Raw genomic sequence first — 288,358 nt, 5'->3', positions numbered from 1 at the left:
CATATCACCATTAGTACCACTGCTATAGTGTTGTGCATTGATCTCCAAACCTTCAATCTTAATGATTGGTGTCTATTATAAAGTATTTTGTGACATCAGTATAATTATTATGGATTTTTATATGTTTTATTTCTAATATAATATATAAACTTTTATATTTTATTCCTATATAAATATAATGGAATATTTTCAATTCGAGTAAAGCATTGTCTTTCACAACTAGCTATAGCTTAATATATGAAAGAAAGGTTAATGTTAATTAACTTTCTTGAATTTGATAAACTATAAAACTTGATAAAATATTGTCAATTACAGTGAAGAATAGTAAGTTATTGTCAATTATATACAATCTTCATGATCTTTGAAAAATAACCCCTTAAAAAAATACAATAATATTCTATACTTTTCAAACGTTTATATAACCATAATGTAATCATGGTATGACATAGACAACCATGGTTAGCCATTCAAAAGGGAGATAATAATAAAGAGAATCTCATCCACTATACGAGTACAAATTTGTCTAGGAAGCCCTTCAATTATGATCAACATGAAAAGTTTCTATTTCCTTGCAAAATGTAGTGGAAAAACTATGTCACTATATTTTTCTACTCACCACAAAATTTGTTGCAAGTGCAAACTACATGTTCTACTTGCTAAGTCATTACATGTTGAATGGTAAGTTGCTAAATGAATTGTATTAATTCAAGACTTTAATGTTTAGTTCTCATCTCCATAGATGAAAACATCCCTTATACTTGCATATTTCATCATAGAATTACCACTAGAAACCAAGGACCAAAACCTTGATGATAACGTCCTTGATGAACATGTTTCCATTATGTCATCTGATGATCCTTGGTATGGTGATATTCTATTTTATCTACAAACTCAAAAAAAAAATTCTCATCTCGCATTTGATGACTCTCAACAAATTCACCATCATTCCCCTCATTGTCTCCTCATCAAGGATGTGTTATATAGATTCAATGTTAATAAAAATTTATATTGATGCATCATATTGAAAGATGATAAAAAAGTCTTAAATGAATATCATATCAGAGCATGTGTGAGGCATATATCAAGTATGTAAACCATCCAAATGGTCCTTTTGCATCAATTATTTTTGGCCCACACCCTTCCATGACTGCATTCAACTAGTTAAGTGATGTGAAAATTTTTATCTACGTACATAAAAATACATAATCTCCTACTCTTGTGCATCTTGCCACTGTAAAGCACCCCTTCTCTACATGAGGCGTTCCATCCATGACTTCATATCTATCTTCTAGTAATGATCATAAAAACATCATGGTCACTATCGACTACTTTACTATTGGCCAAAGTCATGCCCATTTGCACCAACATTGTGAACATTGTGGTATGTTCTTTCTTGAACTAGATCATCACATGATTTAGTGTCCCCAAGGAACATGTGTTCGCCCATAGTAAATGTTTAAAAAAAAATCAAGATATATCAACACTACTCAATTTTACTCAGTTGTTTGCATCACCATAGTACCATGAATCCAACAAATAATTCAAATATATCAATGAAGGCCTTAATACAATATTTTATTTTACGGTGAAAAAACAAAAATATAATTCACACCACATTCTCTTCTTAGCCCTATGGGCATACAAAATTTTATTCAACGCCTCCATTAGGTTTACACCCTTTCAACTTGTTCATGGGGTTGAATTTTTCCTCCTTATAGCTTCTTCCTAGTAGTAATTCCCTCACGAAAATGCCTTGTGACACTAGAAAACATCAATGTATATTGGCATGCATCTCTCCAACAAAATTAGGCCATCAAAATGTGACCCAAGACCACTTTCAACTTCAACATAAATTCTGATGCATTCAATGATAATAACCTTATCCTCCAATATTATTTCATCAATGAGGGTTTGGGTCTCAGGAAGTTTTAAACATTGAGGAAGGGTCCTTCCGTTTCAAACATTGTATCCTAAATATGCATACAATTTTAGTGGGTATTGATGGAATATGTCTCAAAGACATTTTCAACAAGATGTAACTCAAAATATTCCACCATGAGTTGTTTTGTCTCCACCCTATGATCTCTATTCCACATGTTTTTCTTCCACTTGTTGATAAATTGCATTGTATCATATTTCTGATCTCCACCCTTTCTTTTCTTTATGAATGGATCAACCACTAACATGTTTGATTGGTTTTGTTGATGGATGTAGTTGATGGAATCAAAATATGAGCTTGATGGCTTGGGACATTTATTCACCTGAGAAATCCATAATACATATAAGAAAAAACTACATTAGCTGAACCATGAGTAAGCAACCAAAGTATCTTGTTGTAATAGGGTTATTAATTGATTCCCTCCACACAGGAATTCACCACCTCAATTTATTCCTTGATTCTCAACTATTGATCACACAAATAAATCATTCATTTTAGGTTTGTTACCATCACCAAATAAAAACATTTAGGCTTGGGATAATAACCTCTTGAGAAAATACCTATGAGTAAGGTTGTTACCATGTAATTTATATCAAATAACATTTACATATGTACCACAAAATCAAAACTATGTCATCAACCATATTGCATAAAATGTTCTAAATTGGCAAGCATCACAATTAAATAATTAAACCAAGATCCATCCATATGCATGTGGTGTCATAAATGACCAAACTTGTAAAACATCATCATGATCTACATAGCATGCATCATCTTCATCATAGATAGCCAAGAAAATCACATAGACATACGTAGATACCATAATCACATCATAAGGGTGATACATGGAAAAAGTATATTTTTTTATAAATCATAATATATATAGGCTACAAAAATACATCAAAAGTTCATTTGTCACTTAGGTCCTAGTACAACTGCAAAATGTACATCCTCATAATTTATTTTTGTCTAATACAAAAAACTACATAAATCATGTAAAATAGAATCCTAGATATGACAGTGTAAATGCACAAGCCCCACCATGACCCCCTCACCATCATAAGAGAATCATCATGCCCTACACTCTGGCACCAAAACTAAGATCATTGATTCGAATTTAAACAGGAACACAACACATTACAGATGTAACCATAAATACAAAGATGCAGTGAAAATAACACTTCATTTCATTAATATAAAATACTGAAATATTCTTACAAACATAATGGAAATAAGATTATGTCAAGCGATGGTAGCTTATCTATGAGAATAGATGTAGTGGATACATGCCTTTGAACTATGTTACAATGAGGATCTCAGTCCTATTTATTATAAGGAAACAATGGAAAATACTAAAAATCTAGAAACCTAACCCTAGCACATGAAGCACCAAAACTATGTGCCCTGTTTGGGTAAATTGGTACATCAATATCTTGAGGTCGTAACTTTGGCATACGATCTCTGTTTGGCTATCATAATACCTTGCTTTGAAGACCTCGAAGAGTCGACTAAAACCAAATTCGAAGCATGGTATGGGAATTTCCCAATCTCTCATTTTTCCCTAAAAATGTCTTTTGGGGCCTCAAAATGGCTCAAGAAGTCCAACATCCGACAAACTACCAAAAATAGTAAACTATGCTACAATGAAGGAAAGTAAAAAACTCAAAGAGACAGTGTTTCGGGTCCAAGTGGAATAGGAGGGTGGCCACCAATATCTAGCTGGATCAGTCCTCCCCCTTTAGGAAGCAATGGTCCCCATTGCATTGAGTGCCTCCATGAGATGGGGAAACTTTTGCTAAACTTGGTCCCTAGTGAGCCATTTTCCTTGGTCCAAAAGTTGGCCAACAATGACAACCCAATACAGTTGGATTTTTTGCTGGTGAGTATTCTTGACCTGTGTTTCCATAATACGATATTTTGTCACATGTTCCATGCAGTTTGGGTTTAACTCTGTTTGTTTGAGATGTTCTGCAATATCTGATGTGTCCAACAATGGTGAGAAGTATGGTCGAAGGTTGTCCACATTGAACATTGGGTGTAGGTCAAGGAATGGGGAAATGTTGAGCTCCAAGGCATTGTCTCCCATAGCCTTGGTAATGGACTAAGGACCATATCAGAGTGGTTTGAGCTTCTCATGGGCTCCGGTAAGGCATTATTTCAGCAAACAAAACCACGACTGCCACAGAGTAGGCAGAGGAGTGTGCAGACGTTGCTTCTTGATGGTTGGCTTAGAGATGGCACAGGCAGTGCAGGATCTGATAACCACATTTTTTGGCACGGCCGCCAATAAAAGTAATTTTGTATTATAACCACATTTTTCTCCACACCAAAGTGTCTTGTGACCCAACTCTAGTGTGCCTCCCAAATCATCTTGGCACACTCACTTGAAGGAACCCAAAGGTGGCCCAAGTAGCATAATAATGTGTCCTAGACATGGAAATCAAGACCTTTCTTTCCAGCTTCTATAATTTGGTATCTCAAGGTGAAATCTGGATCATTTTTGTATATTTGCAGCCATCTAGAGGTCTCATGACCACAAAAGTTGAGAACAATAGTCAGTTCTATAACCGGTGACCGACTGAGCCAGTCTACAACATGATTGGTGGTGTCCTTTTTGTATTTAATGTTCAAGTGGAATTTTTGCAGACATGTACACCACTTCTAATGGTGACCATTCTGCAACTTCCCTTGTGTCTGTATAAACTGAAGAGGTTGGTGATCAGTATGGATGACCATCTCCTTCCCCAAAATGTAGTGCGTCCATTGTTAGCAAGCCTACATGATGGAATACACCTCTTTATCATAGGTGGGGTACTTCCCAATTGTATCAGAAAGTGTCTCACTATGATAGACCACAGGATGCCTGTGACGGATGAGGACTACACTAATAGCATAGTCTGAGGTTTCTGTCTCGATTTCAAATGCTTGCTGCAGATCTGGCAATGTGAGTACTGGTGCAGAGTAGAGGAGGTGCTTCAACTCAATTAATGCCTTCAATTGGGACTCAGACAGGAAAACTTTTCTTTCGCCCCGCCCTTATTAATCTAAATCAAAGGCTAAGTGATATGGGAGAATCTTGACACAACCTTCGATAGTAATTTTTAAGGCCCAAAAAGTTGCGAAGTTCCATTAGAGTGGTCGGCGCTAGCCAATCCTGAATGGCTTGGATCTTTGTTAGGTTCACATGCATGCCACACTCATCTATGATGTAACCCAATTATTGGACATGGGTCATGCCAAAGGTGCATTTCTCCAAGTTGGCACATAGTTTGTGCTACTAAAGGGTTTGAAGGACCTGCCGAATGTGTTGCAAGTTTTCTTCCCAACTCTTGCTGAAGATGAGGATGTTGTCCAGATAAACCACCATGAATGAGTTGGTGAAGGGCCACAAGATGTCATCCACTAGCATCATAAAAGTAGCAGGGGAACTTTTCAACCTGAAGGGCATAACCAACCATTAGAAAAGGCCTTCCCTAGATTTAAATGTAGTATTCCATACATTTGTGGGCTCTATTGGAACCTAGTGATATCCAGACTTCAAATCAATCTTGCTGAAATACTTGGCCCCCTTGAGTTGGTCCAGTAGGTCATCAATCCTTGGGATTGGATACCTATTCTTGGCAGTAATTTTATTTAGTGCCTGATAATCAATGTAGATCCTCCAGGGCCCATCCTTCTTCTGTACAAGTACAGTCAAGCTCCCAAAAGGCGAGGAACTTGGTCGGATGTGCCCTTTCTGTAACAACTCCTAGATTTTTTTGAATTCAAGCTTCTCTAATCCATAATGAGTTAAGAAAAGTCTTTTGGTAGAAATCACATAACATAAATTTTTGGCCGATGCGTTTCAAACTAACCAGTGTGATTCATCATGATGATGAACCACATTGGTTGGTTCAAAACTTGTCGGCCAAAAATTTATGTTGTTTGATTTCTCCCAAAAGACTTTTCTTAACTCCTAGATTCTCCACTTTATCTCTTCATTTCCCATAATGGAGTGGTGATATATCTTCCCATTGGGCATAGGTGATCTGGGAGTTAGATCGATTGAATCCTTGGCTTGCCAATGCAAGGGTACCCTTGTGGGTGAGGAGAAGATGTCCCTATATTATTCCATGACCATATCGACCTGCTTCTTCTACTTGGAGGAATGCTTCCTAGGGGACATGGACGTGGATATGACCTTCCCCTTACTTTCAGAGTGAATAAAAAAGAAAACAAATTTCCCAGTCTGGGAGATGACCTTACTGCATTACTTAGTAGAGATCAAGAGATGGTGGTAGGTGGGGATACCTCTGATATCCTTTATAACTTAGTACCCAAGGAAATAATAATAGAGTGAGGTCTAGAGCCATATACAACATTGTGCTTCGATAAGTATGGTTGTCCTAATAATACATCACAAACTTCACTAGGAGCAAAATCACCTAGTACCTCATCCATGAAGGGCTTGATGTTGTAGGGAAGGAAATATTTTTGGATGATGTGGAGATCTCATCCTTGGTGAAGCCACGTGATGGTATACAGTTGGGGATGTGTTGTAGTCGGTAGGCCCAGCTGGTTCATGACCTCTGCTGAAATGACATTCTGTTGGATTCCATTGTCGAAAATGAACTGTAGTGGGGAACCCTTCTCCCACATCTATAAGTGGAATAGATGCTCCCCCTCTTCTGGATCTTAAGTCGCAATCTTTCGGATCTTGGTGGTGGCCAGAGTGGCACTAGGATTTTTGTTAATGATCTGCTTCCCTTTTTCATTCCCCTTGTCTGGTTTTGACTCAGATTGAGAATACGTCTTTGACTCAGAAGCCTTCAGCTCAACCACCAGTGACTACTTTTCTTGACACTCACTTGTGTTACGAGTGGAGATCTTATGGAACTCACACCACTTTCCCATGTACTTCTTTGTCTTCGTGGTGTTGTTCTTTCATTGTGGCTTTGATGGGTTCTCCTGGGTCACCCCGCCTTCGTCTTTCCCTTTGCTCCACATTTTTGGGGAACCTTTCCCTTGCTTCAAATTTGCAGATCCAAATTATCGCTTTTTCTGTTTAAGCTTCTGCTCGATCTTGACAGCATATTGGTACGTCATCCCAAGAGAGGAGATGTCCAGGAAATCCATCTCATCCTGGACGTACCTGTGTAGGTAGCCACGGTACTTGAGTACCAAATGTAGAATCCTTGATACCCAACTTTGTGGGAATGGTATAAAAAACGTTGGCAAACTCTCACACATCTTGGTCCCTTCCCTGTCATAGTGTGGTCCACTTTATGTATTTATCCTCATAGCTCCTGACAGGGTAGTACTGTTCCTTGATGGCATCGCGGAATGAATCCCAAGTGGGTACAACCAAAAATAGTGAGGGCTTACTTTTATCCTTCTTTGCACAGTAGGTTTCCCACCAGTCTTTGATGTGGGGGGAAGCTTTAGGGAGAGAAAAAATAATATTTTCCTAGCTGGAAAAATCATGAACAAGAAATATCCTTCTAGCAAATTTAATCATATATCTACCGTGTTTGCATTTATCTGGCCCTCAAATATGGGAATGTTAAAGTTAAATTGTACCTTAAAGGGTGTGACGCTTCTAGAGTAGCTACTAGAAGTATATGCGTCACCCTTAGGTAGCCACTGAAGGATCTGGGAAAAGTTATCCATCATCGTGTTCCTCTATCACTTGAGGGCTTCTTCAAGTAAGATTTTGAAAGGATCTCCTTCCCCCTCATCTTTCTTTTCTTCCCCCATGGGAGGCTGTTAGTATTTGTGAGGTTGGTCTTGCAAAGGTTTGACCAATTCAAGCATTAACTCCTTATATCCCGACCTCAATGGGGACATGCAAAGAAAACCAAAGAAAGAGTAGACACTTTCTAATACCACTGATTTGAAATTAAACAAAAATGCAACAAATTACATATATAACCATAAATACAAAGATGCAGCAGAAATAACACTTCATTTAATTAATATCAAATACTGAAATATGTTTACAAACTAAACGGAAATACGACTAGCTCGGGCAATGGTAGCTTACCTCTGAGAAGCGATGTTGCGGTTACATGCATATGAACTATGTTACAATGAGCCTCGAAGGCCTATTTATTATTGGGAAAGAATGGAAACCCTAAACATCTAGAAACCTAACCCTAGGAGATGAAGCGGCAAAATTGTGGGCCCCATTTGAGTAAATTGGTACATCAATTTCCCGGGGTCATAAATTTGGTATACAACCTCCATTTGGCTATCTTAATACCTCCTTTCGAACATCTCCAAGAGTAGGTTGCAAACAAATAGGGGTCCCCATTTTGGACACTTTGGGTCTCGCTGTTTTCCTTAAAAACATCATTTAGTGCCTCAAAATGGCTTCGAAAGTTTAGGACCCGAAAACTACCAAAAATAGTAAACCATGCTACAATTAAGGAAATTGAAAAACTAAAAGAGAAAGCATTGGGAGTCCAATTGGAATAGGAGGGTGGCCACCAATATCCACTTGGATCAATCATTGCCACTTTTTTTATTATTTCTTTCCTTAGTGGGGGCCTCCACTTCAAATGTGGGTCAACACAAAATACACTATATCCTCCCCCACATTTCCTAACCAACCTCTAGGACTACCTATATTACATTATCCATCCATTGTTGGATAGCCATGTCATCCCCCCATGGCATGAATTTCTCCCAAATATGTTGAACCTCCTCATCTACGGTGTCCTCACCATCCTCCTCCTTATGGACCTAGACAGGTCCCTCCCCTAGATCAGAGTGGCCCCTATACCATGGGAGCACTAGTCTCTTGAGTTTTACCTTATAAAGGTGCACTCGATTGACAGAGATATGTACTTGAGTCCATTCCCATTACCATGACCTATATAGCGCAACTATCTCATCATAACAATGAATCCCAATATCTATAATTATAAATCATGTAGTATGTTAGATAGTCATCACATGTATATACCCAATTCAATAAAAAAACACTAATAGAAATAAATAAATATCACATAACATTCCTAAATATCCCTAGAATTCTCCTAGTGGAAAAATCATCTCTTTGTCATGCCAATAATCCATAATTATATAAGGGAACTCCAATATGAACTCGGGCATTGAGTGCCACTAAATCTCTAATGTAGCTATTTAGAAGTTTTTGACATCATTTCCACCCTCTCTAATAAAATTCCTCCACACTACCTAATCCTCAATTCGCTGGGACATGTCACATAAACTTGAATCTGTGGTCAAATCAGAACAACTCACTCTAAGAAAATTATACATAATATAGTCCCAAATTTTAACTAATATAGTCATCCAACAACACATTCTGTCATGTATCTCCCCAATGACACATGGACTATGTGCAGCCAATCATAAAATGTCCCCTCCACTATCCTCTCCAAGGTAACCATCACATTCACTTTATTTTGGTGGTTAGTTTTCCCACCATACACTCACATGATTGATTCAACTGTAGGATAGATGACCATGTCTTTGATCTAATTTATAGAAATGGTGTTTCCTTTGTAATGCCCTCATCACAATATTTTTATAGCCAATTCCTCCATGATGAGGCTTGAGTGAGTCAGACCAATAATGAGCTCCTTCCCCATGGTTGCAATCATCTTAGAATCTAGATATTGACCTAAATCAAGATCTAAATGTGCACAATAGACACCTCAAATGCACCTTTGTGGGGCCTCTAGAACCCCAACAAAATAGTAATAGTTCCTCATAAGAGAAAGTTAGAGGATGAAGAATGTGTTTTAGTAGCCCCTAACATGCCATCTCCCACTATGCGCATGGAAAAGTATCCAATGTATCCTCACTGATGGCATGGTCCCATTCCCATTAATGTAAGATAATGACTTCCTACATTATAATTTGGTGTAATCATTCATCCCTACACCCCTCCAAAAATAATCCATTAGTTTATCCACGCGACTATACCCCACTTAGATACGCAAAACCATGTGAGAATTTCAAAAGTAGCAACATGAGAATCTATTCAACTATGTCATGTATAGTGGTGTAGATCATTGTTACTATGTATGCTACAGCTACACATTCACCTATGCAATTGTGCCTTGTATACATACCTACATCAACATGATGATTACAAGTATGGCCCTATGAATGCATGCAACTATTAAACTTGTACTCATGTACACAACCATGTGGTTATGACATGGACAATTGATCCCATTAACACAAATATTATACCCCCATTGGTGTGGATCACCATGGTTCTTACTAAGTCACACACATGGTTGTGAACCCCTTATCAAAAAGAGGGAAGTATAGACGCCATAGAGTAGTGCATTTCCTAATCTATTGTACAAATCACAAAGGTTTTGGATTGCACATTAAATTTTCATGTTATTTCTTGAATTTGGTCATGGATATCCTTATAATTATAAAATCTGCTTAATGGGGTCCACCAAATCACTCAAACTACTAAGTCACCAATACAAATGAGGTGTCATTGGGGGCTCGACCGCCATCTTATATTCTCCATATTATATTTCCCGACTAACTATATAGGATCCTAAGAGGTCCATTTCTTGCATGATTGGTGCCATTGATATCAAGAAATCCCATTATATCCATTCATAGTTCCCTTTCCTCTGCTTTAAAATTTTCCTTTGGGGGTCCTTATCTTTCCTATGCCTCTAATCATGTGTGCTAAACATTCTATTCTAATTTTCCATGATATTTTTTATTTGTATTTATTTATCATGAGTAATTTCACTTGGGGTAGCCAGTTCATGTTTGCAAGAATCCATCTAGTGTTCATTATAATCCCTAGGGTGCATGGAATAAGTCGACACATTTCTACTAGATGTATCACATTCTTATATTAGCATATCAAGGCCTCCCTATGTGATACTTACATGTAACCATTTCATTCCCCTTAGTAAACTATTAAGGCCCTTTAATCTTGACCATGTTTTCTTCTACCACCTCCTTCACAAGTACTCGGTTGCACATGATCACTATTTTCCTCAAGCACCTTGATTGTGTCATGATTATAACACTCTTACAATACCAATATACATGCTACAAAATCCTCTTTTCTAGGATTTTCTTTTACTTTCACTTCTTGAGAGTTAACCTCATGCTTTTTTCTCATCATATTGTTGACTTTCCCTTAATCTCCTTCGTACTAGCCACTTTGATCATTGTTAATGAACCACCTAATTTTCGCTTGGCCTCGAACACTTCCACTATTAGTAGACCATAATCATGATCACCTTATATCCATTCACCTGCATAGGGAGAACAAAATGGAGACCATATGATTTGCAGTTTCCTAGCTGTGAAATTACATAAGTCACCAAGTTCACCAGGGAACCCATCTCTCTGTTTTCTACATTTTGTTCATTATTGATAAATTCTTTTGGAAACTGTAAAAATATTTTTCAAAAGAAAAGATTCCATCATCATCACCCCATATTATTTATCCGTGAGTAGTGGTCCTAGTCATCCTTTGATAAAAAACTCACATTTCACATTATCCCCCTTTTCTTGGTGCCTCATTATGGCAATCCTCAACATCTCCAAGTCTTATAATTAAGAGTAACTATTTCCTATATCCACATATACTTACCAAATTCAATGATGAAAACCTTGACTCATCTAATGCCCACTATGGAAGTCCTCCTAACTCGAGGGGTTTGTTTGTCTCAAGTTTGTTTTAACTATTATCACTATCATGTATGTTACAACTAAGTGTCATATCCCATCTGTTTTGATTTTCTTTGACACGTATGTCATGAACTTATTTAATCCCTTGATAGTTTAGTATCTAAATAATGAATCAATGGATTTGTAATGGAGCTCTCCCCTTTGCTACCGTGTCTTCCCTCCAATTAACATCAGTCCTCATATTCAAGGAATGGAGATGTATCTTGGTTCTCATTCTAATATCTAGTGATAAACCTTATATACAACACCAAAAATCATCATTTCTCATTGATTTCATTTTCTCCCCTAACATTTGACTTCAACAATATTTCCCACATATATGCCTCTTACCTTATGAGGATTATTGTTTCTAGTTTTTTCCAATGACCCATTACCTTAAATGGCATTCATCAACCACTAGGTTAAACATTATTTGGTTCTGCCAAGCCCATGTGAAAATTAGCATGAGAACTCTATTCTATAATTGACACCCATAAGGGAGATGCATATTTCTTCTTCACCATATGTCAAACACTATGATACTTGACATACTCAACAAAAGATCTCTTATTCATTGTTTTAATTATGATTATAAAGGTCACGATCACAAGCATGGGACATGCCTTTTTGATTTTGATATTGGAAAGTTTATTTTAGCAGGATGTATATTTCATAGGTGGATGTTTCAAACATCTCCTCTTGGAAACTTTATTATCTCCACGATGTTGATCTCACTCTCTGAAACAAGAAAGCTTTTAGAAAACATACAAACAAGAAAATAATGATGTATTTTGGCTAAAAATATTCTTTGCACCTCATATGTCATGGGGAAACTATTATTAGATAAACGTTGCTCATGTAGCTCTTCAAATCACTACTTAAAGACATTATTAATGAGGAAAAATCAAGGTTTCCTAAGGGTGATTATCACAACCCAAAAGTAGTTGATGAAACATTACAAAATATTTTTATATTCATTTGAACCAAATTACCACTACTTGTATAGATCCACTTGGCTATTTCTTTGACAACCACATGAATCTATCAAAAAATATTGTTCACTAAGAAATGGTGTGAAGATTGATGAGAATCATTTTAAATTTAAACTACCAAAGGTTTCATAATCACCCTCTGCCTCCCACACACTTGAGGGAGGTTTCTTGGAGACCCCAACAAATTCTTCATGTCACCACATGTATGAGGAGCACACAATGGCATGCAAACTCATTCATTCCTTTATCTAACATTGAAAATAACTCGACCATATACTAAATTTAAAGTAAGATAAAAATACCAAAATATTAGTAACAATACGTTACAATTGTAGAAATCATTTTGTCAACCAATTTTTGGACCCACCCCCAACCTAGAAATACTTCAAGAAAAAGGTACCAAATCCCTTGTAATTGGTTGAGTGGATTTGTCATATCCATGTTCCACGTATAATTACGTAGAAGGCATGGTCTAATCGGGGTTGACAAATTTATAATTTTTAAATTATGATTGGCCAAGATTTGATAATTAGGGAATATTTTTTATCTAATAAATGATCAAATGGATAAGATAGAAGTTATGTGAAGAGTTTATCAGTTTCTTTGGTGTGTTGCTATCTTTAATTTATTAAAAAATCATTATTTATTTGGCCACCTGTTAAGACAATATGTAAGCCTCACATTGATGATTTAAACTTGCACTCTCACCACGAATTATGATTGCATTATCATGATTACAATTTGGTTGTAGTTATATTTAGAGGGCGATTATGAATTTTCCAGTTACAGAAGTCAGGAAGAAAGTTGTCTATTCAATACTTCAAGGAAGTTCATATTCTTCCATTTCTAGGACTCCCACTGAGTTCAATTGAATGTGGAAGATAATTTTAATTGTCCAACTCAATAGAATGCGGAAGATAATTTTATACCTTTTACTACAAAAATGCAAGATCTCGAACCTTAAAAATATTAACAAATTTAGCACACTATAGTGTTCTAGTTAACATAATCTTTCAACAAAAACAAGAACACATAAGGGATTAAGAACCGAAACCACTTTATTTAATTAATTACTCTAAATAACACATGCTAGAACAATTAACACAAGAAAGCCTCACCAATGGCATGCAAGGTTGCTCAACAAATGAGAAATCATAACACTAAAGCACAATGGTAGACCCTCGATGGGTCTACTAGACAAGCTGCTCCCACGGGGTTTTCATCCTTGAGATCAAACTAGAATTGTCCTTGCCAAGTTCTCAACAAAGAAAAAATAAATGGATAACTCACGATGATCACACTATTAGGCTCCTATCCCCTTTTATAGGATTTTTGCTCTCTCTATAGGCTTTATTTTATTATTTTCCCTCAAAAAGTGAAGGCAAATACCATGGGCAGATTTGTCCACTTTGACCATATCCAAAAAATGGAATATTACAAATACTCGTGCGCAAAGCTTGCTTTCCCTCAACCAATCCACTTCTATCCACAACAAAATCATTTTTATATTGATACCAGGATCCCATACAACCTAGTGTGTTATTCCATGCCTCCATGCTAAATGATCCTGAATGGATGCTTCGATACCTGGCTACCAAACAACCCTTCGGGTAATCCTTTCCCCAATGGATTCTCCTGGATCCCAATGCAACCTAAGTCCTAGGACCTGTGGGTTATGACACCATCCTATCCTTTGATCATTTCTCATGTTTAAGTGACCAAGCTGCAATATGCCCTTGGCTAAGAGTATCCCATCAATAGAGTTCCAACTCATAATCTCTTTCCAATCCATGTTGTGGGAAGGATATAATGCATGAATACCTGCACATGGAATAAGTCTACCATGTTGATGTTGCTTGATGCTCAACTCATGTTGCTCCATCCGATCACCCAACATGATCCATTTGTGGAACTCTGCCCTATTATCCCCAATGTATAAAGGTAGGTTGGTAGTGCTACAAGCCTTACCTATGTGCTCCTATAGAGGGTTGTGCTGCAACTCCCGAATGTACTCCTCTTGTTTCCTTGTGAGGGACATAAGTCGTTCATCAACACTAGACCACTTGGCCATTGATTTGGCACATACCCCCATGAGGTCCTCAAATTTTCTATTCTCCTATAAGAAAGTGTCTCGGCCTGTCCAAAATATTTGCTTCAACATCATAAGATCTATCTTGAAATGCATGATCTTTTCCGAAAAGTGCTCTACTAGAAATTCTAGTGCCCTACTGAATTCTTTTGTATTTGTATGAACCAGATGCTCAACTATCATAGCCCTAGCTTGAACCTTTGACCGACTCTCCATAAATGGCTCATCCTGCATACTATATTTTTCATTCTACTCCTTATGATCATGTTCATCATACTGGTTTACCATCATTGACTCCTCATTTAAGTCTCCTTGAATGTCTTCTTCCTGGCCTTCTCCACCTATAAGGACAATTTGTTGTCTATCCTCTTTGGTTGTCAAACATGGATGCACTGGTGGGTTTCTCATATTCTTCATGGATGTCCTCCTGGAGATAAGAGTCTACCATATTATTAGGAAGAATTACCTCCTTCCTTTCCTCATGTATTTTGTCAAGCTGCCTGATTATCATCGACTTGTCCTGCAAGTCTCTCTGAGTAACATTGTGCTATTGCTCATGATATGTACTTCATTTCTCGGATCATTCAGATGAATCCTAATGGTCTCAAGGAATTTCCTTTGGTTTTGTCCTTGTTTCCTTCTTCCTATCACATGGACATCAATGGTTAAGTGCCCAAGGTCCCTTGCGTACAAAGCATATGTTTTTCTTTTTTAGTTCCTTCTTGTTGTCCCCAAAAATCCTTGTTAGTTCCTCCTTTGTCAACTTCATTTTAAGTAGTTTGATGTTCTATTTGACCAACCCCTCAACTAGTTCATAGGCAACTTATGATACAATTAACTCCTTCCTCCAAATGGCCACCAATTTGGACCTCAATTGTTTGTAGATGGCCTTATCTTGTCCTATGATTAGGGACATGATCTTTTGCATGTCTGTTTTGACAAATTTTGGATGAGATGTTGTAATGCTGGTGCAAAAACATTGGAGCACCTGAAGGATTTAGTCATCACATTCTAGATCCAACATAAGTATAACAAATCTATATTTTTCCATGCATTCTAAAATTTTTCATCTCTGAAAGAAAGTGAGAAGGTCAATATTGTCCAATCCTTGGAGGGCTCTTATAATTACTCGAAAAACCCTCCTCATGATGTCATCATTGTAAGCCAGTAGTGACACTGTTAAGGCTAAGATTTTTCTGAGACAAGTGGCAAATATGAGTTTAACCATTTCACATAATTCTCTAGGAATCGAGGCTATATCAAGGTAAGCATGGGTGGCTTCAAGGCCCAACTTGACCCTTTCCAATTTGATTCCTCTGTGAGACATAAAGCTATGTATAATGTGTCTAATAATAGGAGGCCATCTTCTGACTTCGTTCTCTGCATTTTTGATGACTTCATAGTGTAGCTGGGATGACCATTTGATGTATTACCATGTCGATTCCTGAAGTGTTTCCAAAGTTAAAATGATGACATCTTCTATCTATATTGTTGGAAGAAGAGGGAGTAAAAGAAAAAAAAGTTATAGGATTTCTCAATCACATAATTGATACAACTTTTCAAAAGAAGATTAGTTTAAGAACCTATAAGGTCTCTCTCTCTCTTTTTAAAGGACTTTGTGAATTCTAGATCCAACCTCTCGAAGCAAAATTCAAAACCCCCGCTTGCAACAAATGTGAGGTCTTAATCCAACCTCTTTAAAGGAAAATTCAAAAGCCCTTGCAACACACTCCTAAACGTCCCACATTTTGGGAAAGGATCAAGATTGGGAGGCAACCCATTCCAAAATGCCCCCTTACGGGGATCATGGTTTCAGTCATTGAAATTCTTTGAAGTATTTAACTTCCCGACTCCCTCATGATTTCTTCTTACATCGCACATGTACCTCATGATTTCTTCTTACATGGAACATTTACGACTCGGTATAGCTCACAAATTAACACACTCCTTATTCCATTGTTTTTCCGGTCATATTTTAGCCAACAATCTAGCCATTGCAACCTCAACACCTAATAACTGCAATCTGCAAATTTTTGGCATCTCTGCATCCAGCCAAAACAATGAGAAACTGAAATTTTGCAAATTCTATCATTGCACATAGATTTCTCTGCCTCATTTCCATTTGGGAAACTAAATGTCAATTTCAACACTAAAAAACTGCAATTTTGAAAATTTTGACACTACTATTTTTTTCTTGGCGCATTTCCATTTTAGCAACTGAATATTGCAACAGCCGCAATCTCACCCTACTATTCAAAAATTTCGACCAAATTAATAATAGGAACACCCCAGAAAATTACATTCAATTTGCTTGAAGGTGAGCCTTTCTCCTCAATCCCATCATCGCTGCCGCTGTGTTCTGCAAAGAAGTTGCTAGGGCAATTTTTGGCAAGTTGTTGAGTATGCAGTGCACCCTTTGGCCTTTTATCACATTTGAAGGAAAAAATGTAGAAGTCAATGTATAATATGGGTGATTCACATGACCTGCTTTTGGAAGTCCTTGGCATGTCCTTCTGCACTAGGTATGTTAGAATGCATCAGTCATCCCAACATAGTTAGAACTTTTGGAGTACTATGTATTATCTATCTATTTAGCTTCCAGCGGTTGAGATAAGAGTTCGAATGTTGTAAGATTCCACAATGGGGTTACCGCAACTGTTAAGTCATATGTTCAGTGGATAGGAAGGTAACTCTGTCACAGACATGGGACATCAATGGCCTCTCAGCCCCACCTCTTGTTCTAAATAATAATCGCAACCACCGCAATAAACATCCTGACAGCAGCCATACATGTCAGACACTTTTGCAGGTTGTGTCTATGCTTGAAGACATTTTTGTAGGTTGCGTCTGAGCGTGAATATAGAAGGTCTAAAGTCAGACGTGAACCGTTCAGAAACCCAGGAAAGGCATCTAAAGAATTTAGGTACTTAGGTAAACAGATATGGGTAAGCATTAATTCAACAGCCTTGCCCACACTCCAGAAACACCCGCGTGACTCTGATCACACTCAACAACAACTTCAGAAATAATTTTTCTCTGTCATGAATTAATTGTGAAATTGTATGTTGAGTTATATATGAATGTAAAAGTCATTTTGTAAGGGTTAGACTGTGTAGAGAGGTTAAAGAGTAAGAAGTAAGAAAAGAGCGCAAGTCTCTGTGGAGAAAATGGTGGAGCAATTTTTGGTGGGTGCGTGAAAACAACAGTTACTCTGTTTTACTGTGTGTTACTCCGCATAAGTTTAAATCTCTGTAAAATTTTATTTTATTTTGTAAATGAGCCGCAGTCTCATGTAGATGTATTTTCATGTTTAAGAAATGAATACTAAGTTTTAGTGTGTTGCTCCAAACCTATCTTGTTATTTTTGCTGTGAGTATTCATTAAGTCTCTGGAATAGTTCTGAGGTGCGCGAAATCCAAGTCTGGGAAATTAGCCTCGCGTGCGCGAAGGTAGCTCCGCGAAATCTGCTTCGCAGTGCGCGAACCTAGTTTCACGAAAGTAGCTTCGCGAAAGTTATAACTCTCTGCCTCTCCCCTTTGTGAAAACGAAAATTAAATTCACCAAATATTTCTAACATGGTATCAGAGCATGTTAAACTCTGTTAGTGTAAAAACAAGTGTTTTTACTAATAGTGAATTTTTTTTTGAGCGTGGATTGTTTTTTTAACATATTTACCAGCAGGTAGAAAGTTTGTTTTTACGCTCAGAAATGGCAACATCAAGCACAAGCTTGACTAATCCTCAAATACCTTAGTTTAATGGAAAAAATTATGATTATTGGGCTATTACAATGAAGGCCCTGTTTTCTTCTCAAGACATTTGGGATTTGGTGGAGAATGGTTTTCAAGAACCAGCAGATGCAACAGCATACAATGCCTTATCTCAACCAGAAAGAGATGTGCTAAGGGACAACATGAAGAAGGATTCAAAAGCCCTACTTTATATCTTTCAAACGGTTCATGAAAGTATTTTCCCAAGGGTTGCAGCAGCAACGAAGTCCAAGCAAGCATGGAACATCCTCCAGATAGCCTACCAAGGCATGGCAAAAGTCAAGACAAAAAAGCTACAAATTTTGAGGAGAGATTTTGAAACACTTTTTATGAAAGAGTATGATAATATAGACTCGTTTTTTACGCATGTAAGTGGGCTGGTTACTCAAATCACGTCTCATGGTGAGACACTTGAGGAAAGAAGAATAGTTGAGAAAGTTTTGAGAAGTCTACCAGAAAGGTTTGAGGCCATTGTTGTGGCCATAGAAGAGACAAAGGATCTCTCACAGTTCACATTGGATGAGCTTAATGCATCACTAATTGCTCATGAACATAGATTGAATAGAGCAGCAAGCTCCTCATTAGAGCATGCCTTCAAGGCACAAGTATCATTTGGTCAAGGTCGAGGTAGAGGAAGATCATATGCTAGAGGAAGAGGAAGAAGCTCACACGGAGGTGGAATAAGCAACCCTTCAAGCTCAAATGGAAGAGGAAACAATCAAAATCTAACTCAATGCCCAAGCCAAAATCAAGCACAAGGTCAAAGGTATGATAAATCTCAAGTCCAATGTCATTACTGTAAGAAGTATGGTCATTATGAAAATGAATGTTGAAAGAAGCAATATGACATTAGTAACAAACCAAGTGTAAATTTCACAAGAGAAAATCAGAACCATGATAGCATGTTTCTAACGTGTAATGTAGCACAAGAAAAACAGAGTGATATATGGTATCTAGATTCAGGGTGTAGCAACCACATGTCAGGAAAGATAGAAATGTTTTCTCATCTAGATGAAAGTGTGCAATCTGAAGTGACATTAGGGACTGATAACTGTCATGGCAAAAGGAAGAGTTAATATCCTAACAAAGAAGGGGGAGAGGAAATACATATCTGATGTTTACTTTGTCGCAAGTCTGAAATATAATCTCATAAGCATTGGATAGCTCATGCAAAAAGGCTACAATTTCTTGTTTAAAAATGATGTGTGCACAATTTTGGATAGGCCTCCAAGTAGACAGTTGATTGCAAAGGTTCAGATGACAGACAATAGAATGTTTCCCCTAAAAATAATATCAGATTTGCAGAAACAAGGTGCACAAGCACAACTATCTATGAATTGACAAGAAAATGGAAGAAAAGGGGCAGCTGTCACACAAGTAAACTTTCAAGCAGAGGTAAAAGATGAAAACTAGTTATGACACTTGAGACTTTGACATCTCAACTTTCAAGGTTTGAATTTGCTTCATAGAAAAGGCATGGTGAAGGGTTTACCACTCATAGAAAAACCAGACAGCATATGTGAAGGATGTATCTTAGGCAACCAACATAAAGAGACATTTCCAGCAGGAAAGTCAGTGAGGGCAAAGGCACCTTTGGAGATTTTCCACTCAAATTTATGTGGACCAATGCAGACACCATCAATTGGTAGCAGTCACTATGTACTGACCTTCATAAATGACTACACAAGGAAGACATGGGTCTTTCTCCTAAAACAGAAAAGTGAAGTGTTTGAGCGCTTTCGCCAATACAAGGCTCTTGTTGAAAAGCAAAGCGGACACTTCATCAAAGTCCTTAGGACAGACAGAGGTGGAGAATACAACTCAAATGAATTCCTTCGATTTTGCAAGGAACATGGAATTCATAAGCAGTTTACAACAAGATATACACCACAGCAAAATGGTGTGGTAGAAAGGAAGAATAGGACCATTATGGAGATGGCAAGGAGTATGTTGAAGGCAAAGAATTTGCCAAATGACTATTGGACTGAATTTGTCGATTGTGCGGCATATATCTTGAATAGATGTCCAACCAAAAGTGTCCAGAACATTGTTCCTGAAGAGGCATGGAGTGGAAGAAAGCATAGTGTCACTCACATGAGAGTTTTTGGATGTGTGGCTTATGCACATGTCCTGGATGAATTGAGAAAGAAGTTAGACAACAAGGGAGAGAAATGCATATTTGTTGGATACAGTTATGAATCCAAGGCATACAAACTCTTCAATCCATTAACCAAGAAGGTCATAATCACTAGAGATGTGTAGTTCATAGAAGAGGAAGCATGGGATGGAAGTTTAGAAAAGACAATCAATGTCAAAACATGCAAACCACATGAGGACAGAGAGGAATTAACAGCAGCAAATAATTCCTCAATAGTGACTCCCTCTACTCCTATTCAAGCGCAATAAAGCAAGCACCAAGCAACACCATCAACAAATAATAGTACAGTTTTGCATAGCCAAGCAAGTGATTCTCCAAGCACACTGCAAAGTGCGACACCAAGTGACATATCAAGTCCATCTTGAACAAGCACAAGAAGGCCAAAATTTAGAAATTTAAAGGAAATTTATGAGCAAGATGAAGTTGATAGTGACACAGGTCTGAATTCCTTATTTGTATTATTTTGCCATGTAGATGACCCAATCCACTTTGAAGATGCAGTCCGAGAAGAAAAATGGGTTGCGGCCATGGAGGAAGAAACAGAAGCAATAGAAAGAAATGAAACATGGGAGTTAGTGAGACTTCCGAAAGGAAAACATGTCATTGGAATGAAGTGGGTCTATAAGACCAAAAGCAACATTGAGGAAAGATTTAAAGGCACAAAGCAAGACTAGTTGTCAAAGGATACAAGTAGTAGCATGGAAGAGATTACCCAAAGATGTTCGCATCAGTCACGCAGATGGAGACAGTGCGCGCAGTTGTGACGATTATCATGCAACATAAATGGACAGTGTATCAAATGGACATAAAGTCAACATTCTTGAATGGAGCGCTGAAAGAGGAAGTGTATGCCGCGCAACCGCCTGGTTATGAGATTGAAGGCCAAGAAGACAAAGTGTATCGGTTGAAGAAAGCTCTTTATGGGTTGAAGCAAGCACCGCGCACATGGTACAACAAGATAGATGCTTACTTGTTGAACAATGCTTTTGACAAATTTGACGGTGAGCCTACTTTCTACATAAAAGAGAGCGAAGGTAAGATTCTCGTTGTCGTCTTATATGTAGATGATTTGATCTTTACAGGCAGTGATGATTTCCTCATCGTTGATTTTAAACAAATAATCAAGAGTGAGTTTGAAATAACTGACTTGGGATTTTTAAGATATGTTTTGGGCATAGAAGTGAAGCAAACAGAAAATGGCATTTTTATCTCTCAAACAAATTATGTGGCATAAATTTTGCAGAGACTTAAAATGCAGAATAACAAGTCCGCACCAACTTCAACTATCATAGGGTTGAAGTTAAGCAATGAAGATTGCAGTAGCAATGTCAATCCAACATTATACAAAAGCATGATAGGCAGCTTGATGTATTTGACCGCCACTAGGCCAGATATAATGTATGCAGTAAGTTTGGGGTCAAGATTCATGGAGACACCCAAGGAGACACATTTGCAAGCAGCGAAAAGGATTCTGAGGTATGTCAATGGGACAAAGCAGTATGGCATTTTGTACACAGCGACCAGTGATTTCAAGCTAGTTGGTTACACTGACAGTGATTGGGCAGGCAGTGTTGATGACAAAAAGAGCACGTTAGGATATGTTTTTCATTTGGGTTCCGGAGCCATTTCATGGGCCTCCAAGAAGCAGCCAATAGTGTCACTGTCAACAACAGAAGCTGAATATGTCGCAGCAACAGCAGCAGTGTGTTAGGCAGTTTGGATGAGAAGGATGTTGAGGGATCTTTGTCATGACCAAGAGGGCGCGACAACTATTTTCTGTGACAACACCTCAACAATTGCATTGTCAAAGAATTTTGTCTTCCACAAAAGGACCAAGCATATTGATGCTAAATATCATTTTATTAGAGAGTTGATTAACAATGATGAAATTGTGTTGCAGCACTATAGGTCACAGGAACAACTTGCTGATATTTTCACAAAGCCATTGGCAGGAGAATATTTTGTTTATCTCAAAAACTATTTGGGAATTGTCAATGGCAGCAATTGTGATTAAGGGGGAGTGTTGGAAATAATAATCCCAACCACCGCAATAAACAACTTGACAGTAGCCATACATGTCAGACACTTTTGTAGGTTGCATCTGTGCTTGAAGACATTTTTGCAAGTTGCATCTCAGCGTGAAGATAGAAGGTTTGAAGTCAGACACGAACCATTCAGAAACCCAGCAAAGGCATTTAAAGAATTTATGTACTTAGGTAAACAAATATGGGCAAGCATTAATTCAACCACCTTGCCCACACTCCCGAAACACCTTGGCGACTCTAATCACACTTAACAACAACTTCAAAATTAATTTCGCTCTATTAAGAATTAAATATAAAATTGTATGTTGAGTTATATATGAATGTAAAAGTCATTTTGTAAGGGTTAGACTGTGTAGAGAGGTTAAAGAGTAAGAAGTAAGAAAAGAACACAAGTCTCTATGGAGAAAATGGTGGAGCAATTTTTGGTGGGCACCTGAAAAGAACATTACTCTACTGTGTGTTACTCCGCATATGTTAAATCTCTATAAAATTTTCTTTTATTTTGTAAATGAACAGCGGTCTCATGTAGATGTATTTTCATGTTTAAGAAATGAATACTAAGTTTTAGTGTGTTGCTCCAAAACCTATCTTGTTATTTTTGCTGTGAGTATTCATTAACTCTCTAGAATAGTTCCGAGGTGTACGAAATCCAAGTGTGGGAAATTAAACTTGTGGTGCACGAAGGTAGCTCCGCCAAATCTGCGTCGCACTCAATGACAACTTCAAAATTAATTTCGCTCTATTACAAATTAAATGTAAAATTGTATGTTGAGTTATATATGAATGTAAAAGTCATTTTGTAAGGGTTAAACTATGTAGAGAGATTAAAGAGTAAGAAGTAAGAAAAGAGGGCAAGTCTCTGTGGAGAAAATGGTGGAGCAATTTTTGGTGGGCACTTGAAAAAAACATTACTCTATTTTACTGTGTGTTTACTCCGCCGCCTATGTTAAATCTCTGTGAAATTTTATTTTATTTTGTAAATGAGCAGCAGTCTCATGTAGATGTATTTTCATGTTTAAGAAATGAATACTCAGTTTTAGTGTGTTGCTCCAAAACCTATCTTGTTATTTTTGTTGTGAGTATTCATTAACTCTCTGAAATAGTTACGAGATGGACGAAATCCAAGTGTGAAATTAGACGAAATCCAAAGTGTGGAAAATTAGCCTCGCGGTGCAGGAAGGTAGCTCCGCCAAATCTGTTCGTGGTGCGCGAACCTAATTTCGCAAAACTAACTTCACGAAAGTTATAACTCTCTGCCCGTCCCGTCGCCTCCCCTCCCCTCCCCTCCCCTCCGGGAAAACGAAAATTAAATTCGCCAAATATTTCTAACACCTCTGATGTCTGCAATCGTCAAGATCTCCAACACTCACTAGGCAGCCACCGTCTCGGACCCCCGCTAGGCGTAATGTCTCTCCTTTGTTGGCGGTGATGAATGATGACTGTCGACTCCTCGGCCTTGCAGGGTACGTTCCATGTACAGATGATGCAGTCGCCAACGCCGATTGAAAAATGCGGCCTTGACTCTTTGACGAGTTGCAGGTGGCTGATTCCCACACTAGGTTTGGAACAGCGATACACGGTCAGCTGCTCGGCGTCGGAGGCTTGCGAATTTACTTGCATTTCGGCCCTGCCTCTGCTGTCTCCAACCGTGACGACCTCCAACACTACTGCTTGGCGTCACAGGCTTGGAAACTAATGGCCTTTCGAGCCTGCCTCTGATATCTCCAACTGTGACGACCTCCAACGCCAGGCACCTGCTGCCACGCTTCCGGATGTTGACCCTGCTGCTTCAGTGTCCCCCGACGAGAGTAATAATGATGCCTGTTAGCTCTATGATTCGATCTGGAGGGGAACGATGCCTCTGATGCTAGCATTCTTTTTCTCCCACGGCGTGGTGAGCCGGGGATCTTTCAGTGCGCTTTGCACAGTGGACAGTTGGCGGATCTGTGCTCGCTGAGTGGATGGTCCTTGGAGAAATCGGTCTGCAAATTTCTTCATACGCCTACATCTCTCGGCAGTCGTGTCTCTGAGGATCCGAATTGCAATTAATGTTCACCCCTCGCTCCTCAATAATGCCTTGAGGTCAAGTGACTGCACAAAAATGGCCTACACACATGGTATGGACTTAACCCTTTTTAATGGCGGAATCCGGCCTTGCCCATTAAAGGCCCGCAATCCTCATGTTCCTATTTGAATTAGTTAACCTCAGATCTGTCAGAAATCGGCCTCCACAAAACTTCAATCTCCTGAAAATAAGCTTGATCTGTGAAATGGTAATAGATCTCAGCTCTTGATAAATAGATCTGCCTGTAAGCCTACAAAAATCTTCAAGGTTAAGGTTCAAATAATCTGATTGATGGATGTGGGAATCTCTCTGCAAATATCAACTAGGTCTCTGCAAATATCAACTAGCGTGGATGTGAATAAGCCACCGAAATTGATACATTATTAGTTATTATTAGTTAGGATGATTAAGGCGGATCACTGAAAACTAGCTTCAAAATTATTTTGCAATAAACTATTAGGCCAGCTCTGATATTGTAAGATCCAGAACTTTAAAATTTTTAAATAAAGTTAGCACACTATAGCGTTAACTAGTATTATAGTTAAAATAAGCTTTCAACAAAAATAAGAACACATGAAGATTAAGAATTGCAGATCACTTTATTTAATTAATTAGTGTAAATAACACATGTCAAAATAATTAACACAACAAACTCTCACCAATAGCATGCAAGGTTGTTTATCAAATGAAAAATCACAACGCTGAAGCACAATCATAGACCTTGGATAGGTCTACCACACAAGTAACTTCCACAGGGATTTAGTCCGACAAGTTATTTCCACAGGGATTTAGTCAGTCGGATCACATTAGGACTGATCTTGTCAGATACCGTGGGCCAATGCTATTGAGAACTAGCACAGTAAATACTATGATTCCGTCCACTTTAACCATATCAAAAAAAAATATCAAAAAAAATATTTAAAAAAAATCCAAATTGAGAATCTTAAATCTCTCCTGCTTACAAGGATAATTATCTGTAAGTATGAGGTAAATACCATCCTTCCTATTTCAGTCTTTTCTCTCATACACCACCTAGAAATTTTTTTGTGAGATTTAAAATATGATACAAATAAGTAAGAATAGTAAATTTTGAAAAAATTTAAAAGTTCAATGAAGTTAACAATTTCGCTTAGATATTTAATCATGTAAGAATTTGAATTAGTATTTCTGATTTCTTTTATATTTATAAAATATTCTATAATATGTAATAGATTAAAAATAATAACTTTCCTTATATCAATCACATTATACTAATATTATAAAATAATGTTCAACACGACAAGAAGACCAAGGCCACATAAAAATATGTTTATATTTTAGCTTAGAAATTATGTATCAGATCATTCTATTTGAATTTATCTATAGTTATTTCCCACGAGTTACAAGCTCGGTCGTAAAAATTGCAACACAGGTTATGCCACCACTAAAGACTACAGGACAAAGTCACAAAATAGTTGGAATACGCACTTGGGGGTGGTGGCCAGGATAAAAAAATACCTGCAAACCTTAAGTGGCACAGCAGCGAGGAGGGTGCAAAGGTAAAATGGTTGGAGGCTAATTGCATATGTGAGAAGAACCACAGCGTTAAGTTTGCATGTGAAAGCAGAAAGCTGCGAAAGCAGGGACTATAAGTAGAATTCGAGAATTTTAGCTTCCCCTCCATGCGATCGAACACAGTTCATAGTGTGTAATGTTGAAAATGTAATTTCAACGCAGCGAGACCACTGCCAGAAAACGTTCACTGCCAGAAAACGTTCAGCCAACCAGCCGGAAAGCTCTCGGGTTGATTTCAGGCAAAGGTACTTTTCTGATGATCGAGCCCGAGAAATTTTGGAGCTGACACGTGGTTCAGCCCTGACGTAACGCAACGTCATTTTCTCGGAGGTTAATGTTCAGCACTTGTTGGCCTTCCGATATCATTTTCGCCGTTCGATCTGCTCCACTCCTTTCAACCGTTGATTGCCCAAACCTGCACACGGGCCTGCATCAAATTAAATGTTGCGTGGAGTAAAAGGTTTATGGTTGACCGCGTAGGTAAAAGAATTTAATAGTGGTACGAAGATTTTGGTGAGGCTCTTTTAATATGAGCATGGGCATGTTATAATATATGTTTTTTATATATATTTTTCATATACGGCATGTATTAAAGTTTAAAGTCGTATGTAATAAGTTTTATTTTATGAGTGTTGACTTTTATTAATGAATGTATATGGCACACGGGAGGAGAGATATATGTATATTCACAGCAGCGTAAAAGATGTATGGGGCGGTAAAAGGAAAAACACACAGCAGTGTGTAAAAAGACAAGAACCAGGTGATGTAATTTTTGGAGTTGTAAGAAAACCATGTGTGGTTTTTGCACAAGCAGTGCATAAAGAAAATGGTGAAGTTTTTTTTGTAAGTCTGTGTGAATTTTGTTTACAGCAGTAAACTTATGTAAACTTTTATTACAGCAGTAAGTTGTTTTCACTGCAGTGAATGTAAAAAGGGATTTACAACAGTTAACCCAGTAATTTCTCAGAAATCTTTTATGGTGTTGAAATACTATGTCTCTCAGTGATTTTTTTTAAGTCTTCTGTGCACAAAAGAATCCTAGAGAAAAGTAAAAACAGAGCATTGCCTCTGTGTGTTTGAATGTTTGGTTTTTGGTATTTTCCCCATAAAAAATACCCAACAGTGGTATCAGAGCAGGCTTAAGGCTCTTTAAATAAGTTAAAGAAGCTGAAGGGAGAAGGTTGTTGCTGCAGAAAAACTTCTCAGGCAGACAGAAGACTCAGACATCAAAGGATTCAGGTATTTCAAAAGTTTTTTTTGTGTTGCTGAAGAAACCGTCAGCTGTTTTAAACACACAGTCAAGGATTTAGAGACATAGATCAGAATACAAGGAATGGCTAGCACAACCACTGGTATGGGTTTGTTTAACACCCAGATCCCACAGTTTAATGGGAAGAACTATGACTACTGGTCAATAACTATGACAGCCCTGCTTGCTTCCCAAGATTTATGGGAAATAGTTGAAGAAGGTTTTGAAGAACCAGCAGATGAAACTGAGTTCAATGCATTAACTCAGGGAGAGAAAGATCTGCTGAAGAACAATAGGAAGAAGGACTCAAAAGCCCGTGTGTTGTTGTATCTAGCAGTAGACCAGAGTATGTTTCCAAGGTTAGCAGCAGCTAAGACAGCCAATGAAGCATGGCAAACCCTTAAGATAGCTTATCAAGGCATGGAGAGAGTGCAGACAGCAAAACTACAATTGCTGAGAAAGGATTTTGAGAACTTGAACATGAAGGAGTCAGATAACATTGACTCATTCTTCACTCATGTGATTGGTGTAATCACACAAATGAGAACTCATGGAGAAACCATTGAAGACAGAAGAATTGTGGAGAAAATATTGAGGGTCTTACCCTCAAGGTTTGATGCCATAGTCACCACCATTGAAGAGACAAAGGATCTCTCAAGCTATTCAGTTGATGAGCTACATGCATCACTGATAACACATGAGCAGAGGTTGAGTAGGAATGAAAACTCATCTCTTGAGCAAGCCTTCAAGACCCAGATGTCCTTTGGAAGAGGAAGAGGTCAAGGCAGAGGAAACAAAAGAGGAAGAGGCAGAAGCCAGAATAGAGGGGGAAGGAACATCTCATCAAATGCACAAGGAAGAGGCAACAATCCAAATCAGAACCAAGGCCAAGGCAACAGCAAACAAGGAGGACAACATCATGCTCAAGGACAAAGGTATGATAAATCTAATGTTCAATGCTATTATTGCAAAAAGTATGGACATTATGCTAGTGATTGTAGAAAGAAACAGCATGATATGAACAGCCGACAAAATGCAAATGTTACAAGAGAAAACAACAGTCAAAATAATGTCATGTTAGCTTGTAACATGGCTGAAACACATAGTGAGGACATATGGTTTTTAGACTCAGGTTGCAGCAACCATATGACAGGAAATATAGCCCTCTTTTCAGCCTTAAATCAGAATTTGAAATCAGAGGTCACACTAGGAACTGATAGTAAAGTGTCTGTTATGGGAAAAGGGGAGGTAAAAATATTTACAAGACAAGGAGAAAGGAAAACCATAGCAGATGTCTACTATGTCCCCGGAATGAGATGTAACCTCTTGAGTATTGGACAGCTTGTCCATAAGGGCTACAATGTTTTCTTTAAAAATGATGTGTGCACCATCATGGATATACCACCCAGCAAAAGATGCATTGCTGAAGTGAAGATGACAAGGAACAGGATGTTCCCTTTGAGGATTAGGGCAGATTTGAAAAACAAAAATGAAATTGCAGCAGTTACCCAAGAGGCCTTCCAAAGCGTGCCAAAGGATGAAAATTGGTTGTGGCACTTGAAATTTGGTCATCTCAATTTTGGAGGTCTAAACTTGTTGAGTATGAAAGGAATGGTAAGAGGATTACCATTGATAGAGAAACCGGACAGCCTATGTGAAGGCTGCATTTTGGGAAAACAACACAGAGAAAGTTTTCCATCAAGGAAGAGCATAAGGGCAAAGACACCCTTAGAGATTATCCACTCAGATTTGTGTGGACCAATGCAAGCTCCATCATTAGCAGGCAGCCTATATTTCTTAACATTCATTGATGATTTGACAAGGAAGACTTGGATATATTTCCTTAAAAACAAAAGTGAAGTCTTTGAGAAATTCCAAAATTTCAAAGCACTTGTGGAGAACCAAAGCGGGCTGCACATAAAAGTATTGAGAACTGATAGAGGAGGTGAGTATATCTCAAATGAATTCCTAAAGTTTTGTAGAGAAAATGGAATACATAAACAGTTCACAACTCGGTACACCCCACAGCAAAATGGAGTTGCTGAAAGAAAGAACAGGACCATCATGGATATGGCAAGGAGCATGTTGAAGGCAAAGCATTTGCCAAATGAGTATTAGGCTGAAGCTGTACATTGTGCAGTTTATATATTGAACAGGTGTCCTACAAAAGCAGTCATGAACAAAGTGCCAGAAGAGGCATGGAGTGGGAGAAAGCAAGGAGTCACCCACATGAGAGTTTTTGGATGTGTGGCCTATGCACACATTCCAGATCAGCTAAGGAGGAAGTTGGACAGCAAAGGGGAGAAATGCATCTTCATTGGATACAGTGATGAATCCAAAGCCTACAGGCTGTACATTCCATCTAGCAAGAAGTTTTTTGTCAGCAGGGATGTTCAATTCATTGAAGAGGAAGCTTGGGATGGAAGCATAGAGAAAACAGTGAATGTCAAAAACTGTTTGTCTCATGATGAAGATGATGAGGAGGTGGCTGAAATACATCCCCAAACAGCAGCGCCAACACAAGGACAGCAAGGGACACCATTGAGGACAACACAAGGACAGCAAGGTACACCATTGAGGATCAATGAGAGTGCTTCTCCAATCACACCACAAGGAAGAAATTCAAGTGCATCTTCAAGCACTTGCACACTAAGTGAACGAGGTAAGAAGTTTAGAAATCTAAGTGACATTTATGATGAAGGAATGAATTCCTTATTTGCCTTGTATTGTCATGTTGATGATCCTATTCATTTCGAGGATGCAATCAAAGATAGGAAATGGATAGAAGCTATGGATGAGGAAATTAATGCCATAAAGAGAAACAAAACATGGGATTTGGTAGAGCTACCGAAAGGCAAAGAAGTCATTGGTGTGAAATGGGTCTATAAGACCAAGAGCAATGCTGAAGGCAAGATAGAAAGGCACAAGGCAAGGCTGGTTGTCAAAGGCTACAAGCAGCAGTATGGGAGAGATTATGAGGAGACTTTCGCACCGGTTGCAAGAATGGAAACCGTGAGAGCAGTGCTGTCCATAGCAGCTCAAAACAAATGGAAAGTCTACCAAATGGACGTGAAGTCAGCGTTCCTAAATGGAGTGTTAAAGGAAGAGGTCTATGTGGAACAGCCTCTCGGATATGAGAAGAAAGGAGAAGAGCACAAAGTGTGCAAATTGAAGAAAGCTCTTTATGGGCTGAAGCAAGCGCCCAGAGCATGGTACAGCCGAATAGATTCATATCTATTAGATAATGAATTCGACAAGTGTGAAGGAGAACCCACAGTCTACATCAAGGAAAAGGATGGTAAGATTTTAATTGTTGTTTTGTATGTTGATGATGTGATTTTCACAGGTAATGATGATCAGCTCATTAAAAATTTTAAATCAGTCATGAAGGATGAATTTGAAATGACTGACATGGGTTTCTTGAGATACTTCTTAGGCATAGAAGTAGATCAAAATGAAAAAGGAATTTTTATGTCTCAAGCAAGATATGTAAATCAAGTTTTGGACAGATTTAACATGCAAGAATGCAAGGCAGCCATCACTCCCACAGTAATGGGATTAAAGCTCAGCAGAGAGGACAGCAGCAAGGATTTTGATCCTAGCTTGTATAAAAGTATTGTGGGCAGCCTTATGTATTTAACAGCTACTAGGCCTGATTTAATGTATGCTGTTAGTTTAATTTCCAGATTTATGGAGAGGCCAAAGGAGGCACATTGGCAGGCAGCAAAGAGAATTTTGAGGTATGTCAAAGGCACCAAAATGTTTGGAATTTTATATCATGCATCAGAACATTCAGATTTGGTTGGATACACAGATAGCGATTGGGCTGGAAGTGTAGATGATCGGAAGAGCACTTCCGGTTATGTTTTTAATATGGGCTCAGGAGCCATTTCATGGGCTTCTAAGAAGCAGTCCATTGTAGCATTGTCTACAGCAGAGGCTGAATATGTGGCAGCTACAGTAGCAGCATGTCAAGGAGTTTGGATGAGAAGAATGTTGAGAAGCTTAGGCCAAGAGCAGGCAAAAGCGACAGTGATCTTTTGTGACAATAGCTCTGCTATTGCATTGTCAAAGAATTCAGTGTTTCATAAGAGAACGAAACACATTGATACAAGGTTTCACTACATCAGAGAATTGGTGAACAATGGAGAAATTGTCCTAGAACATTGCAGGACTCAAGAACAGGTTGCAGACATCTTGACAAAGCCGCTTGATCAGAAGAGCTTTGAATTTTTGAGAAAGTGTCTGGGTATGACTGAATGCCCAGCTGTTGAAATTAAAGGGGAGTGTTGAAAATGTAATTTCAACGCAGCGAGACCACTGCCAGAAAACGTTCAGCCAACCAGCCGGAAAGCTCTCGGGTTGATTTCAGGCAAAGGTACTTTTCTGATGATCGAGCCCGAGAAATTTTGGAGCTGACACGTGGTTCAGCCCTGACGTAACGCAACGTCATTTTCTCGGAGGTTAATGTTCAGCACTTGTTGGCCTTCCGATATCATTTTCGCCGTTCGATCTGCTCCACTCCTTTCAACCGTTGATTGCCCAAACCTGCACACGGGCCTGCATCAAATTAAATGTTGCGTGGAATAAAAGGTTTATGGTTTACCGCGTAGCTAAAAGAATTTAATAGTGGTACGAAGATTTTGGTGAGGCTCTTTTAATATGAGCATGGGCATGTTATAATATATGTTTTTTATATATATTTTTCATATACGGCATGTATTAAAGTTTAAAGTCGTATGTAATAAGTTTTATTTTATGAGTGTTGACTTTTATTAACGAATGTATATGGCACACGGGAGGAGAGATATATGTATATTCACAGCAGCGTAAAAGATGTATGGGGCGGTAAAAGGAAAAACACACAGCAGTGTGTAAAAAGACAAGAACCAGGTGTTGTAATTTTTGGAGTTGTAAGAAAACCATGTGTGGTTTTTGCACAAGCAGTGCATAAAGAAAATGGGGAAGTTTTTTTGTAAGTCTGTGTGAATTTTGTTTACAGCAGTAAACTTATGTAAACTTTTATTACAGCAGTAAGTTGTTTTCACTGCAGTGAATGTAAAAAGGGATTTACAGCAGTTAACCCAGTAATTTCTCAGAAATCTTTTATGGTGTTGAAATACTATGTCTTTCAGTGATTTTTTTTAAGTCTTCTGTGCACAAAAGAATCCTGGAGAAAAGTAAAAACAGAGCATTGCCTCTGTGTGTTTGAATGTTTGGTTTTTGGTATTTTCCCCATCAAAAATACCCAACATGTAACAAATTTAGTTTGCGTGTAGACAACGTCGAAAATGGAAATATAGAAGGAAATATATATATATGGAATTTGAAAAACAGAAACGCCGTAATACATCGTAGCTCATCATATATATCTTTCAATTCTTATTGTTACAGAGCAACAATTTACTGTAGCTTAAAAAATCTCCGGAGCAAGACAGAAGAAGTGATCGACATAGGAATATTTAAGAGTCTCCTTCGAGGTAGCCATAGTATTGAGGATCAGGTTGCGTTCTCTGCAATTCCAAATCTTTGTGGAACGAGTTGATGAAATTCTCTGCAGCCCTGTTAACATCTTCCTCAGAAATATTCTCTGCTTTTTTCTTAACAGATGTTACTGCTGGAAGCGGCCGATTTTTCGCTTGGTTCACCGTGGGCTTGGATTGCTTCTGGCGTCCTTTCGGCTCTTCTGATCTACCTCTACGCATGAATAACCACTTTCGGCACATTTTAGAACACTAAAAATCTCAAAAAATTCCAAGCCGACTCACTGATGATAAGAAGCAATTACTTGATTGAGAAGAAGGCCCAGAAAAAGAGCAGAGAACTAATGGAAAAAGATATCCCGAAGATTCAGAACGAAGACAAAAATAAAATGAGGAAGGGAAATGGACGATTCAGCTTAATGAAAAATGCTGCCCTCCTCAGCCTCATATATTGAAGTATAGTGGACCCAGTTCTGTCTCGAGGTATTCGATTCCTTGACCGAAGAACCACAGACTACAATTTCGTCACTTCATAATTATTTTGTTGCTAAAGGCGATTCCCCGCATTTTGAGTTATTGACCATCGGCGTATAATAATTTTGATTTTCATTCAGTCCCAGTAATAAAATGCCGATGTCGAGAATGGTCAAGCGGAAGGCCGTAACTCAATTTTCTCCATTCCTATTATTCTGTCAAAGACAATCTAAGGAAAACTTGAGGTTACAAAAATCCGAAAGTGCACGACTTACGACTTGTCATTGAGGTGGAGAGTATTTAAGGATGTTAACCTTTTCTGCGAGCCATTCAATAAGGAAGGGAATCCACGACCATATGATTTCCATTGGATTAGTCCTTCATGAACTTCATAAGATTTCTGAGAGATTTTTTCGCGGATACTCATAAATATAAAATGATAATTTGACTCTCATAAGGGTAGACGAAGTGTAGATTGAAAATACTCTGAGGTTGCCTACCAAATGGACGACAACGATTGACACCCTCACAAATGTCCTCTGTAAATTAAATTAATAGCTAATGAGAAAATACTTTTTTATTTCATTGACAGCTGAGCAGAGCAATGCTATTCAACGGACAGAGAGGCAACGAGGAAATATTTTTTATAGTGGCATTCATTAGATAGTGGTCTTTAGCAGATACTGACGAGGATTCTCTTTAAAAATAATATGCACCTATTAAATACAAAATGTTTTTATTGAATTGAATTTGGGTATTACTTGTCCAGAGATACCTCGCATCTGCAATCATAAAGATGCTGAAGAACAGCAGAGACCACAAATAAAATAAATCTTTTATATGAGATCGGATGTTGGAATTGTTAATGTAAGTGGCATGTCTAACCCACAAGGTTTTTGTAGGGATCTGGGAGTGGGTTTCTAGAGTTGGGGTTTTCCACCTGTGCAATCCATTGTGTTTAAGGCGGTGAGATTCATTTTACATTGACAACTGAGCATAGCAATGGTCTTCGATGGAGAGGAAATATATTTTATTTTATCAACGATGAACAGAGCAGCGAACTTCAGAATAGAGAAGACGGTTCTTAAAAAAATCGGTATGCTCCTATTCAATACAAATTTTTTTTGTTGAATTAAATCTATGTTTTACTTTTTGAGAGATACGTTCAACCATAAAGATGCCACTCAAGTAAAATATTGCATCTTTCATATTCGGACATTGAAGTTGTTAATGTGCATGGCACATCTAAAACGCAGTGTTTTTGCAGCTATTTGAGGATGCTTTTCCATGGTTTTGTGACTTGTCCGACTGTGAGAGCGAGTGTGTTTCAGGTGTTGGAGATTCATTTAGCATGAAAACCTTTATTATGGTCCTAAAATATATTATTTATGTAATATATACCATTTTTGTTAGAAGACTTTTTGGTTTATTTTATTTTATTATATATATTAATTAGAGTTTGATAATTTTAATTAATTGTGTCCAAAGCGACTTTTCCGTTTAACAGGATAGAGATGTGGTAAATAATTTAATATATTTTATTTAATAATAATAATAATAATATAAAAAAAATACGGATAAAATTAAATAAGCTGTTGGATATATTATTTGACTTGAATTAATTTCATCTTAACTAGAAATTAAATCATATTTAATAAAATTAACATTAGCAATTTAATTTAATTTATTTTTTTAAGATAAATTATTTTAATTTTCTTGAACCTAATTGGTTGTTCCGCTTTCGGTTTTATTGAGTAATGATTATAACTTTATACTAAAGACCTTCTCCACGGGCAGGAGGTTGTCCTTCCTCAACAAGGTAGCTGTACACATGGCTTTGTACGCCTTGGTCTTTGAGTCAATTGTTAATAGAAGCTTGTAGTTCCGTATGTCATTGGTTGGTCTTCTCATGGTCCTACAAATATGAGTATGGAGTCAAGTAAGGTTGACTTTTACCTTCTACTCTTACATATTGATAAATTGGAAGAGTGTATAAATATGAAAGGTGAAGTTGGTGTTTTTTCGGGGAGTTTGTGATAAAACTTCTTTTATATGCGGATGACCTTGTATTGATTTTTAAATCGGCCCGTGGATTGCAAATGCGCCTATATGTCTTTGAGAACTTTTGTAGAGAGGTGGGGATGCAAGTCAATACTAGCAATACCAAAATAATGATTTGCTCTAATAAAAGGAAGCTTTGAAGGAAACATTCTTGAAGAAGTAAATGAGTACAAGTACCTCAGGATTGATTTCAACAAAAAACTTTATTGAGAGGACTGCAGAAACAAGAGAATTTTAGGAGGGTGGAAACATTATATGCTCTTCAAGACAGATGTAGAGAGACAAAGTTATGGATTGGAAAATGACTAAAATGCTTTTTGGACTCCTAGTTTGTCCAGTGATGCTATAAGGGTGCGAACTGTGGGCTAGCAGCACCCCCATCTCAAAATGGAAACAAATTGAGAAAATCCAAAAACCCTTGATCACGTGCAAGTTCAAAATAGAAAATCTGGTATCTTATGACATAATTCTGAGTGAAACAGGAGTAACTCCCATCAACAAAAATTTTATGGTGAGACTCATAAGATATCTAAAAAGAATTGAGAAAATGGGAGTAGGTAGATGGCCTAATGTTATCTTCAATGAAGGCATCATTGAAAGAATGAAAATATCGATGAAACGAAACTACATATGGATGCAAAAATGGAATATCTACCTCAATGCCTATCCAACAAATAGCAAGGACCTAGTGGATTTGTTATGGATAAGTTTAGTAAATGGGTACGGGAAAAGATTTGGGTAGAAAGAAGAAGTATTGCATTGAGGATTTCATCCCTACCCGTGATCTACAACAACCCGTGATCTACAACAAAAAGAGTTCGTTGGAGCCAGCGTATTGTGGAGGGAAAAGGTTCTTATTGCTCAATTAAGAACTAAATCGCATCAACTTTGGTGTGAAAACAGAATGCTGGAAAAGGCCTAAAGAAGATTGGGGAGAACGGGTCCTAAAGAAGATTGGGAAGAATGGGTGTATACATTCTGCATGTGTAAGACAGCGAATCAGAAAAACATTTCATTTTGGAATGTGATGCATTCAAAGACATCAGAGAAAGTTATGGGAATATGCTAGCATCAATTTCTTGACATTGTATTTTCAGTAATGAGATTGTTGGAAACTTGAGTCAGCTCATCGTTAATTTGAACAAGAAAAAAATTAAATTGCAAAAAATGAAAAACAGAAAACTAATAATCCCATAAACTATTTTTAATATCATTTCATTTTACAAATTAAATACATTTCAAAAACAAAAATCACACATTGGATCACACATCCAAATAACACTACAATTCTAATTTCTTCATTGAATAAATCGTCGATTGTTGCACGTTTGTTAGTATCCCTCTGTAATTTCTTAAATTAGTTAATTTTAAAAGTTGTTGCACGTTTGTTATTATCCCTCTCTAGTTTTTTAAATTAGTTAATTTTAGAAATAGTAGCATGACGATATTTCTGATCAATTTCAGTAAACTTGAAAGTTTATTATCATCGTCGTTTTATCATGATCAAGGGTTTGACAGGATTTTGAATTAAGTTTATATTTCATCGTAGGTTTTGGACTTTTCTCACTTTACATGTTGGAAAAAAAATGGCTAACCTTTTTATTAGATATATGGAATTTAGCATTTTGATTTTGAAATATCATCTCATTAAAAAAAACAATAAGATTATCTTTTATCTCATTATTAAATAACTTCAATAAACTTTTGAAATATGTTATAAAGATATATAATTTATGATTTCAATAAATAACCGAGAGAAGAGAAAAGAAAAAGACAAAGGGAAAATAAATGCATTACTATTTACTCTGTCTCTCCTAAATAAATTAATCGCTGGTTCAAAAATTAATTGACTGCACACTAAACCATTATTTAGTGTAATTATTATGAGTGAACTAGATATCATATTCTAATGTGAAATTCAAAATAACTGAATAGGTTAAATACATTTATGTTCTTTTATTATATATATATAGACACACACACATATACTTACAAAATATAGATATTTCTAACTTCGCCAATTATGTACATCGTAAATACTACAATATATATAATAGAAAATAATAAAAAAAATTAATATATTAATAGTTAATGGAATTATTATTTACAAAATCTATATAGTACCGTGATGACTTTTGATGACGAGTGGTACATGAAAAAAATCTAATGAAACTCCTCCAAAGTCATGATTATTATTAAATGGACGCTTTATCCACTATATCTATATATATATATATATATATATATATATATATAACATTATATAAGCAAAGTTGTAGGGAAAAAATACATGAACACCACCATAAAAAAGTTATAATAAAAGAGAAGGCTCACATCAAAAATTCTTGAACCCATTGGCTCAATAAATGGCACATTAAAAGAAAAAGTGAAATTGTTATATAACATCTTGGAAAAGAGATAGCATGACAACAACACTACACTTCACTAATTTTTTGAATAATTATTACATTTAACTGAGACTAATTACATCATAATAATACAAAATAAACTAGTTGCTAAACTAAGCCACAGGGAACACTAGCTATGCTATTTTGCTCATGGTATTGACTCTTATTTTTTATGTGAAATATAGTCTATTTAAAGGGGGAAATTAAACCAACGGAAAACTACCAGGTCAGGAAAAAAAATCAAATATCTTAATTAAAAACGTTTTTTATAGTGAAAATAAATTTAATCCTTCTAATAAATAAATAATTAAATTAAATATAAATTATTATACTATAATAATATATATATATATATATATAGATATATATATAAATTTTTAATGTTAATTAATTATTTTATTTAATATTCTAAAATAGATATAAAATATATTTCAACATTAATTAAATTTAAAAAATTAGCCATTAAGCCATCTTTGAAAAAAAAAAATCATATTTATTATCGAAATACCATATGCCCAGCAGATTTCTCGGCTATTGCTTCATAGCTTAAAATAGTTATCATTTGTTTTTAGTAAGTTGAAGTAAATGTATAGATTTTTATTTTTAATAAATTGATGTAAAATTATACATTTTTAAAATGTATGTGACTCTTTTAACATTATTATTTCCAACAATGAAATGGTGATAGAATAAATAATATATATATATATATATATATATATATATATATATAATTTTTTAAATTTGTTTTCCAGTTTTAATTTTCTCAATTATTTTATAAAAAATTGATAAATATAAAAAATATATAATGTATTTTTAATATTTTATTTTTTTTAATAAATTTATGTCTATAATATTAATATGTATGTGTATTTAATATATGTTTAAATATTCATTGTTTTTTTATTTTAGAAGTCAAAAGATATGTGTTAACCCTTACTTAATAACTAACATTTCATGTAATATTTATGAATAATTGATGATTGGCAGATTCTAGGGTGTTTTCAATTTAACCTTTGTAGGTGTTTGATCTAGGAACCTATGGGTTATGGGCCCATCATTCTTGACTCTTACATGTAGCGAATGAGACCCTTTCTCATTTAACCCCAAACTCATATTTTCACCTCTGCTCAACACCACATACATGCCCTCTTCCAAAGTAGCTCACCATAGCAAGTTGGGGTCAGGTTTCTTCTCTCTTCACTGTTGGTCCCTATTTGAGTAGGGCCCAACTTAGTGCGAGGCCCAACTAAACAACTAGGTCCCACCTGAGTCATACATCAGCTTGGTCAAAGCATTCGGACTCCAAATTCCTTTTTCTACACCCACCATCAACTTGGCTTCGGTGTTGTCCTCTGCACATTCAACCACCAACATTCTTTCTCTCTCTCTCTCTCTTGTAGATTAGGATCGTTCCATTGACCACTAAACACAACCACAATATATTAACGAAAATATAAACAAAGAAAAAAGCATATGCAAGTTACACAAATGCACAAGTTGTATTCAGAATTAATGTCTGATACATAAAATGGCTCCTCAGGGCTTGATGGCCTCTCAGTCTAATTTCACATTGGATTGGTCACCCCTGCCTGATGAATTTCTGACCAATTGTCAAGAAGCAGAGGACAAAGGTAAGACCTTTCACTATGCATGGTTGCTCTTGTCAATCCTTCTGGTTACAGGTGACTTGCCGCCGGAGAGCCAGTTTCCCAGCATTGAAGATAGCCTACTTGAGGTAGTACGATATACTTCACTTTGGGATACAAAGGATGCAACGAGGGTTCCTGCGATTCGGGCGTTTTGGACCTCCATGGAAGGAAATATACAGACGCGGATTGCTCGAAGACTGCGCATGTCCCCCACAATCTCCAACAACTTTCAAAGCACAGCTGAGTTCAAGGCGGACATGCATCACGTGTATATCTGCACGCAAAAGGAGCCAGAGTGACCTTGGGTTACCCTGTCGTTCCTTGCAATGGATGATGCCATTTATGAAGTATTAGCAGCATGGCTTTTGGAATGGCACACCCCAGATAAAACCATTCTTGACCGAGTGGCCGCACAATAGCAAGAGAAGGAACACTAGAAGAGACTCATCCCACTGGTAGAAAAAACACGATAGGACCACCAGGCCGCTTTGCAGCAGGAAGCTACCACGAACCCAATAGCAACAGAGAACCAGATGGATCAAGGAAAGGATCTGGAACAAGATCCACAACATGACAAAGAGATGCAAGACCACCTCAAGTAATCATGCACTGAGAAATCATCGGTCGCACGGAAAGAATCCAAAACAACAAAGGCGTTGGAGAAAGAATTCATGGAGAGTAGCCAACCCGTCAGCAATGTTACCACCAGTGTGTTGCCAGAGCTAATCACTACATAGAAAACTATGTTGGGGAAGGTTAAAGTGCAGCTACAGGCCTTAACAGCGCGGCCCACAGGATGGGTCCCTCATGAGCTGGCAACCGATACAGACACCGTCGTGCAGGAGGTCAGCACTCACACACCACACATCATCTCATTACCAGTGAAGGTTGTCCGAGCCACAACCACAGGTGACAACAATGGGTGGGAATTAAATCTAGCCACTCTATCTTGAGACATACTCTACCTGCTACATGAAGGAGTAACCCAGGAATTTCATACCAGGGAGGGTCATGCGTTCCACATATTGACAGAACAAAAGGCAAAGATGGAACAGATCACTATCCATCATGATGAACTGGCTGCACAACACCGGGATGTAGAATAAGTTGTGACAGAGGTGTGTGGTATGGTCCTTGAGCTAGCCATCCTCGGGGACCTCGCCCTAGCTACCAAGATTCAACACATGGCAACCAAATTTCGTAGGGCCCAAGCAGAGGCCGCAAGACACCAGGAGGAGCTGACATTACTAGTTTCAGAGCTCCATCTTATGGTTCGACCGCCCACACCTCCTGCTGAATGGGAACACTGTTGCAGCATAGTTACAGATGGACTATAAACAATGAGTAGTGTTGTTCGAAAATGCTTGGGACTACTTGGCCAGTTGCTCAGGATACTCGCCGCCCTCCAGGAATATCCAACCATATAGCTAGTATAAATTGAGGTGCGCGAGGTTCTACAAGCTTATGACACCGCCCGAGGCATTGCACAGACGGTTGCTATCACACTACAGTTGGTCAAAATGGAGGAGGTCCAGGTGCTCAAAGCTTAAGTTGATGCAGTATGACTACAGCAGGTCTCCCTTAAATAACGTATCCAACCTTAGTTTGATGAATCGTTTAGCGTATCTACAACCATTGAAGGCAAGCTCACACAGATGCAGGCAATTTGTGCGATGGAGCAAGCAGTTGCAACTGAAACTGTTACCTCAGTGGCTCATGTCGAAAGGGTACAATGAATCGTAGCCGAGTTTGCTACAGACACCAAGGAGATGCAAAAGTTGCTGACTGCCCTACGAGCAAAGATTCCCGGCCCAGCCGAGTGACTCGGGACGAGTCACGATGATTGTGTTGGGGGACTAGTGGGTAGCGGAAGCCCTGCGCAATGGGTATGGGGCGCAAAGCCCGTAATTTTGGGTAAAGACTCTACGAGATGCATGGAGCGCGATTTGTAATAAGTCAAAGACAAAAGGGTAGTCCGCCCAAAAATAATGTAAATAAATATAAGTTGAGACGGCCTGCCTATGGATCGCAGTCCATAAAAAGGTATAAATAGAGCGAGGCTCTATGGGTAGAGTAGCTAAGTTTTTGGTATGATTTTGAGATCTGATATGCAATGGGTGTCTAAGAAGAGGATTCAGAAAGTGTCTGTAAGTCTGAGTCGGGGGTTTGGGTAGAGGATAGAGGCTCTACAGCTATGCGCGCAGAGGCCTAGAAGAGTCCGCAGCTATATGCGCGGACCCCTGCAGCTGAGTGCGCAGGGCAAATCTGGATGTAAGGGTGATAAGTGGAAATAAAGATAAGTTTCTTCTGAATTCTAGGTTAGTTCTGAATTATTGCAACACTGTTCTTTTATGGTTAATGAAACTATTTTGATCTACGCACTCATGCTTATTGTATACTTGTGAATCGGGTTTATTCTTAATACGTGAACTAAATGAAAGTAATAAATGTTTGCTTAAATACTGAGTCTCTAAGTACATCTATGTTATAATACATAATCAAATAAATTAGAATTTGTAATTAGCATGGTAATAGAAAGCTAAGGTTATCAGCATTTGCGCGGATCTAGCACAGTGCGAAGATGTAGAACGGAGCGTGAAACCTCCAAAACACATCCAGACATCCCAAAGGTGCAAAAACCTGGTTCCAGCACCGTCCCCTACTACCTCGGGTGAGACCTTAGTCCGCGCTTCACGGGCTATTGCTAAAAGGGCCGGTAGCTGCGAGATTTGCTTGGATAAATATTTCTACTGAACCTGGGTCAATCCCATATAAGCCAACATATGACTACATAAGGAAGACATGGGTCTTTGTCCTAAAATATGAAAGTGAAGTGTTTAAGCGCTTTCGCCAATGCAAGGCTCTTGTCGAAAAGCAAAGCAAATGTTTCATCAAAGTCCTTAGGACAGATAGAGGTGGAGAATACATCTCAAATGACTTCCTTCGATTTTGCAAGGAACATGGAATTCATAAGAAATTTACAACAAGATATACACCGTAGCAAAATGGTGTGGCAGAAAGGAAGAATAGGACCATTATGGAGATGGCAAGGAGTATGTTGAAGGAAAAGCATTTTCCAAATGACTATTGTGCTGAAGCTATTGCTTGTGGATCATATATCTTGAATAGATGTCCAACCAAAAGTGTCTAGAACATTGATCCTGAAGAGGCATGGAGTGGAAGGAAACAAAATGTCACTCACATGAGAGTTTTTGGATGTGTGGCTTATGCACATGTCCCAGATGAGTTGAGAAAGAAGTTGGACAACCAGGGAGAGAAATGCATATTTTTTGGATATAGTGATGAATCCAAGGCATACAAATCCTACAATCCATTAACCAAGAAGGTCATAATCAGCAGATATGTGTAGTTCATAGAAGAGGAAGCATCGGATGGATGTTTAGAAAAGATAGTCAATGTGAAAGCATGCATACCACATGAGGACAGAGAGGAATTAACAGAAGCAAGTAATTCCTCAATAGTGACTCCCTCTACTCCCATTCAAGTGCAGCAAAACAGGAAGAAAACAACACCATCAACAAATAATAGGACAGTTCCACGCAGCCAAGTAAGTGCCTCTCCAAGCACATCGCAAAGCGCGACACCAAGTGACATGTCAAGCCCATCTTCAGCAAGCACAAGAATACCAAAGTTCATAAATTTAAATGAAATTTATGAGCAAGATGAAGTTGATAGCGGCGCAAGTCTGAATTCCTTATTTGCATTATTTTGTCATGTAGATGACCCAATTCACTATGAAGATGCAGTTAAAGAAGAAAACTGGGTTGCAGCAATGGAGGAAGAAATAGAAGCAATAGAAAGGAATGACACATGGGAGTTAGTGAGCCTTCCCAAAGGAAAACATGTCATTGGAGTGAAGTGGGTCTATAAGACCAAAAGAAACATTGAGGGAAATATTTAAAGGCACAAAGCAAGGCTAGTTGTCAAAGGATACAAGTAGCAGCATGGAAGAGATTACGCGGAGACGTTCGCGCCAATCGCATGGATGGAGATAGTGCGTGCAGTTGTGGCGGTTGTTGCACAACATAAATGGACAGTGTATCAAATGGACGTAAAGTCAACATTCTTGAATAAAGTGTTGAAAGACGAAGTGTATGTCACGCAACCGCCTGGTCATGAGATTGAAGGCCAAGAAGACAAAGTGTATTGGTTGAGGAAAGCTCTTTATGGATTTAAGCAAGCATCGCGCGCATGGTACAATAGGATAGATGCTTACTTGTTGGACAATGGTTTCGACAAATGTGACATTGAGCCTACTCTCTGCATCAAAGAGAGTGAAGGTAAAATTATCATTGTCATATTATATGTAGATGATTTGGTTTTTACAAGTAGTGATGATTTCTTCATCGTTGATTTCAAACAAGTCATGAAGATTGAATTTGAAATCACTAACTTCGGATTGTTAAGATATCTTTTGGGAATAGAATTGAAGCAAACAAAAAATGACATTTTTATCTCTCAAGCAAATTATGTGGCAGAAATTTTGGAGAGGTTTAAAATGCAAAAGACCAAGTCCGCACCAACTCCAAATGTCATAGGGTTGAAGTTGAGCAAAGAAGATTGTGGCAGCAATGTCAATTCTACATTATACAAAAACATGATAGGTATCTTGATGTGTTTGACCACCACTAGGCTAGATATAATGTATGCAGTAAGTTTCGTGTCAAGGTTCATGGAGACACCCAATGAGACACATTAGCAAGCAATGAAAATGATTCTAAGGTATGTCAATGGGAAAAAACAATATTGTGTTTTGTACACAACAATAGGTGATTTCAAGCTAGTTGGTTACACTGACAGTGATTGGGTAGGCAATGTCGATGACAGAAAGAGCATGTCAGGATATGACTTTCATTTCGGTTCTGGAGCCATTTCATGGGCCTCTAAGAAGCAGCCAATAGTGTCACTGTCAACAGCAGAAGCTAAATATGTCACAGCAACAACAACAACATGTCAGGCAGTTTGGATGAGAAGGATGTTGAGGGATCTTCGTCATGACCAAGAGGGCACGACAACTATTTTTTGTTACAACACCTCAGCAATTGCATTGTAAAATAATTTTGTCTTCCAGAAGAGGACCAAGCATATTGATGCTAAATATCATTTTATTAAAGAGTTGATTAACAATGATGAAATTGTGTTGCAGCACTGCAGGTCATAGGAAACATTTGTTGATATTTTCACAAAGCCATTGGCAGTGAAAGTTTTATTTATCTTAGAAACTCTTTTGGAATTGTCAATGGCAGCAGTTGTGATTAAGGGGGAGTGCTGCAAATAATAATCCCAACCACCGCAATAAACAGTTTGAGAGCAACCATACCTGTCAGACATATTTTTGCAGATTGCGTCTCCTCTTGAAGATAGAAAGACTGAAGCCAGACGTGAACCATTTAGAAACTCAACAAAGGCATTTAAAGAAGTTATGTAATTTGGTAAACAGATATGGGCATGCATTCATTCAGCAACCTTTTCCCACACTCCAGAAACACTTGTGCGATTCTAATCACACTCAACAACAACATCATATTAATTTCGCTCTGTCATGAATTAAATGTAAAATTGTATGTTTAGTTATATATGAATGTAAAAGTCATTTTTTAATAAGTTAGAGAATAAGAGGTAAGAAAAAGAGCGCAAGTCTCCGTGGAGAAAATGATCGAGCAATTTTTGGTGGGCACGTGAAAACAACAGTTACTCTATTTTACTGCGTGTTATTCCGCGTAAATTTAAATCACTGTAAAACTTTATTTTACTTGGTGAATGAGCCATAGTCTCATGTAAATGTATTTTTCATGTTTAAGAAATGAATACTAACATTTAGTGTGTTGCTCCAAATCTATCTTGTTATTTTTTCTCTGAGTATTCATTAAGTCTCTGGAATAGCTCCGAGGTACGCAAAATTCAAGTGCGCGAAATCAACTTCACTGTGTGTGAAGATAGGTGCACGAAATCAGATCTACGGTGTGTGAACCTAGCTAAGTCATAACTCTCTCCCTCCATGAAAATTATATTTCCTAAATATTTTCTAACAAAAATGCACAAGTCTATGTATAATATAGGCCATTCACATGACTTGCTTTTGGAAGTCCTTGGCATGTCCTTCTACACTAGGTAAGATCCCACAATGGGGTTACCAAAACCATTCAATCATATGTTCGGTGGATAGGAAGGTAACTCCATCGTAAGACTGGGGATGTCAATGGCCTCTCGACCCCACCTCTGAGGTCTGCAATCATGAGGATCTCCAACACTAGGCAGCCACCGTCTCACTCTCCAAATTCTGACCCTGATGCTTCAGAGACCCCCGCTAGGCATAATGGCTTTCCTTTGTTGAAGGTGATGAATGATGACTATCGACTCCTCAGCCTTTCAAGGTGCATTCCATGTACAGATGATGCAGTGACCAATACCGATTGAGGAATGTAGCCTCGACCCTTTGATGGGTTGCAGGTGACTGATCCACACACTAGGTTTGCAACAACAATACACGGTCAACTACTCAGCATCGGAGGATTGTGAGTTTACTGGCATTTCGGCCCTGCCTCTACTATCTCCAACCATGATGGCCTCCAACACTACCGCTTGGCATCACAGGTTTGGAAACTAATGGCCTTTCGGGCCTGCCCCTGATATCTCCAACTGTGACGACCTCCAACGCCTGGCACCTACTGCCACGTTCCCATATGTTGACCCTGCTGCTTCAGTGACCCCTGACGAGAGTAATAATGATGCCTGTTAGCTCTATTATTAGATCTAGAGGGGAACGATGCCTCTGATGCTAGCATTCTTTTTCTCCCACGACGTGGTGACCTAGGGATCTTTCAGTGCACTTTGCACAGTGGAGAGTTGGCGGATCTTTGTTGGCTAAGTGGATGGTCCTTGGAGAAACCAGCCTGCAAATTACTTCACACGCCTACATCTCTTGGCAGTCGTGTCTCCGAGGATCTGAATTGGAATTAATGTTCACCCCTTGCTCCTCAATAGTGCCTTGACGTCAAGTGACTGCACAAGAATGGCCTACACACAATGGTATGGCCTTAGCCCTTTTTAATTGCGAAATAAGGCCTTGCCCATTAAAGGCCTGCAACCCTCATGTTCCTATTTGAATTAGTTAACCTCACATCTGTCAGAAATCGATCTCCACAAAACTTCAATCTCCTAAAAATAAGCTTGATCTATGAAATGGAACTAGATCTTATCTCTTAATAAATAGATCTGCCTGTAAGCTTGTAAAAATATTCAAGGTTAATGTTCAAATAATTTGATTGATGGATGTGGGAATCTCTCTGCAAATATCAACTATGTAAGGACTTGCGGTCCGTGCGATGGGCAGGAGGAGCTCCACCGTGTGAAGGCAACTGAGCTGTGGCCAAACAACGAATGTGCGATGTGTAAAATGCATATAGGAGAAGAGTTGGATGTGAGTTTATATAGCGGGGATGAGCTGGGCAAGTTACCTGCGGGCCAACCAAACAACGAGACGTGTTGGACGAGTTGTGAGGGGGCAATCCCATGAGTTGGGCGAGCTGACCCACCTCATGGGCAAACAAAACATGTGTTTGGATGGTCGGTTGTGCAAAGTATGGAAGGTTAGTCGAGTGGCACGATTGCGCCAACCAATCGTATGTATAGGTGGATGGAGGTGGAATGAAAGGCAAGAGATCAATTCATTCAAAGACAAGCTCGAGCATCTAAGGAAGAGGTGTGAAGGGGCTGGAGAAGTGCAGGCTGAAGTGGGAAGGAGCAGGCATAAAGGCGCAGAACTGCGGATGGTCATGCGCTCGCTCATCAGGCATGTTGGCACGAGTCTTGCACGAGTTGGTGAACACATGGTAAGACGGGTGGAGGGTTGCACAAAGGTGCCTGCCTGACGATTGAATAGGTGGAGGGCTACACGAAGGCTCGCTCACCTATGTTGAATGAGCTCGGGTGGAGGGTCACACAAAGTCGCATCCACTCGCGGTGAACAAGTTCAGGTCAGGCTGCACGAAGGCGCGCCCGACGGTTGAACAGGTGGAGGGCTGCGCAAAGGCTCACCTACCTGTGTTGAACGAGCTCGGGTGAAGTGTCGCACGAAGGCACGTCCACCCACAGTGAATGCGTTTGGATGAGGCTGCATGAAGACGCGCCCGCCAGCGGTGAACGAGTTCAGGTGGAGAGGTCGTACGAAGGTGTGCCCGACGAGTTGGTGACTCTGGTGAACAAGTTGGCTGGAGGGCCGCATGAAGGCGCGCCCACCCAACTGTGTTGTGCACGAGGTGGGTACTCGGTGAGGGCGCCCGTGCACACGAGTTGGCAAATCGGGAAACTGGTTGTGTAGATTGTGAAGTCGACCATCGTGCAAGGTGTGCATGAGGTGAGCAGCTCGTTGCAAGGACATGAAGTTGGAAAGTTGTCTAAGTATGAAACTTAGGGTTTCCAAGGTAATACTTGTATTTTTATGAAAAGTGAAAATATATTGAAATCAAGTAGACTCATGTTCAGGGAGTTGCCCCTCCCTTTATACTATTGCGATTGTATTATATATGTGTAATTGTTGTGGATAATGAATGTGTATGGGTGTTCATTGGTATAAAGGCTAATCTAAATACTTGGTAAAGAAAAATGAAACTAAGTATTGAATGTTAAGCCATAGTCCATGAACATAAGTATTCGTGAAAAGAAGGTGTTTGGTGGTAACGCACCTCGCTATAAGCAGTTGAAAGACTACCATAGGTGTAGGGGCGTGACAGGTGGTATTAGATGTTTCCGGGAAAACTAGTGTCTATTTGATCTGCTAGTCCCACTAAGATGGGTAGCTATCTTAGAAACAAACAATTCAAAGTAACTTGTGTTTTCCTTTATGTATGATAGATAAGAGAGAAGCAGAGAGCACCAACCTTAATCTTTCGCTTGGATCCTTGCTTGTTTCCTCTCTCCTTTGATAGAGCTTGTCACTCCTTTCTCACTTGTCCCGCTTTAAAGAACACCTGTAGAGGAAAAGCAACAAAACACCATCAAAGCATAGAGATCTATAATACCATAAACAATGCAGAATCAGAAGTACATTAACCATACAATTGCATTCACAAATACAAGATTCACAAATACACAAGTATATGGAGGAAAACTCAAATAACTTTATTGATAGTAGAAGTAGAAGAGAGGATTACAACCCAGTTGTCTGATCCAACATCATCCTCCCAGCATGAAAGCCCTCTTTACCTCATGAAAAGCAAGATCGACCTACAATACAATGTCTCAAAGAGAAACTAACAACACTTCCTTACAAACTACAAAATTCCAGCCTCTGGATCTCTGAGATGAGGGATCCATTTATAGATATTTTTACAGAGGGGTGAGTTAGCTTCTGGGGTTTTGATTAGTGTCATTTCTCTGATAGTTCTTGGTTCCACTTGGAGATTTCATGGTCTCTTACTCAACCCTGGGCGAATTCAAAGAGGCAAGTGTCATATGGGAAGTTTCTAGAAGATTCTCTGGGTTTCCACTTAGCGAACTGTCTCTTCCATTTGTCTACTCTCGCCCATCGCACACCACATAAGGCTCTTTCAGTATGCATCACACCTGGCCAATGTAGCAGTTAGTATGCATCACACCTTCAGCATGGAGCAATCTGTATGGGTCAGTTTTGGCCAGTTCTAAGTGGTTTTTCAGGTGGAACTTCTAGGAAATTATGTAATCAGTTGACCATGATCCTTTAGGGTATGAAACAACACTTTTATGGGTTTAAGAGACCTTGGTTTATCGACATATGTGATTGGGGTTGCAGTACCCAAATATGTCTATAACAGTTGCCCCCTAAAGGATGAGGTCGTAAATCTTCTGATGTCGGGTGAAATGATTTATCATGAGGATCCGAGGCTTTTCGAACTGGAAGGTGACCTGTAATAAGATACAATACAATACATTATATTAATATTATTTTCGTGATCTAGCTGAGGCGGGCATTCCCATGCTCAGCTTTATAAATTCATTTTCATGTACATAGGATAGATAATAGTCTGCTGTTGCAAATCGGTGATTTGTTGGGTCCCTATAATACTAGTGATTACCCCATTACTATTGTATTTTCATCCCTTATTAATATGGTTGTCCCCCTATTATCCCCATATTGTTATTATTGTGCCCCATAGAATCCCTCTATTGTTATTTTTGTGGCTTTATATTATTATTGTTAGGTCGGCCGGGTTATATTGTGACTCCTTAGACTCCTATATATAGAAAGGAGGTTTTGTCATTTGAATCATCCAAGTATTGTTCATTTATGTATTGTAAAGGAGGTTTCCCCCTCAAAGAGGTTGAATTCTAAGGCATTGATCTACCTTTTCTATCTTTTCTTGAGCTGGTTTCATAACATTTGGCATCAGAGCTTTGGATTCTAGGGTTTCGCTGCTCCAAATAGGTCATCATGGAATTTTCGCTATAAATTGTGTTCTGCGACGTTTCCGAAGCAAAAAAAAAAAACTATTTCAAAAGACATCGTGTTGAACCTCGGATCCTAATTTTAGAGCTTTTTGTGCTATATTTGCGGAGATATGATCTGAGGAAGTTGGTCTTTTTGCAGACTCCTGAATTACATTTCAAACAGGTGACCTAGGGAAAATCGTCATAACTTTCTATCTAAGCATTGGATTGATATTTCATAAGAAGTTGAAAAAAGAGGACGGACTGTAGTTTCTTGTAGATATTTTTTAGAGCCAAAGGTCGAAACAGTGACTCGTGGCACGTCGTACAAGTTCGCTCTACTGAACTAGTCTATAATTAAGTCACTGTGGGAGATTTCATATAACTCTTCCTTGGAGAATCCAATTTGGGTTAGACCAGTGGCATTGAAAAGAGGACACAGGGGGATACTGCAGGTCACAATTTCAGAACTGGATGATCATAAAGTACAGAGATACATCAGAGGCAATATCGAGCTCCTACAAAGTGAAAAAAGGTGTGTATATTTTTTTAAATTTTTGCTTAAGCTTGGTTTGAAAATTTATTTTGAGGGAATTCAAAGGGCATAGTAGAGAATTATTATTAGTAACTGATTCCCTGAGGAAAGAAAATGAAAACGCCTAGTATGCAACCTGAAATCTCTAGCATGACTCACGAAGAAGAGGAAGAAATGCTACATGATATATGAAAATTACAAGAAAAAGTACTTCAAATGTCACTCTCACAAAAGCTAACAGAAGCTAAGATAAATGGCATGGAATCTAAGATAAAGGGCATGGAAGCTAAGATGGACGATTTGAAGATATATTTGAAGAGAGACATGAAATATTTGAAGACAGATTTGAAGATAGACATGGCAGATTTGAAGACAGATTTGACAAATTTTTTACAAGAAATACTTACTAATGGTGAAAAGGTAGTAAAGGAAACTCATGATGAAATCAAAAGAAATGTTAATCATGATTTCTTAGACTCTAATGTGGGATTGAAGACCCACCATATTCCAAAAATTGATATGAGGAAGTTTGATGGCAAGGATCCCGCAACATGGATATTACAAACGGAGCAATTTTTCGATCTCAATAATGTGAAAAACACACAAAAGGTACTTATTGCAACTTTATATTTGGAACCAAATCAGTTTGTATGGTATCAATGGCTTTACTCTCATAAACAAATTATCACTTGGGCAATTTTTACGGAAGAATTGATAGCACATTATGAGGATACAAAAATCAACACTCTTTTTAGCCAATTGATAAGTCTCAAACAAAAGGGTTCAATAATGGAGCACATTGAGGAGTTCCAAAAATTGAACATAAGGGTAAAAAATATTCCAGAGGAGCATAGGATTGATGTGTTCATAGGGACTTTAAAGGATAATATCCAACATGATGTTCGTCTTTAGGAACCTGATTCATTAGAGAAGGCATTCAGATTAGCAAGAAAAATGGAAACCAAAATTATGGCAACCAGGAAGCATACCACTCAAAACTATAAAGATGGAAGTGTTGTTGCCCCTAGTCTTCCACAACCTATAAGGTTGAAACCACACTAGTTGGAAGAAAAATGAGAAAAAGGGCTTTGTTACAGTTGTGATAGAAAATACACTAAAGGTCATAAGTGTGCCGAGAAGAAATTATTCTACATAGATTGCAAAGAGGAAGAAGAAAAGGAGCAAGAAAAGTCAAAAGAAGAGGATATACTCCAGGAACAAAGCCTAGATAAAGAAGAAATGAATTTGACCATATCCTGTAATGCATTGGTGGGAATTACCACTCCTCAAACCATCAAGATAGAAGGACAAATCAAGAAGAAAAAGGTAATAGTGTTGATTGATTCAGGAAGTACCCACAATTTTATTCATTGTAAGGTAGCAAAAGAATTGAATGTCTTCTTATATCCAACACCAGAGTGTCAAGTGATGGCTGCAAATGGAGGAACAATAAATTGCTCTCGAAAGTTCCATAATATCAAGCTATCGATGGGAGAATATGTATTGACTAGCCCAATGCTTTCCATTCCAATGGGAGGTGCTATTGTTGTACTAGGAGTCCAATGGCTACAATCCTTGGGTACAATAACTTTTAATTTTCAAGAACTTTTCATGAAATGTTCCATGGAAGGAAAGGAAGTTGAATTAAGGGGTATTGCAGGGAAACCTGGAAATATAATTAGCTCTAATGGTATGACAAATCTTCTAAAAGAGGAACAAAGCGGTGTAATTGCACAATTATGTTCGCTAGATGTTTCCACATTGCAATCATCTATTTCTCCAGATCTCCAAAAAGTCTGGGACAATCATTCCAAGGTATTTGATACTCCTAAAGGTCTCCCACCTATTCGCGATCATGATCATGCTATTCATTTGATTCAAGGAAGTGTTCCTCTAAACATCAGGCTGTACAGATATCCCTATGCCCAAAAGAGTGAAATTGAACGCATGGTTGCAGAAATGCTAGAGGCTGATATAATTCAACCGAATCAAAGTTATTTATCTGCTCCGGTAGTATTAGTGCACAAGAAGGATGGATCATGGCGCATGTGTCCTGATTATAGGGAGCTCAACAAGCTCACTATTAAAGATAAGTTTCCCATTCTTGTCATTGATGAATTACTGGATGAATTGCATGGATCAATTTACTTCACCAAGTTGGATCTTCATTCAGGATATCATCAAATCAAAATGAAGACTAAAGACATTCTGAAAACAACATTTAGAACTCATGAGGGTCATTATGAATTTTTGGTCATGCCTTTTGGCCTTACCAATGCATGTTCAAAATTTCAAGGTATGATGAATTCCATTTTCAAACCATTCCTTAGAAAATTTGTGTTAGTATTTTTTGGTGATATGCTAATCTACAGCAAGTCTTGGAAGGGTCATGTTGAACATGTTGATAGGGTGCTACAACTATTGGAGGAGAAACAATTATATGCAAAAAGATCCAAATGTTTCTTTGGAGTACAAGAGGTGGAATATCTGGGTCATATTGTATCTCATGAAGGAGTTAAGGTAGACCCTAGCAAAATTAAAGCCATTAAGGAATGGAAAATCCCCACATCCATAAAGCATCTGCGAGGATTTCTCGGGTTGACAGGGTATTATCGAAAGTTTGTTAAGAATTATGGGAGAATAGAAGCAACTCTAACAATATTGAAGGAAGATGCATTTTCATGGACTCCAGAAGCAACAAAGACCTTCGAACATCTTAAAGAGGCAATGTGCCAAACACCGGTCTTAGCTACACTAGACTTCACAAAAACCTTTATTGTGGAATGTGATGCTTCAGGAAATGGAATTGGTGATGTTTTAATGCAAGATGAAAGACCCATTGCTTTTGAAAGTCATCCAATCAAGGGAATTTTTTTACACAAAGCTATTTATGAGAAGGAAATGTTGGAAATACTCCATGCACTTAAGAAATGGCGACCCTACCTAATGGGAAGACACTTCAAGGTAAAAAAGGATCATGATAGCCTTAAATACTTTTTAGAACAAAGATTAACCTCTGAAGAGCAACAAGAGTGGGTCACAAAGATGTTGGGTTATGACTTTTAAATCATATGCAAAATAGGGAAGCAAAATGTGGTGGCAGAGGCACTCTAAAAAACGGATGAGGATGTGGAAGCATTGTTGTCCACCATTTCTATTATCCAACCATATTGGATAAACGAAGCAAGCGAGGAATGGAAGAATGACGAAGAAGTGTGGGAACTTATTCAAAAGTTACAACATGATTCCAATATGTCTGATACATTTAGCTGGCAAAATGATTCTTTATGGTACAAAGATCGCTTATACCTCTGTAAGAATTCTCAACTAAAAAAAATGTTCTTATGGAATTGCACACTTCTCCCTTAGGAGGGCACTCAGAATTTTTAAAAACTTACCACAGGGTTAAGAAGGAATTTTTTTGGGATGGCCTTAAATCGGATATTCAAAAAAATTTGCCGGAATGTTTGCTTTTCCAACAAAATAAAGTTAAAACAATTAAGACACCAGGTCTATTACAACCTTTATCCATTCCAAGCCAATGTTGGGAGGAGGTTTCAATGGATTTTACTACAGGTTTACCCAAGTCTGAGGGAAAGAGTGTCATCATGGTGGTAGTTGATAGACTTACCAAGTATGCACACTTTTGTGCATTATCACATCCATTTAAACCCAATATAATTTCTACTTCATTTATGGAAACAATTCAAAAGCTACATGGAAACCCAAAGATTATTGTAAGTGACATAGATCCCATTTTCACTGGAAATTTTTGGACAGAATTATTTTCTTGTCTTGGTACTCAATTAGCTCATAGCTCATCTTATCATCCTCAATCTGATGGGAAAACTGAGATAGTAAACAAATGTTTGGAAGGATATCTTTGTTTCTTTGTATATGATAAACAGACACAATGGGTCAAATGGTTGCCTCTGGCTGAATGTTGGTATAACACTTCCTTCCATACAACAACAAAAATGACCCCATTTATGGCACTTTATGGATATCAACCACCATCCATCACATCATATTTAAGAGAAAATTCTAAGATTAAAGCAGTGGAACATCACATCGAACATCAACAACAAGTCCTCCAACTCTTAAAGGATAAGCTCGTGTTGGCACATAATAGAATGAAACAACAGGCATATCAACATCACAACGAAAGAAGTTTTGATGTAGGTGATTGGGTATTCCTACAACTACACCCATATAAGAAAATGTCCCTCAACCAAGCTAAGAATGATAATAAATTATCACCAAAGTATTATGGTCTGTACAAGGTGTTGCAAAAGATTGGTACTATGGCATACAAATTGGAGCTTCCTGCAGCTTATCGATTACACCAAGTTTTCCATGTTTCATGTTTAAAGAAGGTTATAGGCGACAAGCTCCCAGTTCAAACAATATTGCCAGAACATGACGAGGAAGGAAAAATTATATTGGAACTGGAAGCAGTCGCAGAAACAAGAACTTGACAGCTACGAAATCGATCAATTTCGGAGTATCTTATCGACTGGAAGAACTTATCCGTTGAAGATTCGACATGGGAGGATGAGAATTTTATACAGAAGCATCCAGAACTACTCAAGCATTGAGGACAACACTTTTTTAAAGGAGAGGGGCATGTTGGGTCCCTATAATACTAGTGATTACCCGATTACTATTGTAGTTGCATCCCTTATTAATATGGTTGTGCCCCTATTATCCCCATATTGTTATTACTATGGCCCATAGAATCCCTCTATTGTTATTTTTGTGGCTTTATATTATTATTGTTAGGTTGGCTGGGTTATATTGTGACTCCTTAGACTCCTATATATAGAAAGGAGGTTTTGTCATTTGAATCATCCAAGTATTGTTCACTTATGTAATGTAAAGGAGGTTTCCCCCTCGCAAGAGGCTGAATCCTAAGGTGTTTATCTACCTTTTCTATCTTTTCTTGAGCTGGTTTCATAACATGATTCTTGTAGAGCCATCATCTCTTAGCTTGGATGATCATCTGTGCAGCTATGGTGTACATTTGATGTCTTTATTTTCCTAAATATATCGCATCCCGGATGGATGAAACTAGATCCGGGGTCTTCAAACTCATTCAATCTTCACCCAATGTACAAGTCGATCCATGTGAAAAGATGTTCTGAAGTCAAACATGGAAAGACATCGCGTGATTACCAACCAATGATGCAAGCTATTAACAGGCGCGAGAGGAATCACCGTTAATGATAATGACCCTCAAGGTACTACAGTGCAATTCATGTGGTGTGAATATATGAGTCGATGTCGAACACCATGCACAATATTTTGGTCGAAGGCCATTGACGTAAATCTGTCGCCGGAAGTTAGAAACTTTCCATTGAGGCATGCAAGCTTTAAAGTATTGAAAGGGTTGTTCCTAAGTCAACTTCTTGGATAATGAGCTGATGTCGACAAAAAGTGACTCGTCGTAGGAGGGCCTTAATGAATTCCCACATCTATGACATGAAACGAAGCAAATGATTTTGTGGAGGTGAAAACGATCTTATGATACAAGATTCAAGAATGGCGGTCATGAAAAGTGGAGAGTGAAGGTATTGCAGTGGATGAGGCATTAGCTAGGTTGGTGAATTCTTTGAATGACTTCTCTTGGACATATCAGTGACACTAAAATGGATTGGTAGCGTTAACCCCAAAAATGGATGGTACAAAGGACCAATGGTGATGTGACTGGTGAACGAAATAACCCAACCCAGCTCAATCATGGTGATGGAGTGAAAGTTTCATGTTCAAGACGGACCTACTACCAATGAAGTTCTTCAAGTTTTCTGCCCTTTTTCCCTAGTCATTGCTGACAAGTACCTCTTTATTTTTGTCAAGCTTGAGGAGGATAACATATGCTTGTTCTATAATTTTCCCTTTGGGCAAACCTGTCGCTATGTTTTAGCGAGCCTAGCGACAGTGAAACTCGCTCTTGTTCGAATGGACAAGTTTGTCTCTATTGTTTTAAGGAGTTTAATGACAAAGATAACTCAGTCCTTTTCATGTTTAGAGAGTTTGAAAAAGGATGGAAAGGAAACTCCAACAGTCCTTTTTTGTGGCATAATCCCTTAAATCCGAAAAAGTATAAAGTAATACGAAAGGGATGACTTTTCAATAGTTTTAGTGAGCCGAAAAAGACAAGCACTCGATCTTTTGGTGGAATGATCCCTCAGGTCCAAAAAGACTAAAATTTAGAGGAGGGATGGAACTTCCCCTTACTTTAACGAGCTGTAAAGGCTAGTAGCTTGGCAATATTTTCATATTTTACGAATCTAAAAGGAGCTTAAAAGAGACTCATCTTTGAGGAACGAGTGATGTTTTCGGGTAGCAACTGGTTCCAGGTAAGTTTTGAACTTCTCAAACATGGCAGTGTAGAGAGGGTGGCTAACAGAATCACTCGTCGCAGATGTTCCTCAAAAGGGTAAAAAAGCAAGTGGAAGCACATGATTGGCCAAAATAATGGAGGTGACGGTAAGAACACAACCAAGGCTCAAAAGGCTAATAGCAATGCAATCACAAACGTTATTTACTGAGGGTGGATTCATTTTTTAATGAGCTTAAATCTTTAGAAACTATGTTCAGTGGCGGGTTTATTTTTTAATGAGCTTGAACCCTACGGTAACATTGCTCAATCTAGTTGTCTTTAAAGATGTCTCACATTAGTAGGTTCATTTTTTAGTGAGCTTTCCCCATGCGAAACTTTTCTCAACTTCCTTTTCATGCAGGCTAGAAGCGACCAACTACAGAACTAACTACACTAAGAGTTAATGAACTACTAAGGTTATGTAGGATAGTTTAGAAAAAAACATTTCCTTTGCTTTGTCTGCGCGAAGCCGACAAAGGAAAATGGTGGATCGGACCATTCACCTAACCTAAGTAGTTGAACTAAAAGTTAGTCTAAAACACTACGAGGTTAGAGTTACGTTGGTTGCTTTTCACTTGCATAAAAAAGGTTTGCATGCCCCTAGGTATAAAGAAAAGTAGAGTTTCTAGGTCACCATATGGAATTCCTTGCATTTAAGCAAGATTTTTTCGTCTGCGGAGTAGACAAGACACTTCCTTGGCTTTGTCCATCGAAATAGACAAAGGTGAATGGTGTGAGCTTCCAATCACATAACCTTCGAGTTTCAGACTGATACTCAAATCCCATAAGGAAATGGTGTTTCAGATCAATCATATTTCAGACTGATACTCAAATCCTACAAGGAAATGGTGTTTTAGATCAATCATATATCCTACGAGGAAATCTATCTTTTCAGTTGTGTTCGCCTGCCGAGGTAGACGAGGGTGCATGCCCCCTAAGCTTTTTTACATTCACCGAATCACTCGTAGTAATTAGGAGGATGAATTGGAGGTTGAAGAGACATTCCTTGTGCAAAGAGACCATTTCAGGATGGTGTTTGACTCGTAGCTGTGTTTGAACCAGGAAATGAAAGCTGGTCAACAAGTTGCACCATTCTGCCTTCATGCGGGAAACACATCACTCGAAAGACTGTGGAAACAATAGCTCCCATGCTATAAACGTAGTCACGTCCAAGGAGTAGATTGTAATCTAGTGGCCCTTGGACTACCATCACGTTCAAATGAACGATTCTCCTTCTCAAAGCTATAGGCAAATTTGGAAGGATCCCTAACGGTCGACTGGTTCCTTTATTGAAGCCTAACAAATTTTGATTCTTAGGTAGAAGCGATAGCGAACCAAGCACTTTCCAAGAAGTTGAGGAAAGGATACTCACGGAAGCCACTTCATCTATGATAGTGCCAGACATGATGACTCTGTAAACTTGTACTATGATTCAGAATGGTACATTAGATGAAAGGCATGGTCCCGCTAGTAGATTCCAATCAAAGGAAATGACTAGATTGCTTGGAGGGGGGACCGAATAAACAGCTATATGAATCTCTTGAAATGGGTAACTTCCCTCTTGTGGTAAAGGAATGGGTAGATTGCCCCAATGTTTATCAGACTCTGTATTAACAAAAATAATTTGAACGGTGTCGTTCTCGTTCTCTTTGGAAATTGTATCATTTGAAGGTGAACCTTCTGAAGGTGAGACTTGGTCCACTGCCGTCCCACCTGTTGACTTTTGTGTGGTATGGACTTAGAGGGTTTATCTTCAATGGTAGGCGTTTAAACTGACAACTAAGGTATGTCAGTTAGATTTTCAACTGGCGATGGACTTGGCAAGAGTTTCTTGTATCCAGGTGGAAGTCGCTACGGTGAAGCAGGACGGTTATCCAAGACACTTTTAGCTTCGTCCAGAAAAGGACAACGGTGAAGGGCATGATCTCCTTCACACAACCTAACAGGAAATATGAATCTTCCTTTTTGTCCATTGACTTCATTTTAACTTGGCGATGGTGTACTCTCAACATGATCGACAGAGGTTGATGACACCAGATGGTGCAAGCAGGGAGACCAGTCTCTCAAGATCTGTGGAATTCAAGGACAATCTCGATGAAAGTGGTTTTCTTTGCAAATTACGTATGGAGATTTTGTTTTGGAAGGTTCTGTGTGCAGATTTTCGCCAGATGATGCACGGTCGCCCCCTTGCTTGACTGGCTTCTTCTTCTTCATCTCCTTCCCTTTCTTCTTCTTCTCAGTTACTTGGTTTTTACTATCACTAGTTTCACCAAGTGAAGAGGAAGAAGGAGAGGGAGAAACAAATGAAGTAGAAGGTGAGGGAGAAATTCCAGTATCATCTAGTTACTGATTTTATTGTTGAGGAATTACGGTGTTTTGAACAACAGAGGTTGAGAATAGCCATACCGGCAGGCCAATTGTGATTCCTGGAAGGGACAATGTAGCCATGTATGCAGCACCAATATCTCCCCAAGAAGAGAAAGGACTAGGGTTTCCCCCAAGGGGAAATCCTTGATTGGTGGACTCCATTACCTCAACCTAAGATCAATGAAGGAACAGGGGTGTTATTCCGAATAAAATAAATTTTATGACGCTTTGACACAACTTTGCTTTTTCAATTTTTAAGAGTCGAGAAAAAGCTAAAGGTGACTCTAGTCTCCTTCGATTTTTAATGAGCTTGAAGTGACAAATGCTCAGATGGACCTTTACTTTTAAGGAGTAAACAAGGAACGAAAGTGACTACTCTGGAAATCTAGACAGAGGGATTACCAAAGAAATCGTAAAACTGCAATATACACCTTGGTGGTAAATTAAAGAGAAATTACCAAGGACTTTATGTATGGCAGTCAATCTTCCTGAATGTTGTGTTTAGTGCATTGCGATTGATAGGGTGGCAGACATGGCTTCCTAAGGATAAAGGATATAAGCCTATTGTGGTCTCCTAATATAAACTCGATGGTACGGGGAGCACAAGTCTGTACTGGCACTTGTCGTATCAAAGAGGAGGAATCACCCAACCTTCGATGAAAACAATAGTTACCAGGTTTTACGTCGCCAGAATAAGTCTCTAGCCTATACTTCTAGATGTTGTGCATTAGGTTCCAAAGAATTTTTATGTTCACTGAGGTTTATTTTAGATTTGATCTTTCTTAGAAGTTTGTCTTTCAAGGTTCACCGTGTGATGTAGATGTAAAATTCCTAGATATGCAATCTAAAATGATAAACAGTCGTTTGTTTTCTTTTAGCAATGAAAATCCTAGCTACTAAGGAAAGAAGAGTGTGATTCTTTCAAAAGAGAGCAGAGAGCACACACTAAATGCACTTTTCCTAAATCATTTTCCGCATGCAGTCTAGATGCAAATACACATGCATGTATTTGTTTTGCCGCTTCCTTAATGTGAGAATGCCAAAAAAGGAAACTAAGTACAGATCTGAACTATTTTCTTCAAAGCCACACTTTAACAATTTCTTTTTAGAACGAAAGGAAGACTAAGACGACACTTTCAATTTCAAATGGAAAACTGCTTTTGACACTTCAAATATTGACAATTCAAGTCAAATACAATGACAAAAGTACAATAAACTATCTAGAAGAGGAAGACTTTACAACACTCTTCTTCTTGACTCAAAACGACAATTACGACACTTTTGAATCAAAAGATGATAGTTCAATTAAGCTACTCTTGACAAAGAAGGAATGTAAATGATGAAAAATACTTAAAAAACATTCACAATTCCTGATCAATGGAGGCTGAATAATGTAAAGGAAGAAGGCTTCAACAATGATATACTGATCATAAGCAGCAAAACTACTAAATAGAGCTGAAAACAAGGAAGAAAAAACCAAATTCTAGAGAGAGAAACAATATCATTCAATCATCGCACCTGTCCTTAAGGGAAACAGGGATGCATCTCACCTGCAACACACGGGAGGTGCGATGCATCCAGGCTGCCAGTTACAGACAATGCGATGGGCCAGGGAACGAAACTGAGCTTGGCTTTTGCTCAAAATTTGCAGCTAAGTTCAGTGATTTAGGCTGAGCTATGATAGACAGTAAACACAAAGTATAGGGGTATGATCTTATGAGGCTATTGAGCTACCACAAGGGAACTTAGGATGTTTGCAAGTCAAATGTTCAGTTCATAAACCAACCCAGAGATTGATGAAGCAGCATTGATCTACTTTGCAGTTGCATAGCAAAAGCAATTCGAAGGCTAGCTGGCTTAACTTCAGGCTTCGTCTATAGTTTATAAAGAAAACAACAATAACAAACAAACAAACTATTCACTCCCCAGTGGAGTCGCCATTTTGTTTCCGGAAAAACTATTATCTATTTGATTTGCTAGTCCCACTAAGACGGGTAGCTATCTTAGAAACAAACAATTCAAAGTAACTTTTGTTTTCCTTTATGTATGATAGATAAGAGAGAAGAAGAGAGCACCAACCTTAATCTTTCGCTTGGCTCCTTGCTTGTTTCCTCTCCCCTTTGATAGAGCTTGTCACTCCTTTCTCACTTGTCCCGCTTTAAAGAACACATGTAGAGGCAAGAAACAAAACACCATCAAAGCATAGAGATCTATAATACCATAAACAATGCAGAATCAGAAGTACATTAACCATACAATTGCATTAAAAAATACAAGATTTACAAATACACAAGTATATGGAGGAAAACTCAAATAACTTTATTGATAGAAGAAATAGAAGAGAGGATTACAACCCAACTATGTAATCCAGCATCATCCTCCTAGCATGAAAGCTCTCTTCACCTCATGAAAATCAAGATCACCCAACAATACAATGTCTGAAACAGAAACCAACAACACTTCCTTACAAATTACAAAATTCCAACCTCTAGATCTTTGAGATGAGGGATCCATTTATAGATATTTGCAAAGGGATGAGTCAACTTCTGGGTTTTTGATTAGTGTTATTTCTCTGATATTTCTTGGTTCCACTTGGAGATTTCATGATCTCTTACTCATCCTTGGACAAATTCAAAGAGGCAAGTGTCATATGAGAAGTTTCTAGAAGGTTCTCTGGGTTTCCACTTAGTAAATTGTCTTTGCCATTTGTTTACTCTCGCCCATCACACCCCGTAGAAGGCTCTTTTAGTATGCATCACACCTAGCCAGTGTAGTAGTCAGTATGCATCACACCTTAAGCATGGAGCAGTCTGTATGGGTCAATTTTGGCCAGTTCTGAGTGGTTTTTCAGGTGGAACTTTTGGGAAATGATGTAATCAGTTGAGCATGATCCTTTAGGGTATGAAACAACACTTTTATGGGTTTAAGATCCCTTGGTTTATCGTCATATGTGATTGGGGTTACAGTGCCCAAATATGTCTATAACATTAGAGCAAGGCTGAAAACATGGAAGGAAGTTCAAGTTTTGCAAAAGCTGGTTCAAGTTTACAGAAACTTGGTGAAAGTGGTGACAGGTGAAGTACAAGTGAAGGAAGTTGAGCTCACTGACAAGTGGAATCAAAGTTTGGTTCAATTGTGCAGGTGCTTGGTGAAGAAGGTTGAATAGCAAAGATGGTAGAAGAACCTATGGAAGGTGAATGTAGCCATAATGCAGGTGAAGTCTTGCGGTACAAAGTGTCGGAATAGGTGAGTAGATGGAGTTCTGATTGGATTTCGATGAAGGCTGAGAATATGAAGATTCAGGAAAGTTGTTCGGAACTAAGGAAAGAACTTGAAGAACTCAAGAGCCAATGTGGAAGTATGATGGATGGTGAATTCAGGGAACTTGATGAGGAGATCTGACAGAATGGTCTTGGTCTTCAAGAGCTCTTGGATGAGAGAGCTTGTCTAAGGAAGAAAAGTGCCATGGGGGAGGTCGAAGTCAAGAAACTTGAGGAGGAGATAAAGGAGAAGCTTCTTGGAAATAAGGTTGTTGTAATTGAGCAGGATAAGCTTGACTACGTTGACAGGCTGGGGACTTACTACCGTTACAATTTAGAGGATGTTCAAAGGCTTAGTTCTATGGAGGTAGTCAATGGGCACTTGGTTGGTGCACGTGAGCAAAATGTGATGGAGGACAAGCTTGAAGGAAGTCAAGCTGAGCCAGGATCAAATTGCTTAGAAAAGCCAAACAAGGAAGTGAAGAACCTTAGGAGGAATGTCAGATTGGAGCATAAGCCAATGGACACTTCTGAGGCCGAATTCTTGAAGAAGGTTGCTGATGTGAGACAGAGGATAAAGCCGACAGAAGGAGGTGATGCCTTGAAGCTGAGTTTTATGCAGGTGACTGTGAAAGGCAAGATGTTTGTAGCTTTGGTGGATACAAGGACTACTCATAGCTTCTTAAGCAGGAAGGCAGCAAAGTCTTTTGGGAAGAAAGCTGAGATGGAGAAAGAGTGGAGTGCATTCAAAGCAGTCAACTCTACCATGAAGGTTGTTACTGGTGTGATGGAGAACACTCAGGTGAGAGTGGGCTCGTGGTTTGGAAAGTTGGACTTGAGGATCGTAGACATGGATGATCATTCTACGGTGCTGGGGAAAGATTTCATGAAGCTTGCACAAGCCATACCAATGGTGGATTGGGACATTCTCTTGATCACAGCTGAAGGAAGAACTATGTTGGTTCCGATGAATAGAAGGAGTTGCTTGGGGTATAGACCAAGGATGAATTCTATGACTTTGTATCCCAAAGATCCGAATGTGAAGAATGAGGATGTGGAGTAAAGAGGACTTGGGAATATCACTCAAACAACAAAGGAAGAGAAGTTAATTAACTTCGTTGCAAGAGCGAGGAAGAAGGAAGCAAGTGAGAGGTTAGTCTCACAAATCTTGAAGCACTTAGTAGGGACATCTTCTACTGCAGGTCTTCACAATGGAGTTGCAGATGAAGGGAGTCTGACTACTACATCAAAAGCCGTGGTTGGAGAGGATTATAAAGGTAGAGATCCGACTGGCTGATCCGGATTTAAACAGGAACGCAACAAATTACAGAGATAACCATAAGTACAGAGATGCAATAACCATATACACAAAGATGCAGCGGAAATAATACTTCATTTCATTACTGTAAATACTGAAATATGCTTATAAACCAAAATGGAAAGAAACCAGCTAGGGCGATGGTAGCTATCTCTGAGAAGAGATGTGCGACTACATGCCTCTGAACTGTTCCGAACTGTATTACAATGAGGCTCGAAGGCCTATTTATTGTTGAGAAACAATGGAAAACCCTTCACATACCGAAACCTAACCCTAGAAGATGAAACGCCAAATTGTGGGCCCCGTTTGGGTAAATTGGTACATCAATTTCCCGGGGTCGTAACTTTGGCATACGATCTTCGTTTGACGCGTACGATAGCTCGTTAAAAAGATCTATCCGAGTACTACCACTTTGGGAGGCATCGTAGGGCTCAGTCGCCCCAGAATTCCAAAAAAACGTCGTTTAGGGCCTCAAAACGGCTCCGGAAGTTCAGGACCCGAAAAACTGCTAAAAATAGTAAACTGTGCTACAATTAAGGAAACTGAAAAGACTGAAAGAGACAGTTGTGGGGGTCCAAATGGGTTGGTGGGTGGCCACCAACATCCACCTGGATCATTCCTGCCCCATTAGGAAGCAATGGTCCCCATTGCGTTGAGTTCCTCCATCTGCTGAACTTGTCCTGCAATCTCTGATGTGTCCAATGATGGTGGGAAGCATGGTAGACGATGGTCCACATTGAACATTTGGTGCAGGCGAAGGAATGGAGGAATGTTGTGCTCCAAAGCATTGTTCCCCATAGCCTTGGTACTGCTGTAAGGACCATGTCGGTGTGCTCTGAGCTTCTGATGGGTTCTGGTAAGGCGTTCTTTCTGTCTATGCAACCAGACTTTGTTGCCCACCTGAAACTTGTGTGGTACCCATATGCGTGAGAAGTTGTTCCTGTGTTCTGTCATGACCGTATTCCTTTGCTGCTGCTGCTGCGTAGAGGAACCCTTTGCAGGGGTCATGGATGTAGTAACAATCTTCCCCTTACTTTGGGAGTGGACCAGACAGATGAATTTCCTGGTCTGTGATATGAGCTTGCTGCCTTTCTTGGTAGTGATCAAAGATGTGGCGGTAGGTGGTGCTACCTCCGGTATCCTGTATAATGAATTATTCAAAGAAATAATGACAGCACGAGGCCTGGACTCATACACAGCATGTCACCTCCACAAGTATGGTTGGCCTAATAATACATCGCAAACATCCAGAGGTGTAACATCACACAATACCTCGTCTGTGAAGGGCTTGATGCTGTAGGGAAGGCGGCACTGCTGGCGAACTTTCAGATCTCGTCCTTCGTGAAGCCACCCGATACTGTACGGCTGCGGATGCGGTGTAGTCGGTAGGCCCAACCGCTTCACGACCTCTGCTGAAACCAGGTTCTTTTGGCTACCACTATCGACAATGAATCGCAGCGGTGAACCCTTCACCCACATCTGTGAGTGGAAAAGACGCTCCCCCTCCTCTGCATCTTCGGGCTCATTCTTCTTGATCTTGGCAGTGGCAACAATGGCGATGGGATCTGCATCAATGATCTGCTTCCCTTTGCCATTCCCCTTGTCGGGGTCTGGCTCCAGATCAGAACATGCATCTGATTTGGAGGCCTTCAACTCAGCCACCAGCGATTGCTTGGTCCGACACTCACTTGTGTTATGAGTGGGACTCTTGTGGAACTCACACCACTTTCCTGTGTCCTTCTTCGGCTTCATGGTGTTGTTTTTTTCTTGTGGCCTTGACGGGTTGTCTTGGGTCACCTCACCTTTGGGCTTCGGATTTGCAGATCCAAAGTCTCGCTTCTTCTGTTTGAACTTTTGCTTGATTTTGACAGCATATCGGTATGCTGTGCCGAGTGAGGAGATGTTCAAGAACACCATCTCTTCCTGGATGTATTTGTGCAGGCAGCCACGGTATTTGAGTACCAGATGCAGCTCAGAATATTTGATACCCAACTGTGTGTGAAGGGTATGAAAAATGTTTGTGAACTCCGGCACATCTTGGTCTCGTCCCTGCCGCAGTGTGGTCCATTTGATGTATTTGTCCTCATAGCTTCCGACAGGGTAGTACTGCTCCTTGATGGCATCCCGAAAGTCATTCCAAGTGGGTGCGGCTGAAAATAGTGAGCCTGTACTTTCATCCTTCTGCTCGCAGTAGGTTTCCCACCAGTCCTTGACGTGGGGGGCTGCTTTGAGAAGAGCGAAAACAATCTTTTCCCGACTTGAAAATTCATGAACAGAAAAATATCCATCTAGCAGATTTAACCATTTATCTACGGCATCTGCGTCTATCTTACCCTCGAAGATGGGGATTTCAAAATTAACTTGTATCTTAAACGGCGTGGCGTTTCCAGAGTCGCTGTTGGAAGCCGATGCGTCGCCTCTGGGTAGCCGCTGAAGGATCTGCGCAAAGCTATCCATCATCGCGTTCCTTTGCCGCTCGAGCGCTTCTTCGAGCAAGATTTTGATAGGATCTCCTGCTCCCTCGTCTTTCTTCTTATCCGCCATGGGAGGCCGTCGGGATTTTTGAGGCTGGTCTTGCAAAGGTTCGACCAGTTCAAGCCCTAACTCCTTATATCCCGACCTCGTTGGGGACATGCAAAGAAAAACAGAGAAAAAGCAGACCGCTCTGATACCACTGATCCGGATTTAAACAGGAACGCAACAAATTACAGAGATAACCATAAGTACAGAGATGCAATAACCATATACACAAAGATGCAGCGGAAATAATACTTCATTTCATTACTGTAAATACTGAAATATGCTTATAAACCAAAATGGAAAGAAACCAGCTAGGGCGATGGTAGCTATCTCTGAGAAGAGATGTGCGGCTACATGCCTCTGAACTGTATTACAATGAGGCTCGAAGGCCTATTTATTGTTGAGAAACAATGGAAAACCCTTCACATACCGAAACCTAACCCTAGAAGATGAAACGCCAAATTGTGGGCCCCGTTTGGGTAAATTGGTACATCAATTTCCCGGGGTCGTAACTTTGGCATACGATCTCCGTTTGACGCGTACGATAGCTCGTTAGAAAGATCTATCCGAGTACTACCACTTTGGGAAGCAACATAGGGCTCGGTCGCCCCAGAATTCCAAAAAAACATCGTTTAGGGCCTCAAAACGGCTCCGGAAGTTCAGGACCCGAAAAACTGCTAAAAATAGTAAACTGTGCTACAATTAAGGAAACTGAAAAGACTGAAAGAGACAGTTGTGGGGGTCCAAATGGGTTGGTGGGTGGCCACCAACATCCACCTGGATCATTACTTCCCCCTTAGGAAGCAATGGTCCCCATTGCGTTGAGTTCCTCCATCTGCTGAACTTGTCCTGCAATCTCTGATGTGTCCAGTGATGGTGGGAAGCATGGTCGACGATGGTCCACATTGAACATTTGGTGCAGGCGAAGGAATGGAGGAATGTTGTGCTCCAAAGCATTGTTCCCCATAGCCTTGGTACTGCTGTAAGGACCATGTCGGTGTGCTCTGAGCTTCTGATGGGTTCTGGTAAGGCGTTCTTTCTGTCTATGCAACCAGACTTTGTTGCCCACCTGAAACTTGTGTGGTACCCATATGCGTGAGAAGTTGTTCCTGTGTTCTGTCATGACCGTATTCCTTTGCTGCTGCTGCTGCGTAGAGGAACCCTTTGCAGGGGTCATGGATGTAGTAACAATCTTCCCCTTACTTTGGGAGTGGACCAGACAGATGAATTTCCTGGTCTATGATATGAGCTTGCTGCCTTTCTTTGTAGTGATCAAAGATGTGGCGGTAGGTGGTGCTACCTCCGGTATCCTGTATAATAAATTATTCAAAGAAATAATGACAGCACGAGGCCTGGACTCATACACAGCATGTCGCCTCCACAAGTATGGTTGGCTTAATAATACATCGCAAACATCCAGAGGTGTAACATCACACAATACCTCGTCTGTGAAGGGCTTGATGCTGTAGGGAAGGCGGCACTGCTGGCGAACTTTCAGATCTCGTCCTTCGTGAAGCCACCCGATAATGTACGGCTGCGGATGCGGTGTAGTCGGTAGGCCCAACCGCTTCACGACCTCTGCTGAAACCAGGTTCTTTTGGCTACCACTATCGACAATGAATCGCAGCGGTGAACCCTTCACCCACATCTGTGAGTGGAAAAGACGCTCCCCCTCCTCTGGATCTTCGGGCTCATTCTTCTTGATCTTGGCGGTGGCAACAGTGGTGCTGGGATCTGCATCAATGATCTGCTTCCCTTTGCCATTCCCCTTGTCGGGGTCTGGCTCCGGATCAGAACATGCATCTGATTCGGAGGCCTTCAACTCAGCCACCAGCGATTGCTTGGTCCGACACTCACTTGTGTTATGAGTGGGACTCTTGTGGAACTCACACCACTTTCCTGTGTCCTTCTTCGGCTTCATGGTGTTGTTCTTTTCTTGTGGCCTTGACGGGTTGTCTTGGGTCACCTCGCCTTTGGGCTTCGGATTTGCAGATCCAAAGTCTCACTTCTTCTGTTTGAACTTTTGCTCGATTTTGACAGCATATCGGTATGCTGTGCTGAGTGAGGAGATGTTCAAGAACACCATCTCTTCCTGGATGTATTTGTGCAGGCAGCCACGGTATTTGAGTACCAGATGCAGCTCAGAATATTTGATACCCAACTGTGTGCGAAGGGTATGAAAAATGTTTGTGAACTCCGGCACATCTTGGTCTCGTCCCTGCCGCAGTGTGGTCCATTTGATGTATTTGTCCTCATAGCTTCCGACAGGGTAGTACTGCTCCTTGATGGCATCCCGAAAGTCATTCCAAGTGGGTGCGGCTGAAAATAGTGAGCCTGTACTTTCATCCTTCTGCTCGCAGTAGGTTTCCCACCAATCCTTGACGTGGGGGGCTGCTTTGAGAAGAGCGAAAACAATCTTTTCCCGACTTGAAAATTCATGAACAGAAAAATATCCATCTAGCAGATTTAACCATTTATCTACGGCATCTGCGTCTATCTTACCCTCGAAGATGGGGATTTCAAAATTAACTTGTACCTTAAACGGCGTGGCGTTTCCAGAGTCGCTGTTGGAAGCCGATGCGTCGCCTCTGGGTAGCCGCTGAAGGATCTGCGCAAAGCTATCCATCATCGCGTTCCTTTGCCGCTCGAGCGCTTCTTCGAGCAAGATTTTGATAGGATCTCCTGCTCCCTCGTCTTTCTTCTCATCCGCCATGGGAGGCCGTCGGGATTTTCGAGGCTGGTCTTGCAAAGGTTCGACCAGTTCAAGCCCTAACTCCTTATATCCCGACCTCGTTGGGGACATGCAAAGAAAAACAGAGAAAAAGCAGACCGCTCTGATACCACTGATCCGGATTTAAACAGGAACGCAACAAATTACAGAGATAACCATAAGTACAGAGATGCAATAACCATATACACAAAGATGCAGCGGAAATAATACTTCATTTCATTACTGTAAATACTGAAATATGCTTATAAACCAAAATGGAAAGAAACCAGCTAGGGCGATGGTAGCTATCTCTGAGAAGAGATGTGCGGCTACATGCCTCTGAACTGTATTACAATGAGGCTCGAAGGCCTATTTATTGTTGAGAAACAATGGAAAACCCTTCACATACCGAAACCTAACCCTAGAAGATGAAACGCCAAATTGTGGGCCCCGTTTGGGTAAATTGGTACATCAATTTCCCGGGGTCGTAACTTTGGCATACGATCTCCATTTGACGCGTACGATAGCTCGTTAGAAAGATCTATCCGAGTACTACCACTTTGGGAGGCAACATAGGGCTCGGTTGCCCCAGAATTCCAAAAAAACGTCGTTTAGGGCCTCAAAACGGCTTCGGAAGTTCAGGACCTGAAAAACTGCTAAAAATAGTAAACTGTGCTATAATTAAGGAAACTGAAAAGACTGAAAGAGACAGTTGTGGGGGTCCAAATGGGTTGGTGGGTGGCCACCAACATCCACCTGGATCACTGGCATAGTGGAATTTTGTAGGTATGGTATGGGCATATATGACTTTCAGTTGACCAAAGGCAAGCTTGGAGAGCTTTGGTGTACATGTGAAGAGGTTGAGGCTATGCACAGATAAATGAGGACACAACACCAATCTGATACATGGGTGGATGAGAGTCAGGGAGGAAAATTCCTGTCCCTCCTATCTTGATAGACGACCTTGGAGATGGGTCGGTGCGGGGACCTTAATGGGAAGGGGTTGCACCACCTTAGCAAGGGGCCTTGGAGGAAGGCTTCTTTATGATAGATTGCAGACTTGGATGCAGATGACCAGATGTTGGGATGAGGTCTACTTGGTTGGACAACATGGACAACTAGAGTCATGGACATCAGGTTGGAGACATGGAGCATGACGGTTTATGCAGGGACATTATGCAGGAGAATGTGTAGAGGTGCCATTCACGGGCATCCTATGGAGAGTGCTGACGCAAGGATGTTGTGTAGAAGTTGTTGTGACATGGAGATGTGTGTATGAGCCAATGGAGAGGTTGTACAATCTTGTACAACAAGACCATGGACTGTATGGACATGTTGCAGATGGGATGGAGATTCAATGGACCTGAGGGGTAGTAGTGTGCAGAAAAGTGTGTGGGCATTGTGTTGGAGTATCTTGACGACAGATTACATGATGGAGATGGTGGTTTTACATATGTTGCTGGGATGTAGCAGTATATGGACCAGGGGATATCATGGATCAGGATAAGACTATTCAGATATGATTACCTTGGTGGCAGACGGTTACCGGGATAAGATATTATCCAGGATGACAATGACTTCAGGTGGAGGGGGATGTAAGGACATGCGGCCCATGCGACGGGCAGGATGAGCTCCACCGTGTGAAGGAAACCGAGCTGCGGCCAAACGACGGATGTGAGATGTGTAAAATGCGCGTAGGAGAAGAGTTGGTTGCGAGTTTATATGGCGGGGACGAGTTGGGAAAGTTACCCGTGGGCCGACCAAACGATGAGACGTATTGGACGAGTTGTGAGGGGACGGTCCCATGAGTTGGGTGAGCCGACCCACCTCATGGGTGAACAAGACATGTGTTTAGATGGTCAGTTGTGCAAAGTATGGAAGGTCGACCAGGTGGCACAACCGCACCAACCAACCGTATGTATAGGTGGATGGAGGTGGAACGAAAGGCAGGAGATCAATTCATTCAATGACAAGCTTGAGCATCTAAAGAAGAGGTGCGAAGGGGTTGGAGAAGTGTAGGACAAAGTGTGAAGGAGCAGCCACAAAGGCACAGAACCGCGGACGGTCATGCGCCCGCTCGCGGGGCAGGTTGGAACGAGTCTTGCACGAGTTGGTGAACAGACGATAAGTCGAGTGGAGGGCTGCACGAACGTGCCCGCCCGATGGTTGAATGGGTTGAACGGGTGGAGGGACGCACGAAGGCGTGCCCGCCTGTGTCGAACGAGCTCAGGTAGAGGGTCACATGAAGGTGCCTGCCTGCAGTGAACAAGTTCGGGTGAGGCCGCACGAAGGTGCGCCCACCTGTGGTCAACGAGTTCTGGTGAGGTCGCATGAAGGTGCACCCACCCGCGGTGAACGAGTTCTAGTGGAGAGGCCACACAAAGGCATGCCCGACGAGTTGGTGACATAGGTGAATGAGTTGGGTGGAGGGCTGCCCGAAGGTGCGCCCGCCCAATCATGTCGTGCACGAGGTGGGTACCCAATGAGGGCACTCGTGCACACGAGTTAGAAAACTGGGAAATTGACTAAGTGTGGATTGTGAAGGTGACCACCGTCTAAGGTGTGCACGAGGTGGACAACCCATGGCAAGGACACGAAGTTGGAAAATTGTCTAAGTATGAAACTTGGGGTTTCCAAGGTAATACTTGTAATTTTATGAAAAGTGAAAATATATTGAAATCAGGTAGACTCATGTCTAGGGAGTTGTCCTTCCCTTTATACTGTTGCAATTGTGTTATATATGTGTAATTGTTATGGATAATGAATGTGTATGGGTGTTCATTAGTACAAAGGCTAATCTAAATACTTGGTTAAAAAAAAAAAAACTAAGTATTGAATGTTAAGGCGTAGTCCATGAACATAAGTATTGGTGAAAAGAAAGTGTTCAGTGGTGTCGCACCTCGCTATAAGCGGTTGAAAGACTACCGCAAGTGTAGGGGCATGACAAACTAGGTCTCTGCAAATATCAACTAGGGTGTATGTTAATAAGCCACCGAAATTGATACAATATTAGTAAGGATGATTAAGGCGGATCACTGAAAATTAGCTTCTAAATTATTTTGCAATAAACTATTAGGCCAGCTCTGATATCATTGTAAGATCCAAAACTTTAAAAGTTTTAATAAAGTTAGCACACTATAGTGTTAACTAGTGTTATAGTTAACATAAGCTTTCAACAAATACGAACACATAAAGAATTAAGAATTGCAATCACTTTATTTAATTAATTATTGTAAATAACACATGTCAAAATAATTAACACAACAAACTCTCACCAATAGCATGCAAAGTTGTTTATCAAATGAAAAATCACAATGTTGAAGCACATGGTAGACCCTCGATACACACGGTTTTAGTCCTTCGGATTAAACTAGAACTGATCTTGCCAAATACCATGGACCAATGCCATTCGAAACGACCACGGTAAATACCATGGACAGATTCCGTCCACTTTAACCATATCCAAAAAAATATCCAAAAAGAAAATATTACAAAAATCAAAATTGGGAAACTTAAATCTCTTCTAGTTACAATCATAATTATCTATAAGCATGAGCCAAATACCATTCTTCCTATTTCAGGCTTTTCTCTAAAACACCTTCTAGGATTTTTTTGGTGAGATTAAAAATCTGATACAAATAAGTAAGAATAATAATTTCTTCAAAAATTTAAGAGTTCAATGAGGTTAACAATTTCACTTGGATATTTAATCATGTAAGAATTTGAATTTGTATTTCTAATTTCTTTTATATTTATAAAATATTCTATAATTTGTAATAGATTAAAGATAATAACTTTCCTAATATATCAATCACATTAACTAATATAATTATGCTAATATTATAAAATAATGTTCAACAACATAAGAAGACCAAGGCCATATAAAAATATGTTTGTCTTTTATCTTAGAAATTATGTATCAGATCATTCTATTTGAATTTATCTGTAGTTATTTCCCACGAGTTACAAGCTCGGTGGTAAAAATTGCAACACGGGTTATGCCACCACTAAAGACTACAGGACAAAGTTACAAAATTGTGGGAATACGCACTTTGGGGTGGTGGCCACGCTAAAAAAATACCTGCAAATCGTAAGTGGCACAGCAGCGAGGAGGGTGCAAAGGTAAAATGGTTGGGAACTAATTGCATATGTGAGAAGAACCACAGCGTTAAGTTTGCATGTGAAAGCAGAAAGCTGCGAAAGCATGGACTATAGGTAGAATTCGGGACTTTTAGCTTCGCCTGCATGCAAATGTAAACGCCTTCATTTATAATGAAAACGCTATGTTTTTTTCCTCCGCAAAAAAGAAAGTAGAATTCGAGAGTTTTAACCATAAAAAAAATTGTAATCTCAATTATAGATTCTATCTGAGTGTTTGTTGTTAGTGATTTCCATTTCAATTTAGACTTACATCTGGAAAAGATTATGCAGGGGCGATCGAACACAGTTCATAGTGTGTAACAAATTTAGTTTGCGTGTAGACAACGTCGAAAATGGAAATATAGAAGGAAATATATATATATGGAATTTGAAAAACAGAAACGCCGTAATACATCGTAGCTCATCATATATATCTTTCAATTCTTATTGTTACAGAGCAACAATTTACTGTAGCTTAAAAAATCTCCGGAGCAAGACAGAAGAAGTGATCGACATAGGAATATTTAAGAGTCTCCTTCGAGGTAGCCATAGTATTGAGGATCAGGTTGCGTTCTCTGCAATTCCAAATCTTTGTGGAACGAGTTGATGAAATTCTCTGCAGCCCTGTTAACATCTTCCTCAGAAATATTCTCTGCTTTTTTCTTAACAGATGTTACTGCTGGAAGCGGCCGATTTTTCGCTTGGTTCACCGTGGGCTTGGATTGCTTCTGGCGTCCTTTCGGCTCTTCTGATCTACCTCTACGCATGAATAACCACTTTCGGCACATCTTAGAACACTAAAAATCTCAAAAAATTCCAAGCCGACTCACTGATGATAAGAAGCAATTACTTGATTGAGAAGAAGGCCCAGAAAAAGAGCAGAGAACTAATGGAAAAAGATATCCCGAAGATTCAGAACGAAGACACAAATAAAATGAGGAAGGGAAATGGACGATTCAGCTTAATGAAAAATGCTGCCCTCCTCAGCCTCATATATTGAAGTATAGTGGACCCAGTTCTGTCTCGAGGTATTCGATTCCTTGACCGAAGAACCACAGACTACAATTTCGTCACTTCATAATTATTTTGTTGCTAAAGGCGATTCCCCGCATTTTGAGTTATTGACCATCGGCGTATAATAATTTTGATTTTCATTCAGTCCCGGTAATAAAATGCCGGTGTCGAGAATGGTCAAGCGGAAGGCCGTAACTCAATTTTCTCCATTCCTATTATTCTGTCAAAGACAATCTAAGAAAAACGTGAGGTTACAAAAATCCGGAAGTGCACGACTTACGACTTGTCATTGAGGTCGAGAGTATTTAAGGATGTGAACCTTTTCTGCGAGCCATTCAATAAGAAAGGGAATCCACGACCATATGATTCCCATTGGATTAGTCTTTCATGAGCTTCATAAGATTTCTGAGAGATTTTTTCGCGGATACTCGTAAATATAAAATGATAATTTGACTCTCATAAGAGTAGACGAAGTGTAGATTGAAAATACTCTGAGGTTGCCTACCAAATGGACGACAACGATTGACAATTTGACACCCTTACAAATGTCCTCTGTAAATTAAATTAATAGCTAATGAGAAAATACTTTTTTATTTCATTGACAGCTGAGCAGAGCAATGCTATTCAACGGACAGAGAGGCAACGAGGAAATACTTTTTATAGTGGCATTCATTAGATAGTGGTCTTTAGCAGATACTGACGAGGATTCTTCTTTAAAAATAATATGCACCTATTAAATACAAAATGTCAAGAGATACCTCCCATCTGCAATCATAAAGATGCTGAAGAACAGCAGAAACCACAAATAAAATAAATCTTTTATATGAGATCGGATGTTGGAATTGTTAATGTAAGTGGCATCTCTAACCCACAAGGTTTTTGTAGTGATCTGGGAGTGGGTTTCTAGAGTTGGGGTTTTCCACCTGTGCAATTCATTGTGTTTAAGGCGGTGAGATTCATTTTACATTGACAACTGAGCATAGCAATGGTCTTCGATGGAGAGGAAATATATTTTATTTTATCAACGGTGAACAGAGCAGCGAACTTCAGAATAGAGAAGACGGTTCTTAAAAAAATCGGTATGCTCCTATTCAATACAAAATGTTTTTGTTGAATTAAATCTATGTTTTACTTTTTGAGAGATACGTTCAACCATAAAGATGCCACTCAAGTAAAATATTGCATCTTTCATATTCGGACATTGAAGTTGTTAATGTGCATGGCACATCTAAAACGCACTGTTTTTGCAGCTATTTCAGGATGCTTTTCCATGGTTTTGTGACTTGTCCGACTGTGAGAACGAGTGTGTTTTCGGTGTTGGAGATTCATTTAGCATGAAAACCTTTATTATGGTCCTAAAATATATTATTTATGTAATATATACCATTTCTGTTAGAAGACATTTTGGTTTAGTTTATTTTATTATATATAATAATTAGAGTTTGATAATTTTAATTAATTGTGGCCAAAGCGACTTTTCCGTTTAAGAGGATAGAGATGTGGTAAATAATTTAATATATTTTATAAAAATAAAAATAAAAATATAAATATAAATATTAAAAAATATAAATAAAATTAAATAAGCTGTTGGATATATTATTTGACTTGAATTAATTTCATTTTAATTAGAAATTAAATCATATTTAATAAAATTAACATTAGCAATTTAATTTATTTTATTTTTTTAAGATAAATTATTTTAATTTTCTTCAACCTAATTGGTTGTTCCGCTTTTGGTTTTATTGAGTAATGATTATAACTTTATACTAAAGACCTTCTCCACGGGCAGGAGGTTGTCCTTCCTCAACAAGATAGCTGTACACATGGCTTTCTACGCCTTGGTCTTTGAGTCAATTGTTAATAGAAGCTTGTAGTTCCATATGTCATTGTTTGGTCTTTTCAGGGTGCTAAAAATATGAGTATGGAGTGAAGTAAAGTTGCCTTTTACCTTTTACTCTTACATATTGATAAATTGGAAGAGTGTATAAATATGAAAGGTGGAGTTGGTGTTTTGTGGGGAAGTTTGTGATAAAACTTTTTTTATATGCGGATGACCTTGTATTGATTTGTAAATCGGTCAATGGATTGGAAATGCACCTATATGTCTTTGAGAATTTTTGTAGAGAGGTGAGGATGCAAGTCAATACTAGCAAGACGAAAATAATGATTTGCTCTAATAAAAGGAAGCTTTGAAGGAAACATTCTTGAAGAAGTAAATGAGTACAAGTACCTCAGGATTGATTTCAACAAAAAACTTTATTGAGAGGACTGCAGAAACAAGAGAATTTTAGGAGGGTGGAAACATTATATGCTCTTCAAGACAGATGTAGAGAGGCAAAGTTATGGGATTGGAAAATGACTAAATGATTTTTGGACTCCTAGTTTGTCCACTGATGCTATATGGGTGCGAATTGTGGGCTAGCAGCACCTCCATCTCAAAATGGAAACAAATTGAGAAAATCCAAAAACCCTTGATCATGTGCAAGTTCAAAATAAAAAATTTGGTATCTTATGAGATAATTATGAGTGAAACAGGAGTAACTCCCATCAACAAAATTTTTATGGTGAGACTCATAAGATATCTAAAAGGAATTAAGAAAATGGGAGTAGGTAGATGGCCTAATGTTATCTTCAATGAAGGCATCAGTGAAAGAAAGAAAACATCGATGAAACGAAACTACATATGGATGCAAAAATGGAATATCTACCTCAATACCTATCCCACAAATAGCAATGACCTAGTGGATTTGTTATGGATAAGTTTAGTAAATGGGTATGGGGAAAAGATTTGGGTAGAAAGAAGAAGTATTGCATTGAGGGAAAAGGTTCTTATTGCTCAATTAAGAACTGAATCACATCAACTTTGGTGTGAAAACAGGAAGCTGGAAAAGGCCTAAAGAAGATTGGGGAGAACGGGTCCTAAAGAAGATTGGGAAGAATGGGTGTGTACATTCTGCATGTGTAAGGCAGTGAATCAGAAAAACATTTCATTTTGAAATTTGATGCATTCAAAGACATCAGAGAAAGTTATGGGAATATGCTAGCATCAGTTTCTTGGCATTGTATTTTCAGTAATGGGATTATTGGAAACTTGAATCAGCTCATCGTCAATTTGAACAAGAAAAGTAATGGGATTATTGGAAACTTGAATCAGCTCATCGTCAATTTGAACAAGAAAAAGATTAAATTGCAAAAGATAAAAAACAAGAAACTAATAATCCCATAAACTATTTTTAATCTCGTAAAAGTTAAAATATCATTTTATTTTACAAATTAAATACATTTCAAAAACTTAAATACATTTCAGAAACAAAAATCACACATTGGATCGCAAATAACACTACAATTCTAATTTCTTCATTGAATAAATCGTCGATTGTTGCACGTTTGTTAGTATCCCTCTGTAATTTCTTAAATTAGTTAATTTTAAAAATTGTTGCACGTTTGTTATTATCACTCTGTAGTTTTTCAGATTAGTTAATTGTAAATTAGTTAATTTTAGAAATAGTAGCATGACGATATTTCTGATCAATTTCAGTAAACTTGGAAGTTTATTATCATCGTCGTTTTATCATGATCAAGGGTTTGACAGGATTTTGGATTAAGTTAATATTTCATCGTAGGTTTTGGACTTTTCTCACTTTACATTTTGGGAAAAAAAGCTAACTTTTTTATTAGATATATGGAATTTAGCATTTTGATTTTGAAATATCATCTCATTAAAAAAAACAATACGATTATCTTTTATCTCATTATTAAATAACTTCAATAAAATTTTGAAATATATTATAAAGATATATATAATTTATGATTTCAATAAATAATCAAGAGAAGAGAAAAGAAAAAGACAAAGGGAAAATAAATGCATTACTATTTACTCTGTCTCTCTGCTAAATAAATTAATCACTGGCTCAAAAATTAATTGACTGCACACTAAACCATTATTTAGTGTAATTATTATGAGTGAACTAGATATCATATTTTAATGTGAAATTTAAAATAACTGAACAAGTTAAATACATTTTTGTTCTTTTATTTTATATATATATATATATACACACACACACATGTACTTACAAAATATAGATATTTCTATCTTCGCCAATTATGTACATCGTAAATACTACAATATATATAATAGAAAAAAAAAAAAAAAAAATCAATATATTAATAGTTAATGGAATTATTATTTACAAAATCTATATAGTACCTTGATGACTTTTGATGACTTTTGATGACGAGTGGTACATGAAAAAAATCTAATGAAACTCCTCCAAAGTCATGATTATTATTAAATGGACGCTTTATCCACAATTACTATATATATATATATATATATATATATATATATAAATAAAACATTATATAAGCAAAGTTGTAGGGTAAAAATACATGAACACCACCATAAAAAAGTTATAATAAAAGAGAAGGTTCACATCGAAAATTCTTGAACCAATTGGCTCAATAAATGGCACATTAAAAGATAAAGTGAAATTGTTATATAACATCTTGGAAAAGAAATAGCTTGACAACAACACTACACTTCACTAATTTTTTGAATAATTATTACATTTAACTGAGACTAATTACATCATAATAATACAAAACAAACTAGTTGCTAAACTAAGCCACAGGGAACACTAGCTATGCTACTTTGCTCATGGTATTGACTCGTATTTTTTATGTGAAATATAGTCTATTTAAAGGGGGAAATTAAAGCAACGAAAAACTACCAGATCAGGAAAAAAAATTCAAATATCTTAATAAACAAACCTTTTTTATAGTAAAAATAAATTTTATCTCTCTAATAAATAAATAATTAAATTAAATATAAATTATTATACTATCTATATATATATATATATATATATATATATATATATATATATATATATATATATATTTTTTAATATTAATTTAATTATTTTATTTAATATTCTAAATGATATATAAAATATATTTCAACATTAATTAAATTTAAAAAACTAGCCATTAAGCAATCTTTCAAAAGAAAAAATCATATTTATTATCGAAATACCATATGCCCAGCAGATTTCTCGGCTATTGGTTCATAGCTTAAAATAGTTAGCTTTTGTTTTTAGTAAGTTGAAGTAAATGTATAGACTTTTATTTTTAATAAATTCATGAAAAATTATACATTTTTGAAATATATGTGACTCTTTTAACTTTATTATTTCCAACAATGAATTGCTGATAGAATAAATTTATATATATATAATTTTAAATTTGTTTTGCAATTTTAATTTTCTCAATTATTTTATTAAAAATGGATAAATAAAAAATATATATAATGTATTTTTAATATTTTATTTTTTTTAATAAATTTATGTCTATAATATTAATATGTATGTGTATTTAATATATGTTTAAATATTCATTGTTTTTTTATTTTAGAAGTCAAAAGATATGTGTTAACCCCTACTTAATAACTAACATTTTATATAATATTTATGAATAATTGATGATTGCCAGATTTTAGGGTGTTTTCAATTTAACCTTTTTAGGTGTTCGATCCAGGGACCTATGGGTTATGGGCCCATCATTCTGGACTCTTACATGTAGCGAATGAGACCCTTTCTCATTTAACCCCAAACTCATATTTTCACCTCTGCTCAACACCACATACATGCCCTCTTCCAAAGTAGCTCACCATAGCAGGTTGGGGTCAGGTTTCTTCTCTCTTCACTGTTGGTCCCTATTTGAGCAGGGCCCAACTTAGTGCGATGCCGAACTAACCGACTAGGTCCCACTTGATTCATACATCAGCCTGGTCAAAGCATTCGTCCTACACTTCTGTAGTATTGTGGCCCAACCACACAGACTCCAAATTCCTTTTTCTACACCCACCATCAACTTGGCTTCGGCGTTGTCCTCTACACATTCAACCACCAACATTTTCTCTCTCTCTCTCTCTCTCTTGCAGATTAGGATCGTTCCATTGACCACTAAACACAACCACAACATATAAACGAAAATATAAACAAACAAAAAAACATATGCAAGTTACACAAATGCACAAGTTGTATCTAAAATTAATGTCTGATACATAAAATGGCTCCTCAGGGCTTGATGGCCTCTCAGTCTAATTTCACATTGGATTGGTCACCCCTGCTTGATGAATTTCTGACCAATTGTCAAGAAGCACAGGACAAAGGTAAGACCTTTCACTATGCATGGTTGCTCTTGTCAATCCTTCTGGTTACAGGTGACTTTCCGCCGGAGAGCCAGTTTCCCAACATTGAAGATAGGCTACCTGAGGTAGTACGATATACTTCACTTTGGGATACAAAGGATGCAGCGAGGGTTCCTGCGATTCGGGCGTTTTGGACCTCCATGGAAGGAATGATACAGACGCGGATTGCTCGAAGACTGCGCATGTCCCCCACAATCTCCAACAACTTTCAAAGCACAGCTGAGTTCAAGGCGGACATGCATCACGTGTATATCTGCACGCAAAAGGAGCTAGAGTGATCTTGGGTTACCCTGTCGTTCCTTGCAACGGATGATTCCATTTATGAAGTATTAGCAGCATGGCCTTTGGAATGGCACACCCCAGATAAAACCATTCTTGACCGAGTGGCCGCACAACAGCAAAAGAAGGAACACCAGCAGAGACTCATCCCACTGGTAGAAAAAACACGATAGGACCACCAGGCCGCTTTGCAGCAGGAAGCTACCACGAGCCCAATAGCAACAGAGAACCAGATGGATCAAGGAAAGGATCTGGAACAAGATCCACAACATGACACAGAGATGCAAGACCACCTCAAGTAATCACGCACCGAGAAATCATCGGCCGCACGGAAAGAATCCAAAACAGCGAAGGCGCTGGAGAAAGAATTCATGGAGAGTAGCCAACCCGTCAGCAATGTTACCACCAGTGTGTTGCCAGAGCTAATCACTACATAGAAAACTATGTTGGGGGAGATCAAAGTGCAGTTACAAGCCTTAAAAGCGTGCCCCACAAGATGGGTCCCTCATGAGCTGGGAGCCGATACAGACACTGTCGTGCAGGAGGTCAGCACTCACACACCACACATCATCTAATTGCCAGTGAAGGTTATCCAAGCCACAACCACAGGTGACAACAATGGGTGGGAATTAAATCTAGCCACTCTATCTTGAGACATACTCTACTTGCTACATGAAGGAGTAACCCAGGAATTTCATACTAGGGAGGGCCATGCATTCCACATATTGACAGAACAAAAGGAAAAGATGGAACAGATCACTATCCAGCATGATGAACTGGCTGCACAACACTGAGATGTAGAACAAGTTCTGACAAAGGTGTGTGGTATGGTCCTTGAGCTAGCTATCCTTAGGGACTTCCCCCTAGCTACCAGGATTCAACACATGGTAGCCAAATTTCGTAGGGCCCAAGCAGAGGCCGCAAGACACTAAGAGGAGCTGACATTACTAGTTTCAGAGCTCCATCTTAAGGCTCGACCGCCCACACCTCCTGCTGAATGGGAACACTGTTGCAGCGTAGTTACAGATGGACTATAAACAATGAGTAGTGTTGTTCGCAAATGCTCGGGACTACTTGGCCAGTTGCTCAGGATACTCGCCACCCTCCAGGAAGATCCAACCATATAGCTAGTATAAATTGAGGTGTGCGAGCTGCTACAAGCTTATGACACCGCCCGGGGCATTGCACAGACGGTTGCTATCACACTGCGGTTGGTTAAAATGGAGGAGGTCCAGGCGCTCAAAGCCTAAGTTGATGCAGTGTGACTACAACAGGTCTCCCTTAAAGAACGTATCCAACCCTAGTTTGATGAAGCGTTTAGCGTATCTACAACCATTAAAGGCAAGCTCACACAGATGCAGGCAATCTGTGCGATGGAGCAAGTAGTTGCAACTGAAACCGTTACCTCAGCGGCTCATGTCGAAAGGGTACAATGAATCATAGCCGAGTTTGCTACAGACACCAAGGAGATGCAAAATTTACTGACTGCCCTAGGAGCAAAGATTCTCGGCCCAGCCGAGTGACTCGGGGCGAGTCACAATGATTGTGTTGGGGGACTAGTGGGTAGCGGAAGCCCTGCGCAATGGGTATGGGGTGCAAAGCCCGTAATTTCTGGTAAAGACTCTACGAGATGCTTGGAGCGCGATTTGTAAGAAGTCAAAGACAAAAGGGTAGTCTGCCCAAAAATAATGTAAATAAATATAAGTTGAGACGGCTCGCCTATGGATCGCAGTCCATAGAAAGGTATAAATAGAGCGAGGCTCTATGGGTAGAGTAGCTAAGTTTTTGGTATGATTTTGAGATCTGATATGCAATGGGTGTCTAAGAAGAGGATTCAGAAAGTGTCTGTAAGTCCGAGTCGGGGGTTTGGGTAGAGGATAGAGGCTCTACAACTATGTGCGCAGAGACCTAGAAGAGTCCGCAGCTATATGCACGGACCACTTCAGCTGAGTGCGCAGGGCAAATCTGGATGTAAGGGTGATAAGTGGAAATAAAGATAAGTTTCTTTTGAATTCTGGGTTAGTTCTGAATTATTGCAACATTGCTCTTTTATGGTTAATGAAACTATTTTGATCTACGCACTCATGCTTATTGTATACTTTGAATTGGGTTTATTCTTAATACACGAAGTAAATGAAAGTAATAAATGTTTGCTTAAATACTGAGTCTCTAAGTACATCTATGTTATAATACATAATCAAATAAATTAGAATTTGTAATTAGCATGGTAATAGAAAGCTAAGGTTATCAGCATCTGCGCGGATCTAGCACAGTGCGAAGCTGTAGAATGGAGCGCGAAACCTCCAAAACACATCCAGATATCCCAAGGGTGCGAAAACCTGGTTCCAGCACCGTCCCCTAGTACCTCGGGTGAGACCTCAGTCCGCGCTTCACGGGCTATTGCTAAAAGGGCCGGTAGCTGCGAGATTTGCTTGGATAAATATTTCTACCGAACCTGGGTCAATCCCATATAAGCCAACAGATGACTACATAAGGAAGACATGGGTCTTTGTCCTAAAATATGAAAGTGAAGAGTTTAAGCGCTTTCACCAATACAAGTCTCTTGTCGAAAAGCAAAGCAGACGTTTCATCAAAGTCCTTAGGACAGACAGAGGTGGAGAATACATCTCAAATGACTTCCTTCGATTTTGCAAGGAACATGGAATTCATAAGCAATTTACAACAAGATATACACCGTAGCAAAATGGTGTGGCAAAAAGGAAGAATAAGACCATTATGGAGATGGCAAGGAGTATGTTGAAGGAAAATCATTTTCCAAATGACTATTGGGCTGAAGCTATTGCTTGTGTATCATATATCTTGAATAGATGTCCAACCAAAAGTGTCCAGAACATTGATCCTGAAAAGGCATGGAGTGGAAGGAAACAAAATGTCACTCACATGAGATTTTTTGGATGTGTGGCTTATGCACATGTCCCAGATGAGTTGAGAAAGAAGTTGGACAGCCAGGGAGAGAAATGCATATTTTTTGGATATAGTGATGAATCCAAGGCATACCAATTCTACAATACATTAACCAAGAAGGTCATAATCAGCAGATATGTGTAGTTCATAGAAGAAGAAGCATCGGATGGATGTTTTGAAAATACAGTCAATGTGAAAGCATGCATACCACATGAGGACAGAGAGGAATTAACAGCAACAAGTAATTCCTCAATAGTGACTCCCTCTACTCCCATTCAAGTGCAGCAAAGCAGGCAGCAAACAACACCATCAACAAATAATAGGACAGTTCCACGCAGCCAAGTAAGTGCCTCTCCAAGCACACCGCGAAGCGCGACACCAAGTGACATGTCAAGCCCATCTTCAGCAAGCACAAGAATACCAAAGTTCATAAATTTAAATGAAATTTATGAGCAAGATGAAGTTGATAGCGGTGCAAGTCTGAATTCCTTATTTGCATTATTTTGTCATGTAGATGACCAAGTTCACTATGAAGATGCAGTTAAAGAAGAAAACTTGGTTGCAGCAATGGAGGAAGAAATAGAAGCAATAGAAAGGAATGACACATGGGAGTTAGTGAGCCTTCCGAAAGGAAAACATGTCATTGGAGTGAAGTGGGTCTATAAGACCAAAAGAAACATTGAGGGAAATATTTAAAGGCACAAAGCAAGGCTAGTTGTCAAAGGATCCAAGTAGCAGCATGGAAGAGATTACGCGGAGACATTCGCGCCAGTCGCGTAGATGGAGACAGTGCGTGCAGTTGTGGGAGTTGTTGCACAACATAAATGGACAGTGTATCAGATGGACGTAAAGTCAACATTCTTGAATAAAGTGCTGAAAGAGGAAGTGTATGTCGCGCAACTGCCTGGTCATGAGATTGAAGGCCAAGAAGACAAAGTGTATCGGTTGAGGAAAGCTCTTTATGGATTGAAGCAAGCATCGCGCGCATGGTACAATAGGATAGATGCTTACTTGTTGGACAATGGTTTCGACAAATGTGACATTGAGCCTACTCTCTACATCAAAGAGAGTGAAGGTAAAATTATCATTGTCATATTATATGTAGATGATTTGGTTTTCACAGGTAGTGATGATTTCTTCATCATTGATTTCAAACAAGTCATGAAGATTGAATTTGAAATCACTGACTTGGGATTGTTAAGATATCTTTTGGGAATATAATTGAAGTAAACAAAAAATGACATTTTTATCTCTCAAGCAAATTATGTGGCAGAAATTTTGGAGAGGTTTAAAATGCAAAAGAACAAGTCCGCACCAACTCCAACTGTCATAGGGTTGAAGTTGAGCAAAGAAGATTGTGGCAGCAATGTCAATTCTACATTATACAAAAACATGATAGGTATCTTGATGTGTTTGACCACCACTAGGCTGGATATAATGTATGCAGTAAGTTTGGTGTCAAGGTTCATGGAGACACCCAATGAGACACATTAGCAAGCAATGAAAATGGTTCCGAGGTATGTCAATGGGAAAAAACAATATTGTGTTTTGTACACAACAATAGGTGATTTCAAGCTAGTTGGTTACACTGACAGTGATTGGGTAGGCAGTGTCGATGATAGAAAGAGCACGTCAGGATATGACTTTCATTTGGGTTCTGGAGCCATTTCATGGGCCTCTAAGAAGCATCCAATAGTGTCACTGTCAACAGCAGAAGCTAAATATGTCGCAACAACAACAACAACATGTCAGGCAGTTTGGATGAGAAGGATGTTGAGGGATCTTCATCATGACCAAGAGGGCACGACAACTATTTTTTGTTACAATACCTCAGCAATTGCATTGTAAAATAATTTTGTCTTCCAGAAGAGGACCAAGCATATTGATGCTAAATATCATTTTATTAGAGAAGTTGATTAACAATGATGAAATTGTGTTGCAGCACTGCAGGTCACAGGAAAAATTTGTTGATATTTTCACAAAGCCATTGGCAGTGAAAGTTTTATTTATCTTAGAAACTGTTTTGGAATTGTCAATGGCGGCAGTTGTGATTAAGGGGAGTGTTGGAAATAATAATCCCAACCACCGCAATAAACAGTCTGAGAGCAACCATACCTGTCAGACATATTTTTGCAGATTGTGTATCCTCTTGAAGATAGAAAGACTGAAGCCAGACGTGAACCATTTAGAAACTCAACAAAGGCATTTAAAGAAGTTATGTAATTTGGTAAAAAAATATGGGCATGCATTCATTCAACAACCTTTGCCCACACTCCAGAAACACTTGTGCGATTTTGATCACACTCAACAACAACATCATTTTAATTTCGCTCTGTCATGAATTAAATGTAAAATTGTATGTTGAGTTATATATGAATGTAAAAGTCATTTTGTAATAAGTTAGAGAATAAGAGGTAAGAAAAAGAGCGCAAGTCTCCATGGAGAAAATGATGGAGCAATTTTTGGTGGGCACGTGAAAACAACAGTTACTCTATTTTACTGTGTGTTATTCCGCGTAAATTTAAATCACTCTAAAACTTTTATTTTACTTGGTGAATGAGCCATAGTCTCATGTAAATGTATTTTTCATGTTTAAGAAATGAATACTAACTTTTAGTGTGTTGCTCCAAATCTATCTTGTTATTTTTGCTCTGAGTATTCATTAAGTCTCTGGAATAGCTCCGAGGTACGCAAAATTCAAGTGCGCGAAATCAACTTCGTTGTGTGTGAAGATAGGTGCATGAAATCAGCTCTACGGTGTGTGAACCTAGCTAAGTCATAACTCTCTCCCTCCATGAAAATTATATTTCCTAAATATTTTCTATCAAAAATGCACAAGTCTATGTATAATATAGGCCATTCACATGACTTGATTTTGGAAGTCCTTGCCATGTCCTTCTACACTAGGTACGTTAGAACGCATCAATCATCCCAGCATAGTTAGAAATTTTGGAGCACTATGTATTATCTATCTATTTTAGCTTCCAGCGGTTGAGATAAGAGTTTGAATGTTGTAAGATCCCACAATGGGGTTACCACAACCGTTCAGTCATATGTTCAGTGGATAGGAAGGTAACTCCATCGTAGGACTGGGGATGTCAATGGCCTCTCGACCCCACCTCTGAAGTCTGCAATCATGAGGATCTCCAACACTAGGCAGCCACCATCTCGCTCTCCAGATTCTGACCCTGATGCTTCAGAGACCCCCGCTAGGCATAATGGCTCTCCTTTGTTGAAGGTGATGAATGATGACTATCGACTCCTCAGCCTTTCAGGGTGCATTCCATGTACAGATGATGTAGTCACCAATACCGATTGAGGAATGTAGCCTCGACTCTTTGATGAGTTGCAGGTGACTAATCCGCACACTAGGTTTGCAAGAACAATACACGGTCAACTGCTCAGCATCAAAGGATTGTGAGTTTACTGGCATTTTGGCCCTGCCTCTACTATCTCCAACCATGACGGCCTCCAACACTACCGCTTGGCATCACAGGTTTGGAAACTAATGGCCTTTTGGGCCTGCCCCTGATATCTCCAACTGTGATGACCTCCAATGCCTTGCACCTACTGCCACGTTCCCATATGTTGACCCTGCTGCTTCAGTGACCCCTGACGAGAGTAATAATGATGCTTGTTAGCTCTATTATTCGATCTAGATGGGAACGATGCCTCTGATGCTAGCATTCTTTTTCTCCCACGGTGTGGTGACCCAGGGATCTTTCAGTGCGCTTTGCACAGTGGAGAGTTGGCGGATCTGTGTTGGCTAAGTGGATGGTCCTTGGAGAAACCAGCCTGCAAATTACTTCACACACCTACATTTCTCGGCAGTCGCGTCTCCGAGGATCTGAATTGGAATTAATGTTCACCCCTTGCTCCTCAATAGTGCCTTGAGGTCAAGTGACTGCACAAGAATGGCCTACACACAATGGTATGGCCTTAACCCTTTTTAATTGCGAAATACGGCCTTGCCCATTAAAGGCCTGCAATCCTCATGTTCCTATTTGAATTAGTTAACTTCACATCTGTCAGAAATCAGCCTCCACAAAACTTCAATCTCCTAAAAATAAGCTTGATCTATGAAATGGAGATAGATCTTATCTCTTAATAAATAGATCTGCCTGTAAGCTTGTAAAAATCTTCAAGGTTAATGTTCAAATAATTTGATTGATGGATATGGGAATCTCTCTGCAAATATCAACTATGTAACGACTTGCGGTCCGTGCGATGGGCAGGAGGAGCTCCACCGTGTGAAGGCAACTGAGCTGTGGCCAAACAACGGATGTGTGATGTGTAGAATGTGCATAGGAGAAGAGTTGGCTGTGAGTTTGTATAGCGGGGATGAGCTGGGAAAGTTACCTGCGGGCCAACCAAACAATGAGACGTGTTGGACGAGTTGTGAGGGGGCAATCCCATGAGTTGGGTGAGCTGACCCACCTCATGGGCAAACAAAACATGTGTTTGGATGGTCGGCTGTGCAAAGTATGGAAGGTCAGTCGGGTGGCACGACTGCACCAACCAATCGTATGTATAGGTGGATGGAGGTGGAATGAATGACAGGAGATCAATTCATTCAAAGACAAGCTCGAGCATCTAAGGAAGAGGTGTGAAGGGGCTGGAGAAGTGCAGGCTGAAGTGGGAAGGAGTAGGCATAAAGGCGCAGAACCACGGATGGTCATGCGCCCACTCATCAGGTATGTTGGCAAGAGTCTTGCACGAGTTGGTTAAAACATGGTAAGACGGGTGGAGGGTTGCACAAAGGCACCCGCTTGACAGTTGAATAGGTGGAGGGCTACACGAAGGCTCGCTCACCTATGTTGAACGAGCTCGGGTGGAGGGTCACACGAAGGTGCATCCACTAGCGGTGAACGAGTTCAGGTGAGGCTGAATGAAGGCGCGCCCGACGGTTGAATAGGTGGAGGGTTGCACAAAGGCTCACCTGCCTGTGTTGAACGAGCTTGGGTGGAGTGTCGCACGAAGGCACGTCCGCCCACAGTGAACGAGTTTGGGTGACGCTGCATGAAGGCGCACCTGCCAGCAGTGAACGAGTTCAGGTGGAGAGGTCGTACGAAGGTGTGCCCGACGAGTTGGTGACTCGGGTGAACAAGTTGGGTGGAGGGCCGCACGAAGGCGCGCCCACCCAACTGTGTTGTGCACGAGGTGGGTACTCGGTGAGGGCGCCCGTGCACACGAGTTGGCAAACCGGGAAACTGGCTGTGTGGATTGTGAAGGCGACCATCGTGCAAGGTGTGCATGAGGTGAGCAGCTCGTGGAAAGGACATGAAGTTGGAAAATTGTCTAAGTATGAAACTTAGGGTTTCCAAGGTAATACTTGTATTTTTATGAAAAGTGAAAATATATTGAAATCAAGTAGACTCATGTTCAGGGAGTTGCCCCTCCCTTTATACTGTTGCAATTGTGTTATATGTGTGTAATTGTTATGGATAATGAATGTGTATGGGTGTTCATCAGTATAAAGGCTAATCTAAATACTTGGTAAATAAAAATGAAACTAAGTATTGAATGTTAAGGCGTAGTCCATGAACATAAGTATTCGTGAAAAGAAGGTATTTGGTGGCAACGCACCTCGCTATAAGCAGTTGAAAGACTACCATAGGTGTAGGGGTGTGACAGGTGGTATTAGATGTTTCCGGGAAAACTACTGTCTATTTGATCTGCTAGTCCCACTAAGATGGGTAGCTATCTTAGAAACAAACAATTCAAAGTAACTTGTGTTTCCCTTTATGTATGATAGATAAGAGAGAAGTAGAGAGCACCAACCTTAATCTTTCGCTTGGATCCTTGCTTATTTCCTCTCTCCTTTGATAGAGCTTGTCACTCCTTTCTCACTTGTCCTGCTTTAAAGAACGCCTGTAGAGGCAAAGAAACAAAACACCATCAAATCATAGAGATCTATAATACCATAAACAATGCAGAATCAGAAGTGCATTAACCATACAATTGCATTCACAAATACAAGATTCACAAATACACAAGTATATGGAGGAAAACTCAAATAACTTTATTGATAGTAGAAGTAGAAGAGAGGATTACAACCCAGTTGTCTGATCCAACATCATCCTCCCAGCATGAAAGCCCTCTTTACCTCATGAAAAGCAAGATCAGCCTACAATACAATGTCTCAAAGAGAAACCAACAACACTTCCTTACAAATTACAGAATTCCAGCCTCTGGATCTCTGAGATGAGGGATCCATTTATAGATATTTTTACAGAGGGATGAGTCAGCTTCTGGGGTTTCGATTAGTGTCATTTCTCTAATATTTCTTGGTTCCACTTGGAGATTTCAGGGTCTCTTACTCATCCCTGGGCGAATTCAGAGAGGCAAGTGTCATATGAGAAGTTTCTAGAAGATTCTCTGGGTTTCCACTTAGAAAACTGTCTCTTCCATTTGTCTACTCTCGCCCATCACATGCCACATAAGGCTCTTTCAGTATGCATCACACCTGGCCAATGTAGCAGTTAGTATGCATCACACCTTCAGCATGGAGCAATCTGTATGGGTCAGTTTTGGCCAGTTCTAAGTGGTTTTTCAGGTGGAACTTCTAGGAAATGATGTAATTAGTTAACCATGATCCTTTAGGCTTTGAAACAACACTTTTATGGGTTTAAGAGACCTTGGTTTATCGACATATGTGATTGGGGTTGCAGTGCCCAAATATGTCTATAAAAATTGCCCCCTAAAGGATGAGGTCGTAAATCTTCTGATGTCGGGTGAAATTCTTTATCATGAGGATCCGAGGTTTTTCGAATTGGAAGGTGACCTATAATAAGATACAATACAATACATTATCTTAATATTATTTTCATGATCTAGCTGAGGCGGGCATTCCCATGCTCAACTTTATAAATTCATTTTCATGTATATAGGATAGACAATCGTCTGCTGTTGCAAACCGGTGATTTGTTGGGTCCCTATAATACTAGTGATTACCCCATCACTATTGTAGTTGCATCCCTTATTAATATGGTTGTGCCCCTATTATCCCCATATTTTTATTATTGTGCCCCATAGAATCCCTCTATTGTTATTTTTGTGGCTTTATATTATTATTGTTAGGTCGGCTGGGTTATATTGTGACTCCTTAGACTCCTATATATAGAAAGGAGGTTTTTTCATTTGAATCATCCAAGTATTGTTCATTTATGTAATGTAAAGGAGGTTTCCCCCTCAAAGAGGCTGAATTCTAAGGCGTTGATCTACCTTTTCTATCTTTTCTTGAGCTGGTTTCATAACATTTGGTATCAGAGCTTTGGATTCTAGGGTTTCGCTGCTCCAAATAGGTCACCGTGGAATTTTCGCTATAACTTTTGTTTTGCGATGTTTCCAAACCTAAAAATAAAAACCATTTGAAAAGAGATCGTGTTGAACCTCAGATCTGAATTTTAGAGCTTTTTGTGCTATATTTGAGGAGATATGATCTGAGGAAGTCGGTCTTTTTGCAGACTCCTGAATTATATTTCAAACAGGTGACCTAGGGAAAATCGTCATAACTTTCTATCTCAGAATTGGATTGATATTTCGTAAGAAGTTGAAAAAAGAGGACGGACTGTAGTTTCTTATAGATATTTTTTAGAGCCAAAGTTCGAAACAATGACTCGTGGCACGTCGTACAAGTTCGCTCTACTGAACTAGTCTATAATTAAGTCACTGTGGGAGATTTCATATAACGCTTCCTTGGAGAATCCAATTTGGGTTAGACTAGTGGCATTGAAAATAGGACACAGGGGGATACTGCAGGTCACAATTTCAGAACTGGATGATCAGAAAGTATAGACATACATCAGAGGCAATATCGAGCTCCTACAAAGTGAAAAAAGGTGTGTAGATTTTTTTAAATTTTTGCTTAAGCTTGGTTTGAAAATTTATTTTGAAGGAATCCAGAGGGCATAGTAGAGAATTATTATTAGTAATTGATTCCCTGAGGAAAGAAAATGAAAACACCTAGTATGCAACCTGAAATCTCTAGCATGACTCACGAAGAAGAGGAAGAAATGCTACATGATATATCAAAATTACAAGAACAAGTGCTTCAAATTTAACTCTCACTAAAGCTAACAGAAGCTAAGATAAATGGCATGGAATCTAAGATAAAGGGCATGGAAGCTAAGATGGATGATTGGAAGATAGATTTGAAGATAGATTTGAAGAGAGAAATGACAGATTTGAAGACAGATTTGAAGATAGACATGGAAGATTTGAAGACAGATTTGACAAATTTTCTACAAGAAATACTTACTAATGGTGAAAAGGTAGTAAAGGAAACTCATGATGCAATCAAAAGAAATGTTAATCATGATTTATTAGACCCTAATGTGGGATTGAAGACCCACCATATTCCAAAAATTGATATGAGGAAGTTTGATGGCAAGGATCCCGCAACATGGATATTACAAATGGAGCAATTTTTCGATCTCAATAATGTGAAAAACACACAAAAGGTACGTATTGCAACTTTATATTTGGAACCAAATCAGTTTGTATGGTATCAATGGCTTTACCGTCATAAACAAATTATCACTTGGGAAATTTCTACGGAAGAATTGATAGCACATTATGAGGATACAAAAAGCAACACTCTTTTTAGCCAATTGATAAGTCTCAAACAAAAGGGTTCAATAATGGAGCACATTGAGGAGTTCCAAAAATTGAACATAAGGGTAAAAAATATTCGAGAGGAGCATAGGATTGATGTGTTCATAGGGACTTTAAAGGATAATATCCAACATGATGTTCGTCTTTGGGAACCTGATTCATTAGAGAAGGCATTCAGATTAGCAAGAAAAATGGAAACCAAAATTATGGCAACCAGGAAGCATACCACTCAAAAATATAAAGATGGAAGTGTTGTTGCCCCTAGTCTTCCACAACCTATAAGGTTGAAACCACGCCAATTGGAAGAAAAAGGAGAAAAAGGGCTTTGTTACAGTTTTGATAGCAAATACACTAAAGGTCATAAGTGTGCTGAGAAGAAATTATTCTACATAGATTACAAAGAGGAAGAAGAAAAGGAGCAAGAAAAGTCAAAAGAAGAGGATATACTTCAGGAACAAAGCCTAGATAAAGAAGAAGTGAATCTGACCATATCATGTAATGCATTGGTGGGAATTATCACTCCTCAAACCATCAAGATAGAAGGACAAATGAAGAAGAAAAAGGTAATAGTGTTGATTGATTAAGGAAGTACCCACAATTATATTCATTGTAAGGTATCAAAAGAATTGAATTGCTTCTTATATCCAACACCAGAGTGTCAAGTGATGGTTGCAAATGGAGGAACAATAAATTACTCTGGAAAGTTCCATAATATCAAGCTATCGATGGGAGAATATGTATTGACTAGCCTAATGCTTTCCATTCCAATGGGAGGTGCTGATGTTGTACTAGGAGTCCAATGGCTACAATCCTTGGGTACAATAACTTTTAATTTCCAAGAACTTTTTATGAAATTTTCCGTGGAAGGAAAGGAAGTTGAATTAAGGGGTATTGCAGGGAAACCTGGAATGATAATTAGCTCTAATGGTATGACAAATCTTCTAAAAGAGGAACAAAGGGGTGTAATTGCACAATTATGTTCGCTAGATGTTTCCACATTGCAATCATCTATTTCTCCAGATATCCAAAAAGTCTGGGACAATCATTCCAAGGTATTTGAGACTCCCAAAGGTCTCCCACCTATTCGTGATCATGATCATGCTATTCATTTGATTCCAGGAAGTGTTCCTCCAAACATCAGGCCGTACAGATATCCCTATGCCCAAAAGAGTGAAATTGAACGTATGTTTGCAGAAATGCTAGAGGCTGGTATAATTCAACCGAATCAAAGTTATTTATCTGCTCTAGTAGTATTAGTGCACAAGAAGGATGGATCATGGCGCATGTGTCCGAATTATAGGGAGCTCAACAAGCTCACTATTAAAGATAAGTTTCACATTCCTGTCATTGATGAATTACTGGATGAATTGCATGGATCAATTTACTTCACCAAGTTGGATCTTCATTCAGGATATCATCAAATCAGAATGAAGACTAAAGACATTTTGAAAACAAAATTTAGAACTCATGAGGGTTATTATGAATTTTTGGTCATGCCTTTTGGCCTTACCAATGCACGTTCAAAATTTCAAGGTTTGATGAATTCCATTTTCAAACCATTCCTTAGAAAATTTGTGTTAGTATTTTTTGGTGATATACTAATCTACAGCAAGTCTTGGAAGGATCATGTTGAACATGTTGACAGGGTGCTACAACTATTGGAGGAGAAACAATTATATGCAAAAAGATCCAAATGTTTCTTTGGAGTACAAGAGGTGGAATATCTGGGTCATATTGTATCTCATGAAGGAGTTAAGGTAGACCCTAGCAAAATTAAAGCCATTAAGGAATGGAAAATCCCCACATCCATAAAGCATCTGCGAGGATTTCTCGAGTTGACAGGGTATTATGGCAATTTTGTTAAGAATTATGGTAGAATAGCAGCAACTGTAATAATATTGAAGAAAGATGCATTTTCATGGACTCCAGAAGCAACAAAGACCTTCGAACATCTTAAAGAGGCAATGTGCCAAGCACCGGTCTTAGCTACACCGGACTTCACAAAAACCTTTATTGTGGAATGTGATGCTTCAGGAAATGGAATTGGTGTTGTTTTAATGCAAGATGAAAGACCCATTGCTTTTGAAAGTCGTCCAATCAAGGGAAAGTTTTTACACAAAGCTATTTATGAGAAGGAAATGTTTGAAATACTCCATGTACTTAAGAAATGGCGACCCTACCTAATGGGAAGACACTTCAATGTAAAAAAGGATCATGATAGCCTTAAATACTTCTTAGAACAAAGATTAACCTCTGAAGAGCAACAAGCATGGGTCACAAAGCTGTTGGGTTATGACTTTTAAATCATCTGCAAAATAGGGAAGCAAAATGTTGTGGCAGATGCACTCTCAAAAAAGGATGAGGATGTGGAAGCATTGTTGTCCACCATTTCAATTATCCAACCATATTGGATAAACGAATCAAGGGAGGAATGGAAGAATGACGAAGAAGTGTGGGCACTTATTCAAAAGTTACAACATGATTCCAATACGTCTGATACATTTAGCTAGCAAAATGATTCTTTATGGTACAAAGATTGCTTATACCTATGTAAGAATTCTCAACTAAAAAAAAATATTCTTATGGAATTGCACACTTCTCCCTTAGGAGGGCACTCAGGATTTTTAAAAACTTACCACAGGGTTAAGAAGAAATTTTTTTGGGATGGCCTTAAATCGGATATTCAAATTTTTTTGGCGGAATGTTTGGTTTTCCAACAAAATAAAATTGAAACAATTAAGACACCAGGTCTATTACAACCTTTATCCATTACAAGCCAATGTTGGGAGGAGGTTTCAATGTATTTTATTACAGGTTTACCCAAGTCTGAGGGAAAGAGTGTCATCATGGTGGTAGTTGACAGACTTACCAAGTATGCACACCTTTGTGCATTATCACATCCATTTAAACCCAGTACAGTTTCTACTGCATTTATGGAAACAATTCAAATGCTACATGGAAACCCAAAGATTATTGTAAGTGACATAGATCCCATTTTCACTGGAAATTTTTGGACAGAATTATTTTCTTGTCTTGGTACTATTTTAGCTCATAGCTCATCTTATCATCCTCAACCTGATGGGAAAACTGAGATAGTAAACAAATGTTTGGAAGGATATCTTCGTTTCTTTGTATCTGATAAACAGACACAATGGGTCAAATGGTTGCCTCTGGCTGAATGGTGGTATAACACTTCCTTCCATACAACAACAAAAATGACCCCATTTATGGCACTTTATGGATATCAACCACCATCCATGACATCATATTTAAGAGAAAATTCTAAGGTTAAATCAGTGGAACATCACATCGAACATCAACAAGAAGTCCTCAAACTCTTAAAGGATAAGCTCGTGTTGGCACAGAATAGAATGAAACAATAGGCAGATCAACATTGCAACGAAAGAAGTTTTGTTGTAGGTGATTGGGTATTCCTACAACTACAACCATATAAGCAAATGCCCCTCAACGAAGCTAAGAACGATAATAAATTGTCACCAAAGTATTATGGTCTGTACAAGGTGTTGCAAAAGATTGGTACTATGGCATACAAATTGGAGCTTCCCGCAGCTTATCGATTGCACCCAGTTTTCCATGTTTCATGTTTAAAGAAGGTTATAGGCGACAAGCTCCCAGTTCAAACAATATTGCCAGAACATGACGAGGAAGGAAAAATAATATTGGAACTGGAAGCAGTCACAGGAACAAGAACTTGACAGCTACGAAATCGATCAATTTCGGAGTATCTTTTCAACTGGAAGAACTTATCCGTTGAAGATTCCACATGGGATGATGCGAATTTTATATAGAAGCATCCAGAACTACTCAAGCATTGAGGACAACACTTTTTTAAAGGAGAGGGGCATGTTGGGTCCCTATAATACTAGTGATTACCCCATTACTATTGTAGTTGCATCCCTTATTAATATGGTTGTGCCCCTATTATCCCCATATTGTTATTACTATGGCCCATAGAATCCCTCTATTGTTATTTTTGTGGCTTTATATTATTAGTGTTAGGTTGGTTGGGTTATATTACGACTCCTTAGACTCCTATATATAGAAAGGAGGTTTTGTCATTTGAATCATCCAAGTATTGTTCACTTATGTAATGTAAAGGAGGTTGCCCTCTCGAAGAGGCTGAATTCTAAGGTGTTGATCTACCTTTTCTATCTTTTCTTGAGCTGGTTTCATAACATGATTCTTGTAGAGCCATCATCTCTTAGATTGGATGATCATCTATGCAGCTATGGCATACATTTGATGTCTTTATTTTCCTGAATATATCGCATCCCAGATGGATGAAACTAGATCCGAGGTCTTCAAACTCATTCAGTCTTCGCCCAATGTACAAGTCGATCCATGTGAAAATATGTTCTGAAGTCGAACATGGAAAGACATCGCCTGATTACCAACCAATGATGCAAGCTATTAACAGGCGCGAGAGGAATCACCGTTAATGATAATGACCCTCAAGGTACTACAGTGCAATTCATGTGGTGTGAATATATGAGTCGATGTCGAACACCATGCACAATATTTTGGTCGAAGGCCATTGACGTAAACCTATCGCCGGAAGTGAGAAACTTGCCATTGAGGCATGCAAGCTTCAAAGTATTGAAAGGGTTGTTCCTAAGTCAACTTCTTGGATAATGAGCTGATGTCGACAAGAAGTGACCCGTCGTAGGAGGGCCTTAATGAATTCCCACATCTATGACATGAAACGAAGAAAATGATTTTGTGGAGGTGAAAACAATCTGATGATACAAGGTTCAGGAATCGCAGTCATGAAAAGTGGAGAGTGAAGGTATTGCAGTGGATGAGGTGTTAGCTAGGTTGGTGAATTCTTTGAATGACTTCTCTTGGACATATCGGTGACACTAAAATGGATTGGTAGCATTAACCCCAAAAATTGATGGTACAAAGGACCAATGGTGATGTGACTGGTGAACGAAATAACCCAACCCAACTCAATCATGGTGATGGAGTGAAAGTGTCATGTTCAAGAGGGACCTACTACCAATCAAGTTCTTCAAGTTTTCTTCCCTTTTTCCCCAGTCATTGCTGACAAGTACCTCTTTATTTTTGTCAAGCTTGAGGAGGATAACATATGCTTGTTCTATAATTTTCCCTTTGGGAAAACCTGTTGCTATGTTTTAGCGAGCCTAGCGACAGTGAAACTTGTTCTTGTTCGAATGGACAAGTTTGTCTCTATTGTTTTAACAAGTTTAATGACAAAGATAACTCAGTCCTTTTCATGTTTAGAGAGTTTGAAAAGGGATGAAAGGAAACTCCAACAGTTGTTTTTCGTGGCATAATCCCTTAAATCCGAAAAAGTATAAAATAATACGAAAGGGATGACTTTTCGATAGTTTTAGTGAGCCGAAAAAGACAAGCACTCGATCTTTTGGTGGAATGATCCCTCAGGTCCAAAAAGATTAAAATGTAGAGGATGGATGGAACTTCCCCTTACTTTAATGAGCTGTAAAGGCTAGTAGCTTGGCAATATTTTCATATTTTATGAGTCTAAAAGGAGCTTAAAAGAGACTCATCTTTGAGGAACGAGTGATGTTTTTGGCTAGCAACTGGTTCCAGGTAAGTTTGGAACTTCTCAAACATGGCAGTGTAAAGAGGGTGGCTAACAGAATCACTCGTCGCAGCTGTTCCTCAAAAGGGTAAAAAATCAAGTGGAAGCATATGATTCGCCAAAATAATGGAGGTGACGGTAAGAACACAACCAAGGCTCAAAAGGCTGATAGCAATGCAATCACAAACGTTATTTACTAAGGGTGGATTCATTTTTTAATGAGCTTAAATCTTTAGAAACTATGTTCAGTGGCGGGTTTATTTTTTAATGAGCTTGAACCCTACAGTAACATTGCTCAATCTAGTTGTCTTTAAAGATGTCTCACATTAGTAGGTTCATTTTTTAGTGAGCTTTCGCCATGCGAAACTTTTATCAACTTCCTTTTCATGCAGGCTACAAGAAACCAACTACAGAACTAACTACACTAAGAGTTAATGAACTACTGAGGTTATGTAGGATAGTTTAGAAAAAAAACATTTCCTTTGCTTTGTCTGCGCGAAGCCGACAAAGGAAAATGGTGGATTAGACCATTCACCTAACCTAAGTAGTTGAACTAAAAGTTAGTCTAAAACACTACGAGGTTAGAGTTATGTTGGTTGCTTTTCACTTACATAAAAAAGGTTTGCATGCCCCCAGGTATAAATAAAAGTAGAGTTTCTAGGTCACCATATGGAATTCCTTGCATTTAAGCAAGATTTTTTCGTCTGCGGAGTAGACAAGACACTTCCTTGGCTTTGTCCATCGAAATAGACAAAGGTGAATGGCGTGAGCTTCCAATCACATAACCTTCGAGTTTCAGACTGATACTCAAATCCCACGAAGAAATGGTGATTCAGATCAATCATATTTGAGGCTGATACTCAAATCCTACAAGGAAATGGTGTTTTAGATCAATCATATATCCTATGAGGAAATCTATCTTTTCAGCTGGGTTTGCCTGCCGAGGTAGACCAGGGTGCATGCCCCTTAAGCTTCGTTACATTCACCGAATCACTCGTAGTAATTAGGTGGATGAACTGGAGGTTGAAGAGACATTCCTTGTGCAAAGAGACAATTTCGGGATGGTGTTTGACTCGTAGCTGTGTTTGAACCAGGAAATGAAAGCTAGTCAACAAGTTGCACAATTCTGCCTTCATGCGGGAAACACAACACTCGAAAGAGTGTGGAAACAATAGCTCCCATGCTATAAACGTAGTCACATCCAAGGAGTAGATTGTAATCTAGTAGCCGTTGGACTACCATCACGTTCAAATGAACAATTTTCCTTCTCAAAGTTATAGGTAAATTTGGAAGGATCCCTAAGAGTCGACTGGTTCCTTTGTTGAAGCCTAGCAAATTTTGATTCTTAGGTAGAAGCGATAGCGAACCAAGCACTTTCCAAGAAGTTGAGGAAAGGATACTCACGGAAGCCCCTTCATCTATGATAGTGCCAGACATGATCACTCTGTAAACTTGTACTATGATTCGGAATGGTACATTAGATGAAAGGCGGGGTCCCGCTAGTAGATTCCAATCAAAGGAAATGACTAGATTTCTTGGAGGGTGGACCGAATAAACAACTAGATGAATCTCTTGAAATGGGTAATGTCCCTCCTGTGGTAAAGGAATGGGTAGATTGCCCCAATGTTTATGAGACTCTGTATTAACAAAAATAATTTGAATGGTGTCGTTCTCGTTCTCTTTGGAAATTGTATCATTTGAAGGTGAACCTTCTGAAGGTGAGACTTGGTCCACTGCCGTCCCGACCTGTTGAATTTTTTCTGGTATGGACTCAGAGGGTTCATCTTCAATGATAAGCGTTTAAACTGACAACTGAGGTATGTCAGTTAGATTTTCAACTCGCGATGGACTTGGCAAGAGTTTCTTGTATCCAGGTGGAATTCGCTACGGTGAAGCAGGACGGTTATCCAAGACACTTTTAGCTTCGTCCGGAAAAGGACAACGGTGAAGGGCATGATCCCCTTCACACAACCTAATAGGAAATATGAATCTTCCTTTTTTTCCATTGACTTCATTTTCACTTGTCGATGGTGTACTCTCAACATGATCGACAGAGGTTGATGACACCGGATGGTGCAAGCGGGGAGACCAGTCTCTCAAGATCCGTGGAATTCAAGGACAATCTCGATGAAAGTGGTTTTCTTTGCAAATTACGCATGGAGATTTTGTTTTGGAAGGTTCGGTGTGCGGATTTTCGCCAGATGATGCATGGTCGCCCCCTTGCTTGATTGGCTTCTTTTTCTTCTTCTCCTTCCCTTTCTTCTTCTTCTCAGTTACTTGGTTTTTACTATCACTAGTTTCACCAAGTGAAGAGGAAGAAGGAGAGGGAGAAACAAATGAAGTAGAAGGTGAGGGAGAAACTCCAGTATCATCTGGTTGCTGAATTGATTGCTGAGGAATTACGGTGTTCTGAACGACAGAGGTTGAGAAGAGCCATACCGGTAGGCCAATTGTGATTCCTGGAAGGGACAATGTAGCCATGTATGCAGCACCAATATCTCCCCAAGAAGAGAAAGAACTAGGGTTTCCCCAAAGGGGAAATCCTTGATTGGTGGACTCCATTACCTCAACCTAAGATCAATGAAGGAATAGGGATGTTATTCCGAATAAAATAAATTTGATGATTCTTTGACACAACTTTTCTTTTTCAATTTTTAAGAGTCAAGAAAAAGCTAAAGGTGACTCTAGTCTCCTTCGATTTTTAATGAGCTTGAAGTGACAAGTGCTCAGATGGACCTTTACTTTTAAGGAGTCAAAAAGGAACGAAAGTGACTACTCTGGAAATCTAGACAGAGGGACTACCAAAGAAATCGCAAAACTGCAATATACACCTTGGTGGTAAATTAAAGAGAAATTACCAAGGACTTTACGTATGGCAGTCAATCTTCCTGAATGTTGTGTTTAGTGCATTGCGATCGATAGGGTGGCAGACATGGCTTCCTAAGGATAAAGGATATAAGCCTATTGTGGTCTCCCAATATACACTCGATGGTACGGGGAGCACATGTCCGTACAGGCACTTGTCATATCAAAGAGGAGGAATCACCCAACCTTCGATGAAAACAATATTTACCAGGTTTTACGTTGCCAGAATAAGTCTCTAGCCTAGACTTCTAGATGTTGTGCGTTAGGTTCCAAAGAATTTTTATGTTCACTGAGGTTTATTTTAGAGTTGATCTTTCTTAGAAGTTTGTCTTTCAAGGTTCATCGTGTGATGTAGATCTAAAATTCCTAGATATGCAATCTAAAATGATAAACAGTCATTTGTTTTCTTTTAGCAATGAAAATCCTAGCTACTAAGGAAAGAAGAGTGTGATTCTTTCAACAGAGAGCAGAGAGCACACACTAAATGCACTTTTCCTAAATCATTTTCCGCATGCAGTCTAGATGCAAATGCACATGCATGTATTTGTTTTTCTACTTCCTTAATGTGAGAATGCCAAAAAAGGAAACTAAGTACAAATCTGAACTATTTTCTTCAAAGCCACACTTTAACAATTTCTTTTTAGAACGAAAGGAAGACTAAGACAACACTTTGAATTTCAAATGGAAAACTACTTTCGACAGTTCAAATATTGACAATTCAAGTCAAATACAATGACAAAAGTACAATAAACTATCTAGAAGAGGAAGACTTTACAACACTCTTCTTCTTGACTCAAAACGACAATTACGACACTTTTGAATCAAAAGACGATAGTTCGATTAAGCTACTCTTGACAAAGAAGGACTGTAAATGATGAAAAATACATAAAAAACATTCACAATTCCTGATCAATGGAGGCTGAATAATGTAAAGGAAGAAGGCTTCAGCAATGATATACTGATCATAAGCAGCAAAACTACTTAATAGAGCTGAAAAAAAGGAAGAAAAAACAAAATTCTATAGAGAGAAACAGTATCATTCAATCATCGCACCTGCCCTTAAGGGAAACAGGGATGCATCTCACCTGCAACACACGGGAGGTGTGATGCATCCAGGTTGCCAGTTACAGACAGTGCGATGGGCCAGGGAACGAAACTGAGCTTGGATTTTGCTCAAAATTTGCAGCTAAGTTCAGTGATTTAGGCTGAGCTATGATAGACAGTAAACACAAAGTATAGGGGTATGATATTATGAGGTTATTGAGCTACCACAAGGGCACTTAGGATGTTTGCAAGTCAAATGTTCAGTTCATAAACCAACCTAGAGATTGACTGCAGCAGCGTTTATCTACTTTGCAGTTGCATAGCAAAAGCAATTGGAAGGCTAGCTAGCTTAACTTCAGGCTTCTTCTATAGTTTATAAAGAAAACAACAATAACAAACAAACAAACTATTCACTCCCCAGTGGAGTCACCATTTTGTTTCCGGGAAAACTAGTGTCTATTTGATTTGTTAGTCCCACTAAGACGGGTAGCTATCTTAGAAACAAACAATTCAAGGTAACTTTTGTTTTCCTTTATGTATGATAGATAAGAGAGAAGCAGAGAGCACCAACCTTAATCTTTCACTTGGCTCCTTGCTTGTTTCCTCTCTCCTTTGATAGAGCTTGTCACTCCTTTCTCACTTGTCCCGCTTTAAAGAACACCTGTAGAGGCAAGAAACAAAACACCATCAAAGCATAGAGATCTATAATACCATAAACAATACAGAATCAGAAGTACATTAACCATACAATTGCATTAAAACATACAAGATTTACAAATACACAAGTATATGGAGGAAAACTCAAATAACTTTATTGATAGTAGAAATAGAAGAGAGGATTGCAACCCAACTGTGTAATCCGGCATCATCCTCCTAGCATGAAAGCTCTCTTCACCTCATGAAAAGCAAGATCACCCAACAATACAATGTCTCAAATAGAAACCAACAACACTTCCTTACAAATTACAAAATTCCAACCTCTAGATCTTTGAGATGAGGGATCCATTTATAGATATTTGCAAAGGGATGAGTCAACTTCTGGGTTTTTGATTAGTGTCATTTCTCTGATATTTCTTGGTTCCACTTGGAGATTTCATGATCTCTTACTCATCCTTGGACAAATTCAAAGAGGCAAGTGTCATATGAGAAGTTTCTAGAAGATTCTCTGGGTTTCCACTTAGTAAACTGTCTTTGCCATTTGTTTACTCTCGCCCATCGCACCCCATAGAAGGCTCTTTTAGTATGCATCACACCTGGCCAGTGTAGTAGTCAGTATGCATTACACCTTAAGCATGGAGCAGTCTGTATGGGTCAGTTTTGGCCAGTTCTGAGTGGTTTTTCAGGTGGAACTTTTGGGAAATGATGTAATCAGTTGACCATGATCCTTTAGGGTATGAAACAACACTTTTATGGGTTTAAGAACCCTTGGTTTATCGTCATATGTGATTGGGGTTATAGTGCCCAAATATGTCTATAACATTAGAGCAAGGCTGAAAACATGGAAGGAAGTTCAAGTTTTGCAAAAGCTAGTTCAAGTTTACAGAAACTTGGTGAAAGTGGTGACAGGTGAAGTACAAGTGAAGGAAGTTGATCTCACCAACAAGTAGAATCAAGGTATGGTTAAATTGTGCAGGTGCTTGGTGAAGAAGGCTGAATAGCAAAGATGCTAGAAGAACCTATGGAAGGTGAATGTAGCCATAATGCAGGTGAAGTCTTGTGGTACAAAGTGTCGGAATAGGTGAGTAGATGGAGTTCTGATTGGGTTTCGATGAAGGCTGAGAATATGAAGATTCGGGAAAGTTGTTCGGAACTAAGGAAAGAACTTGAAGAACTCAAGAGCGAATGTGGAAGTATGATGGATGGTGAATTCAGGGAACTTGATGAGGAGATCTGACAGAATGGTCTTGGTCTTCAAGAGCTCTTGGATGAGAGAGCTTGTATAAGGAAGAAAAGTGCCATGGGGGAGGCCGAAATCAAGAAACTTGAGGAGGAGATATAGGAGAAGCTTCTTGGAAAGAAGGTTGTTGTAATTGAGCAGGATAAGCTTGACTACGTTGACAGGTTGGGGACTTACTACCGTGACAATTTAGAGGATGTTCAAAGGCTTAGTTCTATGGAGGTAGTCAATGGGCACTTTGTTGGTGCACGTGAGCTAAATGCGATGGAGGACAAGCTTGAAGGAAGTCAAGCTGAGCCAAGATCAAATTGCTTAGAAAAGCCAAACAAGGAAGTGAAGAACCTTAGGAGGAATGTCAGATTGGAGCATAAGCCAATGGACACTTCGAAGGCCGAATTCTTGAAGAAGGTTGTTGACGTGAGACAGAAGATAAAGCTGACAGAAGGAGGTGATTCCTTGAAGCTACGTTTTATGCAGGTGACCGTGAAAGGCAAGAGGTTTGCAGCTTTGGTGGATACAGGGGCTACTCATAGCTTCTTAAGCAGGAAGGCAGCAAAGTCTTTTGGGAAGAAAGCTGAGATGGAGAAAGAGTTGAGTGCATTCAATGCAGTCAACTCTACCATGAAGGTTGTTATTGGTGTGATGGAGAACACTCAGGTGAGAGTGGGCTCGTGGTTTGGAAAGTTGGACTCGAGGATCGTAGACATGGATGATAATTCTATGGTGTCGGGGAAATATTTCATGAAGCTTGCACAAGCCATACCAATGGTGGATTGGGACATTCTCTTGATCACAGCTGAAGGAAGAACTATGTTGGTTCTAATGAATAGAAGGAGTTGCTTGGGGTATAAACCAAGGATGAATTCTATGACTTTGTATCCCAAAGATCCAAATGTGAAGAATGAGGATGTGGAGCAAAGAGGACTTGGGAATATCACTCAAACAACAAAGGAAGAGAAGTTAATTGACTTCGTTGCAAGAGCGAGGAAGAAGGAAGCAAGTGAGAGGTCAATCTCACAAATCTTAAAGCACTTGGTAGGGACATCTTCTACTGCAGATCTTCACAATGGAGTTGCAGATGAAGGGAGTCTGAGTAGTACTTCAAAAGCAGTGGTTGGAGAGGATTATAAAGGTAGAGATCCGACTGGCATAGTGGAATTTTGCAGGTATGCTATGGGCATATATGACTTTCAGTTGACCAAAGGCAAGCTTGGAGAGCTTGGGTGTACATGTGAAGAGGTTGAGGTTGTGCACAGATACTTGAGGACACAACACCAATCTGATACATGGGTGGATGAGAGTCAGGGAGGAAACTTCCTGTCCCTCCTTTCTTGATAGACGACCTTGGAGATGGGTTGGTGCGGGGACCTTAATGGGAAGGGGTTGCACCACCTTAGCAAGGGGCCTTGGAGGAAGGCTTCTTTATGATATATTGTAGACTTGGATGCAGATGACCAGATGTTGGGATGAGGTCTACTTGGTTGGACAACATGGACAACTAGAGTCATGGACATCAGGTTGGAGACATGGAGCATGACGATTTATGTAGGGACATTATGTAGGAGAATGTGTAGAGCTGCCATTCACGCACATCCTATTGAGAGTGCTGACGTAAGGATGTTGTGCAGAAGTTGTTATGACATGGAGATGTGTGTATGAGCCGATGGAGAGGTTGTACACTCTTGTACAACAAGACCATGGACTGTATGGACATGTTGCAGATGGGATGGAGATTCCATGGACCTGAGCATGGAGATTAGAGCAGATTCTTGATGAGTCCGAGATGTAGCAGAAGTCAGGGAAAGACTAATGAAGACATAAGAATGTGCATTCTTGTGGTTTGGGCGTATGTTTGGATTAGCTACCCAACTAGTTCGAGTCATGAGGGGTAGTAGTGTGCAGAAAAGTGTGTTGGCATTGTGTTGGAGTATCTTGACGACAGATTACATGATGGGACAACACATGATGGAGATGGTTGTTTTACATATGTTGCAGGGATGTAGCAGTATATGGACCAGGGGATATCATGGATCAGGATAAGACTGTTCAGATATGATTATCTTGGTGGCAGACGGTTAGCGGGATGAGATATTATCTAGGATGACAATGACTTCAGGTGGAGGAGGATGTAAGGACCTGCGGCCCATGCGACGAGCAGGATGAGCTCCACCGTGTGAAGGAAACCGAGCTGCGGCCAAACGACGAATGCGAGATGTGTAAAATGCGCGTAGGAGAAGAGTTGGTTGCGAGTTTATATGGTAGGGATGAGTTGGGAAAGTTACCTGTGGGCCGACCAAACGATGAGACGTATTGGACGAGTTGTGAGGGGACAGTCCCATGAGTTGGGTGAGCCGACCCACCTCATGGGTGAACAAGACATGTGTTTAGATGGTCAGCTGTGCAAAGTATGGAAGGTCGACCGGGTGGCACGACCACACCGACCAACCGTATGTATAGGCGGATGGAGGTGGAACGAAAGGCAGGAGATCAATTCATTCAACGACAAGCTTGAGCATCTAAAGAAGAGGTGCGAAGGGGTTGGAGAAGTGTAGGACAAAGTGTGAAGGAGCAGCCATAAAGGCACAAAACCGTGGATGTTCATGCGCCTACTCGCGGGGCAGGTTGGCACGAGTCTTGCACAAGTTGGTGAACAGACAATAAGTAGAGTGGAGGGTTGCACGAATGTGCCCGCCCGATGGTTGAATGGGTTGAACGGGTGGAGGGATGCTCGAAGGCGTGCCCGCCTGTGTCGAACGAGCTCGGGTGGAGGGTCACATGAAGGTGCCCGCCTGCGGTGAACGAGTTCGGGTGAGGCCGCATGAAGGTGCGCCCACCTGCGGTGAACGAGTTCGGGTGAGGTCGCATGAAGGTGCACCCACCCGCAGTGAAGGAGTTCTAGTGGAGAGGCCACACAAAGGCATGCCCGACGAGTTGGTGACTTAGGTGAATGAGTTGGGTGGAGGGCCGCACGAAGGTGCGCCCGCCCAACCATGTCGTGCACGAGGTGGGTACCCAATGAGGGTGCTCGTGCACACGAGTTGGCAAACTGGGAAATTGGCTAAGTGTGGATTGTGAAGGTGACCACCGTGCAAGGTGTGCACGAGGTGGGCAGCCCATGGCAAGGACACGAAGTTGGAAAATTCTCTAAGTAAGAAACTTGGGTTTTCCAAGGTAATACTTGTAATTTTATGAAAAGTGAAAATATATTGAAATTAGGTAGACTCATGTCTAGGGTGTTGCCCTTCCCTTTATACTGTTGCAATTGTGTTATATATGTGTAATTGTTATGGATAATGAATGTGTATGGGTGTTCATTAGTATAAAGGCTAATCTAAATACTTGGTAAAAAATAAATAAAACTAAGTATCGAATGTTAAGGCGTAGTCCATGAACATAAGTATTGGTGAAAAGAAAGTGTTCGGTGGTGTCACACCTCGCTATAAGCGGTTGAAAGACTACGCAAGTGTACGGGCATGACAAACTAGGTCTCTACAAATATCAACTAGGGTGTATGTGAATAAGTCACCGAAATTGATACAATATTAGTAAAGATGATTAAGGCGGATCACTGAAAATTAGCTTCTAAATTATTTTGCAATAAACTATTAGGCCAGCTCTAATATCATTGTAAGATCCAAAACTTTAAAAGTTTTAATAAAGTTAGCACACTATAGTGTTAACTAGTGTTATAGTTAACATAAGCTTTCAACAAAAATAAGAACACATAAAGGATTAAAAATTGCAATAACTTTATTTAATTAATTATTGTAAATAACACATGTCAAAATAATTAACACAACAAACTCTCACCAATAACATGCAAAGTTGTTTATCAAATGAAAAATCACAATGCTGAAGTGGTAGACCCTCGATACACAGGGTTTTAGTCCTTGGGATTAAACTAGAACTAATATTGCCAAATACCATGGACCAGTGCCATTCTAAACAACCACAGTAAATACCATGGACATATTCTGTCCACTTTAACCATATCCAAGAGAATATCCAAAAAGGACAATATTACAAACATTCAAATTGGGAAACTTAAATCTCTCCTAGTTACAATCATAATTATGTATAAGCATGAGCCAAATACCATTCTTCCTATTTCAGGCTTTTCTCTAAAACACCTTCTAGGATTTTTCTGGTGAGATTAAAAATATGATACAAATGAGTAAGAATAATAATTTTTTCAAAAATTTAAAAGTTCAATGAGGTTAACAATTTCACTTGGATATTTAATCATGTAAGAATTTGAATTAGTATTTCTAATTTCTTTTATATTTATAAAATATTCTATAATTTGTAATAGATTAAAGATAATAACTTTCCTAATATATCAATTACATTAACTAATATAATTATGCTAATATTATTAAATAATGTTCAACAACATAAGAAGACCAAGGCCATATAAAAATATGTTTGTCTTTTATCTTCGAAATTATGTATCAGATCATTCTATTTTAATTTATCTGTAGTTATTTCCCACCAGTTACAAACTCGGTGGTAAAAATTGCAACACGGGTTACGCCACCACTAAAGACTACCGGACAAAGTTACAAAATTGTGGGAATACGCACTTTGGGGTGGTGGCCACGCTAAAAAAATACCTGCAAATCGTAAGTGGCACAGCAGCGAGGAGGGTGCAAAGGTAAAATGGTTGGGAACTAATTGCATATGTGAGAAGAACCACAGCGTTAAGTTTGCATGTGAAAGCAGAAAGCTGCGAAAGCATGGACTATAAGTAGAATTCGGGACTTTTAGCTTCCCCTGCATGCAAAGGTAAACGCCTTCATTTATAATGAAAACGCTATGTTTTTTTCCTCCGCAAAAAAGAAAGTAGAATTCGAGAGTTTTAACCATAAAAAAATTGTAATCTCAATTATAGATTCTATCTGAGTGTTTGTTGTTAGTCATTTCCATTTCAATTTAGACTTATATCTGGAAAAGATTATGCAGGGGCGATCGAACACAGTTCATAGTGTGTAACAAATTTAGTTTCCGTGTAGACAACGTCGAAAATGGAAATATAGAAGAAAATATATATATATGGAATTTGAAAAACAGAAACGCTGTAATACATCGTAGCTCATCATATATATCTTTCAATTCTTAATGTTACAGAGCAACAATTTACTGTAGCTTAAAAAATCTCCATAGGAAGACGGAAGAAGTGATCGACATAGGAATATTTAAGAGTCTCCTTCGAGGTAGCCATAGTATTGAGGATGAGATTGCGTTCTCTGCGATTCCAAATCTTTGTGGAACGAGTTGATGAAATTCTCTGCAGCCCTGTTAACATCTTCCTCAGAAATTTTCTCTGCTTTTTTCTTAACAGATGTTACTGCTGGAAGCGGCCCATTTTTCGCTTGGTTCACTGTGGACATGGATTGCTTCTGGCGTCCTTTCGGCTCTTCTGGTCTACCTCTACGCATGAATAACCACTTTCGGCACAACTTAGAACACTACAAATCTCAAAAAATTGCAAGCCGACTCACTGATGATAAGAAACAATTACTTGACTGAGAATAAGGCCCAGAGCAGAGAGCTAATAGAAAAAGATATCCCGAAGATTCAGAACGAAGACAAAAATAAAATGAGGAAGGGAAATGGACGATTCAGCTTAATGAAAATTGCTACCCTCCTCAGCCTCATATATTGAAGTATAGTGGCCCCAGTTCTGTCTCGAGGTATTCGATTCCTTGACCGAAGAACCACAGACTACACTTACGTCACTTCATAATTATTTTGTTGCTAAAGGCGATTCCCCGCATTTTGAGTTATTGACCATCGGCGTATAATAATTTTGATTTTCATTCAGTCCCGGTAATAAAATGCCGTGTCGAGAATGGTCAAGCGGAAAGCCGTAACTCAATTTTCTCCATTCCTATTATTCTGTCAAAGATCCGAAAGTGAGGTTACAAAAATCCGAAAGTGCACGACTTACGACTTGTCATTGAGGTGGAGAGTATTTAAGGATGTGAACCTTTTCTGCAAGCCATTCAATAAGAAAGGGAATCCATGACCATATGATTCCCATTGGATTAGTCTTTCATGAGCTTCATAAGATTTCTGAGAGATTTTTTCGCGGATACTCATAAATATAAAATGATAATTTGACTCTCATAAGAGTAGACGAAGTGTAGATTGAAAATACTCTGAGGTTGCCTACCAAATGGACGACAACGATTGACACCCTCACAAATGTCCTCTCTAAATTAAATTAATAGCTAATGAGAAAATACTTTTTTATTTCATTGACAGCTGAGCAGAGCAATGCTATTCAACGGACAGAGAGGCAACGAGGAAATATTTTTTATAGTGGCATTCATCAGATAGTGGTCTTTAGCAGATTCTGACGAGGATTCTTCTTTAAAAATAATATGCACCTATTAAATACAAAATGTTTTTATTGAAGGGAATTTGGGTATTACTTGTCAAGAGATACCTCGCATCTGCAATCATAAAGATTCTGAAGAACAACAGAGCACAAAAATAAAATAAATCTGTGATATGAGATCAGATGTTGGAGTTGTTAACGTAAGTGGCATGTCTAACCCACAAGATTTTTGTAGTGATCTGGGAGTAGGTTTCTATAGTTGGGGATTTCCACCTGTTGAATCCATTGTGTTTAAGGCGGTGAGATTCATTTTACATTGACAACTGAGCATAGCAATGGTCTTCGATGGAGAGGAAATACATTTTATTTTATCAACGATGAACAGAGCAGCGAACATCAGAATAGAGAAGACGGTTATTAAAAAAATCGGTATGCTCCTATTCAATACAAAATGTTTTTATTGAGTTAAATCTAGGTTTTACTTTTCGAGAGATACTTTCAATCATAAAGATGCCACTCAAGTAAAATATTGCATCTTTCATATGCGGAGCTTGAAGTTGTTAATGTGCGTGGCACATCTAAAACGCGGTGTTTTTGTATCGATTTGAAGATGCCTTTCCATGGTTTTGTCCGACTGTGAAACCGAGTGTGTTTCAGGTAATAGAGATTCATTTAACATAAAAACCTTTATTATGGTCATACAATATATTATTTATGTAATATATACCATTTTTGTTAGAAGACATTCTGGTGTATTTTATTTTATTATACATATTAATTAGAGTTTGATAATTTTAATTAATTGTGTTCAAAGCCAATTTTCAGTTTAATTTTTATAGAGATGTTGTAAATAATTTAATATATTTTATTTTGTAAAAATAAAAATAACAATAATAAAATTAAATAACTTAAAAAAAATTAAAGATAAAAATAAATAAGCTTTGGATATATCATTGGAGTTGAATTCGTTTCATCTTAACTAAAAATTAAATCATATTTAATAAAGTTAACATTAGCAATTTAATTTAATTTATTTTTTTTAAATAAATTATTTTAATTTTCTTGAATCTAATTGGTTGTTTGGCTCGTAGTTTTATTGAGTAATCATTATAACTTTATAGTAAAGAGCTTTGTCCTTCCACAATAAAGCAGACGGTGATTTTTCTCTGCACCTATACACATGGCTTTGTACGCCTTGGTCTTTGAGTCAGTTGTTAATAGAAGCTTGTGAGGACCATGAAGTTAGTTTCGTATGCGATTGGTTGGTCGTCTTTTCAGGCTGTTACAATTATGAGTATGGAGTCAAGCAAGGTTGCTTTCTATTTTCTATTCTTTTTGACTTATATATTGATAAATTGGAAGAGTGGATAAATATGCAAGGTGGAGATGGTGTTAGCTTGGGGGAGTTTCTGATAAAGCTTCTTTTATATGTTGATGATTTTGTATTGATTTCTAAATCAGCCCATAGATTGCAAATTCACCTATATGCCCTTGAGAATTTTTCTAGAGAAGTGGGGATGCAAGTCAATACTAGCAAGACCAAAATAATGATTTTATATAATAAAAGGAAGCTTTGAAGGAAACATTATTGAAGAAGTAAATGAGTACAAGTACCACGGGATTGATTTCAACAAAAAACTTAATTAGGAGGACTGCAGAAAGAATATGACTTTAGTGGGGTGGAAAGCATTATATGCTCTTCAAAACAGATGTAGAGAGGCAAAGTTATGGGATTGGAAAACGACTAAAATGCTTTTTGGACTCCTAGTGTGTCCAGTGATGATATATGGGTATGAATTGTGGGCTATCGGTACTCACGTCTCAAAATGGAAACAAATTGAGAAAATAAAAAAACATTTGATCATGAGCAAGTTCAAAATAAAAAAATCATGTATCTTATGACATAATGTTGATTGAAACAGAAGTAACTCCCATGGAAGCAATTGCTATGGTGAGACTCATAAGATATCTAAAAAGAATTGAGAAAATGAGAGTAGGTAGATGGCCTAATGTTATGTTCAATGAAGGCACAAGTGAAAGAAAGAAGACATGGATGAAACAAAACTACATATCAATGCAAGAATGGAATATCTACCTCAATGTGTGTCTCACAAATAGCAAGGAGCTAAAGGATTGTGTTATGGGGAAGTTTCATAAATAGGAATGGGGAAAAGAGTTGGCTAGAAGGAGAAGTATTACATTGAGGATTTCAACCCTAAGTGTCATCTACAACAAAAAGAGTTCATTGGAGCTAGCATAACGTGGAGAGCAAAGGTTCCTATTTCTAGATTAAGAACCAAGCCGTATCAACTTTAGTGTCAAACATGATGGTGGAAAAGGCCTAAAGAAGATTGGGAAGAACTCATTGGAGCTAGCATGCCGTGAAGGGCAAAGGTTCCTATTGCTTAATTAAGAACCAACACATATCAACTTCGGTGTGAAACATGATGGTGTAAAAGGCCTAATGAAGATTGGGAACAATGGCTGTGGACATTTTGCACCTCTAGGGAAGTGGAATCCGAAAAACATTTCATTTTGGAATGTGATCCATTCAAAGACATTACAGAAAGTTATGGGAATATGCTAGCATCCATTTTTTGGCATTGTATTTTCAGTAAGGAGATTCTTGGAAAGTTGGGTCAACTCATCATCAATTTGAACAAGAAAATGATTGAATTGCAAAAGATGAAAAACAGAGAACTAATAATCCCATAAACTATTTTTAGTGGTGGACATTAAAATATCATTTCATTTCATTTCATAAAAAAATTTCTAAAATATTGTTACAAATTCAATGCATTGCAAGAACAAAAATCACACGTAAGAAGATTACACACCAAACAACACTCTTGATCACACATGCAAACAAAACTACAATTCTAATTTCTTCGAAATAATCATCGAGTGTTGCATGTCTGTAATTTCTTAAATTAGTTAATTTTAGAAATAGTAGGGTGACGATATTTTTGATCAATTTCAGTAAATTTGGAAGTTTATTATTATCATCGTTTAATCATGATGAAGGGTTTCACAGGATTTTGGATTAATAAATTTGTTAAATTAGTTAATTTTAGAAATAGTAGGTTGACGATGTTTCTAATCAATTTTTCTAAATTTGGAAGTTTATTATTATCCTAGTTTAATCATGAGGAAGGGTTTTACATGATTTTGGATTAAGTTAATAAAATTTAATTGTTTTAGTAGTAGGTTTTGGGGTTTTTCATTTTAATTTTGGGAAAAAAAAATATATAAATAGTTAGCATTTTTTATTAGATATGTGGATTTCAACCTTTTGATTTTGAAATATGATCTAATTAAAAGAAACAATAAAATTATTTTTTACCTCATTATTAAATAAAGAAATAGATAATTTCAATAAATTTTTGAAATATATTATAAAGACATATAATTTCTGATTCCAATAAATAATTAAGAGAAAAGAAAACAAAATAAAATGAATTACTAGTTACCTTCTCTCTCTGCTAAATAAATCGATACCCGAGATATATTATAAAGATATTTAAAAATTTTAAAATTACGTATAATTCATTAAAACATTGTTTATTTAAATTCTTTGCGAAAAAATTAATTGACTACAAGGAAAAAGATAGATTACAATAAACCATTATTTAGTGTAATTAGTACGAGTGAACTAGATATCATATTTTAATGTGAAATTCAAAATAACTGAATAAGTTAAATACATTTTTTGTTTTTTATTGTCTTTTTAATAATATATATAAAGGTACTTACAAAATATAGATATTTCGATCTTCGCCAATTATGTGCATTGTAAATATTACAATATCTATAATAGAGAATAATAATAAAAAATTAATATATTAGTAGTTAATGCAATTATTATTTACAAAATCTATATAGTACCATGATGACTTTGATGACATGTTCATGAGGAGTGCTACATGAAAAAAATCTAATGAAACTCCTCCAAAGTCATGATTATTATTAAATGGATGCTTTATCCACAATTAAAAAATATATATATTTTCAATAAAACATTATATAAACAAAGTTGTAGGGAAAAATACATGAACACCACCATACAAAAGTTATAAAAAGAGAAAAAAACTCACATCAAAATTTCTTGAACCAATTGGCTCAATAAATGACACATTAAAATAAAAAATGAAATTGTTATATAACATCTTGGAAAAGAAATAGCATGACAACAACACTACATTTGACCAATTTTTTGAATAATTATTACATTTAACTAAGACTACACACATCATAATAATACAAAACAAATTGTAGCTAAATCTAAGTCACAAGAAACACTAGCTATGCTTCCTTCTACATGGTATTGACTCATATTATTTATATGAAATATGGTCTATTTAAAAGGGAAAATAGCAAAGAACTATCGTGTAATATATATATAGATAAAAAACCCTCTTTTATAGTAAAAAGAAATTTAATCCCAATTAAAGTAAATATAAATTATTATAATCATATGTAATACATGTAAATATTATCTTTATATATATAATACCAATATTAATTTTTAATTTTAATTTAATTATTTTATTTAATATACTAACATATATATATATAATATATTTCAACATAAACCAAATTTAAAAAGTTAAACATTAAGCCATCTTTGAAAAAAATAAATCATATTTTATTATCGAAATACCATATGCCCAGCAGATTTCTCGGCTGTTGGTTCATAGCTTAAAATAATTAGCTTTTGTTTTTAGTAAGTTGAAGTAAATGTATACATTTTTATTTTTAATAAGTTGATGTAAAATTATACATTTTTAAAATGTATGTGACATTTTAACTTTATTATTTCAACAATGAAATGGTGATATATATATATATATATATATATATATATATATATATATATATATATATATATATATATATATAATTGTTTTTTGCAATTTTAATTTTGTGAATTATTTTATATAAAATTGATGAATATATTAAATATTTTTAATTTATTTTTAATATTTTAATGTTTTTAATAAATTTATGTCTATAATATTAATATTTAAGTTTGTATTTAATATATGTTTAAAATATGCATTGTTTTTTTTTTAAGTTAGAAGTCAAAGGATATGTGCTAAACCCTATTTAATAACTAGCATTTTATATAATATTTATGAATAATTGATGAATGGCAAATTTTAGGATGTTTTTGTAGATCTTTGATCCACGAACCTATGGGTTATGGTCCCACAATTCTTGACTCTTACATCCAGTAAATGAGACTCTTTTTCATTTAACCCCAACTCATATTTTCACCTCTGCTCAACACCACGTACATGTCCTCTTCTAAAATAGCTCACCACAAGAGGTTGGGGTCAAGTTTCTTCTTTCTTCACAGTTGGTCCCTATTTGAGCAGGGCTCGACTTAGTGCGAGGCCCAACTAGCCGAATGGGTCCCACCTGAGTGATAGGTTGGCCTGGTCAAAGCTCTTCTACTGCACTTTCGTTGTATTGTGGCCCGACCATGTAGACTCCAACTCCCTTTTTCTACGCCCACCATCAAATGGGCCTCGACGTTGTCCTCTGCATGTTCAACCACCAATACTCTCTCTTTCTCTCTTGTGGATTAGGGTCGTGCCATTGACCAATAAACACAACCACAACATATAACCGAGAATCCGTACGAAAATATAAACAAAGAAAAAAACATATGCAGGTTACACAAATGCGCGAGTTGTATTCAAAATTAATGTCTGATACATAAAATGGCCCCTCAGGGCTTGATGGCCGCTCAACCTAATTTCACATTGGATTGGCCTCCCTTACCCAAGAATTCACAGGAGGATTATAATAGGAAACAAAGAAAAACACCCTAATAAAGTGGAAGAATCTTATCCCCGCCAACTCATGCCTTCTAGAGGCTTACAAAATTTATTAAAAATGAAAATAAAATGAGGAAATCATGTCCTATATACTTAGTTTCCATGATTCCCTTCAATAAGCATCCATAATCATTTCAGTTTGGGGGGTCAATGCTCCTTCATCAATAACCTTTTATCATATTCACATAATTAATTTTGGTCGACCTTGTAAGTGATAATTAAACATGGCTAACCATGATTGATGTTGAACTATAGTTAACCATTATAAAACAAGATCAATCACAACTAAAACATAAATAACTATGATTTAACATATTGTGATACATGCAACAAATATTAACCATACATAAGAGTGTTATTTGTCTTCAAATAATGAGTCAAGCAAAATGACATATCACCATTAGTACCATTGCTATAGTGCTATGGATTCATTTCACCAACTTCCATGTTAATATAGTAAAGTATTTTTTGAGATCATTATAATTATAATAGATTTTTATAGGTTGTATTTATAATATAATATAGAAACTTTATATTTTATTCCTATATATATAAAATGGAATATTGTCAATTCAAATAAATCATGGTCTTCCACAACTATCTATAGTTTAATGTACAAAAGCAAAGTTAATGTTAATTAACTTGTTTGAATTTGATAAAATATAAACCTTTAATAAAATTTTTCAATCGTAGTGAAGAATAGTAAGTTATTATCAATTATATACAATATTCACGACTGTAGAGAAACAACCCCTTCAAAAAAATTACAATAATATTCTATAGTTTTAAAAAATTTATATAACCATAGTGTAATCATGGTATAGTGTAGACAACCATGAGTATCCATTAAAAAAGGAGATAATAATAACGAACATCTCATCTACTAGATGAGTAATTTTTTTTCTAGGAAACCCTTCAATTATGATCAAGATGAAAATCTTGCCCTTTCCTTGGCAGATGTAGTGGAAAAACTATGTCACTATATTCATCTACACACCAAAAAATTTGTTGCAAGTCAAAACTACATGTGTTACTTGCTAAGTCATTGTATGATGAATGGTAAGTTGCTAGATGAATTGTATTATTTCAAGAATTTTATGTTGAGATTTCATATCCATAGATGAAAAGGTCCCTTATACTTGCATATTTCATCATATAACTACGACCAGAAACCAAGGACCGACAACTTGATGATAGCTTTGTAGATGAACATCTTTCCATTATCTCATCTGATGATCATTGGTATGGTGACATTATAGTCTGTCTACACACAAAAAATAAATTCTCATATTGCATGTGATGACTCTCAACAAATTCACCACCATTCCCCTCAATTTCCCCTCTCTAAGGATGTGTTATATAGATGCAATGTCAATACCAATTTATATAGATGCATCATTATTATTGCAAGAGGATAAACAAGTCTTAAATGACTACCATAGAAGAGCATCTGGGAGACATATATAAACTATCTAAACCATCCAAATGGTCCTTTTCATCAATTATTTTTGGCCCACACCCTTCCATGATTGCATTCAAGTAGCTAAGTGATGTGAAAAATGCTATCTATGTACACCAGAATACATAATCTCCTACTCTTATGCATATTGTAACTGTAAAAAACCCCTTTTATAGATGGGACATTCAATCCATGACTTCATATCTATCTTCTAGTAATGATCATAATAACATCGAGGTCACTATCGACTACTTTACTATTGGACAAATTCATACCCATTATCATCAACAATGTCTCCAATCCAGTATGTTTTTTCTTGAAGTAGATCATTACAAGTGTCCCTAAGGAGCACGTGTTCGCCTATAGTAAACATTAAAAAAAAAAAAACAATTGACATCAACACTACTCAATTTTACTCATGTGTTTACATCACCATGATACCATCAATCCAACAAAGGATTCAAATCTATCAAGGAAGTCCTTAAGCCAATATTTTATTTTATGGTGAACAAATAGAATATAATTCACACCATATGATTTTCTTATCCCTATGGGCATACCAAATGTTATTGAAAACCTCCATTAGGTTTACGCCCTTTCAGCTTGTGCATGGGGTTGACTTTTTCCTCCTCATATCTTCTTCCTAGTAGTATTTCCTTGAGGAAAATGCCTTGTGACACTAGAAATCACCAATGAAGATTGGCATGTCTCTCTTCAGCAAAATGAGGCCATCAAAATTTGACCAAAGGCCACTTTCAACTGCGACATAAATTCTCATGCATTCAATGATAATGACCTCATCCTTTGATATGATTTCATCAATGAGGGTTGGGTCTCAAGAAGTTATAAACCTTGAGGAAGAGTTCTTACATTTCAAACATTGTCTCATGAAAGATGCATACAATTTTATTAGCTCTTTATAGAATGTGTCTCAAATACATTGTCAACAAGATGTAACTCAAAATATTCCACTATGATTTGTTGTGTCACCACCCTATGATTTCTATTCCACATATTTTTCTTTCACTTGTTGATAGATCACATTGTATCATATTTTTGATCTTCACGCTTTCATTTCTTGACAAATGGATCAACCACTAACATGCTTGATTGGTTCTGTTGATGGAACTAGTTGATGGAATCAAAATATGACCTTCATGGTTAGGTCCATTTATTCTCTTGATCAATACATAATACATATAAGAAAAGTCTACAATGGATCAATCATGAGTAACCAACCCAACCATATTATTGTAATAGGATTATTAGTTGATTCCCTCCACAAGGCATTCACCACCTCAATTTAGTCCTCAATTCACAGCTACTCATCACACAAATAAATCATTCCTTTTAGGTTTTTTACCATATTACCAAATAACAAATTTTGGTTTTGGGATAGTCACCTCTTGAGAAAATAAATACGAGTAAGGTTGCTATCATGTAACTTACATAGAATAACATTTACATATATCACAAAAAATCAAAACTATGTCATCACCCATATTGCATAAAATATTCTAAATTGGAAAGCATCACAATAATATCATTAAACCAAGATCCATCCATATGCATGTGGTATCATAAATGGTCAAACATGAAAAGCATCATCATGCATCACATAGCAATCATTATCCTCATCATAGATAGAAAATAAAATCACAAAGACATACATGAAGATCATAATCACATCATAACAATGATACATGAAAAAATTATATATTTTTATAAATCATAATATATATATACTCTATAAAGCTACATCAAAATATCATATCTAACTTAGGTCCTAGTACAAGTGCAAACGGTACATCCTCGTAACTGGTTCTTGTCCGATACAAAAAATACATACATCACGTAAAATAGAACCCTAGATATGAGAGTGGTAATGAACAAGCCCCACCGTGACCCCCTCACCATCATTAGAGAATCCTCATGACCTACACCCTATGGCACCATAAGTAAGATCATTGCCACTTTTTATATTATTTCTTGCCTTAGTGGGAGCCTCCACTGCCAATGTGGGTCAATGCTTCAAAAACTATATCCTCTCCCACATTTACGAACCAACCTCTAGGACTATCTATAATACATTAAGCATCCATTGTTTGATATCCATGTCATTCCCCCATGGCATGATTTTCTCTAAAATATGTTGAACCTCCTCATCTATGATGTCCTCAGCATCTTCCTCGTTATGTACTGAGAAAAGTCACTTATATGGATCATAGTGGCCCCTATACCATGAGAGCACTACTCTCTTGCTTTTTCCCTTATAAATATGCACTCAATTGACATAGATATGTACTTGAGCCCATTCCCATTAGCACAACCTATCTGGTGCAATTATCCCATCATGACCATGCATCCCCATATCTATAATCACAAATCACATAGTATGTTATATAGTCGGCACATGTATATACTCAATTAAATAAAAAATCACTAATAGAACTAAATAAATATCACATAACATTCCTTGACATTCCTATAATTCTCTGAGTGGTAAAATCATCTCTTCGTCATGCCAGGAATCTGTATCAACATAGGGGAACTCTAATATGATCTAGGTTATTTAGTGCCACTAACAATTTAATGTAGCTGTTCATAAGTTGTTGACTTCACTACCACCCTCTAATAAAATTCCTCCACACTACCTAATCCTCATCTAGGTGGGACATGTCACATCAACTTGAATTTGTGGTCCAATGAGAAACACCCACTCCAGGAAATATATAAATAATACATTCCCAAATTTTAACTCACATAGTCATCCATCAACACAATGCGTCATCTAGCTCACCAATGACACATGGAGTAGGTGCACACAATAATAAAATATCCCCTAAACCATCTTCTCTAAGGTATCCATCTCATGCCCTTTATTTTGGTGGGTAGGTTTCCCACCATACACTCATATGATTAGTGCAATTGTAGGATAGATGACCATGTCTTTCACGTGATTTATAGAAATGGTGTTTCCCTTTGTATTTCCATCATTTAGAATAGCTATAAGGCCAATTCTCTCACGGTGAGGCTTGAGTGAGCGAGGTCAACAATGCACTCCTTCCCCATGGTTGAAATCATCCTAGAAATTAGATATTGACCTCAACCAACATTTCAAGGTGCTCAATAGACACCAAAAATAGTAGTAGTTTCTCCTAAGATAAAGTTATGGGATGAATAATGTATTTTAGTAACCCCCAAATTTCCATCTCCCATATCACACATGGAAAAGTATCCATTGTATCCTGACTGATTGATCCCACTCCCATTAATGTAAAACAATGACTTCCTATAATATAATTTGGTGTGATATTTCGTCCTTACACCCCTCCATTAAAAATCCATCAGTTTTTCCACATGACTATACCCCACTTAGATGTGCAAACCCATGTGAGAATTTTAGAAGTAGCCACATGGAGGTATATTTAGCTATGTCATGTGTATTCGTACCAATCATTATTACTATGTATGTTATAGCTACACATTCACCTATGCAATTTTTCCTTGTATAATTACCTACATCAACATGATCATTACAATTGTGGCCATATGGATGCATGAAATTATTAACCATGCAGTCATGTACACAACCATGTCGTTATGATATGGATATTCAATGCCATTAACAAAAATATTATACCCACACTAATTTGGATCACCATGTGTCTTACCAAGTCACCCACATGGTCATGGACCCCTTATCAAAGAGAGAGAAATATAGACCCCATAGATTAGTACATTTCCTAATCTACTATAAAAATCACAAATGGTTCTAGCATCTGAACTAACTTGTCTTGTTCTTTCTTGAATTTGGTAATGGATATCATTATAATTTTCAAATTTTGTTAATGAGGTCCACCATATCACTCAAACTACCAACTCACAAATACAAATGAGGTGTCATTGGGGGCCACACCACCCTTTTATATTCTCCATATTATATTTGCCAACTAATTGTATAGCATCCTAAGAGGTCCATTCATTGCATGGTTGGTTCCATTGCTATCAAGAAAACCCATATTATGCAGTCATAGTTCCCATTCCTCCATTTTAAAATTTTCCTTTTGGGATCCTTGTATTTCCTATGCCTCTACTCATTTGTGCTAACAATTTATTCTAATTTCCCATGATAATTTTTATTGTATTTATTTATCATGAGTAATTTCACTTTGAGTAGTCGGTTCATGTTTTCAAGAATCCATCTAATGTTCATTCTAATCCCTAGGGTGCACGGCATAGGTAAACACACTTCTTCTAAAGGTATCACATTATTATATTAGGATATGAAGGCCTATCTATGTGATACATACATATAATCATTTCATTCCCCCCAATAAACCTTTAGGGCCCTTTCATCATGACCATGTTTTCTTCTACCACCTTTTCAACCGCTCGTTTCACATGATCACTATTTTCCTCAGGCACCTAGATTGTGTCATGATTATAACACTCTTACAATACGAATATCCATGGTACAAAAACCTCTTTTCTAGGAATTTTTTTTTTTTACTTTCACTTCTTGAGATTTAACCTCGTGTTTTTTTCTCATCATATTGTTGACTTGCCCTTAAGCTGCTTTGTACTAGCCAATTTGATCATTATTAATGAGCTCTCTAATTTTCACTTGGCCTCTAACACTTCCACTATTAGTAGACCATCTTCATGAACACAATCTATCCATCCAACTAGATAGAGAGAACCCAATGGGGAACCTATTATTTGCAGTTACCTACTTGTTTCATTACGTAAGTCACCAAGTCAACCAGGGCACCCATATCTATGTTTTCTACATTTCACTCATTATTCATAAATTATTTTGGAAACCGTAAAATTAATTTTCGTAAGAAATGATTCTATCATCATCATCCCATATTAGTTATCCATAGGTAGTGGTCCTAGTGAGCCTCTGGTAAAAAAGTCACATTTCACATTACCCCCATTTTCTTGGTACCTCAATTATGGCCATAGTCAATTTCTCCCAATCGTCTAATTAAGACTAACTATTGCATATACCCTTTTGTATACATACCAAATTCGATGCTCAAAACATTGACTCATCCAATGCCCCTTGTGGAAGTCGTCCTAACGCGAGTGGTTTGTTTATCTTAAGTTTGTTTTAACTATTATGACTATAATGTATGCTACAACTAGAGGTCATATCCCATCTCTTTTTATTTGTTTTTACACCGTACATCATGAACTCATTTCATCCCTTCATAGTTTAGTATCTGAATCAATAATCAATGGCTTTATAATGGAGCACTCCACTTTGCTACCATGTCTTCCCTCCAATTAACATCAGTTCTCATATTCAAGAAATGAATATGTATCTTGGTTCTCATTCTAATATCTAATGATAAACCTTAGATGGAACACTAAAATTCATTATTTCTCATTGATTTCATTCTCTCCCCTAACATTTGTCTTCAAGAATATTTCACATATATATGCATCTAACCTTATGAGAATTATGGTTTCTAGTTTTTTCCAATGACCCATTAGCTTGAATGGAATTCATCAACCACTAGGTTAAACGTTATTTGGCTTTGTCAAGCACATGTGAAAATTATCATGAGAACTTTTTTCTATAATTGACACCCATAAGGGAGATTATTTTTTCTACTTCATCATATGTAAAAAACTATGAAACTTGGAATACTGAACAAAAATTCTCTTATTCGTTATTGTAATTATCATTATCAAAGTCATGATCACAAGCATGGGACATGCCTGCCTCATTTTGATATTGTAAAGTTTTCTTTTAGCAAAATGTATCTTTCATCGGTGGACCTTTCAAACCTCTCCTTTTGGACCCTTTTTTATCTACCCAATGTTGATATCACTCTTTGCAACAAGGAAGCATTCAAACAACATATAGACAAGAAAAAAACAATGTATTTTGTCTAAACATCTTCTTCGTACCTCATATTTCATGGGGAAACTATCATTAGATAAATGATGCTCATGTAGCTATGAGAATAACAACTTGAAGACATCATTAGTGAAGAAAAATTAACATTTCCTAAGGGTAATTATCACAACCCAAAAGTAGTTGATGAAACATTACAAAATGTGTTTTTATTCATTTGCACAAAATTATCACTATTTTCATAGATCCACTTTGATATTGAATTGAAAACCACATGAATATATTGAAATAATATTTTTTATATGAAACGGTGTGAGGATCAATGAGAATCATTTTAAATTCAAAGTGCAAAGGTTTCCTAATCACCCTCCACCTCCCACACACTTGAGTGAGGTTCTATGGAGACCCCAACACACTCTTCATGTCACGCGATGTATGAGGAGAACACAATCGCATGGAAACTCATTGATTACTTTATCTAACATTGAAACTAACCTTTCCCTATACTAAATGTACCTTAAGATACAAATACCAAAATTTGAGTAACTATGTCTTACAATTGTTGAAATCATTTTGTCAACCAATATTCAAACTGGCCCTACCCCCAACCTAGAAATAGTTTTAAAAAATGTACCAAATGTGTTTTATTTGGTTGAGTGGATTCTTCATTTCCATGTTCCATGCATAATTATGCCGAAAGCATGGTCTATATTGGAGTTGGGATCAAGGAAGTTCAAATTTTGAAATTATGATTGGACAAGAATTGATAATTTTGGAATATTTTTCATCTAATACATCATCCAATGAATAGGATAGAAAGTATGTGAATGGTTTTTCAATTTCTTTGGTGTGTTTCTATCTTTAATTTATTAAAAAATCATTTCCTGATTTGGCCACTTGTTAAGACAATATGTAAGCCTTGCATTAATGATTTAAACTTGCACTCTCACCACGAATTATGATTGCATTTTGGTTTTAGTTATATTTAGAGGGTGGTTATCAATTTTCCAGTTACAGAAGTCAAACAGAATTTTTTATGTTTAATACTTCAAGGCAGTTCATATTCTTCCGTTTCTAGGACTCCCATTGAGTTCAATTGAATGTGGAAGATAATTTTATACCTTTTTATTAGAAAAATCAAATTTAGGGATCTTAAATCTCTCCAAAGTACAATCATAACAACACAATATTATCATTAAGCATGAGGGAAATACCATCAGTAGTATTTTCTTCTTGAGTTTATTTATCACTTTCCCTAGTAAAATGATCCAGGTGGGTGTTTGTGGCCACCCACCTATCCCAGTTGGACCGCCACAACTGTCTCTTTTAGTTTTTCAATTTCCTTAATTGTACCACAATTTACTATTTTAGCAGTTTTTTAGGTCCTAAACTTCTAGAGCCATTTTGAGGTCCTAAACGACATTTTCTTGGGAAAACTAGGAGCAACATGGTTCTATGGACCAATTTTTCTCTTCCCCAAGTTTTAGTCCTTGGATAGATCTTTCTAACAACCTATTGTTCGCGTCAAATAGAGATCATATGCCAAAGTTACAACCCGGGGAAGTTGATGTACCAATTTACCCAAACGGGGCCCACAGTTTGGCATTTCATCTCCTAAGGTTAGGTTTTTGGATGATTAGGGTTTTCCATTGTTTCTCAACAACAAATAGACCTTCGAGCCTCATTGTAACACAATTTAGAGGCATGTAGCTGCCACATCTCTTGTCAGAGATAAGCTACCATCACCTTAGATGGTTTATTTCCATTTTTGTTTGTAAGCATATTTCAGTATTTTACATTAATGAAATGAAGTATTATTTCTGTTGCATCTTTGTATTTATTGTTATATATGTAATTTGTTGTGTTCCTGTTTAAATTTGGATCATAAACTATCTAGGAATCTTCTTTTTGAGATTAAAGATATGATAAAACCTTTAGTAATATTCCTTGTGACATTAAAGATATGATACAACCTTTTAGGAATAATTAAGAATGACAGATTTTGAAAAAATTTAAAAGTTTAATGAAGTTAACAATTTCACCTAGCTACTTAAGCATGTAAGAGTTGAACTAATTATCCCTTATTTTTCTTACATTCATCAAATATATATAATATTTGACAATTTGTATGTTTCTAATATATTGAAAGTGATGCCTTTGGCATATATCAACAGCTTTTACTAATGTGGTTGTGCTAATGTTAAAACTAGCACAACTACATTAATAAGTGTGGTTGATAAACGTCGATAGGCGTAGATCAACCACATTTATTTCTTAACATTAATAATTTTATCATATTTATTATTATTATGATGTACTACTAATTAACCAATTAATAAATAAAATAAATATTCATATTAATAATTAACCATTATAATAAAGATTAATTATTAATAATTAATAATCAATAATTAATAATTATTAATTATTAATAATTATAAAATATTCCTGTTGTTATTATTAATTAATAATAATTAGTAATTATAAATTATTATTATTATTATTATTATTGAGACAATCTTTGTCACAATGTGACATTGGACTATGGTTGACCATAATTATAAATGTAAGGGATTTATATTAAACCCTAAGATTAATATTTTAAACCCTATGAATAATATTATACCCTAGGAATATGAACCCTTAGATTAATAAACCTAATCGATTGATATTATAAACCTAATGGACTAATAAACACAAGGGATTAATACTAAAAACCCAAGGGAATATTATCAAACCAAAGGGTTTAATATTATAAACCCAATGTATATAATGCATAAGATCAATATTATAAAACCTAAAATAAACATGGTTGACCATTGTTGACCATGGTTGATTTTCATATTGACACAATCTTTGTTGCAATGCTACATTGGACAATGGTTGACCATGATTGGCTTTCATATTGAGACAATCTTTATCACAATCTGATGTTAAACCCTTGATATTATAAACCCAAGGGACTAATAAACCCAGAAAATTAATACTAAAAACCAAGGGATTAGAAACCCAAGGGACTGATATTAAATCCAAGGGATTAATATTATAAACACAAGAGATATAAACATTACACTAAATATTATAAATTCTAAAATTAAGATTAAACCCCAAGGTTAATATCATGAACCTTACCCTTAATATAAAAAACCCAAGGGATTAATATTAAAATCCCAAGGGATTATAAACCCAAGCGAAAAGAATTAAACCCTAGGATGAATATTAAAACCTAGAAATCTAAACCCTAAGATCATTAAACCCAATGGATTAATATTGTAAACCCTAAGCTTAATATTAAACCCTATGATTAATATTATAAACCAAAGGAAACTATATGATAAACTCAATACATTATAAACCGAGGGGATTTATATTAAACCCTAGGATTAATATTATAAACCTTATCAATAATATTATACCCTAGGAATATGAATCCTTAGATTAGTAAACCAAAGACAGTAATAAACACAAGATATTAATACTAATAACCCAAAAAAATAAAGGATTAATATTATGAACCTAGGGTATATAAAACCTAGGATAAATACTATAAACCCTAAATTAAACATGGTTGACTATCATTGTTTTTCATATTGAGACAATATTTATCATAATGCGTTGTTGGACGATGGCTGAGCATGAATCACCATGGTTGATTTTCATATTAGGACAATTTGTGTCACAAAGCGACATTGGACCATGGTTGAAAATGGATGACAATGGTTGTCACAAAGACCATGAGACAATCTATGTCACAATGTGACCATGGTTATTGACTATCATTGACTATGATTGAGCATTCTTGACAATGGTTACTTTTCATATTAAGACAATATTTGTCACAAAAATGATGTTCGATCATGCATGACAATGATTGACCAAGGTTAACCATGGTTTATGATGTTTGACCATGGTTGATTTTCATATTGAGACAATATTGGTCTCAATGTGACTTTGGACCATGATCCACCATGATTGACCATGGTTCCGTGGTTGACTTTCAAAATGAGGCAATCTTTGTCGCAATGTGACATTGGACAATGATTCACCATAGTTGACGATGGTTGAACATGATTGATTTTCATATTAAGATAATCTTTGTCACAATGTGATGTTGGACCGTGGTTGACCATAATTATAAAGCCAAAGGATTTATATTAAACCCTAAGATTAATATTATAAACCGTGTGAATATTGTTATACACTAGGAATATGAACCCTTAGATTAATAAGCCAAAGTGATTGATATTATAAACCCAAGGGACTAATAAATGTAGGCGATTAATACTAAAAATGCAAGGGATTATAAACCCAAGGTATATAAATCGTAAGATAAACATTATAAACTTTAAAATAAACATGGTTGACAATCCTTGACCATGGTTGATTTTTATATTGACACAACCTTTGTCATAATGTGATGTTGGCCCATGGTTGACCATGATTGATTTCCATATTGAGACAATATTTGTTACAATGCGACGTTGGAACATGGTTGACCATGCTCAACCATGGTCAATCAAGGTCAGCCATGGTTAATGACCATAGTCACATGGTCAATTTTCATATTGAAACAATCTTTATCACAATGTAACATCAGAGCATGGTTAACCCTGGTTGACCATGGTCAAAGATGGTTGTCCTTGATTGATTTTCATATTGAGACAATATTGTCATAATGTGACATTGGACCATAATTGACCACGGTTCATTTTCATATTTACCATGGTTCACCATCATTGATTTTAATATTAAGGCGATCTTTGTCACACTCTGACGTTTGACCATGGGTGACCATGATTGATCATGTTTGAACATGGTTGAGCATGGCCAATTTTCATATTAAGACAATCTTGGTCACAATGTTATGTTAGACCATGGTTGATGATGGTTGAACATTGTTGATTTTCATATTGAGACAATATTTGTCACAATGTGACATTTGACCATGGTTGACGATGTTTGACCATAATTATAAACCCAATGGATTTATATTAAACCCTTGGATTAATATTATAAACCCTATGAATCATATTATACCCTAAGAATATGAACCCTTAGATTAATAAACCCAAGGGATTGATATTATAAACCTAAGGGACTAATAAACAGAAGGGATTCATACTAAAAACCCAATGGCTTATAATCCCAATGAAACAACATTGAATTGAAGGGTTTAATATTATAAACCCAAGGTATATAAACCCTAAGATAAATATTAAAAACCCTAAAATAAATGTGGTCAGCCATTGTTGACCATGGTTGATTTCATATTGACACAATCTTTTTCATAATGCGATGTTGGACCATGGTTGACCATGATTAATTTTCATATTGAGACAATCTTTGCCACAATGTGGCGTTGAACCATGCTTGACCATGATTGATTTTCATATTGAGAAAATCCTATGATAAATCCGAAGATAAATATTATAAATGAGAAGATAAACATAGGTTATCATGGTTGAACAAGGTTGATTTTCATACTGAGACAATATTTGTCACAATGTCATGTTGCACCATGGTTGACTATCATTGATTATCATATTGAGACAATGTTTGTCACAATACGATGTTGGATTGTAATTGACTGTGCTTTAGCATGGTTGACTTTCATATTGAAACAATCCTTGTCACAATGTCACATTGCACCATGATTGAAAATGGTTGACAATTGTTGACAATGGTTAACCATAGTTATTTTGCATATTCAAATAATTTTTGTCACAATGTGACATTGGACCATGGTTAGCTATCGCTGACCATCATTATAAGTCTAAAGGACTTATATTAAACCATAATATTAATTTTATAAGCCCTATGAACAATATTATACCCTAGGAATATGAACCCTTGGTTTAATAAACCCAAGGGGTTGATATTATTAACCCAAGGGAATAATAAATCGAAGGGAGGAATACTAAAACTCGAAAGGATTATAAACCCAACGGATTAATATTTTAAACCCAAGGTATATAAACCTTAAGATGAATATTATAAACACTAAGATAATCATGGTTGACCGTTGTCGACTATGGTTGTTTTTTCATATTGAGACAATGTTTGACACAATGCAACATTAGACCATGGTTGACCATGATTAATTTCGATACCGAAACAATCTTTGTCACAATGTGATTAATAAACCCAAGTGATTAATAAATCCAATGGATTAATAAACCCAAGAAATTTATATTATAAATCCAATCCCTTGAGTTTATAATATTCATTTGCTTGGATTTATAATATCCATCCCTATAGTTTAATATTTAAACCTTTACAAACAATAATTATAATAATAATTATAATAATAATTATAATTATTAATATTCTATAATTATTATGAATTATAAATTATTGATATTTATAATTTGATAATTTGTAATTATCAAATAGATGCTTTGTCCAATTGATTCTTTATTTTAACATTAGTTTATAAATTTTGATTGTAAAATTATATCTAATAAATAAATAAATTTAGACTAAATTGAAATTTAAAAAACATAAATATATTAAATCAAACATTATTTTATTTAAAATTAAATTTATTTTTGTTAGTTCAGAGCATACATAACACAGAGCAGATTTATACTCAGAGACTTAGACGACAATAGCAAAGAATAATTTCAGAGACATACAAATGGAGAAACAACAAGATTACTCAATCAGAAACAGTGGAATAGATAAAACAATCACTGGAGAACAGAAATCACTTTGCATTACGTAACATGCCTGCACCTTGCCTTGCTTTCCTTGGATAGGGAAATTACAAATTTATAGAGGCTGAAGAAGGATCTAGAATCCTACATGTGATTTAGATGGAGATCTAGAAACTAATGGTGGTGTAGAAGGATCTAAAATCCGGCATGAATTTGGCTTCACACTTAACATTATCCCACTTGAAGCCAAATAAGGGTCATGAATCAAGTCACACTGAGTCCTACCATGCCTATACATAACTCATGTTTATTTCATGGTAGAATCTTAGTGAGCATATTAGTAGGGTTCCTATCTGTATGGATATTTTCCAAGCATAACTGTTCTTCCTCCAACACATGCCGGATCCAATGGTACCTTAAGTCAATGTGCTTGGTTTTCGAATGAAATGTTGGGATTTTCTCCAAGTGAATGGCACTCTGACTATCACAATATAAAACATACTTCTCCTGCTTTATTCCTATCTCTCCTAGGAATCGCTACATCCACAACATCTCTTTACAAGCTTCTGTTGCAGCCATGTACACTACTTCTGTTGTAGAGAGGGATACTATTCTTTGTAGCCTTGACACCCAAGATACTAGTGAACCTGCAAATGTATACAAATAACCTATAGTGGACTTTTTGGTGTCCATATCTCCAGCCATATCTGCATATGTAAATCCTTCAAGCACAGTCTCATCATGACCAAAACATAAACAATAATGACTAGTACCCTTGAGATATCTCAAAATCCATTTTACTGCTTGCCAATGTGGTTTTCCTGGATTGGGAAGGAACCTACTCACTACTCCCACTGAATATGCAATGTCTGGTCATGTGCATACCATGGAATACATCAAACTACCAAATGCTGAAGCATAAGGAATCTTGCCCATGCCTTCTTTCTCCTTGTCATCACTAGGACATAATTCAGTACTCAGCTTGAAGTGGGTTGCAAGGGGTGTACCAACTGGCTTGGCATCCTTCATATTAAACCTGTCAAGCACCTTCTTGATATATTTTTCTTGTGACATCCACAACCTTTTGTTTTTCCTGTCATGCATAATCTGCATGCCCAATATCTGTTGTGCTGGTCTCAAATCATTCATTGCAAATTTTCCACCCAAATCTCTCTTCAATCTATTGATCTCATTATTATCATGCCCAAGGATCAACATGTCATCCACATACAACAATAATATGATATACTTTCCTTGATCATACCTCTTGATATATACACAATGGTCAGCTTCCGGCCTCTGAAAACCATGTTCCAACATGAATGAATCAAATTTCTTGTACCATTGTTGAGGTGCCTGTTTCAACCCATAGAGACTCTTCTTCAACCTACAAACAAGGCGTTCTTTGCCTTTTTCTATGAAACCTTCTAGCTGCTCCATATAAATTTCTTCCTCTAATTCACCATGAAGGAAAGCAGTTTTTACATCTAACTGTTCACATTCTAAGTCTAAAGTAGCAACTAGACCAAGAATGACTCTAATGGATGACATTTTAACAATAGGTGAGAAAATTTCAGTGAAGTGAATACCTTCTTTCTGGGCAAAAGCTTTCACCATCAGCCTTGCTTTATACCTCTCCTTCTTTTCGTCACCTTCATGCTTAATCCTGTAAACCCATTTGTTTTGTAGAGCCTTTCTACCTTTTGGGAGGCTTTCCAACTCCCATGTTTTATTTTCTAGCAAAGAGTTCATTGCTTCTTCCATTGCTTTCTTCCATTCTTCATTGTGCTCAACTTTACAGGCTTCTTGAAAACAATTAGGCTTAGCTTCATCAGTTAACAAAATATAGTTTGAAGGAGGATACCTTTTTGAAGGCTTATGAGACCTAGAAGATTTGTGAACCAACTATGGTGGTGCACTATCAGGTTGAATCTCCTGTAAAGGTTCCTGCAAGATTCCTTCTTGTTGTTGTTCATCATTTTCCACTTGTTGTTCTTCATGCTCCTGAATTTGTTGTTCATTTTCTTATATTGGTGGTATGTTTTCCTACTGCTCTTCAAACATATCAATAACGTTCTTGACCTCCAACTCACCTACAGTCCTCTTGATCATTTCTAACTCATTAAATATAACATCCCTGATTTTAATAATTTTATGTTTGACTGGATCCCATAGACGATAACCAAAAACTTCATCCTCATATCCCAAAAAAATGCATTTCATAGATTTATCATCTAGCTTAGTTCTATTTTCTTTGAGAATATGTACAAATGCTTCACATCCAAAGATTTTCAAGTGAGAATAATTCAAATTCTTACCAGACCAAACTTCCTTAGGGATACCGCCATCCAAGGTTGTAGTTGGAGATCTATTTATGAGGTAGTAAGCGGTCTTGACTGCTTCAACCCAAAAATTCTTCTCCAAACTGAACTTGGACAACATACTTCGAACCTTTTCCATAATGGTGTGATTCATCCTTTCTGCAACACCATTCTATTGAGGAGTAATAGGCACAGTTTTCTCATGCTTTATGCCAAGCCTGTTACAATATTCCTTAAATGCATTTGAGCAATATTCTCTGTTTGCTACCTATACCAATAGGTTTCATATTTCATGATTGACAAGGGAAGGTCCAAATATGCTCTGCTTTGATGATGCAAAGATCCCATATTTCCAAGAGAATATAAGGTTTGTATATAGCTTGATGTGAACTCAATTTTGATGGATGGTCCAACAGCCTAATCTGGATCATGCCATGTTTTAAATTTTCAGTTGTAGAGTAGAGAAAGAAGTCTGTCCAAACTATTTAATCTTGGCAGACAAGTAGTTCAGGTAGAGAAGAAAGGTTCCCAACTGCTTAATCTGGGACCTTGGAAGAAATAAGGGTAGAAGTAGATAGAAAAACAAAAGAAAAAAGCCAAAGAAAAGAAAAGGAAAATAAGGGTCTGCAAGCCTAAGTGCACCCTCCAAGAAGAAACAAAAAATGCTAGGCAAATAGATGGGTAGGCAGTTGGGGTTGCAGAAATATAATTTCTTACAAATTGCATGTGTGGTAGCCTTGTTCACAAAGCAAAATCAATGAATTAAGAAGGTGTTCTTCTCCATCAGGTGGCAGCATAGCAAAGAAGCATGTCTAACCTCCCTTCTTCCCCTTTTCCCCTTCATAACTAACATCCCATCATCAGTTGAGATTCATGGAAAAATTGATGGTTTCAAGGTGGTTTTAGTCCTATTAGAAGCCACATTTCTTGTCTAAAACTCTTTTCATTTTGATCTACTCCTTAAGCTAAGTTATTTTCAAATAAACTTAGTGTTATTTCCCTTCATCCACCCTTTTTTTTCATCCATATTAACCCTAACTCTATTATATAATTCCCCTATGTTACCCTTTCCCTAGTATTATAACACCATGGTGTATAAACCCCAAGCATTGTATAAATACCCCTCCCCTTGGCATTATAGCCAATTAGTCCTCTGTCAGGGATCAAATGACATCTGGTCACTTTGATAAACCTAAGCCAAACCCCCTCCCATCTTCTGAATCCATTTGGCCCCTTAGAACCTTCATTTGCTAAAGAAAATCTTATAAAAGACCTTGTTTTACCCATAAACCACTTTGTATTATGAAATAACACAAAAACCCACTTTTTGCCATTTATCCAATGTCTCCACCCGCATTATTTCATTCCAACATAATACATTGAAAAACATTATAAAATACCACACCCCTAAGTTTTTCCGCCGAGCGCAAACTCCAAAAAATATGTTATCTTAATCCTTCCCCCGCGCCCGTATCATCCGATCAAATCATCAACCCGTCAACCGTCTGATCGGGCACTTTTGATCGGACGACTATTATGAATATCGGGTTGGGCCCGAGGTCTGACGTTTAGCACCCGAGAAACTATCAGAGGGTGACGTCAGGCCTCTGCCACGCGTCACCCTCACAGCTTCTCGGGTCGGCCTCTGACAAAACCGTCGTCGTATTATAAGTGGTCCGAGAAAACCATTACCGCTGTTCTGCTTACCACCTGTTTTGCCAGGCTTGCGTCATCCTCACGTCAGAGCCACATCACTGCCACCTCGCCGTCGCATCAACTCCTTCGTCTGCCCCTGCGCTGATATGGCCACCACCTCGCTATCCCCGTGGACCAATCGCAGCCTGCCACATCACCCGGTGACATCATGCTGACGTCATCCGACTCCGACCCCACCCGGTGACGTCATGCTGACGTCATCCCAAAAAAGCGCCAATATCGCTGAAAATCCATATTTAGGCCAAAATGTCATGTTTTTTCCACTTTTGGCAAAAGAAACTCTAACTATTTCTGCATACTGCTCATGTTCAAACCAGCGCCAACCTGCTATTGTTGATTCCAAGACCGCCGGCGCCTTCAGTGCACCTACATTTGCAACTCTTACCGGCAAAATTACCAGGTATTCCTCCAAATCATTCCATGAGCCTGGTTTTATCCGTATTTCCTCAAGCAAACTGTTAAGAGACTGTAAAACACTGTTTTCGCCATCAAATACACAGTGACTTGCACCCATTTTCAACCAGTGAAGCCATACACCTCCTGTAGAGCCGCATTTGGCAAATTAATTTGAATTCACAGCTAGTTCACGCAGTCGTGAACTAGAAATTTCAATTGACCAGATTCACCATAGAAAATACCCCTGGTCAGTCCTGCTACTGTTTTATCAATCCTTTAGACAGTATTTCAACTGTTGTTTATTCAATTTGCCTTATGTTTCTTACAATTCACTTCCATTGCAAGAAAACACTCCTCTGCGTTTTTCTGCTCATTCAGAGCGGTCTACATACAATTCATAAACTTCACTAGCCATGGAGACACCAATAGCCCTGAATATCCAGCCTCTGAATGCCCCTCAAAGGGAGATAACATGGAAAGCCCTGGGAGATCTAGATTATCAGATGTTAGATTGGTTTCCATTGGGTTCCAAGTTCAATATTCACATGTTAAATGAATTGAAAGCTCAACACCTTAATGGAGCTGATATTTTAGGGATTTGGGACTCAAATTTGCCCATTTACAACCTCCCTCAAGTCAATGCCCTCCCAGAATTGATCCACAAGTGCGAGGAATGCTATGATCCTTGCCAGAGAGTTGTTCTCAGTCCTACAGGCTCAGTTTTGTTTTTCATCACCCCAGAAACCATAAATGAGATGCTGCATTTCCATACTGCAAGGCCATTGGCCCCTCTTTCCATGTTGGATTTAATAAAGAAGGGAAATAATCTGTCAAGTGCCCAGATCACCAAAATTAACCAGTTACTTGTACAGCCAAGCTCTGAGACTATAAGGACTCCCCCTATTGGATATCACTACCTAAATGACCTTGGCATAATGCTAGTGGATTTGATTAGATATGTCCTGGGATACAAGGGGATTGAGGATGTTGATGGCACTATAATGGAAATGTTGTCCATGTTTTCTCCTAGAAAGCCTCCAGCTGTACACTATGACTATGCCACCTACATTGCAGAGAAGATCCATGAACAGCTGATGAATCTACCAAGGGAAAGGGTGTTCAGATACACCTCATATATCTACCACCTGTTCTTATTTTATCAACCAGACAGTTTCTCCATTCCCCTCAAGAAACTTAATGCCCAGGGAAATCCAAGGTCAGTGGTGTTTTGGACTTCAGTTTTCCATTATGTTTCTCAATCACCATACACATACTGTGAATTTATAGACCTGTTCATTCACCCAGCTATGACATTGCTGAATGGTGTCCCTCCTCCAAGGTTAACCGATGACATGCAGAGAATTCTCCATCTCTCCAAATCCTGCAGCATTGGTGATTGGTATCTTTACCAACACCACACAGTAATCAGAGTATATGGCTGTGAATTGGACCCCTACAGGCTGCCAAGGTATGCCCCATGAGACTGTTGGCCCTAGAATACTTTAGGCAGTTTGGAAGTTCAGATTGCTTCCATTTCCAAAGCAAAAACAAGAAGGTACAACTGAAGGTAAGGAGCCAGCTAGGCCCCTTTTTGTACAACAAAAGAGAGGAGGGATGGAAGGAGGCAGATATGATCTTAGAGGGTCTCAAATTGCAAACCAGCTTTAAATGGATACCTTATGACCGTAATCATTTTATCTCCCTCGGGAGGATAAAACACAAATTGGGTAACTATTCAAATGTTAAGCTCCCTCACATTGAAAAGTATGCAAATTCTTTAAGCTGGAAAGAGGGCACTTTAGAAGAGCCAATCTCTAGAGAGCAGATACTAGAGAGAGAGGCTAAGAATATGCAAAAGGAGGCTGACTTGGAAACTTGTGGACAAGTTTCCTTATCATATCAAAGGAAACTTGGAGCAATTGCCTCTTCTTCAACGACACATCAGCAAGCTGCCATGGACACTCAGCAGACAGGCAGCAAGGGCAAAGGAAAGCAGGTGGAACAAGAGCAACCACCTCCCATAACTGGAGACCAAACAGATAAAGAGATGGGACAGCAAGAAGAAGTGCAGCAGCAGGTAGAGCCACAGCAACAACAGGGATCACAACAAACAGAAGGGCAGCATGACATAGAGCAGCCCACACAACAAGAAGGGGCAGTTGAAGCCCCAATTCTCACTGAGCAGCAGGCTCAAAACATAGTACCTCCTAGTCAAGAAGCAGTTAATGATGCATCAATCCTCCAAACTCCACAAAAGGAGGATACTAGCAGAAAAAGGGATAGAGAGACTCCCTTGACCACATCAGAAAGTCATGGTGAGAAAAGACAGAGATTGAACCCTTTCTCTGATGAGGAAATGCCAACAGGGCAGTCTCTGGGTATGGGCCCACCTAGCAGGGAAGCATCTGCAAGTTCCTTCCAAGAGGAACAGAACAGAACTGTGGGAGGAGAAGTCAGCTCCTCTAGCCAGCAGAGAGAGGGTGAACTGAGCATTAAACAACAGTTCATCGAAATAAAGAAAAGGAATGAGCCCATAAAGATACAGTTGTATAACCATTTGTTGAAAATGGCTCCCACCAACCAACAACGACTAATGTCTGCATATGATGTCCAGGAGGGCAAGATGATTATGAGTCACCTCATACCAACTACATTGCAGCCAAAGTCCCCTTCAGATTACTTGAGGACCAATCTTGAGGTCCTGGCCAAGGACATCCACCCAATGGATAAAATTGAGTTGCACAAACAAACAGGTGAGATGGTCTATGCTTCCTTGGCTGATAAGACATTGGACAACTACAGGCTAGAAAATAGCCTTAATAATACAGCTGCCCAACTCGAGTTGGAAAGGGCATCCTCTCAAGCAAAGGACAACAGAATAAGGTCCTTAGAAGACATAATTATTGAGATTGGGCATGATCCCAAAGATATCAAGGGCATACAAGAAATATTAAAATTGAGGGATGTAGATATGGTAGCTTTGAGGAGAAAGATCAAACTCCCAGCCACACTTCACCCTCAAACAGATGAAGTAGCTCAACAAAGGCATGATCAAGATGCCACAGCTTTGCTGGTGTCTCTCTACAAGCAGCTCATCCAGACACAAGAAAAGCTGGGAGAATCAGAGGCTGCGCAGACAACATTACAAGTAAATCTGAAACAAAGAGAAGAAGGGAAGACCTCCCAGCCTCCCCCTCTAGTCATTAACCTTGAGGAAGCTCCTCCAACTACTATTCCACCTCCTCAACAGACTGAAAAAGCAGCAACATCTACTTCAGCACCACCAACAACAGAGCAGGCCCCTAGCTTAGATATGCAAAAGCTAAGAAATGAGATTCAGTCCCTGGAAGCTCAAATGACAGAATTGAATGAGACCAGGGAGAAATTGGCCAAAGTAAATGATAGATATGACAAGTCCAAGCAGTTTGTGGCAAAAAAGGGCAGGGAGATAAAAGCCCTCAAAGACAAGATCAAAGAGCTAGAAAATGAGCTCAAATTAGATAAGGTTGTGGCTGAGCTTAAAATAGTGTTGTGGGCTAACATTGGCCAATCTATTAATGACCAATGGCAGTATGTTGAAACAATCCATGAGGAGCTAGAGCTCATTCCAAAAGCACAGGCTGAAATTCAAAGATCAAGGGCTGCTCTAAGCAACATGCCTGAAATAGCCACCAGGATGATTAATGTGCTTAACAATAGAACAAGTACCCAGTTGGCTGCCATGGGAATTTCAAACAGAACTGAGCACATTCACTTAATCAAGAGGGTTCTTACACTAAGAAACTTGGTCCAGACATTAGAGAGAAGAACCCAGGACATGCAGACTGAGGTAAACAGGTTTTTGGAGAAGTTTCAGGTATTGGAAAATAGAGGGCTCCCTAGCTTACTGAACAGCGCAGGGAGACTGTTCACTCATGAGTAGTATGCCAAAAGGGTTAATGCCTTTGCCACAAGTCAGATCAATGAGAAGCCCAGCACATCAAAGGAAACAAGGCCAGCCACAGGACAGACTCTCTACAATAGAGTAGAAAGTTTATTTTTTATAATGAATGAAATCAAACACCTGTTTGAGGTGCCTCCTAATTTTTTCAAATATACAGAGGCAGAGGAGACTATGGATGCAATTCTCAGGCATCAACTACCTACACTAGAATGGTGGACTAAGGCCATACAGATGATTTTATAAACATGAGGCCATTCTATAAATTTTGTTCATGGAAAATGCAAATTTTCATACACATGACAGTTTAAAAGAATCAGCATGCATTAAAGATAAAGGCTGAGCCACCTCAGCAGAGCTAACGGCCAACAAAGCAAAGTGAGAAGCTACAGGTGTCCAGGCCAAGAAGCTACAACAAAGCAGCTCCAAAAGCGCATTTCTCAGCATAAAATGCAGATCACTCCAACCGACTCAGTGGCCTCTTTAGGCCAAAATATCTTCTGACAAGCATAAAGATGCATTTACTTTGTATTCAATGATGTAATAACTTTCTTATCAAATATCTTGAAAAGTTGGTGAACGTATTCATTTCTGAGATAACTTAGCACTCAGATATTTTGTATAACCGATGGTATATATTTGCCCCTCGCACAAGCTTGAGGGGTTGTTGTTGATTTCTCCTGAAGAAGTTCTTATGTTGTAATCCTTTCAGAGTTTAATAAAGAAAGTGATGGAATTTCTCGGAGTTCTGAAGTGTTGAATGCGTTCTGGTGTCTGTTGAAAAACTGCAGGATTCCTGTGTACCTCATAATACAATAAGTTTTTCTGTAACTCTCTTTGTTATGTGTTTTAATCTCTTACAATCCATATATGTTTCTCATTTCTAAGTGTTTAAGCAACAAAGAAAAAGAATAACCTTCAGGACTTATTCATGCAATACCCTGAGTTCAATCTATGTTGTTAATGGATGTTTTCTTCAGCTATAATCTTGATAAGTGTAATTCTTAATTGCTGCACTTTCAGAATATATCTTTCACAGTGACCTTTGTTTCAGGAATTCAATTTTGCTCCTGAGCCACATGTTTCACTTTCACATCACCAGTTTAATGGAAAATTCTTAAATGCTTTCTGTTGGCTGACCATATATCACCATTTAAGTTTAAATTTTGTTTGTTGAGATACCCAATAGGCCCTGCAGTCTGAACATCATCACTCCAGCATTTCAAAACATTTCACAGCTCTAGACTCCATTTCCCAATGATAAACTACTGTCTGAACACTACATCTTAAGCACTGAAAGAAGTCCTTCGACTAAAACATAAACCAAAAACCTGAGCATAATAGCTAGCCTAAAACACTATTAAAATAGAGACAAATCACAAAGAGAGAGCCCTCTCTAATTACAGTTTGGCTAGGAACTGTGATCCAAAGATTGGTTAGTGGTTACCCCGGCCGTATTCCCTTGGGAGTCATAGGGAACAACCTGGGTGTTAACATTCTCCACCATTATCTGTTCTTAAACACTTGAGAAATTTGTTAGTCTCTCTTTCAACAACAACATGGAATTTTTGAAATATTCCAAACACTTCCCTTTTATTTTTCATAGAATATGCCCAAACCTTCCTGGATCCATCATTTATAAATGTTACAAAATATGATGCTCCTCTTAATGATTTGATGTTAACAGGCCCAAACACATCTAAGTGCACCAGTTCTAATACATTTTTCTTTCTATCATGGCCACCTCTAAGGAATGAAACCCTTCTTTGTCTACCATATATACAATGCTCACAAAGATCAAGATTGTAGGATTTCAAACCTGACAATAAATTTTTACGAACAAGGATTTTTAAGCCCTTCTCGCTCATGTGACCCAAACGATTATGCCATAGATCTGGTGAATTTCCTTCTTTTCTGATAGTAGCCAAATCTACTTTTCCTATCAGTGTCTTCAATGTGTATAATGTTCCTATCTTGGGTCCTTTGACCACAACCAATGCTCCTTTGCTAATTTTCTAGCCTCCTTTTCCAAAGTTTGTGGAATAGCCTTCATCATCCAGTCGTCCCATAGAGATTAACCTCATCCACGTTTTTGGTACATGCCTAACCTGTTTCAACAATATATCTTGTCCATCTTTCATTTGATCTATCCATCTCCCACTCCAACAATACTAAAAAAATGATGATTCCCCAAACGCACTCTACCATAATCACTAGGATTATATCAAACAAAACCATCTTTGCATGGGGTTACATGGTGAGATTCCCCAGAGTCAAGGATCCAATCAAAGCTACTGCTAGATGTATATACACATGCATCCTCTATTGAAATAGTAAACAACACATCGCCATCTGTGACTACAACAGTAGTCTCACCTTCATTTGTTCTGTATGACTTGTGATTTGTATTAGATGGTCTCTGATCCATTTGTTCTTTCTTCCAAAACCAAAATTCTTTCTGCATGTGCCCAGGTTCGCCACAATGAAAGCAGATGATCCTTCCTCTCCTTGATTTTGATCAGCCTCTCGATATTGATCGCCCTTGCCGGCCTCGATCCATTCTCCTACCATGATCAGCAAGAGCTAGAGCTTCTTCTCCCTGGTTTTCCACAATTGACTTACATCGCAGTTCCTCATTCATTAAACTACTACTGACATCAATAAACTTCTAGATCCATGCAGTTTTTGAAGTGCTCATAGCTACAATTAAATTTTCCCAATTGTCTGGCATAGAACACATTAGCAAAATAGCTCTAATTTCATCATCTAAAATGATTTTAACAGAGGCAAGCTTGATTAGTAATATTATTAAATGCATTCAAGTGCTCAGTAACTGAAGCACCCTCAATCATTTTGAGATTATAAAGCTTCTTCATCAAGAACACTTTGTTTGATGTCGTGTTCTTCTCATATAGATCATGGAGCTTCTTCCATAATCCTTCAGTCATCTTTTCTCTAGACACATTGAAATACACATTCTTGGCTAGATATTGGTGGATTGCTGCAATCACCTTTCTACCTAGCTTATTCCATTCTTCATTTGTCATCAATGAGGGCTTCTTTTTTGTGCCCTCAATCGACAAATACCAATCCTTCAAAATCAGTATATCCTCCATCTGTGATTTCCATAGGGCAAAATTTGCCCCGCTGAACTTCTCCATATCTCTAACTATTGTCTCCATTTTCAATATATTGATGCCCAAAAACAAAAACTCCACTTAAAATAAAACTTTAATTATTACTCTTTAAAATTTAGTAATAATGACCTTCCTCCTTTTTAAAATTCCTGCTCCTTTTTAAAATATGTTTTTCAAAATTCCAACAAATAATTATATAAATATAAAAACACATATAATGTTTTAACCTTTTCACATTTCACACATACATATGTTGGTTTGTATACGTGCAAGCTTGATAATAAAAACATTACGAACTCCACGTAAAGCACTTATGCACCCGACGTTTTAGGTTTCATGGCACCTTTCACCATATGCCCATGGCCTTTTTATTTATTGCAACAACTATGTTAACGTTCCTCAACTACTTCCTCAGCTATTTCCTGAAGAGATCCTTTTCCTAGGCTCTCTTCGTTGCAGCGATTTCTGATTTCCTAGATAGATCCTTCAACAGCTCCAGAAGTAACAACCAACGTTTTAATGAATGCTGCCAGAGTAAGCCATGACACTAAGCGGCTTGCATGGTGGATATTCGACCCTAACTCCGATACCAGTTGTTAGTTCAGAGCATACATAACGCACAATAGATTTATACTCAGAGACTTAAACGACAATAGCAAAGAATCAGCGGAATAGATAAAACAATCACTGGAGAACAGAAATCACTTTGCATTATGTAACAGGCCTGCACCTTGTCTTGCTTTCCTTGGCTAGAGAAATTACAAATTGACAGAGGCTGAAGAAGGATCTAGAATCCTGCATGTGATTTAGATGGAGATCTAGAAACTAATGGTGGTGTAGAAGGATCTACAATCCTGCGCGTGATTTAGATGGAGATCTAGAAACTAATGGCACTATAGAAAGATCTAGAATCCCGCATGAACTCGGCTTCATACTTAACAATTTTATTTATATGAATTTTAATAGTATGGTTTTATTTTTACAAAAATTGATATTTGAATTATAAAAATATTAAAATTTTATTTTATTCTAATAAACAAATTTATGTGAATTTACTTATAATTTTTATATTGGAATTTAATTAAATTTTGAAAATTTAAATAAATCTAACAAAAAAATATATATTTCATCTTAATTAATAAATTAAACTAAATTTATTAATAATTTTTAAAAAAACCCTAATTTTGTTAACATGAAAATGATTGTTTTAAATAATTTTGTTGCAATCATGAACCACGCTGCTGTGCCACTTAAGGCTTGCAGATAGTCTTGTAGGGAATTCCCACCTATTTGTAATTTTGTGCTGTAGTCTTTAGCGGTGGCATAACTTGTGTTGCAATTTTTACCATGGAGGTTGTAACTCGTGGGAATTAACTGTACATAAATTCAAACAATTTATAATGAAGACGCTGTGTTTTTTTCGTTCCGAAAAAATGGTAGAATTCGAGAGTTTTAACGATCAAAAATTTGAAATTCTATCTGAGTGTTTGTTGTTAGTCATTTCCATCTGAATTTAGATTTACATATGGAAAGATTATGCAGGGGCGGTCGAACACAGTTCATAGCGTAACAAATTTAGTTTGCGTGTACACAACGTCGAAAATGGAAATACAAAAGAAAATATATATATGGAATTTGAAAAACATAAACGCAGTATTACATCGGGGCTCCATCATATATATCTTTCTATTCTTATTGTTACACAGCAACAATTTACTGTAGCTTAAAAAATCTCCAGAGCAAGACGGAATATTTAAGTGGCTCTTTCCAGGTACTCATAGTATCGACGCTCAGAAGGCGTCCTCTCCAATTCCAAATCCTTGTGGAACGAGTTGATGAAATTTTCTGCAGCCTTGTTAACATCTTCCTCAGAAATATTTTCTGATTTTTTCTTAACAGATGTTACTGCTGGAAGCGGCCGATTTTTTGCTTGGTTCACCGTGGACATGGATTGCTTCTGGCGTCCTTTCTGATCTTCTGATTTGCCTCTACGCATGAATAACCACTTTCGGCACATCTTACAACACCCTACAAATCTAAAAAACTTCCAGTCCGACTCACTGATGATAAGAAACAATGGAAAGCCCAGAAAAGGAGCAGAGAGGTAATGGAAAAAGCTATCCCGCAGATTTAGAACGAAGACAAAAAAAATGAGGAAGGGAAACGGACGATTCAGCTTAATGAAAACTGCTGCCCTCCTCAACTTTATATATTGAAGTGGCTCTAGTGCTTCCTCAAAAGAGCCCTCGAGATATTCGACTCCTTGACCGAAAAGCCGCTGAAGACAGTTCACTCTTGTCATATATAATATTTTGTTTAAAGATGATTCGCCACGTTTCGATTTATTAACCACAGCCAAACGATTTTGATTTTCGTTCATTGCATGTTGCAAGATTATTTTATTCCAAAATACAAATATCTGCTCGACATTAGCGGTCCTCGCCCTTAACACTCTACAAACTGAATAAAATAGGATTGTCCATGCCAATCTCTTTACACACTTTCGCCGATGAAGTCCTGTCATCAACTTGCTTCACATTCAAAGATACGATTTTTTTCCACCGACACATTCCATTGGATGAGCTTTACATCTAACGAGATTCATGTTCATTACACATTTTAACCTGCACTCTCCTTTCACAGGAAAACTGGTACATATAATGTAGACTAATATTTGATTTATATATATAAGCTAGATCTTGGTAGGTTAGCTGGTAAATATGTAGACTAATATTTGGTTTATATATATATATATAAGCTGGATCTTGGTAGGTTCTTGGTAGGTTAGCATGAAGGGTTGCAGGATTAAATTTCGTTTTCAATAATCATAGCCGGGCCTTGTCGAAGTTAGTTTGATTCTTCAAAGGTGAATATGCTTAACGAAGTGGAGTGTGCTTAGTCTAATTGTGTGCTATTGGACTTTGAAGAAAAAAATAGAGGATATTATTACAATAGTTAGAATGATACTAGTTAGTTATTAAGGGTTTTTCTCCTAGATTATTTATATATAGATTTATTTATTTATGATATTATATTTTTTAGCAATTTAAATAATAAATGTCATGATGCTTTGCCATGTGCACTCTAATTACAGTATCTAATTTTCCATAAGCATGCTTATATAGGTGAAGGATGAACAAAATCTACAAAATGATTTATAAATTGTATGAAAGGAATGTTGTGATAGGGTAAAACATATTATTGGTTATGCATGCTAGTAAATGGTAGGAAATTGTTGTACCTGCAATCAATCTAAGAACTCTATTTTTTATTACGAGGTTGTATGTAATACTTTGTAAGCACATCTTCTAAGATGGTTGAGATATTGGACAATATAGATAATTTGGATGTTAATATATTAGATAACGATAGAATGTGTGTTGAGGCCCTTGGGGCACAATATTCAACCTATAATAAGAATTCATTATTGGTTTACATGTTTTATCAAACGTTGAATAGAACTTCTCACTATACTCTTTCATTATAATTGTATCATTTGTCATGTGTGTTGAGGCCCTTGGGGCACAATATTTAAGCTATAATAAAAATTAATTATTAGTTTACATGTTTTATCAAGCGTTCAATAGAACCTCTCACTACACTCTTTCATTATAATTGTATCATTTGCCTCCTATACGTAAATACACAAGAAGGGGAGCTAGTCTTAGGATCATAATATTTTCTTATATAATTAATTCATTGTAAAAGGTCGACTCCCTCTTGAGATGGACTATAATCACTGAATTCTTACCAATTTTAAGGTACATAGTTCATTACATTTCGTATCGGAGAATACAAAGCTACCATTTTTTGCCACTTCAATTAAGTCTTCATGGAATTTTCATTATAACTTTTTATTTTGGAACAATTTCACGTAACATCAGATCAAAATTTTCATTATAACTTTTTGTTTTGGAACAATTTCACGTAACATCAGATCAAAATTTCAAATGTTGGTTCATATACTATAAGAGATATACTTTATTCAAGTTACTATTTTCCAATGGTCCTAAAATAAGTTTGAAATGAGACATTGAAATTTTTTATATAATATTTTTTGGAAGTTGTAGACCGTGAAACTTTTATCAAAATAAGAAACTATATTAGGGTACATATGGTCAAACTTCTAGAGTTTATTTCACTATACATTCATCCATATACCCTGTGGATGTTAAATATTGTGGATGGTTCTAAAATTAATGTTGAATGATTTATCGTGAAATTTTCACTGCAACTCATTTTTCAAGAATTTTAGATTGTGACACCTTGAAAATAAATAGGAGACATACTAAAGTACCTTAGATAAAAGATTTAGAATAGAATTTGAAAAATTGAACATTTCCCACAAATTAGAGGTTCGCTCATAGGAAGAGGTCAAAACCAAACAAGTTTTGAGAATGTTAATATGACTTTTACTTTCAACACCAATCAAAGGTTAGAATTATAATATTATAAAGAAGACATATATATGTACTATAGATGAAAAGTTAAAAAAATAGGTAATACTATGATCAGTAATTTGTCATGAGTGCAATAATTAGTTTAAATGGACATGGGTGAAAATAAGGGAGAAATGCAAAAGAAGATAAATAAATTCAAATAGATAAGGATAGATAACGATGGAATGGAAGAAAATATTATAAAAAAAATAAATGGTAGGCTCCTTAAAATTGATAATCTATTTGAATGGACTAATTAAAATAAAGGTAGTATTTAGGTTGAACGACTTGTCAATAATAAGAATTTTCAAGTAGATTTAACTCCACTTGTGGAGATCCTCCTAGATGGTTTCATGAAGGTTTGAACCTTCTCAAGTTTGAACTAAAGAAGTTTTATGGAATAAATGTCCTTGTCTAGCTACAACAAATATGAAATATTTTGGATCGCATAATCTCATACATGATAATTTAAAAATATACACATAACAATGTTGAGCTTTGAGGTAAAACTTATTAACGATATCAATGGATAGTTAAAATGAAGGGCCATTCTTATAATTATATTGAGGTTTAATTACAAGAGATAAAATCACAATATAGAAAAGCTTGGGAACAAGAATAGTCTAGTCATTTCACAAGAATCAAGAAGTTTAGTGATATTGAAGATTATAATTCAAAATCTCAGGTGTTGGCCACAAAGGTGGATAACATAAGAGACGAGAAATCATTGGAATATTACAAAGGATTTAAAAAAAACATTAAACATGCTTTTGTCTTAGAACATTGATACAATATTATGGAAGCTATTCAAATTTCTAATCATATTAAATCCATGAGTAAGGCTACACACAATTATACTATGGGAGCATAGAAATAAATATAAATGGTCTCTAGGTTCATAAGGAAAACCTACCTCATCCTACTGAAATGTCATATAAGGAAATGTAACAAAGAAGAGCAAAAAGACTATGATTTTGTTGTAACAAAAAATTGTCTAAAGGAAATAAATGTCAAGAAACAAAAATTTTCAGCTTGGAAAATAATGATCAAGGGGAAATGGAGGCATCTACTCAATGAAGTGAGTAATAAATTTTCAACTTAAAAAGTGCAAGAAATAGAGATGGAAATTGTGCACAACGTTCATTTCAAGGGGTGTGATATATCTGTTCGTGCATTGGAAGGTTTCTTAGCTCATCAAAAATATACCTGATATTAAAATATAAACCTAACAATGTTTAGCTTTGAGATAAAATCTGATAATGATATCAATGTATAGTTAAAATGAAGACATTTTCTTATCATTATATTGAGGATTAATTACAAGAGATAGGTGAACAACATAGAAAAACTGGGGAACAAGAATAGTTTAGTCATTTGACACGAATCAAGAAGTTTAGTGATATTGAAGATTATAATTTAGAATCTCAAGTTTTGGATAGAGAGGTGGATAATGTAAGAGATGAGAAATTGTTGGAATATTACGTAGGTGGATTAAAAAAAAACATTAAACGTGACTTCTTCATAAAACATCAATAAAATATTATGGAATCTATGTAATTTTCTCATCATATTAAATCCAACAGTAAGGCTACACACAAGTCTACTATGGGAGCATAGATAAGAAGTAGAAATGGTGTTTGGGTTCGCAAGACAAACCTTCCTCATCCTATTGAAATATCATATAAGGAAATGGAGCAAAGAAGAGCAAAAAGATTATGATTTTCTTGTAACAAAAAATCGTCTAAAGGAAAGAAATGTCAAGAAAAAAATTTTTTTACCCTGGAAACTAATGATGAAGGGGAAATGGAGGCATTTAATCAATGAAGTGAGTAAGAAATTTTAAACTTAAAAAGTGCATGCAATAGAGATGGAAATTGTGCACAACATTTATTTGGAGGGGTGTGATATATCTATTCATGCATTGGAAGGTTTGTTAGCTCATCAAACCTTCAATATTGTTGGTTACAATAAGAAGAAAAAGTCCATAGTGCTTATTGACTATGGTAGTACCCATAACTTCTTTAATAAAACATTAGCAAATAACCTCAATTTCTTTGTGTATACAATGACAAATTTTGTAGTTTTAATTTTGAATTGAGTATCGATTGTGTGGGAAAATGGCATAACATTAAACTAAGCATTAGATAATATAATTTGGAAATACCATTGAAATCCATTGTAATATGAGGTGTAGATATCGTTCCAGGGATTCAATAGTCTAGAACATTGGGTACAACTTTTGCAATGTATAATGAATTATTCATAAGATTTGAATTGGAAGCAATTAAATATAAGCTAAAAGGGTTAAAGTTGGACCTTCTCAAGTCATCATGCCTCATAAAATTGGAAGGTTCATTAAAATGGGTATCATAGAGTTGCGCTTAAAATGTATTGTACGACAGTTAAGAAGATATCTGAAAATATTCTTAAGGAATTAAAATGCACCTTGAAAAATAACTATAAGTTCTTCCAAGAGATTCCTAATGGTATACCTCCACTAGATTATGAACATCAAACTAAATTAATACATGAATGTATTCCTCCAAATAGAATTCCTTATAGATATCATCAGCAACAAAAAAGTAAGATTGAGAAAATTGTACAAGATATACTAGATTTATCATTCACCATAGTAGGAGTTCATTTTCAGCTCCAATAACTATGTTGGAAAAAAAGAATAATTGTTGGAGGATTTGTCGTCATTATAGAGATCTAATCAAAATCACCATAAGGATAAATTCCATGTCCCAAATATTGATGAGATTTATGGAGTGGCTTATTCTACAAACCTTGATCTTAAATTACAGTACCAAATGATTACATTATGAAAATAAGACAACCCCAAAACAAAATTTATAACACACGAAGGGAACTATGATTTCATAGACATGTATTTTAGCTAGAATAATGTTCCTACTACTTTTCAACGCCTTTTGAACAAAAATTTAACCCCTATTATAATATTCGTGTTGGTTTTGTTTGATGATATTCTTATAAATAGAAGTCATGGGAATACAAATTAAACATGTAGATGTTCTACAATTTTTTTAGAAAAATAAATTTTATGTAGAGATATCCATATGTTCCTTTCAGAAGTTATAAGTAGAGTATTTAGGCTATAATGTTTCAAAGGAATGAGTTAAGGTGTACACTCAAAAGATCCAATTTATTAGTAAAGGCCTATTCCTAGGAACATCAAGAGTTTGAGAGGATTTTTTGGACTTACAAAATATCATGAGAAGTTTGTTATGAATTATTCATGCGTTATAGGTCCACAAACAAGATGTTTGAGACAAATAACATTTTTATGGAATGATGAAGATACTTTAGCATGCTCTTCCTTAATGTATGACATTTCTACATTTCTATTGGAAACACTTGATTTTGGGAAAACATCCGCAGTAAAATATGACACATTAGGACAAGTAGTGGGAGAAATTTTGACACAAGATGGTATGCCATAAAATTTTGAAAGAAAAAAAAATAATGGAAATATTTTGGTAAATCAACATATGGAAAAGAAATAAAATGAATTCTGCATGTAATACAAAAATGGTGATAATATTTTATTAGGAGAGACATTAAATTCAAGATATAACATGGTAAACTAAATTAATTTTTAGAGTAAAGAGTGTTATGAAAAGGGAAAATAAAATGGTAGAAATAATGTAATGCTCGGATTATGAAATAATCTGTAAGAAGGGGAAGAATAATGATCTGTCAAATGTTATTTCAAGAATAAAAGAAGCCTCAAGTTTATGCTATTACATCTTTTATCCTAGTATGGTTAGAAGAAGCTCACCATGAATGGAAAAATGAAAATAGTACTAAAAAAATAAATCTATAATGAAAGGAATGAACTATATGGAATATTGAGAGTGGAAAGGAGATATAGTCTAGTATAAGGTTATAAAATTTTAATGCCCATAATAAAACATGAAGCAACAAATATTATGGAAGTTCCATCAACCTTAGATGGTAGGACATGTAAGGATACTTAAAACATATGGAAGGATAAAAGTGGATTTCTTACGAGAAGGAATGAAGGAATATATTAAAAAAAATGTAAGGTTTCTTCAACCACTACATATACCTCATAGAATATGTGAAGATATATCAATAGAATTCACTAAAAGTTTACCAAAAGATTAAGATAAATATTTCATTTTCATTACAGGATTTTTGAGGTAAAAAATAGGCCTCGAAACAAAAAATGCAAAGAAAATTAACTTTAAAAGAAGAAATAGGATCTAAGATGATGATGTCATTCCCGGGGGTAAAACTTTTGGAGGAAAAGAAAGAAAACTATTTGTTTTTATATTTTTGGCTTATTTCCTTATATGCTTACTCAAATGAAAAGCGTAGACAGTCATTTCATGTGGAATTAAATTCCACATGAAATGACTACCCACTCTGCATACTTTTCAGTAGACCTACATATAAAAAATGAAAATAAACTAGACGAGTGTATTTGGATGTGGAAATCAATTTCAAATCCAACAAGTACCCACTCTGCGTATGTTTGAATAGATCCACATCGAAAAAAATTAAAATACATGATAAAAACATGTTCAAGATGCTTTTCTCATGTTTTTTTATTTTTTTTGTTGTGGGTCTACTCATAAGCAAGTGAAGTAGGTAATAATTGGATGTGTATTTTAATTCCACATCCCATGGATATCTATACTTGAAATTCGAGTAAACCTATATGAAGTTAAGAAAAAAGTACAAAAAAAAACTAGTTTCCATTCTTTTTATTTAAAAATTCATCTATTATTTTATTATTTTCCTTAGAAGGCAAATTTTATACCTCAAAATTCCCCTAATGTCTGCTCATTGATATACTCGTGAAATATTAATTTTTACCTAAAAGTTAAGGTACATATAAAACAGGTCAAGTGGTGTAAGAATTCATCAAGGAAATTCATAAAATTCATGGTATTTTGAATGCAGTAGTAAGAAACCAAGATTGAAAATTGCTAGGAGATTTTATAGAAATAATTATGGAATATGAGTGGAAGAACACTAATGGTGAGTTTAATGTATAATTCATAAAAATATGGTCAAATAGAAATAGTTAACATATGTTTAGAGGGTTATATATGTTCTTATTCTTCATATAAGCAATATCAATGGATGGAGTGTCTTCCTTTTGAAGCATGCTCATATACTACCACCTATCATATATACTAAAATGGCCCTATTTGCAATTTTTTATGGATATCTATCTCTTAGTATTATGGGAAAATTTTACCTAAGCAGGCAAGCTACTTTTGGCATAGTAGATCAGAGGGTTATATACCCAAATGTGAGTGCGTGATCATAAGAAAATCAATAAGTGTAGTCCTTTGTTTCTATCCACACTAAAAAATACACTTTACACTCATCCAATATGTTGTAAAAGAAAGGTTGACAGATCAATAGCTACTACCCTCCCATGTTTGTGTAGTCTCTTCAGTCTAATGCCAAGAAAACCCTACTTCCACTTGAATATCTATCTTCCTCTTGAAATAAGAAGGACCTTGCACACATTCACCACCAGCTAAAAAAAAAAAAAAAAAAAAAAAAACAACAACAACAACAACAATATCCTTTTGCAAAGGACATATTAATTTAAAACAACATGCACTAGTATAAAATATGATCCAGATTGTGTATACAAGAAAGGAACATATAGATCTATTAATCCAAAATGATAGTACAAGAAATATATACCTTCGAACAAATGAGGTCCTATCCTCAAGCACGTAACATTAGCTCTTCGTCCCAATATAATAGATTTCTTTTGTTATAAAATGGATACTTCTTCTCAGCCCCTTTCCTCTCGGTGAGATTATATAGGTTCATTCTATCCTCTAGGAGAATCTATCTATACACCTACGGGCTTGAGAAGTTAGGAAACTTCTACAATAATGGACCCCTAGCCTTCTCCTTATGATTGAAAAACTTTGGAAACCATTTTGACAATTATAATCTTTTCCTCAATTATCTCAATTATGAAATAATTATTATCTCATATTTATACAACTTTGACAAAATATTCTTGAGAAATATCTCAGTCATGTAATTCCACCCTTCTAACATGGAATAAAATCTCACTTGAGTAAAATAAAAGGTGAAAGAGGATGCATTCTAGCCAGCGATTGATGTAAGTTAAACTTGGGTTTATCTCACTATCATGGAGTGGAAAATATGGTTATAAAACTTAGTATCTCATATTTTATGAAACATAAGTCCAAATTATAACAAGTAGAGTTATGAATGAAAAAGCCTAAGGAAAATTTGACAAATCTTAAGGAAAACCTTCAAATGGTGAAAATAATAATGAAACAACAATAAAATCAACATCGATTCAACATCAATGTGAAGGACAATTTGAGGAAGGTTATTGGGTATTGATAAGAATACCTTTTAAGAAATCTACTCCCATGCAAAAAAAATAATAAAAAATTAGTTGTAAAATTTTATAGACTATACAAGATTGTTCACAATATTAGACGAGTGTTGTATGACTTAGGTTTTTCTTCTCCTCACATTCATCACTTTTTTAATGTCTATTTTTGAAAAACAATTTATGGAAAAGCTATGGAAATGTAAACAAAACTTCCAGAATTAGATGGAGGGAAGTTGATTTAATTAAAAAAAATTATGGATCTTTATTTCATATCTCTTCAGAATAAAACCATTTTGTTGTAATCAATAAAAAGTAATAATATGTCTTTAGAAGAGGCTACATGGCAAAAAGGTAGCCCGTTGTGTAAGACCATCAATTAAAAGATTTTAGGGTGAAACCTTTTTAAAATAGGTGCGTTGTGTTAATGCCCTTAGCCCCCTATTTTAATATCCTAATAAGCATTCATTGTTACTTTATTTATTATATTAGGTCACCTAGAACCTTTCGCTCTACCACTTAAATATAATTCTACCCTTTGTCTCTTATATATACCAAGGAGATATAGTCTTAGGATCATCATAATTTGTCTTGTGTAGTGAATTCATTGTAAAAGGATTTTCTCACCTTTAATTGGTATTGCATCCATTGAATTATTATAAATTTTAGGTTTCATTGTTCATAATATTATAACTCCTTAGTAGCATGGATTTATATTTCTAGGAAATCAACTAGAAGAGGGGTGGAGTTGGGATAATTATAGACTGTGAAAGGAATTCACCATGCATTTCATGTTTCTTGTTCATTGAGGCTCTCAAAAAAAGGAAATGGACTCATCCTATAATTATTTAAAACATTACTTATCTAATGAGATATGGAAGATAATCGTATTCATTTGTAGATACCTTTTATTTAAAAAAACAAAAACTCCTATAGTAGAATTTCTAGTAACTTACTTCTAAGTAATTCTTCTAGCTTGAGGAATACTGTATGGAATACATCAATATGGATAAGGTATCCTCAGCCATTACTCTACAACATGAGATTATTTTCAAGTTCAATGGAATATTTCCAAACAAAAAAGATTCAAAAGTATGTTCTTATTGCTTGAATTCCTTTTTGGATGAGGTAACATTGGTCCACCAATGGAAAAATTATTTCAATACTTGATTTTTCATTAGGGTAGGACACTCCACAAGTTTCAAATATGGGTTCTAAATATTATTTTGAAATTTAACATAAATTAATCCAATTTTGTTGTGTATAGCATGATAGTGAGAGGATTTATGATTACACCAAAGGGTAAGGATAAGAAAACCATACAATTCCAAGTCTCAATCGTAGAACTAATCCTCCTCCACAATTTTTTTGGTTATACAATTCACAAATGGAGAATGGCATGACCTAATTATACTCTCTCTTTTTTACATGTCAATCATAATCATTCCTTAATATGTTTTTCCTTTTGAAGCATATGATTTTGCAAAAAAAGGGTGTCCTAAGGAAGGGTATATATATATATAGATATATATATATATGAAATAAGGTATCATATGATAGTGTAAGGAAAAAGAGTAGCATGAAATAATATAATACATATACATATCTAGTGAGAGAGGGAGTGAAGAACCCTATCATAAAAAAATGATGAGAATTAAATCCATATACTAACAAACTAAAGAGAAATATAAAATATATTTAAAGGAATGCATGGATCTTAGAATCCTAACAATTATTGTTGAAAGAAAACTCCTAGCAATATCAAAAATATAGAAGATAGAATGTCTCAATACATAATTGGGAGAGTACTTCAATAGAGGATACTTTGATGGATTTTGGGATAGTGAAGGAGTATTCCTTAAAGGAATTGGTCACAATGAATCCATATTTCAAATATAATTATTTTACGTTATTGATATTTTTGTGCTAAGGATTTGGATGGTTGAATCTATTCCTCAATAGATATTGGGATCTCAATCTCATGGTTACTAGCATGTTTTCTGAAATGGAGTAGAAGAAATAATATAAGAACACATGGAGCTCTCCCACTTGTGAAGGTTTTGTAGATTTTAGACTTTCACATTAGGGAGAGAGGGTGATTTGGATTGACATAAACATGAGGTATATGAAAATTAAATAACTAATAGTGGGAAATGAAACCTTGGGTGGATATAATCTGATTAGATCATAACCCAATGTTATTCCTTCAAAGTGTTGGAGGAATGAGACATAAGGCCTCTTCAAATTGGAATGGGTTATAAAAAATGAAACATGAAAAAGGTCCATTTTCGATCCAGACTTAAACGGGAATGCAAAAAATCACAGATATAACAATAAATATAGAGATGTAGCAAAAATAACACTTGATTTCATTCATATCAAATACTAAAATACACTTACAAGCATAAATGGAAATAAACTAGCTTAGGTAATGGTAGCTTGTCTTTGAGAAGAGATGTGGAGCTACGTGCCTCTGAACTGTGTTACAACGAGGCTTAAGGGCCTATTTGTTATTGTAAGGGTACCCATTACACGTAGAGGCTCCATGATGTGAGGAAATTTTTGTTGAACTTAGTCCCTAGTGAAGCACTTTCCTTGGTGAAGGAGTTGATCCTCTTTGACACCTCAATATAGTTTGATCCTCTATTTGTGAGTGTTTTTAATCTATGTATCCATGATCTGATTAGTTCTGGCATGTTTCATGTAGTATAGGTTTAGCTCTGTTGGTGTGAGTTGTTCTGCAATGTCGGATGTGTCCAGCAATGGTGGAAAGTATGGTCGAAGGTAATCTACATTGAAAACTATGTGTAGACCAAGGAATGATGGCATGTTAATCTCAAAGGAAATGTCCTCTATAGCATTGGTGATGGTGTATGACCCATATTGAAGTGGGCAAAGCTTCCAGTGGGATCCAGCGAGGCGGTCCTTATGCAAATGTAGCGAATTTGCTGCCCACCTAGAATTTGTGCAGAAATCGATGTTGATAATGGTGCTACTTATACTTAGTATTGGCTCTATCCAATATATCATGGACTTGCTGGCACAGGTGTTGAATGTGCTCAATGAAGCAGTTAGCCCTGTCAACTTTGGAATGGACGTGAGCCAAATCTTTGCGAGTAGTTGCAAATGGTATGGCCACATGAATGGGATATAATGGTTGAAATCCCAGCCCTACCTAAAAGGGGTTGTGGCTCATTAAGTTGTGGAGATATCTATTGTAGTTGTGCCAGACATAGGGGAGGATTTCATCCCATATGAGTGGATGCTTTGAGCTGTATATGCACATAATTTGTACACTCATCTTGTCGACGATGTTTGTTTGGCCATCTGTTTGGGGATAGAAATTCATGGACTTAGTAAGTTTGGTATCCAACATCAACTAGAGACTTGACCAAAATGAACTTAAGAATCTATTATCACGATCTGAGACAATGGATTGTGTGATTCCGAAGTGTAACCACACTCGCTAAAAGAAGAGCTTAGCAGTGGTCTCTATTGTGACTCTTCTTGGAGGCAGCCATAACAACCATCTTAGAGAATCCCTTGACGACCATGAAAACGTAATCATTTGTGTGCTTAGATGAAGGAAGGCCTGACATGTAATCCATGGAACTAGATTCCCAAGGTCGACTAGGAGTATGAAGAGGAGTATATAGGCCTTGCTTCTTGATGGTTGTTTTCGCAATGATGTAGAAAATGTAGGACTTAATGTACCTCCCAACATCTTGAAGAAGGCTCGACCAATAAAAATTCTTTTGCAGTATTGCCACTACTTTCTCTACTCAGAAATGTCCAACAACTTGACTATAGTGCACCTCACAAATAATCTTCGCACGCTCACTTGAAGGAACACATGTGTACCATGTCGCATAAAAGTGTAGCCTAGAAGTGAAAATTTTGAACTATCTTACCTTACAGGATTGTTTGGTATGTGCTACCAAATTCTAGATTACTCTTGTAGATTTGAGGCCACCTCGAAGTCTCATGCCCACAGGATTCAAGAACTATGATCAACGCCATGTGACTAGTGGTCGGTTGAGGCAGTCTGCATCATTATTGGTCTTGCCCTTCCTGTACTTAATGTTCAAATGGAATTTTTGGAGGTATGTCAACCATTTTTTATGGTGATCATTTGACAAGTCCCTTGTGTCTGTATGAACTGCAGGGGTTGGTGGTCTGTGCGGATGACTATTTCCTTTCCCATAATGTAATGCTTCCATTGACAGTAAGCCTGCACAATGGAATACATTTCTTTATCATAGGTGGGATGCTTTCAAACTATTTCTGAAAGTGCCTCATTGTGGTAAGCCACTGGATGCCACTACTAAGTAATGCACCAATTGCATAGTTGGAGGCATTTGTCTCAGTCTCAAATTGAATAGTCTGAGGTATCTCTCTCAATCTCAAATGGTTGTTGCAAATCTGGTAATGGTAATATTGGTGCAGAGCATAGCTGCTACTTCAACTCATCAAATGCCTTATGTTGTGTTTCATAACAAAATAACTTTTCTTTCACTGCACCCTTGGTTATTTGACTTAAAGTCCAAGTGATTGGGATAACCCTAACACGAACCTGTGGTAGAAATTGGCAAGGCCCAAAAAAGCTGCAGAGCTCTGTTAGAGTGGTTGGCGCTGGCCAATCCTTAATGACTTGTATCTTTGTTGGGTCCACATGCACATCTTTCTCATAATTGCTGTACCCCAGATATTGAAGCTGGGTCATGCCAGAAGTGCTTTTCTCAAGATTGGCACACATCTTGTGTCGTCACAGGGTTTGGAGGACATATTGAATATGGTGGAGTTTCTCTTCCCAACTAAGTCTAAAGATCAATATGTCATCTAAATACACCACCATGAATGCACGGTGAAGCGTGATAAGATGTCATACATCAATCTCATGAAGGTTGTGAGGCATTCGTTAACTAGAATGGCATGACCAATCATTCAAAAAGGCCCTCCTTAGATTTTAAGGTGATCTTCCACACATTAAAGGGTTTGATAGGGACCCGGTGATAACCGAAATTCAAGTCAATATTTCTGAAATATTTGGCCCCTTAGAGCTGGTCCAAAAGGTCATCAATCTGTGGGATTGGGTACCTATTCCTATAAGTGATCTTGTTCACCATTTGATAGTTAATATAGAGTTTCAAAGTCCCATCCTTTTTATGTACCAATACAATCCGGCTCCCATAAGGTCATGAGCTTGGTCTGATGTTCCTTTTCTACAACAACTCCTGAACCTCCCTCTTGATCTCATGATTCTCTAAAACATAGCATTGATAGACTAGTATGTGGGGTAATGATACACTCAGGGTCAAATCGATGGAGTGCTTGACTTAATAGTGTAGAGGTACCCTCATAGGTGAGGAAAAAATGTCCCTATAGTCCTCCACAACCTTGTCCATTTGTTTTTGTTGTGCGAATGAGCCCTTTTTAGAAGCCGTGACGACCATTTTCTTCTTGACCTTAGGGCGAATCATAAGGAAAAAAAATCCTAGTATGTGAAATGATCTTACCGCATTTATTTATAGTGATCATTAAGATGGTGGTAGGTGGGGCTACCTATGGTATCATGTACATCTTGTTTCCCAATGTATTAATTACAAAGAAAGGTCTAGGCTCATATACACCATGTCGCTTCCACAAGTATGGTTGTCCTAATAACGCATCAAAAACTTCAAGAGGAGAAACATAAAAAAATACCTCATCTATCAAGGACTTGATGTTGTAAGGAAGGCATAACTACTGGCTAATGCGGAGATCTTATCCATGGTGAAGCCACCCGATGTTGTACGACTGTAGATGTGCAGTACTTAGTTGACCCAACACCTTTAGGACCTTTGTTTAAATGAGGTTCTTTCGGCTCTCGCATTTGACAATTAACTGAAGCGGAGAACACTTCAACCACATATGTGAGTGGAAGAGGCATTCCCCCACCTCTATATCTTCAAGCTCATTCTTCTAGATCTTGGTGGTGGTTGCGGTGGCACTGGGATCCGTGTCAATGATCTACTTCCATTTTCATTCCCCTTATCGGGTTCTGACTCAGAGTCAAAACATGCATTTGATTAAGAAGCCTTCAGCTTAGAACTTAAATACGAATAAAACAAATCACAGATATAGCCATAAATGGAGAGATGTAGCAAAAATAACACTTCATTTAATTCATATCAAATACTAAAATATTCTTGCAAACAAAACTGGAAATAAACTAGTTCAAGTGATGGTAGCTTATCTCTGAGAAGAGATGTCACGAAAACATGCCTCTTAATTATGTTACAATGAGGCTCAAGTGCTAATTCATTATTGAACAACAAGGGAAAACACTAAACAACCAAAACACTAACCCCAGGAGATGGAACGCCAAGATTTTGTGGGCCTTGTTGGGGTTAGTTGGGTATCCAATTTCCTAGGGCCATAACTTGATCATATTATCTTTGTTTGGCACATACGATAGCTTGTTGGAAATATCTCTATTACAAATAAAATATTTGTCGCAAGCACCTTCCCATGGCTATCAGCCTCATATAGACCTCAAAGAGAGCCACTTAGGTGGTCAAAACTGCTCCGGAAATTTGGGATGCAAAAAATTGCTAAAAATAGTAAATGTTGTAATAAACAAGGAAATGGAAGAAATAGGTCGGGTGGAATAGGCTAGTGGCCACCAGTATCCTCCTGGATAAATCCTCCCTCCTTAGGAAGGAATGGTACCCATTGCGTGCAGAACCTCCACAAGGTGAGGAAATTCTTGTTGAACCTGGTCCCTAGCGAAGCACCTGCCCTGGTGAAGTAGTTGGCCTACTTTGAAAACTAGATATAACTAGATCCTTTGTTGGCAAGTGTTCTTGATATTTGTATCCATTATCTGATACATTGTGGCTAGTTCCATGTAGTTTTGGTTTAGTTTTGTTGGTGTGAGTTATTCTGCAATGTCGGATATGTCCAACAATGGTGGAAAGTATGGCTGAAGGCAATCTACATTGAACACTAGGTGCAAACCAAGGAATAGTGGAATGTGGAGCTCGAAGGAATTGTCCCCTATCACCTTGGTGATGGTGTATGGCCCATATTAGAGTGGGAAAAGCTTGTTGTGAGGTCTAGTGAGGCGCGCATTCTAAAAATTTAATCAAACATTGTCACCCACATAGAACTTGTGCGAAACCCAATGTTGATCATGGCGTTGTTTGTTCTTAGAATTGTCTCTATCCAAAATATCATGGACTTGCTGGAGGATGTGTTTAATGCACTCAATGAAGCTATTATCTCTATAGTATTCAGACTAGGCATCAGTTGAATATGCTTGAGTAGCTGCAAATGGTATGTCCCAACCCTATCTAAAAGGGGTTTTGACCCTTTGAGCTGTGAAGACCTTTTTTGTAGCCGTGTTGGACATAGGGGATGATTTCATCCCATTTTCATGGATTCTTTGAGTTGTACATGCATAGAATGTGTACGATCATCCTCTTGACGACCTTTTTTTGGCCATTAATTTGGGGATATAAAGTCATGGAATTCATAAGTTTTGTATCCAACATCAACCAGAGACATAACCAAAATGCACTTTGGAATCTGCTATCCCAATTTGAGACAATGGAATGCGTGATCCCAAAGTGTACCCACACTTACTCAAAGAAGAGCTTAGCACTGGCCTTTTTTTAATACTCTTCTTTAAGGCGTCCATAATGGCCATTTTAGAGAATCTATCGATGACCACGAAAATGAAATCATTTCTATTCTTAGAAGAAGGAAGGCCTCACATGTAATCCATGGAGATGGATTCCCAAAGTCAACTAAGAGTAGGAATATGAGTATATAAACCTTTCTTCTTGATGGTTAGTTTGGAAATGATGTAGGTAGTGAAGTACTTAATCTACCTCCCAACATCGTGATGAAGGTTTAGCCAATAAAAATACTTTTGCAGTACAACTACTATTTTCTCTACTGCAAAATGTCCATCAACCCAACTATAGTGTGCCTCCAGAATCATCTTGGCACACTCACTTGAAGCAACAAAAATGTGTCGTAGGTGCCATAACAATGCATTTGGAACCTGATTACCTTCCAAGAGTGTCTGGTATGTTCTGCCAAATTATGGATCACTCTTATAAATATTCAGCCACCCCACAGTCTCATGCCAACAAGAGTCGAGCACAATGATCAGTGCCATAACTAGTGGTCGGTTGAGGTAGCCTACAACATTATTGGTGCTTCCCTTATTTTACTTAATCTCCAAATGGAATTATTACATGTATGTGGACCATTTATGATGGAAATCATGATGAAACTACCCTTCCGTATCTATGAATTGCATGGGTCGGTGGTATTTGTGGATGACCGTTTTCTTCCCCATAATGTAATGCTTCCATTGACGACATGCCTTCATAATCGAATACATTTCTTGTCATAGGTGGGATGCTTTCAAACTATGTCTGAATGTGTCTCACTATGGTAAGTCACTCAATGCCCTTGATGAGTAAGAACTGCACTAATAAAATAGTCACAAGCATCTGTCTCAATCTTAAATGGTTGTTGGAGATCTGGTAATGTGAGTACTGGTGCAAAGGAAGGGCGCTACTTCAACTCAAGAACAAACTTCTATTGGGTTTCAGACCAAAATAACTTTTCTTTCTTTCCTCCAATGGTGTCTTGAATTAAATTCCAAGTGATATGAGAGAACACCAACACGAACCTGTGGTAGAAATTGACAAGGCCCAGAAAGTTATGGAGCTCTATTAGAGTGGTTTTACTTGGCCAATCTCAAATGACTTGTATCTTGGTTGGGTCCATACACACATATTTCTCATCAATGATGTGCCCTAGATATTAGACCTTGGTCATGCCAAAAGTGCATTTCTCAAGATTGGCATAGAACTTGTGGTGTCACAGGGTTTGGAGGACCTATTAAATAAGGTGGAGGATCTATTTCCAAATATAGCCGAAGATCAAGATGTCATATAAATGCACCACCATGAATGCATTGGTGAATGGTCGCAAGATGTCTTACATAAACTTCATGAAGTTAATGGGGCAGTCATCAACCTGAAAGGCATGACCAACCATTGAAAAAGTTCATCCTTGAATTTGAAGGTAGTCTTCCACACGTCGGAGGGTTCAATAGGCACCTAGTGATAACAAAACTTCAATCAATCTTGCTGAAATATTTGGCCCCATTAAGCTGGTCCAGAAGGTCATCAATTCATGGGATTGGGTACCTATTCTGGACAGTGATATTTTTCACTACATGATAGTCAATACAAAGTCTCCAGGTCCCGTCCTTCTGTTGTACCAATACAATTGGTCTCCAACAGAGTGATGAGCCTGGTCTGATGTGCTCTTTGTACAATAACTCCTGAACTTTCCTCTTGTTCTCATTCCTCTCTAGAGAAAACCATCGAAAGGTCGGTCCATTAGGTAGTAGCACCCCTGGGGTCAGATTAATGGAGTGTTTGACATGATAGTGCAAAGGTACCCTTGTAGGTGAGACAAAAATTTCCTTGTAATCCTCTATGATCTTGTCCATCTGTTGTTTCTATATAGAGGAGCCCTGTTTGGAAGTTGTGGCCACCATATTCTTCTTTCGATGAGGGCAAAGCATAAGGAAGAAAAATCTCCTAGTATATGAAATGGTCTTACTGCATTCCTTTATAGATATCAAAGAGATGGCAGTAGGCGAGGCTACCTCTGGTATCCTATACAACTTGTTGCACAAATTAATAATCAAAAAGCGAGGTCTAGACTCATATATAACATGTCACTTCCACAAGTATGGTTATACTAATAATACATCAAAAACTATAAGAGGAGAAACATCACACAATACCACATCTGTGAAGGGCTTGATGTTGTAGGGAAGGTGACACTTCTTGCTAACAAGGAGATCTCATCATTGGTGAAGCCATCCGATGGTGTACAAATATGGATGTGTTGTTGTCGATAGACCCAACCAATTCACGACCACTGCTGAAATGAGACTCTTTTGGCTCCCGCTGTCGACAATGAACTATAGTGGAGAACCCTCCACCCACATCTATGAGTGGAAGAGGCATTCCCCCTCCTCCAAATCTCCAGGCTTGTTCTTCTCAAACTTGGTGGTGGCAATGATGGAATTGGAATCTGTATCGATGATGTAATTCTCTTTGTTATTCCCCTTTCTGAGTTCTGACTCAAAGTTAGAAAATTTCTTTCAATCAGAAGACTTCATCTTGACCACCAGTGACTATTTGGCCTGACACCATTTTCCCATATCCTTATTTATCTTCGGGGTGTTTTTGTTTTCTTGCAGCATTAACGGGTTGTCCTACATCACCCCACCATGGATTTTTCCTTTGCTCTATGGTTATGGGGCACTTTTCCCTCGATTTAGATTCGCGGATCCAAGGTCTCGATTCTTCTATTTAAACTTTTTCCCAATATTGATAATGTATCGGTCCACCGTGCCGAGAAAGGAGATGTCTAGGAACTCCATCTCGTGCTATATATATCTATGTACACAGTCGGAGTACTTGAGTACCAAATGTCACTCAGAATCCTTGATACACAACTTCGTGCCAGGGGTATGAAAAGCATTGGTAAAATCTGACACACCTTGGTACCTTCCTTGCTGCAGCATAGTCCACTTTATGTATTTATCTTCATAACTCCTAACAAGGTAGTACTACTCCTTGATGGTGTGGCAAAATGAATCCCAAGTGGGTGTAATTGAAAATAGTGACGGTTTATTTTCTTTGTTCTTCTCAGAATAGGTTTCCCAACAGTACTTGACATGGTGGGCATATTTGACAAGTGAAAAAGTAATCTTTTCCTGGCTGGAACAATAATGAACAGAAAAATGTCCTTCTAGCAGATTTAGCCATTTATCTACAACATATACATCTATCTGAGCTTCAAATATGTGGATGTCAAAGTTAACGTGTATCTTAAATGGCGTGGCAATCCTAGGGTGGTTGTTGGAAGAAGATGTGTTGCCTTTGGGTAGTTACTGAAGGATCTAGGAAAAGTTGTCCATAATCGCATTCCTTTGTCACTCAAGGTATTCTTTGACCAAGATTTTGAAAGGATCTCCTACCCCATCATATTTCTTTTCTTCTACCATGGGAGGCCATCGGGATTCGCGAGATTTCTCTTGCAAAGGATCGACTACTTTGAGCCCTAACTCCTTATATTTCGACCTTGTTGGGGACATGGAAAGAAAAACAAAGAAAAAACATATGACTATGATACCACTAATATGAACTTAAATAGGAACACAAAAAATCATAGATATAATAATAAATATAGAGATGTAGAAGAAATAACACTTCATTTCATTCATATCAAGTATCGAAATATTCTTACAAACAAAAATGGAAATAAACTAGCTTGGGCGATGGTAGCTTATATCTAAGAAGAGATGTGGAGGATACTGTTGAGTGATAAAAGGTGTCTTTTTAACTCCTAATTATCTTCACATTAATTGTCAACCCAGGGATGATTTTTTATTTCAAGAGTACTCAATCTGAGGTGGTCACTTGCTCAAGAGTAATGTTTTGCAATATAGTGCTTTAAAATGCAAAGATAAATGAATGTTGGAAACAAAATCTAATTGGAACAACAAGAAATTGAAATGCCTTGAACTAAATCATTCATTCAAACAATTATCAGTCGAGGACCCAATAATGATAACTCTCTCCCCTATAAACTGATGCAAATGAAAATCAATCATAGGCAAGATCTCTAATTTGAGAACTTAGACAACTATAGTCAACGTTCTTTACAGTTGTTGATATTTCAATCCACACTAAAGAAAATAACTGGAAATGGAAATTCAATTGGAAATTCTCACTAAAACTCACTTACTGCAATAACATTTAAAAGGCGAAATCAAATCATTGCAGAAAAGGAACGACAACTAAGTCTATTGGAAAACTAAACAGAAAAGCTTCATCTAACAGAAATGATTTATTAATGGAAAGGAATAGTAGTGCTAAATTATTAGAATTAAATAGTAATCTTAAATAGAACTGAACAACAAAGCTAATTAATTAAAAATACACAGCAACTATAAATATAATTGAATCAACAACCTTTAATGAACAACAAAGTTAAGTTACTGAAATGAATAACAAAGCTCTATAATTAAAATGAACAGAATAACAATATATTTGTATAAAATATTTATCTTGTTATGATGGAAGTGAACAACAACATGATTCAATTACAGCATAGATAACAGAGCAATTCATTAAGTCTGGCAATATGAAACAGTAAAGCAATGCGACTACAATAAATAGAAATGAAACCAAACCATCACACGACAGAAATCATAAAGATATAATACAGAGCAATAGCTTAATCCACCAGAGGTTGGGCCCTTAGATGGAAGCGAATCCTGCTGGGCTACTTCATATAAGGCGAATGAATAGCAACCCTTTAACTTATTAATAATCAAACTATGAGATCATTACAACAACAAAAGACTTGAGAATTACAATGGTAATGCAACAATCCCCCTTTCCTCCTACCCTATCCTATCCTAATAATCCCTAACTTAATCTCTCATAATCTATCCCATCATGAATCATGAATCCTTAATTCGGAATCCCCTTCTCTGATATCTATTTTCATTTAAATAGAGAGAGAGCAGAAAGCAGTTACAACAGAGATGATTACAATATGATTTCTATTAAAAAATTATATTTCTCACAACAAATTTATAAATAAGATCCTATCTGGAATATCTCTTCATCAATCATTCAACAAGAACAGGTCAAATTTGGCATTGCAGCTGAGATATTTTGGAAAACAGCCACAACAATGAATCTGAGAAAAACGTCTTCAGAGAACCTTCCATTTCTCTTAGTACGGACTGAATTTGGGAAAACTTCTTAGTGAAAAACTAATGTGGTCCATTCTGGAAAAAACCCATGTTTTTGATTTTCTAGATTGTTCTCCATTTGCCCAAAATGTCCAATGCAAAATTGTCACTTCTTATTCCAGCGAATTTCTGAGTTGGCACATTTAATGATGAGTTGGAGATCAAATCTTCAATATGGAAAATATTTTGGAGGCTAAAAATGGTGAGTAATGTTACAACCAATTTATTAATAAACCATCATTGGTAAAATCATGCATAATTATAAATTTATTAAAAATAAAGGAGAAGAAATAATATTTTTCCATAAGAGCATAAATAATTATAAAATAGAATTATATGATAAATTATGATAAATGATGGGATGAAGAATGGTAGAAATGGATGGAATAAGCATTTAAAAGTGATAATAATAATTACATATTAATGGCCCAACATACCCGCAAACTGAATATATTGCATGTCCTCATGCAACAAAAACTGAATATATTGCATGTCCTCGTGCAACCCAAAGACTCTGTGTTAATCAAGCAATAAAGAATTGTTCATCCTAGCTCATGAAATGGATGGAACAAAAGAATTCTTCCGCAAATAATGAATATTCAATTTTAGCAATGTTGATGAAGGTGTAACCATTTTTTCATTGACATCCAACTTATGTGTATATGAAGTTGCAGAAAAATATGCTATAAGTGACAACAAACTTCATTAACCATTTTCTCAAAAACTACAAGCCAGATTTTGTTGAAATTTTGCAACTAGATTTCTACTATATTAATGCTTCTGTGATCCAAAAATGAGATCATTTTGATGCACAAATCATGAGATATAAGAAAAATGGTTGTAGGTGAGAGTGTATGGTTTCCAAAATTGTATGAACTAATTTAAAATGAAATTATCTTCGTTTGTGTATTTTAATGATACGTTTGTGTTATCCAGAAATCACAAGAATTGAGTTCATAGTTTTAAAAATATATGGAAATCAATTTCTACACTATATAAAAACAAAATCGTGTGCCTTAAATGAGAAAGAAAGTATAAAACGTCTATCATGCGTAGCAATTCCTCCCCCAAACTGAAGAATTAGCATACCCTCATGCAATGCTAGAAAACAAATTGAGGTGGTTGCTACCAACTTTTGAATTCTATGCTTGGTGTAAAACAACGTGGAATAAGGGAGGTGTTGAAAATGAATAAGAATATCAATTGACGATAAATAATATTAATGACATGGTTATAAGAAATAAATGAATGAAAGCAACACTCCCCCAAACTGAAAGATGATATGTCACTGAAAAATGGAAAATGGTAAAGATGTGGAATGAATGATGATAAATAATGCTCAAAATGGATTTTGATGAAACTCTCCTAAATTTGTAATAAAACAGAAAATTATGCTATTTTACCTCAAGTTTTACCTCCAAAAAGGAAAATGTGGAATGACATGTATGGACTGGCATTTGTTGAAGCTGATGTAGGCAAAGTTGATGCTGAAAGTGATGCAAAAGGTGGAATCCAGGCAAGCATATCAGGTCTAAACAATTATGCGCGTTCGAGAGTTGCTCGAGCCTCTTCTATTAGTTGCAATAGTGTGGTCATGGTGCAAATAAAGTTCCCCCCAATACTTGTTGTTCACTTGTAAACAAATCAGTGCTATTTTAAATAGAATGTTCTTGAATCCATAGTGTTAGTTTTGAATAGCAACAGATAAGATGCATGCAAAAAATTTAATCAGAAAAACTTTTGTATACATACAATACTAATATTTTATCAAATCAACAAGTTATGGTAGAGTGCAGTAATCATATCACATTTTATCCCATAATGCATACATTCCCCCCTTCAATTGAAAAAGGGATTCCATGACCATAAAGCCTATGGAAGGTGTTATACTGACGGCACGGCAAGGGAATGAACAATACAACAGTAAATGAAGCAGAATACACATCAATAATAGGAGGGCAAGAGGTATGGTTATAATGAGAGCAGAGTGTGTAAAGATAGTTATGAATATGAGATAAGACGATTTGGATTGATGATAAGTTATGCGAAAAAAGAAAAAGGACAGCAATATGCCAAAAAGATGCTTTGCTGACAATATTCTAGCTGAAAATGATGCGATTGATCTGAAAACAATTTCTCATGCGTAAAGGTTCAAAACAGGGAAAAAAATTAAGGAAATAACTTCTCTGATAAAAAGAAAGAATAAGAAAAGGGTATTATAGTAATAATTGATAATATTATATAACTTTAATACCATAAGTAGAGCCTCTTCTGCTAGCAGGCGTCCATAGCCTTGGCAGGGTTGCTTTTTAACCCATATGAGCTAGGATCTTCAATTTATAACTAGAGAGTTCCATTGTTGTTCTATAGAAGAGATCAGTGTGCTAGCGTGGTAACCATTTAACCACACTGCCATTCAGTGTGATGTAGCAAAAGTGATCAGGTCGGCTCATGATGAGACCTCCTGTTCCAAGGATATTTTGGCTATCCAATGGATCATAACCCTAGTGTGGTGGCCATAATGGGAATGTTACTTTGTTATAGCCTTATGAACATGGTAGGCTGGCTCGTAATAAGACCCCCTATCCTCCATCTGCGAACAAAATTTTGTTGTTATTACACATTTTTAGAATAAAAAGAGAGAGGTTCAGTACTCCTTAAGAGTAGGGATGGTGGAAGAAATAGAACATGTCAATAAAAAAAATATACCCATAATCTCATTTAGTACAGATAGAGAAAATTATAACCAGGAAGGGTGGAACCGGCATGGTATTAAGATGATCAATCAGTATCATGTACAACATAAAATAATGCAGTAAAGTAGCATATAAATAATTGTGTCCCTTTTGAAAATAATCTATCATCAATGAGTTGTCATGTTAAAGATCATAATGTGAATGATATTAACTCGCTTCAATAGAATCCATAATTCTTATCCTCATAAAAGTAGTGTACTTCATGCCATGAAAGAGAATCAGTAAAATGTGGTTGAGATGAACTACGAATAATCCCACAAGAGGAAGGAAGAATTGTTCTTGAAAATACACCCAAAGTGTTGCTCCTTTAAAGGAACAACAAAAACACTCAAAAAAGTGTTGTTCCTTATGTGCAAAAACAAAGGAAATGCATGCCAACAACAAAAATACACTTGAAAAGGTGTTGTTATCTGTAGGGAACAAAAAACAATGCACGTGAAAAAGTGTTGTTCCCTACAGGGAACAACAAAAAAATACACTCAAAAAAGTGTTGTTCCTTAAAAGAAAAAACAAAAAAAAAATGCATGCAAAAAAGTGATGTTCTTTAAAAGAAACAACAAAAAATACACTGAAAAAAGTGTTGTTCCTTTGAAAGGAACAACAAAAATGTGGAAGTGTTGTTTCTTCAGAAAGGAACAGCAAAATGCAGAAGTGTTGTTCTTTCGGAAAGGAGCAGCAAAATGTAGAAGTTCTATTCCTTTCCAAAGGAAAAAAGCGGAAGTGTTGTTCCTTTGAAAAGGAACGGCAAAATGCGTAAGTGTTGTTCCTTTGGAAAGGAACAAGAAAATGCGGAAATGTTCTTCCTTTGAAAAGGAACAGCAAAATACGGAAGTTTTGTTCATTTGGAAAAGAACAACAAAATACGGATGTTTTGTTCATTTGGAAAAGAACAGCAAAATGCAGAAGTGTTGTTCCTTTGAAAAAAGAACAACAAAAATGCGAAAATGTTGTTCATTTCAAATGAACAACGAAAATGCACAATCATAAAATGCAAGCATGCAAAAAAATGAATTAGTTGTTCACTACATTGATGCTGAGGATGGGTTACAATTTGAAGGAAGCAACCTGAAACACAAAAATCTAAAAGAAATCAGGAAATAAACAACATTTTATTTAAAAACAGTATGTAAATAAATAATTAAGTTACAACAGCTATGATGTTACGTAAAAAAATAATCTTTTTGAAAAATGTTTTAGCGGCAGAGACATGACATGAATCTTCAAATGGAAATCAATTCTTCATTTCTTCTATTATGAATCAGTTGAGTAATGAGTTGGATGAAATTCCCTTGTTTCATTAAAATTTCTTTCAAGAATCGCTTGTCCATAAATTGACCTTCTTTATTCTCCCAAGACCTGTAAAAAAACGAGTGTCTACCTACAATAAAACATTAAATCATGGAGAAAGAGAGGTGATCAGGCTTCCATAATTCAATAATTAAGCAAAAAAACAACAAGTAGTTACTCTGTATAACAAATCCAGTGAGAAAATAACAAAGTAAAATTTATTTGTCACTTGCGGGAGAGCAATGGCCAATCATGCTAACCTACAATCGTTTAATCACAACTTCTTTGTTTTTCATCCAAATTTAGTGATTCCAAAGCCATATGAGAACTAATTTGAAGGTATATCTCCAATAAACAATGTAAACTTTGAAACGGGAACTATAAACTCAAAACGAGAACTCTGGCCCAAAAACCCCAAAAAAACCACAAAAACAGTGCTCAAAACGAAAAGTGTGTATACTGGAACGATGTTTTCTTTTTTAGGTGTCAATTTTGCGGCTGTTTTAAAAATGGCAGTGACTACGAAATTTTTTACGAAATTTTCCTGCAAAATATAGCTTCAGAACGAAAGTGTTGATACTGGAATAATGATTTATTTTTTTAGGTGTCAATTTTGCGGCTGTTTTAAAAATGGCAGTGACTACGAAATTTTCCTGCAAAATATAGCTTCAGAATGAAAGTGTTGATACTGGAATCGACCCGCCACCGGTCCGGCAGGGCGGGGCGGCTCAGGGGTGCCGCTGCGTGGAATTGGTAATGTGAATCGTCATTTGATGCGTGGAATTGGTAAAACCCAAGCTGCCCGTCAATGGAGAATGTCTGCGTCTTTTCACTTTGCCGAGTCTCTCTGTCGCGTACTGTCTCTCTGTCCATTGTATCGCACATAGAAGCTGACGTCCACCCTCGAAACCTGTAGTAGGGGATGCGAAGACAACCTAACGTCACCTTAAAATTTTCATCAAAACTATAATGCTAACTATATATAATTGGAGTACAGACAAAATAATAGATCTCTACCAAATATAGATATCGTTGCTCAAACATTCACATAATAAATAACAAATTTAATATATACAATTAATTTTTCAAAAACATGCTACTTGGACCATTGCTGACCTAAGAGGCATCCTTCACAATATCATATAATAAAATACAATATATTACAATAGTCTTTAAGAGTCCATGAAGTGTAATATGGTCTTGAAATACACTATACATGTGAGGACTTCCAACCAAAGGGCGTATGCATCACTAAAGAACTCATCCAATCCTAATATTTGTATTGTTCCAAAGCATAAGGGTTCAATGAATATGCACGGTTGTTTTTTAACTAAGCGCAATCATATCTATGAGAATCCTCCTATTTGAATTCTCTCATGCATCCCCCTAGCAACTTCCCCTGAATCCTTCTTCTTATTACAAGAATGGAGGTGAGACACCTCTTTAGTCTTCCTAGTCAGAATTTGCCTCCAAAATTTCTTAGGAGCTAGCTTAGAGAGGTGTAAGAGATTCCCTTGTCTTTGACGAATGTATTGCCTCTCTTTCCTTTTAGTTAGGGCTTTATATATTTTTATCTTGTCCATTTTAAGAGATTCATCAACAGCTTCCTTAATTTCTCTCCTCGCACATTTACACTCTTTGTCATACCATGGATTGGTTTTGCTATTTCTTTTATTATTTGATATAGGAAAAATAATTTGCAAAATTTGATAACTAATTCTCTAAATCCCTTTCCAAGACTAACACTTGAAAAATCAATTAGGTAACAAACATGCTATTATATAGAACTATTTGTTTCTTTATTTCACCAAACCAAATTGAAAAAATAATTTTATAAATTAAAAATCAATAATACAATCTTAGAAGCAGTTCAAACCTATTATTATAATCATGATGTGAAATTGAATATCTAGATTCTTAGCACATCTAATATTCTCTTTTATTCTGCTATCAATGATATCATATTTTCCAACGTTTGATACATTGTGCAAGGCCTATCTATATAAAAGGATCATGAAATACAAAAAATGGAGAACCTCTTCCCACGAGCATGTGTGTGCTTGACACAATAATACTTGCAACAACAAATATTCAATAAGATGCAGACACTTTTAAATTGATTGTAATTTGGAGAACCTGATATTTTTTCAACCTTTTGAACTCATTTCTGTATCAGCCATAGCCAATATTATGCTTTGACTTCCTTAAAATTTTCAATGGTTAGAAGAATAAATTACTGATTAGCAGAAATAGTAAGATATGTACAATTTTGGTTTTGTTAATATCACAGTTATGAGATCAACTTACATGTTATAAGTTTAGAAATTTAATTTAAGAAATCATTAAATCATTATCCAATATAGCATACAACATTTAACCTTATAAATAGTGTTTTATTAGCACAGGTTCCACATTAAATATATTATTTACTTCTTCCAAATCATCTGGGGAGGGTTTCAAATGGTCTGCCTTCCATACGCTACATGCAGAAAATACATTCCAAATAAGATTTAATTTTATAAATAGTGTTTTTGTTAGTACAGGGTCCACATTAAATATATTACTTACTTTTTTAAATCATTATACATCTTTACAAAAAAAGAGAAAGGCAGTGACATCATTACCATGCAACTCTTTTGTTATAAAGAATACGAAATTCAAATATAAAAGTGTTTATGAATATCAAATATAAAAAATTATCAAATATCAAATATCACCTTACTTCACACCTTCTATACATACATCCTCACTCTAACAGGGAACACAGATCAGTGGTCACGGAGATCCAAAACAATACAGAAATGGCTGTTGCGAGGTTTCTTTTGACGATCTCAGGCCTCATTTCAGTTATAAGTCTGCAAGCTGTTTACGGTACATACAATTGATTTCATTTTACGTTGGCTTGTTCGTAGAGATTCTGTAATGGTTTCGTTGGTTAACGTTTTTCTGATCAGCAGATCACAGTAAGTGTTAATGGAGTGAACAATCTTTTAATTTATAGAGTACCTTACTATTGAATTCATTCAACATCAGGTGCAGGGATTGTATGTGAGAAGCTGCCCGCGGAGATTTGCGCGTTTTCTGTGTCGTCCTCTGGAGCACGTTGTGTGCTTCACAAGTCCTGCATCTTGAGGGATGGCGATGCACAGTATGAATGTCAGGTGAGGTTACATCATTCGAATTTATAAATTCTACGTGAAGTACTGCATGCATTTCTATTTTCTACTCACTCTGTTCCTCGAAATTGTTTGGGTAATGGATGGTGTGCAGGCATCAGAGGTTATGGCAGAGAGCATGAAGGAATCGATAGAAACGGAAGAATGCGTGAAGGCTTGTGGGGTTGAGAGGATGACGGTGGGGATGTCCGCAGAATCATTACTTAAGGTGGGCTTACAGAGAAGTTATGCTCTCCGCGCTGCTACAACAACTGCTCTGCTCCAACATCAGCGATCTCTATTTCAATCTTGCTGCAAGGAAAGGTAACTTTTTACCCATCATCGTCATCACTATATTGTATTTATATTCATCACTATACGTAAACTCACTAGATGTCTATATATACTTAGCCAACAATTGATTTATTTATAAATAATTTGAGCAAGTATCTACCTGCCCCGCCTGTGCGAGGCTCACAGAAGCGAAGATAGGCGGAGGATGGTTACTATTTCTATAAACTAGAGCTCACAAGATCCGAAGTCGGTATGGGTCGATTCCGGGAATCGACCCATACCGGCTTCGGAGCTTGTGAGCTCTAGTTCACAAAGCCACATATAAAATCATATTCTTAATTCGAAAGGAAAGTTATTTACCATGTGTACTTAAACTTATACATGTTTCATGACCGAGTACCATCACATAAAAATGATTATATCAATAGCACGTGTAAGTAAAATTATACATGTTTCATGACCCACTACTGTTACGTAGTTACACAAATATAGAATGGAAACTTTAATGGGTTTACGAAGATATAGAATGGAAACTTTAATGGGTTTACGAAGATACAAGAGAGTGGGAGAGATTGTTTGTTACGGAGTAAGAGGAGAGGTATCAATTGAGATATTGGTATTAACAATGCCAGGAATAGAAACGAAGACAGGCAGAGGATAAGAAATAAAATAAACAACATTTAACCCAAGATTTTTTTAATAACAAATATCTACCTCTATATTGTTAAACGAACCACAACGAATAAACAATGACCACAAATTTTTGTTGGGGTATGAGTGTCGTTTATTCCACGCTATCTCGTCTGCGTAGTCCGGGAAAATAAAACGTTGAAATCCGTAATCTGATTACGCACATCCTACATAGTTAATCTCAATAAAATGTTGAAATAATGCAACTGGCACATGTTTTCATTTTGCCACCCTTTGCGCTGTTGCACGCTGTATTTCATAATTTTGTTTTCCAGGGAAAATAAAACTTCGCAATTCGTCATGTAATCACTCAGGTGGAAGATTGTTTTCAAAAACGCGAAGATCGAAATATTTTAGTGCCCTATTGGAGCCTTCTGTGAAAATTTATTTTATTTTGAAATCCGGCCAAGGGCGCATGTTTGCATTTTCCCATCCTTTCCGCTGAATTTTTTTGACAGCCGGTGGTGAACGGCTGGTCGGTTACATGAAATTTTATTTTATTCTGATATCCAGCCACGGGCACCAGTTTGCGTTTCGCCTTCCTTTGCACTAATTTTATTTTACACAGAAACCAAAATTGGATTTGACAATTTGAAAATGCAAACATGCCCCCGTGGCCGGATTTCAAAAAAATTCAGCCACAAACCGTTGTAGCTGCTTTGCACCCTTGTTTTGTTTTACTATATTATGTGAGAATTTATTGAACTTTTTATTAGTATCCTTTTTGTGATGTTCTAAATGTAAAAGTAATTAATGTTTAATGTTGCTCTCACTGTTCCCAGAACGACGAAAATTCCATGAGACCTCACGGCTTGGAGGTGGCCGCAGGCTGTGATGTGGGAGACAGAGTTTTGCAGTTTGTGGGCAGAGGGAGATCGACCACTGCATTATTTAGCGGCGACGGCACAGTAGCCAACTTGACTCTCGTCAAATTCCATAACTAATAAGAGACTACATAACCTTTTTATATTAACTTTTAATCTCGCAAAAATACCGAAACCATATGAAAATAGTAATTTCAATATTTTCACTTAAAAAATAAATTTATAACATCATTAAAATTATTATTTTAAGTTATAATGTCAACTCTTTCAAATAAACTTGGTATAATAAATAAATCTGGTTACACGCAGTGATAATATGTCGTGACCTTATGGCATTCATTGTGTCGTGATGTCAGCGAAAACCAAAAAAGCGTAGAAAGTGTAAAATAATTAGTTACGTGCAATCGAGAAGCTCAGCAGACATAATGAAACTCACTACGCATTGGAAATGGGAACGCATATATCCTTACAATGACGCAAATATATATGAGAGGCGTTCATAAATCATTTCAGCAATCTCACAGTTTGTGAAATCCGACCAGCCGTTCACCACCGGCTGTCAAAAAAATTCAGCGGGAAGGATGGGAAAATGCAAACATGCGCCCGTGGCCGGATTTCAAAATAAAATAAATTTTCACAGAAGGCTCCAATAGGGCACTAAAATATTTTGATCTTCGCGTTTTTGAAAATAATCTTTCACCTGAGTGATTACATGACGGATTTCGAAGTTTTATTTTCCCTGGAAAACAAAATTATGACATACAGTGTGCAGCAGCGCAAAGGGTGGCAAAATGCAAACATGTGCCTGTTGCCGTATTTCAACATTTTATTGAGATTAACTATGCAGGATGTGCGTCATCAGATTACGGATTTCAACGTTTTATTTTCCCAGACTACGCAGATGGGATAGCGTGGAATAAACGACACTCATACCCTAACAAAAATTTGTGGTCATCGTTGATTTGTTGTGGTTCGTTTAGCAATATAGAGGTAGATATTTGTTATTAAAAAAATCTTGGGTTAAATGTTGTTTATTTTATTTCTTATCCTCCGCCTGTCTTCGTTTCTATTCCTGGCATTGTTAATACCAATATCTCAATTGATACCTCTCCTCTTACTCCGTAACAAACAATCTCTCCCACTCTCTTGTATCTTCGTAAACCCATTAAAGTTTCCATTCTATATCTTCGTAAACCCATTAAAGTTTCCATTCTATATTTGTGTAACTACGTAACGGTAGTGGGTCATGAAACATGTATAAGTTTACTTACATGTGCTATTGATATAATCATTTTTATGTGATGGTACTCGGTCATGAAACATGTATAAGTTTAAGTACACATGGTAAATAACTTTCCTTTCAAATTAAGAATATGATTTTATATGTGGCTTTGTGAACTAGAGCTCACAAGCTCCGAAGCCGGTACGGGTCGATTCCCGGAATCGACCTGCCGCCGGTCGGGCGGGGCGGGGCGGTGCGGGGGTGGAGAACTAGAGCTCACAAGCTCCGAAGCCGGTACGGGTTGATTCCCGAAATCGACCCGCCGCTGGTCGGGCGGGGCGGGGCGGCGCGGTGGTGGCAGCGCCACCCCCGCGCCGCCCCGCCCCGCCCGATCGGTGGCGGGTCGATTCCGAGAATCGACCCGTACCGGCATCGGAGCTTGTGAGCTCTAGTTTATAGAAACAGTAACCATCCTCCGCATGTCTTCGCTTCTGTGACCCTCGCACAGGCGGGGCAGGTAGATACCTGCTCAAATTATTTATAAATAAATCAATTGTTGGCTAAGTATATATACACATCTAGTGAGTTTACATATAGTGATGAATATGAATACAATATAGTGATGACGATGATGGGTAAAAAGTTACCTTTCCCTGCAGCAAGATTGAAGTAGAGATCGATGATGTTGGAGCAGTTGTTGTAGCAGCGCGGAGAGCATAACTTCTCTGTAAACCCACCTTCTGCTAATGATTCTGCGGACATCCCCACTGTCATCCTCTCAACCCCACAAGCCTTCACGCATTCTTCCGTTTCTATCGATTCCTTCATGCTCTCTGCCATAACCTCCGATGCCTGCACACCATCCATTACCCAATCAATTCAGAGGAACAGAGTGAGTAGAAAATAGAAATGCATGCAGTACTTCACGTAGAATTTATAAATTCGAATGATGTAACCTCACCTGACATTCATACTGTACATCGCCATCCCTCAAGATGCAGGACTTGTGAAGCATACAACGTGCTCCAGAGGACGACACAGAAAACGCGCAAATCTCCGCGGGCAGCTTCTCACATACAATCCCTGCACCTGATGTTGAATGAATTCAATAGTAAGGTACTCTATAAATTAAAAGATTGTTCACTCCATTAACACTTACTGTGATTTGCTGATCAGAAAAACATTAACCAACGAAACCATTACAGAATCTCTACGAACAAGCCAACGTAAAATGAAATCAATTGTATGTACCGTAAACAGCTTGCAGACTTATAACTGAAATGAGGCCTGAGATCATCAAAAGAAACCTCGCAACAACCATTTCTGTATTGTTTTGGATCTCCGTGACCACTGATCTGTGTTCCCTGTTAGAGTGAGGATGTATGTATAGAAGGTGTGAAGTAAGGTGATATTTGATATTTGATAATTTTTTATATTTGATATTCATAAACACTTTTATATTTGAATTTCGTATTCTTTATAACACAAGAGTTGCATGGTAATGATGTCACTGCCTTTTTCTTTTTTTGTAAAGATGTATAACGATTTTAAAAAGTAAGTAATATATTTAATGTGGACCCTGTACTAACAAAAACACTATTTATAAAAGTAAATCTTATTTGGAATGTATTTTCTGCATGTAGCGTATGGAAGGCAGACCATTTGAAACCCTCCCCAGATGATTTGGAAGAAGTAAATAATATATTTAATGTGGAAGTTGTGCTAATAAAACACTATTTATAAGGTTAAATGTTGTATGCTATATTGGATAATGATTTAATGATGTCTTAAATTAAATTTCTAAACTTATAACATGTAAGTTGATCTCATAACTGTGATATTAACAAAACCAAAATTGTACATATCTTACTATTTATGCTAATCAGTAATTTATTCTCCTAACCATTGAAAATTTTAAGGAAGTCAAAGCATAATATTGGCTATGGCTGATACAGAAATGAGTTCAAAAGGTTGAAAAAAGATCAGGTTCTACAAATTACAACCAATTTAAAAGTGTCTGCATCTTATTGAATATTTGTTGTTGCAAGTATTATTGTGTCAAGCACACACATGCTCGTGGGAAAAGGTTCTCCATTTTTTGTATTTCATGATCCTTTTATATAGATAGGCCTTGCACAATGTATCAAACGTTGGAAAATATGATATCATTGATAGCAGAATAAAAGAGAATATTAGATGTGCTAAGAATCTAGCTATTCAATTTCACATCATGATTATAATAATAGGTTTAAACTGCTTCTAAGATTGTATTATTGATTTTTAATTTATAAAATTATTTTTTCAATTTGGTTTGGTGAAATAAAGAAACAAATAGTTCTATCTAATAGCATGTTTGTTACCTAATTGATTTTTCAAGTGTTAGTCTTGGAAAGGGATTTAGAGAATTAGTTATCAAATTTTGCAAATTATTTTTCCTATATCAAATAATAAAAGAAATAGCAAAACCAATCCATGATATGACAACGAGTGTAAATGTGCGAGGAGAGAAATTAAGGAAGCTATTGATGAATCTCTTAAAATGGACAAGATAAAAATATATAAAGCCCTAACTAAAAGGAAAAAGAGGCAATACATTCGTCAAAGACAAGGGAATCTCTTACACCTCTCTAAGCTAGCTCCTAAGAAATTTTGGAGGCAAATTCTGACTAGGAAGACTAAAGAGGTGTCTCACCTCCATTCTTGGAATAAGAAGAAGGATTCAGGGGAAGTTGCTAGGGGGATGCATGAGAGAATTCAAATAGGAGGAAACAAACTAGAAAAAAAGGAATGAAAAGAGAAGTTTAAGAGAAGAGAATGGGATAAAATGAAGTGCGACGAGTATATAGACTAGATCAACTCTTAAAAAAGGTGGATCCATTTTCAACATTGTCCCTCCTAACGTGCGTCTAGAAATAAGACAATTGCATGTGAAGGTGGGAGAATAAAGTATTCATTGTTTGATTCGAAATTACTTGAAGATTTGGGTAGATGTGTTCTAGATCCGCGCAGCGCCACCCCCGGGCCGCCCCGCCCCGCCCGATCGGCGACGGGTCGATTCCCGGAATCGACCCGCCGCCGGTTGGGCGAGGCGAGGCGGCCCGGGGGTGCCGCTGCCACGGAGGGGGCAGAGGAGGGGGAGGGGGAGGGGTGGCCGCGGAGGGTGGCGGTGGCGGTGGAGGGGGGTGGGAGGGGGGGTGGGAGGGGGTGGTGGTGGGGGGGGGGTGGGGGGGGGGCGGAGGGGGGGGCGGTGGCGGTGGGCGGGGAGGGGGCGGTGTGGGTGGGGTGGGGGTGGGTGGGGGGGGGGGGGGGGGGGGGGGGGGGGGGGGGGGGGGGGGGGGGGGGGGGGGGGGGGGGGGGGGGGGGGGGGGGGGGGGGGGGGGGGGGGGGGTGTTGGCAGGGGGGGGGGGGGGGCAGTGGCGGTGACGGTGGAGGGGGATGGGTGGGCGGGGAGGGGGCGGTGGCGGTGGAGGGGTGGGCGGGGGCGATGGCGGTGGAGGGGTGGGCGGGGGAGAGCACAACTGTGATTTTCGCATTGATTTTTAAGTTAATTATTATTTTTTGAAAAAAAATTGTTGTTATTATTAATTTTTTGACATGAAATTCATAAAAAAAACTATTATTTGACCATTTTTAGTTAATATTTTTGTATAAAAATTGTGATTTTGACATGTTAATTCTAGCAAAAAATTACCAAAACGTTTAGTTTTTTTGTTATATTTATGTTAAAAATGGTTATTTTTATGTCCATTGTTAGAAAATGTTGTTTTTTAGAAACAATTATTTCATGTGGATTGAAAAATTAATTAAGGATGTATAAATATGTAGATTATCTAAAATTCAAACTATCGACTTTCTAATTTAAAAACGCAAAACAATAAAAACCCCACTAAAAAAAAAAAAAATTAAGATAGAGAACAAGAAAATATGAATGAAATGACCACTTCAAAAACTATCAAATTTAGAAAATATTTTTTTACATTTCACACACTATAAAATTTAAAGTCAAAAAATAGGTCTTTTAAAAAAAGGGTGTGATGCAGAATACTCACTTTTTAAAATCAGGATGAAAATCACTACCATTAACTACCATTCTAAAACTTAATGCACATGAAAAAATTAAAGTTCTAGAAACCATGTTCTAAAAAAAACATGTGTATTCTGCATCACCACTTTTGAAAATCGGGTCATTTTTTTGCCACCACTACAAAACGGGTAACAATATCTAATGGCACATGTGAGATAGAATGGGTGGGAAGGGTGGGTAAATTTTGTAGTTCAACATTGTAAGCATGTTGTATTGGTTTATTATGGTGAGGGTGTGGAATGAGTTGAGCAGGAAATTGTGTACGTAATGGAGTATTTTGATGATGTAGATGGTTGGGTTGAGTGGATGATTTTGATATGCAAGCAGGATGTTGTGAAAGGGCTAGTGAAGAATATGGAGAATGTGTTTGTGCTACAACATGAGGGAGAGTAGTCATGCAATCATAAGGTCAACCATGCAAAAATTGTAGACAATATTGGTGGTAGTTATATTGAGATTGACATGGTTGCCCTAACACATTAGTATTCCATAATGGATTATGCAAGTACGAGAATGGAGAAGAAGTGTTTTGAACCATACCTATAGGCCATGATTTCCATTGTTTTGACCTTGTTGAAGCTTCCTCATCTCTTTGATAGGCTACTTCCATCCTAGATAAGGAATAGTGAGTATCTATGAGATGTTCTTTTTGGCAATGAGGGAAAAACACTTCTTCAATTTCTTGATTTTTCTGAACCTGTAAAACATCCAATTTTGAGTTTAGAGAGCTAATAAAATCAACTTTAAAAGTTTCAAATAAAACATTGATTTCAACTCTTATGTCTCCTCTTCTCGTAGTAGACTTGAAAAAAAGAACAAACATCTCTAGAATTCTTACCAACCTTGGAGATTCCTCTTGAATCCCTTATGCACAATTCACAAACATCATCATATGATAACTGAAAAACATCACCTTTTCTTATCAGATTTAAGAGTTCTAAAAATTCATCTTTGATTCCTTTGAGTAGGAGTGTTTTTAAGATCTCTTTTTCCAAGTATTTATGCTTTGAATTTTTAAGGTTGTAATGAAATCACTCCACATAGTCCTCCAAGCTTTCATATTCCCCTTGTATCATATTGAAAATGTCTTCACCGACCTTGCAATAGTCTTGGTATTTTTTCAAGAATATGTTCTTCATGTGCTCCCATGTTTGGATGCAGTTCCCACCTAGGATCATGAGCCATCAGAGAGCTGCTCCTTTTAGAGTAAGAGGAAGCACTTTCAACCTTTGATAATTAGTACAATAATCATATCCTCTACAAAGTATTTCAAACTCAAATAAAAATGTATCTGGGTCTTCATTTGTCAAACCATGAAAATTTGGTAGAGAAGATGGGGGAATTATGTGCATTTGTGTCACTCCTCGATCTTTGATAGGAAATTCAAAAGTAGAAATGTGAGCCATTTATTACCATAATAGAAGATGTTCTTCATGTGTTTCTTCGAAGCTCCTTCTTCAAATTTTCCTATCAATCGGTTAGTGAAATGGGTGGTGCTTACATCGCCACTTGAGTGAAATCATGATATTTGTTTTTCAAAATTTCTATTCTTTTTTTAGTCATTCACATAGAAATTCAAACATTTATTTCTATCCTAAGTTCCTTAACAATCCTGCTAGAAAGCAGGTAGGGGAGCAGGGCTTTTACATGCTCCGTACGCAGGTTCTTACCTTCCATTTTTAATACCCAATTCTTTCCTAATAGGCACTCATCAAATGCACACTACTATTTAGAAATGGCTACACTCTCCCCGGAAACGGCGCCAAAGTGTTGAGTGATAAAAGGTGTCTTTTTAACTCCTAATTATCTTGACATTAATTGTCAACCTAGGGACGATTTTTTATCTCAAGAGTGTACTTAGTCTGAGGCGGTCACTTGATCAAGAGTAATGTTTTGCAGTATAGTGTTTTAAACTGAAAAGATAAATGAATTCTGAAAAAAAAATCTAATTGGAATAGCAAGAAATTGAAATGTTCTAAACTAAATCATTCACTCAAACAATCATCAGCCGAGGACCCAGTAATGATAACTCTCTCCCCGATAAACTGATACAAATGAAAATCAATCATAGGTATGATCTCCAATCTGAGAACTTAGACGGCTATAGTCAATTTTTTTTGCAGTTGTTGATCTTTCAATCCACAATAAAGAAAATAATTGGAAATGGAAATTCAATTGGAAATGCTCACTAAAACACACTTACTACAATAACATTTAAAAGGCGAAATCAAATCCTTGCAGAAAAGGAAAAACAACTAAGTCTATTGGAAAACTGAACAACAAAGCTTCATCTAACAAAAATGATTTATTAATGGAAAGGAATATTAATGCTAAATTATTAGAATTAAACCACAATCTTAAATAGAACTGAACAGTAAAGCTAATTAATTAGAAATACACAGCGACTATAAATGTAACTGAATCAACAATCTGTAATGAACAACAAAGTTAAGTTACTGAAATGAATAGCGAAGCTCTATAATTAAAATGAATATCATAACAATATATTTGTAGAAAACAATTATCTTGTTATGATGGAAGTGAACAACAACACGATTCAATTACAACATAGAAAACAGAGCAATTCATTAAGTTTGGTAATACAAAACAGTAAAGCGATGCAACTACAATAAATAGTAATGAAACCAAAACATCACATGGCAGAAATCGTAAAGATATAATACAGAGCAACAGCTTAATCCACCAGAGGCTAGGCCCTTAGGTGCCAGCGAATGCTACTGGGATGCTTCAGATAAGGTGAATGAACAACAACCCTTTCACTTATTAATGATCAAACTGTGAAATCATTACAACAACAAAAACCTTGAGAATTACAATGGTAATGCAACAATCCCCCTTACCTCCTATCCTTTCCTATCCTAATAATCTCTAACTTAATCTCTCATAATCTATCCCATCGTTAATCATGAATCCTTAATTCTAAATCCCCTTCTCTGATCTCTGTTTTCATTTAAATAGAGAGAGAGCAGGGAGCAGTTACAACAGAGATGATTATGATATGATTTTTATTACAAATTTGGATTTCTCACAACAAATTGATAAATAAGATCCTATATGGAATATCTCTTCATCAATCATTCAACAGGAACAGGTTGAATTTGGCATTGCAGCTGAGATATTTTGGAAAATGGCCACAACAGCGAATCTGAGAAAAACGTCTTTAGAGAACCTTCAGTTCTCTTAGTACGGACCGAATTTGGGAAAACTGCTTCATACAGAACTAATTTGGTCCGTTTTGGACAAAACCCATGTTTTGGATTTTCTAGATTCTACCCCATTTGCCCAAAATGTCCAATGAAAAATCATCACTTCTTATTCCTGCGAATTTTTGAGTTGGCACATTTAATGATGAGTTGGAGATCAAATATTCAATCTGGAAAATATCTTGCTAAAAATGTTGAGTAATGTTACAAACAATTTATTAATAAACCATCATTGGTAAAATCATGCATAATCATCAATTTATTAAAAATAAAGGAGAAGAAATAATATTTTTCCATAAGAGCATAAATAATTATAAATTAGAATTATATGATAAGTTATGACAAATGATGTGATGAAGAATGGTAGAAATGGGTGGAATAAGCATTCAAAACTGATAATAGTATTGACAAATTAATAGCCCAATAGATACATGCCTGTGAAATGAGTTACGATGAAACTCAAGGGTGTATTTATTATTTAACAACAAGGGAAAACCATAAACAAGGAAAACCCTAACCACAAGAGATGGAACACCAAGACACTGTGGGGCCTTTTGGGGTTAGTTGGGCATCCAAATTCCTGTGGCCGTAGCTTGGTCATATTATATCTATTTGGAACATAAAATATATTGATGGAAATATCCCTTTGCGAACTACAGGATTTGCGGCAGGCCCCTTCCCATCACCACTGACCTACTACGTACCTCACAAAACATTGTTTAGGGGGTCAAAATTGCTCTAGAAGTTCAAGGCCCGAAAATCTACTAAAAGTAGTACATTTTGTTATAAGCAGGGATGATCCAGATTTAAACAAGAATGCAACAAATTACAGATACAAAAAGACATACAAAGATGCAGCAAAAACAATACTTCATTTCATTACTGTAAAATACAAAAATGTGCTCACAAATAGAAATGGAAGTAAACTAGCTAGGGCAATGGTAGCTTACCTCTAAGAAGACATGTGGCAACTACACGTCTTTGAACTATCTCACAATGAGGCTTGAAGGCCTATTTATTGTTGATAAACAAGTGAAAACCATCAACATCCAAAAACCTAAGCCTAGGAGATGAAGCGCCAAACTATGGGCCCTATTTTGGGTAAATTGTTACATCAATTTCCCGGGGTTGTAACTTTCGCATATGATCTCCGTTTGATGCGCACAATATCTCATTAGAAATATCTATCCGAGGACTACAACTTTGGGAGGAGCAACATTGGTCCATGGACTAATATTTCTCCAAGTTTTCCCAAAAAACGTCATTTACGGCCTCAACAAGGCTCCGGATGTTTAGGACCCGAAAAAACTACTATAAATAGTAAACCGTGCGACAATTAAGGAAAGTGAAAAACTCAAAGAAACAATGTTGGGCGTCCAAGTGGAATTGGCAAGTGGCCACCAGTATCCACTTGGATCATTCCTCCCCCATTAGGAAGTAGTGGTCCCCATTACGCTGAGTTCCTCCATGAGATGAGGAGACTTCTACTAAACTTGGTCCCTGGTGAGCCAGATGCCCTGGTGAAGGAGTTGGTCTGCTTTGACAACTCGATATAGTTGGATCTTCTACTGGTGAGTGTGCTTGATCTATGTGTCCATGATCCGATCAGTTGTAGCTTGTTCCATGCAATCTTGATTTAACACTGTGGCTGTGAGTTGTTCTACAATGTCGAATGTGTCTAGTAATGATGGAAAGTATGGCCGAAGGCGGTCCACATTGAACACTGGTTGTAGGCCAAGGAATGGGGGAATGCTGAGATCAAATGCATTGTCTCCCACAGCCTTGTTAATGGTGTAAGGACCATATCGGAGTGGTCTAAGTTTCCGATAGGCTCCGGTAAGGAGTTCCTTTTGCAAATGCAACTAGACTTTGTCACCCACCTGAAACCTGTGTGGCACCCAATGTTGATCATGTTGCTGCTTGTACTTGGCATTTGATTTCTTCAAAATTTCGTGGACCTGCTAGCAAATATGTTGGATATGATCAATGAAGTTGTTTGCCTTATTTGTTATGGACTAGACATGATCTGAATCTACCTGAGTAGTTGCAAATGGCATGACCACATCAATGCAACATAGTGGCTGGAACCCCAAGCCCACCTAAAAAGTGTTGTGACCAGTCGAGCTTTAGAGAGTCTAGCTATAGTTGTGATGAACATAGAGGAGACTTTCATCCCATGTGCATGGATGCTTTGATTTGTACATGCGTAGAATGTGTACGATCATCCTATTGACTACCTCTGTCTAGCCATCAGTTTGGGGATGGAAGGTTGTGGACTTAGTGAGTTTGGTGTCCAGCATTGACTAGAGACTGGAACAAAATGTACTAAGGAACCTGTTGTCTTGATCAAAGATGATAGAATGTGGGATCCCAAAGTGTATCCACACTTGTTCAAAGAAGAGTTTAGTAGTGGCTTATGTTGTGATATTCTTCTTACAGGTTGCCATAACGGCCATCTTCGAGAACTTATCGACGACCACAAAAACACAGTCATTTCCATGCTTAGTAGAAGAAACACCCAACATGTAATCCATGGAGATGGATTCCCAAGGTCGACTAGGGGTAGGAAACAGGGTATAGAGGCCTTCCTTCTTGATGGTCGTTCTAGCAATGGTGTAGGCAATGCATGATCTGATGTACTTCTCGACATCCTGTCGAAGATTCGGCCAATAGAAATACTTCTACAATACTGCCATCATTTTCTCGACCTCGAAATGTCCAACAGCCCGACTATAGTGTGCTTCCAAAATCATATTGGCATGCTCTCTTCAAGGAACACAAAGGTGACCCAAGTGGCATAGCAGGGCATCTTGGAGGTGAAAATTTGAACATGGTGACCCTCCAAGAGTGTCTAGTCTATGTGGTCGAATTTCGGGTCACTTCTGTAGAGAAGTGGCCAATCAAAAGTCTCATGCCCACAAGAGTTGAGCATGGTGGTTAACACCATGATCGATGGTCGACTGAAGAAATCTGGAACATTATTAGTGCTACCCTTCTTATACTAGATATTCAAATGGAATTGTTGTAGGTATGTGGATCACTTCTGATGGGGATCGTTTTGCAATTTCCCTTGGGTCTGTATGAACTGCAAGGGCCAATGGTCTGTGTGGATGACCATTTCCTTCCCAAAACGTAATTCTTCCATTGTCGGCAGGTCTGCACAATGCAATACATCTCTTTGTCATAAGTGGGATATTTACGGACTGTGTTTGAAAGTGTCTCATTGTGATATGCCATTAGATGCCTGTGTTGAGTAAGGACTACCCCAATAGCATAGTTAGAGACATCTGTCTCGACCTCAAATGGTGGTTGCAAGTCTGGTAATGCGAGCACTGGTGCCAAGAAGAGGAGATGTTTCAACTCTTTGAATGCCTTCTGTTGAGATTCAGACCAAAAGAATTTTTATTTTGCTACTCCCTTGGTGACTTGACTCAAGGGCCAAGTGATATGAGAAAATACCAAAATGAACCTTTCGTAGAAGTTGGAATGACCTAGAAAGTTGTGGAGCCCTGTTAGAGTGGTTGGAGATGGACAATCCCGAATGACTTGGATCATGGCTAGATCCACATGCAGCCCTCATTCATCAATAATGTATCCCAGATACTGAACCTGGGTCATTCCAAAAGTGGATTTCTCCAAATTGGCATATAGCTTGTGTTGCTGCAGTGTTTGGAGAACCTGTTAGATCTGGTGGAGGTGCTCTTCCCACCTCTGGTTGGAGATCAGGATTTCATCCAAGTATACCAATACAAATGAGTTGGTGAATGGCTAAAAGATGTTATCCATTAGCCTCATAAAGGTTGCAGGAGCATTCCTCAACCCAAAATGCATAACCAACCATTCGAAAATGCCCTCCTTGGCTTTGAAGGCAATCTTCTAGACATCGGAGGGTTCGATTGGTACCTCGTGATATCCTGACTTCAAATCGATATTGTTGAAATATTTTCCCCCCTTCAGTTGGTCCAGGAGGTCATCAATCTGTGCGATTGGGTACCTATTACGGACAATGATCTTGTTTAGCACTTGATAGTCAACACAAAGCCTCCAAGCCCCATCATTCTTCTATACCAACAAGATTGGGCTCCCACAGGGTGATGAACTTGGATGGATGTGACCTTTGTACAACAGCTCCTGAATCTCCTTCTTGATTTCATCGTTCTCCGGAATGGAGCATTGATAGCTTGGTCCATTGGGCAATGGTACACCTGGGTTCAGATCGATGGAGTGCTTGACTTGACAGTGCAGAGGAACCCCTGCGGGGGACGTGAAGATGTCCTCATACTCCTGCATGACCTTGTCCATCTGTAGTTGTCATGTTGAGGGGCTCTGTCTGGAGTTCATGGCCATTGTCTTCTTCTTTCCTTGAGGGCGTATTATCAGGAAAAGAAATTTCCCGATTTTGGAAATGAGTTTACTGCATTGTTTTATAGTAACCAAAAAGATGGCGGTAGGTGGTGCTACCTCTGGTATCATGTACAACTTATTTCCCAAAGTAACAATAACAACACGAGGCCTTGATTCATACACAACATGTCGCTTCCACAAGTATGGTTGTCCTAATAATTCATCACAAACATCAAGGGGGCAACGTCACACAATACCTCATCTGTGAAGGGCTTGATGTTGTATGGAACACGACACTACTGGCTCATACGAAGATCCCATCCTTTGTGAAGCCACCTAATGGTGTACAATTGTGGATTTGTTGTGGTCGGTAAGCCCAGCCACTTCATGAGCTCTGCCGAAATGAGTTTCTTTTGGCTCCCACTATCGACAATGAAGGATAGAGGGGAGCCCTTTACCCACATCTGGGATTGGAAGAGGCACTCCTCCTTTGGATCTTCGGGTTCCTCCTTTTGGATCTTCATGGTGGCAACAGTGGCGTTGGGCTCCACATCGATAATATGCTTCCCTTTTTCATTCCCCTTGTGAGGTTCTGACTCAAAGTCAGAACATGCATCTGATTCTGAAACCTTTAGCTTGGCCACGAGTGACTGCTTGGCTCGAAACTCACTTGTGTTGTGAGTGGAGCTCTTATGGAACTCACACCACATTCCCGTGTCCTTTTTTGACTTCGGAACACTTTTCTTTGCGTGTAGCTTTGGCAGGTTGTCCTGGGCTACCCCGCCTTGGCTTTGTCCTTTGTTTTGCAGTTTGGGGGCACCTTTCCCTTTCTTCGGATTCACAAATCCAAAGTCTCGCTTCTTCTATTTAAACTTTTTCTCGATCTTGATGGCATATCGGTATGCCATGCTGAGCTAGGAGATGTTCAGGAATTCTGTTTCATCTTGGACGTACCTGTCTAGGCAGCTTTGGTATTTGAGTACTAAATGCTACTCTGAATCATTGATACCCAACATTGTGCGAAGGGTATGGAAAATATCTGCAAACTCTAGCACATCTTAGTCCCTTCCCTGTCACAGCATAGTCCACTTTATGTATTGATCCTCATAGCTTCCGACAAGGTAGTACTGCTCCTTGGTTACATCCCGTAATGAATTCCAAGTGGGTGCGGCTGAAAATAGTCAGGTCGTAATTTCATCATTTTTCTCACCATAGTTTTCCCACCAGTCCTTGATGTGGGGGGTGTCTTTGAGAATAGAAAAACTAATCTTTTCCTAACTGGAAAAATAATGAAAAAAAAATACCCTTCTAGTAGATTTAACCATTTATCTACGGTGTCTGCATCTATCTAACCCTTAAATATGGGAATGTCAAAGCTAACTTGTACCTTAAATGGTGTGGCACTTCCTGAGTAGTTGCTGGAAGTAGATGTATCACACATGGGTAGCCGTTGAAGGATCTCGGCAAAGTTGTCCATCATCATGTTCCTCTATAACTCCAGGGCCTCTTCGAGCAAGATTTTGGTAGGATCTCCTACCCCATCATCTTTCTTTTCATTCAGCATGGGAGCTTGTCAGTATTTGTGAGGCTAGTCTTGCAAAGGTTCGACCAGTTCAAGCCCTAACTCCTTATATCCCGACCTCATTGGGGACATGCAAAGAAAGACATAGAAAGAGAAGACCCCGCTAATACCACTAATCCAAATTTAAACAGGAATGCAACAAATTACAAATATAACCATGAATGTAAAGATGCAGCAGAAACAATACTTCATTTCATTACTGTAAAATAGTGAAATATGCTTACAAACAGAAATGGAAATTAACTAGCTAGGGTGATAGTAGCTTATCTTTGAGAAGAGATGTGGAGGATACATGGCTCTGAACTATCTTACAATGAGGATCAAAGGCTTATTTATTGTTGAAAAACAATGGAAAACCGTAAACATCGAAAGACCTAACCTGAGGAGATGAAGCGCCAAAATATGGGCCTCGTTTTGGGTAAATTCGTACATCAATTTCCCGAGGTCGTAAATTTGGCATATGATCTTCATTTGATGTGCACAATAACTCGTTAGAAAGATCTACCCAAGGACTACAATTAGGGAAGAGAAACATTGGTCAATGGGCCCATGTTCATCCCAGTTTTCCCAAAAAATTCGTATACGGCCTCAAAATGGCTCCAAAAGTTCAGGACCCGAAAAAAAAGCTAAAAATAGTAAATTGTGCTACAATTAGGGAAACTGAAAAACTGAAAGAAACAATGGTGGGGGTTGAAGTGGAATTGGTGGGTGACCACCAATATCGACCTCGATGAAGGGAAACCGATGAAATCGACTGGGTGGAACAGGAGGGTGGCCACCAATATCCACCTGGATCAATCCTCCCTCGTTAGGAAGGAATGGTCCCCATTGCGTGCAGAGCCTCCATGAGGTGATGAAATTTATGTTGAACCAAGTCCTTAGTGAACCACTTTCCTTGGTGAAGGAGTTGGTCCACTTTGACAACTCGATATAGTTGGATCCTCTATTTGCAAGTGTTCTTTATCTATCTATCCATGATTTGATCAATTGTGCTCTATTCCATGTAATTTGGGTTTAGCTCTGTTGGTGTGAGTTGTTATACAATGTCATATGTGTCCCGCAATGGTGGAAAGTATGATCGAGGGCAATCTACATTGAACACTAGGTGCATACAAAGCAACGATGGAATGTTGAGCTTGAAGACATTGTCCGCTATAGACTTGGTGATGGTGTATGGCCCATATTGGGGTGCGAGAAGCTTGTTGTGGGGTCCAGCAAGGTGTTTCTTCTACAAATGTAACCAAACTTTGTCTCCCACCTAGAACTTGTACAGAACACGATGCTGCTCATGGCTTTGCTTATACTTAGCATTGACTATGTCCAATATATCATGGAACTATGAGCATATGTGTTGAATATGTTCAATGAAGTTGTTAGCCCTCTTGGCTTCGGAATGGGCATAAGCCAAATCTTCCTTAGTAGTTTCAAATGGTATGGCCACATCAATGGGACATAATGGCTGAAATCCCAACCCCACCTGAAAGGGACTTTGGCTCATTAAGATGTGGAGAGATTTGTTGTAGCCTTCCTGGACATAGGGGATGTGTTCATCCCATGTGCATGGATGGTTCGAGTTGTACATTCGAAGAATGTGTATCATCATCTTGTTGATGACTTTTGTTTGACCATTAGTTTTTGGGTGGAAATTCATTGACTTAGTAGGTTTGGTAGTCTCCATCGACCAGAGACTTGACCAAAATGCACTTAGGAATTTTCTGTCCTAATATGAGACGATGAATGGTAGGATCTCAAAGTGTAGCCACACTCACTCGAAGAAGAACTTAGGAGTGGTCTCTACTATGATACTCTTCTTGCAAGCCACCATAATGGCCATCTCAAAGAATCTATCGATGACCACTAAAACAAAATCGTTTCCATGCTTAGAAGAAGGAAGACCAGACATGTAATGCATGGAGATGGATTCCCAAGGTCGAATAGGAGTAGGAAGAGGGGTATATAGACCTTTCTTCTTGATGTTTGGTTTGGAAATGGCATACGAAGTGCAAGATTTAATGTACCTCCCAACATCCTTATGAAGGTTCAGCCAATAAAAACACTTCTACCAAGGCCTCCTGCACACGCAGCTGCAGGAGCGTTCCCTTCTCTACCTAAGCACAGTAAGTAGAGCCTTCCTACCTTAGTACTTTCCCAAGACAACAAAACTCTCCAACGTACCCAATTCTCTATCCAAATTTATCTCTAAGACTCAATTACTTATATATTTCGTAATAAAATACAATGGCCCCTGTCTCATGGGTGAGTCTTCAAAACCTAACAAAAACAATGGGCTAAGTTCCATCTGACTCTATCTATCTGTGCACTCTACATCCACATTTTGTGGAGAGTTTACATCTTTTACAAAATTATTATAAAAAAATACTAGTTTATTAAATTCTACCCCTAGGGACCCGATCCCAACAGGGCCCCAACACAAAGATCGTGACTCGACGTTGAGTCACTCAGCTTGTTGTTCCACTTTTTGGTGGAGTTTGCTAAATGCCTTGGTAAATTCATGAAGCTCCATGGTACTCTGTTCTACTGCTTTATGTACCTCCTGGACTAGTTTCTCAGTGGTTGGACCCTCTACTGAAAGTTGCGTAGTCCTCTAGTTATGTTGCATGGCCTTCAACTTCTCATGAATGTTTTTTTAAATCTGGCAGGCTTCCTCTATCCAAGGTTGAAACCGATCTCTTAGCAAGGACTACTTTTTATGTAACTCCTAGATTTATATAAACTTTTCCTTCCTTCCCACAAGTTCATGAAGCACTTGTCTAGCACCAATGTCTGCATCATCGTACTGATCTCATCATACAATTCTTGCACTTCCCTGAGATTTGTGTTCAACTGTTGTAGCGTAGGATCCTCCTGTAGTGTATCCCATAGGCCCATTGCCTAAGTGAATATTTGGTCGCAACCCTGAATTTCTACATCTATTTGACCCATGGACTCTTTTATAGCTACACCTCTTTGTTCCTGAGCTTTTGGTGCGGTGTTTAGTTGCAACTTTAACTGCATCTCAGTTATTTTCATTCGAAAATTGAAAGTCACCTTATCGATTTTCTCCTTTGAAGCACACACTACAACAACAAATTTCCTCACTTTGGCTGAGGCCTCTACATTCTCTAGAATATTCAGCTCAGGCACTGACTTGTAGGCCTGCTCAATTGTTTTTACCATATTCTGGTGCTATGTATGCAATTCCTCCTGTTTCTTCAGCACCTAAGCTTTTTCTGTGAAAAACTACTCGTTGTTGACTTTAAAATCATTGAAAAAAGTGAGTGCACATTGTTCTCTGATCTTCAACTCATCTGAGACCCCCTAATGCAGTGCATGAAGGGTTTAGAGTGGCAATGTGGCAAGGTTCAACCCCATATCCTTCACTATGTTGAGAATAGTGTGATCCTCGTCTGATTCAGTACAGACTGACCCTTATGGCAGAGAAATGACTCTGAGATCCAAAGTCTGTTCGAACTCTATAACTCTGCCACTTCCCTGTGTCATGTTCGCTTGTGGTCTGCTCACCTATTTGACACCCACCTGAATCTTGTTCACCTAGATCTACATGTCACGTAGATCCTTTTGGATGCTACCTAGCATCTCAATGTATTGTTGCTCAAATTGTTTCAGCACATCTATTATTGTGTCTCGTATCTTGTCACTGATCTCATCAAGATCACCTTCTGTTAGTGCCATCGGATCAATATGTGTCTACTTATCAGTCTTGTGCTTCTTCCGTTGCCAGCCTATCTATTCTTGTTTATGCTTCTACATGATGAAAGGAGTTCTCTGCTCTTCACCGTCGCCTCCTCCTTTCTCTGACAATTCTTTCTTGTTAGTATGATGTGAAGCATACTTGTCAATCTCCTTGGAATACTACTGTTCTTTCTCTTCCTTCTTTTTAGTAGCGTTCTCTTCCTCTAGATGTGCCTTCTCTACAGTTGCCTTAGAAGCCATCTTTTTCTTTTGTTCTGCCAAGTTGCATGCAGCTTTCTGAGCGGCGTCCTTCCGCTTCTCGAAAAAAAAGCTTTATACGCCTTTGCTAGTTCCCAGCTCCAACATTGTAGGTGCATGCCACTATGGCAGCCAATACCCTACAACTTCCTTCACATCTGTCTCGGACACTAAATAAGGCACCACATGCCAAATTCCTTCTGGGTCCTTTTGAGGGTTGATTGAGACGTTGGGAAAGTCAGCCTTGAACTCCACATACGCTGTTAATTTCCTGAACAAGGTTGGGGAAAACCTCGGCCACTGATTGATCGCCATTCGAAGGTCCATCTCCATTACGACCCAAAAAATCTTTGTTTCCTTAATGTGTGACGCATCCTTCATAGACCAGAGCAAGGCGAACCATGCTCCCTTAGGAAAATCGTTCTTGTGCGTAAGAAATTGGCTATCATTTGGCAACCTCCACACAACCAATAGAATGGATAAGAGAAGCCAAGAATAATAAAATGGCTTTCTTTCTTCCTAGGCTTCTCACTAGTTCATGAGGAACTCCTAGCAGAGATACTTGGACACTTTATACTACACGCCCTTTGCACACTGTGTAGCAAGTGACACTATCGGCGTTGGAACTTCGTCCGTGCTACACTTCCTCATAATATTGCTCGTGATGTTTTGGGCAGTGAACTGGACTACCTAGCCTTGAATTGACATGATAGAGTAGCCTCACACCTTTTTCACAAGACCTTACTTCTTGTTCATTTTATTAGGTAGCTCCTTTTCCTCGGTTTTCCCTGCAAACGCCTTGGCAAGGTCCGCTTGTTTTTAAGCCAAACTTTTTATCTTGTGGATAAACATGTTTGTTATTGGAATAGGCGTCCCTAGCCATAGGATCCCATCATGCACCAGTGTGAAGATCTAGCACAAACAAATTATATTAATAGGTGAGTAGTTATAATGTGGTACTAAAAGCATATTCAATAGCCTCGAATGTCCAATGTCGCAGACCCACATCATGGGTTCTAACTGTGTAACTCATTTTTCATCATATTATATCTTCGTTATATACTTATGGGTCATCAGATGTGGAAATGTTTCATGATCCACGATGTCCCAATCCTCCTTTTTGAACAGCAGGATGTGCGCAAGCTTCGGTCCTTCAAATGTAAACTGCTCCAGTAGCACGCGAGTGGATACCCCAAATTTTCTCGAATCGGGATCCTTGGTCACATTAGCTTTTCCCTTCCATCGAGGGATGTACTTAGGTAGCATATAGATAGGCTTGATTCCCTCAGCATCGACTTCTTCGACACCTTGGTACTCTTCTCCTTCTAAATCCACCACTTTTTCCGGTTTCTTATCCTTTTTTCCTTCAGTTGCACCTCCATATGCTTCCTTGGTGACATTTGCACCGATACCGACTTCTTCTTTTTTTCTTTGGCAACTGACTGCTTTTCTTTCATGGTGGGATGATTTTCTTTTGTCATAATTTGCTTCAACTGAGGCAGCCTCGGTGCCATGGGCACAACAGGCATAGCATCCATACTAGAGCTCTTCCCAAAAATTGTGCAAATCTCCTGGACAGCCAGCCCTGCTCCTGACTAGAAATGCGCATTTTTCTCCAACAGTCGAGTAGTCTCTTGCATGTGCAACTGAGTTGATCAATTTCCTCTGGGACTAAGCAAAACAGACTTGCATGCATGGGCTGCTTCTCCCAAGGAAACATGCAAAGGTATCCCTTGTTTCATGGATCCATGTTTAGTAGTTGGAGGTTACATGCAAGGAGAAATTCTGAAACCTCTCACCAAGTGTCGCTTCCCCTAGATTCGTGGCATGAACATCACAACCTCGATGTTATCAAAACTCATCAACCAAACACTACAAAGCTCATTCCTCAAATCAACCTTGCATCTCTGACATCCCACATCATATCTAGGAGTCGTCAGCACATTCAGCGTAGTTGTTTTAGGGTAAGCCTGCTTCCTATGCCTTGTGTTTAATTTCTGTCGCTTTTTATGTTTTCGCTTAGTATTGTTTTCTTGATTTCTCTGAACACTTGTTGTCATTTACATATATACTAGCTTGTCCTAGCTCTGTTTCATATTTCGTTGCTATCCCACTGCTGTCACATGCAGGAAATTGTTTTTCATGGACATTCGCCTAACTGGCGAACTGCCTCACCCGCATGCATGTTGATTTTTTTTCTAAATCTTTCATTCATGTTTTAGATGCACTGTCAATCACTTCTACTATCACTTAGTGTCGCCATGCATTCAATGACTTACCTTCTTTCAATTTCCCGTCAGCGAGTTGGGCCAGCCTTGGCCCGGGCTCTGCCTTCACCAAGGCTGCATTGTTTAATCTTGGAAAGGAAGTCTCACCTTCCTCTCCAAATTTGTGCATTCCTACCTGGCACTAGCCTCCAGGACTATTTTGTGCAATTCTGGAGGACAATGACTGCTTGGCTGAAGAAATTGCACAGACTTGTCCCTAGGTTAGTAGTCCTTCCTAGTTGGAATTGCACATTGCAAACCCTAATAGCTAGCAGCCATACTGGACTGTGCATTATGTAGTTCTAGTAGACAGCCAGTCTCCCAGAAGCCTAAACTGTGCATTGAGCAGTCTTGGCAGTTGGTCTCCCTTTCTAGGAGAGCAGAAATGAGGACATCGTCTAGAGCACACTTGGGGATGCAGCAGATCAAGTGTCTATGAGCTTGCCTACTCATGAAGACATCAAGTTGTTTGCAGAAAAATACATCAAGAAGTAGCATCATAGCGAGAAGCATCATCAACAACAGTTGAAGACATCGTACCAAATGCAACGAATGAAAGAGGAGGGTTGTTGACAAAACGGAGGCAGAATAAGGTTGCAAGCTCAAGCAGGTCCATTTATAATGAAAGCAACTTTGGAGACTCTGGCTGTGGAGTGATGGCACGACATGAAGATCATGTGAAGGCAAAAGATGTAACAAAGAAGGATTTTCATGTGATGAAGCAAAAAATCAGGTAGAACATGAAGTTTTGCAGACAAACAAATTAGTTGCAGTAGGATCAGGAAGAATAGTGTGCGCAACGTGCACTCATGGATGAAACTGTGCCCGGACAAGTTAAAGATCCATCCTAGTAGCTAACACAGAGCAAACATGGTGAAAAATATGGGTGATTGCATGTAAGGGATTCAACAGCATGCATGTCATTGTTTGCATACATGCAATCGAACCCATTCAACACACTCACCAAGGTGAAGACAAGAAGCATGTCCAACTGGAGCGGAATGGGTAATTCGGCAAGTTGATGCACATTACCACCAACACACACTTGAAGATTAGCACAGACACTATGCATCAGTGTGCTGTCAGTTCAGTCACACCAAAGAAGACCATGTGCATGTTAGCAGACAATTTGGATGAAAGGGTCGAACCAATGCACCGGTTACAACGAAAGCAAGAGTTCACTTCAGCAAGATGTCACCATGAGGTGCATGCACACCATCACGGACAAACAAGCTTGGCATCAACTCACCAGCTTCACCATCACAAGAATTTCAAAGAGTTTGTCTCACCATAGTCGACCGAGGGTCAACGATGTCTCGCAAGGCCTGCTCAAGCCATGTTGTCTCACATGAGTACATGTGCATTATAACATTGAGTCATGTCAAGTATAGTTCACGTGTCAATAGTTGGATGTAATAGTCATAAAGTAGGTGAAGGGTTATGAGGGTAGTTGAACTGCCACAAAGGGGAATGTCAAGGGTTACCCCACCCTTTGCTATAAATAGTCACTCATAACTGATTGTATAGACTTCTAGTTAGCAAAGCTTCTACTAAGACTATTTTTGAAGAAGGCTTAGATAGTATTGCAATGCACCTTGGCTTCTCCATTGCACGGAGCTAGTACATCTCTCTAGAGGAGCAAGCAGATGTGGCTATAACATTCCAATGTTGGGGCTAGCAAGTTTACATGGATGTATTGTATGATTGTGACTTACACTTATTTATATAATAAGAGCCAACACATTTTCATGCATATGTTGTTATTGTAGTTCAACTACTCTGGTTGCTTTAATGATATGTATTGTTTAACTTATGTACTTGTGTATGAACTGATTCACATGAAATTATATGAACCTTGTTGTTAATGTGTTTCATATGCTATTATTGTTGTCACCATCTATGTTAACCGCTCTACTAGACATCAGATAGACCTTTCGCTTGAACCTTACTATAACAACCATCACACTCATCGAAGACTGATATGTGAGTGTTGTATGTGTTATCTTACCCTGTATGATGTGACTGCTGCATCCGAGTGGACTGCTCTGCTAGAAGCTATGCATGTCCTTTGTGTTGTGTGTTCCTAGCCAATTTGGGACTAATTCCTTTCAACCTAGAACTCACCTTCACCTCCTTCCCCTTTCGAAGTGTTCGAACCTCTCATACACCTTCCTTGACTCACTGCATCAGTCACACCCTTGCTGCTGACAGAGTTATTCTACTTGCCTCTTTGCAACACCACAATCAAGGCATTACCTTACGACCCACTGTTGGGACTCCCACACCAAACGGCCTGATGTCTAATTGGGATTTCTTACCAGGGAGATCCCCTTGACATGTTGGCGGGTCTAGCACAATCAACATTTTTGGTGCTAGAAGGAGGGCTTGATGACAAGTTATGCCCTCTCATCCAGTTTTGAACCTTTGCATATCCTTCATGTACTCTTGCACTCTTCTTCCCCCTAGTTGTTTTCTGAATCATGAAGATGTCTCCATCTTGGGGAAGCTTTTCAATCTATTCTCCCCTCACAAATATGATGGTGAAGGAAAAGTGGCCTGGCCTAAGCACTTACATAAATTTCTTTCCACGATTTATTAGGAAGATGAGTTTACTAACGAACAGGCCTGCTTTCTACTTACATACACACTTCACGAATCTCCATTTCATTTGGTGTTCATCCTACCAACTGACACCATGCACTCATGTGATCACTTCTGTGATATTATTGAAGACACGTTCTATAATTTTGATCCAAACCATCTTGAAAATAAATTCTTACAGCAACAGAGGGCTTCGCATGAATCCATTATTGATTTTTTGCAACACTTGCGTGACTTGCATTTTCATGCTCTGAGGAGCTAGATGAAATTTTCTTATCTTTAGGACTGGTTCGAGTATTGTCTTAAGAAATCTGGCCATCCCAAGAGAAAGTTTGAGATCAAGCCTCGCTCAACCTTCTTCATTGATGGAGTTATGCAATTTCATGTGGGAGTGGGCACTGTCACAAATGACTATCCGCCTCCCTCTCATTCAACAGCACCACCATTTCCCAATGATGCTGAGGATCATGCTTGTACACCTATTCAACCTTCACACTCTCCCAACATCACTCCACTCAATTTTCGCACGGATTTGGTTGTGATTCCTTCGATTTCTCATAGGATTTCTTTTCTACGACCTCTATCTTCGCACCCGGCTATTCCTCCAGATGATGCTATCATGTGTTTGTCATTCCAGACTCTTCACTTATTGTGAACGAGGAACAACCAACTGAAAAAGCTGGTGTTTCACAACCAACATGCACTATCATTCATGAAGAGTATGAGTGGGAGCTTGAGCATCAACACTTGGCGAAGGATGACTCCATTCAATCCGATCCCCTTCCATTCTTTCATAACATCGTTGGTGAACCTACCTTCGATGATTTTGTATGTGTGTCTTCATCCATGAATGCACCCATTGTTGATCTTTTGTAGGACAAACCATATGTTAGCCCATCATCCAGCAACAGAGAGGACCAAACATTAATTGAAAATCCATAGGGTGAACATCCTTCCTTATCATCTACTCCTCTATGTGATTCATCAAATCATGAGGATGCCAACCAACATCCTGAATTTTCTGATCTTGGTTTTCATGATCTCTTCACCTCATCATCTGATCATGATGTTGATTCAGTCATTGTTAATCCCTCTAAGTCATTGGTCTACGAAGTCGAAACCCCACAAACCGTCGAGGTGCTTCAGCCCGAACTGATGGTTATGTCAGGCCCTCGCTGTCCTGAGGTTGGTTTCACTCCCAATCAAGAAATTTTTCAAACATTCAAGGCTCCTCATCACTCATTTGTATGCACTCAAGATCAATCTAACACTCATATTTTACTTCCTTCACTTGAACTATATGATCCGATTTCTCATACATTGTAGGAGTCATACATTTCAATCACTCGTGCATGACACAAGTTATCTTTGCTTCTTTTGTTTTTTTGCATGCCATAGTCAAGAGAGTGCTTGTGTTTCAAAATTGCACATAGTGTCAAACAACACCATGAAAAGGCCATGGACTACCCATCATGCACTTGTAATCACCTATGTCTTGTGGGCACATTGAAACACGAAGTGTGGTTGTATTCATTATTATATCTTTCTTGGTTTCTGGTTCACACGATTGGTTGCGCGTGCACCAAGCCTTCATCAACATGGGCCTACCAATGCACTAGTGGCTACATTGGAAGTATCACTTCACGTGATCAGGCCCATGCACCGTTAATGTAGGAGTAGGAGTAATGTTTTCTTTCAGTTGTTTTCTTGCCCGCTTGTTTTCTTATATTCTTTGTTCACTTGTTTGTTTAGTTGCTCCACTTCACTTTTTCTTCTGCTCTTCCTCTACTTTGTTGTTTGTTAGTTCGCTGGTTTCGTTCATAGGTTAGTTTTTCATGAAGCCATGTATGACTCATGAAATGAGATGGGTAAATTATAAGAGGGCTTATACAGCTATTGCTACATGGTTATCTATCATCCAACCTCTGTATGATGGTATTGTTACTTTTAGTTCATGATATGTCAAAGGAAAATACGTACTGTTTGAAGTGAACCTTGGTGTAAACACAATTCTTGCGTGCTAACTAGTGTCTCCTTCTCTAGCTGATTGTTTTTGGGTTAACCCTTGTTAGCTCAGTCAACTAGAGTGAGTAAGGGGGAAAACCTTAATAGGCACGTCAGAGATAAAATTAACTACTTATCTGCTGGAACAACCTCCTCTACTCTCAATAAGTCGATATCACTCTTCCACCTCCGAAATGAATAAGTGCTATGCATAATGAAAAATGAAAAAAAATGAAAAGTAAAAAATTCAAAATTCAAAATGAATAAGGCGAAAGAAGAGAAAGGATTCCCACGTAGGGATGTGATGCAATTAACTCTACCGGGGTATTGACCAGGCTCACTGGCAACAGAGTCATGCTTGTGTTGCTATGTGACTCTACTGGGGTACTGTCCAGGCCTGGTGGCAATGGAGCAACACCATAGATGAAACTAAGACTCTGATGACTATACTGCTTGTGCACCTATATACCCCTCAACCCCAATCGAAACAAATATGTTGCTTTGGCTTGGAATGTGTGTTAAATGACCAAGGTCTTGGCAGATGCTACATATTACAATCAAGTAAGTGTCAAACGAAGATGAGTTGAAAACTGAAAAATACTTCCAGACATGTTAGATTTTTTTTTTCATGAACAAGGTCCATTCAGAGAGCTGGAGTTCTACCAGTGTATCGCCAAGTGTTGTAGCAGCTACAACCACCCTCCAAAATTTCGCCTTACCCTGTTTTGGAGCCTCACTACAACACTTTGTCTTGCTTCATCAAGTACTCAGGCTTCAGTGTTTTCCTCGCAAAAAGGCAGCTTGTCGATCACAATTGATCCATTCTCCTCACAAGCTACTCACCAAAACTTGGTCCTGCTATAGGCTGAGCATCTTCCCCTTGAAAATTGCACATTTCTTGAGGGAAACCAAACCTCCCTCCAAGAATTGCGCAATCCTCTCAGAGAGCCTGTTGGGCTCTAGGATTGTGCAATCCTACTAGCCAACCCTCCCAGCAATATTTGCACAAATTTTCCCAGTAGCAGGTTGTTTATCCAAGATTTGCACAAATCTGCATAGTACTCAGCTACTTTGACTAGAAATTGCGCAAATCTCCTTGGTAGCGAGCCCAACTCCTAGCCAAAAATGCGCATTTTTGTCCAGCAATAGAGTAGTCTCTTGCATGTGCACCTGAGTTGACCAGTTTCCTGTGGGACTGAGCAAAATAGACTTGCATGCATGGGCTTCTTCTCCTAAGGTAGCATGCAAAGGCATCCCTTGTTTCAGAGATTTATGTTTAGTAGTTGGAGCTTACATTCAAGAAGCGATTTCGAAACATCGCACCAAGTGTCGCTTCGCCTATATTCGTGGCATATGCATCACAATCTCAGTGTTATCAAAACTCATCAACCGGATGCTGCAAAGCTCATTCCTCACATCAACATTGCATCTTTGACATCCCACATCACATCTACGAGTAGTCGGCACATTCATCTCAACTGTTTTGGGGTAAGCCCGATTCCCATGCATTGTGTTGTATTTCTGTTGTTTTTTGTGTTTTCTCTTGTAGGAGTATCGTTTGTTTGATTTCTATGAATGCTTGCTGTCATTTACATATATACTAGTTTTTCCTAGCTTTCTTTCAGTTTTCGTTGCTATCTCATTGATGTCATATGCATGAAACTGTTTTGCATGGACGTTCAACCAACTGGCGAATTGCATCACCCACATGCATGTTGATATTTTTGTTGAATCTTTCATTCATGTTTTGCTGCACTGTCAATCACTTCTTCTATCACTTAGTGTCACCATGCATTCACTAACTTACATGCTTTTAGTTGCCCGTTGGCGAGTCGGCCCAACCTTGGCATGGGCTTTGCCTTCAACAAGGCTACATTGCAAAATTTGGGAAAGGAAGGCTCACCTTCCTCTCCATATTTTCTCATTCCTGCCAGCACTAGCGTCCAGGACTATTTTGCACATTTCTAGAGGGCAATGAATGCTTGGCCTAAGAAATTGCGTAGGTCTGTCCCTAGGTTAGCAGTCCTTCTCAGTAGGAATTGCGCATTACACAATCCCAGCAATCAACAGCTAGACTGGACTATACATTGTGCAGTTCCAATAGTCAGCCAGTCTCCCAACAGTCCAGACTATGCCTTGAGCAGTCTTGGTAGCTGGTCTCCCGACCTCCCGGTCGGAATTGTGCAACCTTCATGATCATTCACCCAGGTATGTTGCAAGTTAGTTCTCATGTTCATTTCAGTTTTCGACTGATAGATTTCTTTCTATGACTGTTGCCAATTCTCTAGGTATCACAAGTTTTCATCTACTTCTCAGTGGTACATGTACAATGTTTTCCAGAAGAGCAGAGATGAGGACATCGTTCGAAGGATGCTTGGGATGTAGTTGATGAGGTGTTTATGAGCTTGCCTACTCACGATGACATCAAGTTGTTCATAAATAAGGACATCAAGCATCAACATCACAATGAGAAGCATCATGAGAAACAAATGAAGACATCATACCAAATGTAATGAATACAAGAGGAGGGTTTTTGACAACACGGAGGTAGAACAAGGTTGCAAGCTTAAGCAGGTCCATTGATGATGAAAGCAACTTTGGAGACTCCGGCTATGGAGTGACGACGCGACATGAAGATCGCATGAAGGTAGAAGATGTAACGTAAAAGGAATTACATGTGCTAAAGTAGAAGCCCAGGAAGAACATGAAGATGCACAAATAGAAGAATGACTTGTCGTGGGATCAAGAATAGCAGTGGGCGCGACATGCACTCACGGATGAAACTACACCCGGACAGGTTAAAGATCCATCCTAGCAACTAAAAAAGAGCATACATGGTGATAAATATGGTTGATCGCATGCAAGGGATTTAGCAGCATGCATATCATTGTCCGCACGCATGCAATCCAACCCATTCAACACACTCACCAAGGCGAAGACAAGAAGCAAGTCCAACTGGAGCCGAACAGGTACTTGAGCGAGTTGATGCGCATGACCACCAGCACACACTTGAAGATTAGCATAGACACTATGCATTAGTGTGTTGTCGATTCAGTCGCACCCAAGAAGACCATGCGCATGTTAGCAGACGAGTTGGATGAAGGGGCTGAACCAATGCACCAGTTGCAATGAAAACAAGATTTTGCTTCAACAAGATGTCACCATGAGATTCATGCACACCATCATGCGCGACCAAGCTTGGCATCATCTCACCAGCTTCACCATCACAAGCATGATAAAGAGTTGGTCTCACCACAACAAACCAAGTGTCAATGATGTCTAGCAAGGCTTGCTCAATCCATGTTGTCTCACATGAATACATGTGCATTGTAATGTTGAGTCCTGTCAAGTGTAAGTCAAGTGTCAATAGTTGGACGTAACTACCATAGAGTAGGTGAAGAGCCATGAGGGTAGTTGAACTTCCACAAAGAGGAATTTCAAGGGTCACCCCACCCTTTGCTGTAAATAGTCCCTCATAACTCATTGCATAGGATTTTGGTCATCCAAGCTTCTACTAAGACTGTTTTGAAGAAGGCTTCGACAATATTGTAACATGTCTTGGCTTCTTCACTACATGGAGCTAGTACATATCTTTGTAGAAGTAAGCGAATGTGGCTATAATGTTCCACTGTTGGGGCTAGCAGGTTTACATGGATGTATTGTGTGATTGTGACATACACTTCTTTATATAATAAGAGCTAGCACATTTTCATGCATATGTTTTTATTGTAGTTGGACTGCTCCTATTGTTTTAATTATATGTGTTGTTTAGCCTAAGTACTTGTGTACAAAGTGATTCACATGCAATTATATGAATCTTGTTGTTCATGTGTTGCATATGTTGTTAATGTTGTCACTGCCCATGTCGAATGTTATGTCGAACATCAGACAGACCTTTCACTTGAACCTTGCTATAAAAACCGTCACACTCGTCTCAGACTGATCCATGAGCGTTGTACATGTTATCTTACCTTGTATGATGTGTTTGTTGCATCCGAGTGGACTGCTCCACCAGAAGTTGTGCATGTGATTTGTGTTGTGTGTTCCTAGCCTAGTTGGGACTAATCCCTTTCAACCTGGAACTCAACTTCATGTCCTTCCCCTTTCGAAGAGTTGGAACCTCTCATACACCTTACTTGGCTCACTACATCAATCACACCCTTGCTTCTAATAGAGCTATTCTACTTTCCTCTATGTGACACCGCATTCAAGGCATGACCTTATGACCCACTACTGGGACTCCTACACCAAACAGTGGAAGGTCTAATTGGGACTTCTTACGAGGAGATCCCCTTGACATGTCGGTGTGTCCAACACCATCAGCAGGAAAGTACTAAGGCATGAAATCTTTGCTTCCTACACTTAGGTAGAGAAGGGAAAGCTATTGTAGCAGAGTGCACAGGAGGCTTGGGTAGAGTCCGCAACTGAGTGTGTGGAACACTGCAGCTGTGTGGGCAGGGTCAAGAGTGTAATCTATGAATGAAAGACAAATAAAGCCAACATTTTGAAGAATTACTATGTATTTCCATTGAGAATATTTATGTTATCTTTCGGCGATTGAATGATATGTTTTCTGAAATATTGAATGAAAGCAATGCAAATTCACTAAATATGTCTCAATAATATATGAAAATAATGGTTATCCACTTCCGCAAAGTTAGAAGCTATTTCTCTTTTGTTTTCCTGACGAATTAAGTAGATTTACATGAACTCCTATCGAGGGTTCCTTTTTATGCACGAATGTAGGTGAATCAACTGTTTAAGGACTGAAAGGACTGATCGTAGACCTTCACAAAACTTTGTAAGTAACACGAACTTAGTTGTAGTAAAGAGCCCTAGGAGTCAACCAATCTACGTGGAAGCAGATATAAGGCGCTAGAAGGCATTAATATATTCTCGGGATGTAGAAACTTCATTCTTGCATCCCCCAATACTGCTTCGGGTGAGATTGCAGCCTGCGCTACGCAGGTTATTTCCAAAATTGCCAATAGTGTAGGTTTTTGTTGGTTGGTGCAACTAACTATGAACCTGGGACAGAACCCCCTAAGCCAGCAAATGGTTCTATTGCCGGGACCAAGATATTCTTAAAGCGATGTTTGATGTCGCATCATTGGAATCCGACTAAGAAAGAGATTGAAAAGTGGTTAGAACGGAAGATTCATGAGTTTGTGGTTCAAGAAACATGAATCTACACCTGTCGAAGGAGGATTGGTTGAATAGGTATATGTATACAAAGGTACAAGAAATTTTCTTTATCACTTTTCCAATTGAATTATATGAGTGGTTACCTTAACTAGTAAACAATCAAGGAAGGTGGAAGCTCGATAGTCCTATAGTCTAGACGCCAGAAGTGGTGCAAATATTAGAGACGTTTGATAGCAAGATCATGCGAGCTGTCATTCACGTGCTTGATCGAATTCAGGGAGGATTTGTTACTTAATTTACAGTAGACACATCATTTAGTTATAGTGAAGTGGAGCGAAAATTATTCAAAGGACCGCGAGATAAGTATGTTAGGTCATTGAATAATTGGATTAAAATGTTGCTGTGCGAAAAATGGATAATTTCATTACCTTGATGGTTGGAGCTACACAAAGTGGAAGATTCTTTAGAAATCACGACGAATCACATCTAGAGTATATCCCACTTATTGTACCTCCTTCCAGAGATGACGAAGGGGTGGTGCAGACTACACTATGATGCAATGTTTAGCTAATAACTCAAGGTATTCCTAGAACACATCATACATCCACCCCACCTCCACCTCCACCATTCAACATGGAAAATGCAATGAATATGTCAATCTTCAAGGGGATAGGAGGTGAAGATCTGGAGCAGTTATAGTTTGTTGTGAATGTTGTATGGATTGCATAGCAAATCATTGATGATAATATAAAAAAGGTGCAGTTGGTTACAACCTTGCAGGATCATGCGCTAAACTGGTATATTAAGTATTATGTTGATAATCATCATGCATCGTTAGAAGAGACTCAGACAACTTGGAACAAAGAATTTAGTAAAGCTAAATCGGAGGCGCAGTAACTTATTGAATTTAAGGAGATCCTAATGAGAGTCAATGAGACACCTTGGGACTTTGATCAGAGATTGAAGTGCTAGATCAGATATACTAACATGCAAATCTTAGATAGCGAGCATCGCGACTAGTTTATCGCATCACTTTTATCGCATTTAAGAATCACTCTGTCACAATAGAAGATAAAAATGCAGGAAGAATCCTTGGAGGTCATGATGAGGTTGCACATGTCACCTATTCAGGATATGATCCTAGGGCTACAACAGATTCACTCACAGTTAGAGAGCCTACACCTAGAATTACAGAGTTTAAAGAAAGAAAGGGAGACTAAGCCAAAAGTGTGCACAGAGGTTTGGTTCTTGATGTGCAAAGGCAACGAGCATGATAAATATCATTGTCCAATATACATGAATTATATTAAAAGGGGGTCGGGATTCCCCCTAAAGCCATAAGCCCTAGTCATTCCAAGCATGGGAGCTACACTATGGTGCGCCATTTGTCAAGTTACTATGAAACTTGCGAGGGATAAATGCCATTTACTTTAGAAGTTTGTTCAAACACCCTAGCAGTTGTTCTCTAATTTCTGTAAATATGTGGGCCATGATGAGCACCACTGTCGAAATTATGAGATGATTATGGAAAGAACCCCTACTTACCATATACAAGAAGAAACTTGGCCTCTAGACCAAGGTGTGGGAGGAGTGCCTGGGGATTTTTAAGGTCGAGCACAAGGACGAGGAGGAGGACCTAGTAGATGCTGTGGTCAAATTATATGTTACAACTGCGCATAGCCGACACACTTTGCGCAAGACTTCCTAAATCCTACACACCCTTCATGTCAATACTGTATAAAATTCAACCATGCCATAAAATAATGTCTAGTGCTAATAGCTAAAATGCAAGAGTAGAAAATGCAGCCTTAGTGGCCTACACAGAATTTGCTCATGATGAGGGTTGAGCCTCATGAGGAGGATCAGAGCATTAATATTGTACTGAGGAGTGGAATTTTAATTGGCACAGATAAAGGTAATGAGTCTGAAGAAGACGGATGGGTCTGCAAATCTCCTGAGAAAGAAGTGACCTTTAACCTTAATCATGCCAAGGAAACATTTATGGAATCCAAGAAGAGCTTCGTTGAGGCATCCACCCGAGGAAGCCAGGATAAGACACCAGAGACCAGCGTGACACAAGAGGTTGATATTTTCATGCTCACCACTTCCTTGGAGACCTGCATGAAGTTACTACGCAACATAAAGGATTTGGAAGGATTGCAAGACTTAATAGACAAGTGTGCCAATAAGGAAAGCATTGTTATGGAACAGTGCACAGTTAGAAATATTGGTAAGCATAAGGCATGAACATAACGTTAGATGCGGCTAATAGTACAGATAGGTGATTATGAAATGCACCAAGTCATTTTGGATCTGGGGTCTAATGCGAATGTTCTACTGAAATAGACATGGGAAAGGATGGGGAGACTTACATTTTAGTGGTCTTTGTTTTAGCTCAAAATGGTGAATAAGCATAAAATCATCCCCATGGGACAATTATATGGAGTAACAGTCAATATTGAAGATGCGAGTGCAGTAGAAAACTTTGAAGTTATAGAAATTGTCGATGACAATAATCCCTACCCTGTGCTCCTAGGAATCGACTCAGCTATTGAAATGAATGGGGTCATTAATTTGAAAAAGAGGACAATGTTGTTCAAAATGAAGTCACTGAGGTTTATAGTGCCACTGGATCCTACAGAAGGGGCACGCTCTACTGAGCTAGTCTGCGATTACTTAGAAAGTGACGATGAGCTGAATCAAATTTACAAGATAACAGCGTGAGATCAAGATTGGATCAATCCAATGCCGGATGGACAAATTGCATGGGACTCGGAGGGTTCCCACACTTCTGACTCTGTTAAAGAATTAGAGCATTGGAAAAACCACTTAGATGAAGTATCTACATTGTGATGCAATATGATGATGAATTCATTGCGCTCAATTTCGTGAGAGGTAAGAAATTTCCCTTATTATGATGGTTTGACTGACATAGATATGTTTCTAGATGAATTTGAGCATGAAGTCCATGTAGACCAGCATTTTCAAGCATTGGAGTTGGCATTGCACGCTATGCCCGCATGATGGTGGGGTATGCATAAGGAAAATTTTGTCAGATGGTGAGATTACAGGAGAATGAATAAGTTATGATTTTGGCATGCTAATACAAGAATGAATGAGAAGTATAATGGGAAGGATGATCTATGTCATCACCTGGCATTGTGGACAAGGCGTGGGGGACGAAACCACAGCCATAATAGGTACATTAATTTTGTCATATCTTGGATACAATCCCATGAATTGGTACCTTGAAACAGAGCTCTGCTATGGCACTGCAGAATGGGATGTATTGAAGTAAGGGTTATTATTGACTTTCAGCTTTGAGGACAGGTTTTCATGCATCGATGAAGTGCTCCGGGAAATTAACGTGGTTCTCTTCTAGACACCATAGGAACCTATGGAATGAACCCAACCAGATTGGAGCACCCAGCTACACCACACATTGGAATGCTATAATATGATCACTGAAGAGGAGGAAGAAGACTTGAGACATATCAATATTCCTGAGGTAGAAGGGGATTGCAATGTAGAAGGACTGGAAATAGAGAACCCAGACATCCTAACACCTTTAAAAATAGGACATGTAAACATTGGCACTGAAGAAGAACCGAAGTTCGCGAAGATTGGAGACTATTGGGATGATGCTACAGTAGACAAAGTTGTTGAATTACTTTGTGAATACTAGGACCTCTTCCCTGCAAGTTTATTAGGTTTAAAGCACACAATTGGTGATTTAGGCGTTATGAAGATCACATTGAAGACAAACATGAAGCCTATCAAACAAAGTGCTTATCACCTTAATCCAAAGTATAATGAAAACATTCACTCAGAGTTGGATAAAATGCTAGAGGTAGGCATTATAGAACCTGTTGAAGGGTCTGATTGGGTGAGCCTAATGGTAGTTTGAGAAAAGAAACAAAAGGATGAAGTATGGATCTATGTAGATCTGCACAAGCTTAATGATGCATGTGTTCATGATCCATTTCTGACATCATTTACAAATGAAGTGATAGACAATGTCTAAGGTTAGGAGGCCTATTCCTCTACTGACGAGTTTTTTAGTTATCATCAAATTAATATTGCCCCAGAGGATAGAAGAAAAACCACCTCCATGATAGGGTGTGTGTGCTTTCGGTATGCCATTTGAATTAAAGAACACACCTACAATATTTTCCCATGTAGTCATATCAGCATTCTAAGAATTCATTCATAAGTTTATGGAAGTATACTTTGATTATTGGACTATGTTTGGCTTGGTGAAGCGCCATGTTGCAAGTTTACTCCTTATGTTGGATACATGTTGAAGATACCAAATAGCACTGGATTTGAAAAAATGTATATTGTGCATTCCTTTTGGGATCTTATTGGGTCATGTTGTGTTTAAAGAGGGCATAATGGTGGACCATGCAAAGATTGCGGTGATTTTGAACTTGGAGGCCCCTAGGAATGTCAAGCAACTATGCACGATGCTAGGACACATGGGATACTATAGAAAATTCATTAAAGCTTATGCTCAAATTACCGCACCCATGGAAAAAATACTAAAAAAGGATGCAACATTCTGTTGTGATGAGGAATGTCAATGCATCTTGGATGATGGAAATTATCAAAGGCCGAGAAACATTATTCAACAACAGAGCCTAAGGGGTTGGGTATGGCTTATGTGCTGTAAAAATTCAAGCATTATATTTTAGGGGGACATTTCAAGATGTATACAAATCATTTTGCCTTAAAGTACCTAGTCAAAAAGGCTGTGTTGGGGGTAAATATTTGAGGTGGTTGTTATTATCTCAGGAGTATGATTTTGAAGAGATTGTGAAGCCAGGCAGGTTGAATGTTGGACCTGACTATTGGTCGAGGATTGAAACAGGCAAAGAACCATATAATTTGGAGGAAGGGTTTCCAAATGCGCAAATTTTTGTGGTATGTGTAGATGATGACCATATTGATGAAATTATTCACTTATTAACTACAAATATGGTGCCTGAAGGGGACACAAATCAACAGAAGAAAGAATTAGTAGTTCGTGCAGCCAGTTTTTCGGTCATTACAGGACATTTGTACAAAATGGAGGCAGATGAAATATTGCGGAGATATATGCCAGATTTTGAGCATGATAGTATTCTCACTGAAGCTTATGGGGGCGTTGTGGGAGGCTGTTATGTGGGGAAGCAACTGCACAAAATATTTTGCACGCAAGATTATGGTGGCCAACATTGCACAAGGATTCCAAAGCCTACTATAAGGCATGTAATGCATGTCAACGAACTGGCAGAATATCATGAAGGGATGAACTACTGCTACATCCTCAAGTATCTTTATAGGCATTTGAGAAGTGGGTGAATGATTTTATTCGACTAATTCAACCACCCAGAAAGAAAACGAGTGCGTGCTACATTATCACTGCGACGAAGTGTTTAACCAAATGGACAAAATCACAACTAGTAAGGGGTTGTATAGTGGCTATGGAGGCAGGATTCTTGTTTGAGCATGCCTTAACAAGGTTTGGATGCTCGAAAGTGTTGATGAGTGATAGGTGTACACACTTTTTGAATGAGCAATTAGCACCTTAACAGATGAATTCTAGGTTTGTCATCAGAAGATTACACCATATCACCCACAGGAAAATGGGACAATCGAAGATTTTAACAAAATCTTAGAGAATGCATTGACAAAGGTATGTAATGTGCAATAGAATAACTGGGATGTTCACATACCTACAGTGTTATGGGCCTACAGGACAACTTGTAAGAAGCTGACAAGACAAACGTCGTTCAGATTGGTCTATGGGGTCAAAGTGGTGATACCTATGGAGTACATTGTGCCTAGTCTGCGCATAGCAGCTTTGATGAATATGGTGGATTGCGAAGTTTTAGAGGAACAGATTGCATAGCTAATGGAGCTACAAGAAGATCAATTTTTGGCAAGATTTCACCAACAAGTATAGAAGGAACGCACAAAATCATCGCATGATCACCATATCAAGCTTCGCACATTCAAGGTAAATGATCTTGTTCCTTTATATGATAGTAAGTTCACTAAATTTCTGGGTAAATTCCAGATGCATTGGTTAGGACCATATATTGTAAAGGAAATTACATAGGGTGGCACAGTTTAGCTCGCAAAGTTGAATGGGGAACCCTTCCGTAGAAAAGTAAACGGAAGTAGGTTGAAGCGATACATAGGGGATCCTGCCCTTGCATGATGACTATATGGGAGAAGGAAAGTCTTAGTGCTCCACGCGGTTGCAAGGGAGTGCAAGACTATAAAATACATTGGTCGATTTGAAGGACAAGGCAATGACCAGTCTACATGAAAATTGATGAGGGTGCACAAGTTGAAGTTGTGCTCAAGTTGTTGCGCCATGGAGGAGGGTGTCAAATAGCCCAGTAAGGAAATGACCATTGGAGTTACTATTCATGATTTGATGGCGAAAGAGCGGTTAAGAGGAGCGTGGAGGTGGAAATTAAAGCAAAAATCTATGAAGATATGATGCCAAAGCATAATTTATGATTAGAATTTGGGGGAACGGTCAGATTTGAATTCAAATCCCCCTATAAATTACGCATGTTGGTCAAAGAGAGAACACTTTGAATTCTAAGAGTTGCTTGCGCATTTTGCTATCTGACACATATGAATTGAGCATTCTAGGAGTAATTTGTGACATGCCCCTCATTTGTGAACTATTCTACAGCAACTCGAGAGAGATTCTTTGAGAAGATGATTGCTTCCAACCTCACCAAAGCTAACAGTTCCAAAGCAGCTTTATCTGACACACAAGGTCCTAATGTGAGAAGCCTATGAGGAGAATGGATCAACTGTGATCGATGGGCTACCTTTGTGCGAGGAAAACACTGAAGCTTGATTAAGGTTGTGTAAGGGTGGTAGGGAGGCTCCAAAATAGGCTAAGGTAAAATTTTGAAGGGTGGTTGTAGCCGCTACAACATTTTCCAAGACAACAAAAATCTCCAACATACCCAATTCCCTATCCAAGGTTATCTCTAAGACTCGTTAAGAATCAATTACTTATATCTTTCCTAATACAATAACATGGCCCCTAGCGCATGGGTGAGTCTTCAAAAATGACCAAAAATAAGTGGCTTAGGCCCCTTTGACTCTATCTCTCTACGCACTCTACATCCATATTTTGTGCAGACTTCACATATTTTACAAAATTCTTTACAAAAAATTACTAGTTTATTCAATTTTATTCCTAGGGACCCCATCCCAACACATCGCCATATCAACCTTAAGCGAATGATCAAGTTGAGAGCATAAATAGGGTACTGGAGAATATCCTCACAAAGATTGTAGTGAACCATCACCAAAACATGGTTGAAAAACTTCTTGAAGCACCTCAGACGTATAGAATGACATGGTAGAATACAATAGCATTTTCACGATACGATCTTGTCTATGGGAAATCCATTTTGTTTCGAGTGGGATTCGAAATTAAGATGCTGAGGAAAAATCTTGAAGTAGGTTTAGATCTTTCACCGGCCCAAAAACACCAACTGGAATAGCTAAATGAGTTAGATGAAATTTATTTGATAGTTGTACATAACACTACTGCAACTGAACATCAGGGAACCAAATAGCATGACAAATTCCTCAACAAAAAGGTGTTTCAAAGAGGACATTGGGCGTTACTCTATGACTCTTGGTTCAAGGACTTTAAGGGGAAACTCTGCTCTCGATGGATGGGACCGTATGAATCTGACACAATGTTTGATAATGGGACTATTAAAATTGCAACAGTCGATGAGTCAAACACTCCTTTGCTTGTAAACGGACATTACCTTAGACTGTATCATGTCCAACCTCTAGGGAATCCTTTATGAAGAATTTCTCGGATAACTTTCATGGTTTTGATATTTTTTATGCAATGAACTCTTCCTCTACACCCCTCATTCAAAATATAAATATACATACATACATACATACATACATACATACATACATATATATATATATATATATATATATATATATATATATATATATATATATATATATAATAAAATGTTGTTACTACTCTATCAATACTTATTTTCTTGTAGGTGTTGTTACTCCACCCATGGTGATACTCCATAAAGGTAAGTCGCCAGGTACGTCCCTGACCAACTTTGTGGATTTGATTGGTATTTCACTTATGACATGACTAAACACGACAAAGGAAGGTCATCTCTTAGTTGGGAGGAGGTATTACATTTAATGTTAAAGATATATGTATTTAATGGAAATAATGTCATACCATTGTTGATATTAAACCTCACACCAACTTGTATATTCCACGATCACTACGACCATGATCTGAATCAATCTATGATCCCCACCATACACTGCACACTCATCCACGCACATCAAAACTTGAATCATGTACGACAACATTAATTTTCAGTCTTTTGCAATGAGGTAGATTAATTACTATAATCATCATGGATTTATCATGGGTTTTTCCATAACCTTTCTCTAGATTTCCTTGTCACCACTATCCTTGTTACTGCTGTCTCTGTCACCACAACTTTACTAGCAAACACTCCCTCAATGGTTTTGTTGCTACTCCGAGTGCTGCTACAAATCAATTAGCAGAATGCATGGTCAAGATGTTAGGAATGAGCCAGAAGATACAATGTACGTCTAATGTCAACCGGATGTATGGAAGGTTTTTCAAGATGTCAGATGCCACACCTACTTTGAGAGGCTGCAGGTTTCGATGATGGTGTTACAGTCAAGTTTCAATTGAATTTGGAAGTGAATTATTCTAGAGTCCGTGGGTTAGACAGTCCTGTAGCAAAAGCGATTATCTCAACTATTAGTGGATTGCTGCAAGAAGGGTAGAAATTGTTTTCCTGGAGAACGCCCTTGCTAGAATTTCAAGAATTATTTTTGCAAGCACAAGAAACCTTGGTTCATAGAGGGAGAGGATATGATGAAAAATATTTTCTGCACCTAGGGGCCAATTTTCATACTTCGTCATGTGATATATCACTTGTGAAGGTCGCTTTCCACTTTGTTTAAATTTCATTTTAAGATTCTTGCATGTCTTTGGTTCTGTCAAGTGCATTCTCTAGATATTCCATTTTTCCTTTGGAACAATCTTCAGTTAATGAAAAGGTTTGCATGCAAGTCACGCCAACCATTGGCATTCCTCAAAAACCATGGTCTTGTTAGGCTCCTGATGGTGCCTACCCTGTCACACACCCCGGTGACTTGGCCACAATTCATTGAATTAGCAGAAGAAGATTCTGTGGCTATGATGCCAGCAAGGGTTGAGGAATCATTGTTGGTAGATGAAGGAGCCACAATCGACGTTGTCACAAAAGAACTATGAAGAATTGTTGGTAGAAGAAGAAGTCACAGTCGATGTTGTTACATAAAAACCAACGCTAGCTATCGAACAAGTGGGGGAATTGGGGGAACAACTGACGGAAGAAGCAGAGGAATAGTTGTCGACAAATGAAGGATTCACAGTTGAAATTGTTACACAAGAACCAATGTCAACTGCCAAACAATTGGGCGAGTTAGGGGAATAAGAGATGGAATAATTAGAGGAAGGAAGGAATTGGCACAAGAAATGCTTCCACATCCTCATCCTTTCTTGAGAGTGCATCTGAAACAACACCTTTCTTCCCTTTTTTCTAGATGATTTCAAAGTCATAACCCAACATCTTTGTGACCCATTTTTGTTGGTTTTTAGAAGATAATCTTTGTTCTAGAAAGTATTTGAGACTATCAGGATTTTTTTTTACCTTGAAGTGTCTTCCTATTAGGTAAGTTTTCCATTTCTTAAGTGCATGTAGTATTGCGAACATTTCCTTCTCATAAATACCTTTGTGTAAATACATTCCTTTAATTGGAGGAATTTAAAACGCAATGGGTCTTCCTTCTTGCATTAAGACAACACCAATTCCATTTCCCGAGGCATCACACTCCACAATAAATGTTTTTCTGAAGTCTAGCATAGCTAAGACTGGTGCTTGGCACATTTCCTCTTTAAGATATTCAAAGTCCTTAGTTTCTTCTCAAGTCCAAGAAAATGCATCTTTCTTCAATAATGTTGTTAGAGGTGCAACTATTATCCCATAATTCTTAACAAACTTGCGATAATACCCTGTTAACCCAAGAAATCTGCCTAGATACTTTATGGATGTGGAGATTTTCCGTTCCTTAATGGCTTTAATTTTGTTAGGTTCTACCTGAACACCCTCATGGGATACAATAGGACCCAAATATTCCACCTCCTATACTCCAAAGAAACATTTGTATGTTTTTTCATATAATTATTTCTCCTCCAATAGTCTGAGCACCCTATCAACATGTTGAACATGAGCCTTCAAAGACTTGTTGTAGATTACTATATCATGAAAAAATACTAACACAAATTTTGAAAGGAATGGTTTGAAAATGGAATTCATCAAACCTTGAAATGTAGAAGGTGCATTGGTAGGGCCAAAAGGCATGACCAAAAATTCATAATTATCTTCATGAGTTCTAAATGTTGTTTTCGGAATGTCTTCGGTCTTCATTCTTATTTAATGATATCCTAAATGAAGATCCAATTTGGTGAAGTAAATTTCTCCATGTAATTCATCCAATAATTCATTAATGAAACAACTGGGAAATTTATCTTTACTAGTGAGATTGTTGAGCTCCCTATAATTCGGATACATGCACCATGATCCATCATTCTTGTGCACCAATACTGCTGGAGTAGAGAAAGAACTTTGACAAGGTTGAATTATACCACCCTCTAACATTTTTGCAACCATATGTTCAATTTCACTATTTTGGGCATAAGGATATCTATAAAGCTTGATGTTTGGAGGAATAATTCATGGAATAAAATGAATAGCATGATCATGCTCACGAATGGGTGGGAGGCCTTTGGGGGTCTCAAATACCCTAGAATGATTTTCCAAGACTTTTTGGAGATCTGGAGAAATAGATTATTTCGTTGTTTGAACCTCTAGTGAACATAATTGTGAAATTACAAACCCTTTTTTTATTTAGAAGCTTGGTCATGCTATTACATATGATTATCTTTCCTAGTTTCCTTATGATACCTCTTAATTCAACATCCTTTCCTTCCCAAAAAAAATTCAAGAAAAGTTCATGAAAAATAAAAGTTATTGTACCTAAAGATTGTAACCATTGGACTCCTAGTACAACATCAACAACCCCAATTGGAATGGAAAGAATTAAACTATTAATTACGTATTCTCCCATGGATAGCTTGATATTATGGCACTTTCCAGAGCAATTTATGGATCCTCCATTTGCAATCATCACTTCACACTCTGGTGTTGGATATAGGAAGAAATTCAATTCCTTGTCTATCTTAAATTGAATAAAATTATCGGTACTACCTGAATCAATCAAAATTATGACCTTTTTCTGATTGATATGCCCTTCTATATTTAGAGTTTGAGGAGTCTTAATTCCCACTAATGCATTACAAGATATGTCAGATTCATTTCTTCTTTCTCTGAGGTTGGTTCCTGTCCTATATCCTACTCCTTTGATGTTTCTTGTTCCTTTTCTTCCTCCTCTTCACAATCTATGTAGAATAATTTCTTCTCAACATACTTATGACCTTCAGTGAATTTTCTATCACAATTGTAACAAATCCCTTTTTCTCTTTTTACCTCCAATTTTTGTGGTGTCAACCTTGTGTGTTGTGGAGGACAAGGACCAACAACACTTCCATATTTATAGTTGTGAGTGGTAGACTTCATTGTTGCCATAATTTTTCTTTCAACTTTTCTTGCCATCGTGAATGCCTTCTCTAATGAATCAGGTTCCCAAAGACGAGCCTCAAGTTTGATGTTCTCTTTTAAAGTCCCTATGAATAAATCAATGCTATGCTCCTTTGGAATATCAACTACCCTAATATTCAATTTTTGGAAGTCTTCAATGTGCTCTGCCATTGAACCCTTTTGTTTGAGATTTATCAATTGGGTAAAGAAGGTTTTGTTCTTTGTATATTCATGATGTGCTATCATTTCATCCGTAAAAATTGAGCAGGTGACAGGTGGTTTACGAGAACAAAGTAATCTATACTGTACAAACTGATTAGGTTATAAATATAAATATGCAATGCCTACCTTTTGTGAGGGTTGCACTTCATGTAGATCAAAATATTGTTCCATATGTACTATCCAAGTTACCGAATCCTTTCCACCAAACTTCCTCATATCTATTTTTCAAATGTGGTGGATATTAAACCCAAAATGGGAGTATCTAAAATTGTGATTGATATTTCTTTTGTCTTCATCATGATTTTCATGGATTTCCTGGTCACCAATGGGACGTATTTCTTCTAGCAAATTTTCCAAACCTTCTTTCAATCCTTCTATATTGACATTTGTCATTGCTTCCATGTCTACTTTTAAAGCATCATTCAAAACCCAAAATGTCCCTTCTTATACCATCTATCTTAACATTCATCATGGTTTCCAATTCATTTTTTGTTACTTTTTGTGAGAGTGAAATTTGTTTCATTTGGTCTTGCAATTTTGATATATCACATTGAATTTCTTCCTATTCTTCACGTGTCATAGTGAAGATTGCGGGTTTCTTACTAGGTGTTTCCATTCTCTTTATTTGGGACATCAATTAATGATAATTATTCTTCACTATGCCCTTTGAATCACTTCAAACTAATTTTTCAAACCAAACTTATGCAAATTTTTAAAAAGACTACACATATTTTCTTGTTTCATGTGAGCTCGATATTGAATATGTTGCATCTCTATAATTTTTTATCTCCAAGGTCTGGCATTTTGTCCCATGGTATCCCTATGAGTCTTCTTTCCAACTCCACAGGTCTGATCAATATTGGAGTCTTAAATAAATAGTTAGGCCAAATCTCCCACGGTGACCAGATTATAGGCTGGTTTAGTAGATTGAACTTGTACAAAGTGCCACGTGTCAATGTTTCCACCTTCGGACCTGAAAAAATATAAATAAAACTAGAGTCTGTAGTATTTTCTTACCTTCTTATGAAATTTAAATATGATACTCAGAGAGAAAGTTATGATGATTTTCCTAAGGTCACCTATTTGGGATGTAATTCGGGATCTTGCAAAATCCCTAACTTCCTTGGATCATATCTCCGAAAATATAGTGAGACAAGATCTTAAATTCAGACCTGAGGTTCAGCAAGATTTCATCTTAAATGGGTTTTTTCTAAGCTTCTGAAATTTTGTAGAAAACAGATTATAGGGAGCATTCCACGATGACCTATTTGGAGCAACGAAAACCTAGAATACAAAGCTCTGATCCAAATGTTGTACAACCAGCTCACAAAATAGAATAAAATATAGATCGACGACTCCAAAATTAGCCTCTTCAAGGGGGAAACCTCCTTTTCATTACATAAATGAACAATTCTTGGATGATTCAAATGAGAAGACCTCCCTTTTATATATAGGGGTCTAAGGGGTCACAAAATAATCACAGCTGACATAAAAATAATAATGTAAGGGCACAACAATAACAATATGGGGCACAATAATAACAATATGGGGACTACATGGGGCACAACAATACAATAAGGGGGTACACTGACAATAACAATGAGGGAATACACTAGTATTATAGGGACCTAACAGATTCTCTACTCTTCCACAAGACTAAGGCTAAGTGCTTTCCAAGCAGAGCTCCTCATAAACCTTACCACCCAAATGAAAAAACAACCCCTCAAAAGCCTTCACATTATACTAGCATATCTCTTTTGCTAATGAATAATCGACCACTTACTCCTTAGGTATCACATTCCTAGGAACACATAAAGCAATGTTAATGTTTGTAATGACCATCCTGAACTATCTTGGAAGCACACACCCTCACACGTTGCCCATCTGCCATGATGATGCCCATTAAATGTCAATCTAGATTGTGGGGTGGAAAATCCCAGCCCCAATCCCCAAATATCTTTCATGTGGCACCCCCATCTGGGAATTTTTAAAATTATTTCAATTTAAACCTTAAATAAATTATTTGAATATCCATATTAATTAATATATTTCAATATCTATATGTTATATAAATGGATGGGGGAAGAGTAAAAGAGTATATATATGTGTGTGGGTGAGAGAGATGATAAATAAAATACAACTCCCACCTAGAATGCAATAATTTTATAAAATTTAATATATATTAAAATAAAAAAGTAATTGAAAGTAAAAAAATTCAATTACTTTCTAATAAGGAGAGATAGAGTTCATTTACTTCTTAATATGAAGGTGATATGTTGTATTCCAATCCCCAAATGGAGTGTTAGAATTATGAAAGGCTGGGGATGGGGTGCCACCAACCTAATTAGCCATGTGGTCATGAGAAATGGAAGCATGCCCCCATAATGGCTTCATTTATGGCATCTATGAACAATGTTGGGAAAATCCCTACTCCACTGTCTTGTGCCTAGTACATGTCTCAATTCACCTATGATTGTAAACTATTGCCGGTCTCTGTAGTCCGTCATCGAATCCTTGCACCTAAATTATAGAGCCAACCACCCTATGCGACAATTCTATTGACATAAATACTTATGGAATTCTTAATTCATAGTCTGACAATAGTCACTCACATCAAATCATAGTGTAAATCTTTGAATGATTACTCCTAGTCAAGTGGCATGTAACTTAGGGTGATATCATATAATTTAGGAATGAGGAAAAACTTCTAGTCCTTTATTTGGAGCAATGGAAGAATATTTGGTTATTGTCATAGTAGTCTATTATTTTGACATGGGAAAATGAAATTCATTCTATTCTTGGGATCGTCTTACCCAATCCCTCAAGTTAGCGAACCTCACTAGGAAATCCAACATGCAACAATGTTCTTCTATGTCATATAACCATATTCATTCTGAAAATTTAAAAATAAGTCTTCTTACACATTTGGGGTATGTCTTAGGGAAGTGAAATGTAATGGGTTATCCTATCAACTGCCTACCTCAAGCAAAGTTGGCTCTTTTCCTCTTCAATGTTTTTCCTCCCTTCTTGTAAGGTCTACCATATTTCTCTCCTCTTTAGATTTTCAAGTCATCCATATCCTTTGTTTCATTTTTGTTGGGTTCTTTGGTGTTGATTCTACTTTCAAGGGTTCCCTTTCTTATTATTTTATGGAATTTTGGGTTTGAAACTTCTCTGGGCATTCTTTTGAGTCTCTGTCAATAGGCTTGGTCAATAACAAGGAGATTCTTGCTCAACCTCCTTTTTTACTTTCACTCATCCACTCCACCCCTCATGGAACTTATATCCTTCATTAGGATGGTTCCCCTCTGCATGTTGTAGTCATGCCTTTTTAGAAAGTTTGTGTTCTCCATTGGGTTTCCTATTATCAAAATCATGGGGAATAGGGTGTACAAGATCCCATATTTGAGACCAAGATTTGGTAGTATGGTTTCCCTAACTTACTCCACAAATAATCTAAGAAGAGATTGCCTAAGCTAAAAAAAATATTTGTAGTTAGAGATATATTCTCTCATACATGGAAGTTCTAACAGATGTAGGAATTTCTTGGGTAGGTTCCTTAGATTGAACACCAAAGGACACCACCCAGAAACAGATCACAGATCAATACACCAATATTCTTGACATGGTTAGAACCCTCAAAGTGGGAAACAATCCATGGCTTGAGCCAAGTTGACCACTTCAGGCAATATTATTAATAAAAAGAAAGAAAATGTACATAAGCTTCTCTGATAAACGGTCACTGAACAAATGACCCTCCGTGCTCTTTAAATAGAGATCATGGAAAAGTCAGTTTTTAATCCACAAATCAAGTATTGGTAATACGCAGGAGAGAATGAACTATCAAATCACTTCATGTCTAAAACATATCATGGTTGTCAGATTGTAACTTAAAAAATGTACATACTAAAGAAACACCCTTTACCTAACTATACACTAGACCAAGTTATACTTAATTAGTTCCTATGTGTCAAAATATCATAACATCTCCCCTTAAGAACTACTTGGGATAGGATTGGAGGATGTACAAATATGACAGAATGGAAGAAGGAAGGAGGCATTAAAGCCTATCCCCCCTTAGTGACAACTTCCTAAACTCCAACCATAAATCAAAGTTTAGTAAACTTAACCTCTGTCAGAGCCTTTGTAAATATGTCTCCAACTTTATCATCAATTGAACAATATTGCCCTTCAAGAAAATCATCATGAATGAGCTCTTTGATGAAGTGCATATGTAGTTCAGTGTGTTTGTTGCACTGATGTTGGACTGGATCTTTGCATAGTTGAATGACACTTTGATTATAACACCAAAGTGTAGTCTCATGCTACTGCTGAAAACCAAACTCTGATAGGATCTAACAAAGTCACAGGGCTTCATTACTAGTTCAATGGTGCCATGATAGTCTACTTCTGCTAAAGAAAGAGAAATGGAACTTTGTTTCTTGCAAACCCATGTAATAGGTCCAGAACCAAGAGTGAATACATAACTTGCAGTAGACGTCCGATCATCAGGGTCACCAGCCCAACCAAAAACCAACCAATAGAGGAGATGCTTCTACAATGTAATGTATCCCAAACTGAACTGTACGTTGAACATAACAAAGTATGCTTTTAGATACTTTCAAATGACTTTCATGTGGTTTGTGCATAAACCGAGAAACAAGGCCAACAACAAAGGAAAGGTCGGGATGGGTGTGGGTCAGATACAAAAGTTTTCCAGTGAGCCGAAGGGGGAGTACAAGTGACTGAAACTTTGACTCTAGAATGAAAGTGAGAAGGGGCTAGCTTATAGTCTTCCATCTGAAAGTAGCGAAGAATATTAATAACATACTAGGACTGGGAAAGGGAAATACCTTCTTTGGATTAAAAGAATTGAAGACCAAGATAATAATGCAAGTGTCCTAAGTCTGTCATTTCAAAATACATTTTAAGTCTAGACTTCACATGGTTTATAATGTTATGATCACTACCAGTGAGGATAATATCATCAACATAAAGACAAACAATGATAAGGGACTTACCCACTTTCTTGATGTAGACAATATTATTAGAATGACACCTAAAAAAGCTAGTATCTAATAGAAAGCTATCCATTTTGGCACACCAAGCCCGAGGTGCTTACTTTTAACCATAAAGGGATTTCTTAGGCTGACATATAAGAATAGAGTCTTTTTTCATATATCGAAGAGGTTTTTCCATATATATTTCTACATGCAAGTCCCCATACAAGAAGGCAGATTTAACATCCATCTCAAGGACATCCCATTTGAAAGCATACCAAACCCAAGGGGCTTACTTGAGTCCATAAAGGGATTTCTTAAGCTAGCATATAAGGCTAGAGTATTTTTTCATAAAACCAAGAGGTTTTTCCACATAGGTTTCTTCATTCAAGTCCCCATGCAAGAAGGTGGATTTAAAATCCATCTCATGGAATTCCCATTTGAAAGAGGTAGCAATGGAAAGAACAACGTGGATATATTTCATTTTGGAAACAAGGGAGAAGGTTTCACTATAGTCAATGCCTTCAACTTCTGAAAAAACCTTAGAAACAAGATGAGCTTTATATTTATAAGCTTTTCCATCTGGTCCAAATTTGGTTATGTAAACTTATTTGCATCTAAGAATTTTTCATCCCTTTGGAAGAGGAACAAGGTCCCATGTATCATTTGCCAATAATGAAAGATATTGTTCATTCATAACTATGTCCTAATCTTGATGGCTTGAAGCTTCTGCAAAGGTGTCAAGATCATAATTCACTGAAACTTGAGCCAGTAGAGAAGAGGCTCTATCAAATGGAGAATGTGTACGACGCTGATCTGTAGTACCACCTACAAGAGCACCTGCTACATTGTGAGTAGCGTGGACCCATTTTGGAAGATTAGGAGCTAAAGGAAGCTCCCAAGAAGGTGGAGGAGGATTTTCATGTTCGTTGTCATCATATGAAGAAGGAATGTTTTCATATGTAGTAGAGATAGAGAGAGGTGGAATGTCCACCGAACTAGGCTCGTAGGCCGATATATTTTCATCAAACTTTACATCTCTTCTAATGATTATATTTTTCGATTTAGGTTGAAGAAGTCTATATCCTTTGACATCTTCAGAATATACAACAAAGATTCATTTGTCACTCTTAGGTTCTAAGCCTTTATCTTTCTCATCTGGAATATGGGCCCATGCTTCACTTCCAAAAACACAAAATTGACTTACATATGGTTTAATTGACCTCCATGCTTCTTATTGAGTGATATTTTTTAAAACCTGAGTAGGAGTGATTTGTTCTGTAATTTGCATAATTAATTGCTTCTTCCCAAAAATTAAGACCAAGTCCTTTAAATTGAAGCCTATAATTAGCCATTTCCTTTAAGGTGCGATTTTTCCTTTCAGCTACACTATTTTTTTGTGGAGTATATGGAACAATATGTTGCAATTGAATTCCATACTTAGTGCAAAAGTTGATGAATTTGTTGTTAACATATTCTCCTCCATTATCAGATCCTAGCTTAAGAATTTGATGTCAAGATTGTTTCTCAACAAAGGCCTTAAAGGCCAAGAACATGTTAAATACTTGACTCTTGGGTTTTAAGAAGTATAACCAAGTGCATCTATAGAAATAATTAATGAAAGCTAAGAAACACTTGTAACTAGAGAATGAAACAACTGGAAGTGGACCACATAAATCACTATGCACAAGCTATAAGGGGGATGAGGTGTGCTAGAGGCACATTTTTCAAAACTATCCCAATGATTTTTTTTTAGTACACATCCGGAACAAATATCATCTCCAGAGATGGAAGACCTGTCAACATATTTTATTAAATATATTTTGAAGGGAGTGATAGCTTAAGTGAACAAATCACTCATGCTAAAGTTTTCTCACTTCACATTATGAGAAACAAATACCAAGGGAATAGTTGATGACCCAAATTTTTTAAACTTATACAACCTTGTAGAATCATCAGCAATTCTAGTAGCTAAAATCTATCTATGATCTCCTAGGTCCTCGCTTACAACATCATGAGGTGAAAATTCAATGGTTTTACCTTCAATCGAATGAGTTACCTAATATACAGATAGAAGTTTGCAGGATAACGTAGGAAAAAATAATACATCCTTAAATTGACCATTGTCTAGATGAATAACTGCAGTACCTACAACACTAAGAGATCTATCATCACCAACATATATATTTTTTCTGTTACAATAATTTAAAGAAGAAAGCATGGCTTTTTTTTTGGCCATGTGATAAGAAGCTCTAGAATCAATGAGCCACTCATGAGAATGAGTAGAAGAAGATACATGTAATGCATTTTTAGAACGAGATGCTTGACAACCACATGTAGAAACTTTCATTCCTAAAGATGAAGTTGAAGTTGAAGAGTGCTCCAAATGGATGTTATCGTTCTTCATTGTTGTTTCCAAGGCTTCCATCTTCTTCAAGAATTTGGATTCTAAGTGGCCATCATGATTACAAAAGTTGCAATGTCTATTAGTATTATTCCCTTTGCTTTTATTTGCATGATCATTTTTTTGAGTTGAGTTTTCATTTTGAGATTGAAATTGCTTAATACCCTTGTTTGGTTTACGACCATTCTTTCTAGGGTGTTGATTCTTAGGATTCTTTGAACCTGGTTGCTACTGGGTTGCTAAGGCTTTCTTAGAAGAGTTTCTAGTATTAATAATAGAAAGATGTAAGAGTTTTTCTTGTTCTCTTATTAAAGAATCACAAAAGGCATCAAAAGACGGGGACTTGTAGTCTTGTCCTTGAGAAATAAAGGCTTCTCTAGTAAAATGGAAGGTGGAAACCAACACAGAGTTGGATGGTCCTAACTTAGTAAGAATTGAACGGATAAGGATACCATCTTCCTTCTTAACCTTATTGCCTTCCAACAGAAGTTGAAGGGCCTTGAACTTAGACAAAAAGTCTTCAATGGAAGAAAAATTATTGGGGTGCAAAGTAAGCAACTCATTCCCAAATTGATGGGCTCTAATTTCATTTTTCATTCCAAAAACAGTACTGAGCTTTTTCATTGCTTCATCGGGGGTATCAATTTCTACGATATGGAATCTAAGGTCTGGAGAAGTAGACATCCCTATCAACCCATGTGCTTGATCTTTCCTATTTTCCAATTTGGCTAACTTATCTTCATCTTGAGGTTTAGACACTTGGCTTGAGGCTATTCTATAAAGACCTTTACTTCTAAGTAAATTCACCATGTAGGATAGTCATTCGAAGTTATTGGTGCTGTCAAGAATAACCATGTATGGAAATTCCATTTTAAAAGAAACTGAAGTTTTATATGATCAAACTAAGTGTTCCAATCGAAAGATCTCAAAAAATCAGGCCGATTAAAAAAAATGGCTCTGAAAACAGCTTCCAGATGAAGAAATTATGGATTTTTGGAGAAAACTTGTTGAAGATGCCAACAAAGAGCGTGAATGTTTGGAAGATGATGATAATGTTATATTTAAAAAAAACTCCCCCTCCCCCCTCCAAACTTAATTTAATTAGCTTACCTTTAAAAAAGGATTACTTTATGTCACCCACTTTTATAAATAGGTGAGAGTCATTTTTAGAATGGTATTTTATGAACTATCCACTAAATTGTAACTTAAATAAAAAATAAAGTTGTTTTAGAATTATAAGTGATTCACTTTTTATAACGGGTGAGAACATTATTACATAAAGTACCTTTCAAACATAAGTTACATGTGTTTTTTGAAAAAGTAAGTCAACAAAAACAAAGACTTGACCCCAAGGCCTCTATTCTCATAAAGTAACTTTAGACCAAGTGAGCTTGTTAAAAGATTTAGTAAGTGTTGGAAAGGAGAAAGGGTTTTTTTTTCTTTTTTGCTCACAGGAGCTTTGGGGTGTGTGCTTACTTGAAAAATTCCCTTTTTCCTACAAAAAAAAAAATCAACCACACAAACCAAACAAACAAACAAAGGTATCCAAGACTTATGGTTTGTGGTTATATTTGTGATCTAGTGGAGAATATAATGTGCATGAAGTGGGCCAAATATTTCAATGCCAATTGTTCATATATTTTATACATAAATTGAAAATGAAGTAGATGTGTCATTCTTTCCCTGGTCAACTTAAAATTGCTAGATGGTTTGTCCACCTAGACACACACATATAAAACTAGTATAGATCCATCTTAACCCGCGATCTGTTAAGAGCCAAGAGGGATGAAACTCTTGAGGTAGATTTTTTTCTTAATTTTTGTACCCTAAAAGACTTTTGCACCTCAAGAAATTTGATCATTCTAAATGCTTAATAATTTTAGGGTTATGATGGATCTATATTAATACTTAAAAAATAATTAATTTTATTAAATTATGTAATTTTTTCTATGTGGTTCACAAACAACAATATGGTGACCCATCCTAAATGTTTAATAATTATAGGATTATGATGGATCTGCATTAATATTTAAAAAATAATTAATTTTATCAAATTATGTAGTTTTTTCTATGTGGTGACCTTCAGAGTGTGGAGAGAATTCAACAAGTGACTTCTTAATAGGAAAGATGCTTTAAGGATGGATACTTGACCAATTCAGCTAATCCTAATGAATAAGGATCAAAAGCATATTACAATTAAAATATTCATTTAATTAAATTTAAAAAAAAAATTGATATTTATATAAAAAATTGAAAAACTTAGTTAAATTATTTTTTAAAAACATTTTAGATGCATAGATAAGCTTTTAAAATCAATAGCCAATAAATTCTCAAGTAATAAAAAGAATTGATAACTAAAATTAAAAGAAATTCTATTAAGATAAAATGATTATTCTTATGTAACATATTATTATATTCCTCTATATCTCAAAAATAAATTCCTTGATCGGATAAGTTATGACCATGAATTTCATGACCCTATCTTTGTGGTACTCTTTTAACCACGTATAGCAGGTTGACACCACTATACCTTTTCTTTTCACCAATACTCAAGTACATGGAATACGCCTAACCAAACACTTAGTCAATATTATCCTCAACTGTTATTATTGTAGTGGAAATAATATTCCTTATTAAACATACGAACAATATGGATGAACCGTAGAAAACATCAACACATAATCATATGTGGGAGGTGGAATTCCCTTGTATTAGATTCTGACTAATATCAATATATAAAATTATGTAATCCAATCATACATAAATACAATATACATATACTACCAGCAATGCCTCTTGCTGCACTTGTAATTTTACAAACCGTGCCTGCAAAATTACTAAATTCATGCCTCTATGCACTTTCACCTAGATTGTCGAACCACTTGACACTACCGTGCCAACCCTTTCACTATTGTGGCTTGACTGCCCCCTCGACCAACCCTTTTCGGAACTGTACATGCAACCGCCCAACGCTCGGTTCTCTACCAGCACCCACTTTTCACCATACACAAACCTGACATTTACCCAACTGGCCTCCCAACCAACTACCACCTTTCGGTGTTCACCCAAGCCTATTGCACCATAGTCTGGACACGGGCCACCCGCATGTCCATCGTAGCAGCCCAGAGTTGTAAACTACCTACGCTAACACAATCTGACCACCTGTCAACACTCTGCCTGATATACCCGTTGTATTTCCCTACCTGACCTACGTTATGCAGTGCGGCCTGCCCAACAGTTGGCTTCCATTCCACCAAACATAAACCCCAAAATTATGTCGTGACTAACTTCATCCTGTGTGCATTGTAACTCTTCATGCTACCGAGTATTTCTCCTCGGTTTCCTTCGCTTCGGTTTCGCTTTGCTTGTATGCAATGTTTGATAGATCGATGATGTTCAAAGTGTTCCACGATGCCTTCATTTATATGGGTTGTCATGGACCTCAACCTCCAATGGTTTCATTATTTTCCTTGACCAAAGGTCATACCACTCATCATAACATGTCGACTTGCATAAAATATGCATGTCAACCCTCTCCAACATCGCATGTCATTGCCCCTTACTTCCACATTACTGCCTCTCGGGTCGGCCTGGCCACCCGCTCACCCAACTCGTGTAATGTGCAGCACATCCCTTATCACTGGTCGCTCAACCCACTAGTCATCCATGGGTCGTGTCACGCCCCCAAGCCAATGGTAGTCTTTCAACCGCTCTTAGCGAGGTGTGGCACCACCGAACACTTTCTTTTCACCAATACTTATGTTCGTGGACTACACCTAACCACTTACTCCTACTTAGCTTGTGTTTCGCAACCAAGTATTATTATGTTATCCTTTATACCAATGAACACCCATACATATTCATTATCAACAACAATTATAAATGATGAACACAATTGCACAGTATAAAGGGAGGGGCAACTCCCTGAACAATGAGTCTGCCCGAATAATATATTATACAACAGTTTCAACTCTTTACAAGTATACTTGGAAACCCCAAGTTTCATACTTAGCCAAATTTACAATCCAAGGCAAAACTCGGTTTCCTAGCTCGTCGGCTCCTCCGCACGGTCGTTGAACGACTTACCAACACTTCGTTCACCTTTTTGCACGATCATGTTGTTTTCCCAACTCGGGCGTGCCTCCAAGTTGCAACACATGGGCGCCTCTACCCGAGACACACCTCCGTTCACAATCTCAACACTTCACCAAGTCACCGTGCACACTTGCACGCTGGCCAGGCGCTCACCCGAGTCACCAAGACACTTGTGCCAAGTTTTCCCACAAATTGGGTGCCACACACCCGTGCATGCCTCAACCGTCCGTCGGGCGCCACACACCCGTGCACGCCCTCACCCAACCACTGAGTGCACCTTCACCCACAACCGAGTCCAACGCCTTTTCCTCAGTGCGCTAGCCCAAGAATGGGCGCATCAAACCTGCGCCTTCCTCCCTTAGCATTGCGCACTAAAACTATGCGTAACTCCTCTTGAGTGAAGATGTCAAGTGTTTGAGCGATGATCGAATGATTGTTTGAATGCCATCCAACGCACTTCTATTTATACCAAGTGCAGGGCGTAGTCTAGCTGCCCAGTCGACTCGCCCAAAGCCCCTTACTCCATCACAAATGCTTCACTTTACCATGCCGGCTCCTCATAAACGTAGGTCAGCCTCCATACAAGTCTAAGTCATTCTCCCATGCATATAACATGCTCGCCCATCCTCTATACATTTGCATATTGTCATATCGCACAGTTGAACGAGCTCGCACTTTACTCCAACCTCAGTCGCACTTCGCCAAACGCTCGCCCATTTAGCTCTACCTGCGCACACGCACATCCACCCACGCGCCTAGGAACTACAGGTCATTACATCCTCCTCTACTTGAAATCATTGTCGTCCTCGAAAACATACCATCCTGGTAGCCATCCACCAAGATCAACATCAATGTCTATCTCATCCTCGGTCCATGATGTCAACTCCTCCACATACTGCAACCATCCCTGTAACATATGTAGAATTCCATCTCCACCATGTGTCGTCCTCATCCTGTAAACTGTCCTCCTTGTCTGCTTGATGCCAACATCTCTCTGTGCACTTCCGGACCCCATGTTTGAACTAGTTGGGTAGCTAATCCAACTGTCATGCTCAAGCCATGAGAGTGAACATCCTTATGCCTTCACCAGTCTATCTCAGATTCTGCCACATCTCGGACTCACCAAGAATCTCACCACCATGTTTAGGTCCATGGAAACTCCATCCTATCTGCAACATGTCATGATGCTTGATGTGAAGCCATCCCTGCACCATCTGTCATACCTACTCAACCTGTTTTAAGGACTCACTGCCATGAGCAGCTAACAATGAGCCCCATCTTCCTTGTCATCTAAGAAGATGTGGAGGGAGTAGAGCTTGAAGGCTCACCCTCACTAATCATCTCAATCCATTTGTCAGGATCTTCCATCTCCATCCTCTGTAGATAAGTGACCTGATCCTCCTCCTGGACATTCAGCCTCACATATGCCTCCTCCTCATCATCATCATCCTCAACCACTTCTAGCCTTCTTGACAAATCCAAGATACTATCTAAAAGTGTCCTGACGACCAATGACTGTTCGATAAGCTTTGTCTCAACCGTGGACAATCACTTACTCATGTCTTCCACCCGCTTCTCGTCCTCTATTTACATCACTGCCAACTTACAATCACGCCTTGTCACTCCAATGATTGGTACAACAATGGGTACATCTTCCCTTCCATCGTAAATGTACAGCTTCCTCAAATGTGGAACAATCATAGCATCAAATTGCTTCATGAATTCCATTCCCAGCACAGCCTCATAGTCATCTATCCGCACTATAGTGAAGTCGACCTTCCCTGTCCACTCACCAAGTGTCGTTTCCACCTTTTCAGCTATACCAAGAACATTATCAGGAGGAGAATTGACTGTCTTCGTCTGTGCCTTCATCGATACAAATTTCAGCCCAATTCTTCTCACAGTATCTTCACCCATGAAGTTGTGAGAGGCCCCACTATCCACCATAGTGAGTATATCAACACCTCCAACCTTCATCCGAACATACTCCAGCTTCTTCCTCTCAGGATCCCTCCGAGAGACCACCTCTGTAGCAGTAGCACCACCAAGTATCTGCATCATCCCCATAGAAGCTTCTTCATTCTTCGCATTAGATTGTGCAACCACAGCCACTTTCGGTCTAGAAGGACAATTCTTCACCGTATGTGGTCCAACACATATCCAACACTTCAAGTCTTTCTTTGTCTTCGAATTATCATCCAATTTCGAAGCATCATCCTTCTTCTTATCTTTCGGCTTATTGGACTTCTTCTTCCTATCATCAGAAGTCTCATCATAATGCTCCACCAACCTCTCCACAGCAGCAAAATCTTCCTCAAGTTTTCTAATCCTCTGCCTCTTCACTTCATTGCGTGCCCAAGGCTTCAACCCAATAATGAAGTTGAACAGCTTGTCCCTCTCCGCCATGTCAGGAAGTTCCAAAACCGCACTTGCAAACTCCCGCTGATATGTCTGAAGGTTCCCGGTCTGCTTTATGAACTTAATTTTCATCCTTGCTTCCCACATTTCATCCTGACAACTGAAATGGGTCTGCAAAGCTTTCTTCATGTCATCCCATGAAGTAGTATCACCAACACTGCCATTGGCAATCTGATCCATGCTACTTCGCCACCACATCTTAGCATCCTTTGTCAAGAACTGAGCAGCTACCTTGACCTTTGTCTCATCATCAGATAGACCCAATCATTTCAAGTATTGCTCCATGTCCCATAAAATGTTGCCAAGAGTCTTTTCACTCCTTGTACCATCGTAAGATTCCAGTTCCTTGACTTTCACATGAGGCACTCCTGCACCTGAGTTATGCCTCACGGCCTTCTTCAACACTGCGATCTCATCTCTGGCTTCATCAAGAGATTTTCACAAGCCCGTGATCTCTGCAAGACCTTGGTCTCTTGCCTCTTTAACCTCCTTGACCCTTACTTCAAGTTGTGTACACATAATATCAATGTACTCGTGTTGAGTCCGGAGTTCATCGAGCTCTTCCTTCATCTTCGAATTGCCCTCTTGCTTCTTATCGAACAAGTCCAACTTCTCAGCCCAGAAAGCTTCCAAGTCCTCCATCCTTTCCAACAATTTTTCCATAAGTGCCATACTAGCATCCTGCACACCGTGACTAGACCCAACCTGAGATTCAGCTGCCATTGCTAACAGCTTCCTTCTTCTTTGCGATCTAGTTTCAACCATCCAACAGCTTCACCAAGATGCCTGCAACCTGAACCAGCTCTTATTCCACTTGTATGTGAAACAAATTCCTTCACCTACAAGTACCTGCTTCACTGTCACCCACTGTCAAGCTTCTTCAACCCTGAATCGGCTTCAATGTCTACACTTCATCACGAGAAATCCTGCTCTAATACCACCTCTCACAATAGTGCAGTGGGATCAGCACTTCATCGTCAACCTGGTTATCAGCCGGCTCCGATACCAACTGTCATGCCCCCAAGCCGGCGGTAGTCTTTCAACCGCTCTTAGCGAGGTGCGGCACCATCGAACACTTTCTTTTCACCAATAATTATGTTTGTGGACTATGCCTAACCACTTACTCCTCCTTAGTTTGTGTTTCGCAACCAAGTATTATTATGTTATCCTTTATACCAATGAACACCCATACACATTCATTATCAACAACAATTATAAATGATGAACACAATCGCACAGTATAAAGGGGGGGCAACTCCTTGAACAATGAGTCTACCCGAATAATACATTATACAACAGTGACAATGCTTTACAAGTATACTTGGAAACCCCAAGTTTCATACTTAGCCAAATTTACAATCCAAGGCAAAACTCGGTTGCCTAGCTCGTCGGCTCCTCTGTACGGTCGCCGCACAACTCACCAACGCTTCGTTCACCTTGTCGCACGATCGTGTTGTTTTCCCAACTTGGGCGCACCTCCAAGTCATCACACACGGACGCCTCTACCCGAGACATACCTCCGTTCACAATCTCAACACTTCACCAAGTCACCATGCACACTTGCACGCCGGGCGGGCACTCACCCGAGTCGCCAAGACACCCGTGCCAAGTCGTCGCACAAATCGAGCGCCACACACCCGTGCACGCCTCAATCGTTCGTCGGGCGCCACACACCCGTGCACACCCTCACCCAACCACTGGGCGCACCTTCACCCACAACTGAGTCCAACTCCTTTTCCTCCGTGCGGCTAGCCCAAGAATGGGCACATTAAACTTGTGCCTTCCTCCCTTAGCTTCGTGCACTAAAACTGTGCCTAACTCCTCTTGAGCGAAGATGTCAAGTGTTTGAGCGATGATTGAATGATTGTTTGAATCCCATCCAATGCACTTCTATTTATACCAAGTGCAGGGCGTAGTCTAGCTGCCCAGCCGACTCGCCCAAAGCCCCTTGCTCCATCGCAAATGCTTCACTTTACCATGTCGGCTCCTCATAAACGTAGGTCGGCCTCCATACAAGTCTAAGTCATGCTCCCATGCATATAACATGCTTGCCCATCCTCCATACATGCACATATTGTCGCACTTGAACGATCTCGAACTTTACTCCAAACGCAGTCGCACTTCGCCAAATGCTCGCCCGTTTAGCTCTACCCATGTGCACGCACATCCGCCCATGCACCTAGGAACTGCATGTCATTACAGGTCACCTGCCTTAAGTGTAGTAGCACCCACTCTAACCGTGTCGCCTTGCCCATGGGCACCTTGCCATAAATCCCAACTCAAATTGCCCAACGCGCCCACACCTCGCATGCTCCCATCACACATTTGCCGCACTTCTCATCACTTTTAACTGAATGTATTAACCCGATCAACATCAACTGAACTCGGGCACACATCATCTGTCGCGACCGCATGCCTTTAACCACAATGATCATTTTTTTCGACTCTCTCAGGCACTCACCATCTCCAACTCCAAGCCCTGACAATGACAAACACATGTATGCATAATTGAAAGATAAGAAAAGTCCTAAGCAACATAATTTTTAAAGTTTTTTTTTTGTGTCAAGTTCGATAACTCTAAAATTTAATTGTTTAAGTAATCTTCAATTTGAGGTTTGAATTTTATAAAATGAAATATATAGTTTAAACTTATTAAATAATTTTTTGTATTATAAATAGTTTTTTAATTAATTATTAATTAAAAAAATACTATTTATATTATTAAACCATAGTTGTATGCTAGAAATGTTAATGTTGTTTGCAAATATTGCAAGTTAAAATCAAAATTAAAATCAAAATTTAAGATAGTTAGCTAGTGGAGTTAGATTCTATTCCATTTAATGTACTATTTTTAGATAGAATTGATATTCTCTCGAATGATCCAATAAGTGTTTATTATACAAATATTTTTGTTTTGAAAACCACATATCTTATAATGTTATAGTAAACTCTCGTATTTTCTTTTCTTTAGAATCACTATAACAATTTAATGGCGATCATGGATTAATTCTTCTCACAAGTTAGAGTAGCAATAATTGTGATAGAGGATGGTGAAAGCCCAACTATAATGTTATAGTAAAGTGCAATTTCTTACTTGAATTTTCTTTGCTTTGAAATCAGTATAACATTTTGATGGTCATCTTGGATTAATTCTTCTCTTAGAGTAGCAATAATTGTGATAGAGGGCGATAAAGGGTCAACTATAGTCTTTCTGGTGAAGAGAATTGGAGCATTGACATTGATTTTACCTATTGTGTAGGAGTTGGACTATCAGAGTATTGAATTAGTGATGTCTAGTCCTAGATTTTCCATGACTAATGGATAATATTGGACCTAACCTATTTAATTTAATTATCAATAATTATTAAGTGGATTGGCCTTTTTTTTTAAAGGTTCTAAAATTTTAATTTGATAATGAATAAGTATTAAGTGGATGGTAGCGATTCAACCTCCACAACAAATTCTATAATATTTTTTTAATAATCACGTCAAAAATTGAGATTTATTTTAAAATTAATTATTCCTTTTAAGTTTGTTAGGATATTCCGACACATAGGAAATAGTTAAGTACAACCTGGTCTAGTATAGAGTTAGGTATAGAGTTAGGTAAAGTGTGTTTCTTTACCTTGTACATTTTGTAACTTACAATCCGACAGTCACGATATGTAGTGATCTGACGGTTCATTCTCTCCTTGGTATTACCGACACTTGATCCGTGGCTTAGCACCCGATTGGTCCATGATTTCTATTTAACGCCCATGGAGGGTCATTTGTAGGGTAATCCGTCTATGAGAGAAGCATATGTAAATTTTCATTCTTTTATTAATAAATTTCCTGAAGTGGCCGCGTTGGCTCAGGCCGTGGACTGTTTCCCTCTTTGAGGGTTTTAACCACATCAAAATACTGGTGTATTGATCTGTGATCTGTTTGTGAGCGGTGTCCTTTGGTGTTCTGTCTGAGGAACTTACCCTGTAAATTCCTACATGGTATCAGAGCTATTTGAGGGCCGCGTCCGTTGGTGATCCAAATCTGAAGCCGGTAGAACTGCATTCGACTGCCATTTCCTAGATCTACTGTTTCTGACTGCTTTCGGGCCGAGAGGACTGCTCTGTTGTGTTGGGAGCATCTGTTCCAGTTAGGAACCCCTTTCGTTTCACGCGAAAAGGTTTCTGGTAGCCCTAGCTGCGTCATTTTTAAGATCTGGAGGTATACAGTGTTTATTTGTAGTTTAGAGTTATTTTCTCTCTGTTTATTTCGGTTTTGGTTTATTTAGTTTTTTTTATTACCGGATCTATACCTTTCATTTCTGCGTATGCTCTTTGCCTTGCGAATTTGTGCGATCTGGGAAAATCAGAAACAGAAAGGAAGGATTTTTTCTCATGCGTATGCTCTTTTCCACTGCGCCTTAGTGTGATCTCGGAAAATCAGAAACATTGAGGAAAATATTTAGTTTCTCGCTAAAGCTAACTTTGAGCCGCAAGGTTCATTTTTGAAAATATTTAGTTTTTCGGCTAAATCTAACTTCGAGGTGAAAGGTTCATTTTTTTTTGTATGTCCGCGTTGGGTTTTGTGTTTTTTGTTTTGTAGGGAAAAAGAGCCTTCTCAAAGCAAACACGCAACCGAAAGGATCAACCTCCCCCCCCTCTCTCTCTCTCTCAAACTTTTTGTATAGCTCACTTGGTGCAAAGCTAATTTATGAGAGTAGAGGTCTTGGGTTCAAGTCTTCATTTTTTTGGGTCGGATTTTTTCATTCGCGCACTTCGTCGGTGACTTCATCAATTTTTTTTCAAAAAGCCATAACTTCTTCATCCAGAAGCCGTTTTCAGAACTGTTTTTTTTTAAACGGCCTAGTTTTTTGAGATCTTTCCATTGGTACACTTAGTTTCAACATCTACAGCTTCAGTTTCTATTAAAAATGGAAAGTCCATGCCAAGTCATTCTTGATAGCACTAACTACTTCCAGTGGTGGTCCTATATTGTGGATTTACTTAGAAGTAAAGGTCTTTACAGAATAGCCATAGGCTAAGAGACCAAACCGAAAGATGAAGATAAGGCAGCTAAATGGGAAAATAGGCAAGACCAAGCACATGGGTTGATAGGGATGTCTATTTCTCCAGATCTTAGATTCCATATTGCAGAACTTGATACTCCTGATGAAGCACTACAACAAATTACTAAAGTCTTTGGAATTAAAAATGAACTTAAAGCCCATCAACTTGAAAATGAATTGCTTACATTGGACCCCAATAATTTTTCTTACATTGAAGATTTTTTGTCCAAGTTCAAGACCCTTAGACTTCTCTTGGAAGGTGTTAAGGTTAAGAAAGAAGATAGTAGCCTTATCTACTCCATTCTTACTAAGTTGGGACCAGCCTATTCTATGTTTGTTTCCACCTTCCATTCTACAAGAGAAGCCTTCATTTCTCAAGGACAAACCTACAAGTCCCCTTCCTTTGATTCCTTTTGTGATTATTTAATAAGAGAACAAGAAAACCTCTTACACCTTGGTCTTCTTCATCTTGGAAACTCTTCTAAGAAAGCATTAGCCGCCCAGCTGCAACCAAATCCAAAGAATCGTAAGAAGTTGTATCCTAAAAAGAATGGTCCTAAACCAAACAAGGGTCCTAAGAAATTTCAGCCTCAAAATGAAAAATCATTTCAACAAAATGATAAGACAAATAAAAACAAAGGGAAGAAGACTGATAGACATTGCAACTTTTGTAATCTAGATGGCCACTTAGAATCCAAATGCTTTAAGAAATGGAATCCTTGGAAGCAGCAATGAAGAAGCATAACATCCATTTGGAGAAATCTTCAACTTCAACTTCATCTTCAGGAATGGCACTTTCTGCGTGTGGTTGTCAAGCATCTCGGTCTGGCTATGCACTAAATGTATCTTCTTCTTCTCATTCTCATGAGTGGCTCGTTGATTATGGAGCTTCTTATCACATGGCCAAAAACAAAGCCATGTTTTCTTCTTTAAATGATTGTAACACCAAAAATATATATGTTGGTGATGATAGATCTCTTAGTGTTGTAGGGACTGGAACTGTTCATCTAGACAATGGTCGGTTTAATGATGTATTATGTGGTCCAACCTTATCCTGCAACCTTTATCTGTATATCAGATAACCCATTCAGGTGAAGGTAAAATCGTTGAATTTTCACCTCACGATATTGTAATTAAGGACCTAAGAGATCCTAGATAGATTTTAGCTACTGGCATTGTTGATGATTCTACAAGGTTGTATAAGTTTCACAACTTTGGGTCATCAAATCTTCCCTCAGTATTTTTTGCTCATAATGATGAAATGAGCAAACTTTGGCATGAGCGATTTGGTCACTTAAACTATCGCTCTCTTCAGAATCTATGTAAAGAAAATATGGTGACAGGTCTTCCAATGGTATCTTGTAGAGATGGTGTTTTTTCTGGATGTGTACTCGGAAAACATCATCGGGACAGTTTTGAAAAACATGCCTCTTGGCACGCCTCAGCCCCTTTACAGCTCATGCATAGTGATTTATGTGGTCCACTTCCAGTTGCTTCATTCTCTGGCTACAAGTATTTCTTAACTTTCATTGATGATTTCTCCAGACGCACTTGGGTATACTTCTTAAAACTCAAGAGTGAAGTATTTAACATGTTCTTGGCCTTTAAGGCCTTTTTTGAAAAACAATCTAGACATCAAATTCTTAAGCTAATATCTGATAATGGCGGAGAATATGTTAAAAACACATTCATCAACTTTTGCACAAAGAATGGAATTCAAATGCAACATACTGTTCCATATACTCCACAACAAAATGGTGTAGCTGAAAGGAAGAATTGCACCTTAAAGGAAATGGCTAATTGTATGCTTCAATCTAAAGGACTTAGTCTTAATTATTGGGCAAAGGCAATTAACTGTGCAAATTACATAATAAATCGCACTCCTACTAAGGTTTTAAAGAATATCACTCCAGAAGAAGCATGGAGCTCAAACAAACTAGATGTAAGTCACTTTCATGTTTTTGGAAGTGAAGCATGGGCCCATATTCCAGATGAGAAACATAAAGCTTTAGAACCAAAGAGTGAAAAATGTATTTTTGTTGGATATTCTGAAGATGTCAAAGGATATAGACTTATTCCACTTAAGTCCAAAAATGTTATCATTATAAGAGATGTAAAGTTTGATGAAAATATATCGGCCTGCGAGCCTAGTTCGGTGGATGTGCCACCTCTCCCTATCTCTTCTACTTTTGAAAATATTTCTTCTTCAGATGATGAAAGTGAGGATGAAAATCCTCCCCCACCTTCTCAGGATCCTCCTTCAACTCCTCAGCTTCCAAAATGGGTCTGTGCTACTCGGGATGCAGCAGGTGATCTTGCAGGTGATCCTACAGATCAGCGACGTACACGTTCTCAGTTCGAGAGAGCCTCTTCTTTACTGGCTCAAGCTTTAGTGAATTATGATCCTAACACCTTTTGCAGAAACTTCAAACCATCCAGATTGGGAAGCAGCTATGAATGAAGAATATCATTCATTATTGGCAAATGATACATGGGATCTTGTTCCTCTACCAAAGGGACGAAAACTTGTTAGATGCAAATGGGTTTACAGAACCAAGTATCGACCAGATGGGAAAGTTGATAAACATAATGCTCGTCTTGTTGCTAAGGGTTTTTCACAAGTTGAAGGCATTGACTATACTGAAACCTTCTCCCCTGTTGCCAAAATGAACTCTATCCGCCTTGTTCTTTCCCTTGCTACCTCTTTCAAATGGGAAGTCCATCAGATGGATGTTAAATCTGCCTTCTTGCATGGGGACTTGCATGAAGAAATCTATATGGAACAACCTATTGGCTTTATACAAACAAACTCCAGCCTTGTATGCCGGCTTAAGAAATCCCTTTATGGTCTCAAGCAAGCTCCTCGAGCTTGGTATGCCAAAATGGATAACTTTCTTTTAGAATCTGGCTTCTCTAGGTGTCATTCTGACAATTCTGTCTACACCAAGAAAGTGGGCAAGTCTCTTATCATTCTTGTTCTTTATGTTGATGATCATGTCCTGACTGGTAGTGATCCCAACCTTATAAACCATGTGAAGTCTAGCCTTAAAAGGAAGTTTGAAATGACAGACTTAGGACACTTACATTATTTTCTTGGTCTTCAAGTCTTGCAATCCAAGGAAGGTATTTCCCTTTCTCAGTCCAAGTATGCCTATGATATTCTGCGCCACTTTCAGATGGAAGACTGTAAGCCAACCCCTTCTCCCTTTCAGTCTTGAGTCAAACTTTCAGTCACTTGTACTTCTCCTGAAGTTGATGCTACCTTATACCGTCAACTTGTAGGAAAACGTTTGTATCTAACCCATACTTGTCCTAACCTTTCCTTTGTTGTTGGCCTTGTTGCTCGGTTTATGCAAAACCCACGTGAAAGTCATTGGAAAGCAGCTAAAAGAATACTTCGTTATGTTCGAGGTATAGTTTAGTTTGGGATTCATTACAGTGCCGAAGCATCTCCTCTATTGGTTGGTTTCACTGATTCCGATTGGGCTGGTGACCCTGATGATCGAAAGTCTACTGCAGGATATGTGTTCACTCTTGGTTCAGGACCTATTACATGGGCTTGCAAGAAACAAGGTGCCATTTCTCTTTCTTTAGCAGAAGCAGAATATCGTGGTGCCGTAGAAGCTAGTAAGGAAGCCTTGTGGCTTCGTCAAATCCTGTCAGAGTTTGGCTTTCAGCAGCAGCATCCGACTACACTTTGGTGTGATAATCAAAGTGCCATTCAGCTATGCAAATATCCAGTCCAACATCAGCGCAGCAAACACATTGAACTGCACATGCACTTCATCGGAAAGCTAATTCATGACCATGTTCTTTAAGTGCAATATTGTTCAACAGATGATCAAGTTGCAGACATCTTTACAAAGGCTCTCACAGCGGCGAAGTTCACTAAACTTCAATTTATGGTTGGAGTTCAGGAAGTTGTCACTAAAGGGGGATAGGCTCTAGTGCCTCCTTCATTCTCCTATTGTGTCATATTTGTAAATCATTCAATCCTATCCCAAGTTGTTCTTAAGGGGGGATGTTAGGATATTCCGACACATAGGAAATAGTTAAGTACAACTTGGTCTAGTATAGAGTTAGGTATAGAGTTAGGTAAAGTGTGTTTCTTTACCTTGTACATTTTGTAACTTACAATCCGATGGTCACGATATGTAGTGATCTGACAGTTCATTCTCTCCTCGGTATTACCGACACTTGATCCATGGCTTAAAACCCGATTGGTCCATGATTTCTATTTAAAGCGCATGGAGGGTCATTTGTAGGGTAATCCGTCTATGAGAGAAGCATATGTAAATTTTCATTCTTTTATTAATAAATTGCCTGAAGTGGCCGCGTTGGCTCAAGCCGTGGACTGTTTCCCTCTTTGAAGGTTTTAACCACGTCAAAATACTGGTGTATTGATCTGTGATCTGTTTGTGAGCAGTGTCCTTGGGTGTTCTGTCTGAGGAACTTACTCTGTAAATTCCTACAAAGTTAACTAATTAGTAAACTATTGTATTGGTTGATTATATTGAAATGAAGTCTATTTATAAATTAAAATTTTCCTTTCTTGTTTAAATGAACGAGATTTTAAACCAAAACCAAAGAATTCCATTTTTTCAACACAATATCAATTTTAATAGGGCCTTCTTTCATGATGCCAACAAATATAAGTCATTGTTTTTCCAAGGAAAAAACGGTAACCTTTTATTAAAGAATTAATGCAAAAGTTACACCAGCTTCTGCAATAGAGCAAAAACAGAGAGATGCCATATGGCCCGCATCGTTAGGAAACTAACGTGCACAAAGAAAGTAAGAAGAGAGAATAGAAGGACAAGAAAAGAGAAAAAAGCCTGAACTTAGGCTTCAGGTTTTTCTCCCCTTTTTCTTTTCAACCTTGTGCCATTCTCCCACAATGGCCTCGGTTGAAGCAATGACTAACTGTGTTGTTACATTCGGATGTCCTGTTTCTTTATCTGAATCTGAAGTGTCTGAGTGATGTTGTCATTTGATGCCTCCCATGCTTTGATCCACGCTTGTCATCTCTGCCTGATTTTGCTGGGACTCTGCCTGATTTGAGAGAGGCTGTGAATCCTTGTTGACTACTATTTTTTCCTTCTGGTTCTCTGTTTTGACTTCCTCTAGTGTGGTATCATCCTCCTCTGCTTCTGTTTCATCTTCTTCTGATACTGAGGGAGCTTTCTTTCCCGCGGTTCTCCTCTTTGTTACAGAATCTATGTTCTGCCATCCTTTGTGCTTCCTTTGTTGTGGCTTGCTCTTGTTAAAGCTTTTACATGCATTGAAAAAATGGCCTGTTTGTTGACATCCTCTGCATCTGAAAGTTGTATTCTCATAGTCCAAAGGTTGTTTCCACTGAGTATTGTTGAAATGCAGAATGATGCTTTCCGGTAGACCTTGACTGAGATCTACCTCAACACATATTCTAGCAAAAGTAAAGATTCCTTTTAAATGTCTCTCAGTATCGATCTTTAACATCTTCCCCAGGGAGTTTCCTATAACTGATAAGGTCTTGAAGTGCCAAAAATGTATCGGAAGGTTATGCAACCTTACCCATACCGGCATCCTTGATACCACCATGGTGTTTGGATCAAACTCCGGAAACCAAGGGGTAACAAATAATCCCGCACTACCCCAGAACCATGGTCCTTCAGTGAGTGCTTTTTCCCTTTCTTCTTCAACACAGAAGATTACTATGAAGAAACCCTTCGAGCATAGATGGATCTGGCAGTTTGTTGTCCAGACCGTGTGGATCCATTGATGCAAAGCATCCGTTTTGGGCCAGAATCTGTTAAATCTACAAATAACTGCTTTTTTTTGTAGATCTGAGAAAATGCCCTGTACCTCTGGGATATCCAGAGGTATGGAGGGGCTCTCTGGTACTTCATCCACGATATACTGCCCTGGAGGTGTATTAACAGCTGAGTGTTCTTTCCCCTTTTGAGGTTCTTTCCCTTTTGCTGCGTCGCGATAGGATCCTGTGGGTTTTGATGTAGATCCTCCCCTTGAGGAGTTTGACTGTCCCTGAGGCAGAGCCCCTCCTCTCAATCTGAGATTTAAAATAATGCTTGATCCTGGCCCAATCTCATAACTTCCCAGAGATCTACAGTCCTGAAGGGACCGTCTTCCACTGATCAGATGCTGGGCCTGAACTGGGTACCCCATTTCTGCCCATATTTGTCGTTTTAGCTGCATGGGGGTATCACCTGCATGCACCCATACTAATCGAGATTTCCCCTTAGGGGGTTTAATCAGAATCTGAAAACAGTTATTAGTTACCTGCCCCGTTTTTACTCGTTTGTCCTTTTGCATGACTGGTTCTGCGAAAGTTTTGCACGATCTATTGTTTGTGCCTTCGATCTTCTTCATGGGCTTTGGCTGTACCCACATATGGGCTAGATCTTGTGATTCCAAGCCCATTCTGCAAAATTTAGGCCCCTGCGTTACTGGGAGGAGCGGATCTACTCCATGCAGTCCCCAGGCTTTTTGGTCCGGCCCCGATCTGCTGTCTTTGTGGACAGGGTAGGCCGGATCTGAACCGTGCAGCCTAAAAATGCCAAGAAAGGGCAGATAAAACCAGATCTGCATTGTAGAGGGCTTAGGAAACTCGAGACGCCGTGGAGCCAGGGCCCTACACCCGCCCTCAGCTTGATCTGCGGCTTTTCCTCTGAATAAACTTCCTCGGTCGATATATCGAAACCACAGGGTGCCTAAATAGGCCATAAAGGCTTGCAGATGCCTCTTCCCTTCACAGTCGCCAGCAGATCTTCCATTCTTGTGCCAAAAATTCTCGTCCGACGGCATATCAAGACGTAACAGGATGAAGACCACTTGTCTTGGAGTATAAAACACCGGAAGAAAAGTTCCTGATGCCGCCGTGGAGTAGTCTCTCTGCACCTTCGATGCATGAGAATCCTTTCCATCCGCATATTCGATCCAGTACCCAGAGAGGGCTCCATGCTCAGGGCGTCCATCGACCAGATCTCTAGCCGATCCGGGGCGGATCTGTTCTTTTGGGTCCGCGGCGACACTGTGAACATCTTCTGAAAACCTAAACGCCTTCATCGCCGCCCCGGTTTTCCTAGCGGTAACTTGCTTTGTTGCCAAATATAAGTCATTGTTATATTCAGGAATAGATCTATTTTTATATTCTCGTTGCTAAACTCTATGTAGATTGACTTTCTAACTATCACCATCAATGTAACAACTTTCCAATTGGGAAAAAAATTGCACCGACTCGTATTAATATAAAGGGTGAAATAGAAAGTTGAAAGCAGAGATGGACTCTGCCACTGATACAGACTTTAAAAGGTATGTAATTTACCATTATAATAAGTGTTTTACCAACTATTGATACTATGTGATCACTTGGACAATTAGACAACTGAATTGAAAAATAAATTGGTGGAAGAGTTTTGGCATGGTAAGCATTAGCAGATGATTGACATTTTTGCCTTTCTGGGCAGAATGGAAGCCAGCGCGTTGAATTGATTCTGATTATTGTATGATTTCAGCGACTATATGCAGAGTTTGGATCTTCAAAAAAGAAGTGCTCTGACCACCGTTCTCTGAATCATGTCATGTAGCTATTCAGTTGAAATGTATTTGCGTCTACAAGGGGAAGTGGCCAAGGATTCTGCCAGTTTAATGCTCAGAGTCAATGAATGGAGCACATTTCAAACCATTTAGAGTTCTCCTTAATCATATTCCATGCTATGAGAGATTTCATTATTTTAAAAAATGGTATTCTAGTTGATAAGCATGGTATTCTAGGGAAGTTATTATCAATTGTGTTAGGCACTCTCTCTATGGATGGTTTGTCTATTGGTAGTTGGTTTATTTAAAATTAAACACAAATTTAGGTGGGTGTACTGGCGATTCGGTCAGTACAAAGCATTATCCTTGTTATTTAAAATTAAATGAAAATTATGTGGGTGTACTGGGGAATCGGTCAGTACAAGGCATTCTCCTTGACCTAACCTCGCCTTCATTGCTGCCGTGGGATGCTAGGGTATAGGGCACAAAAACCGGGACCCCGAATAAATTATCTTTTCTTAATTAATAAAAAAATGCGTTTTAATATTAAACTTTGCACATTGAAATATTGGGATCATATACGGACAGTTTAATACATCTCGACGGATCATAGATGTCCACAGAAACATAATAACAAATATATACTATATAATTAAAATATATATGTATAATTATTTATAAAATAAATTGAAAAGTTAAAGATACCGAAAAGACTTGGGACTCTTATTAATAGCCCATCATCATTGAATCTGAATAGATGTACGTCAATAAAGTACGTTGCTATAGTTTACCTGTACTACCACTTTGATTCTGAATAGAGTGTTCTTTTTTTCTTTTGGTGGCGTAGGTGGCGGCGAGTTGGACTGACTTTCTATAGACGGTTTCTTTTTCCTTGTGTGTTAAAGTTGTATAATATGTTTTGTTGTTTTCATTATTTGTTTGATTAAAATAAATATATATAAAAGTTATGATGTATATGGGGTGTGATTATTTCAAAATATTAGGGCTTTTTTTATTTGGTCAATGTTATAAAATTATAAATTTAAAATAAATCATTTTAAGTTAAAAGAAGTATAGATTTATTTTAATCAGGGAATTATTCTCATTTATATGTAATTTTTTTTTTTAATTTCAAAATTGAACAACTTTTACATGTCAAAAGACATAATTTGTTTTAGTGCTTGATAAATTTATTTTCAATATAGATCTATAATGGTTTTTTTATGGCTTTCTTTATATGGACCATGTGTAATTTTTATTATATAAATTGTATTTTTTAATAATTTATTATTATTAATATTTTATATTAAATTATTTTACTCTTAATGATTTTTGAGAATTTAAATTTTATATTAAAATATTAACAAAAGAAAAAAGAAATAAGTGTTTATAGCTTTTTTTTAATTATTTTTTTTTGTAAAGTTATACCAAATTATATTATTTGAAATTATATTATTTGACATAGACATCTAAATATTTTATTTATCTTTGTAAGAGTAGAAGTGAAATATTTTTGCCATATCCATTTCATAATAGATTGTAATATTATGAAAAAAATAATGAGTATGAGAATCATAAAATTTTTAATGTTTTATAATTTACTTTTAATAAAAACTAACTAAATATGTATAATTATTTCTATTTTTATTTATAGTCAATATTGTTTTTTAATTTGCAGTATTTTTTTAAGAAGCACATGTAAACTCCCGCAAACTAAATTACACATCACCCTCCTATTGAATTGATTATATACATGAAACCAGTAAAAAAAATATTCTTGGATAGTTATTTGGGAAAAGGTCACTGAAGATGTGAATCCACATTCACTACATTTATCACTGGTAGTTTTGTGCCATCCAAATGCGAGAGTATTTAGTGCTTTGCTTTAGGTCCAATATGTCCCGAGTCCAATTCCCAAAATATATAGTTTCTAAACAATTTCAGTAAACTAAAAATAAAAGTAATGTATCTTGAGTGTTTCCTAAGTTACTTGGTTCATTCCCTGTACACTTTCAATAAATAAAAATAACTTATGCTGAGTGTTTCCTAGGCCAGTTGGTTCATTCATAGCCAGGATTGCTTAAGTAAAGCAGGCTCTATTTATATCATGATTATTTATATCAGGTACTTTACCAATGACCTTTACCATGGCTAAAGGTCCCAAAAAAAAAAAAGTATTGGTTGATTTAAAAGTATTTGTTGATTTTTCTTAAGAAAAGAAAAAATAAGTTTTGCACATACCTGTCTGTAACCGTATCAAAAGAGAGCTCCCTAGTGGAGCCCAGAGCGAAACCTTGTAGGGACGATGGCATTTTCTATTAAAAGATATCAAGAATATATGTTAGCTGAGAATAAAATCTTTGTAATCTACTTGCATAGAACAATAAGCTTCCTTGTTGAGAGCTCCATTGTTAGAGCCAAGAGCGAAACCGAAACCTGTAGGTACGATCGCCGTTGTTACTAAAATATTTCAAAGATTTCAAGAATATATGTTAGCTGAGAAGAAAATCTTTGTAATCTACTTGCATAGAAAAATAAGCCTTTCATGTTCCAGTATAGAAGGTAATAGATGCCATGTTGGGAGCAGGGCCATCCCGTAGAAAAGAATAGAGCATATTCAAAACAACGCTAACTATGGATGAGATGAAATCTGTACTTGCGGTCTCAATAACAACAATGATATGTAATATGGATGGATTGTTCCTTCTGTTGGTGAAATACCCATCGGTCTCAATAACAAAAATGATATGTAGTATGGATGGATTGTTCTTTCTGTTGGTGAAATACCTATCTGCGTTCAAGGTCTCTTTTTCTAAATTCAGAAATACCTATCTGCGTTCAGGGTCTCTTTTTCTAAATTCTTCATATTTAGATTATGAAAACAAACATTACTCACCAAGAAATGGTGGTCGAAATGGCATGTTTAGGACAGTAGGACAGTTGTTGCATGTCCATGGCAAGTTTAGTTGCATGTCCACAGCTGTTGCATGTGGACAAAATTGGCGGCAACAGTGGCATCGGGGAAAGTAGTGGACTTTGAGTTAGCTAAATATAAAAGTATTATGTGGGAAAGTAATGGACTTTGAGTTAGCCAAACATAAATGTATTATGATCTACCACAAACATTAAATGTGTTGGAGTAATGCCAACTCCAAACTAACATTAGTTTGAGTTAGGATGAAATTCAATCGATTTCAAAAGTTATATCTTAAGTCTCAAGTGATTTATACATCCTAGCCGGCAATAAGACCTCAAAATGCAAACTTTGGATTAAAAAAAATTAATGGAAACTTGTTGGTTAAAACATTGGTTAAAATAGTAAGTACATTGATCAATCAATGCAATTAATAAATGCAGGGATAACTGATAAGCTATTTTTCTCCACACGAGGTCTTTGAATGAGTGCTTAATAAAATACGTAGCAGTGGTCTAATTAGCAGGAGGAATTTCCCGGAAAGTTATGGAAATTTCAGTGATATTTAGAGAAAACCCAGAAATGATTTTTGTAAATCCAAGTTATAGTTGTTAAACTTTAAAATTTTAAGTGTCCTAGACATTTTTGATGGTGTTGAATCCATTTCCATCATCAAAAATACGATTCAAACACTGTCCATTCCTCCGCTTCCTTAAACGACTCCAAACATGTACACCTGCACTTCCATATAAGATGGTAGTTGATTCCTTGGATTTTGGTAATGCAGTAAACTGAATCGATAAGAAAGTGAAAGACAAAGAGTCAACCAGGAAAGTATATTGATACGAAACTGAAAGACAGAGTCAACCGTCGAGAAAGAGTCAAATGTTTCGCTTATAACGCATAGACTGTTGCTGTCGACAGGGGCCTTCACAACGAGGGGTTCGTAACAAAGAGAACATAAGTAAGGGTCCAATGACAAGTCAATTAATGTAAAAATAAATATAAATCATCAACACAGAAATGGCTGAAAATAAAGTTGCTAACTTTGTTATCATCAATCTAGACATGTGCTGGAAGTCATCATTGCTCAGAGGTGGACACCAAAGTAGTTGCGAGGCCTTAGAGGCATGGGAGATTCCGACATAATTGGTGTAGAGGGGACGCCAAGAGAGTTGTTGACAAGGGACCACCGACATATAGGTGGTTGATAAGGGAGATTCCAACGTAAAGTTCTTTTTTTATATGTCTGTCATTTTTGTTTTTTACAAGTGTGTCATCTCGTTAAGTGTATATATGGAAGAATACTGGCGTTCGTTCGTTCGTTCTAAGAAGAGCTTGTAGAGGTACTCGATTCCTAGACCGAAGAATAGCCTACTCCGGTTGTCTGTCGTCATAATTATCTTTTGGCAGATGTCATTTCCCGGATATCAATTTATTGACAATCGGCGCCCAAAAGATGTGAATTTACTTCATTCCCAGTAATAAAACGCTTCTTATTAGACAAACCGATTAAAGTGTTCGGTACAAAGGTCCTATCTGACTTTTCACCTTTCCTATGAACCTGTCGACAATCCATAAAAACGAAGTCGGGACAGATACCCCAAATTGCTCAAGCTGTCATTTACGTGCATGTCATTCAAAGGTGCGAATCTTTTCTACATACCATTAGAAGAGTGAGAGGAAATCCACAACCACGTCACGCACATTGGGTGAGTGTTTTATTTGCTGAATAATTTTTTTGAAGAAATTGTATGTTATGATTTAGTGTTTTATTTGTAAAATGTTTATTTTAGGTGTTGATGATATTGAAGCTTCAAGTTGTTCACTGGTATTACAAAGTACTATACGGAATATCATATATAATTATTTACATGAATTAGGTGAAAGAATTTAAAAGAAAGAAAGCGAACAAGAGTATTATGGAGAAATAATAGCATCAGCATCATTACATGGGATTAATAAAGATTTTTTTTTCGAAAAAGATTGTATGATTAGATGGGGTTTAATAAAGAAGTTAAAAAAGGAGGCTCCTTCATTCATTCAGTCATGTGATATGCGAAAGTACTTGTAACATCCAACACTAAATAATACTAAATAAATGAACGATTGGCACGAGAACAAGGGAATTATTAAGGCTATGGTGCCTCACATGTCTATCATGTGAACTTGGAAACTAGTTATGGGGCTTATTTCGATTGGTATTAGGGGACTCGAGATTAGATGTAATAAAGGTGGTATTTTGAGCCGTAGGACTTGATACGTCAACAACAAAGGTAAAACAAAGCAAGAGGGTGTGTTAAAGATTTTAGGTCTCCTAACTCATGAGCATATAAAACAAAGGAAGAGGGTGTGTTAAAGATTTTAGGTCTCCTAACTCATGAGCATTTGGAAAACACTAGGTGAATTTCTAAAAAGAAAAGAGAAGAACTTTGTAAGAAAATCATTGGAAATCCATAATACAATGTGATGGGATCAATGAAGTCTGAAAAATGAGGCTCCTTCACTAAAGTAATACATGATGGGCATGAGACCGTGATATGGGGATTATTCTCACTAATGTTATAGGATTGAAAGTAATATGTAATCAATGTGGTGCATATTATTTTGAGGACATCAAATTCTAGAGGTCAACAACAAAGGTCAAAGATATGTTCAAGCAAAAGGGACAGTTAAGATCTTTGGGCCTAATAAACCATGGGTGTTTGTGAAAAACCAAGAAAATCTTTGAAGAAGAAAAAGAGGAATATTCTGATCTCATACTAGAGAGAGAATTTAAAAAAAATGATCATTTTTCCTAGGCTCTAAAGATTAGCATTGGAAAATATTTTTCTCTCAAGTAATATGGTGGTTTTTGTCAATGTGAATTTTACAGGAGGTAACTCTATGCTAGGAGAGAGGAACTCTTATGTTGCAACATAACTGGTGTCTATTGTACATTAAGGGCTAGATGAATATATCACTATACTTGAAATACAAATTAATATGGTGGTTTTTGTCAATGTGAATTTTACGGGAGGTAACTCTATGCTAGGAGAGAGGGACTCTTATGTTGCAACATAACTGGTGTCTATTGTACATTAAAGGCTAGATGAATATATCACTATACTTGAAATACAAATTTCATTAGCACTCAAGTTTGGGAGAAAGTGGTTATGTTGGCAACATGTTGAAGGTACTACTCTAACCTCCCAACATTAGGGTAGTTAATAGTTAGTCAATTAGTTTATGTGACCATATTCACTGATAAGGCGCATAAAAAATCTATTGGATAGTTAATTAATGTGAAAAGGTTCTCTAAGAAATATCACCCACTAGGTAGTTAGTGCTCATTATTTTTGGGACTAGAAATACTTATAGTTTCACCAATTTAAGGAACCAACAAAATATTTTTTATTTTTTTTGAATTTTTATAAGAAGAGCTCTATTAAAAAAGAGGTTTCCCTAACCTTTTTTTTTTGTAAGTATAGGTGGTGCCTTTCATTTCTATTTATAAAAACCAATGAGACTAGATACATCGTTTTGGTGGCCTCAACCTGCCCCAAAGGGAAACCAGGTCTGTTGGCCACCTTAGTTTGCTATAAGCATTCCAAAAACAAAATTTAATGAGTCTTTCCATTCTGGCTATATGCACAATACAACTGAAACTACCAATTAAGCTACTGTCATGCATAAAACTATGAAAATAAAAGGTTCACAAAAAAATGCTTAAGAGACTCAAGAGGATCATTCCTTCCTGATGCCTGTATTCTGGTCCATGTCCATGGGAGCATCCATTTGTTCATCCTTACTTGGGTCTGTGCAATCCATCCTGGACATCAGCTGATGCATCTCCTCCAGTTTGTTGTTCTGCTTGATCATGATAACCTGGAAGTTTTTCATTTCTTTCTGCATATTTGGTATGTCGTTTGCAATCTCCACCATTTCCTTCACCACCTGTTCCAGAGCCTTTGCCAGGAGGCGCTTTAATACCCAGTAGATATGTAGAGACTGCCTATATAAAGTCAGCCTTCCCCGCGTATTCCCTGGATCTCTAATCATTTCAGCCCATTCTTCCATCTCGGATTCAGACTGTTCCTCCAACACATTGGTTTCCATGTCTTGAATGATTCAGTGAATGTCTTCACTCGTACCTTCCCGATACGCTCTTGCCGCTTCCTGCACTGCTGTCAAGGTGGACCTTCTCCCTCTGCTCTGGTTACTTGGGGAACCTGTTGGCCGGCTCTCCTGATTCCCTTGCCTTGGTCGCCCACGGCCTCCACGTCCTCTGCCACGACCCGGGCGCGCCATCCTGTTTTCTACCTTCTCCTGTTGACAATTATCAATCACAGGGGTCAGATTTTTAAGTTTCTCATCAATGTCTTCCACCACAATTTTCTCTATGGTTGTTCCTCTGCTTCTGCTACAGTCGCCACCCTTTTTTTGGGTTTGACGTTGTTCGTCATTTCCAGGATACAAGAGGCGTATAAGACCCTCTGTCATGCAGATCAATTGTTGGGCTAAGGACATGATTTTCGAATCCCCTCTTTCAGACTTCCCCTCTGCTTTTACAGTGGATTGTTTGACATAGTCTCCCAAGTTTCTTCCTGGACTGTGCTCTCGACTACAATTCCCCCATTCATCAAGAATCCCCCCCCCCGATTCTGACCCAATTGCCCCTCACAATGTATTGCTGAGTGAAGGGCGATCTCACTCCAGCCCTTTTCTTCCTCAAGGGCTTCACAAGTATTAAATTTGTCCATTTTACCTACTAAGACAGAGAAAAGGAATGCAGGGATCTCAGGTTTAACATACCCGGAATCGCTAACCTCCTTGATGGCTCCTCCTGGCTGCACTGCGCTCTGCTCCTCCTTCGTCTCGCTTAGATTACCCCTTCTTCTATACTCCGCCACCTTCATATAATTCCTCTTCACCAACCTTCTCACTCTTCCACTACCGCCACCACTACTACTAATCTTCTACATTCCACCTTCCCCACTCCGATTTCTTGAGACTTGCGTCGTCCTGCTACTCATTGTTTTGGCTGGAAGGGCGGCTTCATACCTATGGTTACATCCGTCTATCCTTCCGTGATCATAATCACTCCTGCCACCCTCACCTACCTTATTCCACATCCCGATCGGGAGCCATCTGTCTCTATTGCCTTTGAGTCGTGTCTTCATGATTATCCTGGTTTAGAATCGTTCTTAGCTGTTCTAATTCTAAGTCCTCTGAATGCATAGTCCATATATTATCCATTTTCCTTCCCTGTTCCTGGCAACCCCAGTTTGCAAGATAATCTGCTGCTCTGTTAGCCTCTCTTCTAACATGCTTAATGATCATATATTCAAATCTTCTTAGGATACTTTCCAGTTCTTGGATTAGACTGGCCGTTCTCCAACTCTGCGTAACTTTGTCCCATGGGGTCCCATTGTTAAGTTTTTTGAGTATTTGTATGACCATTAGGGAATCCCCTTCCACTTCCAGGTTATTATATCCGTTTCTGATTGCTATCTTTAATCCTTGACATACTGCCATCAATTCAGCTTCATTGTTACTCATAATGCCACCATTATCTGAGTAAATCCATTTTGTTCTGCCTTGATCGTCCCTAAAAAGACCTCCAATCCCTGCTGGGCCTGGGTTTCCTTTAGAGGCTCCATCGAAGTTTAACTTTATGAATCCAGCCATGGGGCGGGAGAAGTGCATGGTGCCATTATATCCTGTCCTGGGTTCTTTCCACATCTGTGGGGCCACCATCCCTTGATGCAGGTTTAGCTTCCTTAAAATCTGATCTTCTTCCGGCGTCGTTTCCCAGTCTTCTCCATTCCAAGTATCCGCAAGTATAGTCTCACAAATATGGCTCAAGGTTTTTCCCCAGATTTATTTGTTTCCAATTGACTGGCGTATTCTCTGGTTCTCTGGGAATTAAAAGATGATAAGCTTCTTTAATTGAAAAATTTCCTTTTATTGTGTGTCCCCATCTCAGAATGTCCGGTCCAGATCTTATAGGTATTCTCCTTGTCTGCATTTCCTTTTGGTATGACTCCCTTTGTTCTCCATCGACTTGATCCATCCATTCTTCCAGATTCTCCAGACTTCATCTTGGCTCCCCATTTTCCAGAAGTCCCTTACCAAATTCATTCCCCTCTCATCTGCTTTTTGGCATATATCCGATAGGGCTTGCAGTCCATTCAGTCTTTCTCTTTGCTGCCAGGCCTCCTCCCAAAACCTGGCTGAGCTACCATCCCTGATTTCCCAGAAAGCATGCCTAGTTATTATTTCTTTGTTTAGACTGGCTAAATTCCAGATTGTCGACCCTTTCGGTGTATCCCTTATTCTTAATATTTCCTCTGGTTTTGTAGGCATATTATATTTTTTTGTCCATATTCTTTTCCATAGATCGTTTCCTCCTTTCATCCAGTGCCACCACAGCTTAGCACCCATTGCTTGATTCAGGATATAGGGATCTCTAAGTCCTAATCCTCCCTCCATCTTGCTTTTCACTAAATCCTTCCATGATACTAAAGACCATTTCCTTTGATCCTTCGGACCTCCCCATATGAATTTTTTGAAGATTTCTGCCATCTTTGTACATGCTCCTTTAGGGGCAGCCATTGTCGATAGTTGATATATTGGAATCGATTGAAGGACTGCCTTAACTAAAACAACTCTGCTTGCCAAGTTCAAAGTTCTGAAAGACCAGTTAGCTAGTTTCCTAGCAATTTTCTCAATGGTTTGTTGCCAATTTGACACCCTTAGGGGATTCAGGGCTAACTGCGTTCCTAGATATCTTGTTGGGAGTTCTCCTAATCGAAATCCCAGAGTTCTTGTTAATTTTTTTTTTATATTTCCAGCAGTGTTGAAAAAATAAGTGCAGGACTTGTCATTGTTGATTTGGGTACTTGAAGCTGTCATAAAAAGGTCTAAAATTGCTTTGATTCTGTGGGATTCTCTAAGAGACACATTACAAAACAACATAATGTTGTCTACAAATTGCTGATGAGTAATAGGAAGGTTGTTACCCCATATTTGTATTCCCTTGAGCTTTCTTTCTCTTACTTCTTTTTTGATGTACCTACCTAGGCCTTCTACAGCTATGATGAACAAGAAAGGCGACAAAGGATCCCCCTGTCGGAGTCCTCTAGATGCTTTAAAAGGCTGGGAGGGGGTTCCATTCACAAGTATGGAGAAATTGGTTGAGGAGATCATGGTAGAAATCCATTCGACCCATCTATTGCAGAAGCCAAAAGCCCTTAAAACTTCTTTCAAATACTTCCAATTTAGACGGTCATAAGCTTTTGAGAGGTCAAGTTTAATCATCATACCTGCTTCCTTTTTAACTTTCAAAGAGTGCACTACTTCTTGGGAGACCACCAGTCCATCCAGGATTTGCCGACCTTCAACGAAGCCTGTTTGTTCTAGGGAAATAATGCTAGATAAGATAGGCTTGAGTCTTTTAGCCATTAAGGTAGCTATTATCTTATATATGACATTACAGAGGGCAATGGGTCTAAAGCCCTGGGGGACTTCAGACTTAGTTTCTTTCGGAATCAGAGATAAGAGGGTTGAGTTTAGGCTTGTACTTACCTTCTGGTTCCTTCTTGATTCTTCCACAACATCCAGTATGTCTTGGCCCAAGAAGTCCCATCCTGCTTGATAGAATTCCACCGTGAATCCATCAGGGCCTGGGGCTTTATTCTTTTTCATCCCTTTTACTACCTCCTCTACTTCCTCCAGAGTAGCTGCCCTCATTAGGGCAAGGTTTTGTTCTCTAGTGATCCTACTCGGAATCTCTCTACATATTCTTTCAATAGCTTCTCCACGGTCTACATTAGGTTCCGTGAGGAGATCCTTGAAATGCTTCACCAAGACTTGTTCTATTTCCTCATGCTGTGTAACTCTTGTCCTTGCTTCATCTTTAATAGAAAAGATTCTATTTCTTTGCCTTCTTTGAATCATTGCTTGGTGGAAAAACTTTGTATTCCGTTCCCCTTCTCTTAACCAATTTACCCTGGATTTTTGTCTCCACAAGATCTCTTCTTATTTTCGTCTCTCTTCCAATTGTCCTATCAGGATCCCTTCCTCTCTGGCCAGGTCCTCACTTCTACCTGTATTAATTATTTCTTGTTGGATTTGCTTCATCTTCTGCTCTAGAAGCTGTTGATCTTTGAGTATATGTCCAAATTCCTCCTTATTCCATTTCTTGATGTTTCCTTTCAGTTCTTTTAGTTTCATCTGAAATTTCTGCATTCTGTTTCTTCCTTTCTGACTACTTTGTTTCCACCAATCTTCTACTTTCTTCATGAAATTTTTATCCCTGAGCCAGAAGGCTTCGAACCTAAAGGGATTTCTCTTAGGGCTTGCTTTAATGTCTAGTTCTACTTTAATCGGCCAATGGTCCGATCCCATCCCAGGAAGAATCACAGCTTCAATGAAAATGTCCCAATTTATGATCTGTTCCGACATTAGAAATCTATCTAGTCTGGAAGCGATCTGGTGTCTACCTCCCCTTCTGTTATTCCATGTATAGATCCCATTTGTTGTCTGTATGTCCACAAGCCTTTGTTCTGCTATCCAATCTCCGAAGGCTTCCATGTCTGCCTCTGTTCTTCTGAGTCCACCCTTTTTTTCGTTTATTGATTTTAGCATATTGAAATCTCCTCCCACTATCCAAGGCGAAGCTGGATACAAGGATCGCATTGCTGCCATGTTCTGAAGGAAAACCCTATGGTCGCTCTGTATATGGGGTCCATATACATTAGATAAGAGGATCCATTCTTGAGAACCTAGAATTCTGAATCTTCCTGAGAGTATGCATGGTATGCTGGTCCAGTCTTCAAATTGGACTTCCTTTGGGTTCCAGAGGATTGCTACTCCTCCTGCACTGCCTGCCGCATCTTGACCAATGATCTCATAATGCGGCTTAAAATTTCTCATCACTTCTTTTAGTTTGCTTTCTCATAATTTGGTTTCTTGGATTAGCATTATATTTGGTTTATCTCTTTTGAGTCTCTCTTTCAGATATCTTTGTTTTCCCTTACTATTCAGCCCTCTAATATTCCAGGTTGTAATAATCATTTCAATAGTTTGAGGGGTTGTTGGAAAACCTCCGACAATGGTACAACTTTTCCTGAATTCACCAACATATCTCCTACCATCTGAATGGTCTCACTCATAGGTCTCCTTCCTCTTTTCCTTCCACCCTTCCCTGTGATTCCTATTTCTGTATTCTGATCTCCTTGTGTTCCAAGTTGTTCTGGTTGCTTCGCTATCCATATCCCTCATTTTTCTTTGTATCTTTGGAACATATCTTTATAGAGTTGTTTTTGATCATCTGGTATGAACCGTTCATCCAGATGCTTCCATTCCTGTAGAAGTTTCCTCATGACCTGTTCCTCCTCTCCTTCTTGTTCCTGCTGAGAATCTATTTCCATTTGGATCTGTTCTTGAGCCTGGTCTCCCTTCTCTCCCTCTTTTTCCAATTCCATCTTATTTGGTTCCTTATTTTCTTTTTTATTTTCTTTCTGGATCTCTCCTATTTCATCTTCCTCTTCTTCCCCTTCTGCTTCCATTTCTAATTCTCGTAGGACCTCGAACTGATTCTGACTTTTCTGATTGCCTTCTGGATAAGAGGGGTTTAGTTTGGTTTTTCCTTTTTGGGGTCTTCTTCTTCTCTGTACTTCTGTAAACCCTCCCCTATTTCCTTCATACGTCTTTCTCTCCTGCTCCGTGCTTCTCTTTTCATCCCCCTGATTTATTGGTGTGTTGACTTCATTCATCGGGCAGTTTTTAAACAAATGGCCATACTCGTGGCACCGTTTGCACCTGAAAGGAATGTGTTCATAATCGATTGGCTGTTGCCAGACTTCATCATGATATTCTATTTCAATATTATCCAGCAGTGGTTCTGTGATATTCATGTAGACGCAGATCCTAGCATATGATGTATATCTGCCTCTCTTGGTGGTTTCTGCTACCTTCACAAAGGTCTCGATTTAGTTCCCAATTCCTTCTAAAATCTCTGGATCCCAGAATTCTATCAGGAACCCAAATAGTCGGACCCAAACTGGTGCTGCTAACATTTTTTCTTTTTCCAGATTATAACATTCTTCCCATTGCCTCATGAATAGCCCTGCGTTGTTGAAGAAGTATGGGCCTTCTTCAAATATCCTCTCCTTATCCTCCAGATTAGCAAATATTACTGTGAAAAAACCTTTTGCCCCCAGTTTAAGATCTATATGCCCTTTGGGTTTCCACTTCTGTTGTATCCATTTCATCAAATCTTTCTCAGACGACCATGTTCCTACAAACTTGCAAATAAGTGCATGGTCTTTCATATATCCTCTGTACTCCTCTAATTTATTATTTGGAACTACGAACCTGGGTTTTTTTGTTGCCCTCGGTAGACATTTGTTCCCCATCCTAGCTTGCCATACCGCTCCCATCACCGGCGCGTCCTTGCTTCGATTCCCAGATCCGCCATTTGCACCGATTTGACTTGACTCCCCTGCTGTGATCTCCTTGTAGGAGGGGATCTCTCCCCCCCCCTATCACTTCATTCATTTTCCTCTCAGACTAGCCTGATCTCAATGCCTTCTGCCCTTATTTAAACTGTCATTGTATTGGTGTGTGATTCTGTAGGTGGGTATGGGATCCCCTGCACCCTGACCAGGAGTAGGTCTGCTTGGGGTCACTTGATCCCTAACCCTAACCCTAGTTTCTCATTGCCTTTCTCCAACCGCAAAAATTTCTTATTCTAAATCCAACATTTCTCCCATAGAACCCAGAGGTTTCCCTAACTTAGAGAAAGGTGAAATTTGCTTTTTTTCCTTCAATACTTATCAATGGCAAGGTGTATATTTACCTATTTTTTTATTTTTGTCTATTGTATCTATTTTTTTCATTTATATTCTTTGAATACCTTATCTAAAATTCATGTCTAAGGGTTAATTACCAATACAACTAGCATTAGACCTCCTCAAGCCAACATGCATATAGAACTGTTGTAATTTTTTAAAGCTTCAAGTGTGTCAAGATGTGTTTAAATAGCATAGATATCTATCATTTCATAGGTAAATTTGTAATTGAGGAAAGATACATATAGAAAATAGTTTTTTTTGTCACGTAGTTAGACACTATTAGAACCCTTTCAAATAATACCCTATTAGACAACACTTTTGCATAGAATTTTCCTATACATACCCTTGGGAATACTTTAAGTCCCCTAGGTGAACTTGAAAGCAACCTTACATAATTCTATGATTATTGTGTTTCTATATTACAAATAGAATAACATTTAGTGAGATCACTCTTATGTACCAAAGAAAAATAGTACAACTAAGGCTATAATATCTCCACCTTGGTCAGTGTCATGAAGTATTTAGCCAAAATTGATTGTTGGAAACCCTTAGGTATAGGAAAGACATATAACATTTCATGTTACTTTTTCCTTATGTCCCTTACCTGACAATATGTATTTCATTAGAAGAATTCCTATATTATTGAGTACAAAAGGAACTTGGGAACTTGATGAGTGTAGTAATAATCCCACCAATGTTTGAAAAAAAGTGTTTCTTGCTAGCACCATTGTGAGACAACAATATCAAAGGACTCCTTGTATTGTGTTCATTGCATATGTACGCCTTTTTAGTAACATTTTTTTATGTCGACTTACAACAAAATAGTTGGTGATAGCTCTCAAAGGACTATTCCCAAGTCTGTAATGATACTAAGCTAATATAAGGATAACACTTCAATCAAATCTTAAGTGGTCTCACTGGGCCAATACTTTCATGATAGAAACCAAGTAGGGAAAAATCAAGTACATTCAAACTAAGTAACAAAAGCTTGTCAACCCAATTTCTTAACTCGAGGAAAATGTTGAGAAATGGGATATGAATGCATCATCAAATATTACCCATTAGAATGTGTAATAATGTACAAAAAATAATGTTGGATTCAAAGACTAATTAGGTTTGTTATTCGCATTTATAAAGGAGCACGAACTAGAAGATGACATGGATCCGTTCGTGGCAAAATCTTCAAAAAAAAGAGAGACACATCTTCATGCCCTCTTTCTAGATAGCCATAATCATCATGCATGCTTTCATGATCACAATTTATGGCACACATTTCCAATGTAGATAGGAATATGTTTAATGGTTTTGATATATTTGGTTGGATTTTACCCAAATGGAACACATTTTTTATCTCCATGAAATTATTAATAACCTATTGAAAATCAAAGTGTTTATCCTATATTTAGATTCAAAACATTTCCAAAATTGACAGTGGTATAAAAAAGATTATAAATTATAAATTACTTGGAGATTGTTTGAGAAGTTTATTTATGCTTGTTTTACACGTCACTCGCTATGTAAAATATATAACAATATTATTCTAAATAAATATAGTTATTGAAATTATACAAACCTTTGAACCATTGAAAATCCATATATATGGTTGGTCTAATTCTTTCTTTCACGAATGTTATAGTAGTGGTGTCCACGAAGAAGTTTTGAGCATAATTCAGGATGCAAATATTAGTTAATTGATTGGGGGCCCATCAAAGAGCGGAAAAACATGAAGTGGTGAAAAATGCATAGACCATCAATATCCCCTGAAAACTATGCCTTATCCCACCATTCATTCATACAAATACACATTTTGTTCCCAAATGAAATGAAAAAATGTCAATACCTCAACTTGTCTTATAAAAATCACAAGAGGTATTTCAAAGGGAACAATTTTAAAGAGCACAAATTATTTCATATAGATGTATCCACCCAAATTCACTCAAAGTATATATCTGTCATATACACTATTAACTGAAAATGTGAAAAAAGAAACCCTTCATCCTGGAGAAAAATTAATTTACTTTACAATATCCATTTGAGGAAGCCCAAATGTCTCATTCTCTTAATTGCCTATATTTAGTCCTATTTAGCATACGGGTATACTCACATGATAAATAATTCACTATTTTATTGTTGGGTTATTCCAAAAGTAAGTTAATAGGAATTAATCTCACTATAAAATGGATTTGGGAAAAAATTGTTCATATACTAAGATAAATAGAGGCGTTCCATTTAAGTACGTATATTTGGTCCATTTTAAATGTGTACCCTACAGATATGTGCATATAATAATGAAACATTTATGACTACTTTTCTCGTTGTAATATTCATGTATTCGAATTAAGACTATTGCTCATTAATTTGCTTACTTATTTGAATATTTTAGAAAATTAAAGAAGTCATTCGTACATGAATGTAACTTATTAGAAACATGGGAAACCAAAAGGGTTTCTCACCATCGTCATCTTCCCATTTTTATCACTATGGGTAGGAGCATAAATTAATTTTTTCGTTTCTCAAGGAATTGTTTTGTTGAAATGGATAGGCCATAAGCCTGCATTTGTAAATCATGGTATTAGAACCCAAGTCCAAAGACACTTAGATATATGTGGTAAATTTCCTTAGTGACTATAGTTGAAATGGAAAAAAATTGTTTTATGAATACAAAGAATCAAAGCATCAACAATGATCGGTGGGAAATCATGAAGAGGACGCTGAAAAATATTTGAGGATTAAGCTGAATTTGAGTAGAAAATTTCTATATTATGATATTTAAGAATTACAATATGCAATATATTATATTCAAGAAGTAGATTGAATAAGTAGAGATCTATGGAAAAAAAAACCATTTTGATATTGAAAATGAATAGAAAAAAATTGACTATACATATCAACTTAAATCACATACATGAATTAATATTTTGAAAAGAAATTGATTATACATATCAACTTAAATCACATACATGAATTAATATTTTTAATAAAAATTGACTATATATATAAACTTAAATCACATACATGAATATTAATTCAAGAGATATTAGCTATAAATGTTTCATTATTGTATGCATATATCCATGGAATACAAATTTAAAATGGACCAAATATGCATACTTACATGGTGGCATGTCATGCTCTCATTACTAATTGGGTTTCTCGTTAAATCACATACATGAATTAATATTTTGAAAAGAAATTGATTATATATATCAACTTAAATCACATACATGAATTAATGTTTTGAATAGAAATTGATTATATATATAAACTTAAATCACATACATGAATATTAATTCAAGAAATATTAGCTATAAATGTTTCATTATTGTATGCATATATCCATAGAGTACAAATTTAAAATGGACCAAATATGCATACTTACATGGTGGAATTTTATGCTCTCATTACTAATTGGGTTTCTCGTTAAGACACCAAAATGGATGATGGAGGAGTTCAATTACCCTTAGAACTCTGGCTCGTGCCACTTGCATCTTAAAAGTTAAATATTTTTCTTGTTTTTTCCTAATTTATATGGACCATGGCTATGTTTATGATAAACATTTATCTCTATAGACGGTAAGTAAAAAAGTAATATTAATGAGTGATTTTGTTAGTTTATAAATTAAAAAACTTATAAAAGTAAATAGTACTCAATATTTTAAAACGAAAACTCACTATGGCCAGTTCATGTGAGGATATAGATAAGTGCATCCTCCGAAAAGAACTTGTCTTTACAATTCTATTTTATCAAATTTGAATATAGTCATTGAGTTCAACTAATTATGATTTCCTATATGCAATTTAGCATATGGTCTTTAATTGACCCGTTAATTCTCATCTCACTACAAAATGTGATAGTAAGATAGGAAATTTGCATCCTTGACTAGGAGATGGAGCCATTGGTTAAAAATCATGTTGAGAGTAAAAAATACTAGATGTGACTACATTGAGTATAGTGGCATGTAAAGATAAAATAATGTCACCATTTCCCAGAAAACTAAAATGGCTAGGTACTCCTATGATTGGTCGGAATCACAAAGTGTTAAACTAGTTATATGCATGATTTGGTGATATAATAATTCTAACCACATCTAAAATACATGTAAGGTAATATTATGATATGATCAAAGTAGATTCATTGGTGGGAGATAGACCCATAGTAAATACACCCATAGTAGAGTGTACTATATTGGCCTCATTGAAGCAAATTGTGGGTATAGTGGTAAAAGAAAGGGGAAAAACAATGTTTTATGCTAGTGCACTAAACAATGATAAACAAAATAACGATGTAGTTTATGTTGCAGTCTGCGCTTGTAATAGTCCTGCCAATGGCTACCACCACTAGTTCTTAAAACTTGTAAATTTGAACCACTTGTAAGGTGCCTATAAGTAGGGATTATTGATAAGGAACAAATCACCATTGTGGGGATGTATAGATGAATAAGGAACTGTGTGAGGTGAAATCCAAATAATTACACTAGACTAGGATGCATAGGAATGTTAATGGTGAAAATGCTTGATGGTTCAACTAGAAACTAACTCTAGGGAAGCATGTTCCAAGTTGATAGAAAATCATAACCTATAATTGGATATAAAATAATAGTTTATATGATCTATTGAGTAGTTACCTCTATAATGTGATTTTTTCCCATTAGACATATATTTATAATGGGTACGCTAACCATTTTAATGATAATTGACATAGCCATATCTCTAGGAAAATTATCTCACATGGTAAAGTAAGTTTTGAAGCACCCTTAGCGTCTATGTGCGTGCTTCAATGTGTATGGTAGCCATTTCGATGACATTTGATATAGCCACCTTCATTTGTATCCTTTTAGTATTCTTGTAGGTTGTTTAGAATCCATTTTAATAATATTCAACATTTTATTAGTGTGTTCAACGAGGAGTTGATTGAGTAAGGCATAGGTGGACATCTATGTAGTTTTTGACAAAGGGCCGTCGACAAAGAAATGGTTGACAAGGGATATTACACATAAACAAAATTGGTTCGTGTATTATATACATGAGAGTGGTTTGTTTATAGGAGTATAATAAAAAAGGAAGTTATTTTCGATACATTAATTGACGAGGAAACATCTACATGATGAATAAATGTCTAAATTGTTACCTGCGTGACTATTCCAATAAATGCATGAACAAGGATATGATTTATGGGAGACAACTATTATCGTTAATCTGAATCGATGTAGATCCATATTAAGCATGGATCTAGCATGTACCGAGAGGAATCAAATTTATTCAAATGAAAACCTCTTTTAGAGTGCAAAAAAAAAATACATTCTTCTTGTCCCTTGATATATCTGAATGAATATGCAGTGGTTCTCTCTCTCTTTCTCTCTATACACACAAACACATACAATGTGTAACTTTTCATTGTTTAAATTATATTTTTGAATTACATACATGTGCATCAAGACAATTTATCCATGGGCTACAATGTCTACATTAAAATGATTTTTGTTATTTTTAATATATTAGTTAATCCTACATATTAAAATATTTTATTAGCAACTCACATTGAACTTTTGTATTATTATGAATATTTTCAAAAGTCACATATTAATTCTATTTTAGTAATTGAATTAATTACAGATTTTCCTCTTATTATTAGTCCCTCATGATTGACCATTATTTGTTTGACATTGACCAATGCAAATTATAATGTTTGACCTTGAAAATTTTTTATTTATTTTTCAATATTATTGGAAAATTTATTTTTAAAACACTGTATTGGACTATAATTTGAAGGGATTATTGTAACATTTGTGACATGTGGATAACTGCCTCATATTTTTCTGCCATAATTCTTAGATTTTGTTGCAATATTTATGTCATAAGTTTTATATATTTGTGGAGTGGTTTTCCATTTCTAAGCTTCATATGAAAACAAAAAAAAATGAAAATCATTGAAAGTAGCTCATACTCACATAAATAAAATATTTTTTAAACACATACATGGCGGAGGCAAAATATGAATGATCAACATTGAGTTCCATATATTATTGACATTATATACATTTATAGTACATTGGAGTGACCATTGGATTCCATATTCCAAGGTCTCTTCGACTCCGGTGGATGTTCACATTCCACACCAACCCATATAGGATTAGGTATCCAACATTACCCCTTAATCTGAAGTGGTATGTATGAATCCAAGAAGAGAGCTGTAATACAAAATGTGCAAAAATACATGGCGACACTAGGCTGAATGTGCTCTATGAAATGTTGGTATAAGGGGGTGGTTTAAGGATGACCACCAACACATGAATGCTTAGTGTAGTTCTCAAAACTCTTCCAGATCTTGTTGGGTTGTGTTATATTCTTTCCACGACTAACCTACGTAGTGAACCGGGGGGTTAGAGGGGGGGTGGAGTCCCCCCTTCGTTGCACCGATTGCATAGCAGGGGGTTTATAGGAGGGGCGGCAGCCCCCTGTCTGGGGGCTTTGAGGGGGGTGGGTAGCCCCCCTCTACGAGGTCTGGGGTAGCGCCCTGGGAAATTGTTTTTTGGACCTTATATTAGGTTGGGTGAACCTACCTATGGTTTTCGGTCCATGGTTTTGGACGCGATGGTTTTCGGTCCATGGTATTGGATGCTTCGGCATGTATAAAAATGTATTGTAACATTGAAAGGAATATAATGAAAAATCAAGCTAGTAGTCTCGGTTTTTGGATCTAGGCGAAAATCTCTATGTATATGTGTTTTATGTGTTATGCTCTTGCATTGTTTATTTTCTGTGTTTTAGAATTCATATGCAGGTACTTTCTGTATGGGGTTAAAACCTACATTTGGTATCAGAGATGTTTTGGCTTCAAGGGGATGCCTTTGTTGTTGAGGGGTTTCGCTCGGGCGTGTGGTAGACCATGTCCAGTGGGAGATCTGTGAGATTGATTTTGGTGGTGAAAGAAGATGGTGAGTAGTGGAAAGATAGAGATCGAGAAAATTAATGGTCAGAGTTTTGAGTTGTGGAAACTAAAGATGGAGGATATGTTGGTGGATAAAGATTAGTGGATCGTGGTAGATTCAGGTACTAAACCAACAGGAGTGTCCATGAAGAATGGAAGAAGTTTGATCGGAAGGAAAAGAGCACAATACAATTGTGTGTCTCAGATTCAATATTGTTGAATGTATCAGGGGAAGCTACAATGAAGGCATTGTGGGACAAGTTAGGGACCTTTCACCAATCTAAGTCTCTGGTGAATAAACTGTTCTTGTAGAAAAAGCTATATAACCTGAGGATGAAAGATGGAGACTCGGTGACAGAGCATCTGAACACATTTAATACTATGGTAAGTCAGTTAGAATCTGTTGATATTAAAATTTCAGATGAAGATAAGTGCATCAGTTTGTTGTGTACTCTACCAGATTCGTGGGATAGTCTGGTTATTGCAATAGATAGCAGTGCAACTGCCTTGCAGTTTGATGAAATAGTCTCAGCCTTGCTGACGGAGGAGATGAGATGGAAAAATATGAAGATCCAGAATGGTGATGCCTTGTCTGTACGAGGACAATCCTAGAACATAAACATAAATAAGTCATCGAGTGGGAGATCTAAATCTAGAGGGAGATCTAAATCTCTAGGAAAACCTGTAAAGGTGGTGTGCTCGAAATGTGGAAAGGAAGGGAATTTCAAAAGGGACTGTAAATCTAAAGCTCTTGATAAAGGAAAGGGATCTGATGATGCCCCTTTTGCAGAGGCGAAAACCACCTCAGATGAAGGTGGGGATGTGTACTTGGGTTCTTCAAGTACACATGTAGATCATGAGGCATGGTTGATTGACTCAGGTGCATCCTTTCACTTCAGTCCCCATAGAGAGTGATTCTACCAGTATGAGAAATACGATGGTGGTGATGTGTTCTTGGGGGATGACAAGAAGGCTAGAATCGTTGGTCGTGGAAAAGTAAAATTACAGTTGCAAGGTGGACGGGTTAGAACACTTCTGGGTGTTCTGCATATTCCCGCATTGGCCAGAAATCTGATTTCTGTAAGCAAGTTGGATGATGCAGGTGTAAAAATAGTGTTTGAGAAGGATACCTACAAAATGGTTCAGGGAGCACTGGTATTGATGTGGGGAGTTCCAATCGGAACTCTGTACAAGCTACAAGGTAGCACTATTGTTGATGGGTGCAACAGTTCGTTGGAAATAATACTAAGAGCGGGGGTGAATCAGTATGATCAAGTCAATTATTTTTCATTTCACAATCAGATTTGCATATGCTACTTCAGTTAGTGAAAACTGCGTATATACGCAACTACAGTTAAGGAAATTCACCTATAACTTGTAGACTTGTAAATTAATTTATTCTTCTGATGTTGATCATTAATATGTGTGTCAGAGCCATATAAACAATAACCAGGAACAGTAAAAGCAGATCAGAGAGTCACACACAAGAGCACAATATATAAGGTGGAAACCCAATGTGGGTGAAAACCACCTGTTGCAATTCGTCTCTATCTTCTTTCAATTAGAAAATTCTTTTTACAATGGATCTATACTGGTGCAGTCTTATACTAGTACACAGGTTTCTACCTGCAGAAGGCTACAACCTTCTCTCGTTCTCCAGCTTCTCTTGGAAGGGAGCTACAACCCCATTAACTCTTGTACTAGCTGAGGTACTAGTACGTAGGTGCTGACCTACATAAGGTTACAACCTTCTCTTTTCTTCCAGGGACCACGTTTCATAAATTTTCAGACTGGATCCATGAATAACATCAATCAAACATCAAGTATATCTGCATCAACCAATCTCCTTTGCACCAAACAAACTGAATCAAATAATCACTTCTCCGAATGATGTACCCAGAAAATAGTAACAATAACCAGACACCAATTCTGAACACAGAACACTGCAACAATAAACAAAAGTAGCTAAAACATATTTCAAGAGACCTGCATGCATACACATCTGTATTAAGGCCAACCAGTATATACGTTGTTTTGATTTACTGAACCAGCATGTATATGTTCCTCTAATGTGTCGAACCTGTGTACAAATCTATAAAAGATAATTCACTCTTTCAAATATTCAGACATACGTTATACCCATATTATCAGATTTACAGATCAAGTCATGTGCCAAATATAATATATCAAAATACTACTATTCAAGACTTGAGTTTTGACCCATCAATAGAACTTATCCGTCTTCGTGTGCTCAAGTTCCTCTTTGATTCAGATTCAGCTATGCACCGTAAACCGATCACCAAAATTCCAGATCTTGCTCTTCATAAGATATTCAATCCTTAAGTTAATGCCTTTACCAAATGATCTCATCCTTTTTATAGTCTTAGGCCTTACTCAAACCATGGTCCAAAACCATATAGAACCAATACTAGGGACCCAAAACCTGGGTTTAATACTTCGGACACAATACCAAGGTCCAAAACCATAGGTCCAAATACCATGGTCCTAAAAATAAGCTTTCCCACATGTATGCACTTTTCCATGAATGAAAATGCATGCATACGCATACGCGACTTTTGATCGGCAATCCCGCGTGTATATGTGACTTCATCAAAGGAAACCTGCGTATACCTCTTTTTCTTTTATTCTGAGAGCCTGAACAGTGATCTTCCATCTGAGAGAGTTGCCATCAAGGACAACAGCTATGTCATAGTGCCAAACCTGTGTCATAATGCCCACAATCTCCCCCTTTGGACTTGATGGCAACCCCAAGTCATTCAAAGTCATTCTCCCCCTTTGACATCAAGGGCAAAAGGTTATGCTCCCCCTGAGTTCATGCTGAAATCTATGCTCTGCTATGCTATCCATGCTCCCCTTGACTGTAGGAAAGGTTTGCAAGAATATGTTCTACAAGAAGACACATAATTTTATACATCATAAATGACCTTCCTACCACCAAAAAATCATACACACATCCATCTCCCTACCAAGTGGGGATTGACTCATCCACCCAACCAAGTGGGGATACACCAAAATTTTACACATGATAAAATAAGAACGTCACATTATCCATCCTAGGCATAGTGGGGAAACCAAAGTAGGCCATTACATGACCTTGATAAGAAAAGAAATACATGACATAGAGATGAAATATCTATAACCAGACTATGATAGTTATCAAAAACTATCATCAGCAGCATTTGTTAGTCATCATTCAGACCAGCAACCATGTTTTCCTTCTACACCTATTCCTCCTGAAACGAAAACAATGTGATCTTGAACAAAGATCTTCTACGATAATGCCAACAATGCATTACTAGAAGAATATATATGCTCCCCCTGAACCTGTGCCAGATGGTCTCTGTCAGACCCATATCAGACTCCTTTCATCCTGAGCCTGGCCCACTATTTGTCTTCAAACCAACATATACGCGACTGTACCCACATAAACCGACATATGTACACAGATCCTCCTCATGAAACTCGTGTACACCCACTTTTCTCTGAAACAAACAAGTTTCAACAGCAAGATGATGCATCGACTACTCCCAGCTTCTATCTGAGGTATTCAAATGTTTCCCTGGGTAGTGGTTTGGTGAGTGTATCAGCAACTGGTTCCTTGGAGGGAACATACTCTAATTTAACCTTTTGTTCCAGCGCTTGTTCCCGAAGAAAGTGATATTTGATAGGTATGTGCTTGGTCTTTGAATGCATGACGGGATTCTTTGAAATACTGATCGTACTTGTATTATCACAAAAAAAGGATATAGGTGGAGTACAAGTGATTTGCATGTATTGCAATGTTTGTATCATCCAAAGGAGTTTTGTGCAGCAAGATGCAGCAGCTACATATTCTGCTTCAGCTGTAGATAATGCAACTGAACTCTGTTTCTTGTTGAACCAAGATACTAATCTAGGACCCATGAAGAATGCACCACCACTAGTGCTTTTTCCATCATCTATGCTTCTTGCCCAATCTGCTTCTGTATATGCATGAAGTGTGAGATTTGTACCTCTAGGATACCATAAACCATAGTTTTGAGTTCCTTGAAGATACTTGAAAATTCTCTTAGCTGCTTGAAGATGAGTTTCCTTTGGATTTGCCTGAAACCTTCCAACTATTTCCACTGCATGCATAATGTCTGGTTGGGTGCCTGTTAGATAGAGCATACTACCAATCATGGATCTATAGGTTGGTTGATGCACTGCTGCTGATTCATCATTTGCGCCGAGGCTGCATCCTGTTACCATAAGGGTACATACTGGTTTCGAATCCTCCATCCCATATTTCTTCAATATTTGCTTGAGATACTCGGTTTGTGATCGAAAAATACCATCTTTGTTTTGTTGGACTTTCCAACCAAGAAAATATGTGAGCTCACCAAGCATGGACATTTCAAATTCTTTTTGCATCACCAAGGCAAAGTTTTGACTCATGTCTTCTTCATTGCTACCAAAGATGATATCATCAACATATACAACAAGTATTAACAACTTATCATTTTCAATTTTTATATATAGATTGATGTATGTTGATCCTTTTGTAAAACCTTATTGATGGAGGTACTTATCCAAACGATAATACCAAGCCCTTAGAGCCTGTTTAAGGCCATAGGGAGCCTTTTTGAGTCTACATACATGTTTTGGATCATTTCCAAGGATAAACCCATCTGGTTGCTCAATATACACTTCTTCATCCAAGTCTCCATTTAGAAAAGCAGACTTCACGTCCATTTGAAATACTTTGAACTTCTGAAAGCTTGAAAGAGCAAGGAACATTCTTATGGCCTCATGTCTAGCAACTCGTGCAAAAGTATCTTCAAAGTCTATGCCTTCTTAATGAGCATACCCTTTACAAACAAGTCTTGCCTTGTTTCTAATAACATCTCCATTTTCATTCAGTTTGTTTTTGAATATCCATTTTGTGCCTATTACATTTTTATCATTTGGTCTAGGAACCAACTCCCAAGTGTTATTCTTTTCAATCTGCTCCAGTTCTTCATTCATGGCCTTGACCCAGCATTTATCTTTGCATGCTTCACTTACATTTTGTGGTTCAATGGAGGAGAGCAATGCTAGCTATCTTGAAGCTTCTGAAATAGTTCTTCTTGTTTGTACACCTGCCTCTTTCTGCCCCAGAATTTGAGTTTCTGGATGATTCTTTTGAATGTACCTGAATGGAGTCTTTTCTTCTATCCTTATATGTTCTTCTGGTGCCTCATGGGTTTCTTCTTCATCACGAGTCTGATTTGTTGTTGAAGGATAGTCCTCATCATCTTTGAAATATTCAGATTTTACTTACCTAGGAATGTTTCCTTCTTCATCAACCACTACATCAATACTTTCAACAATTTTTCCAAGTCTTTTATTGTAACACTTATATGCTTTGTTGTGGGGAGAGTAACCAAGAAGAATGCCTTCATCTGCTCTAGGTTCAAACTTGCCAAGGTTTTCATCTGTCTTTTTGATGTAACATTTCCTTCCAAAAATTTTGAAGTATTTTACTGTGGGAGTCTTACCATACCAAAGTTCATGACGAGTTTGATTGTTGTTTACCCAGACGTTTGTCTTGTTGAGAATAGTAACTGTAGCAAATGTGGCTTCACCCCAGAAGGTTGCGGGAGTTCCAGACTCATCAAGCATAACACGAGCCATTTTTTGAATCATTCTGTTCATCCTTTCCACTACTCCATTTTGCTGAGGAGTCCTTGCAGTAGAGAATTCCCTTCTTATTTCATGTTCTTCAAAAAAATCGAAAAATTCATCTGAGGTAAATTCCCCACCTCTATCAGACCTGAGGCATTTGCTTCTGTGATCTGATTCATTTAAACCAAGGCTTTGAATGCTTTGAAATTTTCGAAAGCTTCGCCTTTATGCTTCATAAGTCTTATCCAACACATCCTGGAAAAGTTGTCAATGAACAATATAAAGTATTCTTCTCCTTGAGGTGACCTTTTCCTAGATGAACCACATACATCAGTATGGACAAGTTCAAGTGGCCTACTTACTGATCCTTCCTTCTCAGGGAAGTTAGTTCTAGTTTGCTTCCCAAACTGACATGATTTTCATATTGTATTGTCTGGAATTCTAATGTTTGGGAGATCACGAACCACCTGATATTTGCATGCTTTCCTTATTTGAGAGAAGCTTAGATGCCCCAATCTTCTGTGCCATAGCCAGTGTTCATCATTCTTGCTTAGATAGCATTGTTTTTGTCCTCCCTTGAGTATGTATAAACTATTTGGTGTTCTTATGCCTTTGATCACTATTTCTCCTGTATCAAGCTCATGAACAATACATCCATTTGAAGGAAATATTACCTCATTTCCTTGATCACACATTTGACTGGAACTTAATATGTTATGCTTTAAGCCATCAACATACATAACATTCCCAGCTTTGACCTTTTCTTTCAAAAGAACAGAACCTTTACCTTTTATGAATGGAGGGGTGTCATTTCCAAATGAGACCTTCTTTTCCTTTTCTAAGGCACTATATGATTGAAGTTTTTCTTTATCACCTGTCATATGTTTCGAGCATCGACTATCGATTTACCACTGATTTTCTTGCCCTTCCGCATATAAGGCTATACCACATATTTCTGGTTGCGGTTCTTTCTTCCTCCATGTTTTGGGGGTCAATGAAGCTAGCTCCTTCTGAGCTGTTTGCCGAAACCTACTCCTGCATTCAGAATCTTCATGACAAAAGTTGTTACAAATAGAACATTCTATTTCATTTTGAAGAGCAGAAAAGTTATTGTAGGTTCTTTTCATGATTCCAGTCACACTCCTTTGATTTCATGCTTCTCTGATCATGATGGTGTTGTAGGCAACAAATTGAGCTGCTTTATGTCCAAAGTTATGACAAGAGAAAGATTGGCCATTGAAGAAATTCCTGCGATTGTAATAGCCATTTGTTCTTGAGGAAAATTGAGGATGATTTACCTGCGGTTGGTTATAGCTTATGTTCATCCTTGAAGTAGATTGTACCTGATTTACCTGATGATCTTCATTGTGCCTTTCCTGTCGATTGTCAACTTGTTCACTTCTCCTTGCTGCTTCAAGATAAATTTTGGAGGTAGATGGCTTTTGTGCTTGAGATGTTTCTTCAGTATACCCAAGACCAGTCTTGATTAGAGGAGAACGATGCACTTTGATAATCTCATCTAAAGTTTCAAATCCTTTAGCAAATCTAAGATTAAGAGCTTTTGTTTTCTCAATGTCTTTTCTAAGTCCCACAATTTCACATTCTAACTTTTCATTGTGTTTTTCCCTTTCAGCAAGTTGGAATGTCAGAGTATCTATGATCATATTCTTTTCTTCTAAACAAATTTTGAGTTTAGAAATTTCTTCATAAATACTTTCTTCATCTATAGCATCTAAGAAATCATCATCTTTAAAAGCCATTAAAAGTCTATAATCATTATCTTGTTCATCTTCATCACTATTTGAAAATCCATTATTGTCTTCATGTGTGTAATAACTTTTCTTACTTACATTTTGTTTTCTGTTCCATCTAACTGGTTCCTTACCTTTGTCAAGCTTATCTTTATGAGGACACTTGGCAGCATAGTGACCGACTCTTCCACATGCAAAAAATTTGAAAGGTAGCTTACCTCTGAATCTTCCAGAACCCCGTTGATGGTTCTTGAAAAAATTTGATTCTTCCGCTTCTTCTGACATATGTCCCAAGTCATTGTAATCTCCTTTTCCTGAGGCCTTGAATGCGGCTTCTCTCTTGTCTGATGGTCCCCCTTTTCTCATTTCGTAAACAGTAAGGATTCCGTGCAGCTGTGACATGGTAATTCTCTGTAGATTTTGTTTTCTTCTATGGCAAAAACTTGTGATTCAAACTTAGAAGACAAATATCTTAGAACCTTTTCAACCAAAACAACTTCTTTTATTTCTTCACCCAAGTTTTTCATACAATTAACAATCTCATTTATACATAGGAAATAGTTAGACACACTTTCATCATTGTGCATTTTGAAATGTTCATATTGAATTCTGATAGTTTTTAGTTTTTCTCGTTTTACTTGATCATCTCCTTCATAGCTCAGAACAATCTTGTCCCATATTTCTTTTTCGGTTTTGAGCTGCATAACCTTGACGAATTTTGATTGAGATAGACTCCCTAATAGAGTATTGACAGCCTTTGCATCTGTTTCATACTGCTTCTTACCAGCTGTATCTGTAGGAGTTGCTGATGGAAATGTGTATCCTGTTTCCACGATATCCCAGACTTCTGTACCAAGAGATTGAAGATAGGCTGTGATTCTTACCTTCCAATAGACGAAGTTGATCCCATCAAAAATTGGCGGCCTGATCGATGCTTCTTTCTCATAGTTTCCCATGATGATAGATCTTCCTTCAAGCGATAAAGCTTCTTCTGAAGGACCTGCTCTGATTCCAATTGTTGGAAATAATACCGAGAGGGGGGGTGAATCAGTATTATCAGGTCAATTATTTTTCATTTCACAATCATATTTGCATATGCTACTTCAGTTAGTGAAAACTGCGTATATACGCAACTACAATTAAGTAAATTCGCGTATAACTTGCAGACTTGTAATTTAATTTATTCTTCTGATGTTGATCATTAATATGTGTGTCAGAGCCATATAAACAGTAACCAGGAATAGTAAAAACAGATCAGACAGTCATACACAAGAGCACAAGATATAAGGTGGAAACCCAATGTGGGTGAAAACCACATGCTACAATTCGTCCCTTTCTTCTTTCAATTAGAAACTTATTTTTACAATGGATCTATACTAGTGCAGTCTCATACTAGTACACATGCTTCTACCTGCAGAAGGCTACAACCTTCTCTCATTCTCCAGCTTCTCCTGGAAGGGAGCTACAACCCCCTTAGCTCTTGTACTAGCTAAGGTACTAGTACGTAGGTGTTGACCTACAGAAGGCTACAACCTTCTCTTTTCTTCCACGGACCACATTTCATAAATTTTCAGACTAGATCCATGAATAACATCAATCAAACATCAAGTATATCTGCATCAACCAATCTCCTTTGCACCAAACAAACTGAATCAAATAATCACTTCTCCAAATGATGTACCCAGAAAATAGTAACAGTAACCAGACACCAATTCTGAACCCAGAACACTGCAGCAATAAACAAAAGTAGCTAAAACATATTTTAAGAGACGTACACTACTTCAATATGCAGAAACCTGCATGCATACACTTATGTATTAAGGCCAACCAATGTATACGTTGTTTTGATTTACTGAACCAACGTGTATACGCGCCTCTGATGTGTCGAACCTGCGTACAGATCTATAAAAGATAATTCACTCTTTCAAATATTTAGACATCAGTTATACCCAGATTATCAGATTTATAGATCAAGTCATGCGCCAAATATAATAGATCAAAATACTACTATTCAAGACATGAGTTTTGACCCATCAATAGAACTTATCCATCTTCTTGTGCTCAGGTTCCTCCTTGATTCAGATTCAGTTATGTACCATAAACCGATCACTAGTATTCCAGATCTTACTCTTCATAAGATATTCAATCCTTAAGTTAATGCAGTTGCCAAATGATCTCCTCCTTTTTTTAGTCTTAGGCCTTACTCAAACCATGGTCCAAAACCATAGAGAACCAATACTAGGGTTCCAAAACCTGGGTTCAATACTTCGGACACAATACCAAGGTCCAAAACCATAGGTCCAAATACCATGGTCCTAAAGATAATATTTCCCACATGTACGCTCTTTTCCATGCATGAAAGCGTGTGCATACACATACGTGATTTTTGATCGGCAATCCCGCGTGTATACGCGATTTCGCCAAAGGAAACCTTCGTATACCTATTTTTCTTTTATTCTGAGAGACTGAATAGTGATCTGCCACCTGAGAGAGTTTCCATCAAGGACAACACTTGTGTCATAGTGCCAAACCTGTGTCATAATGCTAACACAGTTTTGTGGTTCCTGAAAGTGGAACAGAAAATCTAATGGTCTCTGGAGAGAAGACCATATTGTGGCATCAAAGGCTTGGAGATATTGGAGAGAAAGGCCTTCGAATACTTCATGGTAAAGGTATGGTAGGAGGTATGAGTAATAGCTCTCTGGATTTTGATTTTTGTGAAAATTGTGTATATGGGAAGAAGAATCGGGTGAGTTTACCCTCTGGTAGTAAGAGGGCGAAACAAATATTAGAGCTTGTGCACAGTGATGTTTTTGGACCTGTGAAGGTTCCATCACTGGGTAAGTCTGTGTAATATATATCATTTATATATGACTTCTCAAGGAATACATGGATATATTTCCTTAAGAAAAAATCTGAAGTCTTTGATAGGTTTAAAGAATTAAAGGCTCTCGTGGAAAATTAGAGAGAGAAGAAGATAAACATGCTGAGGACAGATAATGGTGGAGCGTTTTGCAGCAAGGCATTTGAAGAATTCTGTAAGAAGTGTGGTATATCACAACAGAAGAATACTCCATATACACCTCAGAAAAATGGAGTTATAGAAAGAATTAATAAGACGTTGATGGTGTTAGTACTGAAATCTACCTCAAGCCGAGGGAAGGCAGGTCTAGGGTAACATCAAACCATGCTTAACCTGGTAGCTAGCCCTACCAGGTTAGGAGAGGGCTCTCTCCTTGTCACTCTCAAAAGAATATGGCAACTAAGGCTTTGAGATGACTGAAAATTAATGTTGATTTTAGGCTAGGTATATTTTCTCAGAGGATTTTGATTGATTTTAATGGTTGGTTGCTGGATCAGATGAGGAAGGCAGCTTTGGGTTCAGGAAATCAACTCAGATTTGCAGAGGTTTCTGTGGGGCGAGGTAGGCAAGTGTTTTAGCACTTTTAAATGAATGCGATGGTGAGTCTAAAAACTGGTGAGGAGTTGGAGAAGGCATGCAAGGTTCATGACTCCTTTTCAAACAGCAGAAAACATTAAAAACTAAATATATCCTCTAGGCAGAGCTCTGAATATCAATGGATTCTACCTGATTCTCTTGATTCATCTAGTTATGAAGAAAGAAACACATGATGGAACATAAACACATAAGAGAAACTAAATCACAGAGGAAAAAACAATGCCAAGACACATTACCACAAGAATCCCACAAAATGCTGCAAAAACCTGGCTCATTTCCTTGCCAAACTGCAGAAGTGATTTACAATAATTCTCAATGCATCCACAAGTGTCCAACCTTGACAAATGACTAAGAAAGTACAAGATATAGGCATCAAACCTCCTACTATAGCCATCAGGGGTCGAATCCATGAGTCAAGGAGTTGTTTCAACAACATCTAAACTAAGAACTACAAAATAGGCAGTGGAACAACTTGCCTCTAAAATTATGGAAACTGATTCATTCATCCTCAAACAAATTCTAACTGATGTATCTAACCCCTCAAGTCATTTTTCATCATATTTACATCACAGTACATCATATTACATCATATTACATCACTAATTTACCAAAGAGAGAAGAAAAAGTCAATTGACAACCAAACTGGGCGAAATTTTGAACAAACAGGCAAAACTGGCAAAATTTTCTCCTATGCGCAGTGCCACTAATCCTATGTGTAATGCTTTATAAAGACCACTTTTGGAAGGCTTCACGAAGTCCAAATTAGGTTCCAAATAGCTCATTGGAAAGCTTGGTGAGTCTAATTTTTGGAACAACTTGAATTTTCTGATTTGAAGTCCATTTGCCCCTACAAAAATGGAACCTCCCAAGACTGCTTCATGTGTGGCAAAAAAGTGGCAGAGACAGCACTTTTTGAGTGTATTTTGCCCTTTTGGAGACCCAAAACTTGTCCAAAATTCTCAACCATTTTTGAGCATGCATATTTTGTCATGCTGATTCCAAAAATGCAAACTTTTTTTCAAATGGATCCCCCCAACAAAAGTGCAGTGCCCGTGGCGCTACCCACCTGCTGGGAAAACTTGTTTTTTGCTCCAAAAATGACAAAAATGCTCCAAATTTCCTAAAACTTGGCATGAGTTATCCTTTTTATGTGCTTTGTTGGGCCAATGATGCTTCAACCAAGATCTTGAGCTTATCTTGCTCTTTTTTTCTTCTCAAAACTCCTTTTAGCTTAGCCTTTAACCTCTTCACCCTTGTTTTGCAAATTTTGTTCCGGGTTAGGTAATGATAGGCCATATGGTGCAACATCTTCTTCTCTTTGTTGGCTTTCTCAACCAATTTCTCCAAGTGAATGTTTTCCCTCTCTAACCATGATTCCCGGTCAGCCTCAATTTCTTGGTCAAGGGATGTCATTTTGATTTTCCGTCTTTTTGCCACTTGCCTATTTTGTCTAATTGTTTGCAGCTCCATAATAGCTTGTTTGTCCTCTAGTTATTTGTTCTCCTACTCAAGAAAGCTAATGATCGATTTAGCCCTCTTAAGGTCAAGTGACAAGGCTTGGATTTCAGGCTCCTTTTCTTTGATGATCATATCCTTGAGTCTTGAGCTTTGAGAGCCCAAATCAATGTCATCTTCCTCAACTAAGACAAAATCCCTATCCTGCCCTTCAGTAAGGCACTCGTCATGCATTTTCTACTTTCCTTTATCTTTGCCTTGTACCTATTCAGCTGAAGAAGAAGGTAAAGCCCCTTTCACCACCGGTGAAGATAGCATTTTCCTATGATATGCTGAAGAAAACAAGACCCCTTCCACCCCTGGTGGAGATAGTACTCTTTTGGCAGCAGAAAAAGGTCTCCTGGTGCCTTTCTCATAGGTGACAAACACTGGCACACCTGTAGTTTCACTTTGATGAACATCTAGTTGTCTTGAGGGCCCTCCTTCCTCTTGAAGCACCGATGGAATCACCTGAGGGCCTTTGAAAATCTCATGTGTAATGAAGGTATCCCATGGTATGTTCAGCAAGCTTAGATGATGCAAGACAAAAAATTTAATCAGTGAGAAGTGGTAATTGTTGTTGAATTGTTGAGGAAAAGGTTTCCTTTGCACATATAGCGCCATCTTCTCGATATTCCTGCAGATAAAGTATGGGAGGTTCATCATCCTCACTCTTGTGAAATGCATCAACAATCTAACATGGTATGTATATAGATGAGAAAACCTCCCTTCACAAGTAAAATACTTGATGATGAGTTTCATGAGAGGAGCATAAGTGTCCTGTAAGTATTTGAAAGGAGAAACCATGCTGATTTGCATGTGATAACCAGCCTTAATGCAAGGCTCATAATGCTCTCTTCCTACATGCTGCCCCTTATTCCACTGTTCACCTACATTAAGGATGCCTGTTGCTACTGCGATAGTTTCAGGTGTCAAGGTGAAGTTTCACCAACAAGGTTCACTTGGCCATTGTGAAGATGAAGAACAAACATCCTAGCCAACTCATGATGATATTTCACCCTTTCTACCATTTCACAAAATTGATAACAAGATTGATGTTTAAAAGCAAGTTATTGCAAGAGATCAAGCAAGTAATTCTGTGAGAGTGGTGGGCTCCTTCCAGATGATTTTTCCTTCTTTATGTGGTTTTCTTGGTACATGAGCTTCTCGGGAAGAATCACTAAAAGTTTCATCTTCCCTCCCATAGTCTGAATTTGTCTCCATGCTTATGAATTTGGAGTGAAAACTGATGAGTATGAAGAGATTTTTAAAGTATGAGGGTGAATAATGTATGTAGGAAGTGACTGTTGTTTTCTTTTGGGAAATGAGGGAATGATTGATATTATGAATTTAGGTGGAGGTTTTGATAACGAAATGAATGTAGTGAAGGGATAGGAAGTAGGATTTAGGGTTTACGAATAGAATATAGTGTTAGGGTTTGGTAAATGGGAGTGGGGTTTGAGAAGTGAGTGCTAATGATTTTGGGAAAGGGAAAGGGAAAGGGAAAGGGATTTAGGGAAATTTAGTTTAAGGGAATGGGGTGTAGGAAGATAATCTAAGGGAATAAAAAAAGCAGAAGACAATACCCTATGCAAATTTACAAGAAAATTTGGAGGATAGCTAGGGTTTAGTTTTTTAGACATACAAATCACCACAACTGATGAAAAATTCCTTGCTAGACAAGATGAGAAGCTCCACTTACTTTTTGAGAGGTCAATTGAGGAATTTGAAGCAGAAGAAGGTGATGAAAATCGTTTTGAAGCTCAACAGACAGGTGCACAGTGCTGTCTCTCGAGTGCGCAACGTACATTGTATGCACAGCGCCCGAACAAATTGCAGTGTAAAACCAGCACCAGGTAGGAGCGTAGCACCAAAGCCTAGGTGTGCAGCGCCGGTGAAATTTCTGGTTTTTTCTCAGTTTTGCCTCTTTCTTCCAAAAATGCGATTTTGGCCTTTAGCTCACTCACTTGAAAAAAATGAAGACTTCAAACACATAGATGAGCTTTATATCCCATTGCCTTTAATATTTTCATTTACCAAAACCACTTTTCTAATGTCTTAGTCACTTTTCTTCAAAACTCTATTTTTTCATTTGATGTTTGACTCTTCATGATCAATTGATGGACTGATGAATGGGTGCTTTTGTTTTTTGCAGTGGCTAGAGTGGGCAAGGTGACCAAGGGCAGCTGCTAAACTTATTACATATAGAAACATTGAAATTACATGAAATTTGTACATGAAATGGAAAAAACCCTGTTTTCACCTCAAAACAGAGTTTTGAGGTAAAAACCATTTATTGAGCATATCATCAGTGAATTTATGATTCTATGAACTTATAAAACCTCCTCATGTGCCCACTAACCTTTTATTGAGTTTTGGATGACCATGATGGCAAACCCTAGACCTAGTGAGACTAAAACCCTAAAAATGACTTTTGTAAATGAAATGAAATAAAATGACAGTAAATGACCTAAAACATGTGAAAACAGGCCAGCAGGTGAGTGTCATGAGGGAAATTGACATGAACCACTACCATCAGTTGATCCATGACCTAATGGAATGCAGCTGATTGGATGGGACACCTAATATGCATGCAAAAAAGAGAAATTTGATCACTGATGGAGGGATGAAGATACCGACACTAACATTGGCTCCAATGGGGATGGTAGTTCCTGGGAGGTGCCAAGAACCACAGATCTTTGGAAAAGCAGATAAGTGCCTTCATCCATTGGGAAATATGGAGTCAATAACTTTAGGACACCAAATAAATACCTCGACTCAAAACTGACTCAACTATGACTCAAACAACTGACACTAAATAACCAAATACTGAAGCCAAACATTCAACTTTATAGCCTTCACTTCAGGCCCAAAAGTGAATGAATTATAACAGTGCAAACTTTGCAATGAAAGAAATAAAATGGTATGTACAATGACAAAATGTGATAGTAGAAAACTTCTCAAAGATAGTACCGTTTGAGAAGCCGACCATTTACCAGCCCTCCTGGACAATCTTCCCCATTCATTTCTTTGAGTAGAAAATCATTTTGACCTCAATATGTAGCAATTCTATATATCCCTTCCATAGGTTCTTGAACTTGTTGTGTTTTCCTTTATCCTCGTTTCTAGAATTCCACTTTAGCACTATGTCTTCAATATGAAATTTGTCTGCCTTTGCCTTCCGATCATAAATCTTCTTAATTCTCTCTTGCAGCCTGAAGGTATTATGAAAAAATTCTTCTCTTGTCTGCTGTAAATGGGTCATTTGGCTTATTCTCCACTGAAATTATCTTCCTCGCTGCCAGCTTCCTGTAGAAGTTTAACAACCGAGACTGTGAGACATGTCGGGAACACCGTGTCAATACCATATACAATCTTGAATGGAGACATGCTGATTGACTTCTTTTGACTTACTCTATCTGCCTATAGTGCATTAACCAATTTTTTATGCGAGCTCTTCTTATTGGTTTCCAACAGCCTTTTAATGATGTTGACAAATGATTTGTTTAAAGATTCAACCAACCCGTTACCTTGTAGATAATATGCAGTAGAATGTCCCAAGGTAATTTTGTATTTGCTACAAAATTCAATCATCCTTTTGGACTTGAAAGTGGCTGCGTTATCTGTAATCAGTTTGTTAGGATAGCCAAAACGTGACAAAATATTATTTTCAAGAAACTGAATTATTACCGAGTCTGTAGCCTGCCGAGTGGGGATCGCCTCAATCCACTTTGTGAAATAATCTGTCACTATTAAGATCCACTTGTGCTGAGCTGAAGATGTGGGATGAATCTCTCCAATAAAATCTAGGCCCCATTGCTGAAACGGTGCACTAACTTCAACTGGCTTGAGAGGTAGAGGCTGCAACTTTCTCCTTCCCTGAAAAATCTGGCATTCATGACATCTTGTGATAGTTTTATAAACATCAGCAAACAAGGTAGGCCAATAGTACCCTGCTCTCAAAATTTTGTTAGCCGTCGTCTTCCAAAATAGATGACCTCCACAGTCTCCCTTATGAAAATCACTCATGACCTATTTTGCTTCCTCTTCGGTCAGACAATTCAGCAAAATGCCTCCAGGATCTTTCTAATAAAGTGCATTGTTCAAAATACAAAATCTAGTAGCCTTTACTTTCATAGTTCTACCTTTATTTTTAGCCATCCCCGGTGGTGGTGAAAGGTGCTAAAGCACATATACAATATCTGAACACCAAGGAGAATGGAGAAAAATTTCAGATACCTGAATCAGCGAACTATCTTCATCTTCTTCGAACATGGCTGCAATCAGGTTTATGTCCAATGCACGTAAATTAGATTCTGCCATCAACTTCGCTAGACCCTGTCCCTTGATTAGCTTTGTTGGCTTTATTTCCAATTCATATTCTAGCAATGTTGTGATCCATTTGACTCACCTCCCTTCCGGATCTATTTGTACCAAAACATCTTTGACTACTGCGTTATAGACATAAAAAAGAATATGAGAGTGGAGAATATATACCCGGAAATATTTCAAAGCTTTCACCAAGGAAAGAGCTTGTCTCAATAATGTTATATTTTAAGGTTGCATCTCTTATTGTCCTGTTGAGAAAGGCAATTGCCTTTTCAAGCTGATCTCTTTTCTGCATTAGAACTACTACCATAGTATGTTCAAAAGTGAATGAAAACAATATGAAATCCTGTGAATAATCTAGACTAATTAAAATTGGAGTTGAAGAAAGAGCCAACTTTACGAGGCTAAAAGACATCATGGATTCTCCGGTCCACTTGACCACACTATCCTTCTTCAACATATTTGTAATTTCCCTCAAGTGTTCAGCTAGATTAGGCACAAGGCGATGTAATAAGTTCATCTTACCGTTAAATGCTTGGATCTCTTTCTTACTATGAGGAAAATCTATTTTCTGTATAGCTTCCACTCTAGCAGGATCGATGCAGAGTCCTTCTTTTGATATTATATGGCCGAGAAGCTTCCCCTCATCCATGGAAAACAAGCTCTTTTTGGGATTGAGTGATATTCCATATTTTCTGCAACGCTGAAAAACAATTTTCATATGGTAAATATGATCCTCATATGAATTTGAAAAGACAGTAAAATCATGAAGATACACTACTAAAAACACATAATTTTCATTTGCGAAGGTGATGTCCATGGCCCGTTGGAATGTTGCTCCAACATTCTTTAAACTAAATGGCATCTTGGCATAGTGGAATGTCCCCCAAGGAGTCGTAAATGTCGTCTTGTCCCTGTCATATTCATGAACCAAAATTTGATTGTAGCTGGAATACCCATCGAGCAGTGACATACGAGATGCTCCAACTACTCTTTGGAGTGTGTGGTCCATTTTCGGCAACAGGTAATTATCTTTCAATGACACTTTATTTAAAATTTTGAAATCTATGCGTAATCTAATATCACCTGTCTTCTTCCTCACGGGGACCAAATTGGAGATTCAATCTGAAAATATGATTGGAACGATTATACCAGCCTTGTACAATTGATTCACCTCTTTCTCTATTGATGGCAGCAACTTCGGATTTATCCTTCTCAACTTTTGACGAAATGGATTCTGATTTGGCTTAATTGGAATGATATGCTGAATTATACTTTTTTCGTACTCCATTAAATTTGTATAGTCCCATGCAAATACATCAGAAAATGAAGACAATAAACTAATTTATTTAGCTCTTACCTGAGGAGGTAATGCCTTTGAAAACTTCACCATCTTTGGATTTTCTGCTGTTCCGATATTTAAATCTTCAACACCCTTCTCGGTTGGCACTAAGCTTGGTTTCTGGGGTGCATCATCTTGATCAAATAATTTCTCTAAAGGTATAAGGCCTTTAGGGATGACATTATCTTTCAACTGTAAGACTTCCATATGATTTAACTCTACTTCTAGTTCACCATCATCTTGCACACCATCTATAGAAGTGTCTTTATATTTGCCTCAATTTTTCAGAAAATGTTCAATCTCTTTGTCATCCTGGAACGCCTACCAATATCTTAGATTATCAGGGACAGCTAGGTGATGCTTCACATGAATTTCAAACTTATTGTTTGAATTCATTGGGATCTTTAAGTTACTTGCAGCTATAGAAAGAGAATCTGTAATAACATTTTGTGTACGAGGGACACATTTCAAAGTATGATCTGGAAACAACCTCAAAATATCTAGAACCGCATTATGGTAAGCACTCATTCAAGGATGTTTGTCTTGGTATTCACCCTTGACTTGTTTGATTACTAATTCGGAGTTGCCATAAACTGAAATTCTCTTTGCATTCAACTTCTTGAGGATTTTCAAGCCTGCAATCAGTGCCTCATATTCGGCTTCGTTATTGGAACAATCAAAAGCCAATTTATATGAACAAACTCTTACATTACTTGGGACTTTATTTGGTAGGAAAACAAGGCTGCATATCCAAATACCAATTCCTGCACCATCCTTACCTACTGCTCCATCAAAATCCATACTCCACAAATTGGCCTCTTCCTCCAAGTGCTGGAATTCTGCCTGCTCTTCTACCTTTGGCTGTTGTCCATCAATTTTCTACTGTTGGCAGAATGTAGACTATTCAGCGGTACTTTCAAGCCTTTGTCTCTCTTGATCAAGTACTGCCCTGAAATTTTCTGTTATCTCTGGAATATCTTCCACTTCAACTAGTTGACTATTTACATCATTAAAACCACTGTCAGAATAAAGAACAAAAGATTCTAAATTTGTATGTACATAATTAATTGGATGATTCAAAGGTTTCTCCTTTCTTGTGATCATATACTTCATCTTTTTCTCCCTATATAATTTTCTCAGCTGACAAAACACGGGAATGGTGGCATAAGAGAAATCTAACTGCAATGTCCCTTTGAGTTTTGCACCCCATGACCTAGACAAAATCATGCCAAATCTAGGGGGAATGTCGGCCACAACTACATCCATGAGAACATTCTTTGCTAGAATATGATCTAAAGTCACGACCAAATTCTTAATGAGACCAATACATCTAACCCTACCGGAATCAAAGGAATAAAGATCATGATACTTGCGAGTGATGTCCAAACCCAATTTTTCCATAATTACCTTTGGAATCAGGTTGTGAGATGCTCCTAAATCAAACATGGCATTGTGCAAGACAAAATCATGCAATCTAAGGCTGATGTAAAACGGGGCTACTTCACTATCCTCAGATTGGCCTTCTAATGCCAGACCAAAAATAAGCTCGGGTTGGTCATCTTCCACATTAACCATATTAGACAGGGGATTTACATTCAAAATCTTTGACACTTGACTCTTATAACTGCTATTCTTCATTAATTTAGTCAAAGGTATCGATACTTTTAACTTAGCAATCTCATTCACTAAGCTAAAGGTTGTAGTTTTATCTACCTCTTTGACCGAAGCATCCTCCTTCTTAGACTTTTCCTTTGTTGCACTTGGCTAATTTGACTTCTCATTTGTAGCTTGTACTTTGCTGGAAGTAGGATCTGCTAGCTCCTTTCCTTTTTTTTGAACATTTGGAGAATCATTATTTGGTTGTTCTGCTTCCTTCTGCTTTTGAATTGGATTGATTGGTACATCCCTACTCCTGAGTGAATACTGTCTTTGCTGCGCTGTGAGTGCATTCATATATCCCCTCTGATATTCATCTGATTCTTCCTCCAAAATTGTTTCATTGGCTAGTATAAAATCCTCATCTTTCTGTACAACCGAGCTTTCTGAATATTCCTCATCCTCCGTGATATAAATAGGCAAACCATCTGGTGTAAAAAAGTGATTCTCCTCTCCTATTGGATTCTCATCATCCTCTGAATCCTGACCATGCACATAGTTCTATTGTAATGGTGTTTTGACTTGTGTGCTGCTTGATCTTGTGCTCTTTGCTTTCGTTGTTTAATCCTGAACTGTGGCTACTACTGAACACATAAATTTGGATTTCTGATCTATGTCTCAGGCTTATCTGCAATGGTTAATCTATTAAAAAATTTCTCAATTTTACAAAGCAAGTGATCTGAGGAAGAAGATTCTTCCTTTATGGTCACTTTCTTCTCGGTCTTTGTCCTAGCTTTCTTAGCTAGCAAATTTGCCTCCACACTCACTGCAATTTTCTACATATCCTCCAATGTAGAAGGGTCTCTTTCTGTCAATCGGTATGCCATGTCAGGATCAAAGCCATTGGGAAATTTTATCAAAGCTAGCCCCATCGTTGGATTGATATCAGCTGGAATAGCATTATAGACAGTATTGAATCTTACACAGTAATCCTGAACACTTTCACCAAAATTCCTCCTTATGTTTTCATACTCGGAAAGAATTTGGAGTGGATTTTTCTTTACCTCCCAATGCTCCAGAAATTGTCTATGAAGAACCACCAATTTATTGATAGTCCTAGAAAGCAGTGCTCTAAACCACTTTCGCACCTCGCCTCCAAAACTTTGCACAAATAATTGCATAGTCACATTCTCTTCATCTACCTCATGAAGATCAAAGAAGTCGCTCATCCTATCAACATGTTGTTGCACTGTGATACCTTGGGTAGCATCAAACAATGGTATTTTACTTTGGTAATCAGTAGGCATAACATCCAAATTCTGTGGCAAAACGAGAGGTGCATATCTGGCAGCCATTGCTCGAGGTGGATTGGAAATTGGCCTTGGAGAAGCAAGAGGATTTGTAATAACAATGGCAGTCAATGCAATGGGTGTATGAGGTGTTGAAGGAGGTGAAGAAATGATAGATGTTTGAGGTGTTGAAGGGGGAGAAGAGACAACAGATCTCTGATCAGATATGGTGGGTTGAATGGGAATGGTGGGGATAAAAGGAGGTTCAGTATGAATTTCAGAACTAGACAAAATAGCAGATGATCCAAGAGTAGCAGATGCAGATTCTAAGAGCTCGGGAATGTTGGTAGCCACAATAGAAGTTTGAAGATTCAAAATATAAGCATCAATTGATCTATTCGCTCTTTCAGTTTCAAGATATTGGACAAACTATGGATTTAAAACAGTATCACCAACTGCACTTTCAAATTTAGTTTCAAACAAAGATAGATCAAAATGTTCATCAAACAGGAGATCTTTGAGGTATTGAAAAATGACTGGGCATGAATGAGATCTGAAAACTGGTGTTGGACTCAAAGAACTTTCTTGCCTGATAATTCTTGGAATAAGATTTGGGTTCTCATACACGGGAGGAGGATCAGGATTAGGATTGGCCCTGGTGTATCGTCTAGAAGCCAGTGTGTTGAATTATTCCCAAAATTTCAAATGGACATTACAATCTTTTCAGCCTACTAAATTCTAAACCTATCATCCAAAAGTCTAGAATTGTTTTAAAAGTACTGGGGTAATAGTTTTCAGTTCTTCCCCAGTATGGTCACCACTATGTTAGTGCCTAAATCTACCTCAAGCTGAAGGAAGGCAGGTCTAGGGTAACATCAAACCACACTTAACCTAGTAGCTAGCCCTAGCAGGTCGGGAGAGGTCTCTCTCCTTGTCACTCTCAAAAGAATATGGCAACTAAGGCTTTGAGATGACTAAAAATTAATGCTGATTTTAGGCTAGGTGTATTTTCTCAGAGGATTCTAATTGATTTTAATGGTTGGTCGCTGGATCAGATGAGGAAGGCAACTTTGGGTCTGAGAAATCAACTCATATTTGCAGAGGTTTCTATGGGGAGAGGTAGGCAAGTGTTTTAGCACTTTGAAGTGAATGTGATGGTGATTCTAGAGACTAGTGAGGAGTTGGAGAGGGCATGCAAGGTTCATGAGTCCTCTTCAAACAACAGAAAACATTAAAAACTAAATGTATCCTCTAGGCAGAGCACTGAATATTAATGGATTCTAGTTGATTCTCTTGATTCATTTAGTCATGAAGAAAGAAATAGATGATGGAACATAAACACATAAGAGAAACTAAATCATAGTGGAAAAAACAATGTCAAGACACATTACCACAAGAATCCCACAAAATGCTGCAAAACCCTGGTTCATTTCCTTGCCAAACTGCAGAAGTGATTTACAATAATGCTCAATGCATCCACAAGTGTCCAACCTTGACAAATGACTAAGAAAGTACAAGATATAGGAATCAAACCACCTACGCTAGCCATCAGGGGTCGATCCATGAGTCAAGGAGTTGTTTCAACAACATCTAAACAAAGAATTACAAAATAGGTAGTGGAACAACTTGCCTCTAAAATTATGGAAACTGATTCATTCATCCTCAAACCAATTCTAACTGATGTATCTACCCCCTCAAGTCATTTTTCATCATATTTACATCATAGTACATCATATTACTTCATATTAAATCATTAATTTACCAAAGACAGAAGAAAAAGTCAATTGACAGCCAAATTGGGTGAAATTCTGAATAAACAGGGAAAACTGGCAAAATGTTCTCCTATGCGCAGTGCCACTGATCCTATGCGCAATACTTTTTCAAGACCATTTTTAGAAGGCTTCTCGAAGTCCAAATCAGGTGCCGAATAGCTCATTGGGAAGCTCGGTGAGTCTACTTTCTGGAACAACTTGAATTTTTTGATTTGGATCCATTTGCCCCTCCAAAAATGTAATCTCCTAAGACTGCTTCCTGTGTGGCAAAAAAGTGGCAGAGAGGGCACTTTTTGAGTGTTTTTTGCCCTTGTGGAGACCCAGAACTTGTCCAAAATTCTCAGCCATTTTTGAGCATGCATATTTTGTCATGATGATTCCAAAAATGCAAACCTTTTTGCAAATGGATGCCCCCAAGGAAAGCGCAACGCCGGTGGTGCTGCCTACCTACTGAAAAAACTTGTTTTTTGCTCCAAAAATTTCAAAAATGATAAAAATGCTCCAAATTTCCTGAAATTTGGCATGAGTGATCCTTTTTATGTGCTTTTCTAGGCCAATGATGCTTTAGCCAAGATCTTGAGCTTATCTTTCTCTTTTTTGCTTCTCAAAACTCCTTTTAGCTTAGCCTTTAACCTCTTCACCCTTGTTTTGCAAATTTTGTTCCAGGTTAGGTAATGATAGGCCATATGGCGCAAAATTTTCTTCTCTTTGTTGGCTTTCTCAAGAAATTTCTCCAAGTGAATGTTTTCCCTCTCTAACCATGATTCACGGTCAGCCTCAATTTCTTGCTCAAGGGATGTCATTTTGATTTTCCTTCTTTTTGCCACTTGCCTATTTTCTCTGATTGTTTGCAGCTCCATAATAGCTTGTTTTTCCTCTAGTTGTTTGTTCTCCTGCTCAAGAAATATAATGATCCATTTTTCCCTCTCAAGGTCAAGTGAAAAGGATTGGATTTCAGCCTCCTTTACTTTGATGATCATATCCTTGAGTCTTGAGCTTTGAGAGCCCAAATCAATGTCATCTTCCTCAACTAAGACAAAATCCCTGTCTTGCCCTTCAGTAGGGCCCTCCTCATGCATCTGTTGCTTTCTTTTGTCTTTTCCTTGTACCTGTTCAGCTGAAGAAGAAGGCAAAGCCCCTTTCACCCCTAGTGAAGATAGCATTTTCCTGTGATCCAGTGAAGAAAACGAGACCCCTTCCACCCCTGGTGGAGATAGTACTCGTTTGGCAATAGCAAAAAGCCTCTTTGTGCCTTTCTCATATGTGAAAAACACTAGCACACCTGTAGTTTCAGTCTCATGAACATCTGGCTGTCTTGAAGGCCCTCCTTCCCCTTGAAGCACCGATGGAATCACCTGAGGTCCTTTAAAAATCTCATGTTCAATGAAGGTATCCCATGGTATGTTGAGCAAGCTTAGCTGATGCAAGACAACAATTTTACTCAGTGAGAAGTGGTAAATGGTGCTGAATTGCTAACAAAAAGGTTTCCTTTGCACATATCGAGCCATCTTCTCAATATTCCTGCAGATAAAGTATGGGAGGTTCATCATCCTCACTCTTGTGAAATGCATCAACAATCAGACATGGTATGTATATAGATGAGAAAACCTCCCTTTGATGAGCCCCAAAAATTTACAATTATTTGGGCTCATTCAACCTCCTAATTTGACTTAATCCACCATTCTCATTGGTTTATTGCATGTTTTTGATTATATTTATGTTAATAGAGTGAATTTGGTTATTCATTATGCCAACAAGTCTAATGCGTGCTTTGTGTAGCCTTTTTGGTCAACTTGGAGACAAAATTGAAGGTCTTAATGAGCACTTGGCAGCCAAATTCGTGGGAGAACAAGCTAGAGGATTTGTAGGAAGGTGTCCCCTTCATCTATGGGCCCTTACCTCGAATTCTCCACCATCAGCTCGGAGTTCAAGGGCCACCGAATCAATCAACACAAGGGCAGCCAAGCAAGTCAAGTAGGACTGCTGTTAACTACAAGTCTTGGGCAACCGA

The 288,358-nt window shown here is 37.9% G+C and overlaps 2 protein-coding genes across 2 annotated transcripts; one reads left to right on the top strand and one right to left on the bottom strand.

The window, feature by feature from the left end:
- Positions 1 to 171,864: 171,864 nt before the first annotated feature.
- LOC149155932 (uncharacterized) lies at positions 171,865 to 174,987 on the top strand. Its single transcript, XM_089444581.1, has 5 exons — positions 171,865 to 171,985; positions 172,148 to 172,275; positions 172,385 to 172,498; positions 174,036 to 174,161; positions 174,925 to 174,987. The coding sequence occupies exons 1-5, from the start codon at positions 171,916 to 171,918 to the stop codon at positions 174,985 to 174,987; spliced, it is 501 nt and encodes a 166-aa protein (XP_089300707.1). The 5' UTR covers positions 171,865 to 171,915.
- Positions 174,988 to 175,747: 760 nt separating this feature from the next.
- LOC149155931 (uncharacterized) lies at positions 175,748 to 176,676 on the bottom strand. The gene is made up of 4 exons (XM_089444580.1): positions 176,551 to 176,676; positions 176,261 to 176,388; positions 175,947 to 176,151; positions 175,748 to 175,824 (listed from the first exon to the last, which is right to left on the bottom strand). The coding sequence occupies exons 1-4, from the start codon at positions 176,618 to 176,620 to the stop codon at positions 175,748 to 175,750; spliced, it is 480 nt and encodes a 159-aa protein (XP_089300706.1). The 5' UTR covers positions 176,621 to 176,676.
- Positions 176,677 to 288,358: the final 111,682 nt, after the last annotated feature.

This window comes from Pinus tabuliformis, chromosome 9 (genome assembly GCF_031772625.1).
Source record: "Pinus tabuliformis cultivar Carrire ecotype Pingquan chromosome 9, CPIR1, whole genome shotgun sequence".
NCBI classification, from domain to species: Eukaryota; Viridiplantae; Streptophyta; class Pinopsida; order Pinales; family Pinaceae; genus Pinus; species Pinus tabuliformis.
This window is presented reverse-complemented; position numbering and strand designations above follow the sequence as displayed.

Excerpts from the sequence above, each read along its gene's own strand:
- LOC149155932 (XM_089444581.1), top strand. The coding sequence starts at position 171,916 with ATGGCTGTTGCGAGGTTTCTTTTGACGATCTCAGGCCTCATTTCAGTT. Across the intron at positions 171,986-172,147 it reads AAGTCTGCAAGCTGTTTACG|GTGCAGGGATTGTATGTGAG; the intron begins GTACATACAATT and ends ATTCAACATCAG. Across the intron at positions 172,499-174,035 it reads CCGCAGAATCATTACTTAAG|AACGACGAAAATTCCATGAG; the intron begins GTGGGCTTACAG and ends CACTGTTCCCAG.
- LOC149155931 (XM_089444580.1), bottom strand. The coding sequence starts at position 176,620 with ATGGTTGTTGCGAGGTTTCTTTTGATGATCTCAGGCCTCATTTCAGTT. Across the intron at positions 176,389-176,550 it reads AAGTCTGCAAGCTGTTTACG|GTGCAGGGATTGTATGTGAG; the intron begins GTACATACAATT and ends ATTCAACATCAG. Across the intron at positions 176,152-176,260 it reads ATGTACAGTATGAATGTCAG|GCATCGGAGGTTATGGCAGA; the intron begins GTGAGGTTACAT and ends GATGGTGTGCAG.